The sequence below is a fragment of the Phymastichus coffea genome, unplaced genomic scaffold (genome assembly GCF_024137745.1).
Source record: "Phymastichus coffea isolate CEN01 unplaced genomic scaffold, Cenicafe_Pcof_1.1 PCOF00057, whole genome shotgun sequence".
Taxonomy (NCBI): domain Eukaryota; kingdom Metazoa; phylum Arthropoda; class Insecta; order Hymenoptera; family Eulophidae; genus Phymastichus; species Phymastichus coffea.
The window spans coordinates 1,280,144-1,535,000 of NW_026706868.1; the positions used below are offsets into that span (position 1 = coordinate 1,280,144).

At 42.8% G+C, this 254,857-nt stretch overlaps 15 protein-coding genes and 1 pseudogene across 22 annotated transcripts; 7 read left to right on the forward strand and 9 right to left on the reverse strand.

The window, feature by feature from the left end:
* Window positions 1-76,526: 76,526 nt before the first annotated feature.
* LOC131666168 (cuticlin-4) lies at window positions 76,527-80,822 on the forward strand. The gene is made up of 2 exons (XM_058938579.1): window positions 76,527-80,467; window positions 80,534-80,822. Exon 1 carries the CDS (start codon window positions 77,089-77,091, stop codon window positions 78,328-78,330), a length of 1,242 nt encoding a protein of 413 aa, XP_058794562.1. The 5' UTR covers window positions 76,527-77,088; the 3' UTR covers window positions 78,331-80,467; window positions 80,534-80,822.
* A 3,697-nt stretch (window positions 80,823-84,519) lies between these two features.
* LOC131666156 (mucin-5AC-like) lies at window positions 84,520-90,978 on the reverse strand. The gene is made up of 12 exons (XM_058938566.1): window positions 90,805-90,978; window positions 90,480-90,734; window positions 90,226-90,411; window positions 89,883-90,145; window positions 89,371-89,810; window positions 89,164-89,286; window positions 88,676-89,101; window positions 88,217-88,607; window positions 87,931-88,143; window positions 87,784-87,852; window positions 87,637-87,699; window positions 84,520-87,560 (listed from the first exon to the last, which is right to left on the reverse strand). Exons 1-12 carry the CDS (start codon window positions 90,961-90,963, stop codon window positions 84,962-84,964), a joined length of 5,187 nt encoding a protein of 1,728 aa, XP_058794549.1. The 5' UTR covers window positions 90,964-90,978; the 3' UTR covers window positions 84,520-84,961.
* Window positions 90,979-103,990: 13,012 nt separating this feature from the next.
* Window positions 103,991-109,608, reverse strand: LOC131666188 (uncharacterized). 2 transcript variants are annotated; one of them, XM_058938619.1, is made up of 7 exons: window positions 109,427-109,539; window positions 108,746-109,032; window positions 107,996-108,457; window positions 107,346-107,920; window positions 106,600-106,926; window positions 105,848-106,051; window positions 103,991-105,015 (listed from the first exon to the last, which is right to left on the reverse strand). In XM_058938619.1, exons 1-7 carry the CDS (start codon window positions 109,442-109,444, stop codon window positions 104,711-104,713), a joined length of 2,178 nt encoding a protein of 725 aa, XP_058794602.1. In that variant the 5' UTR covers window positions 109,445-109,539; the 3' UTR covers window positions 103,991-104,710. The 2 variants fall into 2 exon arrangements, with proteins under 2 accessions (XP_058794602.1, XP_058794603.1); XM_058938620.1 differs by having other exon boundaries at window positions 103,992-105,015; window positions 109,470-109,608.
* Window positions 109,609-110,004: 396 nt separating this feature from the next.
* On the forward strand, window positions 110,005-124,834 carry LOC131666257 (caspase-3-like). The gene is made up of 6 exons (XM_058938767.1): window positions 110,005-110,009; window positions 122,212-122,394; window positions 122,466-122,739; window positions 122,817-123,064; window positions 123,140-123,392; window positions 123,478-124,834. The coding sequence occupies exons 2-6, from the start codon at window positions 122,267-122,269 to the stop codon at window positions 123,961-123,963; spliced, it is 1,389 nt and encodes a 462-aa protein (XP_058794750.1). The 5' UTR covers window positions 110,005-110,009; window positions 122,212-122,266; the 3' UTR covers window positions 123,964-124,834.
* LOC131666261 (ras-related protein M-Ras-like) lies at window positions 110,329-114,884 on the reverse strand. Its single transcript, XM_058938771.1, has 4 exons — window positions 114,590-114,884; window positions 113,220-113,573; window positions 112,691-113,007; window positions 110,329-112,606 (listed from the first exon to the last, which is right to left on the reverse strand). Exons 2-4 carry the CDS (start codon window positions 113,407-113,409, stop codon window positions 112,517-112,519), a joined length of 597 nt encoding a protein of 198 aa, XP_058794754.1. The 5' UTR covers window positions 113,410-113,573; window positions 114,590-114,884; the 3' UTR covers window positions 110,329-112,516.
* LOC131666258 (caspase b-like) lies at window positions 117,359-120,137 on the forward strand. Its single transcript, XM_058938768.1, has 6 exons — window positions 117,359-118,183; window positions 118,267-118,526; window positions 118,605-118,875; window positions 118,936-119,183; window positions 119,269-119,527; window positions 119,603-120,137. Exons 1-6 carry the CDS (start codon window positions 118,046-118,048, stop codon window positions 119,708-119,710), a joined length of 1,284 nt encoding a protein of 427 aa, XP_058794751.1. The 5' UTR covers window positions 117,359-118,045; the 3' UTR covers window positions 119,711-120,137.
* Window positions 124,835-125,009: 175 nt separating the features above from the next.
* LOC131666260 (proteasome activator complex subunit 3) lies at window positions 125,010-127,860 on the reverse strand. Of its 2 annotated transcripts, none has more exons than XM_058938769.1 (5): window positions 127,691-127,860; window positions 126,602-126,646; window positions 126,203-126,526; window positions 125,938-126,074; window positions 125,010-125,863 (listed from the first exon to the last, which is right to left on the reverse strand). In XM_058938769.1, exons 1-5 carry the CDS (start codon window positions 127,709-127,711, stop codon window positions 125,641-125,643), a joined length of 750 nt encoding a protein of 249 aa, XP_058794752.1. In that variant the 5' UTR covers window positions 127,712-127,860; the 3' UTR covers window positions 125,010-125,640. The 2 variants fall into 2 exon arrangements, with proteins under 2 accessions (XP_058794752.1, XP_058794753.1); XM_058938770.1 differs by having other exon boundaries at window positions 125,013-125,863; window positions 126,602-126,634; window positions 127,691-127,857.
* A 2,163-nt stretch (window positions 127,861-130,023) lies between these two features.
* Window positions 130,024-132,201, forward strand: LOC131666157 (cytochrome b5 domain-containing protein 1). Its single transcript, XM_058938567.1, has 4 exons — window positions 130,024-130,197; window positions 130,543-130,717; window positions 131,297-131,439; window positions 131,956-132,201. Exons 1-4 carry the CDS (start codon window positions 130,024-130,026, stop codon window positions 132,199-132,201), a joined length of 738 nt encoding a protein of 245 aa, XP_058794550.1.
* A 735-nt stretch (window positions 132,202-132,936) lies between these two features.
* Window positions 132,937-134,441, reverse strand: LOC131666158 (alpha-amylase-related protein-like; annotated as a pseudogene).
* A 2,224-nt stretch (window positions 134,442-136,665) lies between these two features.
* LOC131666231 (alpha-amylase-like) lies at window positions 136,666-140,735 on the reverse strand. 2 transcript variants are annotated; one of them, XM_058938712.1, is made up of 6 exons: window positions 140,532-140,735; window positions 139,983-140,413; window positions 139,194-139,575; window positions 138,354-138,639; window positions 137,386-137,615; window positions 136,666-137,127 (listed from the first exon to the last, which is right to left on the reverse strand). In XM_058938712.1, exons 1-6 carry the CDS (start codon window positions 140,733-140,735, stop codon window positions 137,116-137,118), a joined length of 1,545 nt encoding a protein of 514 aa, XP_058794695.1. In that variant the 3' UTR covers window positions 136,666-137,115. The 2 variants fall into 2 exon arrangements, with proteins under 2 accessions (XP_058794695.1, XP_058794696.1); XM_058938713.1 differs by lacking the exon at window positions 136,666-137,127 and having other exon boundaries at window positions 137,495-137,739; window positions 140,532-140,726.
* Window positions 140,736-142,686: 1,951 nt separating this feature from the next.
* LOC131666159 (malate dehydrogenase, mitochondrial-like) lies at window positions 142,687-150,604 on the forward strand. The gene is made up of 9 exons (XM_058938568.1): window positions 142,687-142,698; window positions 143,318-143,357; window positions 143,626-143,673; window positions 145,349-145,509; window positions 145,826-145,957; window positions 147,392-147,649; window positions 147,805-147,913; window positions 149,018-149,220; window positions 150,536-150,604. The coding sequence occupies exons 1-9, from the start codon at window positions 142,687-142,689 to the stop codon at window positions 150,602-150,604; spliced, it is 1,032 nt and encodes a 343-aa protein (XP_058794551.1).
* Window positions 150,605-169,255: 18,651 nt separating this feature from the next.
* Window positions 169,256-193,969, forward strand: LOC131666166 (myosin light chain kinase, smooth muscle-like). 2 transcript variants are annotated; one of them, XM_058938576.1, is made up of 8 exons: window positions 169,256-169,780; window positions 182,966-183,178; window positions 183,956-184,094; window positions 187,651-187,777; window positions 187,916-188,144; window positions 188,531-189,261; window positions 189,726-190,187; window positions 190,544-193,969. In XM_058938576.1, exons 1-8 carry the CDS (start codon window positions 169,647-169,649, stop codon window positions 190,711-190,713), a joined length of 2,205 nt encoding a protein of 734 aa, XP_058794559.1. In that variant the 5' UTR covers window positions 169,256-169,646; the 3' UTR covers window positions 190,714-193,969. The 2 variants fall into 2 exon arrangements, with proteins under 2 accessions (XP_058794559.1, XP_058794560.1); XM_058938577.1 differs by lacking the exon at window positions 169,256-169,780 and adding an exon at window positions 174,532-174,661.
* A 1,629-nt stretch (window positions 193,970-195,598) lies between these two features.
* On the forward strand, window positions 195,599-209,067 carry LOC131666174 (uncharacterized). 3 transcript variants are annotated; one of them, XM_058938587.1, is made up of 10 exons: window positions 195,599-195,907; window positions 199,659-199,871; window positions 200,747-200,885; window positions 204,108-204,234; window positions 204,505-204,553; window positions 204,745-204,924; window positions 204,990-205,454; window positions 205,536-205,965; window positions 206,040-206,196; window positions 206,271-209,067. In XM_058938587.1, the coding sequence occupies exons 1-10, from the start codon at window positions 195,609-195,611 to the stop codon at window positions 207,287-207,289; spliced, it is 3,078 nt and encodes a 1,025-aa protein (XP_058794570.1). In that variant the 5' UTR covers window positions 195,599-195,608; the 3' UTR covers window positions 207,290-209,067. The 3 variants fall into 3 exon arrangements, with proteins under 3 accessions (XP_058794570.1, XP_058794572.1, XP_058794573.1); XM_058938589.1 differs by having other exon boundaries at window positions 206,277-209,067; XM_058938590.1 differs by lacking the exon at window positions 195,599-195,907 and adding an exon at window positions 196,585-196,703.
* Window positions 209,068-209,180: 113 nt separating this feature from the next.
* On the reverse strand, window positions 209,181-212,947 carry LOC131666191 (ATP-dependent RNA helicase DDX42). Its single transcript, XM_058938625.1, has 10 exons — window positions 212,848-212,947; window positions 212,313-212,556; window positions 211,978-212,244; window positions 211,359-211,899; window positions 211,022-211,250; window positions 210,676-210,950; window positions 210,454-210,604; window positions 210,045-210,376; window positions 209,822-209,968; window positions 209,181-209,757 (listed from the first exon to the last, which is right to left on the reverse strand). The coding sequence occupies exons 2-10, from the start codon at window positions 212,528-212,530 to the stop codon at window positions 209,539-209,541; spliced, it is 2,379 nt and encodes a 792-aa protein (XP_058794608.1). The 5' UTR covers window positions 212,531-212,556; window positions 212,848-212,947; the 3' UTR covers window positions 209,181-209,538.
* Window positions 212,948-217,129: 4,182 nt separating this feature from the next.
* Window positions 217,130-217,903, reverse strand: LOC131666211 (uncharacterized). The gene is made up of 2 exons (XM_058938657.1): window positions 217,818-217,903; window positions 217,130-217,727 (listed from the first exon to the last, which is right to left on the reverse strand). The coding sequence occupies exons 1-2, from the start codon at window positions 217,827-217,829 to the stop codon at window positions 217,434-217,436; spliced, it is 306 nt and encodes a 101-aa protein (XP_058794640.1). The 5' UTR covers window positions 217,830-217,903; the 3' UTR covers window positions 217,130-217,433.
* A 1,324-nt stretch (window positions 217,904-219,227) lies between these two features.
* LOC131666176 (potassium voltage-gated channel subfamily KQT member 1-like) lies at window positions 219,228-241,194 on the reverse strand. Of its 2 annotated transcripts, none has more exons than XM_058938594.1 (15): window positions 240,820-241,194; window positions 237,103-237,501; window positions 236,340-236,501; window positions 235,552-235,720; window positions 235,006-235,096; window positions 234,392-234,518; window positions 234,115-234,290; window positions 233,463-233,603; window positions 232,544-232,654; window positions 232,271-232,477; window positions 228,504-228,820; window positions 225,393-225,485; window positions 223,974-224,130; window positions 222,971-223,093; window positions 219,228-222,176 (listed from the first exon to the last, which is right to left on the reverse strand). In XM_058938594.1, exons 2-15 carry the CDS (start codon window positions 237,209-237,211, stop codon window positions 222,075-222,077), a joined length of 2,085 nt encoding a protein of 694 aa, XP_058794577.1. In that variant the 5' UTR covers window positions 237,212-237,501; window positions 240,820-241,194; the 3' UTR covers window positions 219,228-222,074. The 2 variants fall into 2 exon arrangements, with proteins under 2 accessions (XP_058794577.1, XP_058794578.1); XM_058938595.1 differs by having other exon boundaries at window positions 228,504-228,805; window positions 240,820-241,193.
* Between the last annotated feature and the right edge of the window lie 13,663 nt (window positions 241,195-254,857).

The following is a 254,857-nucleotide window of genomic DNA, read 5'->3' on the forward strand; positions in this document are numbered from 1 at the left end:
TCGCGCGACCGTCGAGCGCAGGACTTTGATCGGCGCGCGCCCGTGCGCGAGCAACGCTGATCGCAGATCGGAAAGAAGTTTTTCATCGAAGCCGCGCGGCGATGTGCTCGTTGTATCCCAAGCTCGAGGGCTTTCGTGCGGGTTTTACAAGAGGGCCGTGCGCAGCCGAGGGCTCCGATAACGAAGCCGCGAGCGAGCAAACCAGAGCATTTCAGAGAATTGAAAAGCTAATTGAAAATATCGGATACACTATATCGCCATACACGCCAGTCTCGTAACGCAGCCCCTTCATTGTTCGTCGCTTAAAGATTTAACGACGCGAGACACGTGTTTGCAGTGCCCGTGCGATATAAAACAGCCATCGTATAACGCGATAAAACGTTTCGTTTTTCATCCAACTATATAACAACGAAAACCGAGAGGGACATGCCAAGACGTAATTGGCCCGTTTTACGACGCCTTCGCGTTCAGCGGCAGCGGCAGCGGCAGCGGCAGCAGCATCCCTTTCTCTCTCGCGCTCCGCACGCACGTGTGTCGCGCTCGGATAAAGTTGAAGCGAGAGCGAGCGAGAGCGAGCGAGATAGCCTAATCGCTGGTCGTAAAGAGCGCATTTACGACGAGCCTCCTCGACGACGATGACCCGGAAAGTTGTCCCCGCGCGCTCTCGCTTCTCGCTTGCCTCATGCTTGCATTATCAAACGAGCAGACCTCTCGTGAGAGCGTTTTTCCCTGCCGCTTATCTCTTATCACCTTTGCTTTTTACGCGCTGCTCGAGCTTGAATGACAGTCGAGTGTCTTTTCTCGAAGCACTCGGCAAACAGCGAACGTCTATCGCTGCCTCTCGCGGAGGCTATCGTTAGCGGCCACGGCGCAGACAACTAATTGCAAGACAGGCAATTCTCGCGAAGCAATCGTAGTTGACCGCGCGAGCTCATCGTGCACCATCAAGCCAAGTAATCGAGGCAAGTACATCGATTATCCCGAGTCCGAGTCTCCTCTGCGGATCGGGCAAAAATTTCTTAATTCGGCCGGAACGCCGGCAATGCGAGTTGAAATTGCCGGAGATTACGCCTCTGAAGGTGGTCCACTTGAGAGAGTCAGAGCGAGCTTTGTTCCATCAGCTGCGCGTGCCGCTTTAATTCGAATTCTTGCGCGACTCACCTGTTGCCCGCGCCGCCGTTGCAATGACTAATGAAGTGATTAAAGCCGATCGGTCGCTTGATTAATCAGCTGCGGGGAATCCGATAGCTTGTCCAAGCTATTTCTCGCGAGCGACGTCTTGCCTTGAATTTTCCGGGATGAGCCGACGCACGAGCGTCCTCGACGATTCATTTTACGGATAGCCAGGATGAGCACGACAGACCACGTGCTCGTTCAATTTTTCAGGCTTTCCTCGAGTCCTTTACGCTCGAGTCGTATTTTCGGGAGCGAGATAATTACTCTCGTCAGCTCACTCGACTCATTAATCAAGATAAAGCCTCTCTGCTCGTCGTTGGCCTTTTTACCGGCAGTATTTGTCACGTCTCTTTGGACGTGCTCTCTCCTTTTCTCCGCAAGACACGAGTTTTCCATTCCAAAATGATTAAGATACCTAAGTATGAAAACTGAATTATTTCAGCGATAAGTTATTGCGCGGAGAAAAATAAGACGTTCAACGCTTATGCTGGTTCTTCGCTCTTTCCCATGAATAATTAAATCGGTTGATAATTCGTTATTCGGTATTCGGTGATTTACAGCCACGTGAAACACGAAACCGTAAGAGCTTAACACATTTCAATACTGTAAAAGCGACAGTAACATTCTGCGATTGTCTACTTTTGTTACGCAAGCAAGCCTTCATTTTCGTTTTCGAGAAAATAGTGATATTACGTTCGCCTAGTGTCTAATAGTATTTACCAGATTGTAGATCCAACCGTTGTCGAATGTAATATAATGTTGACTGACTACAAATATAAATTTAGAATTCAAAAGACAGTAGACAAACGAATTGTTGAAGCTTTCCTTGAAACGATTAAGCAAAAAAGTCTGTGCGAGGACTACTATCTGCACATTAATTTTTTTATCGATAAATCCCTACCGCCGTTTGATCTCAAGCCATTAAGGCTATATATAAGACACCTTTCTCTCTTACAAGAAACCGTGTGTATCAAAAGTGCTTTCATCCGCCAAAGGTGTTGCTGAATGCTCGCATTAAGTTTTTGGCCGCGAACAAAAAAGTCGCAGCTACCGGTATATGCGTTGTAGCTCTCCGAAGAGTGACCACCATGGTAGCTGTGGCTAATCTGAAATTGAGAGCGGGACCTTTCGAAATCCGCGTGATTTTCACGCCGCTTCGGCTAGAGCAGCCAAAAAACCGAAACCGACCTTCCTAGAACTCCGAGCGGCGCAAGCGAGAACCACTTGAAACAGTGAGCACGCTTATACGTTTGCGAGTCGTCTCATTTATTGCTCGTTACGTACGTACGTGCTGCTCACGCCCTATAAATAAGACGCCAGCTAAAAAGAAGAATCGTCATTTGGCGCGTTATAAATTCTCTATCGTCCGCGGTACCGGCAGCCCGCGCGTCCTCTTGTACGAAAAATCCCATTAGTTAAAAAGATTTATACCAAATTAGGCAACTGTTAAAAGCCGATTTCATTGCTTATTGGAGCAGTTTATGGGAATACTCAAATTCTTCTCGGTTAACGTTTAATTCTGCGGCACGAGCGCATCCATTTATTTTGTCTACCCGCGCCGAATCACGGGATTCACTTTTACCTTGAAGATTTTCATTAAACGGTGATCAATTCGGTTTCTTTGAAATAGCCACCATCTGTTACATATTTTAAATGACATAACGATCGTTTCGCCACCGCTGCTGCACGCCCTCATTGAAAATCGCACGATAATAACGTGGAAGCGCAGTTCAGTTACGAACCACCGTTGATTTGCGGAATGGCAAAGCGAAAGTAAAAAAGTCCGCGCGATTATCATAAACAGAACGTTGCGAGGGTTGTGAAAAATTACAATAAAACCGACGGTTTCCTCGCGCGCTTCTGCCGTTACTTGGTCGCGCATGAGTTTGGGAAAACGGAAGGCAGACTCTGGAGGGAGAAAAAAAAAAATAAGCACGGACACTTTGTTATCGTTGCTCGGCTCTATACGCGCGCGTATACGTAATCCAGAAATCAGATTAAACGACGGATATCCTCAGGGAGAACTCTGCGCATGTTGTTGTTCAAGTCGCGCCGCTACCGCAGGAAACTCCCAGTCATTATATTTACCGGGTCAGACCCCTCCGCGGTGCGTTACGTATATGCGCGCACGCGTGCGCGCCTCTTTATATTATCATTTTTTTGTTCAACGGATCCGCCGCGCGGATAGAATCATATTTTCGATCGCAAACAACCACAGAAAGAGAGGTATCGCGTGGGACACTAATAGACCAAGTGCGAATGGACACGCGATTCCCTCACGTGCGCAGCTACCGCGTCCGTCGACTCTGTATTTTTTCCTTTTTTTCTTTTTTATTTATTTATTTTTTTTTTTTCACGCGCAACGTGCTTTTCTCCGTCGTCTGCAGTGAGAAATGTCTCGCACACCTCGTTACGTGTGTTGTACGCGCATCCCATACAGTGATTGCCCAACCAGATGTGCTGGATATATACGCTATCGCACTGCAATTTTCTCGATACGTACTATTCATTCCACTCTGTACATTGTTAGCTAATTACGCGTTTCTGTACACAGTTGCGTAAAATTTCAGCTCTATTTGTTTATTGCGCAAATTCGTCGTCGCAAAGGAAAAAAATCTTTTATTCCGTAAACCGGATGTCAATGTTTTATATTTAATTTTTGACGGAATAAGCCAACGAGTGCAGATATATCGTTAAATAAAATAGAGTGGTCACGCGTAGAACGCGCATCTGCAGAAATGTATCAAGTCGTATTGGTTGTCGCAAAGAGGAAAGAAGAAAATAAAAAATGTTTATACCTCGCGTGTTTTATTTTCCGAGCATAAACGCGAGGGGGCAACTCGGTCAGAAACATCGACGCGTGTTCCTCGTTGAAGATTAAAAATGTACAATAAATTGTATAACGAAAATAGAGAAACGAAGCGTATTATAAAGCTCACGTGGTGAAGCGTGGCGCGTAGTCGCGGACGCGCGCTCGACCAGATGGTGGGGGAAAGTTGGCGCGCGTTCTCCTCCACCTCCTCTCCTCCTACTGGATATATGCGTGTGCTGGGCGCGCGCTCTTTATTTCCCAGGCATATACATCGCAACGCGCATTCCTTCAGCCTCGTTAGTCGTCTCTTCAAATCGAAATACAGATTGCACTCGCTGGGGCGCTCTAATTGCGTTCGTACCTTGTGAGAAGCACGACAGAAAGAAAATTGCATCGCGCGAAAGCTTAGTTCGATAATTATACCTCGGCGATTATTCGAGGAATCGAAGGAGCATGAGAACGATCGATAAGCTGGTTTTTCACGAATAAGCAAATGTTTTTGTCGCGCGTGCGAGACGAGAGAACAACCGAGAGAACCCCCTATCGCGTTATGGTTGTGGCGAAGCGGTAATGAACGCTGACTTCCGGCAAAGGGATATTGCGTACGAGAGCTCCCCCATGCAGATTATATTCGCTACGCGCCACTACGTATCTTAGGTCGCGTGTACGCCGATGCGACGTGACCCTGGAAATAGAGGAGATTAAAAACGAAAAAAGAACGAGTTGCTCCGTGTTCGCGCGGAGATGGCCGAGGTGCGCTTCTTACCGATCTTTAATTTCCGCCCCCTCGGCCCCTCGGCCCCTCGGGGCAACTGTCGCCCGGAATGAAGCAGCTTTTATGAAAAAGAACTCGGCCGTCGTGTGTACTTTTTACGCAAAGAATGAAATAGAACAACTCGCTCTTGTTCGCTGTGCTACACGTGAGCTTCATTCATAAGCTTTGCAGACGTGCCGTGACTACCTATTCGTCCTCTTTCTCTCTTTCACGTGTCCGTACTCGTGATATCAGTTGCCACTGAAATTGGAAGTCGCAACCTAGCTCAGCTATCGTCGCGACGCTACTAATCGTAAAAATATCGCGCTCCGGACAATAATATCAATTTCTTATTTTTCATTCTTTTTTCAATTCTTTTCCCATTCAGCTGCGTCGGCGGCGGGGATTCGACTTACCTACTCCAGCTCGAAGTCACGTTATGCGGAAGTCGAGGCCAGCAATTTTTCTTCTGCGTTATTCTCCCACTGTGCTGAGTGACGACCTTTTTTAGCACGTCTTTCAATTTTATATGGCTGTGCGCGCACCACGTTTTCGGAACGATAAGTTTGTGCGTACGTGTTCGGCCGAACGTTGCAAGCTTTGTAAATTTACGTAATTCCACTTTCATTGCGAAATTTTTCGCAACCCAGAATTTTAATTCGATCATTAAGACTTGGAAATTCAGCCTCAAAGCTCGAACATTTGGTTTTCACCAGAGGCTCCGTTATCTTGCGCAAAAACAAATTAGCAGAAATCGAAAGGCTCCTGTGGCAAGCACCGACGTGCGCGTAACTTTGTGCAATTACAATGATAATTTTATCACCAGACTTTGAAAACCTCGATTGATATTTGATGATAAAAACCACGAGAAAGATAGCTTATTTGTACAGATTTTCTTACCAAATTATTATACTTCTATACACGATAAAAGTCTGCACAATCTTATTTGTCAATCGATTGTGATCTAAGCCACGGTTCGTAAACATAAATCATAAACAAACAATCATCGTCATACATCAGACTTTGCTCGCGAGCGCATGCACGAGAAAGAGCAAAAGAAGAAGCACAAGTGGCGCGTCGACGAGAGACTCCCCGCTGCAATGGAAATTAACAGCGGTCTGACTGATATTGCCTTGGCGCGGCGTGGCGTCTGTGTTGACAGTCGCCCATCTCGGCGACGGCGGCAATGGCAGCAGTCGTCGTCGTCGTCGTCGCCGTCGTCGTCGCCGTCGTCGTCGCCGTGGTCGTGCTCTTATCGGGAAAACCGAGAAAGAGAAAAAGCCACATAGGAAAGCCGCTTATCTGCGCTGGCTACAAGCAGCTCGTACGAGGTCTAATTGCCCCCCTAAGTGGCTAGCTGACGCAAGAGGTCGGCCGTTCGTGCGAGTTCCTACGATAAATCGCACATACAGGCGCTCTCTTGACTCATCCTCGCGACAGGGCCGCGACGAAATTCACTGCGCTCGAGGAGAGTGGAAATTTTTGCACCGATCGATGGAATTCATAAGCGCGGAGAAATCGTAAGTGCAAGGCGCGAGAACGATGACATCGCGTCTGCAGCGACGCCTTGAATTATCAAGGTGTTGACAACCTCGGGAGATAAGACTTTTTTTGCCGAGCTTTTAATCGCATTTTAGATTTGGGCATTGAGCGCGCGCGCAACAGCCGTGGAGCGGCTACCATTTTTTCGTCTACAAGCCATATCTTGGGCAAATGCGAGATTCAGTGGACCTCGGCAGTGTGCGCGTGTACGCGTCCGCATTTTTTCTTCTGCGTTATTCTCCCACTGTGCCGTTGGCGTTGCGCAACGATCGAACAGCTTGAAACTGGTCACGACCGATTGCGACACTTTTCCCGCGTAAATGCACTGCTACTACGAATAAAATAAACGCAATTATCAATGTTGATAGAGCGACGTACTCAGACTAGCAACAAGTCAATTTACTATGTAGCGAAGGAAAAAAAATTAGGTAACGAAAAAAGGAAATGCCAAGTCGCCTATATCTTATCACGTGCAAGTTTATTGCGGAGAGCTTCTTTGTTTTGACTTTGAAAGTAGAGTAGTCTGCTTGCAACTATGTCTCTCGCTTTTTTTTCGTACGAAAGTGCAGATTTTTTTTGGTCACGACGCGACGAATGCAATGTTTATCATCTGCAAAGAGCGAAAAAGTACCACAACCTGTATATTGAATATTATTTCCAATGCACGTCCAGCAAGTTTTTCGCGCGCTTCATGATGGATGTGTCGGCATTGACAGTAAAACATTGACTCGAGTAATAAACCAAGTAAAATTGAATATGGAAAAAAAATATTTCTCATGGTTCGAAATTTAGTTAGCGGCAAGGATGTGGGGACGGTCATCCTTTACGGAAGCAAGCTTTGGAATGATTATAATTGGATTAATTGTTAAAATAAAAATATGAGCGAGATCTGTGCAAACTCTGAAAAGAAAAAATGAAGACGAAAAAAAATGAAGTTTTCGTAAGAAGCTCGAGCGTGGAGCTCTCGAACGTGCAACCCGAAAAAGTGCATCGCGATGCGATATGTAGCAGGAAGACAGGCGCACGCGCGTCAATTTACATCGACGGTCAGTCAAAGCCAAATTCGTTAAGTCCGGTCACGCGCCCGCGAGCGTATGCACGTGCAGTGCCCTCCTCTCTGTCTTGCACGAGAGAAAGAGCGTCATTATTGCTGCAGCAAGCTCCACGGAATGCTAATGGCACGGGCAAACAGATCCGAAATTAGAGGCAAGACTCTAAGCGCTCGACTTCTCTCTTCTTCGTTCTCCTGCTCATTTTTTCTCTCCTCCTTTTGCCTCGCGCGAGTATAGCGCGTATACGCGGATCGCCGAGGTTTACTCTCTCGCTCCTTCTCTCGGCAATTATCGTCACAAAGACGCCAGCTTTTCGAGCCTATGTAAATTGGACTGCGAAGAGAGAAGGGGCTTTGCAAAGCGAATTATCGGGCTTGTTCGAAAAATTCAATGAGTTATTGCGCTTTGCCTAGCGTTACGCATACAACTCCAGTTGTCTTTGCAGATAGGGCTTTTCTCAATTTAGTCAATCGCAATTTCGTTTTACGCTCATTTCACTTCGTTTTATCGAGCTCGCGACGAGTTAACGAACGGCGAGGCAAAAAGTCTCGAAAGTTTGACTGCAGCGGATGGATCAACGGATGTCGGATGAAGCAAGCGCTTTTGACGTAAGGCAAAAATGTGACACCGCCCGAAAATTCCACTTTATTTTCTTCTCCAGCCAATGCCCGCAAATTACAAGCTCGGAAATGAATCTTAAAATGCAAAAAAGTGACAAAAACATTGCCGGTATATCCTTTTAAAAGCCGCGCGCGCCGTGCAGCGTATAAGTAGAACGGGAATTCCTCGTATATGTGCACGTATACAAAAGCCGTCGAGAAAAACGAAGTCTCTGGCCACACACATCGCGCGTCCGTCAGCGTAATCTGTAGGTTGACGCGCGAGAACATCGTCCGAGGTCTCGCGCGACAACGTCGTCGTCGTCGTCTTGGTCATCATCCACCTTTTCATCGCTGCGCGCAGCGATGACTTGGCTGAAATTATCCGCGTCAGTCGGCTGTCGACTCCGGCTCGCGGAAGAGACATCTTGCAAGAGAACTTGTCTCGTCTCGTCTCGTTTAATCGACCCGATAAAAGATCGATTCCGAAAAATTCGCCCAGGTGAGTAAGCCAGGCGACTAATTGATTCGCGAGCTGTAATACATGGCCGATTTCTTCGTACGGTTTCATATATATGATTTCCGCGAATCTCGTGCGTCAGTCTTGTTCTTTTTTATTCTGCAATTATCGCCGCTGTGCCTTCCGCAAAATCCGGAAATTCCGGCGGTGCGCGCGAATAAGACATTCCTGCCGAGCTGCAAGCGTCAATGGCACGCGGCATCGATTTTCCAATCGACGTTCACGCTGATACGCCGAAATTCCTTCTCGCCTCGAAAGCCGTACGCTTGGAGCAAGGAACAAAGCCAACTTGACCATTAATTAAATTGCACGTTGCCACCCTGGCGCACCGTTTTCACGAGTATAATTGCTCTTCGGTGCCGAATCGCTCAAAGTCAAAGTATATGCGTGCACGTCGTCGTCGTCGTCGTCGTCGTCGTCGTCGTCGTCGTCGAAAAAACAAAGAGCGCCACTATCGCGGCGGCCTTTTTCTCTGCCGTGTATGCACATATACATACAGTGCACGCACTTGCAAAGGAAGAAGAAGGGCCATAATGAGGGGCAGCTTACGTACCCGCAAGAATGCTACCGTGGCAGCGGAGCGAGCAGCTGCTGCTGCCGGCGCCCGCAAGAATTGTTCTCTCTCTCTCTCTCGCGTGCGCGCAAAACTCCCTCGACGAGAGCTCGAGCGGCTTTTTTATCTCTCGACCTGTTTCGCGCGCACTCGCTTCCCTGATTCGGATCTGAAACCTCGCCAGCGAGATCGGCGCGCTTCGATTCTGCGTTTGAGTTATGCCTCCTCCGTACTTGAGCTTTTTTTGCGCTTTTGCTTTAGACTCGCGCGCGCGCGACGCCGATGCCGAGCCTAGATATATTTTTATTGTTCTGTTTGAGTACCAAAGCGAGAGAAGTATATGAAGATAAGAAGCGCGGCATTGGCCAATTACTTTGTTGCTTATCGGCTGCCAAAAAAAGAGTGCTTTTTCGCTTTCGATCAAGCTCCTTCCTTTTGCCGTGCGAGGACGCGTAGCGTTAATATTAATACAACGTGACTCTGGAAAGCACACTCTTGACTTTCATTAAAACGCCCCCACACGTGCATATGTTGACACGTGTGCTGTGCGCTAGCCTAAAGGGCTTTACGCTTGCACGACACTTGTATGTGAAACAATAAACGTGCCTATCGTGGGAGTTGCGTGAGAATCAGATAAAAAAGAATATCTTGTATTTTTTTCTTCTTCTTTTTTGGCTCTCGAGCTAATGCACTATCGTTTTCACATTTTTGTTATTGTAACTTCACAGATAAAACTATAAATAATAGCAAAACACATAAAATATCGTTGAAGTGCTTACTTCAAAATGTTAACTCTTGGAAAATAATGTTTACATTCTTACATTATTTCTTGAGATGTTGCTGCTACATGTAATTCATTCAACCGTATATGCTAAAAAGAGAGCATCAGAAATATTTTTTGATTTATATTTTAACAAAACATTCTTGAAACAGTATCAAGCAATAGATTCCGGTCTAAGGAAAATGTACGATCACCTAAGTAGAAGATATAATTACCGAATGCAACTGTTGACTATGAGGGTGAAAGAAGAAGAAGCAACTGAAACCAGAGGAATACGCAGAGAGACAAAGAGAGTCTAAGTAGAGAAAACTTTGCTCGATCAATCTGTATCGCAATATGGCTAGCCATCGGAACACAAAGATATTCGGCTGAACTCGCATAGTTTTTGAAAACTACACGAACAGAGTGCGCCAGTTGTACGTTCACGAGACTGGCCTTGTAGTTAGATTCAATCGTAGATGTCTCTCTTTTTATCCGTTGCGGTTGCAAAACTCCCAAGGATATCATTTTTGACTCACAGTTACTCGAATGAAATTCGCACGAAGATAAGGGATGACCGGATCGAGGCGAACGCACTTCGACGCTAAGCGGCTTTTATCGCGACAAGTACTGCAGATAAAAAGCGGCGCTAAACGAACGATGACGCCTCGCCAAGCAAATCACATTTGGCGTCGTCTTGGCGTGGCGCGATAATAAGTCTAATCTGTTATACCACAGCGTGCAGTGCCAGCTAATACTCACGCGAGAGTTCTTGTGTCTCGCGCCGCAAAGGCTCGCGATCCTCTCTCGTGCTCACAGGATCTGGTATTTGAGGTCGTCGGGTCGTGCGAGCTGCATGCGAAAGAAAAACAGCGTGCACCGCGAGGAAGAAAAAAAACAACGAAATCGCGGACAATTCAAAGGAACTTTGCAGCGTGTATATCGATCTGCCGCGCAATTTATTGCCGATAAGTTATCGAGACGCCGCGTAGAAAGGAATATACGTATACATAATGAGAGGCGCGGGAAATTCTCTCTCTTTCTTTTTTCCTTCGATCTCGCTCGAAGAAGTGCCCTTATCGCAATGCAGGTAATTAAGGTATCGCCACGCGCGGCCTTTCTCTCTCTTGCGCAGATTGACTTTAACGAGGAGACTCGATAAATAAAGTTTATCGGTAATAAAAAGGGAAAGAAAAAAAGCAGAAAGAAGTTTTTATTTTTGGCAGTTTAAGGGTAAAGAATAGCTCTCTCGGAGTTGACGTACTCCCTTGACAAATGACGATATTTACGATAGGTTATATATCTGAGACTTGGTCTCGAGCGTGCGCGCGTCGTTTAATAAATATAAAGCCGGCGTGCAGGCGCGCGCGTTCCTCTTTTTATTCGGCTTTTTATTCGCGCACGTGTAGCATAGGAGAGAACGAAAGTCGCTTGTAGACTCGCGACGACTAATTTAGAGCCGTGTCGGTCGCGCTATCTCGCGCGCGCGCTCACGGTGCCCACGAGAGAGCGCGCGGATAGATAGCGATCGATCGCTATCGCTCTCGCTCGGCCCCCGTCTGCGGCGCTATAAAAATCAAGAGAGCCGATAAGGACGACGAGGCAAATCTCTGGCTTTCTTTCACTTGCTAAATAACGACGTGACGCGACCGACCGAAAATAAGAGCGACAGAGATAAGTCTATTAGAGCAGCTTGCTCCACTTGTAAAGTCGAGGCGAGCGCGAGATCGCGCGGTAATCTTTCTACGCCACCGAGAGTGGCGAGCGCGTGTGTCTGATTTGCCGGTAAACAAAGGCAAAAACAAGCTCGGCTTGTCGGAAGGGAATAGTGCCTTGTTACGTCTAATGATCTATCGGCGATCCCTTTAATTACGCGATTCTCGTTCGAGCACTGCAACCAGCAGCGGCAATCACTTGATGAAGCGATGTTTTTCCTTCCGCGCGACGATGAAAACTCAATCGAGTCAATTAGACGCAAGGTGAAGCGACACTTCCTGCCGTTTGTAAATTAGATTTCCAGCAGCTATGGTTTCTTGCTCGTCAATTAGCGAATTCCAAGAGCTGCCGCGCCGCCACGCCGCCACGCCGCCACGCCGCCACGAGAGATAAGGCACTAGACACACAGACCTACATACTCGGTTGTGCGCCGAATGACTTTGGCTCCGGTTTATTGCGTCGAGATTAACAATGCCGTAGCGGCGGGCAGCGCGCGAAGGATCCGAGTCAACCGTAAAGACGAACATTAATGCCAAAGGAGTTTCGGTGTCGTGAGTTATAGCCGACGCGCGAGCCTTGGCACTGCTGCGGACGCTCCTCTTTGTGCCAAGAGTGTTGCGCTTCGAGCGTACAATGCGCCTGCAATCGCCTGAGAAAAACTTGCATTTTTCTCCAAGATCCGACAGCAGACCTTCCAGAAGTGCGCTAAAACTTGCAGATTAAAAAATAAAACGTGTCGATCACGTGCGATCTGCACCATCGAGTGATTTACGCGGGCGCACGTAGCTGGCCTCCGCGATGAAAGAGACCATCGCAGGCACGCGCGTATCTCATCTCGCTGCAAAGGCTTTATCCGTCGTGGGGAGCGAGAGCCGCGAAAACTGGAGCCGCGGAGGGGAAATTGGGCGCATTGTCGTTTTCGCATCGGCATAGATTGCCACCTGCAGGCGCAAAGTACCGATCGGACGCGCGCGAGCTAATTGCGCTCGTACGAGAGCGGCTACACCACATCTGTTGGTCTCTCGCGCGTTACGCACGCACGCTAGCCAGGCAGGCATGCGAGAGGCGCGAGCCGCAGCAACGTTCCCACGGACAGAAGCGAGAGCTTGACCTTCGCTTTACGTATCCTACGCTCTATCGGCGTTCGATCTTTCGCTTCGATAGCGTCGAGTTGGTCGTTGCTGCCCGAGCGCCGCGCGTCGGATTTTCGTTTGGGAGCTGCGGTCCAACGCTACGTCATAATAATCTCGAAAAACCAGTGAGAAAGAGCGACAATGCTTCGGCTAATTAAAGTGCGATGCGAAGTCGCGATTGGGTTTCGAGGGGTCCAGCGGCGGGGCACCAAATTAATTGGAGCCCCGCCGAAACCGCCAAAGAAAAGGGACTGCTGCTTGCTTTCCGCCGACGCGACCAGGAGGCGGACGCGCGCGGCCCAAGCTCGAGAGATAACAACCTAGGAACTCCGGGGGCTCTCTCTCACTTGCGCGGGCGCTGCTGCTGTGTCCCCGGCGATCTTTTTCCTTTTTCCTGGAAGATACGCGCTTGGTTGCGTGTGTTCTTTCGAGGAACCGACTTTTTTGCTCGTCTTTTTACGAACAGCGCTATCATCCAAAATAACTTTCAACGATTTTTGGACATTTTAGCTTAGAGATAACGATGCTCGCTTGTAATGATCGAAAGGAAAGACCATCTGGTTTTACAAGCTCATTATCTGGAAATCAATTTCGAAGCTCTAGCTTGGAAAGTATAACAAAAAATTTCGATGCAGCTTCCTCAATATCAAGCGAAACATCGACAGCTAAGTGACTTCTTTAAAATCAATGAGCCGTGGTTTCTCTCTGCAGTAATTGACCGTATCTCAATCCTTGAGAATAGGGGAAAATTCGTTGTCGTAATTTAAGGGAAAGGCAACAAAAAAAAGGTACTGCTTCGACATCACGATGTCTCAAGACAACAGTGGATTATAAAAATCCGTAACGATATCCCACGGAGAAAATAATTAAAGGCCGCGTGCAGCAACAATAACGGTGGAAAGGTTTTTTCGCGACCAAGGGCCACGCCCGAAGCTACCTACTGCAAATAAAAACTCCCGAAGAAGTTTCCATAGTTCCGGCTTCAATTACATCTCGGAATACGTTTTTTTTTTTCGTTTTTTATACGACGTTAACTGTTTTCGAATTTAACATACAATAAAGCGTACGTATAAAACGCGAATCCACCTTTTTTCAAAGCTACACTCAAGCATCCATGAATTCATAACAACACTTATGATTCAAGTACCTTGTATTCTCTTCTTCATACACAAGGTTTCGTGGCCTGTACAACTCTTTGCCTTTGTCTTTGTTAAAGATACATTAAAAAATTTGATTTACAAAACACATTCGCGTAAGACAAACTACCAACAGTAATGGCGGCATAAAAATAATGTCTCGGAATTAAAAAAAAAAGAAAAAGAAAACTGATTTATCTCCAATAAAATTCCCGTGGCGCGCGCAGACGTCGAAAATTTAATCGATGATTGATTTAAAAGTAATCGCAGCCCGTAAATCGCAATCGCAGACACGCGCGCTCGATAAACATCGACGTAGCCAATAAATACGTCGACAGTCGTTTCGAAATCCTTTTCACTCGATCCGTCTGGTTCTCTAGAAATAAAAAGGAAAACAGGTGTCCCAAAGTCATCAGATATTCGTCATGTCTAACGAAAAGATCATCATCAAATTGTGGTTGTATAAAAAAAAATCAGTAGCCAAATCAATGGTCAGTGCGATCTCATCGAGGCACCGCTACCAGGATACACATAGTGGCTTATATTCCAAGAAAACGGTTGTTCTCGAGTCATATCACTCGCTCCATGGGGCTTCCACGTGTACTAGGGTTTCTTTTACCTGCTCTCTTGGCAGAATTAGCTTTGGGTATCCCTCGGTGCTCGGATTTCATCAAACCGATTTTTCGTTTTATTTTTTTTTTTTTGCAATCGCGTATATAACCGTTGGTGTCTGTCCGCCGCCGCGTTCACTTTCGGCGAATGCTTGTTAAATGAAAAGGGGAAGGCTTTGATTGATATTCTGGGAAGCAAATTAGTTGCCCCAGTTATGGTAACTTAATTTACAATTCATGCGAACTTATTGAATGGAATTGAATATAAATGCTCAACATCGAAAGCATGCCGAATCAAATATTCGTTTTCAAGCGGAGAGAGAATAATCGTATTTTGATCAGATGCCAATAAAGTTATTAAACACGCTCAGTTTGAAAACACAGCTTCGTCATGGGATATCTGCAAAACCTACGGCGAAGAAAAAAAGGTTCTCTAAAAATATCCAATGATGCATCGCACTCGCGTAAATACCACGTAGCATTACAGAAGAATATAATCTCTTGATCGCTCTTTTTCTCTTTTCTTGCGAGTGTGCCACTCGACCACGTAATAACGCTCGTCATTATCGGCCTTTACGCGTAATTTTTACGATCGGAAAAGAGAACGAGGTACGTTCTTGCGGCGCTAGCCACGACAGTATTGTATCCTCTCTTGTCGATTTTATGCCTCCTTTTCGCGAAAGCGTCGGGATAGGATATGAAGATGCAGTAAACTTCGGCTTTAATGCTCTGAAAATTAGCGGTGACGTGCGGTCGCGTTGTAGAATTACTTAATAATAATCGTTTATTAAATGTGCGTCGTTATTAAACATTTCTATTTCCTTTTTTTCCACACTACATGGACGTACCTATTACAGAACGCTCTGGAATTCTAAATTTTATTCATTATCTTCACTAGCCATAAAAGCTGAGAAGAGTGAAATGTTGAAATTAAAGAGATTCTTGAAATAAATGATGCAGTGAATGTGTTTCTCCGCGGCATTGAGCGTATTCGTAAAAAATTCATATCCGAACGAACATAAAACGAGCAGCAATGTTTCATTCATTACAGAAATGTTGTTTCCCATTAAACTCACATCCTCAAGCGAAGCTTTCATCACGTACAACAATCCATCTCAAATCGAACAAGTACACCTAGCGCGCACGATAAATTTAGCCCTGAACGAAAGGAAAAAAAAGACAATCGCATTTTTTACAAAGCCTCGTTACCATCACTAGATTACGTAAACCGGCTTTTTCTATTTTTTTTTTCAGGCCTCGCAGCAGCCTCAATAACAGGAGTATCGATCAGAGAGCGGGAGCTGGCTAAAGGAAAAGCGATAGTCAGCAAGGAGGAGGAGGAGGAGGAGGAGGAGGAGGAGGAGGAGGAGGAGGAGGATAATCGTTAAGCGTGCGGACGACGTGAAACGATCTGCGAAGGTATAGAGCCTGCTCGTCTGTACTTAAAGTCGCTAGCGGGCAGGAGGCATTGTGATCGGGGCGTAATTGTGCAGACGCGAATAAAACCGGATCGCAAAGGGGTTCAAGGATGCTGCTGCTGCTGCAACTTGTCTAATGGAACTTTATTCCGGTGATAAAGCATGCAACTTCAGCTTGGGAATTCAATTCCCCCCTCAGTGAGCTTCCGACACCTGCTTCTTTCATTACTCGCAACAGCGAGAGAGAGAGAGAGAGAGAGAGCAAAATCTGAGAATTTACTATGGTATAATGAGAAAACGTTGCGGCAACGGCGCACGCGATATCCCTCATGATTATAGCGCTGTACGCCTTGAACTTTGCCTCCCAGCGAACAACGTGGCGAAAGCAAAACGCTCATGCATGGACAATTTATTGCGTCACGAAAGCACAATTCAGCCAAGGCGTCAAAACACCAATCGCGCTGCAGAGTAAGTGTTTTGTCCAGTGATTATATGTACGAGACGCTCTTGCGATATGATCGAGATGATGACGCCGATGTTCGGCCGGCGACAAGGAGATGAGGTCGAGCTAGATACACGACAATTCCAAATCCGTTTCCCACACTTGTGCTTCGAGAGGCTGGAAAAGATCTGATCTTGTGGGTACAAGCGAGAAACATTTGGTCAGATCAACGTTTTTGACGACGGTTCAGACTGAATTCCGATGTGCGTTGCACGACGCGACGCTATTCAGATTGAAGCTTTCGGATAAAACGATCATTGACTATGTATGCTTTGGCTGTACTACTGTACTACTGAGTGTTCGTTTTGTAACTGAGCTACGAAAAACAAAATTTTCTATTTGAAAGATAAGGCTCCAATGGGAAATCGAGCCTTTCCGCGGCCTCTGAAAATTCCAATACGCAGTATATACGAATAATCCGTCTTATCAAAGCCTCGCGGTAACAACAATGACGAAAAAAAAAAAAAAAAAAGAAAAAGAGTCGACTTGATCGCAAACCCTCATTACGTAAAAGCCGAATCGACGCATACAGCCAGCAGCAGAGCGAGAAGGCAAGCAGGCAGGCAGCGCAGAGGCGCGTGCAGTCGCGCGTTCCTCTCTCCCCACCTCTCGGATAAGCGCGTGCTTCGTTCTCCCTCTCTCTTTTGGTTTTGCGCGCGCCTCGCGGCCACGGCTTCTCCCACCTTTTTCTTTCTCGTTGTCAGCGCTGCTTGTCTGCCTTGCCTCTCGCGCTTGCTGCAACGGCTTTAAGGGCAAAGATCGTTAATTTATGCATTATGCAATTGCGAGGCTACTCGGTAGGGCTATGCTTTATTTATGAGATAGGCGAGCTGTTGGCTTATCGCGACGAAGAGGCGCCGCCGCCGTCGCCGCCGCGCAGCCTTCTCGAGATATCACACGACTTTGCCGCGCTGGCGAGAAATTTAATGCAAGTATTCGATTTGGCCATTTGAATTTCGGATTTTCAGACGCCGGAGACGTCCATTGAATATTTCCAGTGTACCTTTCTGTTTGCATGCGAAACTGAAAGAAATGCGCGTAATCTGGCTTTATTAGGCGTCATTTTTACCGAACGTAAGAGACCGTATCAGGCAGTTAAGTAGCGCCAAAGCCAACATCAAACATATGATACTTTGATCTCTATGTTATAACGATAAGCGCGTTAATTTATGGAATATAAGTCGAAAAGAACCAGCTCCAAGGTTAGACCGGCCGTCCTACAGTTTGAGTTTGTACAGCGCGCCAAATCTTCGTACATCTCCCAATTAAGCCTGCGAGCGAGCTTCGATGTACATTATCAAAGAGAAAGGTCCATATCGACTGAAGTTCAGTGTTCTGGCTACTCCCTAAATAAGAGGTACGCAAGCGCCCCCTTCCCCTTGTGATTTATGCAGTGACGGCGGATATCGCGAACTTGGGATCGCATAATGTGTCATAAGCAGAGCCCCAAGCAAGCGAACCCAAGCAAGCCTGCGAGAAAGGCTTCAAACAATAACCATTGTGGCCGAAGCTGTTTATAAATAAGCTCTTATGCAGCGAGAAAAGGCGCGCGCAAGCACCACGCGGCGCCGCCAGAATTAACATACTCGTGACTGCTTCGCGGAGTATATATATGTACGCGCCGGTATGAAAGTTCAGATTCTCGCTGCGGCGTATCGCCACGCGGCCTATTTCTTTTTCCCGTTGTCGCAGCTTGGAAAATTTCTGGCAAGTAACGATCGATATAGCTGAGTATTGATAAGCTACGAGGGTGTTCGCCGACGTGCGCCGCCTTCAAAATTAGATTGGCTTTTCGACAATCATTCGATCTTATTACGAGCAAATAAACGGTTACGAAATGTAGATCTTTAATCATCACTATTGCATATCAATAATGGCGCTAAATTATAGAAAAACCACCATGTTCATTTCATTTCTATTATTTACACATTTCTTTCGTGATACTTCAAGCTTCGTATGTGTACATATATATATATATATCGTATGTGTATATATATATATATATATATATATATATATATATATATATATATATATTCACTGAGGAACTTTCAAATAAAGTGACAAAGTAATAGCCACCTATTGAGTTCAATCGCGTAACTAAATTCTAAATCGTCTCAATTAGAAAGAAAAATCGAAAGAACGTATAAAGTATAATTTCAAAGCGAAACTCAACAGAACACGAAGATCGAAGTCAAGTCACGTATATATACTGCGATCGTCGATGCATCGAAGCATTAAAAAGTAAAGTGTACACCTTGTACAAGTCAGACAGCAGCAGCGTAAGAGCAATACTCGGAAGCTACGGGGGAAAGCCGTGAACATCGTTCGTAGATTTTTATCATCCTCTCTCTCTCTCTCTCTCTTTCCATACACACACACTGTGGCTCATTCTCTTTTTGAGTTTCGCTCGCCTCGCAGGTGGTCGTTCATTCAGCGAGAACAAGGGCGTAAATAAGCACCACCTCGTCCAGGATCTCAGATGTTTATCTCTTTTTCGGTTAGGTGATTCGCGGTAGTCGACCTCCTAATTAAGGCGACATCGATTCACGCAAAATAAAATAATATAGCCTTATCTACGGCAAATTAGACGTTCGTGGCAATCGCGATGTTGTATTTCAACCTTGGCACTAACGTTTGAACAATCAGACGTACTTACATGGAGAACTTTAAAGAGAAAATGGGGGAAAGCAAGATAAGTAGGCAAGTGTAAATACAAGGTTTGGAAGCACCTGCGCATCTCGTGCTTGTGATTAGACGACTAGCGTCGGGCGTATAGATTGGTGAAATACAAGTAAAAATAGGACAGCAGACGTGATAAGAAAGTGGAGACTCGGCAAATAATACCAAGAGTCAATGACACCTTGTCTTTTGTATTCTCACGGTACATATTGATAGTCGGCTTTAATTCTTTTAGAAGTTCCAGAGCTTCTTTACAAATCATTGAAACTCGCGGCTTGTTACATTTTCGCGACGCTCATGCGGCCTGAAAAAAGAAAAAATTTATTTGGCGCCAAACTCCGTTAAAATGGTATCTTTAGTGCAGCATGCTAGCGAGCGCTATAGACTTACCGAATTTATCGTCGCCCGCGATCATCGCGACAGCACGACCAGCAGCATTGATAACGCGTCTCGTAGAATCATAAAGCCGACACCGTACGGCCGCTCGTATTTTTTCTATAGCAGCCCTTCCCTTCTCCCCTTTCCTTGCGTCGCGTCGTGGCACGGACACGTCGCGCGCAAGTGAGAAAAATATAAAAGAATGAAATAAAATGCGTCTAGCGCGCCCACGCTGGACACGGGACTGCGAGAGGCGCTGCCCACACTTTGGACGACATGGCCTCGTAAAGACGTTACTCCGCGTGCCATCCGACTTTTTCGTTGCGCGTTGCGGGGCTTTATTGCAACCCCTCCAGAGCTGTGAATTGTCCGCTGCTCGCGGACCAAGAGAATCGGAATAAATTTTCCAAACGGGTTTTCAACAAAATTCTCGGCCTCTCAAAACATCCGGCTGACAGCGAGCTCGTAGTCCGATGACTAAATCGGCCGGCCTCGCCGACTCGGTTATCACGCCGACGCTAAACATTTCATCATCTCGCTCGACCGAGGCGTGCGAGCATGCCAACTTATAAGCGCTGACCACAGTGATTCACGCGGACGCTCGGATTTCCGGATGCTTCGCGCGGTCTGCAGCCTTGCCACTCGGCTGCGTAGGTGTGCGTGAGCCCCTTCGTAGCGTCGCATCACGTATGCGCGCTGAAATAATTTTGCCAGAGACAAAGCGTCTACTTTGAGTTTCGTTCGCATGTGCGCGACGTGAGTCATTCTTCGCGGAGCGAGCCGCTTGAAATCGAAACGGTCCCGTGCATAATCAGTGACGTGCGACCGCTCGCTAGACCGAGCGTGCATCGTAAGCGTCGTAAAACCTCTCTGTCTCCTCGATAAAATAATCGAAACTAGGGCATCGGAACAACCTTACGGCGAGGCTTTCACGAATATCAATACATCTCGCAAGTCGTCGCTGCGTTTTCCCATCGCGCTAGTGAAATGCCGACTGGAAACGCGCGCAGAAAGGGCGTGACGCGTTGAATCGAGCCAAGTGAATGGTCGGCGCGAGTATTGTGAGTCACGCTGTGGCCGCGCTTGGCCGTCAATGAAAGAAGTCCGCGTGCATTCGCATATTAAATATAACTCTTTGTCATTCCCGGAACTTGCATTGATTAGAACGCTCGACGCGAGTTTCCGGATCCTTTTCCGTTTTCATCTCTTTTTCGCGGCAGCGGCTCAATTAGCGGCCCCGCGGGCAGAGAAATCCGAGCGTCGCGCGTGCACACAGCGCCTGGACTAATTAATTCGGGCCGAAGAAAAAAAAGCTGACCTGCACGGAGTGAAAGCGCCGATGATCATTCCCACTCTTATAAGCATAACGACGCACACGCACCCAGCCCGCGTGCGCCTCAGATTTCGGAGCCTTTCCCCATTAAATTATCCGTCGTGATTCTTGCTTCGGCGCGGACTTGCATTATTACTTTTTGATAGGTCGTCGTGGCAAAGTTTCGAAATAAACGCAAAAAGGCATGTTCGATTGACGAGTGAAAGGACACAGGCAGACGTGATTAATTTCTGTGTGTCATAATAACGAGGTACCGCGGTTTTCCATAAATACGACGAAAGACGGATACGCCGAGATTGCAAGATTACGCAACGATCGCTGTTCGTTTTAATGAGAAGCAAAAAAAATTGGTCGTAAAAAACAGGTGGCTCTCTTTATCATTCTTTACCGCAAAATCTCATCGGCGGGCTCCCTGCCGCGGGTAAGCGCGTACACTGCTATACGGTAGCCAACAACCGAAATGTTTAATCTCAAGCAATTTGCGCGCGGCGGTCCTTATGCGCCGAAAGCGCCATTCTCACGCCAGCGTCTGCGAGAGAAAGAGAGAATCTGGCGAGAAAAGAAACGTCAGTGCCGCAGGGCGCCACTCTCTCGCTGTTCGACGAACGAGCCGAAATAATAACGCGCGCGACTGTAGTGCTCCGCGCGGCGTGGGAGCATTTTTCTGGCAAAATAACAGGCAGCTAAATGAGAGAACCGCGCGTGCTTCTCTTCCCTACTCCCCCGAGCTGGCACGCACGTGTAGTTTCTTCCGATCTAAGTTAAGGAGGATATTCTCTTAGCTGCTCTTGGCTGAAACTCTGTGCTTCGACTTTATCGTTGCCTCTCTATGCGATAGATTGCTGAGTATACCGTGGGCTTGTCAACGCGAACGTCAAATTAATCGCAGTATTCAATCAGATATGAAATCGATCAAATTAGTGCCTCGACGTATCGTTATTTTATCCATAAAATTTTCTTCGTTACATTTACAAATAATAAAATATAAAGCGTGCTAAGCCGTAATAAAATATTGACTAAGACAAATCTCTCGCGGTCATTCGCCCGGAAAACCATCATTTACAACGGATAAAAATAGATAAAAGTAAATTACCAGAATAAAAGAGAATATTGAAGTGAAAAGAGTTCTGCGGTGAAGCCTTTTTTACGAGTAGAAAGATTACCTAATTGGGTCCTGCAATCCTCGCGCACTCTCAATTCTCCATTGCGTCTGGCAAAATAAACTCGCATATTCAAGCATTGCCAAAGCGATTACATACAATTTATATTCCGCAAAACAAACGATGGCAGTAGAGAGAGAATAAATGCAAGAAAAAGGAGCCGCAGCCGCACACCGTGTCTGAAAAAAAAAGAAAGATATGGAAAATGAGAGGGGAATACGAGAAAACGAGAGAACGAGCAGCATTTGCATAAAAGTGCAGCTCGCGCCTTCCAGGCATAAATCGCGCACGCGCGATCTTTCGGGAAGAGCGTCCGACGATATAAATTCGATTTGCTCGTTGTATAAGGAAATGACGCTGCAGTCCTCTCCTTTCTTTTGTGATTATGCGAATGAAGCCGAGTATCAAGGTAGTACGCGACAGAAGTATGATTCACCGTGGTAAATGTACGTACTCAATTAAAAAGTTAAATTACACAACTGCTCGCCAAAATAACTCAACTGTGCGTGGGTTTGCAGGACGAGGTGCGTATAGAAATGCCGTGGGAACTCACGTGACACAGAGTACCAGGACAAATTTGAAGATACGACTGCACGCCGCGCGACACACTTTGGCGTTCAGCTTGATTTATCCTTGCGCAGTCAGGGGGATGCTCGTGATAATTCAAACTCGCGGTGTCCGATTAATAAGCGGCCTCACATTGGGTTTGTAATACCCTAAGAACGCTAATTGCAACTATATAGAGGGTGAATGTTTGAACTTGAAGCGAACATTTCGCACGCTCGGAGAAGAGAGCCAATTTCCGCGTTTCGCCTTCGCGACGATTAATATGGTAATCACTTTTTGCCAGGATTCAGGATATGAGAGATACTGGACAGCGTGGAAATATTGATTTTTTGCGCAAGAAAATTCTCTACTACAAGTGAAATTAGCTTTTTATTTCTTTTTAATTTCTTTTTTTTTACGATGGATTGAAGTTTTAACTTTTCTAGTTGATGCAAGTCACGTTTACACGTTTTTTTTTACGTTTACACTGATGAACGTAAGATGCAACACGGAACGAGTACAGACATTTGTTCTCTGCAGAATATACGAACTGGGCATGGCAAAGTAACAACGAGGAGCGTTGAGGTTGGCGGCGTACTCTTGGTTGCATCTTAGCAGGCGCTGGAACGTGCGAATCTCAAATTGGCAGATTTGTTAGCCAATTTTCCGATGCAAGCAGCCAAACTGCTGAGAAGCAGTGATCAATAATTTTCGCAACTACACGGCTGGAAATGGAAGGACTGTTAGAGCAACGAGCTCATTGCAAAAGATTTGCAGGCGTAATTGCATTGGCTGGTAGCTAATGTGCCAGCTAATCGTCACAGCAGATCGGCCGGTTGTGCAATGCGCAATGGATTAAACCGGTGCGGAGTAGCGCAAAACGGTAGCGCGCGTTATAAATAAATAACGGTGGACTCTGTCCTGCTGTATGAAGTCTGAGTTTAGCGGTGATCGGTATCGAGGCGCAACATGTGCGCAGAGCTTTGCAATTAGCTTCAGTTTCTATTTCCATTGGTCTCCTTTGAGAATTCCGCTTCGCTGGCTATGGCCTCGCACACACCGTTAAGCAATGCTCGTGCGCGCTGCGGCCCGGTCTATCGCTTGTATGCGCGCTCGTCAAAGAGTACACGCTTAGGGCTTTCTCGCGCACGCCACTATATATCTATGTATAAACATCACAAAACTTGGTACACCTATTTTCGTTTAATTACCGTACATGTCGGAGAGAGGGTCGTTATAAGAGTTAACGAGGTAACGTCGTACATTTTGAGGGACGTCTACTTACGGGCCGTCAATTTTACGGCGACGTCTTTAATGAAGTACGTATGTGCGAGCGGCAGAGGTGTTAGCGCAATAATACGACGTGCAAATAAGGATTTACAAAGCCAATGAAAATAACTTTCAATAGGCGATATAAGGCTTGGTTTATGGCTACGAAGCAATGCCGTGCAGAGAAGAACAAGGTTTTAAGAGCTACGCTCTGACACTTTGTGTACTACGATCAGTCATCGAGAAGACTCGTCGCGATTTGTCGTTCATGGCGGCACAATTATCCGGCTCACTTGGCACTTAGTTCACCGATAATATGCCAATAATATGCGGAAAATTAGCCTCCAACGCGGACACGCGAGAGCGCAAATTATCTCACGAAGCTACTTGATTTATGCGCGTAACAGAGCACGACCTAATTCACCACTTCTGCCTTTTGTTTGTTCCGTCTGCATTTAGAAAATCACACGACAAGAACGCAAACCATTGGGCTGCAGAGCTACTGGTCGAGTAAAAAGACAACGTCCACCCGGAACGAGAAAGACAAGAAAGAGAGCATGTCCTTTTTCGTTTTTCGTTTTTCGTAATAACGCAATCTCAAAATTCTTATCTATAAATGTGCACGCGCACATGATGAATCTCAGCAGCAGAAAAATCCTTTCTCTGCGCAGAGACAAATGATTATTTATTTATCGCGAGGAGCGCATCGCAAGCTTTACATCACGCGGCAGCACGTGCATACATACGCACGCGAAGGAGAAAAAAGGAATCAGCTCGCTCGTAAAAAGAAAGACGCGCGAGCGAGTATATATGCTGATAAGGTATTATAAGTTACGATGCGTTTTATCGTGGTGGCGATACCTTCGCACCTCTCGCTCCACCTCATAAATTTAGACGAGTTTATTAATAAACGTCATACAATCGTCTCTGCGACAAAATCTTGGCGCCAAGAATTTTTGGAAATGTGCGGGATCCCCATGACGCAGATATAAAATCGCGTGGTTAATTAGCATTTTCAAACCGGTCGAGAAGTATAATTGCATCGTTCGATTTTTTTTACAGTTTACCGATACTTTACATCGAACAAACGTAAAAAAATATACTATACATTTTTTTAAGAAGGTTTTCAAAATCCTGGCTGATACATTAAATGCACTAATTATTGACTTATACTACTTAAAACTTGGAAATTGAAGTCACTCGATAGTAGATTAACCTACGGCATAATTTTTTCTTTCTAAGAGAATATGTCATCGGCAGTGTATCAATCAACTTGACGTCACTAGTTCTGTCGTAGAAGGTACAACAACCGCCTGTTTCAAATATTTTCCTTTCATGGCGCAGCTTCGAATTATACTTATCGCGAGTACCGCAAGAACTGGAAGTATAGCTGGCGCTGCACAACAACTTTCACAATTTAGTCATATTCTTCGGCACAAATAAAAGTCAAGCTCTCGTCTCCTCCATCGAAGTGGAACAACGTAAGCTCGTTGTGAGTTACATCATGATTGATAATGTCGACGACGGAACTATTCGATGGCGGCGATAAATTAGTTCATACTATTCGAGAAAAACTGGTGTACCGTCAATTAGCGTAGAATTTCTCCATTAAGAGTTACACATCCTCAATAAAGTGTTAGTTTTTTCCGTTAGACACACGTTACCGGGTTCCGTCGCATGAATTGATTGTATACGATCGAGTCTTGTACAATTAATTCGCGATGGACATCGTGAAAAAGTGGCGCTTAATATGGCCATAAATTAAGGCTGCGCGGCGTACAGCGGATCAAGAGCAAGATTTATAATCCCAGCAGTGTTTTAATCGTCATCAGCAAGCTTTTGTATATATTGACTTTGTGTGCAGCATCTCGCTGCGGCACGAAATTAATTAAAGCGGGCCGCCGATCGCAACGAGGCGTCTCATTTCGCGCGCGGAATTTCTTAACTGGCGAGGCAGCGAGTTCTTAATTATTTGTCGATTAAGAGAGTCGGCTCGCGCGCCACGGTTAATTGAAAAGCAATGTTTAATTCGGCAGAGCTCGCCGCGCAATCGATCATTACAGGCACGCACACGCGCACACTCGGACAATTAACGCTAACAACAGGGCCCGAAAAGATAAGCCATTTGCGAATCAACGAATAGAATGGCCCGAGGGAAAAAGAGTAAAGCAAGGACCATAAATAAAAGTTTATCACCGGACCGCGAGGCCGCTTAAGCGGGGCGAAAAATGAAAAGGAGAAGAGGAAACAAGGTTAGCAAGGCCTGGCGTGCTGCAGCTGCGAGCTTATCGCGTCGAGATTCTTTGTGTTTCTGTAGCAGTCTCTCTCTCTCTCTCTTTCTCGTAATGAAGTGGAGCTGAGGCAAATAAAGGAATTTCCAAAGAGAGAGAGAGAGAGAGAGAGAGGGCCGCGCGCGGTCTTGGCGTGTAAGACAACTCACTCGCGAAACACACTCTGCGTGGGCTCTTTTCGCGCTCGCTCGCGATATCTTAATTATCGCATTAGCATGCGAGCGCGCGCGTTCTGGCTGCTTTCTCGCATTAGACGCGCCAGCCGGAGCCGGCGGGAGATGTGTGTGCACAAGCGCAAAAAAAGAAACGGCACAGCGAGCGACGATTACACGGGCCGTGCGCTTTCGGCGAGGGATATTTACGGCCAGCACGAGGATAAATCATCCTGATCGATTGGCCGCCGCCGCGCGCACCGCGATTCTCGTGCGTTTTCGCGTCCGACGAATATTGCGAAATTATGTCGGCCGCGCTCGATATTAATGGTCAGCCGGTGAGAAATTGATATTAAAGTTTCTCCAGGATAATATCCGCGACTTGTTTGGTCGCGCGTTTTACTTGCCGACGGGCGAACGAATGGGAGAGCAGCTTTTTCCGTTGCGTCGACGTCGAGCGGCGCGTATGAATAATGTAAAAATCTATCGGATTCGCCCAGCTGACGTGCACGAGTCGCAGGTCAATTAAGATGTTGCCGGACCGAGAGTTTTCAGCGTATGGGGAAAGCGATACACTTCCTTGACGTGTGTCAGCTGGCGCTCGCTGGCGAAATATATTGGGTTTCCGAGATGCAAAGAGCTACTGGTAAACACTCGATACGGCCCCGAAGAAAAAAATATTAAATTTGACCCCCTGCGCGCGCGACTGGCTACCGTTGCTGCGCGACTGCTCCGCCAAGAAGCTTCGCCGCCCAAAAACGACGATGCCGCTGCTTTTTTTTCTCGCTTCAGAGATGAAAGATGATCGGCTGCCGAAAGGGACGATCGAACGAGAGAGATAAGCCGTCGCTGCTGCTACTTTGCATGGCCGACTCTAACAAAATAAGAAAGTCGTCGGGCTAACGGCTGAGTTAACTGCGGCAATATCGCAATGTCTTTATTCGTTAGGACGGCTAAGTAGCACTTGTCATCAGTAATTTAGCTTTGCACTTACCAGAAGAAATATATTCATCTCGCGAATCTGCAGTCCAGTAGGCTGCTGTCAAATTTCATAACAGCAGCATTTCAGCATTTTAAATTAGCTTCAATTCTCAGCGGCACATGCGAAATTTCTGCCAAGGCGGATGCCCCCGACTTCTTTATCGGCAAGATTTCTGTAAGAGCGTCGAGAAAGCAAAAGGAGGCAAACGACAAAAAGCAGGATCCGGCTTTTTTTTGATTTTCTGTTAGGCCCGCAGCGCACATCGTCGTCTTATCCCTTGAAAATCAGCTGCCCCCGCGTTCAGCAGTTGAAATTCAGCGAACCGAGGGGCCGAACAACACGAGGAAGAAAAAAGTCGGCCTCGCGCAAGCGTAAAAAACAGTCGGCATGAAGATTATTATCAAAAAAAAGGCTTTTCCACTTTGTAGGTTTTGGTGAAGAGCAGCCTCCCCGCAGACCTCGTCCTAGGCGATAGCGCGACATGGCCCCCAATTAAGCTCTCGCGGGCGAGACAGTCAGCTATCTCGCGTCGTTAAAATGCCGAGAGCTACCGTCCGTCAGTCCGCCGCGACTTTGACCCGCCGCGCGACAGCGACAGCGACAGCACAGGTGTGCGGCTAATTCGTAACGAGGCAGCCTCGTGTACCACTCCATCAAGATTAGGATGAAGCTCAGTCTACTTTTTCTCGTTTTCTTTGGATCTGCGCTTATATGAATATTTACAGATTGCCAAGCGTTCGGTATATGCAAAGCCGCCAAATTGAAATTCCTGGGAAGAAAGATGACCCGAGGGGGGCCAACTATTAGAGAGGTAATGAAGCCAACTTCCCCCGGCGGCGGCGCTTAGGCACCGAGTCGCGCGCGCACGGTAGTTATCCTTCTTGGCTTATCTGCAGTCAAAATCAAGACAGCGAGAGTGAGCGCGCGCGCGCGCGCCTCCAGGCACTGGCTAGAAGTCACTTTTGCCATAAGCTGTTGCTATACCGCTTATGGTTACGGAGTCGGTAGCCGCCAGCTGATTTCTTCTTATTCCTGTTTTTTCTCGAAGCTTTGTCAGCGAGCCACTTTATTATTCATGAATTTTTGATCGACTCGGAAATCTCCTAGAAGCGAAATTCAATAAAAATTAATGCTTTTTTGTACCTGACTACGGGTGCTTACGCGTTTGATTCTTTTCTTTACCGTTAGAGTTTGTCATTTACTCGTAATTGAAATCAATCAATAATCAATATATCAGTATAACTATTTCGACAAAACGTCTTATTTTCTCATCGTTTTAAGTCGATACAATAATAACGACACAAATATAATCAACGTTATTGTAAGTATCTAAAAATCCAATTTATGATTTTTCAAGTTGTCAAATAACTATATGTATTTATTTATAAAGTTTGCAACTAATTGAAAGCAACGCTAGAGTCATGTTTAACCCGGCTAATCTGCTACAATCTCGAAGCAATGGAGGCACACTTTTCATCAATCTTTATCACCTGGCAGAGAGAGAGAGAGAGAGAGAGAGAGAGAGAGAGAGAGAGAGAGAGAGAGAGAGAGAGAGAGAGTGAGACAGAGGGAGAGAGACTAGAAGCGGAAACCAAAAACAGCCCACTCACGGTCATCTAAACAAATTAAGGCGCCGCAGAGCAGAACAGAGGAGAGAGTCGGCAAAAAGGAGATAAGCGGACGCGAGGAACACGCCAAGTCGCTCGGAGGAACGCGGGCGGATTTCAATTTACATAAGCCCTCGAGGCGGGATCGGCAGATGCGACGACTACCACGACGACGCAGTTGACGCGAGAATTAACGAGCGTCAGTCTGTCGCCAAACGCAGCTGAATTTTTCCAAAAAGGAAAGCAAACAAACACAAACAAAATATCCCACTCGAAAACGAGTTTTGTCTCCATCCTTTTTTGTCTTTTTTTTGTTGGCATCCTACCCAATTTCATTGCTAATGCCATCGTTAAAAATCAATCCTAAGCGCATTAAACGCTCAGGCTTTCTCACTTGGCAAGTATTGACATTTCGGGCACGATTCCGTAGCCAACACACCCGGGAAAAAAAGAAAGCAGAAAAAAAACTTAACAGCCGTGCAGGCACGCGCGAGCGCCTTTCAGAGAGTTCACATATGTATGAGAGATTCCCAAAACTCATTTGATTTCTTATTGGGCTCGCGAAAAAAAAGTGCGGACGCGCGCATTCGCGAACATGTCATCGATATTCGAAAACTGATAAAAGTTATGAGGCAAAAAAGCGCTCGTGGGAACGGCGCGCGCCAAACGCGTCGCAAGAACTTGTGCATCAGTGGTGAAACGGAGCTTTTATCGAGGACCGAGCGCGGTAGTTGAAGAGCCATTTTTTCACGACGACGCCTATCGATACGGTCAGTTTGATCGCTTCGCAGAAAAGCTCGACAATGCGAGTTGTACTGTTCATCGATTCGTCGATTATTGAACCGAATCTCCTAACGAGAGACGATTAAACCGGGCTGTCAGACAAAAGCCCCGATAATTCAGCGAAAGCAACGAAGGGAACATAACACGCGTGAAACGAGGCTGGTTACGTATGGATTGCATTTGCATGCAGCGATAAAACAGCCGGCGCGATGATTTTCCGCGGGGAAAGGAGAGCTGCTGCCGGTGCTGCGAGCGCGGGGCAACGTGCAATTACAAGATATACGGCGACGCGGCCCACAGCAGCACTACTCGTCCACGTCAAACGGAAGCGTGAGAACGCGGGTGCACCGCGACACTTTCCCGGCAGCCAGACGGAGATTGCCGTGCTCGGCTTCGCTCCTTCCTCGTTCGCCTTACTCTGCTGTTGCGCTCGATGTTGCGCACGGCGCATGCCGTATATTTATTCGCGATGAAAGAACAAAGTGATTTATAGCATGTCGCCGATGAGGACGCGCGGAAAATCGCTGAAAAATGCCGGCTGGATGACTCGTTGGAAGTCGCTCTAATGAAAGACTTGTCCGATCATTGTCAATTGGCAGGCGCGCTCACCAGAGCGTGCCGTTGTGCAAGTTGGCGAAGCACTGATGCAACAATCCCATCCACGCGAGCCTAACAAACACGCGAAAGCAAGTAAATACCTTGGCAGCCGATCTTGGGTTTGCGCGTATACACACCCGCATCCGATCGGTCAGCCGCGATTCGCACACGAGAGAACACGGAATTAGGCATTCGCAGCAACGAGCGAATAAATCCTCGCTCGCGGTTGCGAGACAGCGAGCGTCCCAATTACCACAAGGTGCGTACGCTCTCATTAACTCGCTCGCTCGCGCTTAATTATGTGTCGCGATTAACCGTGACGATTGTCGCTACGTGGCTGTTTTACACACCGAGTCGACTCAGCCCGCCCCCTCCCCTGCATTTCTTTTCGCACTCATTAGCCGCCAGTGAAAGCTCGAAATGAGGAATTTAAACGTGTAGATTGCTATCGTCTTGCCGGTAATTAATATTACAGAGATTGATCATTCAACCTTGGCGTGTCTTGTTTCTTCTTTGCTCTTGCTCTTTCCAATTTCTTTTTCTCCTATACATACATGTGGCTCATGCGTATAAGCACGTCGAGCGTCGTATTGTCGAAAACCGGGCTCTCATTGCGCGTTTACAACACGCTATTACCCATGGACGTGTATATACATATATAAGCATCCTGCAATTGCGTGTCGTAAAGCACGACGCTGCAGCGAAGCACGCGGCTCATTTAGAGAAGCGTTTACGCTAAGTTTACGACTGCGCGGGAATAGAGTTGGTCGTTCTAACGAGATTGGACGCGAGGATTTGCCTTGTAAATTGATACACGACGATCCTCTAATAAAACTATATAAACTATATAAGAACGTCGAGCAAGAAATAGTTTAGCGGACTTGTTGTATTTCGATTTTGCTTTTTCGTTTTCTTCCTCGATAACTTGAAGGTACTTGAGAGATGACTGCTCGTGATCTTCATGAGATCAAATTATTCTGTGTAAACATAGCGATCTTTACCGACTTGTAGTTTTCTTTCGGTCAAATATCTATTTCTCACTGTAATTCTGATTTATTGGATACCTTCGAAATTTCTACTTTCACGTGTGAGCCCGTAGAGGGCTGCTATCATCTCGGGAAAGAATTTGAAACGGAGCCTAAATAAGTAGCAGAAGTATACCATTGATAATGAGAAATGCTAAGAAAATCTATTGCACTTAGTAACATGAGTAGGTTAATGTATTTTTGGCAGCGGTGAAAAACAGTTATGCGTAAGAGAAGCGCCGATGAAACAATATAAACGTTATAAATCGTTGATTTCTTGCTGCATTAGCCTTTAAAATGAACGTCACTTGAAAGAGAGTGGAGAAGAAACCTTCTTATCGTTGAATCTCGAGCTGCTTAAGGATCGCCATGTCTCCCCCTCCCCCGTTCGCAGCGGCTTCGCATCCCGGAAGGTGTCCCGATAATGAATAGCATCGTACAACACTTGACGAGGAAAAAGCGGCCATACCAAAAACGGTAGCGAACTTTACGTGGAAAACTGCGCGGAAGGCAGAACACAAGGAAAGAAAGCAAAGATTGCTATCGGTTTGACGTATGCCACGCGAGCGCGAGTAGATCGGATGAATTAAAGATCGACGAGGACACTCCGGTTGCGAGAGGCGCCATCTTAGTCAAATGCGAGTCGAGCCGAGTGTGTGTTTTTCGCCAGTCGGATTCTCGCTGCAAATATTTTAATTAAAAGCCATCAGCTTGTGCGAATCGCGACGGCTGTCTCTTCTGACTTCTCGATTAAGTTTTAACGCTATTAATATTCACGTCAGCGGCGACGTCCTGCCTGTACATAACAGCGCCTCTCTTTTCGTATATGAAAGATCTCCACTGCGAGATACAGTCAGCGAATGCAACACGAGCTTTTGCTTATAAGCGGCATTAAATCGGTTCGTTCAGCCGATATCAAATACGGCCGTTTCTTTTGGACAGTCGTAATTTGGTTGTCGGCCCGCGAGACACGCGAAACATATAAAGCTTCATTGTGGCGCTGGCAGCTGTTGCAGTAGCGTCCATTTAGAAAATTGCACGTGCGTATATATGTGTGTAACGTGACTGTCGCACGCGACCGTAATCGCTACGCCGCAATTTTCGCGAAGAGAAAGCAAGGAAACAAGAGCGTGGAGAATCGTCGAAACGTTAAAAGTCGAGAGAAAGAAGCGCGCGTGCCTGAAGTGCGGGTTCGCGCGTCGGCCACGCGACCGCTGCTACGACCCTTTTTCACTCGTGCTCGTGAGAACTGCGCGAAGCGTGGTGCTGGCACTTCTCGCGCAGCTGCGTCACTTCTTCCCAGACGATCGCCAGCGATATTTGGCTTTACTTCGTTCCAAGCCAACTAATATTGTTTGTTTGCGAGGACCTATTGGTATCATTTTAGCGTTCGCACGACTAGAAGAAGGCGCGTGGCAAAAGATGGAGGCCCCAGCCAGAAAGCAGAGAGCTGCTCGCGCGAGGCAGTGCTCTCTCGTGGAGTAAAAGCTTGCAGTAAATTTCCACATTCCTTGGCAAAAGCATGGCAGAGAGCGCGCGCGTGCAGCTAAACTCGAGACTCCCACTCTCTGTTTTCTTGGTTCGTCAGCGAGAGCCCCGCAAATAGCTGCGAGCGTCTTCGCCGGGATAAGCCTCCTCTCTCTCTCTCTCTCTCGAAGATGCCGAGGCGTTGCGCAATTTATGCGCGTTGTATCCTTAACACCGGTACTTAAGGATCGGCTCTCTCTCTCTCTCTCTCTCTCTCTCTCTCTCTCCCGCAGCGTGACGTTCGCTGCAACAGAGAAACTTCTCTCTGCTGTCCCTTCGGGTTGCAGCAACGCTTCCGTGGCAGACACCTACGTGCGGCCATCGATCACACGCACTGCCGCCGCTGCCGTTGCTCGCTTCTCTCGCGTGCGCACTGACGCTTCACAATGCGTTTAATACTCTGTACTTTGTGAGCCACGACTCCTCCGGTTTTTTTTTCTTTCCTTGCGAGAGACAGAGAGCTCACTCCCACTGCGTTGCGTGCATGTGCACTGCAGGCCATTTTTGAATCGTTTATCTTCCTTATATAAGTAACGCCAAGACGATCTTTGACGAGTGCGTCAAGCTGTATCGGAAGATTATCTTCATTTTCACGATTATTGAAGATTGCCTTTCGAAAACAGCCGTGAAAATTTATACTCTTTAAATATTTAACCATTCTCTCAAGCTGATCTTTCAAAATGTCTATCCTTGTACTAACTACATCTGAAGCGACAAATATTACGCAAAATACTCACATCCATAATCTTTTAATTTGTAAGCTAGTGTTCTTTAGCTCTTTACCTTGAGAGGTCATCACTAGCTCGTCAAACTAAGTATTCGCTGTTTGTAAAATTTTATCGTTTGAAATTTACAATCCATTGCCACTTATATTTCGTTGACAAACCAAGCAATTTCGAATTAACAGTTTGCTTCAGCCACCTATCCTGCTATCCTGAGAAATATAAAACAACCGAATGAATGCAATTATTCTACGGCAAAGTAATTTAGAATTTAGCGCGTCTTGCCTGCGTACTTAGGCAGACAAAGTACGACGCCGTGGCGTAAAAATGTGCGAGCGACTCGAGCATTCAGCCGCCGATGGATAATGTCGCGTTAAACATTAAGAAGAAAGGCGATTCGCCGAAAAGAAGTGGATGGGGGCCACACGCGCCTGCACCTTGCGTCCATTACCTCCCTAAAAACCTCAAATTCGAGAAAATCGCTTCGCGCGGGGCGAACGATTCCGTGAAATGGAGGAGGGCACGCACGTCGAATTTGCAGCTCGACCGTTGTAACAACGTGAAAATTGGTTAGAGTAGGGCCCTCGGTCGCCGCATATAAGGCGGTTAGCGCTCATCAATACCGATGCGCGGGCACAAGAGCCTACTTTCGAGCCGATCTCTCTCACTCGCGATCCATTTCGCAAGTAGGTGTTTAAGAGCTTCGATCTCGAGGCGCGAGAATATAACATCGCTCGTCAATGAAAACCGCAAAAGCGCATGTTATATGCACACGCCTCGCTACGTGTATCGCTCATCGCTCTGAGAGAGTGTAAATTGTAAAATTGAATGTGCGCGGGCTGTTATCTCTGCAAATAAGGGTTACTCTACGCGCTTGCATTATGATTTGCCCAGTGTTACGACGGTTTAGGAGGAATGCAAAACGTACATTTCGCCGGAATGAAAGTCAATTTGAATCGATCGATCGCTCTTCTCATCGAATACATTCAAGTACCAAACAACTCAAAAACCATGAGACCACAACTGTAACTCACGGTAAAACCACAAGTTTTTCAACGATTTCACGATGCTTTCAAGTCAGTATACACCGAGGCGAGCTGCCAGCGAGTGTGTGGCCCAAATTTTGCTGCACTCTTTGCGCCTCTTAAGCTTTTTTGCATTTCCAGTCTAGCGTTATTATAATAGCCACTTCATTACCTTTTTTGCGCGCACTATGAAATAGGTCAAAATATTTCACGCATAGCTAATTTGAAAGAGTTCCATGAATATTGAGGAGTACGGTTGCTCTTTGCAAACTCAACAGCACAACAGAAACATTTTCTTCTAAAGCTGCATTCGCGCGATTCAACTATTATTATCTCAAATACTCTTTTATAGGTGACATAGTGTATAACGTATCTATAGCAGTAGTGATTGTCGAGCCGCGAAGGAAATCGTGTGAAAAAAACTGAAAAAAATATCGAAAATGAATACGAACATATTTCAATAATTAGCAATACTTTCATTTGCGTGCATTATAGACAGTTGAAGTACAAACTCTGCAACTTTCAAAAGCAGCGTCATTCCTCTCTACGTATAATAAAAATTTGGCGACCAAACGCTCTTTGGAAGTGTGACAGCATATTCGTCGGGAGCTCGTTAAACAGGCATCTTCTAGCCACACGCTAGTTCAAACGAAACGACCAAGTTACGAAAAAAATAAGCTCCCATCAAAACTCGTGGCTTTATCTCAATGCTGAGCTCCGTAAAGAACAAAAGTTAGAGCAAAACCGGCACAAGCTGCTTTTCGGCTTATTGAAACGAAAAAAATGTTTATTTAGCGAAAGCGACAGACGAACAAAAGCCAAAAATTCGATACTTTTCTTTCTGAGATATCTCGCGCACGATTGCTTTGTAGAGCCGAGTTCGCACTGCCGGGTTTTCAAGATCTACGACTTTGGACGCTGACGAAGCGAAGACGATTTTTCACAATGGAGCCTTCTACGAAAAAACAAAGCAGCTTGCGCTCATATCGACTCGTAATGAGACCTCATTCATCCTCTCGATGCTGCGGAGAGTATAGGTCAGGTCCTATTGTTCGTGACAATAGACGAGTGAGCCTCTTTTTCCTCTTCTCTATTTTTCTCTACTTTTTATTTTTTTATTTTTTCGAATGCGGTCCAAGGGGATGAATGGTGCATGGTGCGCACGCGTCATTTGCATGTGTTTTTTTCTTGGCGCGCGAAACTCGATGCCAGCGACTCTTAGATGGTGCAGCTGAGATTCGCTTTCTTCCTTTTCTCTTGCGAGCAAAAGAGCTTGAGCCGAAAATTAGGTGCGATTCTTCTACAAAGTGTGCGCTCAGTCTTGCTCTTTCGGCCTCGTGACGTGCGAATATAACGCTTAAAGAAATATTTCTCTTTGTTGCATTGTTCCTCTTAATGGCCAGATTCTCTAACTTCTTTACGCCGAGGCGAGCTGCCAGCGAGCATATGGCCCAAATTTCGCTGCACACTTTGTGCCTCTTAAGCTGTTTTGCATCTCCTGTGTAGCGTTATTGTAATGGCCACTTCATTACCTCTTTCGCGCGCATTATGAAATAGAGCAAAACATTTCAGGCGTGGCCAGCTTAAAAATGTTTTATGAATATTGACGAGTGCGGTGGCTCTCTGCAAACTCAACAGCACAACAAAAACGTTTTCTTCTAAAGCTGCATTTGCGCGATTCAACTATTGTTATCTCGCGTACTCTTTTATAGGTTGCGTAATGCATAATATATCCACATTAGCAATAACTGTCGGGCCTTGATGTCCGCGAAGAAAATGGTGTGAATACGAAGGTATATTCATTAATTATAGCAACACCTCGATTTGCATGCATCGTAGACAGTCGGAGTACACGGAAATGCCCAAAGCTTGCAAATCTGAAAAGCAGCGTAACGTCTCTCTACGTATAATAAAAACTTAGCGAAGAAAGTAGTGAGCATCGAAACGCTCGTTGGAGGTGTGAGCTCTGTGGTAACAGTTGATTCGTCGGCGCAGCTCGTTAAACAGGCGTCTTCTGACGTATAGCATTTGGAAAAAAGTATCGCGCGGGAGATCGGTGAAAGGGAGATTCATCCAGACGACGTGATAGGCGACTCTGCATGTAGACTGTTAAGGCTGGAGCCTCGTTACCCTCGATGAAACAACATAAAGTCGTCTCGCTCGTTGCGCTACAAAGGCAAAGACGCCGATGATAAATCATCATCGGCAATATAAACCCCGAAAAGATGCGAGCGCACAGCCGGTTCGATTTATCACTCGCACTCCGCGCCGCGTCCGCGTTCATTAGCGTCGATTAAGATGCTTCGACTGTCAGCTCGCGCCGCGAGTTATGTACCCGCGAGCGCCTCGGATTCTCGCTGCTGCCGGAGTTTACGTGAAAGCTATCGACGGCAAGCTTCGGCAAGATTTCAGCAGCGCGGATCGCCTACCGAGAAACAAACGTCTGATTACGCGCTGTCGTCAACGAGCTTCTTCCGAATCATTAACGAAATATTTTTCCTCTCAAATAGCTACGTTACTGCTTGTTCCTTTAATCAAGCTCAGCGTTCGCCTTCCAGCTCCTCTGCTGGATAACTATGTTGGGAATTTTTGCTTTTGCAGCGTCCCCGGGACAAATTTCGCGCGTATAATAACCACAAGGCTTCCTCGTTTTCCCTTCTCCTTCGGAATCTTAATTAGCGCGAAATCCTTTAGCTGCAACCATAGTTTCTCCGAATAGTTGTCTGTATATACACTGTTTCTTTAACGATGCCCCCTGTAACGATATGTAATTTAAGTTTGTACTCGCTTGTGCGCACTTTTCGCAGAAGAGTATATAAATAGCCAGCTGTTTAGAAAAACGACGAGATCTTTTCGCAAAATTATTAATTTAATGGCTGATTTACGGGCCGAGCGTTTAGATGGTGAAGCTTGCAATTGAAAAACCGGACGGCCAAGCGATCTTTCTATAAACGACCGTGTCGTTTTATTGTTTAGAGGATAATGACTGTTAGTTGCACGCGCAAACGCGCGCGCGGCAATCAGCGTTGCGGATCTCGTGCGCGCGGCAATCAATGTTGCGGATCTCGTGCGCGCGCAGCCATTTGATTTAATTTGACTTAAATGCCATAGCTGAATCGAAATATCCCCTACAATTAAACTGTTTGGCGTTCTCCTTTCGATGCCGATCTAAAAGAGAAAAATTCATCTCAACTTCCTTGTAGCGCGAAATTTTCCGAGTTGAAAAATATAATGTTTCGCTTAAAGATTAGCAGCGCCTACGCGTCTTACATTGCAGCTTCAGTGTAAACTGATAGTGTATAATGCGTCTGGAATAGTAATGACTGGTAAATCTTTGAGTAACATTTGAATATTTTTGAACGGGATGATTACAACTGTCATGCCGAAAAAAGCACCTTATACAATGCAACTGGTCGATGAAACTGATGGTGCATTAAGTTCGATGTCCACCGGCTAAAAAGAGATATGAAAAAAATTAGCGTACACTTTCTCGTGAAGCGAGGTGTTTATGAAGGAAAGCTCGTTTCCTCAAAAAATTAGCAGTACATCCACGTCTTACGTAGCACCCCAAGTGTTTGATTATAATCTTCCGAAGGCTCGCCATTAAACAGCAATTTTTCCAGATAATAATTTCTCGTGTGATGATCACGTCGTGTGCGCATTTCATGAATATCAATTAATGTGGAATTCATGGAAAGAGTTTTATTTTCCATAGCATCAAAAGCAAACAATCAACTAACAAAATGTAACGGGCGACTTTTAATTTTCCAAAAATGCTGTTTTTCATTAAAAGAAACAAGGCGTCGTGGTTTATTCGAGCAATTACGGCTCTTTTGCCGGTTGTTTCAGCACACACGTGGAGGTAATAAGTCGATAATCGCGGTAATGACGACGATAAGCGGCACCTAATTGCCGCGTCTCGCGTTATACGCACGTCGTTAGTGCAACAACCGCGAATTACGAGAAAAAAAGCGGAGAAAAATTAATAATAATAAACGTGTCGTAAGCTCACGAAGCAGGCGCACGCACGCGCCGAGGTATTCTATGTCGACAAATTGATTTTTAAATTCCCCGCGGTACAACGCATAAGCTTAGTGCAATTTTACGCTCTAGGATTTTTTTCTTTTCTTAGCTGACGATTTTGCAATTCTGCCAATACTCGTTATTTTCGTGGCTGGTTTATTAGGAGCTGTGCGTCGGAGCTATACGTACTATGAAAATCGATACACGAGGATAATTGCACGGGAAACTAATAAATGGATTATACATGCAAATATAAACTTGTTTCAATTAATTTTTCATTCAGTCGAATACTTTGTTGCAATAATTTACGAGTTCACATATCTAGATTGTATCACTCCAATTTTCCCTTCTAGTAATAAACTGCGAACGAAGGTCATAAAATAATTATCCATACAGAAGGTAAAAAAGTAAATGTCGAAAGTCACCTTGTCGAACTGTGCACAGTTACTTGATAAGTCGACTATTCTGGAAAAAGGCTCAGGTTCACTCGAACTCACAGCCGAAACCGTATACCACACAGCTAATTCCAAAAGCGACAACACCTTGCGCGTCTACGCCAATAAGAGCAGAAAAAAAAACCCGAAGCTCAGCTCGTTAATCGACACGTATTCTCTTTTTTATACTTTGGCACACTTTCGTCGTAGTACTATGATTACCAGCGCGGCAGAACCTTGCCTAAACCCTTTTTAAGAACCGACACCTGCCCTTCGGACGACGTATATAGCGTAACAATAATGGCGACTAAAAATTGCTCGCGTACGCGTAATCATCGTCCTCTAAAACCTCTTGCGTGCCAACGTAATTAGGCCGCTATCGATTTTCCGCCTTTTTTCGGCGAAGCGCCTGATTAATATCTGAAAAGAGAGAGATAGGGCGGACATTCTGTTGTCCAAATACGTGACACGAAATCGTGAAATCTAGGACAGACGCAGCCGGAAAAGCAAGGGCAGCTAGCCTGAAAAATCCTCGTCGGCCCTACGCCAAATTTGCATAAAAGTCAACCTGGTGATTTTATCGTTCTTCCTGTGCGACTTTTCTCGCGATGATACGATCGGCTGTGGGAGTGGAAAGTTGGACTCTGCGCTCACCTGCTTTTTCCAGCTTACACACCAAATAGACAATGGAGCGCTTTTCACGGGGTCCGCGCGGACCGAGCGCTGCATTTTATTCTGTTCTTTTCTTTTTGTGCGCGAACAATGAGCTCGGAAGCAAGGTGCCACATTGTCTACGCCGAGGATCGAACAAAAGCGAGGCGCATCAGACGCGTGCGCCGTCACACTCGCAGCTAAGGGTTGCAGCACGTGCACTTTGCGGAATTTTCCCACCAGGGAAAAGTCGGCCAGGTGCGCACCCTCGCCTCGGCCGGTTTCTTTTATTCTTCTGAAAATAAGGCCACCGAAGCTTCTCATCTTCGACAGCTGCACGAGTGTCCGGTTGATCTGGAATTTTGCGAACCTTGAGGTGCTCCAAATCGTTAGCCAACGTTGCGCCGCATTTAAATTTTTCGATAATGAAAAGACAGCTAAGAGCCGAGTACGAGCAGGTTAGCCAAGTCGCTAATTAACTTGTATCCAGTTTTGCTGCGCGTCGTATCAGATTTGAAAATTGCAATTTCACCCTCGAGGAAATCGCGTGTAAGCGGGTTTCTTACGCAACAGGTGTAAAGTTTGTGCGATGCACCCAAGGCGATTTCTCTTTCGCTGTGTACATATATACAATTGGATTTAGCTCGCCTATGCACATAATCCTGCATTACAGAGGTGTACAGTAGCTGCGCCTATGATATCGCAAGATCGCTAATTTTCCAGTGCCGCGCCGAGTTACGCGCCCGCTGACTCATGTAAGCGGCCACGGCGCGGCGGTGCAGGCGTTTCAATTACAGAATGGATCATTCATATACGTACACGAAGGAGACAAGATGATAACTCTATCATTTGCGGCTGCGTCGGAGATGGTCTTGTTCAATCGAAATCTCATCCGTGAGTCGTTATGAAGTACCACTGACAATATAATAACAGTCGTGGCCAGCTTGGAAAAATCAACGCAGGTATTGTCCTTGATCGAGACTTTCTTCTTTGCCGAGAGATGAATTAACGCGGATGACTCGCTCTCGGTCGATATAATTAATCGGTCCGACAGATCGACGCGTGAGACGCAGAGAAAGAGTGTACGTGAAACTGATATCTATAGCTAGTGCGTTGCAACTCTGTACTGCTACGCGTTGATTGATTTGCTTATAGAGAAAGGCATTGGCTGTGTACAGGATAAGCAATTACAAGCAAATGGGATTGACTTGGATGTGCGGTAAAATGCCCTCTAGCTACATACACATATACGGCTACGTATCGATTAACACGATCGATGGATTTTGCGTTACATTGCAGAAAATTCAAGGAGAGAGAGAGAGAGAGAGAGAGAGAGAGAGAGAGAGAGCGCGAGAACGAGAGACATTCCAATTGCGCAGGTGCGCACGCGAGCCGCGGGATTGTTGCGTATGGTAAACGATTTTTCTCCAGTCCTCTCCCCCATCTCGCATTGATCGATCTTGAATTACAATCTCTTCTCGATCGGGATGAACGAACTCAGCTCTCCCTCGCTCTGCATATGTATATATACACTGCGCGAAGTTTAAATCCACGCACGTGCAAGTATTGATGGTTTTACGATACCTGCAACAGAGAAACAGTCCCGAGACAAAGTTCAAGACTGCAGATGTGAGCGCGCGCATGCGATTGTTTGCACGAGGCACGTTTCCCATCGGTTGATACAGCTTTTCTTTGACCTTTGTTTTATTCACCGATAGCTCAAAATATCGGTCTTTGCATGTGCACATTTATATCTTAATTATCCCTTAATGTCACCTTAATTATGGACATGTACTTTTGAAATTTTATCTACAAATTTCTATTACCTTTCATTAAATATAATTACTTGTGGTAACTTGTTCTTCAAACGATTTGGAAAAAAGAACGATGTACGATAGCGTCGATTAAAGAAATTGAAAACTGAATAAAAAAAAATGCATACTTTCCCGTTCACTAAGACATAATATAAACGCCATGTAACATCGTCGAGAAAGCAAACATTTTCATTCGTTTTTACAATTACTAGTACAGGTATTGATTTTGTCAGGGATAGCTCGTTAAAACTGAAAATCGTAAATTGAGGTTGAACACCAAATACACATTGTCATTTAATGCTAGCTTCTAATGCTACATAATGAATGAAAACAAAAAAAAAACTTTGTATACAGTAATCATCGTGAGCCAAGCAAACAAGATAGTAGCGAGAGATAAAAGTCTTTGAAACCTAAATTTTGGTCGAGAAAGGAAAAGCCCAGAGCAATTACGGCCGAGACACGCGACGACGACAGCTGCGCTCCCAATAATCCTTAATACTCGAAAACATTCCGAAAGATGTGCGGGCGCATAACGAAGGCGTTACGCTCTCGTGGGAGTGTCCCGCGCGAAAATTTCGGCCAAAGTTCGTCGCGGCGCGGCGCAGCTGCTCGGCATTATCCCCCGCTTGCGTTGAAAGAACGGCCCTTTTTTCTGCTTATCTGCCGGGGCCATCGAAGATCGGGTCTTCGAGATAGCTTCAGCCTCACCACCGGGGGGCCCACGCGCCCGATTCTCTCTCTTCTTTTTCTTCTGTTCTGTTCTTCTTCTTCTTCTTCTGCTTTTTTTTTATTGGATCGCGCACGCGCGCCAGGTATAGAAAGAAACGCGTCTACTCAATTTAGGCAAATAAGCGCGCGTACGCGCATACGAGCTCAATGGTTTGTGTGTGCACGCGCGCGCGCGCGCGCGTGTGCGTTTTGCCCGCTGGGTTTCTTTTATTCCGATGACGTTTTATTTCGGGAGATGTGTTTCTTTGTTGGCCGTGACAACCAAACAGAGCAGATCGTGTTGTAAGCACCTGAAGATTGCACGCGGGTGTGAATTTTTTCAACTTTTAATTGGTTTGAATAATGTTTGGCGGTACGTGCTTGTTTTCTTATTGTTACGCGGGTTTAATGGAGGACACTGGAATTCAGTTCACCGTGAATTTAAACGTTGCTGTAATGTTCACTTAATTGTTGCATTCTTGGAATTTCTGACATTTTTGTCAAGGGTCTTCTTTATCTTAGTTATGGCTTTTCATTTTATTTTATTTCGTTTTAAACGATTTTTACCGAAGTTCCCATAATCAGATAGGAGTATTGGAAGTAATACGCATATTTCACGAAGAAAAATGCCGCAAGATGGTGCTTTAGCTTCACAATAATATAAATACAAAAGTAACGTATTAGTATTAAATGAACTACGAAGCCAGTAGTTTTAAGGCGATATTTATTACTCAGGACTTAACAGAATTTTTCGGTATCAAGAAGTCACTTTTGTAAGTTAAGTACCAGAGCAGAATACAACATACTTTTCAGATTTTAAATACCACGTGATGTAATTTGATATTTATATGCTTGAAAAATCTTTACTAGTGTATTTTACCGATAATGTTCTATTTGATTGTTTTTATTATTTATCAGGAGTAAAAAATCTAAAATCCTGTAAAGAGATGGAAAGAAAAGAAGAAAAATTGCAGTCACTGTAAGACTCAATAAAAATTGACAATAACTAATATAAAAGATACTCATCGATCGATAAGAAATAATAGAGAAAGAAATCATAAGTAAAAAGATAAGTGTAAAAACATGTTTCCCTTGCTGGCCATCTCTATTCAAAGAAATCCTATAACAAGCTAATAAAGAATAACAAATACTATCTCCTTAGTGTATAGGGCGAAGCGCAGTCGCACGGATTTTGGTGCCTCATTGTAAATCAGGCGGAAACGTGAAAGCCGACGCGCTTCGGTGTATGCGTGTGTGTGTGTGTGTTGTGTGTGCGCGGGCGCGCGCGCGCGGGGGGACCTGCGAATCCCCCAAAGATAAAGTAATGCACTCAAAGCGAGAAAAAGATATCTTCTGCGTGTGTGAAGCATTGCCCAGCATCACATCTCATTTCTCGCGTTGTGCACTTCGTGAAAGCGCCGGGTATTGGTTCTCTCTCTCTCCCTCCTCTCTATCGCACCGGCCGATCTTTTCTCTGTATAGGCAAACGTTTAGGGAGCTGAGCTTGAATTATAATGTGTGTCGTGTCCGATCGGACTGCAAGATTGTACTCCACGCGCGCGTAGTGCCAAAAAAAGAAACGGAAAATACTCACGAGTTACGTAAATACGACAGAGAGCTTTTCGAAGCATAAACTGCACTGGAAGACGCACGCGTGAGAGCGGCTCGCAGCGATACCCGATGCCAAAGTGCTTTTCATCATTCGTCGGCGAGTTTAATTGTTCGCTGGTGACGAATGCAGAGGAGGCCAAGAAGGAAAAAAACTGAGTGCACGTGTAATTATGGGTTCGCTTCCTTGATCGAAAGCAGCGATTTTCGCGATCGAGATAATGGCTAAATCGATTTCTCAGTATCACGTCAGGCGCGCGCGGGATAATACGATCTCGTTGACGATAAGTCGTCGCTGCGCCGCGGTACCGGCAATTTTCTGGCCTTTTCTTCACTCCCTCGCGCGGCTCGCTTCCCGATACGATCCGATATCGCGCCGGCGTACGTTGCCAAGCCAGTTGTTCGGAGATTAATTGCGCGCGCTCGCGGTCGCTTTGCAGCCAAGAGAATACGTTTTTCAACGAATCCAAACGAGAATTTGTCGTCCAGTCTGGATTTCCTTTAGCCAATTCAATCAGGAAAGGCACAATGATCTTGATGCTTAATTGTCGTGGTCGCGGGCAGGAAAAAATCGGAATTATTCAATTGCTCACAAACGAGGCTTCCGGCTAAACACGCGCGTACAACACAATCTGACTCTTCCGCCCGCACCGAATTTAACGATCTATAAAATGAGCGCAGACGACGGCGTATCCGAGTGGTGCGCGCGAGATTTTTTTCGTCAACGCCCATCCAGTTTTTTACGATGGTTCGTAGAATTCACACCGCGACACCCTTTAATTGCCGGCCTTGTTCGAACATGTGTCACCGTGCACGTTCGAGGAATCGTATAACGCGTCACTGATCGTTTATTGCGCCAAAATTGGAAATTTATTGGACGCCTTTTCGAGGAGTAACACCAGATCTCCTGCAGTGTTGACGCTTTGGTCAGCATTGAAATGTCGTACCACTTCACCTATCAGTCACGTATGAAAAGAAGAGAAAGGTATTTCTCTTCTCCGAGCTTTCACGTGTTTACATAACTCGTGAATTTTATTGCGATCCTATTGTCCGAGAGTGAAAATAAAAAGTGCAAGTAAAGACCGCCCCTTTTGTATTCCTCGAGGGCTGCGTCGTCGATGTGCCCACGTCGTAAAAATTAATGGGGAAAGTTGAGTCTATGAAGAAGACCGACAGCTTTTACCGAAATGTAGCTGTCGATACAATGGCTGGCTTTCCACCAAATCGCTTTGTTCGGTAGCTCATATAAAATGCACGTGGAGGCGATGCGAAGATTCAGATAGACGCGGCGCGAAATTTACTCTCCCGTACGTGAGATTTTCGAAGAAGCTTCCAATTTTTTTTTTATTTCATTTTACGAGCTTTCACTTAAATCACAAATCTAATCGACACCGAAGGACAATAATTTTGAAATTAATAGCGCGACAGCTGCGGATAGTCTAGTTAGAGAAATAGGCTCACTTCTCTCGTCATGGAATATAATATAATTATGGGGGAGGTGCGAGGCATCATCTTTTGTCGACGAGCCGCGGAGAGTACGAATGTATGACATTACAGCTGCGGCATGTAATTTATGCTAATCGTTGACTAGTTCGAACGCCAAGCTAAAGAGAATAGAATAGAGATTCACCTGACTCGGAGAGAGAGAGAGAGAGAGAGAGAGAGAGAGAGAGAGAGAGAGAGAGAGAGAGAGAGAGAGAGAGAGAGCTGTGAAATCCGTTTCAAGTCAATTGCTAGACTCTGTTCCGACGTCGAACCCAAAGGGTAATGATAGACTTTGCTTATAACTCGGCGTTGAAGGGAGAATGGCTGCTTGCGAAATCTTGAGAAACAATGCTCGGAACAGTGATTTCCTTTTTTTTTCCAATATTCTCTTACGGTAAGATAATTTTAGTAAAATGCAAAAATTAATTTTTTTGTAGCATCTGGTATTTGACTTATTGGCGCATAATAATCCGTCCATTTCCTCAAAACGATCGATCCTTTGATCGCGAAAAATAATATTTTGTCTAACTGATATGATATGTCTGTGTGAATCACGTGGCAGTAATTTATAAGTAGGTCGTTACATCCTTCAATCTAGTAGCCCCACTTACATCGCAAATTATTCGCCAATCAAAATGCAATCCACGGCCTTTGCATAATACGTCCAAACGACGCCGCGCTTAGCCAAAGCGTCTGCGCGCGTCCCTTCGCTCTTTTTCATATATTTTAATCTTAAATTGCAGCGTCAAAGCTATTAAGCGTCGATTCCAAAATTGCGCGCTTTAAGGATAAACACATTTTTGAAATGCAAATCGTTCGGTGTCAACTCTCGCTCTTTTTTCCAACTATAAATTTTGGCTCTAATGGAGCTTCGCGATCATTGTAATTCCATGATTTATTTATGGGACGCACGTCTCAGTAGTTTTGCTCTTAGGAGCGACTTCAAAATCGGTTATTAAATTATGGTCCTGCGCAGAGAATTGTTACGTGCGCGCAGAGAGCAGAGAGCAGGTGAACTGCGCAGCTACAAGTTTATGTATACTAAGAACTAAAACGAAAAAAGAGTTGTAAGCTTTTGTCGATGCCTAATTTATGCGTGCAGAGATAGCAGAGCATATTCCTTTTTTCAGTATATTCCTTTGTGCAAAATCGATTAATGCTCGCATTCGAAATTCTACGCGCTGAATATATAGATCATAAACCTCTGGCGTTCCTTCTCATTGTAGCGTAGAGCACATTCATCGATAGCTCTTACATTAACCATGAGGTTAAAAAAATTAATTTTCCACATTTTTTTCGTGCTCGACTAAACATCGGTAATAATTGGCATCGATACAGGCAGACACCACTGTCAACGGATGAACATTCTCGAACCGGTCTCTTCATTGTCACTGCCATTGCATCTTTTTTTTTTATTATACAATGATGATACAGCGTATATAAAGTTATATGCTCGCACGTGCAGCGACAACGACATAAAAAGGACGTGGCCTAAAAATTTAGAATTTAATGATGCCCGTCGTTTACGAATATAATAAAAGTCAACGTTTTGCGCCCTTGATTTTTTTTCACCCTTCGCGAGCGATTATTTTCCCGTCTAGTCATTTAACTTTCAGCGACCCACATTTGCAACGGCATATGCGAGAGAGGGTTTCAGCATTCGGAGAGCCACGAGGTCATTTTTATATCCTTCCATTTTTTCCGTGGAGATGATATGCAAATTCCATTGGAGCGAGCGAGTCCCTTTTGTCGGAAATTAATATTCATAGAGTTAACGATGCAAAAGCGAGGGATGCTTCGATTGGTTACATCGATTAGCGCATAGGGTAGAGACTTAATGGCGAAACGGTTATTGATAGTTCTGAATGAATGCTTGCCTAGCTAAACTCGCTTTTTTCTTTCACGTTTGCAAAAAAAGGAGCGAGAGAGAGAGAGAGAGAGAGAGAGAGAGAGAGAGAAACAGCATGCATAATAGACCGTTTTCGTAATAGATTTGGGGCTGTTTTTGATTAGTCATTAAGGTAGGTTAATGGCGAGTAGCGTAAAATGTTTATCGTTGTCATTTGAATTTCAGATTAAAAAAAGGATTCTCGGGGAACTGGTGATATCCTAGATGTTTTTGCACTAATAAAAATTCATATTCTACTATTAGCAATATATTTTTTGCCGGCCTCTACGACGACGCAATTAAACGTAACAACGTCTATGGCACAACGAATAAAAATTCCGAGCGACCGATCTAAACGACATCTGTAGCTAATTTACTCTACCGTTAAAATGCTTTCTCGTTCCCTTTTTTTTTCTCTCATTTGCTCTTTGTTTCGTTCGTTTGTGCGCGCGGGGGCAAAATAGTACGCGGGATCCTTCGATATTAGCATTAAAAGCGCCGTCTAAGAATGTAGCAGTCCGCGATATAAAAAACAATGGAGATCCGCGTGGCCAGTTCCCCGAAAGAATGGTAACCTTGTGACCGCGCCACATGTATAAATTAACCTTCCTCGAAGGCAGCAGAGCGTCTTTATGGTACTGCCAGAGTCTCATTGTATGATAATGCTCTTTAAGGGGAAAAAGAAGTCTCTTTTTTTTACATTAATTTTCACCCGGTTATTGATGATAGGATATGAGAACGCCAGATAACGAAGAAAGATTTTCAAGAATGAGCGATGATTTGATAAATTTTATTCAATATTATGACGAGAGAAATTTGCATAATTATCCGGTACGCCCTTGACGAATTCCAGCCGACATTGATTATTGTTATTCAAATGCCTCATCGCGGAATATGACGTTACGTGTCGCGCGGCGGCAATGAGGATCGATTAGACACTTCTTTGGCAACGTGCGCAATGATTTATTAGAAGTTGAAGGCTCATTTTGGATTCAAAGCCGATTAAGGGCGACACCTTGAACCGGATGATGATCTTGCTTATTGCAAACTTCTTATCCAAGAGTGATCGATTGTCATTAGTTCTTTCTAACCATTGTATGAATGTGAATTTTCGGGTATGATATCAATGCTAATAAAATATCACACATACACACATAAACAAATATCTAACTGCTTGGGATAAAATTATTAAAAATCCCTCACGAAGAATTCACGACCAGTTTAATTTCGAGTCTTTATTTTCAGCGCGCATATTTTTTTGATAATAAACTGCTATAGACATCTGTTTTTTCAACCACACAGTTCCGCGACAGCAACCGCTATAACAAAAAACGCTTAACGCGCAGCGCAACGCCGAGGAAGTGAAGAGCCGCTAACCAATGTGGTCTTCCGTTCATTAAAACATTTAAGAGCCCTTATGGCCCGCACGAACTTCTAATGATCTATAGGCGACACAATCCTCACTCGCGAGTCAGGGCCACCCAAAAATATAACCATAAAAACGAGACAAGTCAAAAACCAGAAGCCAAATCTGAATAACTCGATGAGTCGCCAACGACCTTCTCTCGTCTCGGCGTTTTTTTTTTTACGACCCCTGGAAAGAAGGGTGATGCGCTTTTTTTTACTCCTGTCGTATCCTCTCAAAGGGACCGACGTATGCCACACCTGCCCTGCGTTTTTTGCGCCGTTTAATGAAGCGACGCCCACTGGGAAAACCGTTTGACGGCGACGAGGCGAAGATTATGAGCGAGAGCTGACGATCTCTTTTCTTTCTTTTTTCTTCCCTGTGAGCGTCTCTTCACCGTATGCATGTTTGATTAGGCGCTTATATATGACAAATCGTCAAATTGAAAAGAGATCGGATTTCACGAGACGCCTATTTTCATGCTAATTAGCGTAAACAAATCTGACGCCATAAAAGATTCCCTCCGCGTAGTTTGTTGACGGGTCTTACTGTATATTATATGGCCCAATTGATGAAAAAAATTGAAACTCACAGCTCAAAATAAAAAAGATTCATTGTCCGATTTCAATAACAAAGATTTTTTATTCTCGATGCTGTATAATTTAAAAATTAAAAACTGCAAATGGCAAAAAGGACCTACAATTTTTGCTAATTTGAAAATTTCTACCTGCGATCACATTAATCGTCTAGGATTTAGTCAGATTATACGTGAAGATTGTCCCTTTCAAATTTTTCGGAATCCCTCGTGTGTCGTATCATTAACAATGAACGAATTCTACGGAAATCTAGTCAAAATGTTTCGCGCGTGTATAACGGTAAGCGAGAAGATTGAAGAGTATTCGCGTACGAAATAGATAGGCTTAAGAAAGGTATGAGGTGGAATTGACGGGTAGTAAAATTTTTATACGCAATAGTCTTTCGGCTTTCTCACGAGATTTTTTGGCTCTAGGATAATTTCGGGTCCTAAATGCCGGATTACTATACGCGGCTATAGGCTAATAAGATATTAAAGACACTATTTTCATAAAAGAAGATTCTGAGAATCTTTGTATTTCGGGGAGAAAAGGAGTTGCGATATCGTATTTCACAAGCCCCCATAGCATGAATACCAAATGAGCCGACAAACATTTTCTTATTAAAAAGAAATTTCGCGAAAATTAATTCAACACGCGGACATGATCTTCGTACGCTCTTTTATGCAAGTGTCGGGGCGATGATAATTTTTGCCGCGCGGCAATTAGAGCTCGCCACGCGCGTTTACTGTCCTTAAATTAACGAGGATATTATATAAAAATTACCCGGTACTTTATAACTGCTCACCTGAAAAGCGGCATATACGCTCGAGGCTGTTAAAAACAGTACGTCGCATTCTCGATATCATCGTTCTTCGTGTTAATGTAACGAATATAATTAATCGGTCGGTATAAATATTGAAAAACAACTTTCGCTGGAAAAATTCGAAATTAATTTATTTTTGTTTTCAGGAGGGCGTGCAAGTCATTCAAAGGGAAAGAGAGAGGGGGGGGGGGGCTGCAATAATTGAAGCTGAAAATGACAGCTGGAAAAAAGTAATGCCCAAAGGACATTTTCTCGTTTTCTTACCTTTCGAACGAAGAGGAAAAGAGAGTGGGCGGGCCAGTACGTAATCGCTCGAGATTACATAGGAAGCCAACACTGACCTTCCCCAAGTTCTTTCTCTCCTTCTGTGAGATGGCTGAAAAGCGTCGAAGGCAAATGGTAATTATAGCGTAAGGTGCAAATTCGGAAAATCTGCGCGCACCAGGCGCGATTTTCTATAATGCCAGGTTGTCTGTTTCTTCTCAAAATCTTCCGTGAAACGATCGCTCTCTTACCAAAGCACAATCTACGTTATTTTCTCGTCATTTCGTATTTTTCCCTCCTAACGGAATTAAATTTCTTCATTAGCGGGTGTATTTCAAAGGAGCAGCCTTTCAAAGGAAATGATATTTGACATTTTTTCAAGTCATCAGGCCTCTTGAACTTGACTATTGGCCCCTTACACATTCAAATGAAATCACGTCTGATCGACGTACCTTAACTAACAAAAGCACAAATGCTGGCATAAGCGAATCGGCCGCAAAAACGTAAACACAATTAACCGACTGAATAGTCGAAAGGCAAAGAGCAGTCTGTTGTAGAGGATTTGAATTATGACCGGATGGCGGATGACCCGAAAGCCTCGCACTTAAAGCCGCAAGCAAGGCAAATGAAAACCTAAAAGTCAAAGCAGACCGAAGGGAAGTCGATAATTGCGGGATGTGCTCCCTTGAAATCGCCGAAAAAATACCTCGAAGATTCGAGAGAGAAAAAAAATTTATTAGCACCAGGCGCCGCCGCTGCCGCGAGACGTTCATCCATCTCATTCTTCGTAGCCATTATTCAAGCGTTTGCCTTCACGGGAAATGAGACAATAGGCGTGCGTCAATGTTTGGATACACGCGAACAAATGCCACGATAGCCAAGGAATCATTTGTTATCCAGATGGGCTTTCTGCTTTTCCCTAATTGCTTGAGCATTGCCCGCCACGGTCAGCGAGCAGCGTGGCCAGTTCACCACAAAGACGGCAACTGTTGGCCTCGCTCTGCACTTGCTTGTGTTCGATACGCGCGCGAAAAAGAGAGAGCGATCCCTCGGCTGGGTGCGTCGCACGCGCCGGCGCGCAATGACAAAGCCTCCCAAGCCATTTGAAGCCGAAGATGCCGCGCCGGCAACCGACCTCCGTTGCACCTTTTCCCGCCGTAACGACACAGCTTGACCAGCAGCATGCCGTAAACTTGTCTCGCTCTCACCGTCGCACCCTGTAATCTCGAAGGGTGGCATTTCCGAAAATTGCAGATTTTCGTGAACGTCGGCGCCTCAAGGAGAAACTTTTACTCGGCCGCATCGTTCGATCGATGCTTGTTTGTTCCTCGGGGATCCTCGAACGTTCTACGTCTGCGTCCCGGATTTTCGAGGATTATCCATCTAGTCTAGACTAGAAAACGTTCGAACGCCGCGCACACGCCTTATTCGTCTTCTCGTTTTTTCGATGGAGCACGCTCGTGTAGAGAACCAGGACAGGCGTTTAACGAGGCCTGACAGTTCCTTCTCTTTCTGATATGGCTGTCACGGAGTGTGCGCCTTTACGAGCTGCACACGTTAAGTATACGGCTATTAGTTAAATACCAGATGATTTTCAGATAGACGCAGCGAGAATGCACACTAGTTATTTCCTATTTAGTCACTCTCTTGCAAGATCTACAGATTAGGCTTGCTTCGGTCATCCGCAGATTCACTTTAGGTCTGGCTTCAGTAACACCTCTCTCTAGGAATCTTTGAATTTACGAGTGAAAACAATCGAATTTCGATTTTGATAATAAACCGAGCAGCGATAGAGAACCCATTTTACAATTGTTTTATCATTTTTTCTCTTATCAATGTTCAAACGACGTTGCTCATCTTCGAAATATTTACAATAGCAGCCTCCTAGCGGTTACGGCAAACATATGAAAATTCGTCCGAACAAGCTTGTGCGAGAAGAATCAACGATTTTGCAAACACGTCGCACGCAAGAACGAGGAAATGAAATTTTTCCAGTCGCCGAGCCTGCGTCAAAACTGCGTCAAAACAATCGTCAAGAGTGCGCATAATCAATTTTTCACGATCGCCCGGGTAGAGCATAGCGGGCTACGGCGAAACACAGACTGTAGTGTACGCATTTACACGGTGCAAAAAGTCGCTCGGTATAGCGATATATACGCCCACTACTTTGCGCGACCAACCCAAAGGCGTAGGTGCACATATAAAGGACGTTGCGGAGCTTTCGCATGCCAGAGAGAGAGACGCCCTCGTTCCGATAATAATCGCAAAGTTACTCTCGTTTGTTCCCCTCGAGGGCGCAGGCACGCGTGCCTCTCTCTCTCTCTCTCTCTCTCTCTCTCTCTCTCTCTCTTACGCGCAGTACGACTACCGCTGCCAGAGATGAGATATGTGTGGATAGGCGTCGCCGATCGAGAGAGAGAGAGAGGAATTTATCCAACGTGTCACGCTTCGTTGCGGCCGTATATATACTCGTACGCATCCCTTCGATTGTCCATTGTGAAGACGGCTCGTCTAATTTGAACGGGCGTAAATGCAAATAAACTGTTTGCGGAAACGGACGCGAGCGCGCGCGAAAAATGAAACAAACTCGAATGGATTGTTTGGCCGAGCAGTTATAAATTATTACGGTAGACGCTACTTTTAATCTGCTTTTAATACCGGTGACGGGCAATAGACGATCAAAGCATTACACTTATTAACGAGTTGTGCAGCGTGCATCTCGTAATGAATACAGAAAGAGTCGTAGGGCAATTCCTAATTGAGACATGTGTCGTCGCGATGCTTATTCGTCGACACGCGACATCCGACGCGCGTAAAAAGTCGCGCCGCGTGGCGCCGTCGATACGATTCACCCGGCAAGTCCGAAATCTAACCAGGAAGTCGGAAAGTCACGCGTCAACCACAGTAGGAAGTGGCCCCTTCGTGACTCTCAGTCGGAATTGCGGCACTGTTCTCTGGTGAGAAAAATGATGATAGGAGTGCCTGCGCTACCGCATAATTCTGACGCACGGTGTAGTTCTCCCGGGAAACGATAATATAATTGATGATTTAGATCTGGACCTGGGCACCCGTATGACCAACTGAGAATTTCAACGCTTTTCCAAGGTTGACGATGCGTGGAGGGTGAGAATGTTTTTCCTGGATCCATCTCACGTTCTTTCTTTCCGCGCATTTCCTATGAGTGCACGTGGTTTTTACGGCGCTCGCCCTCTCACCAAAAATAAATAAGAGTCAAAGAGCGAGCATTGTTAATTTTTTGGCGAATAAATGTATTTATAATGTAACTATGTAACCGCGTCACTCGATGTCGTTACCTTCGCAAAAGCTTTGCTCTTTGATCCCTGACGGCAAAAGTTGAAACCAGCATTGATTCAATTAGGAATTCCAGTTGAAAGCGTGCCGCGTGATAAAGTCCAGAAAAGTTTCTCAGCAGCCTGCGCAATCGCGCAAGACGACTGAACCGCACAAATCAAGCGGCTCAAAGCGATGAAATCTATTTCCGACACTTCCGACCCCGCGGTCTCGAGTCCAAAGGCCCGACCTTTTTGAGAAGAAGGTCCGGCAACTTCTAGCTCTCTGATTACCCGAAGAAGAGACGACAAAAAGAAGAAGAAGGATCCGTCGACTTGGTGCGCGTGCGTTCGCATATTTCGAGTAAAACGCTGCTCGCGGTCTCGAGTCAAAGGGGGGTAATATAATATTTTCTTGTCGGAGGCTTCTCTTGGATGAGTGTATCACGGAGCTGGAGCCGCACGTGGACGGGGAAACAAGAGAGGACGCCGTCGACTGTCTTACACGTGCGTGGCTTTCGGGGGCCCGCAGGAAGCAAACAGACGTCCAAAACGAGAAGGAGCCGTAGGTCCCATTTCCACGCGGACAAAAGTTCGATGCGAAATCCTTGCGCCATAAATTCGATGCAAAGTAAACGGAGAATCGTTAAGGCATCGATTTATAAGCATTATAAATCAAGACTCGAGCGATCGCGTGCAAAATGAAGTCATTAAGCTCCCGCGATATGCCAAACGTGTCGGAGAGGTTAAAGCCCGTAGAATCGATATATATCACACGTACGACACAAAGAAAAGGCCGAAATCGCGCGTTCGAAATTAAATCCCGCGGCCGCCTCGAGGGCTGACAATAATTTAGCATCGTTAATCCTGTCGGCGCATTAGAAGTTTTAACGGCGTGTTCATATGACCTCTAGGCCCTCTACTCCGGCGTATATCTCTCCTCATTAATTGCAATTAAGCGCAACCTCGCCGACGGTCTATATAGGTATATCGGAGCACGTGCGACAAGATAGGCCCACGCGTCTTCAGATCCAGAGATGCTCTTGATAGTTATTTTCTTTCTTTTGGCCTTGTTTGCTTGGGAACCGATTGGTATTGCTGTAAGCTCGCTTTATCTCGGTACTTTGGAATGAGAAAAACCCATTTGAGCGCCGAGTGCGCCAAATAATGGATTTACATTAAAATGCTAATTTGTAGGAAAGATTCGTATTCCACCGAGCACGCGCCACGAATTCTCGGCGCTTTGTTGTTGCGTTTGAGGACAATCCGCGATCCGTTCGCGGAGCAAAAGAAATGCAGGCGTTTGACTGATTATCAGCCAAGCCCTGGAGGCGCCTCGGCCAATACATTATGCAAATGGCGTTTAACACACGAGAGTCGTTGGGTTCATTTGCAAGTTTGGCGAAAACGAGCGTAAACGAGCCGGAAAGCAGCTAAGCAAACCTGGACCGTACGACGGCAGCTGTGTGTGAGGAGTGATTGTCGTGTATTAGTAGCTGCGCACGAGGCATAATTGACGGCGCGCGCAGGTACTCCGCTTTGTTTCCGAACAGGCCACAACGAGTCTATACCGTGTATCTTATCCGTGGAAGATTAGCCCGTAAGCTGCGGATCATTAAGACGATCTCTCCGCCGTTGATCAAACACTAACAAGCCAGTTGAAAATTTTTTCAAAAAACAAGAAAAGGCAAAAAGAAGGAACGGTCTCGTTCCCGATGTCTCAAATTAAGATTATCGGCCGGTCGTAAAGTGACATTTTTATCAGGGCGCTATCGCGGCCACGTAAAATGCAAATTAAAACGCGCGACAATTCGAAAGCGGCTCGGAAAAGCAGAAAAAACAGTTGCCGGCCGCGGCTGATAAACAAATTTCGAAGTTAGCATGTCCGAGCCATTAGCGGGCGTGCGCGCTGGCACGCACGAGGCGCACGCGAGATACACACCTGGTCTGTGTATCGAGTGTCTCCCGAGCGCCACAAAAAAACCAAACAAGCGGGCGCGCGCACGAGACACCGCCGCGCGGCCCGGACCCCGCCACGTCCTACAGCTGCGCCACGATAAGCCTTTTCTCCTGCAATTACACCGTACATGCGATCGCACTACTCTCTGCGCCTGCATTCCTTTGTAGGCTAATGAAGTACGTATCCCTCTTGCACGCGGACGCCACACACGGCTTTTATTTCCTTCGTTTCCTTCGTATTTGGGCCTTTTCAATGAGCTTGCTCTTCCGAACTGGCAGTTTAGCCGAAGGTGGTCGCGCGCGCCCTAAGTGAATAATCACGCCAATTTGCCACCAACCCAATTTGGCGACAAATTATTTTTACCAATCTCAGCGGCTTCGATGCACGAATCACTTGAAGGCGCTTTTTCGTCTGTCTTTTCGGACGATTTCTCATTCATTGTCCTTATTACCTACACCACACTTGAATCACCTCGGCAAATTGGTTAATACTTTCTTTTGCAGTTCAAGAAAATTTCGTTTCACTTTATTTCATTCGTATAATTTTAATAAATACACGCGCGTTAACGTGCTAATGTCAGTCCTTTCAATTTTGCAACCCGAAAATGTGAATATGATTGCAGTAACTTTTATGCCAAACTCTCATAATGGGAAATTGCAGACGTTGAAAAAAAGGAGGTAAAACCCTCGTTAGCCAGGTGATCGAAAACTCTAACTCATCGCGGCCAGCGTGCTGAAACGATCGGTATCCTTTGCGCGCGCGCAAAAGACCGAAAAACAACGTTATAAAACGCGCAACAGCGAGATTCTCCCATGAACCCTCGAGCTTCATCAATCATCGCACTGCAGCTTAGAAAGAATTTCGGTCGTTGAAGCCGCGGGGGTTTTTTCATCTATATATACACACCTGCGTGCACGTCGAAGAGGCGCTGACAATTACTGTCGCACGCGCGCGCGCGCGAGAGGCAACAGCGGTCCGGTCGATTTCTCTCTCCTGCAACCCCCTCCGGCTTATACAACGATTTCGTGCATCATGCATATCGCCCGCGGTACCCATTGTATATCCCTTCGCTGAGCAAATTGTGGATAATCGTAAGTTGGGGTTATTTATTCGAGAACGAGAGCATGAAGGTTCCTTAAATTTGCACGAGCTCTTTCTTGTTATCCTTTTGTAGGATCGGTGCATATTTTTTCACTTGCTTATTTCGTTCCTTTAGTACATATAAGTATACGTATTTTCAATATATATTTCAACTCCTTATCGATTAAAAATCAATTTACTATTGCGTATGCCACCAACAAACGTAATCCTGAGGCTCCTTGTCAATGATAATCTTGATTTTGAACTTTTTGCTTTTCATCTAGAAATCAATCAGTCGACCCGTATTATCGAAAAACAGTTTGAAGAAATTGTAGCGAAGAGAGAATCGAAGAAAACGTGCGAATGATGTTGCTGCTAATAACGATGAACTACTGGAAGCGAGTATCTAACGAAACGATTGCGAATGAGTAGAAAAGTGTAAAATGATAAACTCAAAAATGTGAAAAATAACGATTCAAATTAATAAGCAGATACGCAGCCAGTTATTTAACACTGCTACTCTTAATGTACTCCAAATTCGATGTTTTGCTTCATAAACATATTATAAGAGTAATGACTGTGCAGCATTACCAACCGTAGATGTTCAGTCACGATAGGCTCTCGCTTCAAATAAGCACGTCGTGGTCGTGCGACACAGGTGCAATTACCCATCCCGACCAATCAGTTCAGCGCCTCACGAAAAGTATTACTCGCCAACGGCGACCTTTTGCACGCTGTGTGCTCGTGCGCACTCGTCACTTTGAGGTTAAAGCGTTGAACGTCGCGAAAAATCTTTTATTCAGCTGGAAAAACATTTTGCAGCTTGACGAACAAAGACGCCGTTTGCGGATATATATGTATGAGAGTACGTACCCACGCATCCATCACCCGCATGCTCTCCGCAAGCTCTGCTCGACAGAAAATAAAGAAAGAAAGAAAGAAGGGAAGAGAGAAAAAAAGGAAGACTCGGGTTCTTTTGCGAAAACGCTCGAGTGTCTCTCGAGGGCATCGTAAGAACGTCGCTGACCTGCCACCCACCAGTGAAGAGAAGTACGAACGTGCGTCTTTGTCGGCGCGACTACTATATCCCTGGAGAGACCAACGAGTAATCGTGTCTAATTTTTGTTGTCTAAACAAGCGGCTTTTTAGAACGTTTTTGTCGGGCCGGCGAACGTTTTCTTTCGCTGCGGGTGGCTTCGGGAAAAATTTCGGGATGAAAATAAACTGTAAGAGTTTATTGCATGCTTCGATGTCGATGGTAGCTTTCGGAAGGGAACGGATCTAACACGTTTCGTTTTCCAAGCTTGAGACTTTCCAGCGTCTGCACTAGAATGGTACACGAAGATACCAATAGATGTTAGCGTGCTGAGCGTGAATAAAAGCCATTTTGAAAAGTATAATTAAACTAAGTAGTGACGAAGTCTCTCTGTACATATTTTTTTCTCTATTATACATTGTTTTGGGAACAGTTTGTACGTTTAGCTAGTAATATATTGTCGAAACTATTATTTGTTTTTTACATATAACTAAAAAGCAAAACTTAGTATCGCATAAATAACGTAGTGGCTGGCTAAAACATCATTATCTCGGCTTTCCGCGCGAGCTCGAGAAACAACCTCAGACTACTCGCGAGCTCTCTAGCCGCAGCAATAAAAGCATGTATTTTAAAAAGCCGACCGACCGCCGCAGAAAAACCAGAAAAAGAGGAATGTGTCGCCAGAACAAGCGAAAATCAGTAAGAAAAAAACAGGACACTTCCGTGAAGTGAGCAGCACAAGTGCGTGGCTACTTCCCGTCAAGTGACCGGTAGGCACACCCAACAAAGCGCATCCAATGCTCAATGGGTCAGGCCAGGAAGTGGCCATTTTATCGCGCTCTTCAATGAAGTGTCCTGCCCGACGACAATGTGCCAAAAGCGAGAAAGCCACCCGTGAGCATTGGTCACGGGCGCAGATGTCGCGCGGCAGTCACTTCACCGACAAATTGTCAGGAAATCGCCCCGGGGACGCACCGTTCTTTTTTCTCTCAACGGGAAAAGCGCGCTCCTTTAAGAAGAACGCGACATCCTTAGCGGCTCTTTCTCCTTGTGTGTAGGTTGCATATGAATGGATGGCCGGAGGCATTTCACGCATGGATCCTCGCCGTTGCCGCACTTTTGCTCTTGCGATTCCACGTAAATTCTTCTCTGTACTGCCTTTCTCTTACACGTTGCTACTTTGTTCCTTAACTTTTTTAAAAAATATATCTTTTTTTTTCATTTTGTTAATTTAATCACGGGGACCTACTCGGATTTCCGATTATTAGCATTTTCGAAGGATTGCTCTCTGGAAAACATCGTGGACAATTTTCAAAATACTTTAATTTTCTCCAATTTTTCCCACTTCAAAAAGAAGAAGGTTCTATATTGACCCAATTTTTTATGTATCTTCGTGTATATCTCTGAAAGAATTCAATCAATTTCAATAAAAGTAGCCTATTTTTCAAAATATATTCCCGGAACAGTCTCACTTCATCACCAAATTAATCAAAGCATAACTTTGCGAGTGATTGCAAAAAATTTTAAAGTCAATTCTTTTGAAACTAATTGTATTAAAAATCTGCAATTAATATCGACCTTCCGATAGAATTTCAACTTTTGAGCGATTTCCGAAAGACTTGTAAAATTTTCAGAGAATTAAATAATCTAAGAATTCAGGTTTTTTTGTATATCAAACTTTAGTTGCATGCCACTTTTCATAAAATACTTAATCTACCTTCAGTTTGTACTTAATTAAAAAAGAAAAATAACCATACAACAATTTCCTAAAAATACTAGTCTACTATAATTAACGAGATTTCTCTCAACTACAAGCTTTATTAAGAGCTTAAGAGTTCTCGAAATTAAAGTTTTTAAAAATACATTATAATTCAATTTATTAAAAAATGTATTCACGATGAATTAATCGGCTATCACAAGAAATAAAATAAATCTACGAAAAAGCGTTTAGAGAATGAAATAATTTTGTTATGGAATTGAAACGTTTTCCATTCATTCTGATGTTCGAAATTGTGTAGGTATAAAAAAGTAATTTCATTTTCACCAAGTATCTTTCTTAAACTGACTGATATATTGACACTGCATATACCTAGTTAATTTTCAAGAAAGTCAGTCAATCGAATAACAAGATTCAAGTGAATCGTTCGGAAGTAATCGTAGCGGCATTAGGTTGGTGGCAAGTTTTTGCCGTTAGGGTGCACACCCTCCTCAGTCCTAGCCAAAAACCATCCCTCGCGGCGTCAAAGTAAAAAAGAAGAAAAAAAAGAAGAAAAAGAAGAAGAAAAAGAAGAAGAAGCATAGCTGCGGCTCTCGAGAGTGCGACTTGCGAGTCCGAATGAATAGCTAAGAAGGAAGTCGGCGCGTGAAAAGCCAGAGCGGCAATAAAAACACACAGTAGAGTGAGTGAAAAAGAGCTTCAGAGCAGCAGCCAGTGGAAGTGGCCAATTTCGGAATATCGACTTGGACAATTACTTAGGGTCTCATAATAGGCCAGCCAGTCGATATATTGTTCGCGTGCCACACCGGACGAGTCCTCAAACGAGAGAGCTACCTTGTGAGTAACAAAGTGCACAGTGAGAAAAGAGGAGCAGATGTGCCGTCCGAGAGTCAAGAATGAACTGCGAGCGAGCGGCGCATCAATGAACTCCGTCAATGCGGAGGCACGCGGAAATTCGGAGGAACTTTTATTTAATGGATAAACGCGCGTGACTGCGGCTTCTTCGCTCGATACGTACAGTTCACCTGGAATAAGTACCTGGAAAAACTTACGATATTGTCAAATATCTATTCCTGCAGTGCTATTATTTTATTAACTGTTTCATTCATTATTTCAATTTATCTAAATGGCAGGCTCAAATCAACAGGTCACTGACAAATTATTACCGTTTCATTATGTAAAGACATAGAATGTGGCAATGATGTTATTTCAAAGTCCATATTTCTCAAACTTAACAAACTATTTGCAAGTTTATAAAAGCTATGCAGCACCTACCGTCAATTTAAATGCACCAAACAGTATTTATCGTAGATTTATATTGTTTAGGAAAAAGTACTGATAACCCTATTTCACTTGAACTGGGCTTTCATTCTAATAAACTGATGGCAAAACAAACGATGAACTATCTAAAACAGTCTGTAATAAAATGAAAATGAAGGTGAGCCAACGCTAGTTGAGAGTCACTCGGCCTAAAAGGCGCGTGAAAAGCCATAGCGCGGACGGGTACAATGACATACGAGTAGATGCGTTGGAAATCGATTTGAAAGGAGGATATGGCACGCCCGGGCCCGAAGGGACCGAGAAACGCCTCCCTAACTCCGTGGACATTTGAGTGCACTCAAGTTTGAATTTGGTGACAATGGACAAGGCCAATATGTCTCTGGTGAAATCGTCATTTATTAAGTATGACGAGGAGGCTGCTGCCGCTGCTGCCGCTGCTGCCGCCTCTCTTTCTTTATACAGGAAGACCATAGCTTGCGCGCGCGCAGCTTGCCCTTCCAGAATTTTTCGACTTCTCATCCACTTATTCGGTAATTGAATTCGACTGAATGCCGCCGCCCCACGGCTCCATTCATACGTACTTTGCTCCTATTTACGCACAATTACTGTCTCCCCGCGGAGAGATTTATAAAAATAGAAGCATTTTCTCAGAACACCAACTCGGAGCACTCTCCGTTCTGCCTTAACCATTTTTAATAGATTTCACCTACGTTCCAGACAAGATAAATACAAATCGATATAAGCCGCACTTCACTGATTTTTTCCCTCGACGCGCGTTTCACGCAGCCGCGAACTTTGGCCGATTTTCCCGCGGGCTTTGAGAAAACTCGTGCGCTGCGTTCCAATTAAGACGAATCGCTGGCAATTATCTTCAAAGCTCGAGACGAAGTGCTGCTTCTCCGTTACAGCTAACATTCATCTCTATTATCGATTCTGCGCGCGAGGATGTTCGGCTATCGATGTATAACTCTAGTGTGCTTATAGCGCCAACGGATATGCCGTTAATTTTATTTACGAGCAAGGGCTATGCGCGCGTGATTAGGCGGATAAAGAAAAATAAGAGAAATACATAAGATTTACTTTCTTTCCCTGTATATCACGCTCTTTTCTCTGAATTTTTCGCGCATCGTTAGTCAAGCCAATCAGTCTGGTTTGCTTACATACGCACTCGGCGTCACAGCAGATTGCGAGCTCTCGTCGATCGTGATTTTAATCAGAGCTCGCAGGCGACTCAATCGAAGGAGAAAGCGAAGGGAATAAGTGCAAAATAAAAGCGGCTAGCTCGGTCGGCTATCGTTCGAGTTTCGCGCAATCGGAATATATATCTGTCGGGGGCATCGAGTCGGACTGCGCCGCTCGTATTTGTCACATCCGAGTAATTCCCTCTTGGCGTGCGCGCACCTGCCCCCGATTTCGAGGCCCAGCAGCGCCGCGTTCTCGCTTGAGAGAGCGGACCACTAGAGATAGCCGCCGCACAGACTGCCTCTCTTATTTGTTTGTTTCGGTTTAGCCTTCGGATCCTCTCCTCTGTCCAGGCTGTCGAGTATCTGCGGGGCTAATCGCTTCGAGGGAGAGAAAAAACACTCGACTGCAGGAATTTTTTTCGGCGCGGGGCAGCAGCCAGCGGATCTTGATAAAGCAACGTCTCGTTCGCTTCTGATTCTCTGATTGGCTCTGCTGCCATTTTTTTCCTCTCTTGCGCCCGCGCCAGAGGAAGATCGCCGCGGATTTCATAGGTTCTGCATATCCCTCGTTGAGGAGAACGACAGGTAGCCTTCTCGAAATATGATATGCGATGTTCCGATGATTAGAGCCTGCATAATATATTCAGGATTGTAATGGGTTGTCGACATTTCAAAAAAACGTTTAGGTAAAGAGTCATTTTGACGCTTTGGTTGGACAAAGTTTTGCGTGTCGAGCAGCGCGTGAAGAGGCGCGAAAAGCACGGCAAAGTTCACAGAAGCCATCGCAAGAAATAAGTGGTCCCATCACGAGCGCAACAGGCAAAAAGTACGTGTCGACTTGGCCGAGATAACAGTGCGAGATGAGCCGTCCGCCATCGGCGTGTCCGGCTGTCATATGACAATCGCGCTACTGCATCCCCAGTAGAGAAAGCAGCGGAGAAAAAGAATAACGATGAAGCGCGCGAGTTCGCGGTCAATTAGTCAGACGGCATCCCGATAAGTCGATGCGACTGCACTCTCGCGTGGAATTCCTTGGGCACTTTCCGCCGCAAGAAAATTGACGCGCGAAACCGCCGCGGGAATTCCTTATTCCACCAAGAACGGCTGCCTCTTTTCTTACCAGGATCGCCTAGAAAGCGATAGGTAACTCAGCCTTTTACGTTGATTGCTTAATAGACCAGCCGCGAGTAAACACTCGCTTGGTTTTTTTACAATCCCCCTCCCGTTGGTTGAATAATTATCGCCGGATAAGCTGTACGTTGCCGCGAAAAACGAGCACTACAACCAATGCGAGCTGAGAAAGAGCATTTGCTTTATCAATAAGAATCGAGCGATCCCGCGCGTGACCAAACGAACGAGCAAAAAATTGAGCCGCTGGCCCGTGAAAAAAGCGGAGATTCAAACAAGGCTCGAGATAAATTGAAAAATCCATCTTTCGCACCTCGCTCTCCTCCTCGGCGAGAGATAAAATAAACAACAAAGGGCTTGTTAGGCGTTATAGCGTGAAATGGAAGCTGTGCTGCGGCCTATATGTACTCGGGATCCATCCGAATCTTAACGCAAGCGTGTGTATGCCTGTGCGCCTCCTTTTTTTACGGAAAGTCCATTTGTACAGGCCATTAAAGAGACTTTCTCACGCGGACGTGTGGGCGCAGGTGTGTGCCGATGGCTCGACGAGCTGGTAAAAAAGCGGAATGAAGCATTTGCTTTTTAAACATAACCCAGAAAGTATCGCTTTCTCAGAATGAGCTACGTACGTGTTAACGAGACTGTTTTTTTTCTAAGGCCTTTTTGTTTGCTTTACTTACGAAGGGTTCACTTTTTACTTTGATTATTTGTTATTACGTAGTAACACAATCATTCAAAATGATCGTGTTTCGAGCTTCAAATTTTCGCCTTTAATTGCATTAGTCAAAGCATCGATAATATGATGCTTCAAGGAAAATCGTAATAAATAAAAACTGGAGTTACTGTATTTTGAGATTTTTTCAAATTTTATACCTTTGCAAATAAACTTTTCATTAGCTTGTTTTATTAACCTGAATTAACCGTAACTTGTTTGTACGCCAAATGTCGATAGTTTTTCATTTTTTATGTGATATACTTGAAAATATGATCAATGTTGGAGAAATTCGAAATGCGACATTTTCTGTTTCATTTCATAGTTTAGGTGATCTTATATGCTTGCTCTTTAAAAATAAATTTTTTTTAGAAAAAATACACTGAAAAAAATAATTTAAAATGCAAGAGTGAGACCACATGTAGAGAGTAACCTCGACATTACTCGACAAGCAAGCAAGTAAGCCATAAAATACGGTGACTCGTACAGAAACCTATGCAGACTGGGAAGCTTCTTGACACTTAATAACAAAATGATTTAGAAAAATATAGTCTCACCATCTGGGAACCCGTTGTGATGTGCGAACTTGTCGCACCCCATCTGAAAAGTAGAAAAACAAGTCGAGTTCCTTTGTTCGCGCTAATCACGTGCGTCACTTGGCAAGTGTAACGGATCTATAACAACGATTAATCATACTTTCAATGAATGAAAAGAGATTAAAAAAATAGAAATCAACGGGGAAAAATATATAATTTTGAGTCAGACGATTGAAAAATATTTAAAAAAGTAAAAGACAAATGACTTATCGGGACTGAAATATGAACTCTGCGGCGAGAGAGAAAATCAAAACGCAAACTTGTCGTTCCCCTACCCAAGTGAACAAATACGACGATTTCGCCTGATGATGAATGACCCCGAGCACTCGAATAATTTCAACCCCAATTGCCTCCTCGACGCCGCCGCAGTTGTCGTCTTGTTTGTTTTTTTCTCTCTCACTCTCGCTCTCCTTCTAAATGACAAGTGTAACGTACACGCGCAGCAGTCGAAATGAATTATTTGAGAAAGATGCGCAACGCGTTATGCTCCAATGCGAATTTGCATCGTTTGCTCATTAGGCGCCCGTATGCAAACAGGGAAATGGCGCGTGAATGTATGACAGTTTAGCAGATGGATAAGAATTTTCTGTTTGCAAGTGATGTTTAATTCTTTTTCCGTTTCTGAGATAGTCGAATGACACAATACCAGCACTTGATAACAATGCATGTGCAACATTATAACAGTGCATGTGATAACATCTATATAATTGTTCTTCATCATTGATGTTTAAAACTTACATTTTTCATTTTTTATAAGACTTACTCCAAAATATAATCTATGTTATAGAAATTTCAAAAAGTGACATCTCTCGTACAAATTTCAAAATGTTGTCTTTTTCATCAAGCAAGCTCCTATAGCTTCATTTACTCGACTGAACGTGACAATACTTTGCCTTTTTCGATATCTTAAATAATTTATTTGCTTCATAATGTCATTCACGAATTTTAGTTTTCTCAATCGTAATCACTAAAATACGTAATATATCTAACGAATCAGTGAAAATGGCGTTTTCGCCTGCGGCACATCATTAAGGTTCATTTGCAATCTGTACCTCGTACAAGGCTGAAGTTGGATTCGGGGCTCTGCTAACGATCCGAAGAAAGGACACCCGAGCAAAAAAGTGCGAGTTATACGCGGCGAATCTCGGTTTTTCTTCACTTTTTGCTCGTTAATTCAAATGCATTTTTTTCCTTTGGCTCCCCATGCCGAAACCAGAGTCACGCAAATTCGGTTTCAAATGCTAGTTAAGCTTTCAAGATTAATTGTACGATGCCTTTTGCTCTCACGAATGTTTGAAAGATCAGAGATGAAAAATCCAAATTACCTGCATAGCTAAATGTATATGGTAAAGGAGAGCGAAGATTTGATCGAAAAATAACTTCACTTTTTTAAAAGAATGTATAGTCCAGTTTCTCTTAAGTATTTATTTTTCCAAAGAAATAAAAAAAAAAATAAAAGACAGTGTGACGTTCTCATTGGAAGTCTTCTTTGCATGCAGATAGACCTCGAGAGCATAAAAAACAAGGAGAGGATGCAAAGCATAAAACAATAAAAAAAGGCGTATAGCCCGCGCGCGCGTCGCTCTAACACGCACGTCGCAGCTCATAAAAATTCCAACCCATGCATATACATATGACAGAAGCTGGCTTGGCAATCAGACAAGAAAATGAAGAGATAGAACTGCTGCTGCTGCTCGTCCGTCTGTAGCGCAGCCAAGCGTGCAACCTCAGGTGGTCACGCGTGACTTTTCCCTTTCTCACGAGAGAGCGAGAGAGAGAGAGAGAGAGAGAGAGAGAGAGAGAGAGAGCTCCCCCGGGGATAGCACGCAGGATAAAACCCGTTTAATTGAGATCGCCAGGATTTATGCGGCTTTGCGAAAAAAGCGTTAATCCCCGGCAAATTAGCCGAACGCCGGCGAGAGAGAGAGAGAGAGAGCGAGATTTATCCCTCAAGTGGTAATTAATATTTTGCACCAATTGCCCGACTTATATAAGCTTCGAACCCGACCCGAGAGTGAACGATGGCCTTTTGATAAGCATCATCGATGCATGGCTCTTTTTTGGTTACCCCTTCTCCCTGATTTACATGCAAATCGCAGCTGTTTGCCCAATGCAGTTTCATCATCGATGAATTATAGGGAGATAATGATTGAACTTGTTGCATTTGAGATAGTATATAGGTATAGTCTTTTATGTCTCTTTTATAAAAATAAAAAAAGAATCGCGACGGTATATTGGTGTATAAATAATTTAATCATCTTTATACAGATGTTGATATTTGCCAAAATGTGTTTCATCAGGAACTGAATTTGTGTTCGACAATAAACGAGTCATTTGATTCGAGAGTGGAATTGTTGTAATTGTAAAGATGAATGTAACTGCACTAGAATAAAGTAGTGGCAATTTTCGATCACAACGACATTCAATCTGAATGTAAGCTGTCGTGCAATGTCGTACAAATAATTTTAATCGAGGAAACAAGAAAATTGTCACGTCCGAGAAGTGACACTCAAAGCCGTATTCGGGGACTGTCATAAGTTCGTGTCTCTCGACTCGGTAGCTGGCTACTCGACACTTTTCAAATGTACGATATGCCCCGAGAGAGGTGTACAATCAGAACGAAGATTCTCAAGTCTAGACAGCACCGGGAGCAATTGGTTAATCGTGCGAGAACGGAAACTTTGGTTGAAGAAGGATGGCGAACAATGGAATGCGTGAGCTTCCTGGCAAGCATGCTTCTTTCGCTCGTTTGCCAGCTGCAAGCTGTGCGACTTACCGATCATAATCTACAAGCTCGCTCGATACAATCTGGAGGAAATGGGCTAGATCTGGAAAAGAAAAATCTAGCAGTTATAAGTATTTCTCGGACTAGCTTTTGGCGCTTCGTCAAGCTTATTGGTAGGAGCATTAAGTGCATCCACTTTTGGCCATGGCCAGCCATATACAGCGAGTTAAAAACAAAAAACTGTCTCACAAATCGAACGACGTCTCGGAGCAATTGATGTATTAGCGGCGCAATGAAGAACCAGCAACGGCCGTTCTCTTGATTTATACGATCAAGTGGACTGCAGCAGCGAGATAAAAAATAATTTCGCTACAAATCGGTCTCGAAAAATTCTCGCAGAAAAGCACCGAATAAATTCGTCTGGACTTTATGGCGATGACATAACGCACCAAAGACTCTCTCGGTCTCTCTTCCGCCAAAAAAGCAGTCGAGGTAAGATTCCCTTGTCGAAGACAAAGGGGTCGAAACGGCTGCGTGGTCGACGAAAACACGCCCAAATAAAGCATGCGAGAGAGGCTTCGGCAGAGGAGACAAATAGAACGAGAGGAGCGCATCTCCTCTCGACAAAAAAGACGATGAAAGAGCGCGCGCGCGCGCACGCAAGAAACCGACGAAAAAACAGGAGGCGAGCGCACAAAAAAGGCTCGTGCTCTCGCAGGTAAAGGGCCTGGCGCTGGGGCTTGGGCCGAATCATTTAAAACTTTAATCAAAAGCGAGCTGATTTTTCGCAGCAATCATGGCCGTCCAGCAAGTTGAACGGAACGATCGATTAAAAAGCTGAAGAGTCGGCGAAATAGTCGAGGAAAACAGAGTGCACAGTCCGCTGGCAGGGCTGTCACGCACGCGGGGGCCCACCTGCCGTTCGGACGCGCAACATGGGGAGGAGAACCATCGGCTCTTGATACCTGTAATATAGACGCGTCTAGTGCGAAAAAGGGGGTGTTTCTCCAAACGCCCAGAGAAAATAGCATGGCTTTGCGGAGGCTAGATTGCCGATCGCCGCGTTCTAGGCTGCACTTTTTCGCCACCTGTGGCTCGATATTACGCTGCGCCGGGGATGATTGCCGCGCAGCTTTTCGGCCTATTCCATTATTCCATTGCTCTCGCAGCATCACGCGATTTTCGTATAATTATTGAGTCATTAGCTGGATGCTGGATTCATTATCTCTTGTCGGCATTGGCAGAGTTTCACATTGATCCTGCTGAATAGAACAAATGTGATCTGCCAAGTGAAGGAGTCGAGGTGAAAATATCTTGGCGACATATTTAGCTCTGGAAAAAGGGCCAAAAAGAGAAAAAAAAAAGAAAAAAACACGGGCGCACGACGCACACATCGGTGCCAAAAATTTACGAGTCTGCTACGCGCGAGAACGCAAAATGCGCGATCGTAAAAAAAAGCAAGGCTGGCGGCGTGCGACTTCTCAGTCCATAATTCACGGGTGCCGGCTATAATCCGCGAACGTGCAGATATTTGGGGGAAAGGGCACACGGGCGCACGTACGCGGACGAGGATATAGGCCCGAGGATATACGCAAGTCCGCGCGCTCGTTAATCCGATAGTTTCGGAAATTCGAGACCCGTAAATTACGCACTTGCACTCGTATCGATGCCCGCCCTCGGCTTGCACAGCCTCCAAGAGTAATGTGCAAGGCATTGTCGTGCACATTTCGCCGGCGTAAATCAGAGTGTGCGCCAGCGAAATTTTGGGCGCTGCGCTCGCGCGGCTCCGCTGCAAAAGTACGGTAAGTCTCGCGTCTCAATTTCGCGGCAACAAAGAAACGCAATCGGGCCGAATTCTTTACGGTGCATCCGCGTGCGCGTGCGTGATCTCTTCATTTTCGGGCTGCCGATCGAATAGGACTGATTCGCCGGTGGTCCGAAGATAAGAAAAAAGCAAGCGCCGCGCCAAATACGGATGTGACGTACGCGTTTAATTTTCGGCGCGATCACCGAGTCGATCGGAGAGTTCGTGCCCTGGAAAGACGGGCAGGAGAGGCCTTTCGAAATCACACGACTCGCGGACGGAGCGAGCGCGAGGCCGCATAATTGATGATTCCGTTTGCGACTGTGATTAATCGAGCTATGTAAATGTTCTAATGAAGCATAAACCGCGAGTCTCTCGAACGACGCGGCGCGAGACTTCACGCTGCGCGAGTTGTGCGCGTGATAAATTCGAAAGTTGCGCGCTTCAACGGTTTGTTACGCTCTCTGCCCCCCTCGTTCTTTCAATTTCAACGCGAATCATCAGTCAGTATTACCGCGATGCCGTCGCCTTACATCCGTGACAAAAAATCATATCGAGTGTGTTTGCTCTTCTGCATATCTCGGGCCGGTCCGCTTTTTCATGGTTGCGAATCGACAGCGAGCGAGAGAGAGAGAGAGTCTCGGAAGGATCATTCATGGCAATTGCCGAAACGAGAGTGTGATAAAGCGATCCCACTTAGCATGATAATACGCGCGACCTAAGATTTGAATTGCGCGGGCTAAATTAATGATTTCGCTCATTGCCGGTGCAGCGCGATAGCAAAGTTTATTTGTCTTGTCGGGATAAATATTTGTCTCTGTCTGGCATGGATCTCGCCGAGGCGCAGCATGGGGCATTAGCACCGTGCTGTATATCTCTGCGGCCGACCGCGAGCGCGCGCATCAAGCTATTGATACGAATGCATCAATCTGGCAGCCTCGCGAGTGCATGAATGTATTCATGAATCCGCACGCACATCTCCGCTCGCTTGTATCAATATTTAAATGATCGTCTCGCTAACCGCCAATTACACACCTATCTACTCGGTACACTCGTCGCAGTCGCCTCGCTATGTCAATAGTAGCTCGAAGGCATCATTTTTTTCACGTTTGATCGGTGGTAAAGCGATTCATTGATAAAGCGCTCTCGACGGCACCTTGCGAAATACCGGCGAGCGCTTTGGACCATTGAGAGATTTGACCTAAAACTCGTGACTAAACGAAGAGTCGAGTGCACAAGCAAAGTACTGCAACTTCGGGACAAATGGCATAGGTATATCGCAAGAAACGCGCAGGGCAGTCGTTGGGACTCGTAAAAGGCAGCACTGAATGTATCGCTTTGAGGGAATCAACGCGGTAGAGACGGACTACTAGCGACTAGCCGCATATTTATCGGATCGCTCTTCTCGAGCGCCGGTAAAAAGCAAAGCCGAGAGCGTGCGGCGGTACGCCCTGTCAGGCGTAACAAATTGTCGTTCCGCCGGCAGGACGTTCGAAGCGGTCACGTGATTAATTGTAACGACGCATCTTGCCGCTCTCTTCCCTTGTCTCTGCCTTATTTTTTGCCGTTGTATTCCTCATTTATCCGCTACTGCCTTTCTTTTGCCGATCCGCGGCCCTTTTCGCCAGATATTTGCATGTCCAGCTCGACACACACGATTGACGAAAAGGAGCGTTTGAATGGGCCTTAAAAACACTCCAAACAATGTCGGCCAGCAACAAAGTCCAAGTCGAAACAGACCAGACGATCGATACGTTCGTTTGCTGCGCATGCCAATTGAAAATGCATGCATTCCCGTGCTGTGCTTCAGCGTTTGATTATGCGCAGCCCGCCTGTATCTCTGAATGGCCGACAGTGGTTCGTCGAGAAAAATCGTTGCTCAAGCTTGGAAAGTTCACTTTCCTGGCGACCGGTGCAATTTCAAATTTTTGTGCTCCTCGATCCTGCCTCCTGCCTCCTGCCTCCTACCTCCTGTCTCTTGACGCATTTCATCTGTTCGTTCAGCTTCAGCTCATCGAATATAAACTACGAGCATAATGCCAAGGGAAATTCTCGTCCTATTCGCGTGCGACTGTTGGACGTTTTTTAAGCACGAATGAAAATTGAGGCGAGCCCATTCGCACAGCGCCATCCAGAGACATGCAGTCGATAATAACTGGAAGTAGCACGAGCTGCAGTCCATTAGCTGATCTGTCATTAGGAGGCGCTGAGAGCGGGAGAGCCGAGCGCCATAATGCAAGCACGCCCGATGGGTAATTCAAACTGGAGCTCCAAGTGTGCCGGGCGCCCACGCTCTCGCGCGATCCGCTTTTGTCCTTAATGCGCCGCCCTCTTCGCTCGACGGGCCCAACTAATCTCTCGAACCGCGTTCGTTATGCAGGCGCTGCCATACACGCGCGAGAGAAGCCGCGCGCGCTCCGAGCTTGAGATAGATCGAAGCCGAATGTGGATCGAGCCAGAGAGCAGCGCGAGGGATGGATATTGCCGAGTGATTCGCCCACGGCTTACATTTATGAATGCCGCGCGCCCGACCGGCCGGCCGATGAATAAGGCATTCGAAAAACCTGCCTCTCGCTCGCGCGCTGATAAATGAGAAAACAAGCGATAGAGATCCCGGGCTTTTGTTTATTTAGGCGAGCGCGAATAACGTCTATAATAAATAACGAATGACGTCCCGCCATTGGCCGAATCGAGTCTCCTCTCAGCTTCAAGTCCGCAAAAGTGACTTTTGCAATTACGGAGCGTCGAGAAAACAGCCAACGTTGGAACATCGCTATCCACGTGTCCGCTTATTGACGGCAACGCTCGTTCTTTCATTACGCAATTCTCAACGCTCGAGTATTTTTCTCTCGAGTCGAGAGAAAAAAACAAGCCTTTGAACGCGAACAAAGACGCTGTTCTTGGTCTAGGAGCGGGTGCAGCAACCCAAGATTCGGCGATTCAATAAAAAAGAGAAGCTGCGGCTTTATTCGATTAGCTGAATTATGCACGGGTACTTCGCTCAAGTGGAGGACGGAGAAGACGAGGAAGCCCGCTGGATCGAAAGAGAAGAAAAAATTCTGGCCGCGCTGGTCGATTGTTTCACGCTCGAGAAAGTCAGCCGAAATTTTCCTGAAACAGTCTGTTTTTGTTTCCCTTCCGTTTCGCGGCTACCGGAAATCGAATCGATTTCGCGTGCGATCCCGCTCGTGCTCCTTTTTATCCGGCACACACGACCCATTATGTAAGGAATACTCGAAGAAACTCTTTTCAGTTGCGCGTTGCGCCGTACGACGAAAGGGAGAGCCGATTGATAAAAGGGTCAGACGCGGGAAATGAACACGTACAATAGCGGCCGAAGGAAAAAATATCGGCGCGACGGATTCCTCCGAGGAAAAAGGGGGTCTTTCTCTCTCTCTCGCTCAAGAAAATCTCTCGTTTTTCTGAATCGCGCGCGATGGACAAAGATTTAGCTCCTCTTTTGTGTAAGGCCTGCGCCACTTCTCTCTATTGTGCAAAAATTGGGCCTCTTATACACGGGCGAAGGCGGAAAGGGATAGCCAAACGGGTTTTTCTCTCGATCCGTGAAAATATAAAAAGTGATCTCGAGGGCTGCTGGGGCACGCGGAGAGAAAAATCCAGCAGCTGTACTGTGCCGATATATTGTGTAGCGCGACTCAGAAAACGTCCATTGTCCAGCCTCGTGCATGCTCTTGTTCCGTGTGCTGTGTTGTGTGTTTTTTTTTCGTCGGCAGAGAAATTCTTCGATGAAAGTGCTGCTCCCTCACGTGGAAATCATTGAAAAAATAAATTTGAAAATCTGGGTCATTCGTTGCATCTGTCGAGAATATAGCTGTACTCGTATGCAAATGATGGCCTCATCGCGACACTTTCCGATTTCAGGCGAATCAACCATTGGAATTTTTCAACCATTGAAATTGTATATTTGCAACGCGCATCCACGTCGCTAAAGTGTCGTAACGGCATCGATTTCTCTTTTAACGAAAAACAGGCGTGCGCTTGCGATCACGATCACACGGAACGCATCGACGAAGAAATCGGTTAAAAAAATTTCCGAGCTTGATCAATATTTGGATCCCTCGCAGTTCGCTAAGCATCAACGCTTTCCGAATAGCGATCGAGAGGGGCAAGAGCCGCATCACTTGGCGCGCACACACGTGCAGGAGGCTGCATACCTCGGGCGATCCCCTTTCACCGCACAAAAGACGGACGTGCCGGGCACCGATCGCGTGCAGTACGAGCAGGGTCGAAAAAAAAGGAATCCTTTAACGCAACCCCGCGCACACACGTGTCTACGTCTGTGTGTCATGCTGCTGCAGCTGAAAGCCGCACAATGTTTCCCGAAATCTGAGGGATTTTTGCCTGCAGAGCGCAGGAATATTGAATGGAAACGGACCGCATCGCTCAGCCGTCGCTCAGCGAAGCACCTGTGCAACGACACTTTCTCACGCTTGGAAAGCAACGAGAGAAAGAGAGAAGCGCGGGCGATTCGATGCAACAAAAGCGACATACACAGCAAGCTCGTAAAAGTTTTACCAAATGTATAGCAAATTTGTAATGCTACACGGACCAGAGACGATTGACTTTCATGTCGATTCCAGCCAAGACAATGGCAAGCCGAGGAAACCTATCTTTTTTTCTCTATCTCTGCGAAGGTTTCAATGAAAATTCAAGACGAAGCAGACAGAGTACAATGCTGTCTCTTTCTCTCTCTCTCTCTCTCTCTCTCCGGCGTCGGTATTCGCGCACCGTTAAAATTAATCCGATCGTTAAAACGGAAATATACGGCGTCGTAAAAGCGCGTGCACCGAAAGACAGGACTAGTTGTAATGGCCCAACGCGCGGAGTAATTTAATCGTTATACCTTTCGTCGGAAAGATGAGTTTGACGAGTTGACCGAACACTTCTCCGATTCCGTTGGGTACGGGTACAAATCGACTGCGAACGACAGAGAGGAGATAAATTAGAAAGCAGATATAAAAGAAGCAACTTTGTTTGGCTATTCGGGAGGCCTTGATTTCGGATAAAAGGCAGAGAGAGGACTATAATTTTTTAACAGGCTCGCGCTCGCACGTATGAAATGCCCTACGATTCATAAAGACGCAACTGAAAGGAATGCGAGGTGACACGCATCCATTAAATTCATATTGAGAATACAAAGTATAGAAAGGAGAAGTATTCTCGAGTGATCATTCATCTGCCCTGCCAATTGCGTGTCTAATTGCCATTCAAAGTATTCACCGAGACGTAGATACGACGGCACGTCGGTTCGGCGAGGGCGCTAAAAACTCGAGAGAGGCTGTTATGATACTTTGTACTCCCGTACTCCAAGATTTGTTTTTTAACGCGTCGGAGATTTATGCGCGCGCGAGCAGCCAGTTGATGCCTATAAATGAGAGACGGGAGCACTTTTATGATCGGCACTTCTTGCTTTTCAAAGCGCGAAACCGTAACAGGCTGACTGCTGCTGCTGCTGCTGTCGCTGCTGCCGCTGCTGCCGCTGCTGCCGCTGCTGCTGCCGCTGCTGATGCCGCTGTTGCTGCTGGCCGACGAACTGCGACTTAAAGGCGATCCTTTGTCATTATAATGGCCCATTTTTTCAGTGCTTCATAAATGTCCGAAGCTGTATACGTTTTCAGACTTAGACGACTTCTACTTTGTCTGACAAACTGATGCCAAAATATGTTCTTCGTTTCTGTTTTGTCAATTTCGTTCGTATATTCGATAACATTTCCAGGTGAAAGCCAACCGAAAGAAAAATTTTTTGCGTCATTGATTCATCGTTCAGTTGATATCAGCGTTAAAATTAACGACAACACTCCTAGATAAAATTGTGCTTTTAAATGACGAAGGTCGTGTCAACCACTTTGTTTTTTATGAAAAGCAATCTCCCTTGAATCTTCTGATTAACTAGTAGCTCCACGACTCGTAATCACTTGAAGAGTAAAAATGCAAGAGAAAATTGCCATTTTGACTTCAGCATCAAAGTTAAAGAAGTAATTGCCATATTAAATGCTTCCACGAAGCAAACGAGAAGATACACTGGGTATACATCCTTCAAATTGTCTTGGACGCTCGGCAGAAGCCGCAAAACTCAATCTGCCACAGGACACATCCTTAAAAAGGTAGAGTAAAAAGTAGAAAATCGGTAGCATGAACGTACAGAAACGCCCCGTTTAGCCGGTTAATATTCGCACATCTCGCGAAACGAGATTTTGAAATACGCTTTTCGCAGCCGGCTGGTCATATATTTTTGAGAAGGGCGCGCGATCCGCCGCGTTTTAGGCGGAACGTATCCTGCACTCGGGCTGGCTTTCATTTGCAGTAAACGATGATAAAGCGTTCGCGCCGAGCCTATCATCTTCTCGCCGCGCGCCGATAATTGATACACAGTTAACGAGCGACAGAGTGAGACTACTATGCTGCGCTCGCCGCGAGAGGGGGGAAAAAAGTGTGGGGCTTGCGCCGCGACGCAGTGGGTAATTAAGAACACGCTTGCGAATTTATGCGCCGCTAAGAAAACGAAAGTGAGATTCGATCGTGTGCGCGTCTCTTGCTTTTTTTAATGTGCGTGCCTCGATTATCGCGCGCTGAACGAGTTTTGAAGACGTGCTAAATCTGACGGTAGCTATACGTTCGGACCGACGACGAGAATCAAACCGCTTTATTACGTTCCGGCAGTATAACGAACTTGATAGGGTGAAGATGTAACGTCTGCCATTTTATTTTGGATCATAAATTTAGCCACTTCTTTCCCAGTATCATTATTCTTACATGGCTTTAAAATTCTTTCAAAATATATAACGATATTGCATCTTAATCAGTGAACCATACACAGTTTATATTAAACATCCTATTTTTTAAATTACTTCTTAAGTCAATAAGTAATCCAGTAATACTTAGAGCAATAAAGACATCACTAAATTATTGCATGTCGCTGTTTTAAGTAAATCCGGATTTCCTTCGGATAATGCTTAGTATTACGACTTGATATTGCTATTCAAATACATTTTTCAAGCGTCAACGACCATCTTGTTTCTCTCGCTGGCTTCTCATTGCCTAATGCCGGCCAGTTCAATTTTATCGATGACTTTCACGTAGAAAAAGCTGAGCAACGCGACGGTGCACGACGCTTCGAAAGAGGAAAAAAATTAAGTTTTCACAAATTTCCAATTGATAATGGTGTGAATAAGCGTTAGAGAAAAGAAAATGTATATTCGTGATCGCGACTACGATATAGGATGCTATTTTTCACTACTCCGCGCGATCGGCAAAGCGAGCGCACTTCGAATCTTATCTTTACGTACACGCGAGAAGAAGCGATTTCACCTCGCTCTTCGCTCCCGCGCAAACGCCCGCACAAGGCTCAAACCGCCCTCTCGCTTCTCGCTCCAGGATCGAAACTAAGTGTGCCTCTTGCGGAACTTTTATACACTGTCTAATAACGGCGGTATTATCGTCCTTATAGCTACAGATATTTCAGGGCTTCTATGTTACCGATCATGGACACTCTTTACGTACTCGCCGGCCGCCTGGCGCGTTTCCATCAATTGGAACTTACCGTCGCTAGATATTTAACTAACTAAAGGTAAAGTATCAGTCAATAATAACTCTGTCAAGCTTTATATTTAATTTGATTTTATCTATGTACGCTTAGAAAACTGATAATTCTAGTGTTTCGCTGAAGTATAATTGTTGAAAAAGACGAAAAATTGTAAGGAGATAGAAATTTTATTTTATTTATCCACCGCTGTGCCGATAATATCGTGTACAAATTTATTGCCCATTTTATGGATAACATCATACACTTGAGCAAAATGATGCGATGACATTGAAACACCCAGAATTGCCTTTTACCTGGCAGTCCTGCCGTACCCGTCGATCTCGAGGTGAACAGACCAGCGCATGCGCGCAGCGCCACTACTTGGGCCAGTGCACAGCGTATGCCAGTTGCCAGTCCCGTTAACTGGGCCATCGCGTAAGCTTCGTCTTTCACTTGGTGCGCTTCTCGAGCTCGCGAGTGCCCTTGAAAATTGGTATCCGTTGAAGCTGATGAGAAGTTTGCCATCGCAAGTGAATCGTCCGTTGGTCGGAGCATTAACGTCCAGACGGTCCAGCTTACTACCTCCCTGGTCGTCTCCAAGGTGCTGCGTGAGCGAGCGAGCTGAGAAAGCGTGAGAGAAAGAGTTGGGGCGTGTGTGTGCGTATGTAGTCAGGCATAGGTTTCGCTCCCACCTGAAGCGCCTTCGCGTACGTACGGCAAATTGCAGTCTTGAAAACCAGGTGCCGCTTGCCCTGTACTCGGTTGAACCTTGCTTTTCTGCAGGGAAACACACGTAGACGCGTGCACTTGGATGTCGTAATTTTTACGCGGGTTTGTACGCGGTTCCCCTTCTCTCGGTATCTCGTCCTTGCGTAATCTGACAGCCACGTAGATTCGCATCTCCTTTTTCGGCATTCGCTGTGGCAACGCGCCTTCGACCAGCAAGTATAACAAAGCCGGTTCCGCAAGAAATCAGCTTTACTCGTTAAAGATGAGGAATTGCATAGCCATGAATTGGCGGACGCGTACTGTGCTGACGATCGTGTCCTTGGTGAAAATGCTGTGCAGTGCCGTACAGGCAGCGCAAATACCACCTCTGCAAGCTACGACGGGACTGACTATAGCAAATACCGTTCAAATCGAGTGTGCGAGTGAAGCGATCATCGTGCACGTATTCACGGAAGGGAATTCAAAATTCCACGGACTGGTGTATCCCCGAGGCTTGTCGAAAAATAGCTCGTGCCTGCACGAGTATCAGAGCCAAGACAGTCCAATTACGTACAACTTGCCGCTGAGGTCCTGCAACACCATGCCTACGGAACTGGAAGACGGTGGAATCGAGTACTACAACACGATAGTGGTGCAGCCGCATTTGAAGTTAGTTACGAACCAAGGCAGAGGCTTCCACGTGCGGTGCCGTTATCAAACTCGAGACAAAGTCGTGTCCAACGATCAGACGCAAATGGCTATGCTGCAATCATTGCCGTTGCAATCGGTCGCTCCGGTGCCAAGCTGCTCAATGAAAATCTATAGCGGCGAGCCGTCGGCGCATCATATTGCGGAAAATGTCAAGATCGGCGACCTCCTTACACTCGTCATCAGTATCGAGAAACAAAAGGAATTCGGCCTCCGGATAACCGACTGCCTGGTTCGCGATGGCATTGGATGGGGCGAGCAGCGTTTGATTAACCACGAAGGATGCCCGGTCGACAACGAAATCATGGGACAATTCAGTTACAGCGAAGACAAGACCGAAGCTAAGGTTCAATTTCAAGCGCACAAGTTCCCGTACACTCAGAGCGTCTATTACCAATGTAACGTAAGCCTGTGCTCTCAGAACACAGGTGGCTGCTCCGACACGCCTCCATTGTGCAACGAAATAGCTCGAAGACGCAGGGACACGAAAGACGCGAGTAATGCTAATTCGGAGACTGGCGTACCTGCCACCATTGAAGTCTACAGTGGTTTTTATGTCAATGACGCGGACGTTGTCCCAAAACCCGATTATTACGACGTTTCGAAAGAAAAAGCTTTCGACGATACGAATGCCATTTGCATGTCTCAAAGGAGCTTCGCAATTGGCATAGCGATAGCCAGTCTCTTTTTGCTACTGGCGATTATTGGAGCAATCCTAATCTTATTAGGCAGAAGACGACATAAGAGTATCTCCACTTCAGGTTCTTCGATCTACAGTGGTCCTTACACCAATACTGCCTACAGCCACAGCAGCTAAATCGATTCTCTAACAGGCGCTGATTATACTCGTATTATACGGCGAACGAACGAACGCCAAGGTGTATTTTATTCATTTCTTTTCCGTGTGCTATTTTTGTAATCAGCCGTCGCCGTGCTTTATTTACTTATTTTCTTTTCAGTGTCTTTGCTTCGTAATATTCCAACTTTTCTCTACACACTGACTAACACAGAAATAATTCATCGACGACAGCTTCTAACTAAAACACGAATAAACGTTTTTATGACGAATAGCACAACTGGAAGACTAAGGACCAACTGTATAAGAAAACTAATTAGGACAATCAGCATTTCAAAGATATGTGCTTGTTGTCTTACACAGGATATCTGAAACAGTTGGACGTGTAGACAAATATTTCTATTTGCATTTCATTACTTCTTTTGACATTGACCACTTGAAAAGTGATCTAATGCCTGACAGAACTAATAAAATGCCAACTCGAGCTACTCTTATAGCTTTGAATACGTTTCGCATCGATACAATTGATTTTATAACAATTATCTATCTTTCATCTCATCGTTCATTTTCAATTTCACTTTCACTTCCTTACACAGACTTACTCATATTCATATAGAATGGTTGACTGATTTTGTATCCTCTAAATAATTTTAAATTTGCTAAATACCTAAACGGCCAGGAAGGTGGTAAGTTAAATTATTTTATTTTATAAATAAACTATTTAATTTGTAAAATAATTTTATTTGGACTTAATGACACGGATGAATATCTGTCGATGGTTAATTTTTCATGAGGTAATTTTCCTCGTAAAAATTTCGATCAGCCCGCGATGGGGCATTCATAAATAACGATGGCCTATGAAGTGGGACTCCTTAACCCTCACTACGCAATAATATTATTAATTTTTTTCATTTTACATTTATCGTACACTGATTCAGATTTTACTGTAAACGAATTACAAATGATTTTTTGAAATGTTGTAATTGGCATTTGTCTACCTCGAAATATCTGTAACACTATAATTTAACCCTTTGCGGCATGTATGAAGGGCTCTAATAAATCGTTGCTCACGGGGATTTTTAATATTTTATCCTTCTAATATGTTAATAAATGTATAACTATATCAAATTATCGATTTTTAGTCGCCATTTTTTCAAAAAATGGCTGAAAAGTGCACCAAAATGACGATTTTTTAGAAAAAAAATGTGTGTCGCAAAGGGTTAAAAACAAAAAGAAATTTTTATGTCATCTACGCTCATACAACATATCAGACGCTTAAACACATTTAATATAAGTTTTTTTATACTATGCATTGAAAGAAATTTTACACTGTTTTGTATTTATTTATCCCCTTCATGTTTGTATGCTGTATGAAAATGAGATTAGAATTAAAGATATGAAATACCTATACGTACATACTCACACATATACTAGCAAATACACATACATCACATAACTAGATTAGAGGCTATGTACGGATGCGAGTAACAGATAGCAATCATTAGATCTTCATATATTCCGTGCGGATTAAAACCAGCTGAAAGAACATCGGAGCCAGTCTGAATTAACCGACCATTTATTTGATATTTACGAGACCACGGTATTTGCGAAACTTGCAAAAAAAGAAAATATATTTTTAATATTTCGAATGTCCTTAAATGCTTTTTTTGTTCGAACTTTCCGTTTTATCGAGATCGATGAAACTTGCTCATACCTGTCTGACGAAAAATTTGTAAAAAGAAATCTTACCTCATCACGTGCATCAGTTTACTGCTGAAAATATTCTTTTTCGCAAGAGCAGTCGAGAATACTTCTGCCTCTAGAAAACATACGTATCCAGGTCCTTGAGTGAATTACATCGTAGATAAGTCGATGAACATAATTAACGGTTTCACGACTCTAATACCAGTCAAAATTTTCTATTATTATTTTGACTATAGTTATAACTAGTACCATGGTCTACAAAGTTTGTTACAATAGCTTTTGTTTTATAACTCGCCAAAACATGAACAGCAGATATTTTTGTGAAGTCTATGTTGCAGCATTTCCAGTTGAATTGAGAAAGAATATAAATTAATTTACATGCTTTCTCACTTTATATCATGGTTTTTTGAAACTAATCGAAGATAACAAAAGCCATACAAGCTCAACGACTTAGGTGAGAATGGAATGAACAGCATGTAAACTTTATCAATAGTTTTGCATCTCGCAAATATTTTTACAGTAATATTCGAAAATGGAAGGTAATACATAAAAAGAAACTTTCTTCTTCATTATGCAAGAATTCAGCGCCAGAATCCAGTCTTGCTGCCTCCCTTGCCGACATGAAGGTTCTGAGTGAGTGCGATAAAAGAAAACGAGAAAGTATGCAAGAACAGTACATGATATCCCATTTTTATTGAAATTATATCATGCGTGGTGTGAGGGTTTTGCGTGTGCAATTAAGTAGGCTCACTTTACACTCGGAACTCTGTATTAATATACTTCGTTCTATTTGGTGAAATAAACGTATATAAGGGTATTTTTAATGTTTGTATTACCCTCAAATACACGATTCCTATTTTCCTTTTTGTCCAATTTCTATCTTTTGACCCTCATAACGAAAAGTCTTTCTTTAAATGAGTTGGCAATCAAATATATCTTACATAGAAATAAATATATCCAAGAAAATATTTATAAGTTGAAATATTACAAAAAAAAAACATGGTAATAAATCCAACCATACGGGAGTGTTTTTAAAACTTTTCACTTAAAAATGTTAATCTTTGAAAAAAATAATTTATTTTTTATTTAAAAATGAGTAACTGTCTTTTTTTTCGACTTCAAAAAGAAAGGGGTTTCGTATTCAATCTGGATTTTCATATTTACCTATATTCGCGCATTACCAACTTGATTGAAGCATAACTTAACGAGCAATTACACAATATTGAAGTCGACTTTTTTATATAATCTTATTTAGTTTTACATTTAGTATGTAGAAGCTTAGTGATGCAGGGTTTTTAAAGGTAAATAAACTTTAGAACATTTGTACTGTAAAAAGTCCAATATTCTTTATTTAATATTGATAAAATATGTAATAAAGAATGGATAAATTAAAGTATTATTAGAATATATAAATTATTCTGAATGTGATACAATTTTATTGTAATCTATTTTCTACTATAAGCTAACTTATTTACATATGACTGCGAGATATTATGTTTAACTAAATATATTTACAAGAATTGAAGTAAGGTGTATACATTAGAAACTTTATTTCATGTCGCGATATTCATGAAGTTTAATTTACTACATCTATATTTTAGCTGTGTTTAAAATTTGTGTACGTTTATTAACATACAAAAAAATTAAAACTACCGTTAACCTATAATGCCTGCATATTTTTACAATCAATTCATAAACAGATACTTTTCATTTTATTAGAAAAAGTTCAATAATCACTGGAAATTATAAAGTAGCGAAACTTTGAAAAAACTAATTTAATTTTATATTTATTGTCTGAAGCACTACGATTTCTAAGCCAAAATAATGCCAAAAATATTTTGTTTATATTGAAATAGTAAACTCATAAATAGCCTCATAGATTATTCACATCCAATGCCAGCAGACCAATTACAAATTCCACCAATCGGATCAAATGATAATTTGTCTGGACACGTGTATTCGGTTCCTATAATAATGCCATTTACCATTTTTGCGCACGAAATGAATTTTTTACAAGAATCCGGGTGAGGAAAATTCCCTTGATCAAGACACTTTACGAAACCTCTACTAGTGATAACAAGTTTTCCATCAGATCCACCAACAAATCGTTCTTCTACATCCTCGTAATAGTCATAATCAGTAACTGCAGGTTTTAATGGCCGAGGCTGAATCTGATAAGAAGTATCTGATGCGACTTTATCAGAATCATACCTAGGACCTTTGCGACGTCTATCGGAAGAAATTACCCTACTTGAAGTGGTACCTGTAGAGACTTCTGCTAGTTGTGGAGATATTGTCGTACTGATCTTGCGTCTGAAGTTGGGCTTGATGACGGCTGGTTCACCTATTGTGGTAATTGGTTCAAATATTAATTAAATAATAATTTACAATGATTGCACGCTGCAACATATATTAGCCACATTTTATGCATTATTAAGGCAGAAAAGAATGGATAATTTCGCACCACACATTTAAGCTGACGTTTATAGCATATAGCGTATTAAAGCTTTTTCCTCACTTATATACAATGCAGCGTAGTTTTTGTAAGAGTAATACATAGAGAAAACGCGATGGATAGACATTAATGATAAAAAAAATCCATACACCTTAAATAATAATATGTTTAAAATGGTAAATGATGCATTAGCCAGACAAATATGTGTCAATTGGATTGCAGACAAAGTCGAATTCAACGCGAGAAAATGTGAAAAGTGTAGGATGATTTGTGAAAAGAACCAAAACCATTTCGTAGTCGAATGATGATGTATGGCAATGATTTGGCAAATGAGTTAGTTTCTTATGCTTATATAGTTCGTAATTCATAGCAAGGCACTGGATAGTATAAGAAACCGTAAGAAATGAACCGTCATATGTAGAAATAGTAGTATATTTGATAATGGTCAAATTTACGCAATTTCCACAAACACAGTCGTAACCCCTTATTAAGACAGATTCAATCACATTATTATAAATATCGTAGCCGAGGGCTCTGTACCCGAATTAGACGCCAAAATCGATGCTGGTGGATCGGCTAATATAAGTTCCAAATTTTGTGGAATTCCACTCTGATCAGCCGTTATTCCCACCACGCGGGTATCTACACCGAAATGCAGAGGATAGATTTTCTTCGTAGACGGTAACGTCGCGGTTGACACGCTTGAATATGAGCCTCGGGATAGCAGAGCGTCTCCTGGTCTTCGGAATATGTTTAATCCTGGATTCCTCGAGGGGTTAACCTGTTTTGATTGTTACGTTATTACTAAAAAAATGAGCTTACTAAATACTGTGCAGGATGTCTATGTTTTTGAAAATAAACAACATTTTAATACTTGGTGCAATTATAACATGTGCTTAAAAAGTGAAGTAATGTTGAACATTCAGTGACGTGTATTGCTGTTATCACTAGAATAACAATTTTCAAATTTATAACTAATGCGGTTAAAGCACACACTAAATTTAATCTCACTTATAAAATGTACAAGTTTTTTCCTCAACTAACTTTTTTGAATAAAGATCGACTATTACATGTAGATACATCCACATAATTTATTTCGGAAAACAGTTACAATGTTAAAATGAAAGAGTCAAGTAGTAAAATGATGCATATAAAAATAACTATAGTTTTAAAAGTGTCATAAAGGAAAATAAATTAATTTGTCAAAAGAAAGGTAGTTGAGTAATTCAATATTGACACATATTTTTAAAAAGCAGTGTATCAGATTTGATATGAAAATAAGGAATCGCATGATCGAGGTAGTGGTTATTTTAGCGAAGGCACTCGTTGTTATTTTCGTGGCTTGCTTTTGTTGCTCTAAGAATCTTTGTTCATTCAAAACTGACCTCTCGAGGATCATTGACAATAACAGCTTCAGGTACCGAAGCACTAGTCTCTAAGTCATTGTCAGTTTTTGATTCCGTGCGCCTGATTCTTTTGCGGATGACCTTTTTCATTAACCATCTTCCTTGTGAAGAACTCTCTGTTGATTGGTGCTTGGTTGAACCTCGATATATTAAAATCCGCTGTCTATGAACTTTGTTCTTATCACTTCCGATAAATGGCTTTTTGTCTTTGACTAAAGAATTTTGAGAATTCATAATGGCACTTTGAATCGTTTTCAAATCAAAATTTCCAAATACATTCTGATTAGTTTTTGGTTCGCTATTTACAGAATTTAGTATTTTCAAAGCAGATTCAAAATTGGACGTTGGATCATTGTTTCTCTGTACATTTATTTTATAAATTTTACTATCTGTATTGAAATTCTCTTTTAAATTATCGACAGTCTGTAAGTTTGTTCTCTGACTGGATATTTTTGGCAAAATATCACGTTCTGCTACATGATTATCTTCAGTTTTTAAAATAGTTACATTAGATATATTATAATCATCGTTTTTCAAAACTTCAATTTTCAAAACAGAACCGAATCCAGTCATGCTTAATTTTTTTTCAGGAATTTGCAAAAAGAATAATTCGTTATCCGGACCATCTACAAACCTTACTGGCACTTTTATAACTCTTTCAGTATCATTTTGATTCGAAGGAGTCATCAATGGAGTAAACAAAAGACTTTTTGGACTACTTTCTGGTGTATAAAAACTATTATTAAAATTATTGTCTTTCTTTGGACGTTCAGTCATAAAATCACTTATAATTTTATGAACGGTAAAATCCTTGGAGACAGGATGATGAAGTTTCAGCTCATCTAAAACCTAGAAATCAGAATAGATAATGCATTCCTTCTGTTTTCTATATATTCAAGACTGTCCATGGAATAAGTAAGAAGAAGAGAGACAGAGGCAGAGTAGCGAAGTAAATACTATTAAGCCAGAGGATAGAGTAGTATTTGAAAATGAAATTTCAAGTGTACTGTAGGCAATCGTAAAGATGGAATAGCTGAGTTACAGCAATAGAGTTTGTCAACAAATAATTTAATAACAAAGTGTGTGGTTAATGGCCAATCAAATTGCTAAAGACTGATTCAATTTCTATTGTTGATGATGATTCTTCCCCAGACTCTGTCGTAAATTTTCTTTCGCTGAATTCACTCTCAATTGGTAAAGTTGACCATTCAACACTTCGCTCTGTTGATAATCCGCGAGGTATTTCGTTTAAACTTTCATCTTTATGAATTCCATTTGGCCTTCGTAAAAATAAACGAGGTAATGGTGTTGTAATTTTCGGAATGTAAGTTGTTGACGTTAGTGACGAATACTTCTTTTTAATTGAAATTTTCTGTCTCTCTGTCGTTGCTGATTCTACAATTGACGTAACAAGTCTTGTAACTACTGGTTTTGAAGTTGATGCAGGTATTGAATTGTCATTTTTTACTTTGGCTGTGGTACGATGTAATTGATGTGCTCTTTTAACTGCATCAGCAAAGTAATCGAATTTTTTTGTAGGTATTAACGTTTCATGAACACTACTTTCTGTTGTTGTTGTAGTAATTCTAGATGAATAACGAGGAGTAATTTTAGTTCTGGTTACAAAATTTTCAAATTCTTTCTTTTCATCAGCCTTAATTCGAAATCTTGCCCTTGACTTTGGATTGGCAGAAGACGGTACTCTTTCTGTAATTCCCTCGTTCGTTTCTTTTGTTTCTTCTAAATGTAAAACTTTTGATCGATTCTGAAGTAAAATACTTTCTGGTGTGTTAAATGATAATGAAGTTTCAAACGGCTCTGTTACTAGGTAAGATTGTTCTGTGCTTGTTTCATTCGATTTAATATCTTCATTTGTAAAATTTGTGGGTGCAGCTGAAGCTGGCCGATAGCGTTCAAAAAGATATTTTCTTTTGTTAAAAATTTCATCAGGTGTATCCGGTCTAGTAGTAGAGATAGTTGTATCCACATCAGGTGATAATGTTCGGCGAATAGAATATCTTGATCGTGGCCTTACCGTATTGATTTTGCTGTAAGTATTTTCTGAAGGTTTTGAAGTAGTGTCATCTATTGACTTAGTAATAAATCTGAAGCTACCTCTCCTAGAAGTTGTTGTTACTTTTTGTTTCTGTTCATCAAGAGGTCGAAGTCGTCTTATACCTTTGCTTCGCCGGAAGTCCGTGTCGTTTTGGGATTCTTCGATAGAATTTGGTGTAGTAGACGGCCGTTTTCTCAATAAAACTTTTCTTGTGCGTTGCTGTAGTGTTGAAAGTGTAGCTCCATTGGTCATATCTGCCGACGTTGTCGTTTTTGGTTGTATGGTTTTTATGAAACTAGTTGGTATTGTAGTTCGAATGAAGTCTTCTAAATTCGGAACAGTAGGTTCATGAGTATTCCATAAATATGGAGGTACAGTTGTTTGTAGTGAAGACTCTAAAGAGTTAAATGTTTCATCTTCTACATGGTTCGTTGTTGTTTCACTCGGAATAGGTTCTGTTACCTCTATTATAAAACGAGTATTCCGAGAAGTTGCATCTTCCACAGGTTTTGTATTAGCAATAGTTCTATCAAAACTGTACTCGGTGATAGTTGTTGGTCTTCGAGTATTGGATGTTGGTTGTCTTATCAAATTAACGTTTCTTATAGCTTGAGCTTTGCTGTCAAAGCTATCAGCTGTTTGCTGATCTAATCGAGTTCTTGATCTTCTATAAAAATTTTTTTGTCTTATTGGTTGTTCTGAAGTTGTTTTTAAAACTAGCGTTTCCTCTAAATCACTAGCAGCTGTTGTTACTCTAAATGGTCTTCGATACTTTCTACTAGGTGTATTAGCAGGTATTATCTGCTCTTGTTCATTTAAAGGTCTTCTAGAGCTTAAATTCCGTGAATTTATATCTTGCAGTTTGTATCGACTAGAACCTCGATTTCTTGTTTTGGACCTACTTACCGCTGCACTATCTTTTTGTTTTTCCTGTAATTCAGAATCGTTTTGCAGATCTTCACCTTTAAGGTTTGCGGTCTCATCATCAACTGTGCTTGTCAATTTTTCCGGATTTCGCGGGCGCGTTCTTGTGCGTGTTTTAGGTGCTTTTGTTGTAGTCCGTGCAACATTTTTGGAGCGTGTACTCACCTTAGATCTTGTCGTAGATTCATATCCTCTCAACGTACTGCGAGTAGCTTCTGTTACTGTTGTTGTGGGTGAAGTTGGTCTAGTTCTTCGAGGGAATCCAAAAGGTCGTGGCTGCGATACTGCTGCTATAGTTTCCCGTGTGCTTGATTCCGTTGGAATAACAGTCATCAAAGGTTCGGTCACGCTGTTATCTATAATATTAGTATTAGGTGCGAGCGTTGTTTCATAAATGCGTTTTGTGGCGTAAGGCATTGTAGTAGTGATGACTTTTTCGTCGAAAAAAGGTGTTGTTAATTTCATTGTTGGCGATAATTCTTCTGAATATAAACGAGCCGTTGAAGGAGTTTCTGTCGTGAAGGGAATTATACTTATTTTACCAGATTCTCCTACAATTGTAATAGTCTTTCCCTCCGTCACAAAATCATCAATAAGTTTTTGTGAAGAAGAACTTAAAGTTGTTGGAGTGTGTTCACTGCTAGTTTGTTCAAATTCCTTAACAGGCGCACTTGTTGTACTTCGAAAACGATTTGCACTGACGTATCTAAAACACATTATCGTTCACATTAGTATAAATTTGAAAATAATAAATGACATGAAATTTACATTCAATGATGTACCTTGATTTCGGCGTTGTCGCATCTTCTTCAGTTTTTGCATTTTTCGGAGTACTCTCTTTAGAACTTAAAATATTTATCAATAATTAGCTTTGTTAATAATTCTAAATAGCCACGTATACATAATAAATTCTTTGTCAAATAAATTACCTTGAGCTTCGCCTAAACGAATGAGTTGATTGACTCTTGGTAGTCGTATCTAATTCTTTAATATCGTCACTGTTATAAAAAAATTAATTTTATATTAATTTTGAATACTAATATTTATTATTATGATTTTTATCAATAGATTATTACTTTACAGACTCAGTTGATGTCGGCCTTGTTCGCCGAATATTTACATAGCCCGGAGTAGATCGATGAGTCGATGAAGGTTTTTCTTCGGGTACATTCTGTATTGATTTTTCTTCTGATGAAGCTACATCAGTATTATCACTATTTTCTTCATCGTCTGTTTCATCATCGTCTTCAAACGATTCATCATCAATTTTTGTAGAAGTTGTTGACGAACTAAAAATAAATATTTATCAGAATTAATTAAGCTAAAAAATATAAATAACCAAATTTTTCAATTTCACAATACCTATGACGTTCAATGGTAACATATTTTGGCTTGTTGGATCGTCTTAAACCTTTGACTTCCGGGACATCCTCTAATCCTTCAAATTGTGATCTTCCGGGCCCATTTACAAACTTAGATCTTGAGGTTGATCTATTTATTACTTTTTCTTCTATTTCTTCTTCCTCATCGTCTTCATCAACGTCATCATCCTCGATATTAGCGGTTTTTCTACTACTAATTGATAATCTTGACGACGGTAATCCATAAAGATTACTTCTACTCGACTGTCGATTTAAAACTCTTTCGTACAAACTTTTACTGATCGTGGCTGGAGTCACTGACCCATTTTCTTGATTTATTCCAGAATTTTTTTCTTGCAAAGCTAATTGTTTTTCCAACTGCTCTATACCTCCTGAAAATTATATTGAATCTAATCAATGTTCTAACAAAGCAAACTTCCTATCTTAGTATAAAACTCACCGGCTTTTTTAATGAGGTCAATAAGCTCTTTTATCACTTTTGGATCCTGTTCTTCATCTGTGAAATCATCTGTCGATCGAGCGGAACTGGATATTGTAGAGGGAGTAGAAGTAGTTGTCGTCGAAGTAGTTGTTGGTCGACTTCTGCTGATTATTTTATAAAGCAGGGATCGAGCTGTGGTAGTGGTAGTTGTTGTAACTCGGGATTTTTTTAATTTTTCGTCCTCTTCTTTACTTTTCTCAATTTGGCTATCATCCTCTTCTGTTTCTTCAATTTCTTCATCATCCTCCTCATCTTCTTCAATTATATCTTCTTTTTCCGTAGTTGTACGTTTAGTTGTTGTTGAAACCGTAGCAGATTTTGCTTTAGGGCATACGACATTCCTTGGGTAATCGCAAGAGTCCGCCAATTTATTGAACACGAGCCCTAAAAAATTAATTCAGTAAATTTTTCATGACGTAAAAATTTTCATTGTATTCATGATGTACCTGAAGGGCAAGTAAATTGATTAGCAACAATTCCTAAACCACTTGGTCCACTATCAAGGCACCAAAAATATTTTTTACAATCTCGTGGGTGTGGATAAAATCCTTCCTCTTCACATTTAAAATCTAGTACAATAATAAAAAAATATTACAAGATTATAAAAATATGTACAAAACTGTAAGACAGTTTTAATTTAATTTAAATCTTACCACCACCGGGATCAGGTGTAGTTGGTGGTTCTGGAGTGGTAACTTTTTTATTCCCAGACGGTCTCTTAGTGGTCGACCGTATATTCGGCTTTTTGATACTGCCTCTTGCATCAGCATTTGCACGTGTTCTGAACCGATTTTTATTAGTAAGTGCTTGTGGCTTTGTTGTCGTATTTATAGTTGTTTCAACATTTTCATTATCTTCGGCATCAACGTCGATTAGTTCATCATTTGATATTTTCTCGGTTGACGTAGAACTCGTTCGACTTCTCGATTTAGAACGCTTATCAGCTGAAGATCTCAACGAATTTCTTCGATTCGAAGAATTGTTAGATTTTCGGCTACTACCAAATGATGAGTTTGATTTTAAAGTATCGGATACTCTGTTTCTTTTCTTAGTAGATATTGCGTTTGGTTTCTCGTCTTTTTCTTTAGTATTGCTACTTTAAATTATAGGAAAATATTGAACAGTTCCACTTACGTTTTTTATATAAAAGTATTCAAATAATTACCTGTTGTCTTCAAAAAGAGCTTCCTTAGCAGCTTCAATCAATGGATAGGGCCGTCCGTGACACTTTCCACGAAAGTCGTCGTTATCGATAGACCAAAACATTATGCCGCCAAGATTGTTTTCGTTAACATATTTTGCCTTTGCTCGAACAATATCTTCATCATCATAGCCAACCCATAGTTTATCATTGTAGGCATAAGGCCCCATAGCCTTTGGGTAAGGTTTCTCTATCGTCCATTCTTCTTTTTCTATATTCTCACAAATCTGACAAATCGATAAGTAGTTAAATTAATTTATAAAATATATCTGTACAGCAAGTAAATTTATAAAAATATATATCTTACTTCATAATAGGCTAAATATCCTTTTTCACGTGTGGCATCGCCTTCAGCACCAGGACCATCAGCGGGAGAACCAAGAGCAGTTGCATCTTCATTAAACAGAGTATAACTTCGTCCATATGTGGGGATTCCAACGACAATTTTATTAGATGATGCACCACTTGCAATTAAATGTTTAATCGTATAATCCTGTAAAAAGCATAGCTGATTATGTGTAAATAATAGTAAATTTACACGTATTTTATGGTTGCACTTACGATTGTCAATTCATTATCATAATTGTATTCATTGTCTTCTTCAATTGGATAAAGAGGAGAATGATGATTGACCGCTGGTTCATAAGCAGAATGATAATCGTATGATAAGAGATTTATAAAATCTAAATATTCATTCAATCGTGGAATATCGTAACCCTTGTCGATATATTCTATACCAGCAGGCACAGCCATTGTGAGAAGGAGTCTCGGTTTACCAGTTTTTGACGATTCTTTTTCGAATTCTTCTCGTAATTCCTATAAATTTGTATTGCAATAAGAATTGCAATTACTAACTACATTATGTAATATCTTGAATTTCAAATACCTGTACAAGATTGGCATAATTATCTTTGTCCCGTGGCTTTCCACCGTCTCTAAAGGCGGGATACTCCCAATCGAGATCTAAACCATCAAAGTGATTCTGCCTGAGAAATTTGACGACATTTTTAACCAATTTTCTTCTCCTCTGAGCGTCAGCGACCATAGGAGAAAATCGACTAGAACCTTCATTCCATCCTCCGATGGCCAATAATGTTTTTAAGTCTTTGTTGTATGTTTTCAAACCCGTAAACTTTGCATAGCCACCTAAAATATTAATTATTTTGATATTGAAAAATAAATAATAGATTCACGTCCGAAAATATTGATTACATAAAATGCAAGAATACCTTTGTCAATATCTTGATACTTGTCGAATGGCTTTAAAGTATTATCCTTCGTAAATCCTCCGAACGCATAGATCAGGTGAGTGCAAAGATAAGGATTTATGTTTTGTGGTGAAAATTTTGCTGTTCCGGGACGGTATACGGACCAATTTGTGTAATAACAGACCACTCTTCGTTCTGCATCATCTATCGAAAAAGTGTTTAAAAAAATGAAAAATATGATTGCCATTATACAAGTAACACTCCTAACTCTGTTTGCATTTCAAGCATAATAATTGACGTAATAAAATTGCTAATAAAAAAGGTAATTGTGTATATTTTACACAAAATAATAACTTTCGTTTTTTTTTAATGAACCGGTCACTCGGCCTATCCTGTCCTTGCGCACTTTAAAATGTTTTTTCCTGACTGACTTGTAAAGTTTCCCTTTATGTCTTAGTGAGTACAATTTAAATTGTGAATTCGTAGCACGCGCTCAAGTATTTTGCCGGACAAAATGCTACAAACATTCCAGTCAATTATTTTTATACGGTGCACGTGCATCTACGCTGACAGTCACCTCAATAGTTTTCCGGAGAAACTTATACGACATTTCATTGCTCAGAGAAACGAAACTACAAGCTTTAAAGTCCATTTGATGCTTCTACTGGTTTTTTTTTTCTATGAAAATAATAAGGAAGTGATAAATTGACAACTCTAAGAAAATGGATTATTTAATACAATAATAAATTGACGATTCAAAGAAAATGTATTATTATATAGATTGACTCTCACTGTTGATACCTAGTAAATAAAAAGAAACGAATGTCCGCCTACGAACGCCTGCAGTCGTGGACTTGTCCACGACTGCGGACAAAAAGTACGATGCCATTTGTCAAAATGAAACGAAAGTAAATAAAAAATTTAATTCGTAATATCAGTCGTCCGTTTCCTATAAGAAACTTACCACTTTTTGCACACGCTGTAAGCAGGATCAACAGTAAAACTTTACATCCGACAAGCGCCTTCTGTAAAAGTAAGAGATAAAAATTAATTGTTAATGCAGCGAAACACATCATTACACAATTGAATTGCGATTAACAGATAACAGTGTCATTGAAAATATACAACAGCTGAAAGTTAAATTAAGATGCAAGGAATGTTCGAGTGGCTGTATAGAAGACGGTGGATTATCCTTATAATTCAATCGGTTAATCAATTGCAGTAGTTTCTCACAGGAAAGGATATGCCCGGATATCTTGCGTATGCACAACTTCCTGCGCTCGGCGGCATCGGACAGGAAACCTTTCACATATGAGAATAATAACCGTGACGTGAATTTATATGTGAAAATCTTTCGTGAATCAACGAACCGAAATCTTCCTACTCGTTAACATTGAAAGGTTCTCTTCGACGTCGAAAGTACGTATTATAAGCACTGACGCACACTGCTTTCATCGACGAAATATTCCGAAATGAGTTACAATCACGTCAACGAAATCGTCCACTGCTCGGAAGACTGAATCATTAACGCAATAATGATATACAGTGATATAACGGACGGGCGCGTTTGACGAATTCATTAGCAGGTAGACTTTCTTACGGCTAAAGGATACATAATCGATTGCCAGTCGGTTCCTGTTACGGATACTTCGAGAAGAACGGTTTAGTCAGTATTGTTCGATCGATTTCTTTTTATACAAGAGTACATGTTTTAATTTAATTAATTTAATGTGTTAGCTTAAACAAATTCAACTGTCGTCTTACATAATTATCTGGATAATAGCGGTATTATAGTGAACAAAAGAATCGACCTTTTACACAATAAATCATTACGAATAATCGTTTGTGTATTGAAAGAAAACACAAGTGTAGGTACAGGGAAGACGATAAAGAAGAAAGTTATCGTAATTGGCAATAAAGCTTCTTTTACTACCGAAGAAAGTTAGAATAATTCTTTGATTTTTCTGAAAAAATTAATCTTGATTCGATATTTTCTATTTTATTATAGCTGCTAGGAGTATATTGAAACAATGTCAAATGAAAGACATTTTTATTTCTATTGCTTCCTTCGGGAATGAAATTAAAAACCTCATGTAGCATTCTTGCAGGAAGAGTAAAAAAAACCGCATGCTTAGTTAATGGTCCGCAAGAAAGTACACTCGACACTTACTTGTGTTGCATAGAACGCAAAGAAAAGCAAGCTTATTTGTTTCGAAAAAGTGTCGATAAAAGTTGGCCTAAAATAACAATTTACCTCGAAGTACAACAGCACCATAAACAAAAATCGCATTTTCCGCTGCGTTTAGAAGCTATAAAATCTTGCTGGGACTATGGCATTCAGCTACTTTCTTTCAAAAAAATTTTACGTTTGCCACTTAAAGAACCCATTTGGCGAAATCATCAAGAGCTTACTCAATTTTTGCGCGCGCACGCACGGGGAGCTTCCCCCCCCCCCCTCCCGCTGGTACAAACAGGAAAGAGTTTGAGAGGAGAGCGCTACGGGCTTAGCTTTCTTACACGTGTGTTTCCAACTTTCGTTTTATTTACCGCCGTCGACGGCTGTAATAACTGTGGACTTTCTTCGCCTCTATTACAGATAATCGTCGACTACGCACCTCTTTATCGCCCCTCGCGCGCGGTTCGCGTATAAAATCATCCGACGATGAATATTAATGGGCTTCGGTAACTGAAAAATGTCGGCGAGATGGTTTATTTACTTTTTTTTCAAAGCGATCTGCTTTCACCGTGGCAACGACGCATTATTTATGACATCGACGTGTAACTCAATCGATTATATCGCGCATTACATTTTTATCGACCTCGCACGTCAAAGTCTCGCGTGCACGGCAGAAACGTACTCGAACGTCGATAACCAGTTGTCGAAAAATGGTAATCGCAAGAAGTCGCTTACGGACCACGTGGGTAAAGCAGTCGATTTATACGTTACGCAATGTCGCGTATGCATACACAGACGGGCCGGACAGGCGGGGCGTTGGGGAGGAAGAGAGAAAGGCACGCTTTCACGGCGAGGCAGTGCGCGAGAAAAAGAAAGACGTAACTGCTTACGAGAAGTTGTCAGCGCGCGTCGAGGATGCCGCCGAGCTTCTTCTATAAATACATCGAATCATGAGAACCCGCTGGCTGCTGGCCAATGTGTGCGAGTGAATGACAAGCAGGCAGCCCGCCGCTAAAGAAGATCGCCGAGTGCGATGGATTTGCTTAGCTAAACTAATTGGCCGCCTGTCGACGACGTACGCTAATGACTCTATTCATTAAATCGGCTGAATTTCTTCGTTTTTCCATCTTCGAGCACCCCATCGTCCGCCGAGAAATTGGCCTTTGTTCGCGCGAGAAAGGTAAATTGCGCTCCGCGGCGTGCGCATAATGCACGTGTTTTTAACGCTAATTAGCACAGCAGCCGGCGACACGGTGTCGATAGCTAATCCTTTGTATGCTTACTGCAGGCGTCCCGCTCTCTGTCGTAAGCCCCGTGAAATTAACATTATCATTTAGAATCGGATCCGGCCGCCGCGTGGTGCGGCTACATCTTTATTTAGCATCGATGTTGCGCCACGCGCAGGTATACGCGGGTGTATAAGCTTCTGCAATCGGATATATGAAATTGGCCATGTACATCAGGAGCCTCATCGCCAATGCCTTCCACCTACAAGACTGCTTGCCGTGTGAGAACATAGGCAGCCAAGAGAGAGAGAGAGAGAGTTGTAAATTTTCAATGCCAGCATGACACACGGAATTGCGGTTCTCTTTATAGCAAAGATCATTCAAATGCATGCCTGGCTTTTGGCTGTTAAAACCTCCACGTGTGGGTGATACACAAACCGGAATGCCGGAGTGCGTGTGCGGGACCGAGGAGCACGATTTCTTTTTAACCTTTCCTCACCGGAGATGCAATGAACTCATGGAGAGTCAAGGTTGTCGTTTATATCGCTAAGCTCTTTTATATTTGGCAAGAGGATTTTTCGGCGACAGAGGATGTTATATCTGTTTGAGAACCACTCTACATTTTTTTCTTATTAAATTCGAGTGCTTTTGAGAATATACAAATGGAAAGTTACTCGGTCAGAATCGAATAAAATATCATAACTGTTCGAAAAAATCAAATATTACTTTTGCTCGAGCTATATCGGAATTCCTTGGTAGCCAACCGAGTTGTCGTTTGAAAAAGTTTTTTGAAATACAATCTCGACTAGAAAGCAGTCGAATCGATTGAAAATAAACAAATTTTCAATAAATATGTCGTGCGTGCATTAAAGACATCGATCGGAGCAAATACAAATGAACAGACTGGAAAAGAGATTGATCTATCGTGGCGAATGCCACGCTTCCGTTCAAAGTAAGCTCATGCGATAGAATCGCCATAAAGAAAAGTCTTTTGTATTCCGTACCTCCCGCGGCCCAGTAAAACTGTTTAATGGAGGTTTGTAAACCGACCAGGCAAAAATGGAGAAATCTCCCATCGTTCAAAACTAACGCTCATTGCGCCAGCGTCAAGTTCCGTATGACAGCGAGAATCCAAATGGCCGAGAGAGAGAGAGAGAGAGAGATATTGAATTTTTCCTTCTCTCTAATTAACGAGGGAACCAAGGGAAAACAACGTCGGGCGGATTTATAACCCACACAACGTACAATGGTCTTGTTGGGTCGGGTCGTGGAACAACGCCCAGGCGCTTTCTCACCCTCTCTGTACTGCTCAGCGCTAAAAAAGAGCGACAATGCAAGTGAGCAAAGAAACATGCTTGGAGGCGCTCGTGCTATGTGCCGTAACGTCTAAATAATCGAGCGCACGAGAGATAAGAGAGCACGTTTTCTCATTGGGCGTGGCGCCCTTTTCTTTTTCGTCGGTACACATGCGCACATCGATGAATCACATTCTTCGTGAAAGTGCACCACCGTGCATGCATCCCTAATAAATCTAATATATAGATTACAGCTAACACGCGTTATGCAATACCTTGCAGCCACTCGCGTTTTTCCACCGGAATAGCCAGCTATTTTCCCATAGTGCTCTTTCGGCTGGCAATTTGCGCGAATTATCCAGAGCAATATCGATCGGAGATTATCGTGAGCGACCAGTAGGGATTTTCGTAATGCGATCATGGGGCGACATGGTATGTGGGTAAACTAGCCTCGTACATATATATAGGAAGCGAGAATCGGTTACTACTATGCTATACGTTTGAGCTGTTTGCTCCCTTTTACTTTTAGAGAAGGAATTCGCGTCGTGTCTTTCTCTTTCTCTCTGTTGGTGGTGCCGCGCCACAGATATACACTGAAAAACCTATGCTCTCGCCAGTCAAGCACGTTCCGTTAATCAATCGGCCAAGAACTCCGTTTGCGGTCTGTCTGTCGCAGCGCTCGCGCGCTTCGTTATGCCAGCGACGTACTGCCGCTGCTACTCTCGCGCGGTTATATGCGGAAACCGAGCCACCGCCGTCGCCTGGCTTTTCCCTTTTTTCTTCTTTCTTTTTTCCATTTGAAAAGCCTCCAAACGTTTTTCACCAGAAGTTTAATGATCGTGTATTAATTAAATTTAGATACCTTTCTCCGATCGAGTTATGTCGGCGAGTTGCCTTTCGATTTTATTCACTAAAAACGCGTCGTTTTACGAAAAGAGGGCGGAAGAATTCATTGCATTCATTTTTCATTACTCGCCCTCATCGAACCACTTACTTCGATAGCTTACGTTTTTAATAAAATTATATGAAAGTCAAACAAACTCGAAAGTCTTGCTCGATAATTATCATATATATATATATATATATATATATATATATATATATATATATATATATATATATAAGGAGTATCTAAACAAAGAAATGATTAATTCCTATTGCTCGCCAAGTGTACGTACTATTGCCACACACAGTTTACCAGCACCTCTTTTCGTGGGACTACACACTCATCGGCCACTTGTTTCTTTTTCTCGTGCGTCAAACCACTTGAAATTCTAGCAGCCAGTATATAACAGAGTAGGCGATTATAACGCGTGCAAAAGCAAACACCAGAAGACAAAATACCCAATTTGGCGGAATATAATAAATTTCAAGGCTGAAAAGCAATTTGCTGCGCTATAAGATTCCAACCATCGAAGGATGACTTATATGGTTCGCACAAAGGTTAACCGGCAACCGTCCTCGTTTTGTAACGTACCTTTCTCTCTCTCTCTCTCTCTCATACCAATTTCACAAAAGTTCGGCTTTGCTTCTAATACATAAAGTGGCAAGGTTTCGACGTTCGGCATGAAATCGCGAGAGGGGAAATTGCCGTCAAGATCCATTATCGACAGTTAAAAATCGATTTTTACCAGATTTATAAATCAGTGCAGAGCAAGATGCCATCGCAACTGAATTGAGATTTTAAAAGACAGCTTTTTCGGACGCCAAGTCAATTTGCATGCGGGTCTCAAGGGTATGCAAATTGGCTTGAGAAACCATCAATTCTCGCTAATCTACCAGATTTTTTCTTCAACTCGTAATCTTCTTACATAAACAAACACTTTTAATCGTTATACCACTAGTTAATTCAATCTTTCGGAACAGCTAGAGACATTCTTGTTGTTCCAAGCGGTTCACTGCAACGTTCATCAAACGGATTTTTAGGTAATCGATCAAGTCTTTCCCTTTTGATCCTCTCATCGACGAGATAAGAATTGCGTTTCATCGAAACAGCTGGAACTAGGTACGCAAATATAATTAGGTAGTAATATAGGTGAACGATTAATATCTACATTGTTGCTTCCTAACTGGCGTTCCACCTAAATGGTTTGACATAAAATAGTATTCCTTACCACAGCCACCTTATCCTTTCCAAATATGTCTTTTAAAAATCTGTTTGGCATAAATACCAGTGCAAACCAAGGCCATTTTAGTATTCCCGTTTCATCTATGTAAAGTTTACCGATTCTTTTGACGATGCCTGTTGGAAATAACGCGCACAAAAAATTGTTTTAACAAGAATCCAGCTAGCTGGCAAGAATACTTGCGGTAAGAAATAATCAAATGTGCGTTTTATATGTGTGACTCAACACGTTCGTTTGTTCATGGTAATCTTGCGAAGGGTGATTTGAAAATTAATAATAGACTGGCTCAGAAGGATCGAAAAAAAACTCCTTTTCCTAATTTAAGGATGTATCGAAAAGTAAAAAGGCGCGCATTTACTCCGAAGGATAGCTGCTCGACGTTTTCACTTCGCATCGCGGCACGTCATATTTTTAATCTCGTCTCGTCGGAGAGTTGCAAATCGCGCGCGCACCTGCCGTAAAGGTCAGTCCGCGATGCTGCCGCGGAGGCTCTTTGACACGCGAGATTCATGCTAGCTTTCTCTCTCTCTCGCTTTTACCTCGCTTTTATCCCGCGCGCAGCTCTCTAATTGTTCGATCGCCTGATGCGCCGCTATGCTTCAGCTCTTTTTTCGCACGCTTATCGACGACATAACAATGCCGACACGACGATGCTCGCTCTTTTTCTTCTTCTATGTAACGTGGTTGCTCTTGAATCGGACCAGCGGTCACGGTCGTTATTTGCGTGGAATGGCAACGACGGCCTGACGCGGTACACTTTCACCGGGCGCGATTTTCGAATAACCCAAAAGGCTCGAAAAAAGAAAATAATTTGAATATGACGTAACGTTACGCGGATGCGCGCTTTTCTATCATGGAAAATTTTATACACAGCCTGTCGAGAGCGCGGTGAAAATGAAGAAAGTATCATTCGCAATTACGCCGCGAGTAGAAACACGGGAGGCAGAAGCGCCAGAGAAATTATTAAATACAATGGAATTGACGCTGATGCGGATGACGTTCTTTAAATGAAATATCGACGAGAGAAAATGTTTGACATCCAAGAAATAAGCTGAATTTATTGTAATTGTATAGTGCACTGAAATATTGACACGCGTCAATAAAGTGTACTAGACATGTACTAGACGCAAAAGAGCCTTAAACTTAAAGTCGAAACTGAGTATAGATGAGTGGGCCAGATGAATTCGCAGAGGGTATAAACATAAATTTTCTGAAGAAATTTGAATTTCAAACTTTCGATTTAGAGTTTAAATATGCTGCCCAAATTCTCTCTCTCTCTCATTATATAACCACATGGCAAAGACGGCATAGAGCCACTTTTATGATTCGTAACGTCTTATTGAACACTATGACCGTGCCTTCGATCTTAGCTCGCGGTAAACCAACCGAAGAGAATGTATATTCGTAAATTTACATAGAAAATGTTGACTTTCGAAACAATTGCTGCCGCTGTAAACAATTGTACCATCAAACAATAATTGATGTTACAAGGAAAGGCAAATATTGCGATCGAAAAAATGTGTAAATAATAATTTTTTGGACCCGTTGTGAAAGAAACGTCGTCATCGATCGAGCAGCTTCCTTAACGAAGCTAGAAGGAAAGGGAGTTTATCCTGCGGCGGAAAATGATCAGACAATTGCCAAAAATAACCAAGTTTACCAGTTTGGAATCCTTCGAAGGCTACATATGACGCACGGGAACGATGCCCTCGATGCACATTATTATTAAAATGATTGCCGCGCTAAAAGCGACAGCGACGAGAGATGGAAAGATAAATAGCCATCGAAATTTCGCCACGAACACAGGCACATACGTAAGATGGTGGAATGCGTGCGACTTTCGCGTGAAAAAAATTGTGCAATAGGCGCGCTCGCCTCGGCAGCGGGCTGGTGCTATAACGCATCCAAGAGTTTTCGCGAAGACAATACACACGCACACTTGTGTTGCGGCCCATAAGCGAGCGACGACTTACCCAATGCATGTTGTCTGGAGGCAGAGGCGCGTGACGCGCCGGTAGTCCTGCACTCGTATCAGCTTTCGTTCGCCAGTCGTTTGTCCTCAACCGCTTTTTCACGCTCTCTGCATCCTACGTACAACGTCTACTCCTGTGCAAGCCAACACTTCTCGAATCACTCGCTACGGGAGAGGAGACGCAGTGTAATCTCGTGCGTGCTGTTTCTCGAGGGAAGCTGCCGCTGCACTCGTGCGACTTGCATGGATTCGCGTATCCACGCGTACTGAGTTTCACACCCGAGGGAGGACTGTTACTTTCATAGAGCTTGGCTCTCGGCTGCTCTTCCATTTCCACCTCTCTCGCACGCCGTACACCTTCTCGACTCGAGCGAGTCTTATAGTCCGGTGAAAGGAAGACATTTCCAGTTTCTTTCTCTCTCGCTCGCACTCGCGCGCGCGTATGCGCGCCGCCGCTGCCTCCTTATTTTATTTTACATCTTTCCTTTCGACGCTACAGCCTTTTCGTACGCGACGCATGCATCCCACGTACGCTGCGCTCGTGCACGCGAGCACCGCGCCAGGTGCAGCATTGTAATGACAGCGCTTTCGTCTTTTCACCGAGCGTGCTCGCGGCAACGCGCGAGGGTGTTAAGTTTTCACATGCCCTGCCGAGTCTTGGAGTTCTCAATCTCATTCGACTCGCTCATTCGACTCCCTCCGCGAGCCATTGACGTCGCAATAATTCATCGGGCGAATCGCTTCTTCTGCAAATACCTAAAATCAGTCGTCGTGTGACATTGTCACGCATTAATCGAGGATTGGCATTACCATAATAACGGGGTTGGCGCGAGCGCTTGTAACAACTCACGCAGCTCAACAGGTATCCAGCACGTGACGGCCCATATCAAATCGATCTCCACCGGTCGCCATTAATAATTTAGCACCCCGACAATAAAACAGTTATAAATCATTTCCTCTCCGCGTGCGATCATCAAACTAAAAGGTTATTATAGCCCTGAGAACTGCAGTTAACGTCGCTCATTTGCCGTAAAATCGCTCTCATATCCGCTCTTAATTTTCTTCCGAGGCGCCGTGCCTGTCAGGCGATTGCGAAATCTCGAAATCAACTCTCTGATCTTTCCCTTGATGAGAGATATAGACAAAAGACCCGCGAGAAAGCTTATAATATCGCGTCCCGACAAGCCGCGAATTCGTACAAGAGAAAGTGTCTCTCCTTCTTCTTTTTCTTCTTTTCTTCTTCTCCACGGTGCATCTCCATCGGATGGTTTTCACTTATGTAATCAGTCGATGAGCGATTTCGTTCAGTCCCGTAATGTGCCTTTAAAAGGTGTCAAAACGACCTCTCGCAGTCGTTTGATTGATACTCGTCAAAATTTCATCTTGAGATTTATAAGAGTCAAGTGTCGTTCATTGTTACAAATACGCGTAAAACTTTTGTTTTTTTTCACTTATTTGCCTAAAGATGATTTTGATCGACTTATCATTTTCATTCGATCGAGCGTATTAATGATATAGGCGATCATAGTTGCGTATACTATGAAGTTTCGGTTGACGGTGCGGTCGATTGCTCAAAAATTTATAAACCACTTAAATGATACAAGATGGCTTAACAAGAGAAGCCACTGGCTATTGCATATTCTGAAAGCTTTGCAATCGATAAACTTTCTAATCAATTAAATCTTGAATATAGGTAACTCAGTCAATGTAATTCATTAAAACGAACTTATCAAATTGCATGACCTTTGTAAATTTTCGTAGTGCAAGTTCTTCAACGCCGAATAGATGACAATGTAGTGGCTCCACGCATAATTTAATGGAGTAGAGAAAGGTAAAAATATCTTGCAATAATATTGGACAGGTATGCGATCGACGAGTTAAACGCATGTTGCGAATCACACGTAATCCAACTTCCTGTATATTTATAATGTTATCGATAAAAAGTTACACGGCGATCCAGTGTCCGAACTAATTACAATCGAAGCAAAAAAACGAACGCTGACAATTAAGCTTGTGAATTTGTATTAGCCAATGTGTACAATTGTAGAGCCTGTGACAGTGAATATACAATAATGCAAAAGCATTACGAAGAGTGCCCACTTGATCGTCCATAATCGAGATCCGATTTGCCGAAACAACCAATTTAAGCGTTCAGCGCTGACAGCTAAAAGAGAGCTAAAGAGAAACTTCAAAGAGACCAATTGATCGTTAAGCATCGGCTAGTTTGATGCGAGTCGATTTCCAACAATAGCAGCTTTGAGTGTGCTACGCAGATTATTCTCGCTCTAATTGTGAGTTACTTCAAAATGACTCCGTTATTGGCTAGTTCTCCTTTCCAATACAAAATGTGAATTTTAATGCGTTTTTGCAAGCTATATCTAGAATAGTGTTACGACGTGTCTTTTCTTAGCGCAGTTCCAAACATCCAATCGTAAAAGATTTAACGAGTCACGCGAGCACGTGAAAAAAAAGCATTATCAAGAATGGTCGATAAATAGCAGGTGTTTTTTTATTTAATTATTGACGTTGTTGAAAGTACGAACATGAAAAGGTGATTAGTCAATTTAACGAGTTATATTCGCGGCAAGTGTATTAAAATAACTCGTAAAATAGTACTATTACTATCTTCAATTTCAAGACGAGAATAAAACGGTAATATATACAACCATTAGCGCGTAAATAAAATTGCGTTTTCGCGGAAAATATACTCTTTCCTGGCGCACGTATATATTCAGCGAGAGCGGCATTGAACAACATATCATCATATAAGACACACACTCGCATCAAAAAGCCGATGAGGTGGCAACCACGAGAAACGAGTGCAGGTAAAAGCGCTACATGCATACGTAATGAGCGATTGGCTGCGAATGCTCTTTTATAATGGCGAACAGTGTTTTTGTCAGAGCTCGTAGTCGTAGCGGGCAATCCATTCTCGAAACATAGGAAAAAGCTGAGCGCGGACAGGAAGCGCGGCCCCACAGCAAACGTAGCTTCCATAGTTATTAGGAACAAACTCCAGTCCACTTTTTGTTCCGACATCTCGAGCGACAGCACTCGACGTAGACGCCGACTACAATCTAAGTGACATTTTCTATTTTCACGAGCTTCCACAAAGTCGACGACCGCGACTTTCATGTATCCATCCGTTACATAATCGACCGAAAAGGCGCCAAGGAAAAAATCGCTATGTTGCGAGAAGCATCGCGTCTGGCTCAAGTTCAAGTACACAAGGCAGCGACAGAAAGAGCGAGGGAGTGCCGCGTAAAAGCCGCTTGCACGTAGCAGCGTAGGCTTGGCGACAACACCGTGAAAGTGCACTGCATATGAACAGCACAAGCGTGTGCAAGCTCTTTGTCCGCGGAGTTACGGAGCCGTGGAAAAGTAGCGCGGGATAATTGAACCGAGCGAGATCGAATCTTGGATGGGAGAGTGAGAGATTATGCAACGTAGCTGCACGCCTGTGTAGGATGCGTGTATATCCATGGTAACAAACGGAATTTAGAAGACGAGAGTAAAACAGCCTATTAACTGTGATACAATTGGAATGGATCTTGACGGATGAAAAATAAATTGTAAGCTACCCTTGTGCTTCGGGCAACTTTTGTAATTGTTACATAAAAAGGACCAGCTAAACGTCAACTAAGTAGACGGAAACCTAACGGAACCGGGAAATTGTTTAATAAAAATGCAAATAAAGTTCACGCATCCAAGAGACATCTGTAATAGAACCTTTCGAATTGCAAATTGACACTGTCGGCTTACATTGTAACCCATGGGCGTGTGACACACCCTGTCGAGTATCGATTTTACCATATAAATAAAATATAAAACCATCGAGATACGTAAGTTACTCGCATAGCGTTTGTAAATGACTTACGGAAATTATGAATTGCAGTCAACGTTTGACGCGTGCGAGAGGCGCGTAATGATGGCTAGCGCTAGAACGAGTAGCGTGTGCTGCCCGGATAAGCGTAAGATACGATCGATTGTGCAATTTTTAAGCGGCAGCGTGGAGCCCCACCCCCCTCCCTCCCCCGCCGCCGCCAGCCGCCGCGCGAACGCCGCTTGTTTTCCGTGGCGCGCCACTCTCGCGAGACGATTAAATAACGTTAAGTACCAAGCATGAGAGAGAGAGTGCTCGATTTTTTTTCAATGCGACGGCTACGAAACACGACTTTTTAAATAATGTGTGTGTGCGCGCGGCTTAATCATAGCCTTGAGCACGCGAGCAACGAGTCGTTGTTGACGCGAGAATGTTGTTCAAAGTCCAAAGGAAAGCGGTTGACTCTTCGAAATTTATTTTTATTATCGTCTTATACTAGAGGTGTGTACTTAAACAGGGCCACTGACATTTCGACAACTACATTATAACGATAAAAACGATTCTACATTTCAACATATCCTCGACGTTTTCATAAATATAATAAGATGGGCGGAACACATGCTTAATCAGTCGCGCGAGATCTTCTCTATTATAAAAAAAAACATAGTCATAACTTTGCGATAATACTACGGAGATCTCGTCTGTAAGCGATGCAGGCGCAACAATGAAATGCTTGCAGTCTTATGTTTTCGCTTTCAGCCGATAACTTAATAATAAGAGTAACAAACATACATCTGTAAATTATTTTTCTGTACAAAAAGAAACGTAAAAATCTTTGATAAAAATGCTAGTCTAACGTACGCGATGTTGTAACTAGCGGATACGCGCAATCTTTTATCCTTTAAGCTAATCAAGAATGCACTCCCCGGATGTAAAAAGCCGATTGGATCGATAAACCGCGCAAGTTTAATCCTCGGTCTGAGTACTTTGGTGAGCTCTCGACGGTAATGGCAAGAAGGTATCTCCGATGCTGAGTTCACCTTGTTGGAATCTCTGAGTCTCGCGAGATGAACCTCTGAGCGAAGCTGCGACCACTTGTTCGCGCATCCGAGCAATTGGCTCGCGTGCTCGAATGCGACACCAGCCTCGATGACGTTTTGCCGCTGGACTCGTTACCGTCAGCTCGCTGTTCATACTTGCGGTATTTTGGATAGTGGTGATGTTAGCTCGAGTGCTACTGCTAATGCTGCTGCTCACGCCGCTGTTTCTTCCTGTAACAATGCAATGAGGGAGAAAGTCGCGAACAATGGATTTTCCGAAGATGAAAGTTGGTTTGCATGCGCGCGCTTTTACGGTGTGCAGAAAGAGGGACAACAATATGCTGCTGTGCAGGTTTTGTCGAAAATCTGATTCTTTGTTGTTGAGCTTAGCATTGCTAATGTGTGACTATTTATCGGTGTAATGTTTTATTTCAGTTAGATAATTCACGACTTCGAAACGAAAAAACGAGGATGTAGTTTCATTCGATTTAGATAGTAACTGGAGCTATCGTTTCGTCATCTTGCTAATCTGATGCAAAAAATCGCTGAATATTTATGAACACTGCACTGGGTATTAGTGGGAAATTTGTAATTTTTTATGGCTCAATAGTACTTGTTCTCTCGTTTGATCGAAGCAAATTTTTTTAATGATCTGGAACGATCTACTTTCATAATCTAAATAATGTATCTTTCAATTACGAGAGAAATGCTAAGAACACTGACACCGCAAATTTAATACCTGGACAATTGTTAATTTCAATGTGGTTTCGATTTCTTAATACAAAAAAAACGGACTGTTGTTTTCAATATAATAATACCCATTTTGGTGTGTGAACGGAACTTAAGCGACGTACAAATTTAACTTTCATTATAAGCTTCAAATCAAGTTTATAACGCGCAACTATAACGTAAATCATGATTTTACAACCCAATTTAGGATCTCTAATTATTTTCTCGCGTTAGACTCATAAAAGTTAAAAATTCCCACGTTAATGCAACCAACATTCTATGCGCCAAGTGGAACATGGAATACAGTAATCAAGAAGACGTCGATGACAAGTACCTGGCGAGTCTCGCAGAGTTGCAGCCTCATCAAGAGAATCAATGCGGTCACGTGGTCTCTTGATGGAAGAAGAACGATGAACGAGTGCAATAGCATCAGTAGCCGTAGCGTGACAATCAACGACAGCAGTAGGAGCAACGGTAGGCGGTGAGTTTGGATTCAGTGGGATAGGTTCGCGCGACAGGTTCCTCGCGGTCACCGCAGCTGAAAGTCAAAAGAGAGAATTCAAAAAGCCTCACATACTTGTAACTTTAGTGGGTCGCAGTCCTCGAGCCAGCACGCACGCGGCTCGTCCTATCGTCATTGATCGATAAAGACTTTCTCTCTATCTTTCGCGTGTACGTGCAGCAGGGAAAGTGTGGAAACGACGCGATCAATATAAAAGCTCACCACGGAGCACTGCTTAATTTTGCATATATAAACCTGGTGCGGGGAAAAGTTGTCGATTGAACATTTTTCGCATCGACAATTTATCGGCGACATTGTGATCGTTGAAAAACTTGCGACAATATCAAAATTCCTCTAATGAAGGTAAAACAGAAGAGAAGCTACAAAGATTTATTTTGCAAAAGCATAACTGATGTACACATATATAGGTGTCTTTAATTATACAACGTATATTGCGAATTACATAAACGAACTCTAATTAGCGAAAGCCCAAGAAAACTCCAAACAACTCTTCCCACGCGAGATACTTTGCGCGCGCAATTTTTAGAATAGAAAAGCGAGGATCGCTGCGAGCAGAGTTTTACCGGGCAGCTTCTTTAGTGCACTTCGCACCACGCGTGCCATCGCTGAAAAAAGTCCATCGGATTTGTATGCACCACCAGCATTAACGACGCTATCGGCTTTGTTAATCCATTCGCGTTCTTGATCCATAACTGTCTGCTGATTGCATCGTGACGGTGGTGTGATACATTCGATGCAATCGCTCATCGTTATGAGAGTATCCTTGATCGATGCTCGACGACGACAGCCTTTCAAAGGTTTGGACATTGAACCATCGATTTGACGAGCATAGCTGGTAATCTCAGTGGTTAACTTAGCTACGGTGCCGCTGTTGCTCGAGCCTTGATTGCCTGTCAATGTGAAAATTTTATAACCAGATCGATTAATGGATTGCGAATCTTACCCTAAATTACTACAACTAAAAAAAAAGCATAGCTTCGGAAATGGGGCGAATCAAAGAATATCAACAAGAATGCTAAGATTTTGATTATACAATCTAATGCAAAAAAAAAGTATAATTTCTTCTTCAATTAGCGCAATGCAACAAAATCGTCGAGGAATCATAAAACTGATTTTAATCGAACAAAAATTATTTGGTTACAGATCCAATGCAAAATTCACATGTGATCATTAATCTTTTCAAGCTTTTTTTTAATTCCATACGTAAAAGCTCATTAGATGAATGTTGAAATTTAACGCTTGCCGGTAAAGCTGATTGTTTGTGTTTAAAAATAAATGACAAAAATTAGAACTACAATGCAATAAATACCATTGTCAGTCCTGGAATTATTGTTCAAATTGGCACTTTCCTCCAGCTTTTTCAAGCCAGAATCAATGAGAGGAGCAAGATCGACACTAGAAAATCCCTTGGCATTGTCAGTCTTTTCGACAAGCAGCATCATGAGAACTCTCGAAGAAGACGAGGTGGCCGAAGCATTGATTTTACTGTTGCTTACGCTGGTATCAGCGGCCACTCTCTCGACTTTGTTTTGCTCAAGCTGTTTAATAACTGGCGAATCTTTGGCAGCCTGCTCGTCATCGTCAAGGCTTTCACGAGCTTCAAAGAAGATATCGCTATCGCAAGCACTAGCATCCGACATCGTCGTAATTGTCGAAGTTGGCGTGTCGAACTGGTCGGAAAAGCGAACTCGTTTTTCAATAGAGTCGCGAGGAGTGCCGTGGCTGTCGTCGATGCGACTTAGCAGAGCAGACTTCAAGATACTCCGCTCCACTCGGTAATTCGAACCGGTACTCGGAGAATCGGCGTCTGAATTTTGTGCTTCTAGCTGTTTCTTCAAAATCGGGAACACGGGTGAAGTCCAAGTCGGTATATTCTGGTTGTCGCTGAAAAAAGCAGCATCAGCTCAGGTCAGTGCGTCGCGCTGCCGATAAATAACTACGATGGAACTGCCTACTCACCGGGCGTTGGTGGAATTGTTGCTGCCCTCGATAGCCGATCCGAGCGAAGGTCCATCAGTTTCGGCGGTGAAATATCTCGACTCGAAGACGGAAGCTGCTGAGCCCCAGGAACTACCGATGGTGTCGAAGGTTCTCTGTGATGACGGTGTTTTCAAATCGAATTCCGGAACGGAAGGCGGATGGCCGTGATATTTCTGCAAACCGACGACGCTCAAGTGCATAGGCGTGCTAGTGTGCCGCGCCAACTCCAGAGGAGAGTCAAAGTTCTCCGGGTTCTTGAGGTGCAAGGAGCCAGCGCTAGCCAGAGATTTCTCGCTGGCGTTCACTTCGATGTGGTATTGCGGTGTCAATAGCAGTTTCTTTTCCACTGGGATGATGTCGCTGTTGTTATTATTGTCGCATGGAAGATTGCTCACTGGACTTGCTGTTACCACCGGTGCTGCTACTTTTTTTATCGGGCCTCTGTCAAATAGTAACAATCGATTTATCGATTTCCTCAAATTTTAGACGATTCAAAGATGAAATCGTCAACAACGCCCAATCTAAACGAAGCATTCCCGTAGCAAACGCTTTAGTGGTAGCCTTTGATATTGCTATTGCTTCTCATCAATCAGTTTAGTTATTCATTGAACTAAATCATTCAAGACAATCGTCCTACAAGGTCGTAGGTTACTTTGAAATATTTTTTAATTTTTACGAAATTACTCTGAGGAAATTTAAAAAGTAACGAGTTCAAAGAATTGAACATACTTGCAAGGTTCAGCACTCTGAAAGGCTTGATTGCTGTCAAACGTATCGCCGCAAACCTTGCACCTCAGCGGCAGGTGATTGATAACCACATGACATACAAATTGAGCTCTACCCAAGTTATCGTCGATAGAATTGAGCCGAGGATCGTATGGAAGGTCGCACTTGAAGCATAACGGACACTTGGGTTTGGATGAATTGAGATCGGCGTGTTTGTTGCTCTCGTGGGCGTCACGACATTTCAAGCAGCAGAAAACTTTGCTGCAGAAGCGGCACCGATTGTTGCTGTTCTGTTAACAGCCAGATAACTTTTAATTCCATGAGAATTTGAGTTTCGTTGATTACTGAAAGAGCCTGTCAGCTCTTTTTTCTTCGCGATGGCTGTTATGATTTGAGGGCGCGCGAATGTTGGAATCAAAATAAACGTTGGCACAGAATAATGACTCTACTTTCGACAAGTGCAAGAAATCAATAGATATGATCATGGAAATATCGATACTAGAGAAAGCACACAGTTAGCAATCGAGACGCTATAAAAACACCCACAATTAGCACTCTTTCATTTCCATTGCATTGCTCCCTGTTAATCCCAAACGTCTAACGTATAATTTTCAAACTCGAACACTATTATCTCGTTAGGTTGGTTTCAGTGCACAGAATGCAAATGAAAAACGTTGAATTTACCTTACTTTTACAATCCATATGCAACGATAGAAAATATTAATACCTTCAAGGTCACCATCTTTTCGAATTTCCGAAACGATCAACTCTGGAATTCATTCAGGCTTCGATCACGCAACTGATACACTTAGCAGGTTGGAGATGTTTTTGTTCGATACGCATAACGCACGTGGTGTAAACACAAGCCTAGACGCAAAGAGAAATCAGTTGCTGACGTAGTACCAACTTACTGGAAACAAATTTTACCAATTTCTTGGTTAATTAGACGCCTATATGACACGAGTTATTCGGAAAGCGAGCGACTATACACTTGAAAACAAAGGTGACATAAGTGGCTTTGCATTTTAGTCTTCGCGATCAGTTAGACAAGGATGGAAAATCATTTTCCGTGGTTAAAGACTCTAAAGGATCTTGAAATTTAATGTTCCATAAAAAATACTTTATAATTTGATCAATGAAAACCTTAGTTTTAGTGTTAAAAACTAAATTATTCAAGAAATGTGGCTACAAAGCATCAGTATTGGAATCATTGAAGCAACAGATAGAAAATGTCCCTTGCCTTCTGTCAAGGAAGTCTAAATCTACAGTGAGTTACGTAAAAATTTACTAGGTTACTGAGACACATCCTTTCTTTAAATGATTCAATATTTTTAAGCATCAGAAAAATTGACCTTCCTATTCTCTCCTTGCCAAAAGATGAATAATCTGAATAGATCAGACAAGTGACCACACACACTCTTTTTACTTATTTGTTAATTTCTGGCTATATTAAAATATTTTTGATGAAAATAACTTGCATACAACAATTCCAGAATTATATTTTAGGAAATATCCTAAATAAAAGAATAAAACTTTATGAAGCTATGTAGGTAAAATGAAATAAGTGTGTGTTATTACAAATCCATTTTAACGTTTATATTCTTTTATATTTATATACAATTTGTCATGTTACATCCAAGTAATGTGTACACGGTGACCTGCACAGTTAGACACTTTATTAACAAAAAATTTCAATTACATTTGGTTACTAGTCTTTCGACTATTAACACATTATCTTAACATTACATGACATACTATTTCATTCACCCTTTTATTCTCATTACAATGCCACTCATGAATAAATGATGAATTTCAATATTTCAGAAAATATAGTGATTTTCGTTTTTCTCAATGCGTTCTACCTTTCCTTCTTTTGGAATGTACAATTTTTTTAATATTTATTATTTGTCTAGATAACTTATTTTCGACTATTTTGCGTAGTTTATGTACAATTTTTCAAAAACTATCACTTTCATAAAAACTTCAAAGCTTTACTTTTTTTTTCGTTTATCGTAATTGTATATGGAAATTTGTCTGAAAGTTCACTTTGAATTTACCACTCAAAGCATATTCGATTCATGTTTTGGTTTCTCTTTCTATTTTGTGCTTTTCTAAACACGAATACGTGCATTGAAAGAAGAAAAAGAAGAAACTGACGCGAGAAAATGGGTGGCTGGCTCATTACATTGGACGGCGACATATGTGTAACTGTGCATTGTTTGTTTTTTTCGTTTCTTTTGTGCACGATTTGAGTTTGTTTTATGTGAAAATCGTCATTTTCAATAGTCTACTCTTATGTTTCTTTAGCGATTTCGATTGGCTTATCTTCAATAAACCAATTTCCACAATAGTTGAATGTATATTGTTTTTATACTTTGGAAAAAATCACAGGCTTTGGTATAGATAATTGTTTTATCATGAATTTTCCTTATCCATTACAATTGTTTTACACTTTTACAATTACAGCTTGTTTATTTTTTATCTTTTCATTTTTAATCTCAGTAAAAAATGTTGATGTCTTTACATACAAGGATTTTATAATAGTGACCCTATTATTACATGAAAATGTTAATCTTTCATAAGATACATGGATGAATTATTTGACTTAATTACGTACTAATGTAGGCCATGGCATTTTATCTTACATAGTATTCATTAAAAAATTTGTAATCTATTTTCTTTATGAACCAATGAATTCTGAAAAAATTTTATTGGAAGAAATTTTACAATAATTTTGCAAAAATAACAAGAAACAATTTCTCAATCATCAAATTTTTATAATACAACGTTTAATATTTAAAATATAGTGTTATTATCGCATGTTTAATCGAAGCGCATTTAACTAATCAATTTTTTCTTTTGAGGAATAATAACATTGTATAATTTACTTTTTTTATGCACATTTATCAAAAGCTACTGTTCAATATCAAAATAATGCTCACATTAAATGCTTGTCTCTTAATGTGAAACATGCGAAAAAATCAAGTAGTCATTATCCAATCCATTTTGTAATTATGAATATAACATAATAGATTTCTACAAGCATTAAAGTAATCGATTTGATCAGTAAATAAAATATAAAATGAGCATGGAAGTTAAAAATAAACTTAATCAAGTAATTTAAGTGAGTTGGATAGCTTTCTTAAATCATCAGATTGCTATACAGTCATTTACAATCCTTTGCTATCAATGCTTTGTAAAGCGAGTACTTGATAATAAAAGACTCGTGTAGAATTACAGTCATTTCATGACCATGCTTTATGAGATATTTTTTTCTTATTAGACTCGTGCATAATCGATAAGAAAAATGATCAATTCCTCAATCATCGGCAGATATACAAACGCAGTCCATTATTACATTTTAAAAAATATCAATTAAAAATCTTCCGACTAGATAGAAATGTATGACAATAGCATTAAAATAATTTACATAGTTAACGGAATTTACTATCCTTTGGCGCGACCTTTCTTTATGTTATGTGCCAGGTACATTGGGTACATTGACGAAATATTACCTTTTTTAATATTCATTAAATAAAAGATAAGTGACATTTCAGTTTTGCGCCTCTCAGACTTTGCGCGTTAAAATTGGCTATAAGGAAGAACTTGAAAAATTACCTGTTTGTAAATGACTGAAGACTAGAATTGAGACTGGATCTCAAAAAATGTCAAATAAACACGAATGAAGTTTTTAGACAACTAACGATTTTATCGTTGCATGTTAAGTTTGTAAATTTAAATTTTAGCAAATTTTTCTCATAAAAAAAGAGAAAATTATAAAATAGAGCACTTTCCAGTTCGCCGACGCTTTCGACGATTTTTCTCAAGTTCAGCTGGTGGCTGATTTCTTATGATGCGAACAACCTAAATAAACGAAAAATCATTAATAAAAATTGTATATTATGAGAGCAATCATTCACGTACTCTTCTGGAATATGATGAAAGTACCTCGTGAAACGCAGCATCAACATTTAAAGGGGGATCTTTCGCTGAAGTTTCGATGTAAGGAATACCTAGTCGATGTGCTAACTCTCTACCTTGCTCCTCGGTGACTTTTCTCAAATGTACCAAGTCAACTTTGTTGGCAACCAAGAGCATCGGATATATATCTCGATCCTTGACTCGTAAGATTTGCGTATAAAAATTGACGATATTTTCGTAGGACTGCTTGTCTGTTACTGAGTATACTAATAGGAATCCATCACCCTTACGCATGTATTGTTCTCTCATAGCACTAAACTCCTCTTGACCTGCGGTGTCCAGTACTGGAAAAAAGCAATGACGTTGGACTTGTGTTATAAACTCGGAATATTTAGAATCGAGTTTTATTAAACGGAAAATAAAAATAAAAAATATGATATCTATCTTAATGCTTCATCGCGTACATCTTTCGAGTATAACGTAAATTTGTCTGGAATAAATTGTAGCGGGTATCTAAGCTATTATCAATTAAATTTGCCATAAATATGCATTTTACCATCTAAGATGCACCACTGTTTGTCAACCTCGGTGTGCTGGATGTAGCTGTCTTCGATGGTGGGATCGTAATCGGTGACAAACAGTTTCTGGAAGAACTGTATGGTGAGGGCACTCTTGCCGACACCACCATCACCGACGACAACCAATTTAAAGGTCATAAGGTTGTCATTGTTGGGTGGTCGAGTCATGCCGCCTCTGCTCCGGCTAGCGCCACTACTACCACTACTGCTACTGTTGTCGTTGGTGCCCGTGGTTGACACTTGGTTGTCTCAGTCTTTAAACAAAGACTGATCTACCTGGATGGTTGCTTAGCGCTTCACGCCCGCCAACAAGCTGAGCGTCTTATTAATCACTGTAATAGTTCTTTTATTAATCTACGTCTCAGAATTTCCGCAAACGTAATAGCCGTTAGTATCTAATTATTTATCATCGTAACATTATCGAGTGTACAAAAAATTTAAACTTTTTTCTAATCGAGTCTGCTTTCACTGTCTAGCTTGGTAATGTTCCTCAAAACTAGCATTAAGTTTAAATAGACTGATACTTTCCACGATAAGTGACGTACAACCCAAGTTTTCGGGCTTTAGAAAACTACAGCTTGCAGCAGCGCGAAGCAAAATAACAGATGTCAGCTTTACAACGGTCACTTAAAATAATACTCGAGTGGCAGCCGAGTAAGCAAACGACAACTGTAATTATTCAATAAATTCTAGAACACTCGGCGCTAATTATAGTGCTTCTAGCAAGCAACAATGCTTACTATCGAGCATCCCGGCAAGCGAAAGAGAACGTAAAATAAAAAAGAATTATCGACAAAATAATTATTCACAGAGCACCACATCTTCTTCACGCTCTTGCGCCGGCATCATTAAAAAACATAATGCGCAAAAGCTCTGTCCTGTAAAAATTTATCGTAGTGCTTTAGCATGCATACCATGCACAATGGCTATATAGAGAGTGAAGTGCACGAATCTGACGTCAGAACCCTTCGACTATTTTTACCATGTATAGACAAGCTCCTGCGCGTGCACTTGCCTTACATAGCGTTCGCATCGACGTGATATACATGCATGCATACAATGACGAATTTGCTTATCACCAGGAAAGAGAGAGAGAGAGAGAGAGAGAGAGAGAGAGAGAGAGAGAGAGAGAATGGCACTTGGCAGCGTCCAGAGAGTAAGAGAGGAAAAAAGGAAGTCTACGCTTAGCAACACACATCGATCTTCCGTCGTCTGCACTCAAGGCCAAAACAAACCTTCCTCCCATTGCCAGACGATAAACTTTTCAGGCAGTAGTTGCATGCGTAAATAGCGACAGAACTCAAAGTGCAAAGATAGACAATTATGTGAAATTTTAAGATAAACTTACATTTTCTTTATAACATAGTGTTCGTTACAAGAGCCACGAGCATTGCGTCGTTGTCGTTCGATAATGCGACAGTAGCAGTAGAGAGACAGGCAGATCTACCGCAACTCTCCAGGCGCCGCCGCCACCGCGCACACAGAAAATAACGTCGCTCTCGAGGGAGAAAACGCGTCAATCTCTCTTCTTCTTACAACTAACTACGTCGACGGTGGCGGCGTCGCGCCTCATTCGATCTCTCCCTTCTTATTCTTTCTTTGATTATTATTGGCTCTGGTGTCGACACGCTGAACTACGAGTCTGTATCCCATACGGCATACGGCCATCAACTGAATTCTACGACTGCGCGCTATATTACTGACTGGCGGTACTTCCACCAGGCTGCCTTCTACAGGCGTTATATAGGTAGTAGAGAGTAGTAGTAGAGTTGTAAATAAAGAAGAAACTAAGTAAAGAAAGGTTATTAAAGCTTCAGAATGGAAATTAAGAGTAGAGAGTCGGATCGACAAGGAAATGAAGAAAGATTATAGGAAGATGTTTAAGTCTTTTAGAAGTTTGCAGAACAGATTTATTATATGAGGATGTAGGTCGGAGAGGAATGAACTGATTTTATGTGGCGGGAACAATTTTCTTTTTTTAAGTCTGAATAGAAGAACTTTTCGTTGTATAACAAATCTTTCGCAGCTCCAAAATACATGGTTCAGGATTTCGACATCGCAGCCACACTAGCATAAGGGAGAGTCAACTAGTTTTTTCTGTGAAAACTATATGCCAAATTATAGTGATCACTTCTCATACAACTAAAAGTCATGGCCTGTATTCTGCAAAGGTGCATTTGAAAAAACCAAGGTTTTGATATTTCCTTGAAATAATTTCCGAAGTAGAAAACTCCTTTACCTCTATCAATATTGCGAAGGTATTTATTAAAGTGTTTTTTGCTTGAATCGGCGGGAAGTGAGAAGAGGATGTACCAACGCCGCAAGCTTTCTTGGCTAGTTCGTCGACCAACAATGCTTACTACCGAGATAACTTTGTGGCTAGGAATCCATGCAAGGATTACTTCTTGATCGTTTTGAATAAGTTCAAGGTACCTTAACTTGATTCTGAATACAGTGATGTGAGCCTCATTGTTCGAGAGAGCTTACAGCGAACTCAAGGAGTAGAATATATTCCAGAGTGATTTGAATAGCAAAGGCTTCGGCAGAGAAGATTGAAGCGTGAGGGAGAATTTTAAGCTACAGATTCAGTAAAGGCCTAGTCCTTTTTTGAGCCGTCCGTGAAAAAAGGCACATGTGAATCATGTAATTACAATATACCCCTAAAAATCTCCCTCTTTAAAGCTCCCATCGCAACTACTAGGGAATGCAACATTGGAGAATTGAGGAATTTTTAATGCGGATGTTTAAGGACGTTCTCTTGCTCAACGGTTGTCAAAGAGGGCTCCGCGCAACCGAAAAAGCGTTTCATTAGTTCAATTCGCTCACACTTTGACAGTTATAGATGAATTAAAGTGAAAAAATTTGAAAATACTCCTGTTAGCGTAAACTTTCTATTAGCCTTTTATAAAAATCGTTAAGTACTTTTTTTTTTATTTGTCAACATTTCAAGAATGCGTGTGTACAATTTTAAGTCTTAATATTGATTAGAAGTAATCATAGAAGTAATTTAGTGGAACAGCTTCGCGTCGAGGCATCAATATTTCAACACATTTTTGTTCATAGCATTCTTGAAAACACCGTTACCTATATTTTTAAATACATTTTTCGCTTCAGAACTAAACAAATTTTATTTTGTCAAAGTTTGACGATTTTTTAAAGAAGCGTTCCATATTTTTTTTCTAAAACACAATCGAAAAATTGGCTTTTTATGGAAAAGTGCATAGGGAACGAAGCTTTATAATCTTGTAACTCAAATAAACATAGAACGCTTCTTTGAAAAATCGTTAAACTTTGACAAAATAAAGTTTGTTTAGTTCTGAAGCGAAGAATGTATTTTAAAATATAGGTAACGGTGCTTTCATGAATGCTACGAATAAAAATGTGTTGAAATATTGATGCCTTGGCGTGAAGCTGTTCCTATAAATTACTTCTATGATTACTTCTAATCAATATTAAGACTTAAAATTGTATACATGCATTCTTAAGATGTTGACAAATAACGTAATATTGGAAAAAGTTCAATTCTCGAAAATTTGTAACAGACTTTCGATGATTCAAATTACTCATTTTATAACTTTCAACATTATTATTTTTTACTAACAAAAAAAGTACTTATCGATTTTTATAAAAGGCTAATAGAAAGTTTACACTAACAGAAGTATTTTCAAATTTTTTCACTTTAATTCATCTATAACTGTCAAAATACGAGCGAATTGAACGAATGCTTTTTCGGTTGCGCGGAGCCCTCTTTAACAACCGCTGAGCAAGAGAACGTCCTTAAAACTGTATTGGTGGCAGAACTGGAAATATCAGGTTCTTTCTACTTTCTGCTGCGTTTTCAGTTGTGGTCCATTGCAGATTTGGAGTTGCGTGACAGTACAGGTAGTATAATTTTTTCTTATTTAAAGTATTTTAGTGGAATGTTTATATTGGCCTTATAATAAAAGTAAAAAGTTATATCAGGCGGTAAAGACATATTATATAACAATAAACATTATGAGTAATAATAGACTTCGTCGTTTCGTAATGTTTATCAATTACAAATCTTATTCGTGCAATATAAAGTGCTCGCATTTAAAATCCTTGCATCAATTCATAGTTACAATGACTACAGAAATGTAAGTTAACACATATATAATGTAGTTGCAATCTCGCATTATGCTTGAAAGGGTGAGTGTGAGTATGTTCAAACACGTTTAGATGGTGACATGTGATAGGAAAAAATAAAAATGAGTCTTTTTCTTGACACCCGCAGCAGACCGGAGTAGACGTTATTTTCTAGTCGTGAATGCGACAGCCGCCTGTTTCGTCCATCTCTTTCTCTCAATGAATCATCTGGCCAACACAATGCAGTGTTGCCAGTTCATAAACGACAATAGAGTATTCGAGTCTCTATGCAACGACTTCCTCCGAACAAAGTATTCTTTATCTATCGCGCGTTTTCACAAGTTTTTCGTGTCGCTAACGTTCTGCATGGAGGTCTAAATTTTTCGGTATCGCGTAAACAAATAATAGATTTTAGCAGTGGCATCGCTGCCAATGTGCAAGAGAGCAATGCCTTGGCGCGAACGTGATCCAGTCGGCCGGTTATTGGTTGTGCGACACAAAGAAGCTGACGCTTTATACTTTTGTTTACACCAGATGCTACTGTCATAACAAGCGTACTTCTGCAGCTTCTCCCATCTAAATTTTTATTATTCGTCTGTGCGTGTGTTCAGTTGTATGCAGCTATACGAGCCACACAATATAGCGACTAAAGTGATAATTTTCTACGTGGTTGTACAATTGTAAAAAATAGGTGAAAATGGAGTATAAGGATCGTGAAAAAATTGATTACTTATGTGATGATCTGCTAAAAGATATTGACATAACTAGATTATGGCCAGAACTACTGAAAAATAAAGTTTATAATAGGGATGATGTAAATATTCCAAATTGGCAGGTAAAGCTCAGGTTCATTCAAAATTGAAGATTTTTGAGGTTACCATATTTGATAATTGAACACTGATTTTCTTTTTGTTACAGAAAAATCTGTCTAATCCAAATACTGTACGTGAAATTTGCTTTACTATAAAAACTAGAGGTCCGCATGCTTACAGAAATTTAATTAGAAGCTTACATGAGTCTAGCCATAAAATGATAGCTGACCTTCTGGAAAATTATGGTATTTCTAACAAAGTTTTCAGTACCAATAATAATGGGTCAGAAGTGACTGTAGAACCTGTAAATTCTAATGAACTAGAAAGTGAACTATCGAACAAAGTAAATAATCATAAAGACTTTGAGTAAGTTATACAAAAATTAAGTCTAGGCTTATAATAAAGCTTAAATAAAAATATTTATATTACTTTCTGCAACTTTAGGGAAAGCAATAATAAAATACTACACGAATATCCGGAAACCTTAGAAATCAAAGTCAGAAAATCAGTTGAATTCAGATGTGGTCCAGAAATTAAAGATATTGAACGATATCCTATGCAAAGCCATCCTCGAGGTCTAGTCTTAATCATAACTAATACTGAATTCGAACATCTTACCCATAGACCAAGTGCTACAAAAGATAAAGAAAATTTAACAAAACTTTTTGAAGAAATGGGTTTTTGTGTTCAAACGTTCGAAAACTTAACTGGCACAGTAAGCTAACTAATACTATTAAATAATATGGTATGCATATTAACAAATGACTTTTTACAGGATATAAAAACAAGAGTAAAACAGTTTTCAGAGAGACGAGATCTTTCTAAAGTAGATTCAGCATTTATCATAATATCATCACATGGTCATGGAGAGTGTGGAAAACAAGAAACTGAAATTCAAGGCACTGATTACAAAATGGAAGGATACGAAACTGTAATATGTTCAGATATTATGAATTATTTTACAGCAATTCGATGCCCTGCATTACAGAATAAGCCCAAAATATTTATTTTTCAAACATGCAGGTTTGTTTATAGAAATAAACATACAAGTATACTTATTAAAATAGTATACTTCTTATTTTTTATGTCTTTATTTACTTCTTTGTAGAGGTCTGGCTAAACAAAAATTAGTCCCAATGTTACGAAAAGAAATTGATAGAGAAACTACTGACGCCTCTTGTGAAGACACTTCTAAACCAACTGCCTTTCCATCTCGTAACTATCAAGATACATTGATTGCATATGCTACCATACCAGGTTATGTTTCATACCGCGACGGCAATTATGGAACTTGGTTCATACGAATACTTTGTGAAGTTTTTATGAATCATGCTTATGAAAAACATATAATAGACCTCTTTATAATGGTCAGTAGAAGAATGCTATCTTTGTTAAAAATTTCATTCTGTTATATATTCTATACAAATAATTCATTGTTTCAGATTGATGATAGATTAAAGGATCAAAGAACCAGTAATAATGAATGTCAAACATTATGCGTGATAAATCAGGGTTTCAATAAACATTGTTACATAAATCCTGGGCTATGAAAAAAAAACACGCCATTACCAGCTACACCTTAACCAAGTGCATTTATTTAAATAGGAACGAATATTTTTTGTACAAACATTTTTTATCCACATGTGATTGATTTTTATGATTATACTAGGACTTATATAGCAATAATTTAAACTAATTTAATAACTTTTTATGAGATTTAAGCATTTGAGTAAATGACTGAGTGAATTATTATTATAATTTATCTCTCGAATAAAACTGAAGGAAAAATTGTATTTAATGTAAGCATTGAGATTTTATACTTGCGGATGTATATTTATGTATATTGTGATAAGAAAACAACGATAAAATCAAGTTAGGAAAACTTTTACAAAGAAACTGCTTATCACCCTTATTAATTTATTTTACTAAAATGTCTAATAATAATAATAAAATATGGAAAAAATAAAGATAATGAATCATTTTTCTTCAATTTTAAGTGCATATAGTGTAAATATGGTCAAAGTTAAATTGTTAAAATAAAATGTGATAGAGAAGTAGTAAAAATCAAATGTATTGACGGTTGCAAAATTAATAATAGTGTTCGTTAAGAAAAGAATTCATTTTCATTTTGAAAAATATTGTGATCGATTCAAAAAAAAAGAAGTCGATGATGTGATCAGGTCTTAAAAGTTAGCACCCAACAATTGAAATATTGAACAAATCTATAAATTAATTGCACCATTCGATTGGGTAGCTTTTAATTAATCACATATTGTTTGTTCGTAGATTATGCTCATTTTCTTTATGTGAAAAATAAATAAAATTAATTATGGGTGCTGGCGCTAGCACCCAAATTTGATTCTCCAAATATAGTGGTTTATATCGTGAAAATAATTTTACAATATACCAATCGCTAGTGCGTCTCACGCATTATTGGCACCCAATATAAAATTATTAAAAAGTTTATCACTTAATTAATTAAAATAAAATAATCCTCTTGCGTATTTAAAAAGGTAATTATGACATTGTTTCGCGCATGCGCTTCGAATGGAACATTGTTGCTCAGTCGGAGACTCAATGCCATCTAGTAAACCGAAGTAAGCTAAATTCAACTGAAGCATATTGATTTAATTCAGCCATACTGAGATACAATAATTCAACTAAACTTTAAAACAAAACCAATCGTACAGTGTACAAATATATTTATTTACGTGAACATGAAAGAGTTACTATCAGACTAGTAATTAAATGTTCAAATTGAGTTCCAATTGAGTAATATATTTTTTATTTACTCAATTGAAAAATGTCCGAAGCTGATGAACACTGGACGAAAGGTGCACTCCGACTGAACTCGTGAACTGAATAACAATGATTCAGTTGAGTTTAATTTACTTCGGTTTACTAGATGGCATTGAGTCTCCGACTGAGCAACAATGTTCCATTCGAAGCGCATGCGCGAAACAATGTCATAATTACCTTTTTAAATACGCAAGAGGATTATTTTATTTTAATTAATTAAGTGATAAACTTTTTAATAATTTTATGTTGGGTGCCAATAATGCGTGAGACGCACTAGCGATTGGTATATTGTAAAATTATTTTCACGATATAAACCACTATATTTGGAGAATCAAATTTGGGTGCTAGCGCCAGCACCCATAATTAATTTTATTTATTTTTCACATAAAGAAAATGAGCATAATCTACGAACAAACAATATGTGATTAATTAAAAGCTACCCAATCGAATAGTGCAATTAGTTTATAGATTTGTTCAATATTTCAATTGTTGGGTGCTAACTTTTAAGACCTTCTAGCCACATATGCGCATACGCGTGCGTACAACGGCGTACAAACGCGTACAAATCGCTAAAAATTTTGATAGTGGCAACAACAGAAAGTTACTGCTATTCCTCGCATGCCCTAAACGAACACACTTACTCCCGGAACAAACGTATCATAACCTTCAATAATTAATTTAATTAATTAACTTTCTATTGTTGGCACTATCAAAATTTTTAGCGATTTGTATGCGTTTGTACGCGCTCGTACACGCGCGTATGCGCATATGTGGCGAGGGCCTTAATAAGTTTCTTTTGTCAATTAAATTTTGTGTAGTACTCTTTTGTAGTGTACTCTAGCTCTACGTAATTTGTGCTTCAGCCATATTATTGACACTTGTTGCTTATGACTAAAGTACGTATAAAGATCGTCGGCTTTTCGATTAGTTCAGAGATTATTTGATGAATTAATTACTTTCACAATTACTTTCACGTCTTATTGTTGCAAAGTCTGTTGTTCTGTTTGTATCACTTTATTTCAAAATAATACCATGTAAAGCTTATTTTATTTTTAGAAATTCAATTTTTCAGCATTTATGAATTGAATAATTTGTGATAAAAAAAATTATATCAGTGTTAGCAATTATTGTGTTTTATTAATTTTTAGATGCATTATTATATTTTTATTATACTTGTTAAAATATATTTATATATCAATATTTAAATATTATGCAGTTAGTGTCAAAATATGGAGGATAAAATATATTTCAGTAAAACTGTATATGAACATGTCATTAATAAATTCAACGAATTACAACTTAATGATATGATTGATTATCTACAACAAAATGTAAATAATAAAATTGCCAAAAATGAAGAAAAGAGATCTGAAGCACCATCATCATCTGAGAATTCTGACTGTGAATCTTTTGATACATCAGATGACTCATCAAGGTATTTAAATCTATACATTATAAGTTTTTGTGTAAAACGAGATAGATTAATATTTTTTCAATCAATTTTAGAGAAGATAATTTTTACACGAAATTATATGTTGTAAAAAAGCCTCTTGTAATAAATGTAAGAAAAGCAACTAAATTTGGAGTCAGTCATACAAAACTCATGGAAATTTATCCAATGCGTGGAAATCTTCGAGGTATAGTTTTAATTATTGCAAATAATTTATATAAAGATAAAGAAGATCAGCGTTCTGGTGCAAAATATGATGCTGAAAATTTGAAACAACTTTTTAAGGGTATGGGTTTTATGGTTATATATCATGAAGATTTAAGTGGAAAGGTAAATGATTGTTTTCATTATTAATAGAACAATGTCATGCATGAAAATACTATGAAAACTTGACTGTAAAATTTTAGGACATAGATGAGAAGGTTTATGAATTTTCTAAAATGACTGAGCTTAGGAAAGCAGATTCTGCATTTATTATCATTTCTTCCCATGGTAATGGCAAAATTGGTGTACAAGAAACTGAAATACTTGGAGTTGATTACAATAGCCCTGAATACAATAAAGTTGTTTCTACTAAAATTATAAATTATTTCACTGCCAATAACTGCCACGACCTTAAGAACAAGCCAAAGGTTTTTATTTTTCAAACATGCAGGTGATTTGTAATTTTAAATGTGATTGATTCAGTTTTGTAATCACTAGTTGATGATTTTTTATTTTATATTTTTAGAGGGGAGAATAAACAGGTTGAAGTTTCAAGATACAGAGCAGATTCAGCAGTAAATTCATCTAAACCTAGTATTGATGAACAACATTTTTCTAATAATTTAAGAGATCATCAAGATATGTTAATTGTTTATTCAACATTACCAGGATTCGTGTCATTTCGAGATCATTTTAATGGCAGTTGGTTTATACAAGTTTTATGCGAAGTTTTCATGAATCATGCCTATAAATATCACATACTAGATTTATTTTCAATGGCATGTAAAAATATTTATTCAGATATCTTGTTTTTAATGTTATAGTTATCGGATGTAGTATTTATCGAAAAATTCCGTTTTGCAGATTGATTATCGTCTCAAAAATATGCGAACGTCTTCAGGTGATTGTCAAACTCCCTCCATAACCATACATGGATTTAAGAATTGTTTTTTAAATCCTGGTCTTTTTCCAAATAATCAAATGAATGGGAATACAAAAACTAATCCGAATAAAAGAGCTAATATTATGTTTAAATGCTGCCCTGACAAAAAAGCAAACATTGGTGTTTGCTTCCAGTGTGAATCAATCTATCATTATAAATGTGCCAAACAACTTAACCACGTTCAATTTATAGGTAAAGTGAAAGTCAATAGTTGTTGTTTTGCAAATAGCCAAAACAGTAGTGATAAGTTAGATAATAAATCGTTGAGCGAGAATGTTGAACACAAAAACATATTATTTGACTTGAAAAAAGAAAACAATCATTTGGAAGAGCAAATAAAATCCCTACAGATGCAACATGTTCCAATGATCTCTAATGAAGTAGAACTGAAAGAGACTAAGGAATGAAAATCCGATTACGGAAATTAATCTCTTGAGACAATTGGTTGATGAAATTAGTAGACCTAATGATTTACGTAAGGAGAAAAATGAAATGTTAACTAAGAAAGTGAATAAAAGAAATTCTTGTTTCAAACAAAAATTAGGTAAAGTTCTAAAACGCAGAAGACAGTGACCCTTGAACACTGTTGAACCAGAGGAAATTTAGATTTTAAGATATTATAAAATATACATATTCGTGCAATTTTCAGATCGCTATTCGTAATATAAATATTACTATATATAATATTCATTGAAATACACTTAAAAATGGAATTATCTCGGAGTTATCATATCTGAATATTATATTTTATTTTCTAAATATTGCATTTATATGAACATTATAATTTTACATATTCACTGTAGAAAGTCTTTTTTTCTAGTGAAGTTATACTTTTGTTAAATCTGGAAAATTAAAACAAAATAGTTGTCTTGCTTTTTTACAACGGGAATTGCCTTTCTTGCAACATGAATGTTAATTTTAATTTTCCAGATTAATTCAATATATAATGAGGAAGTGTTTTCTATAAATACTTGAATGATTCTGCATTTATGTAAACATTTTATATCAAATGTAAATGACGACTTACCATACGTCAACTATGTCTTTAAATAAACGAACGAATGATTTTTCGCTTTCGAAAATAAATTGTAAATTCGAATGTATTATAATTTTGTCAATTATCTGAAGATTTACATAAGTACCATGAATAAAACATGAAATGTATATCATATGACTGTTTTATATATTTTCAAATATTATTATTTAAATGAAATTAAAAGTAATTTTGTGCACTTTTTCAACGACTTATTTTGATCAATTCCGATATCAGTGAAAAATTTATTTTTGTGAAAATCCTTTATATTTTCTAATAAAATTTGATACTTAATTTTGTACATGAACCATTGGTATAATTTCTGAACATCTGGAAGAAGGTAAATGAGTTATTTTAAATTAAATAACAAAAACTATTATTGGTCACTTTCTTTTATTTTAAAAAAGTTGACGATTAAGTCTGTTATGAATAATAATAAAGCATTCTTCGAATATTTTAACTTTAAAGAAATTTATGGTGCAATGCATATTTTTAAAAGTAAAAGTACTTATGACAAATACAAAAAAAGATAAAACGATATTTTAATGACAACACTCACCTACACTTTTCCATACAGTTTATCCGTTTAAAGCAATTCTACCAAATATATAAATCAATGCTTTAACTGATAACAAATATTCATCACTCTACGATTTTATACCCAGCAGATTTTATACTTTGCACGTATTTGTTATAAAGTGCATCGTCATATAAAAATTTAACGACTCGAAAGTTTCCTTATCGTCGTTTTTCAAACTGTCTAGAAAGGAGTACCGAGTATTATTTCATTTGACAATACTATGTACATAAAAAAAAGAATGCGTGATTGCGCTGAGAGTGTTCCATTTGGAAAAAAAAATCGTGCTAGAACCATTAATATGTGTAACCATTGTAATGTAATAATTTAAGTAAAGTACGATTCTCAACAATAATTGAGAATCTTGCAGCGCAAATCTCGGCACTTCATTTTCATCGACATTGATTATGTTTTTGGAAATATTTATTATTAAAGTCCAGTGTGCTTAAGCACATAAATATTAAAATTAATTGTTTAATACAAAGATTCAGCATTTGATGAACGCGGCTTCTTGATTTTCTCTAAGTTTTTGATAACAAGATCGTGCAGTGAACAGTAGCGATTACGAATTTCGCACATTATTAGCCATAAGCTTATATATTCTTTCTCATCAAGTTCTTGCACAGCTCGCCTATAATCTGTAATGTGAGGATACTTGGCAACTTTGCTGACAATCTTTGCTCTGGAGATGAAGTACCTAAAAATATTTGTTATTAATGAGAACTCGTACTTATTAAAATTCATAAATTAGTAATTCAAATTATGAATTACCTTGAAATTTGATCAAAAAATGATCCAGATTCACTTTCAACAGCTTGTACTTCCGCTAAAGTATCTTCTTGTATAGAAACTCCAAAATTGTTTCCATCCTCTATTTTAGGAATCATGAATGAAATCCACATTTTCAACTTAAAAAATAACATTATAATCATCAAATAAACTTTTCACATATCAGTGTACGATACAATTAATAATAATGATTACATAATCACAAAATAATAGTGATTACAAATTACTTAATCATTCAAATACTTACAAGATTTGAGTCCTCTAAAAGTTGTCTAATATGAGGCTTCACTATATGCAGTAAATCACAAAGTTGTTTATTGCATGGCACTGGACCATTTGGCAGAATCATAACTTTGGTTCCAGTAGGCACATCGTCGAGACTATTTTCCACTCTTGGTCTCTTGGGATTCGGTCCATCATTGGAATGGTTGAGTAAAATGGGTTCTGGAATTGGTATATTTAAGTCTTGATGGACATCTTTTAGATCTCTGTTATGGAAACCTAGCGTTTCAAGAATCTCATTGAGCTTGACAATTTTTTCTGGAAACCCTTTGATAATTAACTGCTCTGCCTGCACAGTATATTTTTTTTATATACAATCATTGCCATATTTACATAAATATTGATATTTGAAAATAGCTATTACCTTTGTTTTTAAAGAATCCTTGTACTCTTGGACCTGGAAAATGAACTTAAATAACAAATGGTTTGAGAAATTTTAGAAAGAGTCTTAATATTGTTGAACCTATCTGAAAAGTTTTTACAAACTATCTAAAGAAGTAATTGATATATTAGAACGTTATTAACTTTTGTTAAAATAAATAAATGAAGATAATTGTAGCTCAAATAATGCACATAAACTTTCATTTTTTAATAACGAACGTAACTACAGTCCCTTGACTAGAGTTACTTGATGAATAATTTTCTTTAAATTTTTTAAAACCACATAAATTTTTCGGGCTCATTGAAGCCATAGTTTCTTAATTTTTCAGGATATTGAAGGGAGACCATCGAGCGAAAGGTCGATGTCTTTCTATCCGCGTTGTATATTGGGGTTATATATTGGGTCATCATATGTTAAATTCACTTTCGATAAAAATCATTTATCGACTCACGTAATTACGGGATTTTAGTCACGTAATTACGGTAATCTTGATATAAATAATTACGTCGTTTAATTTTATCAAATAAATGTCTACTAGAAAGCACATGTTTCATTCATATATATAGTTATTAGTGTAGTAAGGATCAGAATATGCAATTTTATCAGAAAATGACATGTGACAGATCATAAAAGCTTATAAATTTCGAAATACTTTTTACGTTTTCGTTAAAGCAAAGTTGTGAAAGATACTTAAATTCAAGGATCTTGGAGTTGTAACCTCTGAACTTTTTAGAACGCAGATCTCATTCGACATGACGAGTAAACTAAGCAATGCTCAACCAAAATTTTACATGCACACTAATAAAAATTATCGACACTACATCACGATAAACAGAAATAGAAGATAAATTCAAAACTCGAATAAATTTTCCGCCAAATAAAAAGTACAGATAAATGAAACAGAGGCTTGCTTAACCTCTAAAATGTCCTTCGATTCACTCGGCAAAGAAAAATTGACATACCGCATTTTGAGTTGGCTGTTCGATATCAAATACACGATGTCAGTATTCGTGGTCTTCTCTTCGTTGCTAATTTTATCAATAGTAACGATAATCAAGCTTGAAAACTCACCTTTGTATTCTCGCTTTCCATCGTTATAGTTAAGGGTGACTGCCGCGTATAGTACGATATACAAGGATACAAGCACAAGAAAAAACTCGGTTTATAACCTGCACGCACTCACAGTGTGTCTGGTAAGTTTGCCCTTCCCTATAGTGTATGCGCGCTTGTTGATCTATCCTTTTCTATCTATACCCCTCGCGGAGAAAGTGTGCGATTGCTTTCTAGGGCTAATAAGGCTCTTGTACTAATACAAATAGAAGTGCTTTCGCGCCTCTCGACTTCCTACAAATCAGCGTGGATTTTTTGAAAAATAAGTACTGACCACGTGGGCATGAGCCAAGCTTTCGACATGCTTGACTTTTGCCAGGAAGTCGTCGATGAACATATTTTTATCACAACTTGTTTTCAGTTTCTTCGGAGCTTTCGAGGTTCTTCCACAGGCAAGCTTGTAAATTGAATTCGCATCAACAATGCCTCAATATTGTTAACGCTTGAACGTGTTTTCACGAGCCATTTTCATATGTGTTAATTTGACAGGAAGTCGCACTAGTTTCTTTTACTTTTATTCAAATTGGCGGGAAATTCCATTCAAAAATTTATTGATTTTGATCGATAAATTAATTTTACTCATTTCTCTAGAAATATACTAGATCTCACATCATTTTGTGAATACTAAAATTTACCAAGTTTTATAAAATATGATATTTTTAATTATTTATAATGCATTAGAAATACATTATCATTTTATTGATGTTTTTTCAATCAGTTATATTTATAATGAATAGATACTGAAATATACATAGTATGTCTTATAATAAATTGTTTATTGCGTTTGTTTGAAGTTAATTTTAGAATGGTTTGATGAAGTAGTATTATAATGAAAACAAAAGTTTCCGAAATTGATTTGCTCGATTAATACTATAACAGTAAATCGAAGCCACTTTGTAGTATCATGAAGGTGTTAAAACTCATATGAAGTGTTGTCTGACCATATCAAGCGTTATCTACTTACGGAACCTTGCTACTTGTTGCTTCCACTGTTGTGTAAGATGTTGAATAGAGTATGAACAAATTGTTGAAATATCTTTGGAAAAACTGTAAATTTAGCGTCAAGCCTTAGCTGACAGACTAGGATCGTTCGCGACAATGATTCAAACAGTAAGCAAGTAATTTGTTCAAGTTTTTTGTAAATAATATATTTTTTGAAGACATTAAATTGAAAAGTGCTTGCAAGTGACTGAAGTGAAAAACGTGCCATTGTGGTAGCTAGGGTTGACGCAGCTAAGGGTTAAAAAGCGGCCACGATGCAGTGGACATTCTGGACATTCCGAAAGAAAGCATCATTACCGACGGATATATGAAGGTTTCTTCCTCGGAGCATAATTGGAGCTTTTGAATATTGCTCCGAAATATAGCGTCCAAAATAAGGCCCCAACGGTCACTCGAATGCATTAAATTAGAGCGCAGTGGACTCGATCGAATGGACAAAGTTGTCAATAGCGACGAATAAGCGAAGCAGGCAGGCAGCTTTTAGCATTTGTTAGTGGCAATGACTGGCAGCGTGGCAAACTCGTGCAATTGGAAGAAGCATCGAGAGCGTCTAGGAGCTTAATTCAATTGTATCGTCTGTCCAATGGAGGCTCGTTAAATTTTTTGCCGAAGAGAAAGACGAGCACGAAGAAAGTAGCCTCGCACGATAGTTGATGCCCACGAGCGCGCGCCGCGAGGATGAGCAAACGGAAATGCTCATGAACGCCATGAATAAGTGACGTTCCCATTGTGCTTAATACTTCAATTGCATTGATGCACTTAAAGAACTGTCTTGAATACGTACGCAGCGTCGTGCGCGAGTGCGCGAGTGCGCGAATGGAGGTCTCTGGCCTTAAAATTACGCAAATTGTTATCGATTTATGAGTCAGTTTTACGACGACGGGGAGGCGAATGTGCTCTCCGCCTTTATTAAAAATAATAAACAGCCTTGCGAGCTACGCGAGCGCTCGTCGGAAAGAGCCGCAGAGTATATTCAAATTAACGTGGTATTTATTTGCTCAACACTATTTCAACAACGGTGCATAACGACCGTTTATAAGTCCTAGCTAGAAGCGCACTTATGGCAATCCCGCCAGTCCAACTCTTTATTATTTCTCATTTCATACGGGCGCCGTAAACATATACATATTTTCTCGTGCAATATCATTTCCTTGGCGGCCTGGCCGCGCGAGTACGCTTCCACGGCACAACTATCCGAGGAATGCGGGGATTACGTAAATCACAAAATTAATAGTATCAATTTTTTTTACGCAGAAGTCGCGCCGACGAATAACACTTTCTCAACCGTCATCATGCTGCAGTGGTTACTACCGGCCGAGCTGGTCCTCCACAAATGCTGGCTCTCTTGTCGGGGCTACGTCTACGATCTTGCCGGCTATATCGACAAGTGCGATCGCGAGAATGTCATTTGCATGTACTTGCTGGCCCATGCAGGCAAAGACGTCAGCTACTGGTTCGACGCTTCGGTTAGCGCGCCGTTTTCCTTTCGATCCCACCATTTTATTTTTATCATTTTACCGCTGCCTGCACTTTATTACGGTTACAATCGGCGCTTACCAAATAGCTAAAGAGCTACGCGCCTACACAATTTCATACGAATTTTCTAATTCAGTCGAAAGCTTACAGTTTGCCCATCTCTTGGAAAAGGTTTTGCGTAACACCTCGGAAAAATAGGAACATGGAGCTCGAAAACAAAGACAGAGCTTGTTTCTGCATCTTCCGATGGCCATCGGATTATCCAATCAGTCGGGCCAAGCTCAGCCGGTCACGCGCAAAGGCGTCGGGCGTTAAAGCGTGACCTTTTGCCGCAGGGCCGTCACGGTGGTCGGCTGCGATTGAGACGTTACGTCGAGCCAGCGACGGGTCAACGGCGCATCCTCCTTCCGTATGCCTTCCCAATACCCGAGGGAGCCGAATCGACCTACGCTTCTGCCGCGCTCGGCTGCTGTTCCTGCCGCGGTGCCGACGATAGCCAGCTTGACGATGGTGAGGAATTTTCGCTCGCGTGCCTACTTTCGAGAGTGCGTTTCGCATTTGGGCATTTTTCTCGTTCTCTCCGAGTGGCTAATTTTCGGCTGACTAGAAACGACGTCGTTACACCTTTCGTGCGCGTGCCACTCGATTAACTTAACAACGGCTCCGCGTGCCGTTACATTTTTATCCAGAATTCAGGCACACGCTACTCTGCCATACGACAATGAAATTCTGGCGAACCAGCCCGTATCGTAGTTTTCGAAGGAGAATAAGCTTTGACGACGAAATGATCACGGATACGGCGGCTGTAGCTGCGCTCTATACGCTACGAGGATTAACGCGATAATCGGCAAAGCGCAGGGCCATTAAGGCATTATTTTCTCATCAGTCGGAAGAGTAAAAAAAGCTGAGACTGTATGCGAGAGTTGCGCGCGGTTAACGGTGCAGTGACAATTAAACCCCGTTAACTCCTCGTCTATTTCTCGACAAGCCACCACGAAAAACACTCTCGAAAAGCCACGAAAACGCGTTGAGAGAGACGGAAAAAACTTGCGATTACAACTGATTGTCTTTGACTGGTCACTGTCAAAGACCCCGCGCGGTTAACGGGAAAGTGCTGGTCGGACCTTGAACGCATCTTCAATGGCACCAAGTGTCGCGTTGGACGACTCACCCGAAATGCCAGACCTTGCAAGATTACCAATGTGCTGACGGGACAACAAGTTGTTATATCGGTACTTATATCTTTTTAGATTACACAACCACAACGCTTACTTTACTCCTTTGATATATGTCGCTTATACCTCACGTTGACTTTTCTATGCCTCATATTATAAAAATATTTATTAAACTTATGTAATTAGCTGCCTATTAGATGTAGCAACACATAACAGTTATCTAAACTATACCATCAGACATGGAATGTACTTTATATTTTCAAAGAGAAAATGTATTTAATATGAGAATGTTTCTTTAGAAACTATTCAAAATTCATGACGTCAAACGACTCTGAGAGATAAGTTAAAAATTTGAAAGTATATTGATTAAAATCAGACACACTTATTTTTTGCTTTCAATGTCAAAACTGACACCTATAATGCATCATATTCAACAATTTTGACGAATTAAAATTACTTGCCGTTAATGACTGATCGATAGAGAATGGTATATATTAATTATATAATTCCTGAAATGTTTGCGTGGCACAAGTTTGAAACGATGTTTATTATTATTGATTCGCATACATTTAGGTTTGCGAAGAAGACACAATAAATCGTATTCGAGATCGCGCAATGCTGTTCAATAGACACGGTGCCTCGTACACATGGAAATTCGAAGGGAAGAAACTGAATCCTGAACTCACGTTGACGGACAATGGAATTCCCGATGAGCGGGAGGTATTCCTGAAGTGTGGGCTTCCCGAAATTTACACTCCTAATTTGCTTTGTTATTATAACGATGATTTGACGGAGGATCAAGAAGATAGGGAAGACTGAAGCTGGTGTTTGTTTACATGACATTTTACAACCTTGTCTGAAAACAATTACACATCTTCTTATTGATTTAAAAATTAGCAATGAAATTGTTTGCCTATAAAGAATTTTGTAACTATCTCGTTGACTTTTTGTAGCGTCTTAGTGAGTTTAAGGACTATTCATTCTCATGCTAATAATATTTGTAGATTACCTGCGCATGAAAGGTAAGGCCTCCTGCGGCTTCATCTTTGCGTATCTCGACGTAAGCAGTCCCATCATCTCTGACCTTGATGGCCTTGCCGATGCACTTGCCTCCAACTTTTCGACCGGAAATCACGTCCCAGTAGTAGCCTAACGTCAGATCCATTTGCAGCGTCTGTTTTAAATCAACGCCGTACTGCCCATTGAATGCCACGAATCAGACTTTGCCTCGCTGGAATACTGAATTTGGATAATTTATCAAGATTTTAATCAAAATAGCATTTTAATGCATAATCGTTATTTTCGATAAAGTTTGATTTTGGAAACCTTAAATTTTCCAAGTTGCTCAACTCTTACTCAAGTTATTTATTGATCCTTAAATGGAGTTCGGGTAAAAAGGCAATCGATACTCGATTTTCAAAACAATTAAAATTAAAAAATTTTCAAATTCTTTTATAAAATTATAAAATATGTAATAATGCAACAGAAATCGTGATAAGTAATCAATATTAAATATCAAAAAATTAATATTGAGAAAGCTCAATTTTAATTTCATTAAAAAATCTTGCTCAACTTATCAATTTGGTTCGCCCCATTGGTTCACCAGTTTGCAAACGGAACGCGTCCTGTACACAATATTTAGAAAGTCAACCATGCTGTAAATTTATGATCATCGATATTCGCACATCTAAGCGTGCTTACAGTCGTTAACCTCAGCACCATTGGCAAATCCGTCGCTGATCGGACCTGGTGATACGATATTTCCATTCTCGTCAGTTGAAGGGCCTTGCGACCGGTCAGAAAAGTCAAATGAATTAATTAACTCATGAGTTGCGGATGACCGTGAGGTTGAGCCAACGTAAATGCTACTACCGTCTAACAAAATGTATTCGTTGAATGATTTTCAATTGCATGCCAATATACAGAGCATAAATCTTAGCTTATAACATCCGAGTACCTTGTAGTTGAGAATAAATCTGCTGCCAGCAGCATGGCCTCTCCGGCTATCACGATCACCAATCATTAATGCCTAGATAATCGCGCTTAAGTCGTCGCTTTAAACTTTGTATGGGATCCGAACCTCGATAAACTTTCCCAACTTCTTTACAAAAATCAAAGTCGACAACGGCGCACAAGTAGACGCACTTAACCATCTTGATACTTTTGCTGCCACCCCACTCGATCACTTCACGATAGATAAAGGCCGCTTATTCTCGCCAAAGACGTACGTGCAAAAAATATTCAAGCGGCTGCAAAAGACCTCTAGGTCATGAGGCCATATTTGCTTGGCCGCGTCGACTCTGCAAACAGACGTTTCTTTTAAAAACTAAAGTGATTTTGCTTATTTAGGTAAGCGAAGTTGTGATGGCTTTACCTGAAACCAGTGACGCCAAGGTCAATGGCAGGATTGAAAAATTCAACGAGTTTATTTCTAACGTGCTCCCTGTCTTGATCGAGATTGTACATACTCTATCAAGTCACGATTGCTCATTTGCGCACTGAATCGATCTAATTCTTGGCACTGTAACCATGATTGAAATTTTCGAGCCCGTATGGTACAGCCGATGATAGATTCACCAGTACCGATTGCAACTGTCTCGGACATCGCTAGTCAAGTGATTAACACTTGCGCCAACGTAAATCCCTATACACCTACTAAATTGCAACGAGCGACCGTATTTTTGAAATGGTTCTAGTCATCCGAGTGGCCAATGATTTTGTATGAATTGGACTAGTAAGGTTCGAACCACGGCTGATTTTTTATTATCACATTCTCGTTAATAGAAGAAAACTTTCAATTTCATATTGAAATATGTGTATAGAAAAATCATGAGAAATATTTTTAAGAAAAAAACAACTTGGTTGTGCAGCACCGTATATCCCGTCGGTCCTAAAAACCGTTGGCACTCATCAGCGATGTCTTTGAACTTCCACTTGAACAGATGGACCATGGTGGTACGATTATCAACATAATGCGGATCCTTGTAAGCAGCGGAGTCGTAGCCAAGCACTTGGTGCGTGAAGGCAATAACGAGTATACTCAGAAGTAACTTGGACATACTTGACTAAATAAGAGTTAAACGCACGTCGCTACCTCGTTTTATAGTTGAGCGAAATGCGCGAACTATTCTCTAGATGGATATTTTTGAAAGAGTATTTTTGAAAGAGTTGTCATGTGCTCGAAAGAACGTTGAATTATGAAAGGTTGAGTTATACAATTTTCGCTATTTGCGATGAATTGAGACAAGATAAAATTAATCAATGTTCAAGTGCAAAGCAGGTGTTGCAATTACTCGTTGACGTGGGGTATTGGTCGATCTGGAAATCACATTGCCGTGAAGTATGGTATCGGCAAGAATGTGTATTTTCGTCAACTTTTATTGTCTGAGAAAAGAAGAGAAGCAAGATCAACATAATACAAGTCTGTAGATCGAAAGATATAACTTAGAAAAGTGTAGCTCGCCGTTGAGTCGATCATGAAGCGCGTCACACGTATGAAAATTGAAGGGAAAGCCTATTGAATCGGCGAGCTGGCAGTGGTGCGCGCGCGGAAAAGTCGACGAACGGCGATAAGTATCTGGATTGGTGTGGGGTTTCCCCGGGTGTGTGTAATATAAGTTCCCGCAGGCTGCTTTGTTACAAGTATACAACCCGAGGATGTTGGCGAAGAGAATAAAAAGCTTCTCTGGCACTTTCACTCTCTCTCTCTCTCTCTCTCTCCGCATCTCCCTCTCCCGCATCAATTTATATTTATTCCGCCTTGTCTTTTTCACATAGGCCACGGCTTGTACAGAGTAATAAAGTAATCAGCGAGTACAGAAGCGGATTGTTCTCTCCTTCGCGTTGCTTGCCGCCGCGCACACGCTCGCAGCTTTGTTTGAAAATTAATATACCGCAGCTAATGAAGCTACCTGATAATTTGCGAGATTCTTGTTGTGCGCTGCGGCTCCAGCAGACTCAACTGATTATCCTACTTTTGCTCTTCACTCTCGTACTTATCGTCTTTTGGTTTACACCCGAGTATTTTTATTGGACGATCATCCACTTTCCCACGTTATTAATGAAATTCCTCGAGAAAAAGCCAGGAATTTGACTTCATGTGCGAGCGTTTTCACAGCTTTCAAATGCTTTGCATTGTTTCAAATTTCATGCGTTTACGGTGTTTCATGTTTTAACTGGCTTGTTTTTACAATTCATTATAGTATTATTATAACACACATTTTCTGCTTTCATTTAAGAGACCATTGAAAATGCTCAAAACAATTTAAGCGAACCTCTTTTAAGATAGGGACAGCGACTTCGGTACGCCTGCCATTCGTTTCATGTCAAATTCAATTAACCGTGTTGAATTCTACATTTAATTAGAAACATGGAAAAATATTATTTGTACATAAATAAAATGATAAAAAAGCAATAAGAAATAATAAGCACGAGCAGTCCTGATATTTACTGTAATTATACCAGCGCACATGACGTTTCTATTATCGCAATGATCCAAGAAATATGAAACGCATCTGTCGAATGGAAAAAAAAGAAACCAGTCCGCTTCGATTTTTAATGCGTTGAGCAAGTTTGGCATCGGAAAAAAGAGGTCGAACACAGATTTTTGAGATTGGAAAGGAGTTCACTCTCAGCTGGCAGGCGAAGAAATGCATAAACTTGTAGGTACTATATGTTTGCATTATGAAACTTGCGTGAAAAATGCAGGCCTATTAACATGTTCATGTTTCTTACTATTATGTAAATACGTCGGGCTTTTAGATTATAAATTTGTCTAATTTCGAGTGATACCTTGGATATTCTATTTACGAAAATTTTCCCAATTATGTTGACTACGTTAACCATAGTCGATATTGAAAAATTATGAAAAATTATGCAGCTCCAAATTGCCTTTGTTATACGGCTTGAAAAGAAAATTGTTTGTCTAACTTAGCAATAAACCTGTCCCCAAGATATTGCTTTCATGGCAAATTAAAATTAATCATTCGGCTGATGTAAGCCAAATTATTTTCACGATGTGATGAAAATAATAATAAAATACTTAAATTCTGTAAGTAAATGTTTTACCGAGCATTTCAGTCACTTCCAAAAGTGTTAAAATAACTAGCTATTATTTGACCACCGGAAATATTATTTTAAATAGTTAATGAGATGATGGTGACACGAAAAGAAGGGAAAAGTTATTCAGAATGTATTCAAAATATCAACTTTGGATGTTTATTTTGATTATCTGAATAATTGTTCGCATTTGTTTTGATTTTAACGTAATACTTTATTAACATTGCTAATTGTTCTACTAATAACGCCATAATTACCAAATATTTTATAAAAGTAAAAGCCGATTTAGGTTCCAAAATAATTGAAACAAGTAAGAGTTTAGAGCCGCAAGTAAAATACGGAAATGTACACGATATATTTACACTTTCCGTGCCATGAAAAGTCTTGAATAAGCCAAGTTCACGCTCACTTATCTGGAGCGCGGGCGGCAAAACAACCACGACGACTTGGTAGTGAGAAGATGGAAGAATAAAGCTGAGTACTTTCACTCACTCTCTCTCTCTCTCTCTCTCTCTCTCTCTCTCTCTCTTGGCTCTCTCGCATCAATTTATATTTATTCCGTCTTGTCTTTTCACTGCGCGGCTTAATACAGTGTAATAAAGTAATCAGTGAAGTCGTCGGTGGAGTGGCGAATCGTTGCTCCTATCCGTCTGGCTTTCGTCGCGGTCGCAGCTCTCAAAGCTTTGTCTGAAAATTAATAGGTTGGCTCGTTAATGAAGCTACCTGATAATTTGCCGAGCACTGTGGTTATGCCACTCTTACTTATGCCACCCTCGCAACAACAGCCGCGCATGCCGCACTTTTAGTTTCCGCGAAGCATAAGTTTAGCGTTCTTGATTTTTTTGTCGTTGTCATTATTTGAATTTCGCGCTTTCCCACAGATGCGTGCCTGCGTACGCTGCGTGCGAGTCTATTAAAATTCCATCAAGTACACACAATGCATACCTGAGTGTAGAAGGCGAGTACACCGTCGGCTTCGTCTTTAAGTACCTCGACGTAGGCGGTGCCGTCATCCTTGACCCTGACGCTCTTGCCAGTGCACTTGCCTCCGACTTTCCGACCGGAAATGACGTCGCAGTAATCGCCCGGCTCCATTCCCGTCTGCAATGTCTCCTTCAGATCCACGCCGTACTCGCCGTTGAATGCCACGAAGCCTCGATTGCCACGCGAAAACGCTAAGAGGGTTTCATTTCGCAAAAATTAAATGTAATTTGTGGCTTTGAGGTTGTCTGCTTTGCGCCGCGCACCAGAGATTAGTTGTTAGATTGTCGGTCCGACCACGCACGATTGCTTGTTTTACTAAATAAAAAGTTAAAAAATGTTATTATTCACTTAGCAGTTTAACTTGGCTTGTTCTTTTGCTAACTGTACTTTTGTGGTCAAGATTATTGTTTTCGGGGGGGAAACATAAAAATCATGCTTGTTTTTCAGCTTTCGCGGGGGCAGATTTACAGCAATCAGAGCAAAAACCTTCTTTCATTTTCTTTTTTAATTTTTATCTTTTCGGAAATGTATCGTTCGTTCGACAGAAAAAGTTATTCTTTTTAATTGATATAAAACTTTTCCAAATCACACGTTGCACGTCAGCTGCAGAGCTCCGAAGAATTGTTTTATATACGATGCGACTTGTGAACGCTTCAGCGTTTTATTACTTTACCATAAATAGTTCTGAAAGTGAAACTTTTTAAACTTTTTAAAGAATTTTAACGAGTTTCCCCCCTTTTATTATCTTTTTTGCAGACATTTTCACTCTACATTGAAGTCGCTTTGAACTAAGATGTTTCCCAAGTACGAGCACCTTTTGAAACTCATAACTCTGTACAAGTATCGGAGTTAATAATACGATATACGAGAAAGGAATCCAAGTCGCTAATTGATCATAAAGTTTGAAAATATTCTATTAAGACACGTACCAATTTGATTGCCGCCATTGGACCACCAGTGGATAAGCGTAGAATCCTGAACGACGTTTCGGAAGCCAACCATGCCGTAAATTGGCGACCATCGATGCTCACAGACCCAGCCGTGTCCGCAAAAATTAGCGTCGGCACCATTAGGAAGATCGCCGGTAATCGGATCAGGCGACAGAATGTTCTGTTTATTATCAGCCGGTGGACCTTGGCTCGGGTTCGCGAAGTCAAACGAACTCATTATACGAGGGTGTCCATAGGGGTGTGCCAGCATGAATGCCACAGCCATCTGTCGATGGCCCGTCGATGGTCGGCCGAAGGAAAAAGAACACGAAGAACCGGTTGACATTGCGCAAGTGTACGCGGTGGGTGCGGATTCTCATTCAAAATGTCTCGATCTCTTAAAAGGAGAAGGGATCCTTTATTCGAAATTGGAAAGGTTGCACGCGCCATCCTTTCATTTGAGCAGCTCGGCGAAGAAAAGTAGAAAAAATGCGGCAGCGCGCGCGCAGAAACGCATTCTCTATTACGAAAGTTGTGCAAGTGAAAAATTGAGCGCGCGAGGCTCAAAACGCAAGCGCTCGTTTGTTGTTATTATGCAAATATGTCGAGTGCAACGACATCGCGGCTCTGGGCGCGCGCTCGCATATGCCCATATGCCTACATTTTCGCTGTTAATTGCATGCCACAATACGTAGATTCGCGCTGGGCTTTTATCCAGAGAGAAGAATTAACATCGCAGCGACGGCTACGACTAATTAATTCGAGCGTGAACGAGCGACGAACAAATGCTAATGCCGCAAAGGCTCGTAGTGGAAAGAGACTGGCATGATATTATTGTACCTTATAGAGCCTGGCTGCTTTGTAGTTGAGAATAGCATTACCGCCGGCGCCATGTCCGCGTTGATTGTCGTGATTGTCGATCATCGCAATCACGTCTCTAGTCGGCAAGAGTCCTCGATCTTGGAAACCCCAATTTCGCAGATCACGCATCGGCGCCCAGCCGCGAAATATCCTACCGAGTTGGATACCGAACGAGAACTCAATGACGCAACCCAACCGATTGTACTCCCGCTTGTTGACACCCTCGCCGCCGCTCAAGTCTATCACTTCCTGGAAGATGAAGGGACGCTCGTTGGCGCCAAACACATCCGAACGAAGGACCTTCAAACGACCATAGATCGCTTCCAAATCTCCGGGCCACATGTGCTTGGCTGCATCCACTCTGCGGAAAGATAGGTTTTCCTTTCATTTTCAGTAAGCACACGTGCGTCCCTGCGTTCGGCGAATGCGTCACAAGTCTAGCTTCCGTATGAGCACACACAGATGAGAACCAGTTGTGCGCGCCGGAAAATGCTAATTACTTTTTGTCACCACGCAGTTAATAACGGAAATCTGTATCAACGGTTTAAAACGGAACTGTAAATTGCAACGTGCGTCGTGCGTTTAGCGATTTGTTATTTCAAAACAAGGCGATTAAAATATTTAATGTCCGTCGTTTTACAATGCATTTTTCACTGTAAAAAGGCGTGAATTTTTTGTTGAAGCAAATTGTGACGCCACCGTGTGAGCTTTACTTCTTATTCAATTTTCCAGCAATTTCCCGTTGTTAATAATTCTTCCTGTACTCACCTGAATCCAGCGACGCCAAGTTCAATGGCATGGTTCAAGAATTCGACGATCTTTTCTCTGACGTATTCCTTGCCCTGATTGAGATCGTGAAGCCCGCTCAAATCGCAGTTTCTCACTTCGATACCGTTGTTATAATCATTGATACCGCAGGGATTATTGAAGTCATCAGGTCCAAATGGCACAGCTGGATAAAGTCGTTTTTTGGGTTCGGCGATCGATCCACCGGTGCCGATTGCCGGATCGGCGTCGCCTGTCATGTGATTGATAACTACATCGACGTAGATTCGCACACCCACGGTGTTGCAACGAGCGACCATGTCCTTGAATTCACTCTCGTTACCCGAACGAGTGATGATTTTGTATGAGATTGGTTGGTAACGTTCGTACCACGGACGATTTTCTATTATCAAGTTCTCACTGATAGGCGACACCTTTCAGCAGTAATAATTTTTTAAATTATAGTTACGCGAATCTCAAATTTGCTCATTGAACGAAAATGTATGATTGAACAATGTAAGCACTAAAAGAAAATAACGTTATTGTTGTTACCTGAACTCCAGCGAAGCCCATAGGTCCTAAAAATCTCTCACATTCTTCGGCGATATCCTTCCATTTCCACTCGAACAAGTGAACCATAGTGGTGCGATTATCAACATAATGTGGATCCTTATAAGCAGCAGAATCGTAGCTGCAAGCCAACTGCACTACTGCGGTGAAAAGGATGATAATAGAGCCTAGTACCGATTTCGACATGCTTAACTATTAACAAAAACAATTAATGTTCGGCAATTGTTGATAGTCTGTTATATATATATACACAGCATCACGTCATTGCTTCCTTCCCTCTCTATTAAAGCGTCCTTCGGCTGTCTGGGAAACCGATAAATTTTTACTTTATTTTTTAATGCTTACATTAAGTACGTTGTCGATCTTCTACGGCACGTTATTCGCATGTACAATTGCTGTAGAAAATGTATCGTAATAATGTAATAAATTTTCATCATTGTTTACCATTGACGTTGAAGTTACCAGGCCCATATGTTACAGCTGGATAAAGCCGTTTGTTTGAATTCGACAGCGGTATACCTTCACACGTAGGTGAAAAGAGGAGTCTTAAGATAATGCTATCCGTCACTCGTATGGATTCGACAAATAAACTCAGCGCTAGCAACTAGTACGCGTCAAGTCCACTATTTATGTCAGCAACTTAGTATGAAAAGCGTGCAAGTCCATTACGAATAAATTGCGATCCAAACAGTTTTCAAAACAAATTTTTCACGATTTAAATAGCATGGGGAAGAGTGAAGACAATGGCTTTCTGACGTTCAGTGCGTGTTGAGCCGGGTGCGCGATAAGTACAACGCTAAATTCCTCCAATCGATCTTCTTAATTAATTTTAGGCAACCGGTTATCGACGAACAGTTATAGCTTGTGCCTTCCCAATTATCGATACTTCTCATATTACTTATGTATCCATACAAAATACACTACACTTCACGCATCTAATTAAATTTGATTAAATACGTATACCTCCATGTAAAAAATATACATAATTGTTTCCTATACAGTAAATAGATTAATCACTCGAAATTTTCTGAACCAGCTTTGCAAGGTTTAGTTTGGTAATCTATTCGATCAACTTGATATAATTTAGTAACTTTCAAACCACCAACCAACCTACAACAAGTCTAGGAACTTCGATAAAGTAAAAATTAAGGAGAGTAATTGTAAAGTGTATTAAAAATATTTGGCATCGCATTGGATATTTAATTTACTTAAAGAAGTTCTGAACTTTCGTAGTATATTAAAATCTAATATAACTGGATATCAATTGCACGATGGCTCAGCTTGAGCATACGTACTCTGCACACACTCTTTAACCGAAAAGAAATACCTAGCTGGAATTTACGGGAATGCAATTGAATTTGATGATTTACACTTTATTAACTATCATAATTATGTTTAATTTTAACATTATCACAGTACCATTGATTATAATTTTCCATAATTATTCACGCGATAGACGTGTAAATAGAGTAGCTCTATTGTATCATTTTCTTAAAATATGTTTCAAAGTCACGATTTATAACAATCAAGTAAGTATAATATACTTGGAATGAATCCCGTGTTGTAAAAAGTGAGCACGTTCGACTCTGTTCTAAAAGAAAAAGAATTTTAATTAATCAATACTTGCACTTGGCCAGACAGATTGCCGATACGCAAATACTAGCACATTTCAATTCCCGGATCTTGATTAAATCGATTCCTGCGCTCGGAATGCCTCGGTACTTTCGCGCATGACACGAGAAAGAAATGCGCGCCCTTCGATTACGTGAGTTCGGTACGCCGATAGAACGATCCTTATCTCTCGCTTTTTAACCGTGCACTCGGGGCAAAAGCAGTTATATTACATATCCACGCTAGGCCGAGTCAATGCGAGAAGGAGGGAAAAACAAACGCCAATTGTAATGCAAACGAAAGAAGAAAAAGAGGAAGAGAAAAAGCGAGGCGATAACTGTAACGTCCGAGACGTATGTGTGGCGAGCCGAGGGTATACACTTATACGCTCTTATCTCGTAAAATTCAATTGGCTGCAGGTGTGGGTTGGCGCTATTGCGTTCGAAGGGCCACCATCGGTTACCGTTAGGTAACAAAACATTTCGATATTCCATGAGCTTTCATTCTCTTCGAAAGCGATACAATGATGGATGAAACGGTGAATCGTCGCGGCTATTGTGCGCGCGCGCACGTGCGCTTTTCTTCACCCTGTGCACGCCGCACGAATTCTTTTCTTTCCTCGTCTTCCGAGGAAGTTGCTGCTCGAGAACGGCAGAGCGATCGGGCTCGTCGGAGGGTGCACGGCCGCTGACTTTATAAGCCCGCGGGCCGCGACAGCAGCTCGTTCGCGGAGTACCGTTTGACTTCGCGCACACCGTGCCATGCAAATTAACGCGCGTGCGCAGCGCGCCGTTGCTGTGTCTTGTGCGTTGGACGTGCCCGCGCCATCGAGCTCAATATCTGACTTATAAATATTTATGTGCTTGGCAATCTTTCGTTGAATCATCGGTCATGATCGTCTTCCACCGTCCGAGTCAATTCAATGCCGCGTGCTCGTTCATTGCGAAATAAACGTGCAAGTCATTATTAGAAAAGCACACGATTCACGGAAAGCCTTTCATAGCTCACCTTCATATGAGCAGTTGAATCAACGGCCACTGCTGCCTGAGCAAAAGTACTTCGAAGGACTGTTTTTTTTTTTTTTTTTACAGCCGACCGATAGAACCCGCCGCCTCGGTTAGGGTAGGAATTTTTAAGGAAAACTAAGTATTAATCAGACGTGTGAAAAATGTCGAAATACAAAAGTCAATGACCGATGGAATGGTGATTACATTGAAAAACGCCGTTGCCCGTCTCCCTAGCGTTTGTTTGCTAGCCATAACCTCTTCTCTCTTTCTTCACGCGTAATTTCGTCTGGAAATCAAAATTCTCAAGGACACGGAAAAAAGAATATTAATCATCTTCAGTGTAGATACATGCGTAGGCGAACGATCGGCGACAACGACAGTTAAAACGCACGTGGCAATGATATTTCTCGCGCGAAGGGTAGCCGCTGCCTTGGCTTTTCGGAGGCGATACCACTGCGCGACTAATAGCTTGAAAGTGGCCATTATCGGCGCTACTGGAAATACAGGTATGATTGCGCAATAAGTTTGCGAAATCCTTTCGATTCCATTGCTGCCGATGAGTCTTGCACGACGCCACTGATGACTGATCGATCACGCGAATCGGAAGATGTCCATTTTGCACCATTCAAATTCTGAACATTAGTCAGTGATTGCACCGAGAATGCAAACGTACGTGACCGCGCATGCACCCGTCAAACGGAAAAATGACAGGCACGCAAATATTAAGCTCCTGGCGAATAAATGTAAAATGTAACTAAAAATCTCCGAATGCAAATTGACCGTAGCATGCCATTCTGTTCATCGCTCAAAATGTTTTTTTTTCTTTTTTTGGTTGGAAAGAAGTTACAACGTGGTGACACATCACATAGTGTTTTCGGTAATCTTTGGTGTCACTCTCTTGGCACCAAATACTTGGTATACTTATGAATTTCTAATCTGAAATGAATGTTTTCCCTGACACATGGTCCCGTACAGTCTCGGATGAGTAATGATTAATAGAAACGTCGGCATGGCATTATTCCTCTACGAGATTGCTTCGCTATCGCGGTTATATTGAGCACAAACGACTTGTCTCGTCTCGGCCATTAGCAACTCAATTATAATGTAGCTCTTAAAAAGCTTTCGACATTGGCTTCAGTAGAACCGCTTGATACACGTGAAAAAAAGGAATCAATAGTCGGAATGAGGACTGCGGCGCTGGATAGCTCAATACTCGCGCAGCGAATTCAGTCCACGAGTGCACGTACACAGAGCGAGGAACGACTACATTACGCTAGACTCGCGGGTCAATTGAATGGGTCTTTCTCTCGTTGCGCCGCGGCGGCGGAACAATGCGCTCCGCGCGAGATCTCGAAACAAGGACAGCGCACGCGCGCGCCGCCGTGGAAGAGAGAAAGACAGGAAAAAAGTGCTCCTTTAGAGCATCGACGTAACTAACTCGCTTCCCTGCTACGTGTGTATCTAGTCTGGGCGTGTGTGTCTGCACAATAAACGATTGTGCCTTGACTTAAAATTCAATTACAGTCGCGGTAATACGTTGCGCAAAGTGAAAGTATAACGCGACCAGCCATATTTAGAGACTGCAACTTTCTTAGGGACATTTCCTTCCTTTTTCGTTCTCTTTATTTTTTTAAACGTCGTTTTCTTATTTTTTCCTTCCATCGACGCTGACGTAACGGCGCGCGCCTGTCCTGACCCTCGGACTCTCGTTTTCGCAAAGCATCGCGCGTACGACGCGCTTGCCAAATCAGCCGTTAACAAAGCGCTTGCGCGCCTCACTTTTGTCATATTACCATTTTGGCCGAGTAATTTCGTTAAATAAAGACGTATATTCAGGCCGATTGTCGATGCTTCAAGTTACGAGTTACTACTAACGGCCTTTGCGAACTGCTTTACTAACCTGTCCGTCATGATTTTTCTTTCGACGGTTTGTAGAAAACAATCCTCATCGTACCCAACGCAACTTTTCTTTTCTCTCTATTCGATTGTTTGCTTGGATACGTAATCTGATCCAATTATATGGCTAATAACCAGTGCTAAAGTATGTTGATATAACAGAGAGAACGAAAAAGCAAGGCTTGACTTTTCCCATAAGCCAATCGAGATTCGATCTGACGATTGGCATACAGCCAAAGCGATTGTTCGAAACGCGAGCGTTTGACGCCAACCGAAATTTTATAGGAAAGACGATGGCGCTGTGTCTCAAACAATCGCCGCTTATTGATGAGTTGGCTATATATGACTCACGTCCGTTTGGTGGACTGCTGATGGAACTTAGACAAATGGACACAAAATGCCGTACGATGCTCGGTGTCGAGACGGCGTCTGTGCCGAGAAATAAGGTTCGATAAACGCAATCGAATTTTTACATGTACTCGATTTTTCCGTATCGGCTAGAAAAAACAGTGAACCAATACTTGCAACAAGTTTTTCTACTTACTGTCTGATAGACGATAAAATTCAATTATTGGTTTCCAATCGTGAAGGTAGCAGCAGATCTTGATAATAAACCATTGGCGTTCCGCTTGTATAAATGTAAATGATGTCAGTCATGATTTTTTTATCGTCTCGTAATTATTATTATCTTTCTCGTTATCGCAGTTGCGTAACAAAGCGCTGATGAAACAATGTATTAATTGTGCAAAACTTGATTTTTAGAAAATGGAGCTGGAGAGAGCGTTGAAGGGAGCGAAGATCGTCATGTTAGTGACAGAGCCATCAAAGCAACTTTGCGAGCAAGCGCGTGAGGTCGAGAGCGTCGTGGCTGGATTGTTACACTGTTGCCCCAAGGCAGGACGTAGTTATTTTCTTCGTTTCCGCTGGGAGATTGTCAATTTTTTCCCTCCCGTCGTTTTTTTGCCGCTTACAACTAGTAGTTTTACCGCTACGCAGTTTTCCATTGTTGGCGTTCCCTCCGATCTTTTTTTCGGCTAAACGACGTGGCCGCAAGGTTGACCGGATTAACATTCGTAAATCGTCGTGGGACATCTTTCTGCCAGAGCGATAGATTCATCGACCAATTGTCTGTATTTCTCGTTTTCTCGAAGATCGCGAAAATCTTGGACAATGCGGGGCACGTGACTCCGAAATGTCGCCTCTATAGTTACGTAACCGCATGGCTCGCGCTCGCGCTCGCGCGTCGCTTGTCGACCCGTCGCAAATAACCGATGAAAGTTAAGCGAGCTTGACTTTCTACGGAGTCAATTATGGAAGTAATTACGAACTGAGGGATTTTCGATGTATTATGCCTAAACGCAGCACAGAAATATTTTTCGGAACGATTATCTACGAGGAGACATGGAGTGTCGTCGTCCGATGCGTTGTCGAGTGAAATGCCAAATTCGTTGGATACCCAGCTATCCATCGCAAACGCCTCCTTTGTCTGAATAGGCGCGCGCTCGACTGTCATCGCGGAAAACTCGGCAGTTTCTTGGCTGTGAATCGAACTACGAGTATAAAGTCGCGTGCACTTTCTAATAAACCTTTACCGAAAACGAAAAAATGAAGGGAGAAAAGGTTGCTCGCGACAAGACTTGGCTCTCTCACGATAGGCATCGTAAGGAGGCAAGAAGGAGAAAGAAAAAAGGCAGGCAGGCAGGCAGCGAGCGAGCGAGCAGCTTGTGTACGCTTTCGACTGCTGAAAGTGCCATCCTGTACATGAGGGATATACCGGCAACACGTTAACGAACACGTTTCGCGATTGTTATCGGCGCTCAAGCGTGTTACACTACTATATACACTGCTCTCGCGGTCCCTCGACGGCTATATGGCGAGCGGCAGTTTTTCGCGACGACACGTGGAGCGTGCGGGAGGCCTGGACGAATCCGCGGAATCGGCCATTTCCGAAGTTTCCAATTGGGCGTCGGTGTACGATTAATCGCGCGCGCGCGCGCGCCCTCGCACTTTTCAAGCCCTAAGCGACTCCACGAGCGTCGATTTATCGCCGCGGCACGCGAGTCTGCCCGCCGAAACGGTCGGCGAGTTGCCGGGCAATCTTCGCGCTCGTCTTTTTCTTGTCCTTCCCACGAATTCTCGCCGAGAGCCATTGGAAAGCGATCGCTCGGGGCTCAATGAACCCTCCCGCGCTCGCGAACCACGACAAAAAAGAGGTCTATTGACATTACGGTAAAAACGGCTACATCCGCGTTTTCGCTAAAGCGTCGCTCGCCGGCGACCAGTGAGCGGGGCCGCCGCCTTCAAAGACGTTTTTGGCCCGCCCGACAGGCCTTCGTCGGTTTGGTGTCGCCGTGGGTGAGCAGCCTCTTGCCGATGCTCTTCGAGTTGTACAAGAAGGACGGACTTTTCCAGTGCGATCGGCTCTTCGGCGTGCTCAACTTGTTCTCCACGAGGGCCAACTCTCTGGCGGCCGAGACTCTGGGCGTCAATCCCGAGTTCGTGGTGGTGCCGATTTTGGGTGGCGGCTGCCCCGAGACCTGCGTGCCGCTCTTCAGTTGCGCTCGACCCTGCGCCGAATTCACGCCCGTAAGTCGAAGCCGTCGGCCTTTCTCCGCTAGCTAGTTGGCTTCGGCAGGCGTGTGCGTCGTCAACGAGCTTGATTTCGCTGTCGTACGCGGTCGAAGGGGAGCCGGCGCGAAATTTCAGCGTGCTGGCATTCTGAAAAGATTGTATACGCGCAGGAGGAGCTGGCGAGATTGAGGCATGCGATGAAAAGCACGCCTTACGACGAGTCATCGTCCTTATGCGCTGGCTACGCTGCCGCGCGCTTCTGCATCTCATTGTGCAAAGGTCAGTCAGCCGCGGGTCGCTACGTGCGCCGCCGTCGTTACGTCGTCGCTCGCTTTCTCGCGGGCGTGTCGTGCCGCCTTTTCGGAGCGCTCTTTTCGTGGGCTTTGTGGGCTTTGTGGGCTTTCTTGGCTTTCTTGGCTTTCTTGGCTTTCTTGGCTTTCTTTCTCTCCTCGTCTCGCCCTCGAACGCGCGCTTTCCCTTCGACGACAATCGATAAATAAGCATTTGTCGCAATAGCACAGTGACGACTGGTGAAGCTACGTAATCGTGTGAAAACACCTAATAATACAAATTGTCGGCTGCTCGGTCGAGAGCATCAATAACGCGGCCGAGCCGTGAAAAAATCTGAGCGGCAATAAAATCTCTCACGTTACAAATGGCGCGGACTAACGAGTGTGGCGCGCGCGCGTTTCGCCGCCGTCTATGACAGCTGAATGGGCCGATTGTCTCTCACGCGCGACAATTATGAGGAAACTAGGGTAAACAAAGCGCGTCAAGAGGTGCATGTAGCCGATATTATCAGACCCAGGCCGACTAAGAAAGAAAGAAAGATAGGTATATTCCGCAAGCGCGCAAAACTAGCGCACAAATTGCATAACAATGCGCCTCGGCAGCAGCTTACATATACAGGCGTTATCTATACTTACTTGCGCGGATTTCTCAAGTTCGGACCAGGCGATATGTTGGCTTTTCTCATAGGAGGGCTCGTTCCCCGTCATCTCGCAGTCGGGTGGAGAGAGAGAGAGAGAGAGAGAGAGAGAGAGAAAGCGTGAGAACGACCGATTTTTCAGGTGGCTTCTTTGAAATTCCTCGCGACAGCCGTCGTCGTGAACGTCGTGATTCAATTATTCTATTAGCAAAAGGGGAGAGAGAGAGAGAGAGAGTTGATAGAGCTCGCTGACAGATCATTGTTGCGCCGCCGCCGAGCCGAAAGCCGAAACTGATTCCGAAATCTCGTAATTGACGATTTCGTGCGGAGCTGAATTTTCGATCGGCGCGCGTTGCACAACGGATCTGCATCGCGCATAATTAAATTGACCTCCTCTCGGGACGGAGGAGGAAGACAGCTATTGCTCCTGAACTTTACATTATGCGCGTGCACAGCGTTGAGAGACGAGCGCGGGGTGCTCGAGTGCGCCTATGTGCGTTCCTGTCTGGTGCCCGAATTGAAGTACGTCGGCGCGCCCCTTGAACTTGGACCGAGCGGCGTGCAAAGACATCTCGGTGTGCCTAGACTCAGCAATTCCGAGTGCGACGCCATGTTTCAAGCTATCCCGAGGATCAAGCATCACATTGCGCTCGGCGAGGTAAGTTTTCGTTTTTTCTCCGCGCGCCGAGAGATTCAGTGCGCGAGATTGATATGCCTATTACGGAATCGAAAGTGGTCTACTTCCACTTTGATAGATGTGCGGATATATATTTCGCGAAATTATGCATATGTATGGACCATCGTATATTTTACTTAACGATTTTTCCTTTTGTGTTTAATGGCTGTTTAAACTTTGAAGAATTGAAGGCGTATAGGCATGAAATCGTAATTTTAATTGGGCGCTTGCGTTACGGCATAATAAATACATCGTTGCCACGAGTTTTAAAAGTTTTAACGTCGGCGCTTGAGTAAAATATAGGTGTAAAAGTTTATACGTGCACACTTGAGACACGTTTTGTCCGGAATATCAATAATCCGGATTTAAAACTTACAATTATGGCTTTCACGCAATCGACGATGCACACCGAAAAGACTCGTTGCCTTTGTACGATTCTTTCTAAAAGAAAAGTCTCGATGGAAAAAAAAATCATTTTTTCGTTCGATCCGATCAAAGAGAAGCGCCCGAAGCCGCCTGCGCTCGCCACACCAGAGCAAAAGAATAAATTCCCGAGTGTAATCAGTTCGGGCCCCCGTATGCATAACTTGATTTTTTTTTTCAATTACCCTGGTCAATTCAAATTGGCAGAGTTTCAACAAATTATACCTGCAATATTATCACTGAATGCCGTTACAACGTAATGTACAACTTTAAACAAAAACATTATTGACGATTATTACCGCTTCCATTAACATTCTGCAGCACGCAAATTGTTGATTTTTACGATTGATTCAAGTAGCCCGTCAACTTTTTATCTCCAAAAACTCTTACGCAACAACTTCCCGCGAGGATGTTTCTTGGGGGCTAAAAACTCTTATTGAATCGAACATTAACATCGTCGACAAATCGATACTCGCCCGTTTTTGTATCGAAGAGTAATAATTTTATTTAAACTTTTACGTAACGATTATCTCGATTTCAACGCAGTGCGCTGCGGTCGCGTCTGAAGTGTCTCTCGAAATACCTGTTCTCGCAGCTACTTCTCTCTCTCTCTCTCCTCTCTCTGTTTTTTCTCTTAGAAAAGGAGAGAAGAGTAAAAATATCGCCATACATGCGTGTACGTGTGTGTAATCCCGCGGGGAAATTAATCAGAGGTCCGAGAGAGTCACGAGCATTACAAATTTCCCTTTCTCAGACAATGCCTTGGCACGTAATCGCTTACGCAACGCTAGTTCACATGCATACTCAGCCGCCGAAACAAAAAGAATCCTAATAACTGTGCTTTTTTAATGTCCGAAAAAAAAAACAACAACAGAGCCTTGCCCTGGGGTGTGGAACTTCAACGGAGACTTGTCCTCTGCCGGCTAGATGCGATCTGGGTTAATCGTCGAATCGAGGATATAGCAAAAACTGATTGTAAGGAGTGAAGCAAGAGCGAGTACTCATGAGTACGTATGAGCATGTTTTTGCCTGGAAGAGCGTAAAAATTGCAGTTTGTTAGCGGCGTGCATCCTCTCCCTACTCCCTTTATTCTTTTAGAAGTCTCTCGGCGCAGTGCAAGTATAGCCGTAAGAAACGTGATCCGTAGACGAGGCGGTTGAGCGACCTAGGAGAAAAGAAACTCCGAGGACGAAAAAACACAGCAACGCGCGAGGGATCATAGCCGAAGGAGGAGAAAACTCTCTCTGGCGATCATCGTGTACCTTATTGAAATGCAACGCTGTGCTGGGTAGGCTCGAAAAGAAAGGCATAAAAATTGAAGCGATCCGTGGAAACTTTATGCAGATGTCTCCATGTCAAACCGTTCGTGTAGTCGACAAATTACAGTGACAATATTCTTATTGCGCTCGTCAGTTGCCGATCCGTTTCCCAAGCTAAAATAGCAAAATCGGCATCGATCTGCCGACAAACTAAAACAAGTGCGCAGCTGCACGAGGCGTACCGAACTGACACACAGGCGAGGCGGCCTCTGTCGCGCTTTTCGCCACGGATCAATTGGACTCGCACGGCGGCGGCATATCGTGCGTCTAATATACATAGATCGGCGCGCTCCTCTAGCCGGCGAAAAGAGAGAAGCTCGTGCACGTACAAATGCTCGCGCGCACGAGTACACGTGCGCGCATTATACAGGTTGCCGCCACAGCCGCGCGGAGGTCTAAGTACTCTCTCCAGCATGAGTCCCTATATCTCTCGAGGCCCCCAACAAAACCCCCAAGAAAGACTTCTCTCGCCGCTGCGGCCTCCTCTTCCGCATTCTCCTCTCCCCTTCTCCCTCGGAGATGATGTAGCATCGCGTTCTCTCTCTCTCTCTCTCTCTCTCTCTCTCTCTCTCGCGCGCGCGCGCGCCAGCGCGCCGTTGAATTATAAAGCTCCTAATGAGACCTTGAACTCGTAGCTGCCGCTGCTGACGAGCGAGTAAAAATCCATACTTCGCGTATGTACTCATTACCTTTCGCGCGTCTTCTCCTTTTGTTGTAGCTCACGACGACGTCCACGATGATTATGCGTGAGAGGTGTAGCTTCCTTTTTTTTCAGCGGCAGAGCGCGGCCTTCGTCAGCCGACTGCAGGGCCTTTCATTTGCAATTATGAGCTACCGAGCCGAGTCATTTTACCCTTTCGTTATTTGTGTCAATACAAGTAACAAAACACCGCCGTGTAATCTCCGTCGAGTTCCATGCTTTGAACAATGTTCTGCACCGAGCAACGGCTACCATCCACTACATCCGACGACAATTCCCGCATAAAGGTGAAATACGTGCGACTTACAGTATTTCGCGATTTGCAATGGAACCGAGAGAGCGGGCGAATATATTTTACGGTTGCATAAAGCTTTTCTCGCGGCTTTTCAATTGTTATTATTATCTTCATTCTTTCTTTAGCCATCAACATTTTCAATAATTTCAGTTATTCTAGAAGAGTATACTCTTGGACTAGTTTTACATTTGACTTGTTTGGACGGCATATTCAAATACAACTTGAAGTTTTTCTTGTAGATATAAGAAACTCAACGAAATGAAAAATTTGTTGTGACATTCTGTTGATCAGCGTCATTAGTAGTTAGCTACTAAATGTTGTGTTTTTTAAAACATTTAATTTTCTACATCTAATAATAGACCTTCTAGTAGGAAAAATCCTAAAATAGACGCTTGAAATGCTCTCAAGAACGATGTAGTTACTGCCATATTTCCCATAGTTGTACAGCCGCAATAAAAAAACGTCAAACAATGCATCACGCTTGACGAAAACTTAATATTCCCGCAATACACGCACGTTAAGCCGTAGAAAAATGTGAAAAAGTTATCCAACAAATATAATTTTCTATGCGGCTTGCGCGCGGAAAAGCGGAATTATATAAATTAGCCTGTTGGCTGGCTAGCACAAATTATATAAAATTTATTAGAAACACGAAAGAGCCATAGAGCAGCAACGCTGGGAGGCTTCGAGATGTTTACTCTCAATCAAGAAACCGTCAAATCTGCGCGGCGGCTCGCGCTTTCTATCTCTTCCGCCTTCAAACTTTCCTTGCGCCGCGATTCTACTTTCTTACCGCTGCTACGTGTACGCGCACGCACTATCGCGTGCCCTCGTAAAATAACAAACAGTAACTTGCAATGTATCCCTTCATCTCTTTTCTAGGATAATTGCATCACCGTATATACCGTGAAAAAAAAACAACACAGCGGAGAGTTGACTCTCCACAGTTATTTCGCGTCGTATACGGAATTTTAAGGGAAGCATTTGCATTCTACAAGTGCGCTGGCCTTCAACACGAGTCGTTTTGAATTTCAAGCCGGGAAAGCACGCGGTAACAGCAGTAGCGCGGATTTGCAAATCAAACGTCCGACTGCCGCGAGAAATTAAGAAGAACCGGATCCATTTGTACGTGTCTTATAGAAAATGGCAGTGCTCGGGTTATGCAAGCTCGTAGCTCGCGTCAAGTATTTTTTTTTCTTTTCTTCGCTCGTTTCATTTTTTTCGAGAGTCACAGCACGCGTGGACTATCTTAATACGAACTTAACTTACCCGACAAATGACGAAGACGTATGACCAGTCTTATCTATTTGTACCGTACTCCGCTCTTTTTCGCGAACGTGATTCAACATTGGAATGTCTCTTGTTTGATTTAAAAATACGCATGTATAAATTTTACTATTGGGAAAAGTCGAGATCGAACGAGTTGTAGGTATGCTTGTAATAAATCAAAGAGTCCAATTGATTTTTTTCTCTAGTCGTTCGTTCGTTCGTTTTGTTTGTAAAGGAAGGGAGCAGAGAATTCGACGAAGTCTTGGATATAATTTATGTACTCAGTCTGCCGAGTATTTTCCTCTCATGGAGCGTGCCTCACGTAAATGTTCATTCAAAGGATGTAAACTTAAGTTTTATGAGCAAAACTGCTGCTTACTGATTTAAATGAGTGCTTCAAAACGCTAATTTATCGGCTTTTGCCTTCGACGGCAAATCACTTGTGCTCTTTCCCTTTTGCTCGCAAAATGACTGACGTTGCCGGACGATTTTCACACACTTTATTTTCTATATAATTTATCGAGCGCATTTTGTGAAACGTTCAAGCTCATCTATATTAGAGTTGACCGCCTTTTTCGAAATGGAAAGTCGATAAAAATGCTATTTAAGTAGACCATAATACCGAAACACACGTACGTAAAACGAACAATATTGAGAATATTATACTGACAAGGATAAATTATCAAGGGGACGTAAATAGCCAAGTGCGGATTTAAGTTTCAAGCGATACACAAGGAAAAACAGAAAGTTAATCGGTCGTGCAAGCTTCGAATGATGAACATGGTATTTTTTTCACCCGCCACTTACAATTATTCCTGCTCGCCAATGTCTCACTTGACCAACAACTTTTTTACAGATATGGACTCGATTCGCGCCTTATATTCCGTAAGATTGACGTTACGTGGGTCTCGTGCCGAAAACTCGCCCCGGCGAAGCCCGATGAAATCAGCAATAGATCCGTTGCGATTGGACGATTCGGCTTCGGGAAACGCAGCATTATTCGCGCAAACGCTGCAGGCGGCGCCTCGCCGACAGTCGCAATTCAATTAGCTTGGCTGGTGCCAGCCGCGGAATAAATCCGGCACACGTGCGCTCCCCGTGGCATCCCGTATCGATAGCCCAAGGACAATGAAGCCGCGCGCAAGGGGCGCGAGGAAAGGCTCCCTTGCGCGGCGCGAGCTTCCGCGACGGCGAGCTAACAAAGCTCTCGCGCGAGACAAAGAGAAAAGCTTTACACGAAGCGACGGAGAAAAAAAGGGAAACGATCGCTGCACGAGCCGTCCCCTTCAGCTTTTGTGTACAAATACACTGCACGCGCCGTTTCGTAAGCGACTGCTATATATCTCGTGCGGCTGCACACGCGCGCGAGCATCCGCGGACGGCAAGGATCCGAGCCGTGAGTTACGGGCCGGCGCATTCGTATCGCGTGGCTGTCTGGCTGTCTGGCTGTCTGGCTGTCGAAATCAACGAAAGGTCTTTGACGAAAGCAAAGGCCCTCCGCGAGACGCCGATCTACGAAGCCTGGGCGTTGCTCTCTTTGTTTCGAGCTCCGAGCCATAAATATACATACGAGGTTCCGAGCGGAGCTGCCGCCTATTAGCGAATCCCGCCTCGAACCGAAAAACAGTGGGCGTCGACAGGTTGGGGCGCAGACTTGCGCGAGACGAGGGGCAGCGAAATAAGTCGCGCACGAGCAGGCGCTCATCCCGGCAATTAAAGGCGTCGGCTACCGGTGGCGTACGTAACCGAGGCGATCAATCATCGGCGCGAGCGCGCTCCAATAAGGAGAGCTTGTGACCTTAAACCGGCGCTGGCGAGAGAGGATCAAAGCGAGGAGGAGCAGGAGGTGGGCACGCTCGGCAGGGAAAGGCCCGTGCGCGCGCGATATTCCCTTGACACCGAGAGCGCGGTGAATGCACTCACGCAGCTCCGCTACAGCAGCCGAGCGAGCAGCTTCCTGCTTCACATCCCGCGTATTTCATAAAATATCGACGCGCCGCCGCCGTCGTGCTCCAACGGTATATCCTAGCCGCTTCAATAATTCATCGCTTAATTGACTTTTAAAATGGAGCCCGTCGCGGCGCAATGACTCGCTCGTCGCCGAGGATTTTCGGCGGCAAATGTCATTTCTCGGAGCGCGCCTCGCTCGCGAACGAATCCTCGGCTGAAAAATCCACTCGCTCTCGGCCGCCGCTCTATACAGTTACTAACGGCAATTTCTTATCGCGCGCCTACGCGCCGCACACACGCTCATTGTTCCCATATGATAAATGCTGCTTTTTTGTGCTCGCGGAAAAAGGTATCGCTGGAAGGACAGCCAAGAGCGAAATTGCGTTTGTCGCCGCGGATTAGCGTCCGCGAGAGCAAGAACAATAATTTGATGTGCGCGCGTGTGCGACAGGCGAGTTTTCGCGCTCGATCGGCTGCAAAGTATTCCATGGTGAAAGACGAGATCAAAGGTATACGTGCGTGCGTTGCCAATATGCTCCGAAAAACAAGTCTGCGTTCAAGGCGAATTATTATAGCCAAGGTTAAGTTCGCAGTTCTTACGGGGCTTTTATTATCGAAATGGAAAAAAATCCCTTGGAGCAGCGAGTACCGGTATCCCTTTCTGCACTGATGCTTCTTCGCAAGGTCTTATGGAGATAAAGCCATCATGTTTCGACTCGCGAGCGAGCGAGCGAGCGAGCGAGCGAGCAGCTCGTTTGGTATTTGGATGGGGTATAATCGCCGTGTCACGTTTCTATCGGCAAGAAATTACTGGTTCTAGGCTCTCGCGCGCGAGGAGCGAAGCTATCATATTTTAGCTGGAATCTTGATGCGCTTTTCCTCGCATGCTACACAGGGCAAAAAATATTTATTGCATAAAAGGCATTTTTGCAGAGGCGAGCAAGTAGTGGAGCAAATAGTTGGACGTCGATCTTGATTATAAAATAACACGAACAACAAAGCTTCGCTTATGTAATTTTATTTATCGTTGTGTCATAATGACACTGTGCTTCTTAATTTTAGATTTTCTTATAATACACTTTTATTAGTACGCGTACACTGGTGAACTCTGCTTTGATTACCATCAACGTTAATTAGCGTCTTATGAAGAAAAAAAAGATTGACAGCACGACCTATGCCTATAAAATTGTTACAAGAGCGCAAGGAGGAAATATACATGGATTGCCTTATCGTAAAATACTATAATTTTGCGTTTCCCTATACCTCGACCTTTAATTACGCATTTCACCAATTCTATGATGTATCGTATCGTAAAAACTAACTGGCACACGCGAATTAATTATTAGCAATACATTTATAAATAGAAGAGTGTTGAAATTCGAACGAATGAGATTTTACAATCAAGCGAAAAAATTCCATTGCCAATTATGTCAGAATGACTTAACGGGCGTGTAATGCAAAAGTAAAAAATGAGGGTCTGCGTCCGATAAATAAGTGTACATGAGAGAGAGAGAGAGAGAGAAAGAGAGAGAGAGAAGCCTTTCAAGATGTCCTCTTTAGCTGCAGGTTCTCGTTAACAGGATTGCTTAAAAAAGCGCGACAAAACGAGGGCGAAAAATGACCGGAGGGTCCTCGTCGTCGTTCGTTGCACACTCGATTAACTCATTGTTGCCCACGTCTCTCACGCTCGCGCCGCCATGCCACAGGTGGTCCACATAATTTTTTTTCCCTTTTTGCCTGTACGTGGCTTTCGTCGGCGACCTGGTTGGGAGACTGGGCGCATCTTGAGAAGCGGGTTAGCAGGCAAGAGAAGCGCGCATAAGCGGGAATTCAATATTCGGCTGCTTCCTTTTTTCTCGTCTTATTTTGCGCGGCGCGCATCTTTCTGGGTCATCGTGCTCTTGAACTCGATGACAAATTTGCGAGTAGCCAGATCGAAAACCAATATGCGCTCGATCTGCACTTGGCGATAAATCATAATCGATTCTTTATAGGCTCGAACCGAGATTACTTATCGGCAATTGTGTGTCTAGGTCGACAAATAGCCTACGATGCTTTTGTCGCGACGCGCGTTTTTATTTATCGAGCTGATCGACGAATATTGACGTTCCGACCAAATTGCTTCATGTCGCGCTCTCCCCTCGCTTGACGCTCAGATATTGTTGATTTTCATGGTCGATGTCATATCGCAAGTGTAACGTATCGTCGCGTCGTCGCATTAAAACCATTGTCGATAAAGCGTGTTCAGTTTCATTGGGAGATTAATTGGAAAGACGAACTGTACGATTATTTTTCAACGCGCCAAAATGTCGATCCGCGTGCGCGAAAGCAAGTGCGCGATGGCAGAATTGCGACAAGGATAAATCCGAGAGAGCAGCTGGTTTTATTCCTCGTAAAGCTCCGCTGGCGTGCACGCGAAATTAGCATAGAGCCCTCATAGGATTGCAAAGTTGGCGACGCGTGCTAATTGTTGGCGATAAGTTGGCCTCGTGTGCCTATAAACTTGGCAGGCAGTGCGAACCGAAAGAAAAATCGCTGCGCTCCTCTCGCGCAGATAAGATCTGTTTTTCTCAGTGTGCGTTGCACATCCCCGGGGGACATTTGAAAATATCGCGTGACTCTTCGGCGAGCCTCCCTCGATTTGAGATTTCAATTCAAGGTTGTGCGCGCGCGCGCGCACACGCTGACGCCTTGATATATCATTTAGCTGAAGAAATACACGGAGAATGCACGCTGCACGCCTTGCTGGATTTCTGTGTAAGGAGGTTTTTCTACTGGGGCCGTGCGAGCGGCGGCCGATTAGCCATTTGAGCGTGCAACGCAGGGCCTCCAATAGTTCTCGGTAATGCTGCCTGCCGCCGCACAGGCGAACAAGAGATTTGCAAAGCCAATAGCCGAAGCACGTGACGCGCAGCACTGCCAGAGAGAAGATAGAGAGCCGCGATTTACAGTCGTAAACAAGTGCTAAGGATTAGTAATTAATGAAGGGTAAACACACTGCTCTTTAATGGACCATTGACTCTTGCTGGTGCGAGCAGCCTCGAGAAAAGCCCGCGAGAGCGCTGTTTTATTGCAGTTTTATCGCTCGGAAATTCGCATTCGTTAGACGCCAATGAGAGGAAGACAGGACGTTGTATATACACTTTGGCAACCGGACGTTATCGCCAATTGATTTTTACGCCGAACGTTTCTCTGCCCTCGCTCTTTCATAAAATATACGCGTCTTCGATTTTTCCCGATAATGGCGCCGGGACGCGCAGAGTTATAGGACAGCCGATAATTTTCACTCTCTTATCCTCGTAATTGACTAAAACGCCTTGCGAGATTAGAATCGAATTACCGAAGGAGGCTAATTCCGAGTGCCACTTGGCAAGTACGTGCGCGTGCTTTGCTGCGCCTCAACTTTTCCCGGCCGTCATTGCGTGCGCCCGCGACAGATTTTCACTTTTCATTCGTCGGCAAAACCTAGTTGGCTTTCCACTCGAACGTATCGCCGACGACACCGAAAACTCACTTTTTTATGCAATCTCATTAGTCCGTAGCGCCGTACGCGCCTTCGCATCGCAGGTATAACAGACAAGAACGAACGAGGAGAAAATAAAAGTGGGCGCTGCTATAGCTGCTGCGGCTGTATGGTCGGGGCGACGACAAGATCTTAGCGTGAAATTACGGGCCGAGCTTGGCTGTAACCGATGAATCTTGGCCTCTAAGAGTTCTCTCGCAGCAGCAGTGAGCCTCCTATGTGGATGTTATCAGCGTCGCGTGCCGTGGTCAAAGCGCTCGTACGTCATTGCGACGGTGTGTGTGAGTGTGCATCCCTCGTATATTTTCCTCTCCATTCATTTCTCTCTCTCTCTCTCTCTCTCTCTCTCTCCTCCTCTCTCTCTCTCTCTCTCTCTCTCTCTCTCTCTCTCTCTCTCTCTCTCTCTCTCTCTCTCTCTCTCTCTCTCTCTCTCTCTCTCTCTCTCTCTCTCTCTCTACCTCTCGGTCGAAATTTTATTTCCACATTATGACGACAACCTACTTGCACGGTGTGGTTTTCGATACAATTTATTGTTTCCGAGAAGCTCGCGGCTGCTCACCAGAGGAGAGCAATTGACGTCTTTTTCTTCTCTCGAAAGTAACACACTTGCGACGTTGGCACGGATCTGTCTTCGGTGGGTACGTGTGCGCTCGCTCGCTCGCCCGCCCGCCCGCCAACATTTTTCCATTTCACAACTCGTTTTATGACGAGGAATCTAGCGATCAAAGGGAAACACGAGGTGTTAGATCGCTCGATGGAATTTAACGATAGACACGAGGTCATCCAAGTGGCCTTATCGATGCTACGTCCAGCACGTGATGGACGGAGAGCGAAATCAGAAAGGCCCAAACGGCGCACTTTCATTTTCGACGTTTCGACACTTGAATGCGCTATTGTTTTGACGTCACACACGCGGAAGGAAGAATAAATGAAAAAAACAGGCCGAAGAAAGAGGGACGCTCGAAATGCGAGACTCGCAATGGCCCATAGCTCATCACGCGGCTGGTTACGCGCTTGCGGCAATTGCATAAATCGTGTATCCTGAAAAGTCATAATCGACAAATGGGTCAATCACTTTTCTGTGCCACTTTTTTCAGCCGCTCGTAAAGCGCTCGCTTTCGATCCTACCCACACTCCCGTCGCACGAGATAATGACGCAACTAAATATTAAGACCGAATCCTTCGAGCGCAGCATTAGAGACGTTTCACTTTTGACTCGGTCTACCACTCGAGTCGTCGTCGTCGCCGGCACACCTGCTAAAACCCATCTTGCTCGCTCAGTCCGGAAGGCGAGAAATTCGCTATTAAATTACCGAAAGAGAAAAGGCAAACACGTATATGTATCGCTGGCGACATGTCCGCGATGGAAAAACCGCAGGTCGTTGATTCGAGGAAGTTTGGAGGATCGATGTCCGCTCGATCGGAGGCATGAGCGACGACTGAAAAAAGTGTCTGTCCCAATTAGCCCTTAACGATGTCGTGCACAGAGAGTCGAGCGAGCTTTAACGGCCGTAGGAGCATCTGCCGAGACGCCGCTGCTGCAAAAATAATCTCTTGGCTGGCTCGGCACAGCCAAATACTTGGCGAAAATAGCGCGGCCCAAGAGCACGGCGATGCATAGGAAGAGAGACAGCAAAACTATTTACCCCGTCGCGTGGGCTCCTTTTCGCGACCAACGCCAAATAAAGCGAGGCGCATAGCAGGCTGCCTCTCCCTCTCGTCCCTTTCCGTCGCGCCGATTCACTCGGTGCTCTTGTTAATATTATTTTACTTATTTGTTTCCATTTTCTAGATGATTTAGGGTAAACACCGTTACTTCTCTCGCGGCTTATTATGGCGGTAATTGGGCTTCATTAATTGCTCATTTTAATCGTATATATAAATTTTGTTTCGTATGGAGTATATATGTACCGGTTTTTCTGGTACCCGGTTTCCTTTCGAGGTTACCACCAAAAAAAATTTTTCATTTAATAAACATATAATATTATTTCAGTGTAATATGTTTGACTGATAGTCAAATTAATCGAGCGATTGGGGATAGAAAAGCACATGACACGGCGTCTGCTAATAACAGCTGGCGATTCGCGAAATTTTCTTTTGCGAACAATGCATTCTGATAGGAGCAGGCGGATCGACGAAAAATCAGTGCCTTTTATCAGAATAAAAAGAAAGAAAGACCGAGAAAGGCCGCGAAAGAGAGAGAGGGAAAACTCGCAATTCCCTTTGTTCCATCGGCGAACATTTTAATTGATCGTGCGTACCAAGGACAGCGCACACAGACACTCTCCGCGCTCCTCGGCTGAAAGAGGGGAAAAAAAGGCCACACCCCGCGAAAAATTCTGCCATATTGTCCCCCCTCCGCCGAGTTGATTGTTGCGCTGCCGTTATCAAGAGGCACGGATCGGCGGCCACATGGCAATAAAGCCGCGCTCGCTCCAAATGCGCGTATACACGCGTATACCGTTGCGCGAAATTCGCCAAGTATGCTAAAAGGATTTCTCGATCGCTGTTCTCACGGCCGCGTGTGTGCTCGGGCGCTGCTGATGATAAGTCTCTCGCGGCTATGCGCATCTGGCGTCAGGCAAGAGCGCGCGAGCGTATGGGTGGACCGCTGCGATAGCGATCGCTTTCTCTCGTAGCTGCCTTGACGCGCCAAAGGTCGAAGAGCCGTGCGAGCTGGGGGCAGGCCGCCGATGCTATTCGCGAGATTTAATTGAACTTTATGCAAATTCTTGGGCAAACGTACGAGTAATTGGACATTACATATTATTTCAGGGGGCAAACCGGCGAGCAGCGCCTTTGTGCACGTACGGGCGTGTTTGTGGATTTTAAGAGCAGCCAAAATTAGTAACTCCGCGGCTAAATTTTAGTATTCCACGAGGTGTGCGAGCCAATACTGGCGAGCGCAACTTTACTGCTCGTAATCAAGCGCATTCATTACGCTTCTTAGCTGACTATTTTCAGCGAGCGAGCTCGCCGTTAGACTTTTCATTTGATTTAATCGTCGTCGTAAATTTAATACAAGAGCTTTGCGCGGCTTCGCGTACTTTCTTCTTGTTTTTGTTCTCTTATCACCTCGTGCCGCCGACTTTGCGCCGAATAAAAACAACGAGCAGGCGAGGTGCACCACGCGGAAATGCTCCTTGCGTGCCCGCGATCCACCACCTCTGCGAAGACGACAAGGTCGGCCTGACGTACGCTCAAAGAGATTCGCACTTTTTAGCATAGATTTACCGCTGTCGCGCGTACACGGCGTCGTAAAGTCACGCTGCTCGGTCAACGACACCTCGGCTTCGATCACACGCGCACCTGCGGCGAGGAAAAAATCATGGCGACACTCGCGCGTGTGCGTGCGCGGACATTGACGAGGCCAAGCTGCGCCAAAAGCAGCCGCTTCTTTAATTTTTCGCCTCAGAGTACATTTGCGCGACGAAGAGGAGTCGGTCGAACCTCGCAGCTGAATGCGAACCAAGATTCTTGAATCTCGATTCTTGCGCAACGGCTAATAAATTGGCGGATCAACGCGCCGACTGCGGTGTCTCAGAAGACAGCAGACGACAGCTCAATTTAATCGTAAATGTCGTTGCCGAGATAAGCGAGGGCTTGCGAAATGTCGAGGCAAGTCGCGACGGCCAAGGTGTCGAGCATCGCGCTAGAAATCGAGTCAAATGAGCTTACAAACTGCAATCGATCTCGCGCGAGCACGCGAATTGCGCAGATAAGGAGAAATCGATAAGGAGGTTGGCGTCGCAAATCGACGGACAACGACAGAGTAAGCTGGTTTGTTTGGCAATCGGCGGCGATGGAAAAGGTCAAAATTTCGAGCGAGCGAGAATCGGTTGGTGGCGCAAGGCGCAGCTATCCGCGAAGAATTGTCGAGATTCCTCGGCGATCCATTTTCGCGCACATCGGAATCCGGCAGAGATATAAATATAAAAGCGCCCAGTCGGCGGCGCTGGCGTCTACGAGGGGTAGGAACAGTTGGCACTCGGCGCCGAGTGTCGCCGCGGCAGCGTGTTTTAGGGCAGGTGAAGCACACTCGCGTATTAATATAGCGTAAGGCGAATGCCTAAGCTGACACATCGGAAACTAATAATACTGTCTCGCGCGCGCGCGCAGAGCGGCCCAGGTGAGCTGAAATAGAAATAGAAAACAGGAACGTCAACGCTCGCGCGCTCGCGTTCCTGCGTAATAGCAGCGGCCCTACCGAACGCTCATTCTCGAGCAGTGAATCAGCCGAGCTATTCGCGTCACGCGTAAATATTTCCCCAAGCACGTATCACGCACGCACGCGGGTTAAGTGACCGTTATAATGCATGCGAACTTCGGGTCGGCGCCGCCGCGAAGCGACGTCTGCTCCCGCGCCGTGTCCGGCATTTTTATCGACGCCGCCGAAAACTCGACGGAGCCGCAGGAGCCGCAGGAGCCGCAGGACGCGCGCGAAATGGCAGCGAGAACGACGGGCAAAACCAGTGGTAAAGAGCGTAATATCGCGGCGAGCGCAACATGTGTATCCCCGTGAAAAACGTCCGTTACAGGGGGGCGTGCGCGCTCTCTCCCTCGGCTACACAGCTCACAATTGCATTAGACTTGGAAAATTTACCGGCGGCGCTCTCTCGCCTTCTCCATCCGATCCGTTCTCGCTCGGTCGGTCGGTTGCTCGCGCACCTGGAAAAAGGCGAGCAAATAAACCTAGAAACTAGTTTCTTTGTGCAGCCGAGAAAAGAGCTCTCGCGCTGCCAGAGAGCGGCGCAATGCACGTACACGTATCTGCGCCTCTCTCGCAGATGTACGCAAATGCGCCGCTGTAATTTTATTCGCCGCGCGTGAAAATTTCTTATTGTTTCGCCGGGCTGCTGACATCGCGCCAAGGCGTGCGAGCCGCACAAGTGGCTGCCGCGCGCTACGGATCGCTCGTGCATCGGCCGACGCCAGCGCACTGCCCGTCACCGGAGAGCAATAGCGCTAATTGCGCTAATGAAGACTTTGGAGAGAAGAGTCCTCGCGTTAGTTTTGCGCGCGCTCGCCCGTATACGTGCGCACTCCTCGCGTCGCGAGTCGCGAGTCGCGTAATGCCACGCTTGCATTCCTGCGCAGAGCAGCGAGCCGGAGCGCGAACGTGATTGCAGCACGTTTTCGTATGTGCAATTGAAGGACTTTTTTCAGTGTATGCGCCGTGAGTAGGAGAACTTTGCCGATGTAATATTCTTAGGATTCGGCTGCGGCCGCTGCCGCCGCGTCCCGCCGTTGCTGCTTCTTTGTGCGCCGCTATGCAACTGCATGTTAGTTGACAGGATATTTTTACTATGATTCATGGCATATAACGTGCAGTGCACTTTCTCAGCACATGTTAAAGTTGATCTTGCAACAGGATACCCCCCCCCCCCCCACCCCCCAACCCCCCTCTCTCTCACTCCTCGTTGTAGCATTATAAGGAAGACCAAAAAGAATCGCGAGCTTGGGACGAGGAGAAAAAAAGCGGCATGCTCGAGTGTTCCAAGTAGAGCCATTCAAATGGCACTTTTGCACGGCAGATAAATCGACGTTATGCCATCTATATATTTGTCGCGAGCTCGATTCAAGCGACAATCGCTACAAAGATATTTGGCCGGGAGAACGGACCGCCGTAGCATTAGCGCCGCAGAAGAGCTCCCGCGCATCGAAAGGCGGGCGCAAAGAGAGCGCGGCGGCGACGAATTCGCCATTCCCCAGCTGTACATCCTCTGATTAGCCTAGGCGCTCTCCGAAAAAGTGGCGCGCTGGTAACGAGCCGTGCGCCGGCGGCGCTGGCCGCGAAGCAAAGGGGCTGCCTGCCGCCTCTCGCGAGTAAGAGGCGACTTCCTGCCCCCGCAGGATATGCAGCGGCGTCCTGAGCGCTCCCGAGCAAACCCGTCTGGGCGCGCGAGAGAGCTGTACGCGCGCGACCTCGGCCGTCCTTGCCCCCCGCGATAGGCAACCTGTCAACGTCCGCTCCGGTGCAGCGCCTATTGCCGGTCGTGAAAACATCGGCTGAACGGCGATGTCGTGGGCCGTTGCGATATCGCGCGGGCTCTCGCGGCGCCTGCCTTATTAGGACAGGCGAGGCGAGGAGGCGAGAGGCCGCGGAATCGGCGCGGTCTTCTCGCCGCTCGGACAATGCCGCGTGCACCGACTCCGCCTGTCGCGGGGGAGCGCGCGACAAGACAACGCCTCGCGAGCGCCGACGCCGAGTCGCGATTTATTTGACGGCCGAGGCTCGCACGCCCACGCCGCTCGGCTCGGCTCGCGCGATCGGCCATGGCGACTCGCTGCCCGCGCGACGAAAATCCGCGGGGCGAGGCGCGGCGTGGCGGCGGCGGCGGCGGCGGCTGTCCTCGCGGCGGTCGACCGCGCGGCTTGCACAACGCGCGGTTTTGCAACGAGCCACTCTCGGCGTCGTCTCGCGGTCGATACACATTTGATCGCTGGCCGATCGGCGCCGCGCGCTGATCAGCAGCGGAGCAACTAGTGAAAGGCCCGCCGCGTCTATTCTAATGCCGACCGGCCGAGCGCCTTGCGAATTATTAGAATTACGCGACGCGCACCCGTCGATATTTATGGCTTTGTAATTGCACAGCGCGGAGCATTCGACGCGCCTGCGCGTCGCCGAGCGATAACGACAATCCTACCTACGGCGACGCGCTAACGAGGTCAAGGACGATCGGCGCAGCCGGCCAATCTGCTCGGCCTGCGCTTCGATCGATCGCCCCCAGCCAAGTCTCGTGCTTTTCCGGAAAAGCAGAGCCGGCCGCCCAAGATGCGCCGGCGTCTTTTACTAAATTAACGCGCTGTCGGCCTCCTCTTGCGCGCGCCGTCAATACAAACACCCGACTGGCCGACTATAAAAAGAGGGACCGGCGATGAAGACGCGCTTTCCGGGAAGCCCTTTGGTGATGGTGCTGCTGCTGTTGGGAGCCTCCCCGTCATACCGTTCGCGGAACCAGAAGACCTCTCCCAATGCGAGCCAAGCCGCGCAGCCGAGTACTCTACGCTTGGCTTTCTCATGGGGATGAGCGGCTCCTTGCGTATGCGCGCGTATCGCGATCGTTGGGCGTTGCGCAACGCAACAGCGACAAAACCTTGTCTATATATAATACTTTCTCCGAGCGCGTGCTCAGCGTGCGCTCTAGCAGCGCATGCGATTCCGTTTTTTCAGCTGCAAAGAAATGTCGAACGACGCTCGTGTACTTCCGAAAGCGAAAAGGAAAAAATAAAAAAGAGCGAAAAAACAAGCAACGCAACAGGACGTTACGCAAAACGCTCTGCAAATTCGCAGTACAGAGAGTTGCGTGCTGCTGCTACCGCGGCATTCCTTAACCTTCACCTTAAACGCTGCCTGCTGCTGGCGCTGCTTTAACTCCGTCCTTCGAGCGCGAGAGAGATTTCTCAAATGTATCTTCTCCCTCTTCTCTCTCTCTCTCTCTCTCTCTCTTTCTCTCCCTCTTGAAAAACTGAAAGTCATGACACGACGGCTTCTCGCAGGAAATTCACGTTTTTACACAAAAGGACTATTTTCGTTTTCGAGATTGTCTCCTTGTGATTTGAAAAATGTTGCGACGAACGATCGAGAGGGACGGCGCGTCTCAGGCGACGAGGAATGAAGCGATCGGCTTGGGAAAGGAAAAAACGATCGTCCACGGCGGGAAACTAAAAAAGGACGTTTCGGCATGTGCACAATGGAAAAGCATTTCCATCGGAAGTACGAGAACGGAGGCGTGTCGCGGGGAAAGGATCGTTGAAACACAGGCGTGTAGTATCGCGGTGGCGAGGAGAGGAGGACGACAAGCCTGGTCGCGGCATAACACAAATTTCGCTTTCTTAGCGGCGACGATCCCTCAGCGTGGCAGCTCGCGAGGCTGCAAACGCGTACAGCTCGCGAGGAATGCGCGCACGGTAGTGCAGCACCGAGTCGCTTTTTCAGCTGCGCTGCCTAGTCGTGAGTTGCGATCTCCGCGCGATAGCGAGGCTAAGCTAGCGAGCTATGAAATATTATATCCCCTTGGCGATGCTGTACTCGCTGCTGCTCCTTTTTTTACCGCTCGCTCGCCGACGACCGGGCTCTCTCGCGCGCATTTAGATCCATTAGCGGATACTTGGTCGTTCGCCTTTTTTTCCACGAGCGCGAGGATTAAATCAAAGCCACGGATTTTTCGTGGGCAGAGCACGATGACACAGATATCGATAAACCCACTGACTCAACTTATCGATCCTTAAGGAATCTTCTGCGCGCGCCAAACTGCGTTTTTGCAGGAACCAGTGCTGCGCGCATCCATTGGGGAACAAAGGATCGCCTATAAAAATCGGCGTCGTCGCGTTTTAGAGCCCGAAATTCGCTGCAGCAGGTCCCAACACGTGTCCCCTTCTCTCTCTCTCAACCGTCGTTCCGACACACGGACCCGCCGAAAGCGTCCGGCAGCGGCGAAGCGAGAGCCAGCTGGATAGGCCTCAGGCTTCATCTACAGTTGCGCGAGCTCTGCGAGGTGGTTGCGGGCCACATTACGAGCAGGTGGTCGTTCCTTGTCTTTTTCTTTCTTCTTCGCCGTACGTACACTTTTGGAGTCTGGCTTTTATTTGAATGGCGATTATTCTGATGCTCGTGCCTTTATCTTAAATTATAAATTTTATACTTTGGTAGGCCGTAAGAGGGCTCGTGCAAATTAACAATCTTAACGCGTCTAAAATTTTATGTGACTTTTGCCAAAGTCATGTACATTGTTGTGTTATATATTATATTTTTGGCTCTTGCTTCTTTTCGAACCTGAATGCATTTTACATTAAAAACAAGCTCGTAAAACTGCGCTTATTCATTTGTCAGAGTGAACACCTGTTTTCAAGATTAAAAGATAAACAGAAAATTTACATTTTATTCCGGGGGAAGTCGTACTCTCGGAAAGGATTAACGTATTGTGGAGGATTAAAATATTTGTCCGAGAAGAAGAGCGAAACCGGTGAAAATAAACGTGCACGCTCTGTACAGTTCGATGAAATATCTATTTGGAGTTCCAATTTTCTTCAAACTCGTTGCGTCAAAATAAATCGAGCGTCAAGTTTACTCGGTGAGTAAAACAATACGGAGGCACAACAAACCACACTGGCATTCTGCTTGTCGGAATGATGAAAATCGCGCGATCCGTAACAGCCTAAAATTCCGATTGCCGTGCTCTATTTTCAAGTATAACATCAAATAAACACGTGTAGCAGCAAGGAATCGAAAAAGACACACTCACACAGGTAACGGACGTATGTTCTGATGACTCAAGTAAAAGCCGCGAGACGAGAAGCAAAGAAAGATGACGAAACTCGCGTACTTTTTATTGTACGTGTAATATCGCACATCGTGCACGAGGGTTTCGTTGCGTGCCTCTCGGCGAGTGTCAAAACGGACACCTCTCAGACGAAGCGAAAGACGCGTGCGAGTACGTATTCTTTAGAATTTCGTTCTCTTTCTTTTCGGCCGCGCCACACCAGATCGATTGTGCAGATGTTTCCCCAGGGAAGAGAAGAGAGACGTACGCAGGCAGTCAGAAGAAGAGGAAAAAAAGGGTCTAAGGCAATAAAGGTTCCGCGACCATTGCGCAGCAGTTGCTGGTGGCAGACCATTGTTTTTTAGTGATCCCGATTGATGTCCACTTCGCTAATGCAGCCAACAATCAGCGCTAACCTGCGAGGAAAAGCCCCTAAAACCAAAAACGGTTAGAGCGGCGCGTCCGCAGCCCATTCGGACAATTTTCTCCAAGTGTTCTGCTCTGCTCAGTTTCAAAACTTTTTGAATTGTTTTATGACTTTGGCAGGCTGCCATGGTTCCCTTCGCTTCTGCTGCACCCCAATAAATGTTAACGATATTGGCTTACCAGTAATGGCATTAGTGTTTGCACAATAGTTCGCTCATCGTAAATCTACGTGGATTATAACGTCTACTATCAAAAGCTTTTTTCTATATTGTAATAGAAATTTTAGTGGCAAACGCTCGCATTGTACAAGTCACATTTTCTTCAACGGCACTGATAAGTATTTTTTATTTGTCAATTTATCTTGACATTTTATTGAAATTTACATCGCGATCAATTTGTTCAAATAGATCAATTTGATCAAGTGTAAATATTTTGAAATACTTCTTTAAACAGAGAGAGAGAGAGAGAGAGAAAGAGAGAGAGAGAGTTACACGCTGAGAGACCTTGTTTTAAATGCCAATCTGAAATTTAAAAACCTTGCAACATATATAAATTAATGCTAGACATTCGGTTGCTCCAAAATTACACGATTAATCGCACGTCCAGATCCCCCATAATAAATCATCGAATCAAGCGTACCCGGGGAAACCACAGGCAATAACGACATAGGGTCCTATATATCCCTTGTCGCATTGCAAAGTGAGCCTAACGCATAAAAGGTCCTGGCAGGCTGCACGGCCACGCAGCAGCAGCAGGCAGCGCACGGCAACAGCATATGAAAGGCGCTCTACAGCTAACGAACTTGCCGAGTGTGGCCGATCACAGCCGAGAAAGCATACAGCCGACAAAGAGACTATATACCCCCACCCAATGTCTCTCCTCTCCACCTTCCATCGGCGCGCGCTCTCTCTCTCTCTCTCTCTCTCTCTCTCTCTCTCTCTCTCTCTCTCTCTCTCTCGGTGGTATGGAGCGCCGAACCTTCCTAGGCTGGTAGTCTCGTGTAGCCTGTGAACGTGGCAAGATGCAGCAGCGCGAGTACTACAATCATCATTCGAGTTGTCGTCGCAGTCGCGAGTGTGTGTAAACAAACATTCTCCGATTTTGCTCCTCTTCATACTTTGTTTGAGATCTTAGAAAGTCCATCCAAAAGTGCGCTCGTTCTCCCAGAGGTCCAGAAAAAACTATCACGACGACATTGTTCGCGAGGAGTCGTTGGTTTGTTCTTCGAACTTGACTTGCGATGGCGGGTGAGGGTTTGTTCGAGACGACCGGCATCCCTGGCCACCTTGCTCCAACGGCCGAAAGACTCGAGCGACTCCTCGCTAAGCAAAGTCTCGAGGAGCTTTACGAAGTTGAGGAGCAGCCGTTCGCCAGGTGAGTTTTTCATTATCAGTGAAGGCGGTTCGTTATCGTTTATCCTCCTCGCAGTGTGCATACAGTAGACGAGTGATTTAAAGGACTGCTAGGGACATGCGTATACGTATAAATAGTATGTGTTAGGAGCGTTCGGTTGCAAATCGAAACCTCTCTTGGGGCTTTTTAAACGATGAATTATTGGCGTTGCGAAATCGCGCTCGACCGACCGTTTGTTCTCATCAAGAAGGGGTTAAAGTGCGCGCGCTCTCACTCACACCATTTAAACTTTGCTCGAGCTGTCTGACTGCTACATGCCCACTTGAATAGTGTGCGCGTGTGTACAGTAGAGCCTAATTGCACTGAGCGTGCTTAATTCCATTGTGCGTGCGAAAGGAGTCGTAGCCGATTGGCGAGTACAGCAACGACACTATTGGCGTTACTATTATTGCGTGTTTGGTGCTGTCGTTGAACAGTTCGTGCATGGGCAAGCACATCTGCACCCTCGGAGGCGTGTGGTGCAGGGGGGAATTGGAAAAGTTCAAGGCTGCGCTTTGCGTTACGAGCACTCGTAAAATCCTCCGCGGGCATCGTCTCTAGCCACTCTGCCGACACGGTGCGATGCCCCCGCTTGCGCTTCGCTTCTTCGCTGCTCTCCTCGCGCGCTCCGTACGCGTCCGTTTGACGTTTTAGAGCCTTTACTCTCGGCGCGCGGGGCTGAAGCGTGAAAGAGAGAGTCTAGTTTTCTGGTGCGTTTTAGTTCCATGCCGCACCAACCGGACGAAGGGACGTTCGTTCGTTATTTTGCTTGATTTATTGGCTAATTTTAACCTGTCGAGAAAAGAGCGTGAGAGAGAACGACGATGCCGCTCTCCTCGCGCGCCACTCTAGAGAAATCTGCCGAGTAATTATCTTGCCTTTACCTACGTATTTTCTTTTTCTGCTGTTCTTTCTTTTTCAAATGTGATGTAATGAATTTCAAAGTCACGGCGTGCGCGCTTATGTTATTCACGTTGTCACGAAGGACGCAATTGTCACTTTACTATATAGGCTTCGCATTGTTCTCAAATTAAGTACTGGCTACAGCAGATATCAATTGTACGGCGAAACTGGAATGCTTTTTTTTTTATTTCCTTTCGACATTATGAGCTTACGCGTATTTTTATGAATGTAATGACATTTATACGTAAGCTTAGGAAAGTTGATCGAAAATACCAGGAATTTGAAAATGTCTGGTAGTTTTGTAAATACATGGTCGAACGTACTCAAACTCGCATAGTTTAATGAGTATATACACGCAAGCGCGCACGTATCTTTTCTAGCTTTTCGCGTTAAGCGCTCCTTGGTTAAAATACGCGATGACTTTTATTAGATCTTTACGAGAAAACAATCAGACGTAGTCAACTGATCGTCGCTTGACTGACGGCAAAGAAAAGAAAATCAGAAATTGGATTTGGTCCAATTGTGCAGTGTCATAAAAAAGAAGGCAAAATCTTCCGGCAGCTATAATTCATCTCATTGCCCCAATATAAACTGCAAGTCCGCGGCGCCAGAAGCTCTACTTGGTGTAGATCGACGCGCACGAGGCATCGCTGCTCCCCTTGAAAGCCCGCATGCAGTTACAAAACCTGGATAAAACATCTGGCCATTATGTGCATCCTCAGCTGGCGTCGTTCTAACAAGCGCTCAACTGCTGGCGTCCGAATTTCATCGATCTCTGGGGCATCGATCGCGTCGTGCTCGTCCTACTGAGCCCATTAGCATCGGGCATTGTTTCTCTCTCTCGCCGTCTGCCCGCGCGCCTAGATAAAGGGTAGGAGTCACGAGAGGTCACACGAGTATTCTCGACCTCGTTCAGTTTCCGCCGCTGGGATGGACAGGAGCTAACCGTAAATTACTCGAGCAGTGGCGGCGGCGGCGGCGGCGGCGGCGGTGGCAAAGCAGCATAATCAGTCGCGGCTGAAGGTCGCCTACCCCGTCACGCATCGCCGCCCTGCTGCCATTCATTATATAGCACTCCTCCCACTGCTGTTCGTGTCGCCGATTATTTCTGCATACTTCTCCTTCCACGAATTTCGATTGGCATCTGCCTGCGAGCTCTTCTTTCGTAGCGCCTGCACAGATAATGCACTTACTCATCGGTCGTCGCGTGGGCCAGCAGACTGCTCGATCTTCAATTAGCTTTCGATATCGGCTGCGCGAATTTCCTTTGTTGTTCAACGCACGAGTGTCGCGCTGCCTCGCAAGCTCGCCTTCGCGCGATAATTTAATCAAGCAATTATAAGCGAGCTAAACGACTTTGAGAGCTAACGCGTTGGAAAACACAGGAGTCGCGCAAGCAAGCGACGTTAAGCAATAACGGTTTCGCGTATAAAGAGACGAGCGCGCCGGGGGGACACTTGAAAGTATAGAAGAGAGAGAGAGAGAGAGAATGTGCGCGAGAGCACAAAATAAATGACCGATGCTACTCGTGTTACTAAAACATCGTCCGTCGTATGCACGCGCATCGCCGCATAGAGAAAAAAAACGGAAGGCCGTGAAATCGTTATACGCGCACTGCGCAACGCGTAGATAACGTAACCGCGCGCCGCGGTGACGACACGTCGGGTGTCTTCTCGGGCGACGTCCAGGGATACGATCACGCCGAATCTCGCGATCGAGACAAAGGCGTCAGCTGCCGAGACAGACAGCGCGACCAGCTGCACACTGGCGAGCAGCCGGCTGCCGACGACGACACAATCGAGGCCGACGCTGGCGAATCGATATTTCGGGGCCGGAAGCGGAAAATAGAACTCGGGGTGTGCGCTTAGAATAAACAAATGAGGACAAGAGAGCGAGAAGCGTACAGGCCGCTCCGTGCCACGTTAAACTTGCAGTGCGTGCTGTTTGATTGTCTAAGTGAACATGGGAAAAAGTGCGCAACGAGGAGGAGAGAGATGCTCCTCTCCCGGTGTATTCCTCTTGGGACCAAAAAAAGTACGCCCGCCTGACGAGAACAGACGTTGCATTGTCGGCGACCTCAAAATCCCTTTCGACTTTGGAGTAACTGACACAAGTACTAGTTGTTATCGTATGTCTTTCGCGTTGAAATTATGAGGCGGACAAGAAGCAAGAGAATGTTGTTTGAGCGTTGCGACGAAGCCTCAGGAATGTAAGGACAATCTCTCTTCTCGAAAATCGTCCGAAAACGCGCCTAATGTGTGTTTAAGTAGCCCGCAGTGTACAGCCGGCTTTCACCATTATACAAACATTGTCCGTCGATCGAGAAACAAAAATGAGAAAAGCTCGCAGATAAAGATGTTTATATATATACATACATACATACATATATATATATATATATATATATATATATATATATATATCTTGAAAGCGAGGAAGGAAAAAGAGAATCAAAGAGCGGTACTCGGCACACTTTTTTGGAGGAGGGACACATACTCACGGGCCTCCCACGGTGACGCCGTTCGAGATTAAGGAACGACCTTAGCAATGTCGCGTCGCGAGCGTGGCGCGCGTTGGAATGCGAAAAATCCTCCGCTCACGCTCTCGAGCTCGCGACCGAGCGAGAGAAAGGGCACGCTACTCGATTTCTTTCTACCGTCGTCGTCGTCGCCGCTGCTGCTGCCGCCGCCGCCGCCGCCGCCGCCGCCACCGCCGTTGTGACATTATATTATAGTCGTCTACCTGGGCGTTAGTGGCACTCTAACCATACGTAGAACGACATGTTGGTCTCGTCGTGGGACGCCGCAGCGCCAGCTTACTCATCCATCTTCCCTCGCCGAAAACTCAATTATACGTGTTTTCGCTCCGCTGCATCAGCTCCGACTGCACTCTTTTCCAAATTTCTTTTCCATGGAATATTTTGTTTCTGGTACCGCCCCTGGTGTATGCATATGCCGACAGTTGTAGCTCATCGTTCAACTCGTGTTCTTTCTCTCTCGATTGTTATCTCGATAAGATAAATAAAGATAAATACTGACTTGTCTGCATTTTTTGATTACATTGTGTGCGCATGCCGTATAAATTATTGTATCGTTGAGTAAATGTACGACGGGAGAGAGAGAGAGAGAGGGAGATAAAACTTCTCTCCGGTACTGCGAGAGAAAATTCTTGCTCGCTTAATTTTTACTAGACTGCTATAGTTTGAAAAGGGGGCGCGCGAGACAGGCGTGAAAACGAAACGCGTTTGGTATGCCTCGAGATACATGTCTGGAGGGCAATTTCGACGATCGGTTCGCACGAGTCCAAAATCCGAGAGACGTTGAAAGTAAAAATGAAAGGAATGGAATTGTAAGTCAAGTTCGATAATATTAGGTTACACATCGCAGACGCAGATGTTGGGGAAGTTTTGGCAATATCGAGGAGCTCGGCGTGGATGGCCCGAAGTAAGACGGTCATCGGCGACGTCTCCGCGCGCTTTTCCACGAGTAATCCAGTGCTCGGTCGCGCTTGCAGCGGCACTTTCTTCATTCTGCAGCGCGCCGCGGCCGCGACGAGCGTAGAAAAACTCTCTCGCTCGCGCGAATCCGTTAAATGTCGCGCGCGCTTGCGAGCGTGAAGGCCGCGCCGAAGCAGTGAGAGGTGACTTTTCAACTTACTCGCGCGCCCCCACTCCGACCTATCCTCGCTCTTTTTTACGTAACCTTTGCAGCGCTTAGTCGTTATTTCGTTCACTTGGCCGTTCGCGCAAGTGCGCGCGTCGATAATCGTAGCCCGTCGCGGCGCTGCAGGAATGCGGAACGACAATGTGTACACTTGCGCAAGAATCGTCGTCGATAAATCATCGAATGATCGTGGCGGAGAGGAAAAGCGAAGGCTCGTATCGGAGCGCCGAGGAGAGAAAGAAACGCGGTTAAGTTGCGGGAGTATTCGAGAGAGCGCCAGACAATGAGACGTGTCAAGGTGAGTGTGCATGCGCGTCTCCGATTTCGTGAAAAGAGAGATGCTATTCCAAGGGCTTCTTTCAACGCTTTTCAACCCACTTCTCTCTTGTTGCTTTTCTGTCGTACAAGAGCTTTCTATGCGCATGTACGTGCGCACTTGACACTGATGCGCCGCCGCAAGGCGCAAGACTTAATCAATGGACAGATAACAATTAGCGAGGAGCATCGAGAAATCGGATATCTCTCTATCTCTCTGGCGTTATCGCAATTAACGGCCCGTGAAAGTGCGTGCGTGCGTGAGAAAAAAGAAATAATATAAGGAGATTATTACGCTTGGAAATGGGCCCTAAACGCCTCATTGTTTTTGCCTTTTCCTTTTTCTTCATTTTCTTCATTTTCGTTCCATTCGCTCCCCAATTAACCTGCTTTCCTGCCTTTTTTCATTTCGCTCGCGCATTTCGTACTCTACAATCAAAATATTCAATGCGCGGGTGCGCGAGATTATCTTACGCGTTCCTTAAGCGGCTCTGCGATGACCTACTAACGTGTCTTTTTCAATTGCACTTTTACAAAATACGCGTTACGTCAGAAATGTTTGCCTCCATCCGATTCTCCACAGTCATCCGGTTTTCTTATTGTAATATCGATCCTTCGATCCATCGCGGATCGCCGAGATGCATTGTGCAAGGCATATCAAAGCTTTCTCTCTGTCGCGTAATGGCGAAATTATTGACGTCGCGACGTCACTTTTATTTTGGCACGCGCGCCGACCAGAAACGCAATATCAGGGTGTACGTGTGAGCGCCGCCGAGCGGCGACACTTTCCACCGATAAATCGGATAAATCGGTACATGCGTGTCTCTTGGCGATAACATGTACGCACGCGCGCGCGACGCCACGAGGGAGAGAGAGAGAGAGAGAGAGAGAGAGAGAGAGAGAGAGAGAAATTCCTCGAGCGTTAGTCACGTATATATAGTGGCGGGAGAGCGTTTTGCGCCAACTTCGTAGATGACTAATCTCTGCCGGATGGAGAGAGGGACAGAATTGCCCACCTCTAACGTTACGTCAAGATGGTGTTGGATGCACAGGGCTACTGTATGCTAATTTTCGTGGCTTTGTGCTTTTTGCGCAACCAGCCGTGCTCGAACGCACACGGGCGTGACGTGGCGCCGGCTGAGCTTAGCTCTCCTCGGGGACGCTCGACCTCTGCGCCTTTCCGAAACTTTCGGTTTGCATTTGGCCGAATCGTCGATTCGAACCGGGGAGTTCGATTGGCTGCCGCGCTGAAGCGATATTACACCGGGGCAACCCAGTCTTACGATTCGCGTTGCAAAACCTGCGCCAACGAAAAATACGCTCTGTCGCCGGCTTCGACTTCCTCAATAAAAGGCACGTGGCTCGCAGAACGGACGCGAGTCTGCGCGCAAGCCGGCAATCCGCACGGATTCTTTGCGCGTCTCGCCCTTTTAAACGAATCTATAAATATCTGGAGCGCGGCGCTTGTATAGGCTCAAGCGGAATGCTCGTCGCGCGCAAAATTTAATGAAAAGGTCTCTCGGATACGCACGTTTATCGCGCGCTCGCGCCGCGGCTTAATTACCTTATGTAAGTGCGGCTGCTCATGCGCCTCGTTATGCGGCTACGCTTTAGCTTTACGAAATAAATCAAGAAAACTGTGCCGCAGACACACTAACTTTCTAGAAATTTCGCGCGATCGCAAGAGCTACGGTTCCGCCTCCGTATGCACGTGTGTGCGCGCGCACGCGTGCGTTCCAATGCGTAAAACCTCCGCGCAAAATCGAGCGACGCGTAACAAATTGTCGACGTTTCCGGGGAGCTCGCCAGAAACAAGTTGGAGGTCCGGCGCGCAATTCGATCGATTTTTTTTTCTCTCCGTCGTTATAATCGAGGACGTTGACCTAGAAAAAAAGTGCGAACGCGTGACGCTTTAATGTTTTGATAACGGTGCTCCGAAGTTACAGATTAAAGACTGCTCGGAGTGGCAAAAAAGCCAAGTACGTCGTGACTTTAACGCGCGTGGGATATAAAGTCTTAATTAGGTTGTATATTTACAATCGTTCGTTAGTTGAGTTCCGACAAGCACACGTGACCCGACACACATTCGCTCGATGAAGGAAGCTTGCCACGAATATTAATTTTCAAAGTGCAAACTTGTGCACTTGTGCAGCTCGCGAGGCGGTCATTCACAATTTCTAAAGTTCCATTGACAGAGACTGCCGTTACAGCGCCTCGTGAGACATTCGCTGACTAAATCTCATTGGAATTTCAGCCAACCGCCACTGCGGCAGGTATATATAAATATAATACAGCAGAAAGCCAACGGTCGCGTTCTCTATGGCAACACCTTTTTCGGCGAATCAAAGCTACGACGACCGGAGATCCCTTTAAATTGATTCTACTGTTTTTTTCAATAGCGATTTTGGATTCAATAAATCGATAGTTTCTCTTTTTTTTACTTTAACAGCGATATTACGCGAGACAGCACAACCGAGGCACCTGGTGCACAGTAAGAAAGCACACCTGGCAAAAATTATGAAACGGAACGAGGTGGAAACCGTTTCGGAACTCGTTAGAAATTTCACACACGCGCGTGTCCATAACATTATATATCGTTTCGTCACGTGCAAGACAAGCCACGATAAACTTTAATCAGCTTTATTTAAAGTGCGTCAAGAGCTTTGTTATTCCAGTCCGATCTACACGCGAGCGAGAGAGAAAAAAAAATAGTCATCGTGACACGCGCGAAAACGTATCTAGACTAGATTACCATTGTCGGGACACATCTCGACGCGCGATAAATTGCTCGCTAACAGAAATTGTCAGTTATCGTTCTACGGTTTCGCGCGTATCTCTGTGCGGTTCCCCGTGATCAAGCTTTTATTGCTCTCTTTTGCAAGCGAGTGTACACACAACTGGCTCGATTGCCGGCTCCACTTCCAGGAACAGTCTTTACACATCATTGCAATTGTTTAAAGACTGCCAGTACCTGGACCGCACAAGTGTGTGTGTGTGTGTATGTGTACGCGCGAAGCACAGCTGCAAACTTCATTGATAAGCTCTTTTTTCGCCTCTTTTGCATATCTTGGCTGGCTGCCACTCTTTCACACACGCAGGGCTGTTGCGCGAGGTTAAGGCGCGCGCGCGAGAGAAATTCCAAAGCTCGAAATATCCGCGCGGCGGCGACAGCGACGACGGCATGTGACTCACGCTCCCTCGCTCTGGAGAATTATTTTTAAAATTTCAAGCGCCGTGCAAAGGCTTCTATGTAGAAGTGCGGTAGGTAGGATGCGCAATGAGAGACAGAGGGAGAATGCAAGCGCGTGAGCCTCGTCTCACGATTATCAAAGCGGATGCGCGCTGCTTTTGTTAATTGAATCGGTTGTCACGGGCAGGAGGAAAGGCGTCGTGGTGCTCGCTCCACTCGGCCACTGTGTTCTCCAGAAGAAGCGAGTTCGAGCGATCGACTCATAATCGAAACCGCTCGGAGTCGATTTTCGTCGACCGCACCGAGGGCTACATCAATAAAAAAAAGAGGAAAAAAAGAAAAAGAAGAGGAGGAGGAAGAAGCGGAGGAAGGTGCAGAATGTAACGTGTGGATGTTGGCCAGTGAGCGCCGCGAGCGAATCACGAAGGCCTCTCTTTTCTCGCGCGCGCACATCGCCTCGGGGGCATTTAAAAAGGAAGCGCGGCGTTCCCATGCTCGCCGCCTCATGGCACACATACTCCTGCCGAGGAGAAGGCGCGAAGAGTCGCCGTCGTCGCCAATTGAAACTCGCTCCTAATAAAGCACGCGGCTGTTTTTCCTCTTCTGCCAGCTGTCTTCCAACCTTCACCGTTATGTCGCTTATATATATATATATATATATATATATATATCCGGGTCTCCGGCACGCTGGACTTTCCTCGGTTGGGCTTTGTCGCGAGAAGATGATTCGGAGACGCGGCGCGACCTTGCCGTGGAAACGGGCCGCTTGGTCCGAGTGCTACGGATCCTCGCTCCCTCGGCATTCAAGTCTCCGCGTCCGGGCGGCGCTCGCCGAGGCGTCCGCTGTCTCAGCTCCTGCCAGCAGACTAAACAAACTCGGACGCTCGTTAGAGCCGCGCCTCCAAGGGCTATGCTTCGTTCGATATACCGACGATCATCAAAGCGCGATTCACCCCCATCACCCCGATCACCCCGATTCCGAACGACTCACGCTCGTTTTATAAACAAACTGCTCATCGATCTGCAAACGGAGCAAACGGAGAAGATTCCGATGCAAAAAGAGGAAGAGTCGCGGCGAGTTTATAATCGAGTGTAGATCGTAAAACCGTTGGACCGATGGACTTGGCTTGCAGCAGTGCTGAGCATTGATGTAGGCCAGCGCGCGGAAAAGTGGGTCCGAGAGAGTCTCGCCGCGAGCACAAAGAGCTGCTGCTGCCGCTGTCGCTGCCGCTGCCGCTGCCGCTGCCGCTGCCGCTGCTGCTGCTGCCGCCGCCGCCGCCTGCCTGCCTGCCTGCCTGCCTCCGCTTCTCGTGTGCCCGTGTGTCCGTGTGTCTGTGTGCGTGTAGCCAAGGATTATATTTGGGTCTCGTTACGCTTTTCGTCGTCTTCGAGGGGATAAACATCGCGTGAGAACAAGTCCTCTTTCCCCAAAAATTTCTTTGTTCCTCGCGCACTCTCGCTTCCTCTTTCTCATGCGATTATCGCGCGAACCACGGGAGACAATGTAATAAACTTGAGCAGAGGAAAAAACATGGTCGCAATCGGCCTCGAAACTCGTCGACCTTGAATGGGGCAAAATATAATTGCCCGCGAACACCGTTACACCCTTTACAACGGACAACGAGAAAGAAAAGAAGCTCTGAAAAATCGTTCGAAGAGAAGGGCAACGGTATCGCAATTTTCTCCTCTGCTTCGTCGTTTATCGCTCGCCAGAGAGCCAACACACGCTTGCTCGGTCCACCGCCTTATCGAGCGGCCTCCGCCGAGGGCTACACGCGTGTGCGTGCGTCGCCGCGAAAATTCTCCGTTGCTCTGGAAAAAGCCAGCCTCGCGCGCATTACGAATGCGCCACTCGGTTGAAAAATCGATGATCGGACTCTGCGCAACGCGCGCTCGAACGGACGTCACGACAATTTTTAAACGAACCGTACAGTACGACGATGAGTAATCAACGCGAGAGAAAGAAAAATGGTTGATTGCCGCGTCGTCATAAATCGCTTGTATCAACATTAGCTGCGGTCAGAGAGATAACAATCGAGCAGTCTCTGGTCTTTGGTCTCTGGTCTCTAGTCTCCGGTCTCCGGTCTCCGGTCTCCGGTCTCTGGCCGAGGTCACACGCCAATATTTTCTTCGGCCGTCAGAAGCCGAGTGCTGCGCGCTCGTCAGAGACGTGCTCGGGGCTAAGGCTACGCGGGTGGTGCTTGCGCGTCGAGACGGAAAAATCGGGAATTCCATTAGTCGCAATAAATAAATATGCACACGCTGCGACCGTTATGCTCCGAGCGTACGTGGTCGTATGGAAAATCGGTTTGGCGCTCGGTCCGCAGCGAGAGAGCGCCTCGGGCGTGCTTTAACGGTGCGCGCTTAGACAGGGGTCAGCGGGGCCCGAGACGGGTCACGCGTGTAACGTTGCCGGCGCTGGTTCGCACGGCGCTTTCGACAGCCGAACCCCGACGGGCGTCGGCCTTGAAGACGAACGTTAGCCCACCTTGCTCTGACAAAGGCGGAGCGGTTTTGGCGATGCGATGCACGACCGAGTGAATCACGTGTGCGTGCGCTCGAAGATGAGAGATCCCGCGCTGCACAGGCCGCGGATAAATAGGCGCAATCAACGATTCCCGTGGTGTGCCGGCGTCGATCGATTTCTTTGTTCGCATTTAAATTCCCGGTGCCCGTACGGACACCGACAGGGCGGCGCAGGCTTTTCGAGGGAGAGAGAGATATCTTTGTCGTGCGCCAGCGTGCCTCACGAATGTATACGCTTCGACGGAAAACGCACGCCTTTTATTCCCAGAGCAATGTTTATATGCATCCTCTTTGTTGTCGGCCGCGCGAGATGAATGATAATTGCGTTGGACAGACGGTTCGAGTGCTTTTCTCCGGTCTTTATGGAAATGGAAGTGGCGGATAGCCGAGGTCGCTTTGTCCCGATCGAACTTTATTGGCAATGGCGCTTCCACCGTTTTCTCTTATTAGCGCGAGCGACGTTCCTGTTCGAGGACAGCCGCTGCTCGTCGGAGGAGTCCCCGAAACGCATTTCGCGACGTCGACGGCGGCGCTCCAGAAAAACCGCGGCCTGTCCCACACCTACATCCGCGTGCTGCACAATGCAAGCAGCGCGGCCGCCAGCGAGCGAGAGCCTCTTACGAAAGCCAATTCCACGTCAGTCGCGATCGCGACTCTCTTTCACGTGCTCGATTCCCGGAATAGAGCCGAACAGCTGCAATATTGCACACGCGCCAAATGAAAGAGAATGGCCGGCCGATAAGTCGCCGCGCGTATTTTTCTCTCCACTTCTGCATACACCCACCCATCGGTTTTATTTTTAGCATTCGAAAGTGTTATTTTCGGTATGCGATCTTGACCCACTTCAATGTTTTCCAGCGGATGCCTTTATCAGGCATCTCCGGCGACCTTCGTTCAAATTTTCGTTGCTCCTCGACGCTGATTCATAATTTCTTATTTCTGTCGGATGCACACGTTCGCCTCGTCGTGGGAAATGCTAATCGTGAGGAAGCGGCAGCGCCGGCAGTCTCTCGTGCGCGAAATTTACGTAACGTGTTCCAATGCAGGGTGCTGCTGCTTTCACCCGCGCATGCCAGTTAGGTAAAGCCTAAGACACAACTGCAACGCAGCGGGCAAAAGAGAAAGAGGCTGCTGCTGCTGCTGCTGCTGCTGCTGCTGCTGCTGCTGCTGCTGCGAAGGTGGAAGTTTGATTTGTTGTTCGGAGAGCGATTTGTGCATGACGCTTGTTTAGGAACTGATTTTACGAGGCAATCAGCAGAAATTTATGATACGGCGATCCCCTTTCCTTCTCTTGTCGTTGATCACGATTATTCCGCGCACCTTCGCTTTTCAAATGCTGAGTTTTGTGTTCAACGATCACCGATTCTTTCGAGTAGTTACTCGTTTTCTACTTTTCATTTATAATATTCTAATTCAATTCTTGTCTCACTGCTACTCGTTGATCGATAGCCAAGTAGCCACCGAAATCGATGGTTCATGGGGTATTCTCTTTCTCTCTGTTGACGCCCTTGGAGCAATAGCAACGGCAGCGGCGGAGGAATGTCGAAATTCCGGTGGAGAAGTAATAAAACAGAAGTGCGCGTGCGTCAGTGCATATAAAAATCCGCTAGCGCTTGTACACGCTCGTACACGCTCGTACAGCTGAGACTGAGTCAGCTTATGAAAATTTCAAAAGCGTGAGAGAGAGAAAGAGGAACCGCTAGCGCGCGAAGACAACGGAACCGGCGAGATTTTCGTACGGCACATTCCGGGGCGAATATCCCTGTCGAGAGATATGATCTCTCGCGAGCTTTCGCAAGAGAAGAGCAAAGCCGCACATGTATGGGAGTTAAGACTGGCAACGAGCTGCCTATGAGGAATTGGCACGTCGAGGAAATAATGTGCGATAGCAGGTAAAAAAAGGGCGCAAGGGACTTTATTACAATCGAGATTCGGATCGAAGAGGCGCCACGGCGCGCCGTCGCGCAAATATTAATTTCTCTCGCTCCTCTCTCTCTCTCTCTCTCTCTCTCTCTCGTCGATATGCAATATCGGCGCCCATGCTTTGTAATTATTTACAAAACTCGTGCAGCGCGATATGCATTGCATCTGTTTTGTTTGCTTCGGCTCCGTGGATGTAACAACCGCAGCAGCGCAGCCACGGCTTCATTACAATTACATCGGCTATCGCGATTCTCGTAAAGATTCGCGCGTTCGCTGCGTGAAATGCGCGTGCAGCGGGGCGGATTCAATAACGCTTTGACATATCGACGCTGCTCCTCGAATAATAATACAGGCGTGCCTGCATCGCTCTTGTTGATTATGCGCTCGAGTTTTCCCGATGCGGACTCCTGATCGCATTCTCTCGTTCAAGGTTTCCCAAGCGCATGAATATCCTCGTAAAATCGATTTGACGTCGAGCGAGCGCAGACGGTAACGGACCATTCGCGATGGCACGTTTCATTGGCATCATCGTCGCTTTTCCATTTGATTCGCTAATAAAGCTGTTCGCAAAGTGACAGCAAGCGAGCGAGCCTCCGACCCTTTCCGACACTTCGGTATCTAACGTTGCCACTGGTTTTTTCGTTTCAGGGGCAAATTCGCAACAGTTCGACGCTGCAGAGAACGCTCGAGTGGCAAGCAATGGGCAGCCAAGTTTCTGAAAAAACGTCGACGTGCTCAAGAGCTGAAGGCCGAGGCGTTGCACGAAGTGGCGGTGCTGGACGCTGGGGCGCACTGCGCGCGTCTCGTTTCACTGCACCAAGTCTTCGAGACGAGTACCGATATGGTGCTCGTTCTTGAATTGTAAGCATATTTTCTCCTTTATCTTGATTTATAACAACACGATTCGCGTCTTGATAGCAGCTCTTTCCTTCGTTTTATCCCAAACAATTGTCGTCCACGCGATCTGCACGCCGTCATTTTTATATACGATTGTGTTTTTCGTTGCTACACTCGAAACACGAATGCTGGCTCGCAAACGACAACTAATCGTTACAATTTATCAGTATAAATTACAAAAGAGCTTTGCCAAGCCAGCTTCATTATCAAACAAGTAAAGGAATTCCAGAGGAAGTAAAAGCCAAGCTCGATCATCTGCAACAATCGTATGGGCAAAAAAATTGCCAGACACGCACGAGCGACATTGAATCAACAAAACGGACACTGACAAAACGCCTCGATGCCAAGCGCACATCGATTAATCACATTATAAGGCTTTTGAGACTAAAGCCGCGTACGACAATTAATAAACTTACATGAAAAGCCGTGGCTTGGAAAAGCTCTGACGATTATCTAATTGTCCCACGAGCTCGTGGCTTTTAAAGAGAGAGAGAGAGAGAGAGAGAGAGCGTGTGGGGAAGGGGGGGGGGGGTGACTATTATATCCAGTCGCGCGCCAAATGGAGAAACTCGAACTCTAGGAAGTGTCTAATGCACGTGCGTAAGGTATACACGCAGACACATACACACAGACAATGGGGTTCCGTTTTCTACCTTTTGTGTGGCGTACCGTTACGACACATATACAATATACAGGACCTCGTGCTAATTAATAAATGGAAACTCTGTTGTTGGCGCGCAGAGCTCCTGGTGGCGAATTACAAATGGTGCTGGACAGGGACGAGATACCGGACGAGAGGCAAGCTGCCAAATTCCTGCGGCAAATTCTCGACGGCGTTGCATTCTTGCACTCGCTAAACGTCGCTCATCTCGACATTAAGGTGAGATCTCGCAGACACTATTGGCACGAAATTGGAACGCGCGGAGATTTCGTCGATGGCCGCTGACTGGTCGATCGTGCGTTGCCAAGGCGAGCCGCTTTCCTATTTAAAATAATATCTATACGCACGCACGTGCGCTCGCCTTCGGCTGTGCGCGATATCGCCTCGGCCGAGTAAACTTTAGATCGGACACTCCTCTCGAGCTGCCGACTGTGCTGTTGCTCTTGTGGCCGGCAAGAATGCTTTGGGGCAGCCCTTCGTGTGCTTCTTGCTCGAGAGGCAAAGGTTACGTGCCGCGCAGGCCGGGCGTGCTGTTTAAATTTGACCACCGCCGCGTCGTCGCTCGCGCAAAACCAAATTGCTCGGGCGCGCGAGTCTGGAATTATCGGCGCGTCGGCGAGCGCAGAACCGCCGCCGGGCCGCGTCGAGGGAAACGCAATCGAACGAGCCGGCGAATAATTATCGGCACTCGAAAACAGTAAAATAAGATAATAACGCCGCTGGTCTTGTCGAATTCCATCGGGGCACGCGCGATCGAATGCTGCCGCGCGCGCAACAAAGAACGCGCGCGATTAATAAATGATGAAAGCGCCCAAGCAGTAAGCCGGTAATTAATGGCGCTCTCATTAAAATAAAAAGCGAACCACGGCGCGACGGTGTACGGTACAAATTAAGCGAACGAGCTCGCGCGAGTGAGAGCAAAGTAAGACAAGGTGCCACTCATATTCCCTGGCGCTCTCCGCTGCGCGCCTATAGCGCAATCCCATTACACGACATTCAATGTTGCATACGCGAACCCTATAAAACGTATAAACTCAATTAATATTTAACGCTGTTTGCTTTGGCTTATGATTAATTGCCCTCGACTCGAATCCGCTCTCCTTTTGCTTTGGCGCTCGCACGACTGATTAATCGACGCCGCGCCCGATTCGCGAATAATAATTTTTCAATTGTCCGCTTAATGGCCGACGATTAAAAACTTTTACGAGCCCGATATTGATGGGAAATTCATTTGTATCGCGTCGTCCAAGGAAAAGTGCCCGAACGTTTCATTATTATACGTTATAACGACGACTTTTCGGCGCGTAATTGCCATTTGTACGTATTGATCGATGCCATGTGTTTCCTCGCCCTCTTTCTTTTTTTTTATCACTGACGCACACGCGCGCTTCCTTGAATTTTTTCGTTTTTTTTTTGTTTCATTTCAATTTATACCCGTGCAAATGTTTGCGTAACATTAACGATTTGACTGGAGTTTATTGATTTGTCGCCGCAAGAACTTTCTAAAAATGCCGGGATAATATTTGCAATGCCGAAGGTGTATTGTAGTAGGCTCGACAATATAACGTTTGCACAGGTCACGACCTTGTTCCGTTTCATATTCTCGGGGCTCTTTTTACTCCGTTCACTTACCTATCGAATTAAGCAAATACCTGTGCGCGCAGTACAGTCGCTACCGTGATAAGATAAGATAACAAGGCCGCCGTCAGCGACGTTTTGCGCGTTCACTAGTTGCAAAATTAATAAACGCTCTTACAAGCGACAGATCTAATTTTCATACGAAATTGCCAGGTAGAGCATCGAAGCGTGGGAAGCGAAAAAAACACAATGCTTACCGCTCCAACTCCTTGAACAATTCGCCTTGCAAATTTGTCTTTAATGGCGCAGATTATTATTCGACGACGGTCTATCCTCCAACTTTTCTCTCGCTCTCTTGAGGTCGAATGGTCATCCTCGGGCCTTTTTTGTTTCGTTGTTTATCGCGTGCGGTTTTTCGGTTTTTCGATATGGCATTGATCCTACTGTTTCCTCGTGGTGAAACGAATACAAAAAAAATAAAAGAGACGATTTAACTTTTTTTGTACTTACATCAAAGAATAATTGAATCCCGACTTCTCGATATTCCAGACATTCTGATTGATTTTATAATTTATTCGCTGTGCAGACAAAAAGTTATATAACGCCAGTCTTTTTTTGAAATACGAAAAAAATAATAGCTAACCAAAATTATTACGTTTGGTTTCGATCGATTAGTTTCGAAATTATAGATAATTTTTAATTAGCCTTGATAATTCTTTAATGACGCCAAGGAATTGACTATATTAAACACATTTTTACTTACGTATTTAGCTATTACTAATAATTGCTCAAAACTAACTCGTAATCGCGTAAAACTTTGTCGTACGAAAAATATTTCATAAAGAAAAAAAAACGTGTATCGCACAATAACTATTTTAACATATTCACGATTATTTTACGATTTCCTACATACCTTTATTTTCTCGTTTAATCACACAAATAAAAAAATCAGAATTTCTTGTCAATTTTCTTCATCGCGTGCAATAAAGTATTATAAAAATCGGCCAAGTCAGAAAATAAGGACACGGTGACAATAAGCAATGATGACGCATATTTATTACGATATATAAAATGCGATTTACCAAGTAGCCTCGTCGGCATAACTAAATGGATTCATGTTCAAGAGAGACAAGAAGATAGTATCGCTGTAAACGGATTTGCCAAATTGAATAAATCGCGACGTACATTTTTTTCTTGTTCACGTGTATGATCCAATTTGATACCTCTCGCTCGCAAAATCTGTCTTGTAGCTTACTCTCGTGGCAAGTTTTCGGAAAAATGTGTCGTCGATTAACTCATTGCGTAATTCACAATGTCTTGTATCGAAAGAATAAAAAAGAGATAGATAGTGGGGGGGGGGGGGGGATAGAAGTCAATGAATAATGCGCAGCTTGGCAAAAGTAGTACAAACAAAGGCGCTACTTCCTAGTCGAAATTATACAATTGTGTTCGATTATATAAAGGCGCATGCAAAATTCGCAAAGTGCAACGGCCGGTGTGTTTTAACCGATAATTAGTGGAGGTTTATTTTCTCTGGCACAATGAATGATGTTTATTACTCTTTTCACGTCGATTTGTCATTGATCAAGGAAATTCGTCATATCTCTTATCGATATATCCATTTTTTTTTGTAAATCGTCGCGATCGTTGATGTTCGTTTGACAACATGGATTCTCTGATGTCATGCCGTTGAAATATATCAAATGATATCATCGTCCGTCAACTTTCCAATCTTGCACTTTTTTATTCGCTAATCTTCCATGATAGATTAGCCGTGGTAATGGCGAAAAAATTACGACGCTAACGTTTATTAAATGTTGCTCTCGTTAATTTATAAGGCTTTTGTTTATTTTCAAGGAACTTTGTCCGATGTACGTTAAGCTTGTTTTAATTAATTAAAGTCGTTAATTTATGTTCTTCTTTTTTTAACGTTGTATTTGACAATCGATAAACTCGGTATTTTATTGCAAATGTTAGAGACAAACTTAGATGGACTCTCGATACAATCATCAATTAAATAAACATTAGGCTGATTAATAAAGAGATATAATCGTTTTGATAACGCGTGTTTCAATAATGAGAATTTTTATTTTTATGAAAACACCTTGGCACTTGAAATAAAATCAGCTCACAATGTATTTCCGTCGCTGTCACGTGACGATTAAATAAAAATAAAAATGATTTGTCTTTGTTCCAGCCTCAAAATCTCGTGTTGACCGGCGACTTTCCAGACTGTGATGTGAAGCTCTGCGACTTTGGGATTTCTCGATACATAAGCCAAGGCGCAGACATCCGCGAGATCCTCGGAACACCCGATTACACCGGTAAGTTTTCGTCGTCGTCTTTTCATAGAGAACCCTCTTCGTCGTCGTCGCATTGCACGATTGTATTGTCTGCGTCACGTTTTAAACATCGCCTCATGCATTATTAAACGAAGAGCCTCCCGTCTTTTTTTCTTACAGCTCCGGAAGTACTGAACTACGAGCCGATAAGCCTCGCAACGGACATGTGGTCTGTGGGCGTCCTACTCTACGTGCTGTTAACTGGCTGTTCGCCTTTTGGCGGCGACACCAAGCAGGAGACTTTTTGTAACATCAGCCGATGTAAGCTTGACTTCCCGGACGACCTCTTCGAGGAGGTCTCTGAGGAGGCTCAAGATCTCATACGCCGACTCATTGTCAAGAATTCAAGGTAAAAAGGAGACATCATGTATTTTCGGAAACTCGTGTGTTCTTAGCAGTACTAAACGCATTCCATGCATTTCTTTTTTTTATACGTAACTGCATCTATTTATAGTCTCACTTAAATATATTAAGTGACGGTGTATAATTCCAAGTACTCTGTACAATACAATTGTTCGAATTACCATAAAAAGTTGACAAAGCAGAATTGAAAATCACACCGAGGAGAGTTATAGAGATAATAACTTTTAGAAATATATGAAGTAGATAATGTGCGTTTGCAACTTCCTTCTGTGTGAAAGATACGAATATTATCAGGCATCTTTCACCGCGATAAATAAAGCATTTTAATCAGTAAAAATGTCTCACAATCAATGCAATTTTTTTTCATTACAGCGAACGTCTGTCAGCAATGGAATGTTTGCAACATCCCTGGCTGAGCAAATTCGATGATATGGCTTACTCGCTGTCTCCGGCGATCTCGGAATCAGGCGAGATCCTAGAAGCACCCTGTGATACAACCTCCTCGTCGTGCTACTCGTCTGCGTCGCCAATGCCCGAAGAAGAATCTTGTACACCATCGCCGATTCTTGTCGATTCGTTCGACGAAGAAGAAACGGCACGTGACGATAGTCCAGAGCCTGAGTTTGCCGAGAACGAAGCAACCATGCAAACGGTGTCGGAATGCGAGGAGAGTGTGACGGGCGATACTACCAGTACTATTCGTATCAATGATTTACTGGAAGTACCAACTGTGACGACGCATGAAGTCGTCGAAATCTATGACAAAGAAGAAGATGCAAAAGAGGAACGACGAGAGAAGGTGCGGAAAGAGGAAGAGGAAGAAGAAGAGATGTCGGCTACGCAAAGCGATACTGGCAACAGTACCATCGACGATGAGTACTCGTATATATCCTCTCGTTTAAACTCCACCTTCCCTCTGACATCATCATCTTCGACATCGACGTCATCAACAAGGCATCACTTCAGTGGATTGTCATCCGAACGTCGAAGTAATTTTAAGAGGAGTATGGATTTTCTAGCGAGAAAATTCTCCGCTAGTACCGACTTGCTCGAGGTATTCGACGACGTACTTGGCATGGACACTTCATGCAGGAGATCGTCGGGTAAGCAGCTTATTTTCTTTTTTTTGTGTTCGTTTTGGAGTAAATAAAGTAGTACTAGCATGGTGATGCATCATAGCAGGTGTTTTTTTGCTTCTACTTGAAGTGCAAGATTTAGTCAACAACGCCTAATCAGTTAATTAATAGGCTCCTTTTACCAGTTAATTACTCTGGGTATTTAGATGATTAATCGATACGACGCGTGTGTTTAGTCATATGCAATGCGTTTCTTTTCTCTCTGTAAGTGAAAAGTTTTGCCAATGACATGTGTTCTTTTTGAGTATTGACAGGTTATTTTACTTTGTAATGTTTTTTTTCGCGTTCTCTCACTCTACGATTGTCGTAAAAAAAAGTATTTTATGACCTGTTTTGCACTGCATTTTTTCTTGTTTGCATTTGAATAAGAGCCTATTGTGACGACAATCGCTTTAACGTCTTTCTCTGTCTTTTCTTTTTGCCAATTCTAGTGAGTGCAACGTCATCTTCGGTGAGCGAAGTTTTCAAATGTTCGCCAGTATTTATACTTGGCGAAGAACAGCAATGCAGCGACAGTGGTTCAGATACGGTATCCGAAATATCTACCGACAGTTCGTCCGATCGTAGTAGCATCTACTCGGACGATTCGCTAGATTTCATTCTGTACGGCAAATCGAGTCAGCAAGCTGGTCGGGCGAGCTTTCCATTCAGTGCGAACGAAAATCAAAGTTGGAAACAACGCACCGGAAGTACCAGCACCGGAAGTATGCGAAATGCACCTCGCGTATGGCCACGCGAATGCAATGGGGTTGTCAGCAAGGCGCTCAGTCGTTTCACCAGTGCCACCGATCATCATTTTAGCCACCTGAGTACCGGCAAGTCGAGCATCGGCGTTAGCTCGAGCTCCAGTAGCACTAGCAGCATTACTCTTACGACGAGCTCGACGACGAGAAGTGAGTACTTAAAAAATTTAGTTTTAGTACCACACATGTATCGGTTCTGTTATCACGGTTATTTGCAAAAACAAAATTTTTTAGTGCCACTTATAAAATGTAACAGTAACAATTTTTAACGGTTTGCAATTTTATCCTGAAGAATTGATTAAAGTTTATCACATTTGTTTTAGTCGAGCGAGAGGAACGTAATTCATATCATGTCGAGCATTACACTCAATCTATTTTCAAGAAAAAAAGTCTTTTATACATTCTCTTGAATCACATTTTCAGTTATTTTCTCGAAATAATACTTCAAATAAACACAAGTCTTTTAAGTTTTATCCTAACTATAACGTTTCCGTTTGTTTTTTCAGCGAGCACGACCCGTAGCATAAGTGGACTGGAAGCGCTGCGTAATCGAGGCGAAAACCTAGTGGTGATACGCGAACCAGTGAGAGCTGGCCGTTACATGCGTTACAGCGAAGTACAGTGCGAGTCGGTGCAAGCGAGGATTCGACGATTCCAAGTGCACGGCTCGTCGTAAATGTTGTTCTTTGTTATTCATCTTTTTGTAAATTATAAATCGACATCCGCGACACTTCACATTGTACATAGTAATAATTTCGAGATGTGTCGTTGCGCCGATCTTTAAACTAATTTAAAAAATATAAACGCTAGCTCCGTGTTCGTCCCTCGAGCGCAAGGTTTTCTATTTCGACGAAAAAAATAACGAAATAGCAATTCAAATATATATTTTAGTTTGTTTAAATTTCAACAGGGTCATATCTGAAGGATGCTACTTTAATTTTTTTTCGTAACTTGTGCTCGAGGCGAAGTCAAACAGAGTGTGTGTATATAGATTTATGGTTGCGCGCGCGAATGAAGGAGAGTTAGTGTGTCACGTATGTATTTCATGTGTTCAAAAAATAGAGTGAGAGAGAGACACAGAGAGAATGTGTGACTTATATTGAGAAATATGTGCGGATGGACAATCCAAGATGTTTGCCGGTTATCCTCGATAGAGACTTAGAGACTGATTTACCTTCAAACCTACCCGCCTAAATGCATACAGACCCAAACTTTTCTTCGGCTAACACTTAAAATTGTTGTAGTTCGAAGTAATAGTGCCTTTTGCTAATCGAATAAATCAATCATTATACATTTTCTGTGAGAAAAAATCGAAAGCACAATCACGCGAATCGAACGCACAGAATCACAATGTTCATTTTGCCATTCAGGGACTACGATATCTTTAATTTTTTTATACATAGATGATAACTTGTAAATATGATGAACCCTGAATGAAAATTACATATCGTGCCTCGGTCAAGCGCGTTGTGCCTTTATATAGCAAAAGGTAAAAAGATAGAGAAAAAGAAATAAATAGAGGAAAGCAGTCTTTGATGTCAAAGAATGAAACGAGATAAAGTAATATTCTTTGAGGATCCTTTGTGCATAGTGTATGATGTTGCGATCTCTTCGAAAGTATCTTGCAGTTCTTCATCTATTATAAACATGTCAGTGCTGTGTCTCAGTACCGTACACGACTTGGTGGCGAATATGGAAAGAGACTTTATTCATTATTTATTTTTCTTCGAGTATTTGTGTATAATCTTAAACGCTCGATTGGCGAATGGTTGATTCCTTGGTTGGAAAAAAAAACAATTTCAAATGTAAATTTTAATAAGGAGACTTATTAAAACAAAAACCTGTATGTATTTGAAATTATTTTTCTGAACGTGGAAAATCGTTTAATCGAGCTTTGTATGACTGCAATCACGTGGTGTACGTTGTTACTTTCAAAAAGGAGCATCTGTACTTTAAAACAAAAGAAAATGAAAACTATACTTACTAGTCATATAATTTCCGAATCACTGAAATGCTATGAGCATATTCTTTTTCGCTTTGTATCTACTTATTATTATTATTATTATTATTATTATTATTATTATTATTACTATTATTATTATTATTTTCGTGTGTGCGACTACACGAGCTCATTGGTCGAGCAGCTAACGAGCGACGTTGTAACGCTTTTTCTTTCTTTCATTTTTGCAAATTGTAGCTACAGCTTCATGTACTAATAACTATTCGAGTGACATTACCTATCCTTTTGGCAGGATAGTGGTAAAATGTAAGACGTTGTGATTTTTTCTTCATTGCAGTGAAAATTTTTTGCAAAAAGAAAATTTCATGCCAGAAACTTAAACAAAGAATTTGTGATTCTGATTTTTTTTGAGTATTTATCGCGGACGTATTCTACAAATGGTATGAAAGTATTTTGTGATTAATTTAATTATAAAATTTAAATTATTTATAAGATAAAAGAAGAGAGAAAAAAAATCGTACTATACATATTTATATCCCTCCTAATCATTGAATTATTCGTCATAAAGAAGTATTAAAATAAGAATTATTTCTTACTTTAGGAATTAGCGAAATAGTATTCGTCACAGAATTCTTTGTTTGAACTCGAATGTCACATTGAAGAATGTGTCTATGAGGAAAAAACAAATATAGATAATCAAATGCATAAAGAATACGTTTGTGATGCAAAGAGAAACTGATATCCAATACTTAATTGCCATCATTTTGTTAAAAAAACTGCCGCCACCAAGTTGTCTGTGTGTGGATCCCAATAAGCATTTAGCAAAGTCACAGTCACGAGCGTGAACTCTTCATAAAGAGTCGGCCGACACAGCATAAAAGAAGGCAGGGTTGGGCACACTTAATTACTTCGGAAAAAACGGCTTTTGTTTACCTCGCATTATTGTTTTGTAGGAAGTAATTATATTGCTTGAATATTTTAATTTATGCAAAATATAATTATCCATGTGAATTACTATATATTTGTAGAGTCGTTATTCTTGTTTATTTTATTTTGTAAAATATCAAAATTTACTCTATTTTTTTTAATATACGTTTATTTTATCAAATTTTATACGTAATTCTATCTACTATTACTCGATGCACATACATGTTGCAAATATAATATTATGAATATGCTTCAATTTTTTTACTCGTATGCTACTGTTTTTTTAATTTTGTGTACTTTTACACTAATCAATATTTTTTTTTATGTATATTTTTGTGTATGTTTTCTAAAGAGAAAAAATTGATTTTCCATGAGTGATAATTTATGTAATGATAGAGCAAATCAATTAGTAAAACCATTGTAATGAGAATCGTAAAAGTGAAGGTGCATCTAACGAGCATGAAATTGTTTTACTTATATACGCGAGTATTTAAACGCGTCCAGATGAAACTCGAGCGGTTGCAAAAAAAAAAAAAAATAATTCAAACAATATTTAGAAAAATCACCATCACGATGAATGAAACATTTTTCTGCAGTAATTAAGTATGCTTAGCGCCAGACTTTCTCAGAGACTACTCTACTCAAAGCGGACGCGCGGGTGCACACAGAGGCGGTTCTTTATACAGTAAAAAAGGCCAAAGAACAGCCCTCTTTTTATATGCGCAATGCGCAAGCTATTCGTAGTTGTTTTTTTTGTATCTTCCGCTTTATTCACCCGCCTTCTGCGCCTTTTACGTCCGTCCGAGTCGCTTTTTCCCAGTTTTCTCTGAGAGGTTTTGTATGAAGCGAATGTACTTGTCATTGCCATTGTCATCGTGCGATCCACACAAAACAATACATACATACACACAAACAGACCTTTATCGCTAGCGTCAATTATTATGTATCGAAAGAGCCAATGCATCTCTGTTGTAAATGTATTCAAGCAGACCTGTGTAAATATTTTCGATTTAGATTACTATTATAATTTTAATAATAATATACAAATAAATAACATAATTATTTCAAAAAAAATGTTCAAGTCCATTTCCCTATCAAATTTGTTTTAGCTGCCTTTCATAAAATAAAAATCCGTCAGATTAATTAAATGGATTTCTCTACTGTTAAAAATGGTATACATGCGTACACCCGACGTTGTGAAATGCGTTCAACGAGCGAGTATGCTATTTTCTCGCGTGTACGCAGAGCACATTACCCTTTAGAGCTGTGTCCCTTAATCGCTGAAAATCGATTTCGCTATTGCACCAGGTAGAGGGATAATTCGTTCGCGCCTTATGTATATATGTGTCCCCGCGCGCGCTACGTACACACGGAAACAGCCGCAAGACAAGCTGCAAAGCGAGCGAGCCTACGTTACGGTAAATGAGAAGGAGAGAGACAAATAAAAGGAGATCTCCGTGGCGACATTAGATCATCAAGTCGCGTACTCGTGTACAGTTGCTCAAGGCTGCACGCATCGTACGCACGGGATTCTATACTCGTCAATGAACATTTCACACTGCAGCACTGCGCGCTGAAACAATGAATCAATGTAGCGTCGTTGCTTTTTCTACGGAGAAACATGCCAGGGAGGGGAGATAAAAAAATTACGAATGTACGTACCGGCTTATTTTCAGGTGTACGCAATTGATTACACCTGCTTCGTAAGCGTTACGTTCCCCGAGCCGAATAAAAATTCCGAAGCATTAAATGTTATGTTGCCGAACGACTGTGAAATTTTATTATATTCAGAATATTGTTGAGTAGCGCACGCGTGCCTGTGTTGCCGTATTCGGAATACATACATGATGTTTTGTTGGGCCAACTAACAGCAAGCAAAGTAATTCAGTTTTTTCACGCAAAATAAAAAATCGTCGTTTGTGATTATTAGAGCTTCGTTAATTAAAATTAATTTCGACGCTTCGATATTTGAAACGACGAGTTTTTTTCTCAAGGCTTCGAAAGTTTGAGAATATTGAAAGTAGAGATGATAATTCTTTCATTTTCATAGCTAAGTAATTTAAATATGCGTATTATCGCGCAATAGCCAGTATTTTGTAGTCAGCATTCGTCGTATATCCACGCCTGCGCTAATGAAATGTTAAGCGTGACATTTAAATGTATGAAAATGAAGATCGAAAATATGATCATACTCGGCTTTCCCGCAGCGTGTAATAAAAAAGGATTCGGGACGTGGTCCGCGTCGAATTGCCCCTCGGTAAGGTCGCTCGGTGCACTCGTATCCTCCGCGAAGAGAACTTTCAGGAAAAAAATACAGAGACAAAGCCGCCAGCAGGTTACCGCGCGAGCAGCATTAGATCAGCGCACAAGCGCAGAGAGCGAATTGCTGTCCCGCGGCGACCTTGCACCTCGCTTGGCCCTGCTCGCTCGCCTTCCACCTACTCGGCTCTGTGGCTCGGAGAGACACCGAGAAAGAGAGAGAGAGAGAGAGAGAGAGAGAGAGAGAGAGAGAGAGAGAGAGAGCGAGAGAGGAAAAAACGATCGCGATCGAAAAGTCCCCCAAACGTTCTCGACGCACCAAGAAGGACACACACACGTTGATTCGCTCGCTCCACTGCTGCTGCGACTCGCTCGGTTCAGTTTGGAGTCTCGCGCTAACGCGCGCGCTCGGGAATGCTACCAGGATGATTTACAACCACCAGGCGCCGACCATGTCGTCGGCAAGCAAGACTTCACCACGGCCGAGGCATCGCAACTTGACGTCCAAGCAGAACAAGCCAACCAGACAGCAGACTGGCATACGCAGTAGCACCAACACTTATAATAATCAATCCGATCGCTGCCGCGGTAGATGCCGTGTTCAATGGAGCGAGCAACACGTCAAGGAAGGACTGGTGCTCGTGCAAGAGGCTCAACTCGCCAGAGTTGTCAAAACTGGCCCTATTACCGAGCACTACGACATCGAGCCGAAACCCTTCGCAAGGTGAGTTCTCTCTTAACGTGGACGCGTTTTGCGAACGTATGCGACGGCTTTCAACACCCTTCGACGCGTATTCTTATGTACGGAGATGTCAAGTTCTCTTTCTCTCTCTCTCTCTCTCTCTCTCCTCTTTACGCGAGGTCCAGTGCGAGCGTTTTGCAAGCGCGACAAAGCGTTGCGACTACTTTTTCTTCGACTGTTTATTGTTCGGGGTATACGATCGGCCGGGTTCAAGACTTTCCATCGTGACGATGCCAAAGAGAAAACGGCACAGCGAGCCGAGACAGAGATAATTTCTCATTTTGGCGCTTAGCTCTATTTACGCACACACGTGTGCGAGTGCGCGAGTGCGCGCGTGCGCGCGTGGCCCATACGTCCGATGACGAATCTAGGTTCTCGATCTACATCGGATTTGGTCAGTTTACCTCGCGCGCGATTAACATTGAATTAAGACGTTTTTACGAGCCAACTGCTCTGAGGCTAGCAAGAAATATCGTTGAGAAACACTGACCGTACTCCGCTTCAACAATTAGCGGATATATCGGCTTTCTATGTGTGTATTTTGTTTTCCGACTTTACTGTGTGTGTGCGCGAGCGCGTCAATTAATTATACATCGGCGCAAGTGGAAACGGGACGAGTTTAGTCGGACGCCGTTGTGTGTCAGGTTTTCAAAGTCGAAGGGGAAAAGAGATCCGGTAGCGCGGAATAATGGAAGCTAAGTCGGCAGTAATGAAGCACCCCGACAGCTCAATGGCTGCGGTGATAGTCGGACGCCGTCTTTAATGGACCGTTAAGAACGTATGTCTTCTGGCTGTCTTTTTGCTCTTTCTTTCTTTCCTTCCTTCGCGATAGCCAAGATCAAGAGATGCAGCAGTCCCGTCGAGAAGCTGGGCTACAACTTTTTTTTCTTTATTCCACTGATAAGGTTGAGTTGCCTTGTTTTACCTCCTCGTATCCTTTACGCACGCGGTTTGCTCGATACGCGTATCTGCAATTTTTTCGCGAAATTGTCAACGAGATATTTTTCGTTATGATTTGTAGTTAGAGTTGGAAACTAGCAAATAAAAGTAACGAGAAATTGCAAAATTTTTGGGCGAAAAAAAATAACGGCGACAGCCGACGCTTAATCTGAGAAAATAAAACTGGCACAAAGCCATGCACGTTATTATAGCTGTATATAATGCGATAAAAAGAAACAAGCTATCGAAGTAAAGCAAACGTATGCGAATAGCGCGATAGAGCACGCGTGTTAAAAGGCAAGTCATCTAGCGTATAACCGGAATGGACGCGCGCGATGCGCCTTCGGTCAGAAAGCTCATAAATCAAGCGATCTATCAGGAAAAATGCTGTCTCATATTTTTCTTGCGCGACACATCGGAAAGTGTGTCGTATAAGTCTCGCTTATAAAATGTCACTACGCTCAATCGTCGCCTCGTCGGCTTTCTGATCTTGTTGCATAATAATAATCGCGATACCACTTCGCTTCTGGTTATTATCGCTCGCTGGTTTTCTCGCATCTCGTCGGATTTTCTTTTTTCACACTTGACGACGCGTCGAACGAGAAACCGCAGGTCAAAGGATGCGTTGTAGAGGAAGAGCATGTGGTGTACGAGAGCGAGAGAGAGAATGAAAATTATACACGTACAATATAAAAAGTCGGCCTTGCGAGGCGCCCGGCGCCGGCCTTGCACTCCGAGTGGGAGGCCCCTCGTGCCGGAGAGGCACACGCCGACGGATCAAACCGCTAAGATTCGATCGAGGGCGTATCGATTTTTTAACAATGATCGAGAGAGAGAGAAAGAGAGAGAGAGAGAAAGAGAGGGAGCCTGCCTCTAAAAATAGACAACCAGAGAGATCCATGAATACGAGAGGACAATATGTCGCAAAGGAATATTTTAGAGGTTGCGCTGCGACGTTACGTAAAAAATCACCGAGAGTATGGGCATGTGCACAATGGATGAGATTTGCAGCGTGGCGCTTGCCGACTGTCGTTGCGAGGCGATTATTATGCCAGAGTTATGTTGATGTACTGTTAGCGAACGATCTTTCTTCGTATTCAACGACATTTTCTTTCTGGCCGTTTTTTCTGGTCGATTACAAGGGTACACTAACAATTAGTGAAATATTTTTTCGATCAAACTTGTTTCGCTTGGCCGAGTGTTTTTTCCTTTCGTCGGCAGCGCGTGAAAGCGTTTTACGATTCTGTTTTTTTTTTGTTTGAATCGATGTGACGAAACAACATACTATGATTGAATAATGCAATCAAATTTTATAAGGTTTCATTTCGAAATTTATTATTCGAATTCTAATTTATTATATCGCGATACTTTATTGCGAATAAAACATTCATGACACAGCGTAATTGTTCAAACGTTGGAAACTGACGTTGTACATTCCACTTATCTTGAAGTGATGAAGTATTAATAATGAGGTATAATATATTCACAGCTATTCAGAGCTTATTTTACCTCAAAAATCTAGTTTGTAAAAAAAATTTGCTGCGATCGTCATTTTAATTTTTTCGTTTTATCTACAACTCCAAAAATTACCACTGCGCAAGTCACATCTCCAAATTGGGCACGTCGAAAAATGTTTGAATCACAGCAGGAAACACGAGTTGAAAAAATACAGTAATTCCTTCAAACGTCGTTAGTGCAGGACGTATTTTCCGCTCGCACGGCAGGAAAAACACGCAAAAGGTTTTAAAAGAAAACGAGCGCGCGCGCGGTTGAATCGAAAATGGTCAGTTTGTTCGTTTTTTTTCCGACCTGCAGGTACTTTTTCAGACATCCCCTTTGTCTACGTAGTTTTACGCGTCGCACGCTTGACAGCACTTCCGAGTGTCAACTCTGCACGTCTCGCGAACCCGGAATCCCTCTCTCTTGTTTGCTTCTACGAGCAGTGTTGGAGGACGACAACGGGTCCCTTCCGTACAAACCGCAGACGCTCGCGTGTTTAAAGAAAAAGAAGAAGTATAGCGATACGCGAAATAAGCCTTTGTCTTTTCTCAATTCAACTTATAGATATGTTCAGTGGCATTTCTCCATAGTGATAATTAATTTTAACGAAAACTTGCGGTGTGATATATATCGCTGAACATATCGGCGCTCGACGCTATCTCCGTAATGTAAATGGATATTTATCGCTTCCTCGTGGTGGTTTTTTGGCCTGCACATACGTTTGTTCGAATGCATCGCGTTTCTTTTAATGAATGTTCTTTGTTGCTCGAGCGGTTTAACGGAATCCGCTGCAGTGTGGCCTCATGACGTCAGATTAAAAAGCCCGTGTGTCGCGCTCATAATTAATGGCGACAATTATGCATTATTACGTTTCACATTACTCGACACTGCGGAGAAGGTTTAACATTATAAAAATTACCGTAAGAGAGCGTACGAAAATTAAAAATTGATTTAACAAGACGGATGGAGGTCACTTAACGCTCGGCCAATTTACAACTTACAACTTCACATTGATATAAGTAAAAAATCTCAGCAAAGTTTGAGAAACTCACGATATTTTGATTGCGCGACTGATAACTATTTTGATATTTAAACTATTACGAATAATTGGAATGAGAACCGTTTGGATCAAAAGTCGAGACTTGGACAATGAAGCTTTGTACAATGCGGGTACACGAACAACTTGAAAAATGATCGTGCGACCCGTTAGAGATAGATGCATAATACCGGATCTCGGGAACAAAGGAGGATGATGGTGAAAAATAAACGTTGAAATGATTCGTAATTGTTATAGCGGTCAGTGGGCTCGCGTATACAAATGCCGATCCCGAATAACCGGCAGCGTATACGCAGCGAAATTTTCGTCACGCAACCGCTTCAACGCTGACTGCAGTGCCGAGCTACGTCACGAGATAGCACTTTTGTCGTTATGCTCGCAATCGCCACGAGTTGTCAGGCTACACGACGTCTACGAGACACCAAAGGAGATCATTATGGTCATGGAGTTGTAAGTATGCGCGCGATGAGCATCATCGTGATGGTCGAGCGAGGCGGACGGCGCGAAGGGTAAGCGTTGCATCACTCGTCATAAACGACTGCGCGTAACGAAAAGTAATCGAAGCTTTTGGCTCTATATCGGTAAGACCCGTTCACTCCCGAGACAATCAATTATTCATGAAGACGTAGACTCTTCTGGCCCATTGCTAATCGATTTTTAAGTGCGACGTGACGCGACTTGGAACTGTACACACTCGATTCCGGGATTCGGCGTTATTTCTAGGAAATCAGCCGACCATCCGATGAATCCATCTTGTTTTTGTTTCGAACGTCGCCCCGCGTACTGAATATTTCATGCCGGTCGCGGTTCCTCTGGCTGCGCGCCAATTCTCAGCTCGGCTAAGCGAATATCGAATTGAACATATACTTTGGGCAAGGCCGGGAAAGTCTCGATATGCGCTCGAGAGGACGGCGAGCTTTAACGATTTGTCGCGCGACTTCGCAGTGCGAGAGCGAGTGTTTTCTTTGAAATGCAAACGAGGAGGTGAATTCCCTTTTTCAGAGGCCGCGCTAAAGCCGCTAAAGCCGCTAAAGCCGCTAAAGCCGCTAAAGCCGGCGACGCAGTCTTTGTTTTAAACGCGGCTCGACTTCTCGCGCCAGTTTGCCTTATTCTTCGAATAAATTATTATCGAGTTTCCGTACGCGAGAACTGGGTATACTTGTTCGCGATGTGCACTTATCGGATATGCGGATCGGTTGGTTAGTTGCCGTGCGCTACGATCGAATTTCACGGGTCGCGGGGCAATATTCATCACTGGGCGCTAAGCATCGGTCTGTCGCGCCTGTTGTGGAAAATCCACTCGAACAGTTCGCTCGGCGTTCCAGTGCACCGGGTGGCGATTTGCAGACGTTGATAGACGGCGACCTGGTGCCACTGGAAGGCGACGTGGTCCACTTTGTGAGGCAGCTGGTGGAAGGACTGGCCTACCTGCACGAGCGAAACATCGCCCATTTGGATATCAAGGTGAGTGCCCTCCTTAAATGGACAACCGGCCTCCTCTTCTTCGACGAACGCCGCGAGATCTACGCTCGATCGCGGCGGGCGGACGATCGCGCGTATACGTGCGCCAGGCACACGCATAAAACGCATTGTGCCAAGGTCGCCCCGCGCGGCAAACGCTTGCGCAAGTCGTGCCGAGACCCGCGCCCTCGCGTCCAATTTATTTATACGCTCGTGCGTCGCGGAAGAGCAAAAAAAGGATGCTGTAATAACCATTAAGCGAAAAAGCAGCCGCAAGTTTTTCAGGCTGATCGCTGTGTTTACCTGCGAGCGCTTGCGCCGCTTTGTCTTGCCTGCGTGAACAAGGAGAGCCTTGAGTTATGCTATGCGAATCACGACTTTTCGCCGTAGAGCAGCAATTAGAATCTGCAGTACCTACTTCGGGCTAATTTTAGATTAACTTTCTTTGTGCGGTTTCGTTCGCGTCGACACACGACCGATGGCTCTATGGAGAATTTTTATGCGATATCGCGTTTGGATGATGAGATAGCTGTCGCAGGAAGTGCGCAGCACAATTATCTCCACCGCAGTCCGCGGACAGAAGGCTTAACAAGCGTATCCAGTCGATTCGCATTGGCGTCTAACGCACAGCCGCCCTAAAGCCCGAAATGGAAGAGAGCTATCGTTTACTCGCCAACTGTCTTTCTTATAAATACGATGCGCGACCTCGCGAGCCGAGGTCGACTTGTCATCCTTGTGCGCGCGATTGCGCGCGATTGCGCGTGATTGCGCGTGATTGCGCGTGATTGCGCGTTATTGCGCGTGGGTCAATGTGCGCATATCTGGCGTATACAAAGCCTCGTGAACTGCAACCTGCCTCTTTTCCTGTGAGATCGCGATGCGATGCGTACGTCGCGGCCGCCGTCGCCGCTGCGGGGCAATGGAACTTCACGTCAACGACCTTGCGATTAGAGACGCGCCGCTCGCGCTCGCTGTAAGGCCGAAGACCTTCAATGAACGACAGAGTTCGTTGTTCCTTGCCGCCGTAGTCGAGTGCTCGTGCGTATTGTGTGCGCAATTTTCGGCGATACAACGCTGCCTCTCACCGAGTCTCTCCTTTTTCCGTTTGTTCGCGGGCAAATTTTAACGAAGATTGAATGAGATCGCGTCTGGCGCTGATGTACAATCCCTATTAATCTTTCTTTCATCGATCATGTTTCCGTTCATGACATACATACTCAGTGTAATCCATGTCCATGCAAAATTAGTGAAAAAAAGATAAATGCGAGTCTTGTTATATGCGAAAGTATTAACAACGAGAATTTACACGCAAGCAAAGAAATTCAATATCCTTCTCACGTTACGAGTAAAATTTTCAATAAAATGCCGAGTAAAAGCACCACTAACCACTCCATAAACGCATGCGGGCTTTCATCGCATCTAAATTACCGAAATATAATATACGTTAGCATTGGTGTGTGGTAATTCGCAAGAGCGAGAGAGGGAGATATCATTTCGCAGCTGTTAATCTCGATCGGCGCTGAGTTTTTATGGGCAATGCACGTGTGTGTCAATCGGTGCGTGCGCGAGCGCATTAAAGCGCAACTTGAATGGTCATTACACTTATAGATATATATAACTCGCGCGGCTGCGCCAGTTTTCTTCATATTTCCCTAAGACTCTACTAATATGGTAACGGGTGCACTTGATTATTGCGTTGTTCCTGGAAAACGTCATTTTTCGTTATTTTCTCGAATGAAGTTGTGATTCTAGCTACAGATTATTTCTATCCCTAGATATTTTCTACTTTTAATCTACCGTGCGTCTTTCTAATTTGAACGTTGTAAACCCAATCAGTTTTCGTAAAGTTAACTGATGAAGCCCGATGTGAAAACTCGCGAAAAAAAGAGCAATATTTCATGTACTGTCGCAACGCAGGTCGAGCTCGCTCTGAATCACAAGTGCATCGTTCAAATAAATCATCAAAGTCAGCGACTCTCAACGAGATCAAAGAGAATTAACATCAACGGCTCGCGCGCGTGCACACACACACGCGCGCGCAGACGCACGCACACACGCATACAAAGCAGTCTATTCAGAGCGACATTACCGGCAATTTCGCTCCCTCAATAATGAGCGCAGCATGACAACAATGAGTGTCGGCGCAAAACGGCTCCGAGATTTATTTCACAAGAGCAGTCCATTACTCATTGTCCGATTCTCTCTCACCGGTGAATTTTTTTTTTCAAAGAGTGGGCGAATGTGGTTACCATATGGATGAACGGCGTAGCGGCGACCGTCAAGGTGATACTCACTCGTGTTTTCTCACGCGTCACTTTCGGCTCTCCGAAGGACTCTCTTCTTTTTTCGGCAACGTATAGCTGTTTGTTGTTCTTCGCACTTTAGCTATGGGATAGCATTTGCATGTATAATTAGATGTTGCCTTTTTGCTAGGGTTTCTTTTTCATGATTTGGCTATTACGGAAAGAAACTTGAGGAATGAGAATGAGGTGAGATGTTTCCTTTCGACTATATACTTCAAAGGTCTGGGCTACTTTTGTAGGAGGTCCTCGATTATTCAATTATTTTTCTCTTTAATGTGACGAAATAAGTTAGGATTCCGTAGAATTTTGTTGTTTTATCTTACCGAATGACATTATAAAAAAAAAAAAAAGTGGCAACTTACCGACAAAGCAACTTTTAAAGACTTTTCGACACTCGCTTGTTTTCGCGGAGTATTGCCATCGGACGTTCACCATTAAAAAAGCAACGCTGAAGTTCAAAGCAATTACATTAATTATCCCGGGAGGTGCTCAGCTTTTGGTACGGGAAAAAATGCGAAGGTGAAAAATTCTGTCGCAGCAAAGAAATAATTACGACAAAAAGCACTTCTGACAGAAAGTATAAAAAAGACAGCCGTTTAAAATTAAAATGAGCCTTATGCGTAAGGATCCTTTTTGATTAATCCGCGTGTTTCCGGGCACAGCGAACTTTCACATTTCTTTAATCGATTTCGCGCCGACAGCAGCAAGGTGAACCAAAGTCGAAAGCGTCACTTTGCAATATATCGTTTGATTTATTGAATGTTGTTGCCCCACGCTGACATTCAACTCGCGCCTCCTTCTACGGCTCGAATTCTTTCTTCGTTGCCGTAGCCCTTCGATTACGGTGCTCCGGCTGTCGATCCGAACGATGCGATCACACGTGTGTAATTTGCTTTTAATTTGCTTTTAATTTGTTTTTCAGCCGCAGAATTTAGTGATGATGGGCAGCTTCCCCGACTGTAACGTGAAGCTGTGTGACTTCGAGATTTCAAGGGTTGTCCTCGAGGGCACGGAGGTCCGGGAGATTCTGGGCACACCCGACTACGTCGGTAAGTTGCGTATTTGGCACGATGTCGACGAACTCGTTTTTGCGCGAGCGCCTCTTGTGAACGCGCATCGAATCGTAATGAAGACGCGATTTTTACCACGCCAAATTTATTCCGCGTTGAATTCTAAATAGACGCGGATTTCGGGGAGAAGAGATGATGGGATCCGCGCGCCTCGAATAATTGTACTAGCGCTACGCGTGGGATCCTATTTTTACTTCATCGCAGTATCGGATGAGTATACACATATGCATAGTTTTCTTTTGTTTGCAGCTCCGGAGATTCTCCATTACGAGCCGATCACACTCGCCGCGGACATGTGGTATTATTATCTCGTCATTGTTTTTTTTATTGAGATCAGCTGTGCTTGCATGATTCAGCTGCTTTATGAATACATATCTTTCGCCAAATGTGCTATGCCTTTCGTAACAACCTCATCTATATCTCGCTGGCTGCATCTTCTTATATTTTCGCATCCTGGCGTGTGTCGGTAAAACTGAACTTGAAACGCAGGTCCCTCGGCGTAACGACTTACGTTCTACTCACCGGATTCTCGCCTTTCGGCGGCGAGACCGACCAAGAGACCTTCAAAAACATCATTCTCGGCCAAGCAGACTTTCCCGAAGAGCTGTTCGAAGACATATCGGCCGCGGCAAAGGATTTCGTCGCTCGACTCCTCGTGCTTGACCCAAGGTACACGCATAACTCGACTTGCTGTCGCACGCTCGCACTGAACGCGACGCTCGCTTTTTCGACAGTGCACGCATGACGGCGAAACAATGCCTGCGCCACGAGTGGCTTCGCCAAGCGCCGACTCAAGCGTCGGCCCATCTGCGCAAATATCTGTCCAAGTCTCGCGAAGTGCTTCTCGAGCGAGTCGTCAGTCGCGAGAACCTACGCAAAGCTGCTCTACTCGGGCAAACCGCGGCCAATCAGCTTCAACAGCAGCAAGGACAGCAGCAATGGGGTGGCAGCGAGATGTGCCTGAACAGAAGTGTCAGCATGTACAGTGACGACTACGAGAGCGGGCAGGATATGTCCTCGTCGCGGACCAGCTTGGCCGACTCGCTGTCGTCTTCGAAGAGCAGCTTAGCTATGAGCCAGAGCTGCCTGTTGAACAAGGAGCAGACTCAAGGGTTGCTGAGCCAAGCGCAGGACAGGAAATCGCTCAGGGCTAGCATGGCTCAGGGATTGAATCGCATCAGTGTGCTTTCGAAAATCAAGTGAGTACGCGTGTTGGACGCTCCACTCGGTGGACGCGCGTACGGCTTTTCCTTTATTGAACAGCACCACTTTTAACGTAGGAGCCTCGGTCAAACCCAATCGAGATCTCAAGCATGTCTGCCGCTGCTGCATGGCTCCAACGACGATCGCCGATCGATGAACGCCAGTCCTCTCCTTCACAGCTGCTACTTCAATGTCTCGCGAGAGAAGCTCTATGGCCTCAAGTCCCTGTCCAAATCCCAAGGGATGCTCGACATCTATCGCAGCCTCGAGAGCTTGCAGAAACATAAACAGCGTGATCTGCTCAAACAAAAGCAACGCTCCAAGACCGAGGACGTTCTACCCTTCTCCAGGCCGTTCGGCCACGGTTCCAGCATTGGATCTCTTGCTTCTGCATCATCGCATCCTCTTGTCGACAAAGATTCCGAGGATACCGTTTCGAGTACACAGCGGCCACTAGCTGATGATCAGGATGAGAAAACGAGCGAGAAAGAAGTTGCGCCGAGAAAGGTGAGTTGCGATTTTTATTCAAGAAGTTTTAGCTCGTTGTAATAGTTATAATAAACCGATGTCGATACTTATAGAAAGAAGATAGGGATGAGCCAGGCGCGATTATAACGACTCCGACGGTCGTGACAATGATAACAACGGCATCCGATGAAAAGAACATAGGTGAAGAAAAGCCGCAGTCAATGGATGTGGACGCTGTCGACGATGCACGCGTTCTACTAACTCACGATGGTAAGCACTCTTACAATACGTAGCTGACGACAAGTCATTTCTTTTCGTTATCGATCACCAACACGTATCTGAAGGCACAGAACTACCACACGAGATGAAAAGCACCGGGCCGTCGTCCCTCACGGTTTCCGAAACGAATTTTGACTCTCTGCAATCCATGGAATCTGACACTATGACCGACGATTCAGAAGATGCCAACACTTCTCGAAGCCTAAGTTTGAAGCAGCCAAGTTCGACAGGATCCGAGTGCCATGGCCGCGAATCACTGGAATCGCAAATCGAAGAACCTAAATTTACCGTGGCCCAATTGGTATCCGCATTTAATATGCACCAAGAGGTGGCTTCGCGTAGCAGTCTCGAGGCAATCATGACGGAGAAGAGAATAGCGGATGACTCGACCAATTTCCCCATTGGGCCTAAAGCTCTAAGATTGTTTATTCCAGATATTGATATTAGCGAGAAAAAGCCATTGGTACGAAGAAAAACTAGTTACAAGCCAAGAAAGAACTGGGAAGAGCTGCGTAAGCAGAACGAAAAAAACGAGGGTTTACTCGGTAAAGACTTTTTCAATGATTCTGGAAACGAAGAAGACGCCGAGCCTGAAGAAGAGCAACCGAAAGCATCAGAAGAGGAGGAATCGAAGGGGCCACCGATCGACACGAACATCGATGAGAAATACAAACTGTGCGTCGAAGCTGCTAAGATCAATGAGAAAAAAGCTGAAATCGAAGAGCCACCGTTGTCACCAGCATCGATCGACAGCGGAGTGAATCTCCGTGACATCCTTCGCAAAACCGACTCGTTCGAGCGCGCGCCAAAAACAAATCTGGAGAAGCTGCGCGAACGTACCAACCTGTCGAAAATGATCGTCGCCGACAAAGGACTCGCTTCGAAGATTTCCGTCTTCTCCGACAAACGCCTAGCTAAAAGTCCGACGAGATCCGATCCCAAAACACGCTTGCACAGCATAACCAAGGATAAATTGTGCACCGGCTCGTACGTCAGGGCAATGGAGAAATTTTCGAACAAGACCACTATCGAGAAACAATTGCCGAGGCTCCGGAAAGTCAGCAGCACTACTCAACACGATTAGTGCGTACCGGCGTAGATGTTATCGCATGGTATATTACGATATCAAGTGTCGTGCAATTGGTTGTAGCACCGTTCAACTCAAAATACCACTTGATCACTTCAGGTCGGTGAGTTTTGCATTTTACAAAAATGATCTACTCAACTAAGTGCCACTGAAGTCACGCAGTGTTACAAATAATTCTTTTCGAAACGTCTATATTAGAAGCGAAAAACCTTGAGCTTTCACACTCGCGCCCACGTATGTGAAACAATCGTGGCGATGACGACACTTCCTAATTACGAGACGGATATTTTACAGAGAAAACGAATGAAGATATCATACAAAATATAAAAAAATAATAAACAGCGGGTAAATTCACTCATGTTTTAGCTGTTATCAGGGCCAGTAGTGCTTTGCCCATATAAATGATATGTGAATCATTGCAACGCGAAGTGAATCATACTCGACGCGGTGCGGGCACCCTAAAAACGGCCCGCACGTGCTCGAGCTCTCGTCATTAGAACCAAGAACGCTGCGACTCTAATTGCCCGAGCGCGCAGCTCTCTGATCGTTGGAGACTTTGCTTGCGCGTTTTGTTTTCTTCTTCTTTATGGCGGGACAGGAAGTGTTTTTCCATCGCGGAAATTGCATTTTCATCGATTCATCTTTTAGTTGTCGCGTGACTCTCCTTCACTGGTTTTTTTTTTTATCAAATTGCTTCTTTGTTTGTTTTTTATCTATTATTAACGTTTTTTTTCTCGAAATAGTCTGACCGAAAATTACTGTTACTACTGATTTTTGCACAATAAATGATCGCATTGCCATTTTCATTTTCAAACTTACAACTAACTAAGTCGAAGTAGCTTAAAAAACAGTACTTAACAATGTTTGCTCGGTAAATATCATTGAGAAAGCCATATCGAATCAGAACTGAAATTTCTAATCCTTATAGATAATAGCTTTAGTGTAATTATCGTAATAAAACAAAAATCAAACTAAAAAAAACAAAGAAAATTGAACTAAACACTTCACATTCCACGACAAATTTTGGTGATAAACAAATGCTATCCCATAAAAACTTGGAACAAAAATATACAATTATTTATTTGTATTTCATTACTACATTAAAAATAATCAACCAGTTATCTAAACCTATATTATATATGTATACATAATTTTGTATGCGAAATAGTGTAAGATATAGAATATTGTTTACGAGACGAATAGCATTTGCCCATGTATTAGACAACAATGAGAGTTTTAAGAACATAAAAAATAATAAAGAACTCCGTGGATTCGTCGCTCTCTCTCTCTCTCTCTCTTGCTCATTTGTACAAAGCAGACAAGGCGATTCTCGATTGCAGCGGTGCCCTAAATGGATGCCCAAGGATTCGCAGATTAACTCATATCCATGTACATCTCGTACAATTGCCGGCTGGATCTCTCTTTAGATTTCTAGTTAACTACGTTGTTTTCTGTTCTCGTTCTCTTGATTTTATACACTATTTCACCATAATCGCGCAGATGCTGTGCGTGTTTATTAATTTTATCACCTGCGTATGATTACCATTTTTAAAATGAGAATTTTAAATAAAGTCGCGCTTTTTAAGGCTTGATGGTGTAACAGGATATAATCATGCATTTATTCTTGAGCACTTGTTTACTGGATGCTGCTTTCGAACTGTCTGACGTCGACATTTTGTGACGAGATCTATTTTTTGAATGTTATTTTTTATTTTGAATGCTATTTTTTAACTGAGAAAAATGTATCAACTTATACATTATATTAAATAAGTTCATGTAAGAATGTATGCATTAAATAAAGTTTCTTTGATTAAATAACTCTATTTCTTTTTGAAGGTAACTTAAAAAATGAGTATTTGATTTTTCAATCTAATTGTATTTTCTAAGATAAAAAAAAAGATATTTCAATCGTTACATCTCACGCGATGTATAAATCGAGAAAAAAAATATTACATGTACACAAAAAGTGTTTTTGAAAATTTGATATCAATTTTTTTTTATTAATCACTAACGTTAAATATATATATAGTCAAGTAAAAAGCGCATCTGATGTAAGATTCTTGCATCTTCTATTATCTGATACTGTATAACGTATCGATAACCATACGCAAATGCATGCAATAAATAAATCATGAAATTATGAGTAAATGTTTACTTAAATCAAACTATTTGCAAACGTAATAAGTGATTAATTTCTAACTGCTATCAAATTTTCAATTATCATACAAATCATCAACAAATTATATTTATTCCCATCGACTTTTTCTGTTTCTCTTCCTCTCCGTTTTATCTTTGTCTGAAGCTGTCAACTGATTGTTTGACTGGTCATTATTCGTTGAAGGTGGTGATTGTAAACCAGGGTGAGGAGGAGGCAAACCACCAGGGGGAGGTGGAGGAGGGGGCGGCATGATGACCGAGGCTGGTGTAGTGGTTTGTTCCCACGTGTGGTCGGAAGAAGGCCGAAACTAAAAACGATAAGATTATTGTTAGTAATGGCTAGAGTACCGATTCTATTATTTTAATAATCACCTGTGTATTGTACTGGCTTTTAAATGCAGCTTTCATAGCTGCCAGTCTATCGCTACCAGGTCCTGCTCTTTCTAATTTTTTAACTACTTCGCTAATATCTTTTGGTTGAAAAGATTGCTGTCCTGATGATGAAGAGTCAGAATTATCCTGTACGGAATAAAAATTTTAAAACAAAAATAAAAACGCACTTAATTATTAAGTATAAAAATAGTCACAGTCGTACCTGAATGGACGAAGAATTCTTAGCACGGAAACCAAAGCCAGCACCACCGACATTCAGCTGCTTACCTTTGCCACCCTTGAATCTTGACTTTCTAAACCAATTACTTTGTAGAGCTAAGTCCATAAGACTTTGAGGTACTTCTTGATTAGCACCTTCGAGATTTCTAACAAGGTGTCCGGCAAACTCTTTATCTTTTTCTGAAACTAAAGTGTAAGCCGTGCCTTTTTCACCGGCTCGACCTGTTCTACCAATTCTATGTGTATGAGTATCAATATCACGAGCTACATCGTAGTTAATAACTGTCCTGATGTGTGGTATATCCAAACCTCGAGCTATAACCGATTATTAAACAGTCACTTTTTGACATACAATAAAAATTAGGGTTCGCCGAAAAAATAGAAATACTTACCCGCGACGTCGGTTGCCACTAAAATGCTAACTTCTTTTTTCTTAAATGCAGTAATAACTTTATTTCTCTCAATTTGATCCATATCTCCGTGAAGTAACAAAACATCGTATTCTTTGAGTTTCAAGTTATTTGCTAATTCTTCAGCATTTAACTGTTGCAAAATCAGACAGTTAGGCTTTTTAAATTTAGAATTATTTTTTTATATGAAAGTACTTTATTTACCTTTTTAGTAACAAATATTAATAAGCTACCAGAACTCAGATATTCAACAATATTTTGATTTAACCATATCCATTTGCCTGTAGGATTGTTATGAAACACAATGACATGTTGAGTTACATCTGTATTAGCTTCACCTACGTCTCCTTGCACTATCCTAATAGGATCAGTTAATGCGTCTCTGGCGAGTTTCTCAATTCTCTTTTTAAACGTAGCACTGAATAGTAGTGTTACCCTATCTGGTCTCACATGATTACATATGGATTTAACCTGAGGCTCTACAAAGTAATATTACAAGTGAAAAATTATATAATGTAAATAATTATTTAGTTTTGAATAAATTACATACCAAAACCCATGTCGAACATTCGGTCAGCTTCGTCAAGCACTAAAAACGTTACTCTAGTCAAATTTGTTGCCTTCATTTTAATTAAATCAATCATTCGTCCAGGAGTAGCAACGACAATTTCTGCTCCACCTTCTAAAGCTTTACTTTGTTCCCATTTGCTGCCACCACCATAACAGCAACAAACTCGAATATTATATACTTTTCCAAATTTTTTGGCTTCTTGATATATCTGAAAAACAACGTCTTTAATTAACGATGGTACAGCAACAGAATTCTTTTTTTTAGTTTTGAATTTTTTTTAGTTTTATTATTATTTATTATGGATAAATGATTTTACCTGTTGCGACAACTCTCTAGTAGGTGCTAGAATGAGTCCAATTGGCCCCTCACCAGGTTCTAATTCTTTTTGGTCCATTATATGTATAAGCATTGGCCACACAAATGCAGCTGTTTTACCACTTCCAGTCTTAGCAATACCAATTAAATCTCTTCCACTCAAGGCTGCTGGGATAGCTTGTGCTTGAATTGGCGTTGGTTGAGTATACTCATGCTTTCGTATGGCTTTCATTAACAAGTCATCGAATCCAAAGTGACCAAAACTACAAACTGGATTTGGTGGATCAGCTCCTGTTACTTTAATTCCTAATGTTTTCCTCAAATCTCCAACTTGTTGTTTATCTAAGCTTCCTATTTCTTCATGAGCAATGTAAAAATTCTTCTCAAATGGTTCATATGATATTAAATTGTGGTCGATGGGTGGTAGAGGATCTATTTCTTTCTTTTTAGATGGTGGTAATGGATTTCCATCTTCATCATATTCAATTTCCTGGTCTGAATCATCTTGATGTAAACCTGCATTAGGATTTTCTTCCATATACCTATTGATTCAATTGATTTGGTTTTAAAAAATTGTAGAAAAAATGAAAATGGAAAATTTGTCAAAACATTAAACATGCCTATAATAACTCTCTTCGTCATCTTCTACATCAATATCTGCTCTTACTCCTTTGTCTTTACGTTCTTCTGAATCAGGAACTTTACTTGTATTTTTTTTAATTTCAGCATCTATTCCAGCCATAAATGCATCAAGAGGATCTTCTTCACTGTCACTGTCATGTTTCTTTGTATTCTTCTTCATGTGTTCTTCATAAGTTGGTGAACCAGGAGCTGGAATATATTCTAATGTAGATGATGATACAGCCTCATCATCTTCATCAAAATATCTGCAAATAATAATTTATTCCAAATATCTGCTCCTACCAAATTTCTGTTACAAATTAAAAATACTTACTCTTCTTCAGTTTTGCTGCGTTTTTTCGGTGCATTCCAATTTGCTGATAATGCATTTTCTGTGATTGCATTCATTGTATGATATCCTTGCTTGCTAAAACCAGAGTTTGATGGTGGAGGAGGTATAGCTGCCCCTTGGCGTTTACGTCCTGACATTTGGAAGCCAGCAAAGCCAAAGCCTTTCTGCTTATTACCAGAGTTATTTCTATGATAGCTCATTTTGTAACTTCAAGTAATTTTACTATCTGAAAATAATATTATATATTTTTGATTACTAAAATTGGAAATAAAAATCTTTGTTGTTAAGAATATTTAATATAAAAAATTGAAAAAAATTACTGTATAAAATATTTGAATACTTATAGTAGATAAATAAAGTGTTATTAGTGAAACTAAACCAAATATAATTAAAAAATACATCAAGAGAACACAAAATTTTTAGGTTAGATTTTGAGTAAGTTGAAAACTTGTTAAAATTATAGAATACTATAACAGGATATTTTCAGATTCAGTATTCATACAATCGGAGCATTTACCAGAAAAATATTAATTCATCCCATAAAAGATAAATTGAGATAAAACGCACTTCACAGCCATATACTTCAAACATCGAACACCAGCAAAACACTGCCGAACAGCCTAGCCGAATTATCCTGGATTGATTTTATCATATCACGTTTTATAGAAATCTACAGTACCATCGACTGCCAATGTTACAATTATATATATGTAAGCCGTGATCATTAATAAAAACTTCAACCCTATGAATATATTTTTTTGATCGTCTATCCCGGAAAAAGTTTTACAAAACATAAATAAAACAAAGTTGTAGTATTATAATATCATTTTATTAAAAAAAGTGGAGAAAATAGTAAGCTGTTTTCAATGCTATACAACGAGTTCGTGTTGAATAAATGCATAATATCAAAATAGACAATTATAGATAAAACAGTAAAGAAATTTTAAAGTATAACAGATTATTTCGTAGAACTTGGTATACTCTGAAAAATGTTATAATATTAATTTTGTCCTTTTATTTCTTTTCATTTTTGACTCATCGTGCTACTTGCCATTTTTAATGAACAGACAATTTTTGTAATTATATTAAATCTAGACGTAATTTTTCATAAAATTTTTGGATAAAAATTACTTTCACATTTGTGGTAACAATAGGGTTACAAACAGTGTACGTGAGAATTCGTTAGTAAAAATTTTAAAGTGCAGCCCCCACGCGATATTGTTGCATTTATATTTATTATTATAGAAGCTCGATTTCAAATTGTTATAAGATTGCATCAACGGTTGGAATAGATAATTAGAGCAGTTCTATAAACACAGTAATATATAAAAATTATTAATTTTTTAGTTATGGTATCTGCATATGAACAGCCCAGCAGAATTTTTTAATTTTAAATCAATAACATTCATTTTGGCTCGTGTGAATATTGTTATGCTCTTTGAAAAATGAATTAATTGATGTAATGGCAATGTAATAAAAAGTTCAGATGAAGGTAGCGCTCAATTTTACTGTTACAAATTAAATTAAATTATAGATGCGCTGCCAATGATAGCTTTTTTTTTTCTTTTTTTTTAGAGTCTATGAGAAAAACATTAAAGCTCGAAATATCAAAATCAACACGAAAAGTAAGTTTGATAGTTCCATAGTCTCTTAATCTTTGCAATAGATTTGCGATAGAAATACAAAATTGTAATGGAAAAGAAAATGCGTGATACGTAGGTTCGTTAAATTTTTAAATTAACCCATTAACGCTCACAGGACGGTTTTTCGAGACCTGAGTTTGAACTATTCTCATGTCATGAATTCTCGTGGAAAAAATTCAGGAACCATTGTTTCTTATGTTTTCGAGTGTCCTCTTTCCAATGATGCTGGTTAAAATTGTCGCTGAAAAACTTTTACGGTCCAAAAATCAAAAATAAATAAAAAAAACATGATTTTCTGATTTAATTTTTTTTTTAAATCGACTTTTCGTTCCCTAAGCATTTTTTTTAATGCCTAAAACCCTTATAGATCGCGGCCTCGAGGTTTTAACTACAAGTTACTATGGTTCTCCGGATATGAAAATTTTTCGTATAAACAAAATGGCGGCCGAAGTGAAAATATTTATCTAAAACTTTACAAATTTTTTTCTCGAATACTATAGATTTTCATGAAAATTTTTAAAGAACAAAAATGTCTTAGAATTAGTTATAAAATACTCTCAAATTTTTTCAGAATCATCCGAGAAAATTTTGGGATTTCGGAAAAGTCTCTGAATTGAAAATTTAAAAATTATGTCGGAAAATTTTGAAATAATTTGAGAGCGTTCTTTGTTTGTTTTTAAGACATTTCTATTCTCAGAAAAATGTTCCTAAAGAGTATACTTTTCGAGAAAAAAAATGTTAAAGTTTGCTAAACAAATATTTTGTTTACCAAAAACCATGCACTTTACGAAAGTTTTTCTGAGAATAGAAATGTCTTAAAAACAAACAAAGAACGCTCTCAAATTATTTCAAAATTTTCCGACATAATTTTTAAATTTTCAATTCAGAGACTTCCGAAATCCCAAAATTTTCTCGGATGATTCTGAAAAAATTTGAGAGTATTTTATAACTAATTCTAAGACATTTTTGTTCTTTAAAAATTTTCATGAAAATCTATAGTATTCGAGAAAAAAATTTGTAAAGTTTTAGATAAATATTTTCACTTCGGCCGCCATTTTGTTTATACGAAAAATTTTCATATCCGGAGAACCATAGTAACTTGTAGTTAAAACCTCGAGGCCGCGATCTATAAGGGTTTTAGGCATTAAAAAAAATGCTTAGGGAACGAAAAGTCGATTTAAAAAAAAAATTAAATCAGAAAATCATGTTTTTTTTATTTATTTTTGATTTTTGGACCGTAAAAGTTTTTCAGCGACAATTTTAACCAGCATCATTGGAAAGAGGACACTCGAAAACATAAGAAACAATGGTTCCTGAATTTTTTCCACGAGAATTCATGACATGAGAATAGTTCAAACTCAGGTCTCGAAAAACCGTCCTGTGAGCGTTAATGGGTTAATAAGATAGATAAGACTGGTAAACCGAGTGAAAAACTGCTTCGGCCGAGTAGATGCTGTAAACTACAGATACTGAAGCACTCGAGACCGGTGTAGCAGAATAAATGCTGGGTGCTGAGTAAAAGACTGGTGATACTAAGCCAGTAGTATATGCATTTAGCGGAGCAGAAGTCAAGAAGCCGGGTTTGGCAGCGGGAATAGCCACAACGGTAAACAGGACAGCCTGCAATTAATCAATTTTTTTTTCTTAATCATCATTTGATGAATAAATGTAAAAAATTTTGTTGATTTTTCGTTATACCTATAAGCTTAATTATTTTGATTGGTGTGGAGATTATACGTCTTGTAGAGTAGATAAGTTGACTGTGGCTCTACTGACAGATTCTGGATATTTGTACAGCTAACCGATTCTTTATAAATCATTGATTCATGCCCGAGATTTGCATGACGTCTTTACCTATAAACAAAGGTTTTTTTCTTTACTTTTTGCAAGCCACCTCTTCAAAAATTTGCCTCACTCTGATTTGATCGTGACTCTTAAGCGATATCAATCAGACGATCTCATGTCTGACTTCGCCACTACTTCACACATTTTTTTCTATTCATTTCCGTGTTCGTGCATAATCAGATTTAAAAAATCAGATAGATTATAGAGACAAGAGTTCTAGCATTATTCAAGACTCAATTCAAACTATATTTCATTTCATCACTTTTTTTGTCAACTTTTATAATTACAGGAAAGAAATAGTTTCTTATTAGATTTATATACAACGCAAAAAATAGTCAATCACAATACAACGAGATATGATTTTTGATTTGCGCTAATTTTTATACATAATAGTTTAACTAATTTTTTAAATAGCTATTCATACGTAAATAGTATATTACGCAATTAGTGCGCGAAACAGGTGATTCACGAACGAGGCAAATTTGACAATCGGCGAGTGAGGGAATGAACTCGCGCAGGTATTGCGTATACTGTTTTTTGACACGTCGTGAGCGAAACAAAAAAGCCTTAAGCTCTCAAAACCAAAGAGAGGACGAGTCGTGACTACAGACGAGCAAACAAAAAATATTGAAAGATAGAATATTAAATAGTGATAAAATAGAATATTAATGCATTTCAACAGATAATCCATACGAATAATTTAACTAACATGTAAAATACACAGTTCCGTGAATAAAATAAAATAAAAATTCACTCAAGCACATGAAATAAACCAAAAGCTCCAACTAACATAATGTAAATCTATTTTAATGTTTATATGTATATTTTTTCAATGTCATAGTCCTCTAATTTTGACTTTGTAATGTCTAATATAGAAAAAAATAAACTTTGTTAAAAGAAATTTTTTTGTTGCGAGCTTTTCTCGAAAACACTACTCTTTTAACTTTATACATTATACTTTTTATTTTCATGAATAATATGAAAAATTGTATTTCTTAAAGTTTAATGTTGATTTAGCGTAAGTTACTAGTAATCCCAAAAATGTACGAACTTTGTACTTGTAAGATAATATTGATTTAATTTGCAGTCATAATGTATGATTTGCGACAGAATTACGTTATAAAACAGTTAATTATTATAAATTTGACCAGCAAAGCGTAAAAAATATTGAATATTTAAAACATTCAATTATCGTAGTCGATAAATTAAAAATTTTTAAAGAGGAATGTTTAATTTTACTGTGATATATTAAAAATTACAAAAAAATTAAGGTGGTATAATTCATTTTATTTTTCAAACGATTCAGTTCAGTCATTATTGCATGAGCTGTTACGACAAGAAATATTGTCGTGTAACAATGGTCTTCTTGCAACTCTTCGATTCAAGTGATGTCCATGGGTAAGCAGAAGTAATGGCGCACTCAAAATGACAATGGGATGGACGGTACATACGTTGTATCGATCGACATCAATAATGAGAAAGTTTCAGCTGTACGAAAATTTAAGCAGGCACTGACAAACAAATGGATTTCGATAAAACACGACACGCATGCATTAAATATCAAAACAGTGAAAATGATAATAAAGTATGAGTAAAGTTAGAGGAATCGACAGATTTAAAAGTACTGAGGTCCGTATCGATAAGAGGCAAAGACAGGAGCTGGAGCAGGGTAGGTGATGAAAGGCGCTGAGTGGACAACTGGAGCAACAGCGGGGAGGATGGCTCTGGACTCAATGAGGGCTGGGCTGCTGATGCTGGTGGTGACTGGAGCAGCAGCATGAACCACGGCGTTGCCGTGGGATTCCACGGTAGTTTCACCGATCACAGCGGTGCGCGTCTCAACAGCCGGAACTGCAGCCAGGAAACCGGGCTTGGCGGCGGCAACAGCGATCACGGCGAACAAAACAACCTACGATGATAATGAATAATTTAATGTCGACTAATTAGTCGTACTTATTTGGATAGAATAAAAATCCAACGAATTCCTTGGTGTACTCACGAGCTTGAACATGTTGGTTTGTGAGGGGATTGTGTCTGGCAGTGTAGACAAACTGAGACTGATGCCCGAACGAGAGATCCTGCACGTTTATATATGAAATCCATTGCCCATGCAAGAAAGACCTTAAAGACCTTCACGCGCTTCAGACTTCCGTGATGTTGCAGAGAAGCCAACGTTCTCTTTTACCGTTTACGTGGCTCCACGCCTGCGCCTCTACTACGCTACAGCCTACATTCGTATTTACTCTCGTCCCTATCTTACGTATTCTTTCTATTATTTTTCATTGACGTAACGATCTACGCGGTCACGTTTGGATACATAATATCAAAGCTCAAGGCTAATAGGCAGTGCTTTTTATATTTCATCGGGTCTTTCAATTTTTACGCGCTCTTTTTATATTAATCTAATCAAGTAAAATAATAAGTTAAAATAGGTGATTTTTAAATTAATTTTTTCTCTCTTTCTATTTTTACTTCAAACGGGAAACTTATGTGGAAAAACGCAACAAGCGTAGCATATTAAAGGGTTCGCGTGTTATTTTATTTTTAATAAAAGCAAAGTAAATCTTTAGTAGTTTATAAATGATTCAAAATGATTTATCTTTAAAGGAACTGAAATATATATTTTAATGAAAATTAAAGAGCATAATGAAAGTTATGACATTCTATATTGATAAAACAAAAATAACAAACTAGATCAAGTACTGATATTCTTAACATTCAACGTAATCAAAGGCTAAAAATGTATTTATGAGAAACCGCTAATCCGAAATCTCGAAACGCCGACGACGCAGGGAGCAGTGAGTGATTAGTAGAAAAAGTAGGTGACAAGTGGAATACCTTGAATTGGAATGCCGAAATCCGTCGAGCTAAGGCACAAAAGAATAACGCACCGAGTCTTTTTCATCGCATACTCAGTCACATGCATATGCGTTTGGCTACTAAAAACGATCACGGATCTTGGGGTCACATCCGCGACACGCCTGTAGTTCACTCGATATTTTCATGCGCAGTCCTTGTATTCCGTACAACAGGATGTTATTTTCTTTTCGTCAGACTTCTCGAGCAATTACAAAGAAATTGGTTAGCACAGCATGCTGGGCTTGCTTCTTTAACCTTCGCTCTGTGATAAAAGGTGTTATCCAATCATAGATTTCGTTGATCTATAAGTTTTAGTTTTTAACCGCCGTTGGTTGCGCGTCTTATTTTACGTAAGGAGCATGGAATGAATAGTGGACGCGTGCGCTGACCCAAAATGTTGACAGTAATAAATCATTAGCTTATTTTCCAGTTACGAGTCGAAAATTTCTCGGTTCTTTTTTTCCGTAATAGCTGAGCTAGTGAATGACTAAGACTAATATTAAGAAAAAGGATTAACAAATGAAACGAAAGCTTTACTTTTAAACGTAATTTATTATTATTTTCTTGTTCAAAGCGGCAAAGATATGTCGTTAGAATCTTAAATCTATAACGTAGCGCATGTATTTATTCTACTTACAGGTATATCAAGTATAGTCGCGCAATTAGACTACAGTTTATAATCCGAAGAATATTTTTTATACACAATACAATAATAGAGTTTCGTTAAAAAAACATATTATTTACTATATAAAATTAACAGCGATAGAAAAGAAGATAAAGATGATTGTTCTTGTTACAAGATCTTGGTCTAGACTAAAGGCACTTTTGAGAGCATGCAATTATACTTATTAAAGTGCGAAAAGGTCGAAGCGCTAGAATATTATAATTTTCTTTTTCATATTGTTCCCAAAGAATTGTTTCCATATTCATCATTTACAAGAGACATCTAATAGACATTTATTTACAATACATATTCCGTAAATTGATGTCAAGCCCATACAAATTTAATATTACAAGATCATATTGAAATTAAGAATTTAATAGGAACTTTTAAGAGTTTTACTTAATTATAATAATTTTTTTAATAAGAATTTTTTCACTTAGAAATTGCTTTAACTCACAAGATTTCGAAGCCTTTTTAGAAACAACTAATTCTTGTGACAAGAGAAAGTTGTTGAAAAATGAAGTCTGGATGCATATCTATTAAACTTACTATTGGCAAAAATAATTGAAATTTCGATTCAAATATTTCAAGACATTAATACACTTTAATACCTCGAACTTGGTGGCGTCGATTTTAAAACGCTTAGGCACTTTGCACAACTATATCTAAATTCCATCATGTTTTTGCAATAGTAGTATAACCTAGCTGTTGTAAATTTTAAGTATATTAATTAATTTTACGGAACTAAAAAAGATTTCTCAATATTAACATCTATATCGTATATTGCTTAGTTTTTAATGCCAATAGAAACAATAATTCGTTTTTAAATGAATGTAAAATGATAGATCTATTTTCTTGTCCAATCCTTTTTCAAGCTGTCAATTTTCTCTGTAACGTACAAAACACAATGCAATGTTTTTGTATTTGATTTTGTATCTGAAGTCACGACTGGATGCGATATTGCTAATTCATTTGAGTAAAACGAAATATTTTTACGAGAATGCCCTACTTAAAAAATCCACGGCATATAAAGTTGAAACTAAAAAAAAATTACGCGATTCAATCGCATCTTGTGGCTATTTGAGTTCTACAATAATAATCTCTAATAGAATTGGATAGATTTTTTAGTTTATTGAAAAGTTTGTTACTAAAATGAGAAGGAATATAATTATTGTTATAACTGCTATCAATTCGGTAATTCCATATTTAATATCCAATTTTTTAATTTTAACGTATTGCTAAAGTGTATATTACATTAATGAATATAAATTAAGCTCACAGTATTACTAGTTATGTATGTTCTACCGACTAGATTATGTATTCATTTCTTAAATTTATTTCTCAATGAACATGGGTATTGATTGAAAAGCTAGAAAATAGATTACATTTTCAGAAATCTCCAAATATTTCTTCTCTATTTTTCAATTTTCTGGACTACTAAAATCATTGAACTTTTCAATATTATATACAGTAACGAGTTGCATTGGCGTTACATAAAGCGTGCATGCTGGAAATTATTTTATAATCTTTATAAAGAGATTATCATTATCGTCACTACGATTCATTTGAAAGTATCATTTTAATAAACTCTACGCATTGTATTTATGAATACTAAAATCACAGAGTTGATTTTGGACATTACGCAGTAATCGAATGTATCCTAACTACAAAGCGCTTCTGTACATATAATTTCTTTAGTGAAAAATATATCTTGTAAACTACAAATAAATATTGAAGTTCAACCTTTATTAAACAATGATACTATAAAACAACTCGTGAAAAACAAGTATGTATCTTGTATAAATCGCCAAATTATGTTTCAAACATAACTATCGCATAAGAAAATATTAAAATTAATTTAAAAATAGAAGCTCATTATAATGAATTTATTTTTGTACTTGAATTTTACGTATATATATTTAATGTAAACTATAATTTACAACGCACCATTATAGTGTACAATAGAAGGCTTCGATTGAAATAGATTGCATTAGTATAGGATTTATTTAAATCTTATTAAATTGCATGGTTTTTTATTTATATTACATTATATACAAGTATTATTATATAATTATTTAAAATGAAAATAAATATTTTTTTTTTATTTATTACGTCGTTAAATTGATGTAGAACTCTTTAGAACGGTTCCTTCATTATTTTTCTCGTATGGATCGACAATTTGTGTGATCGTTTTTTAGCTGTGCGTTTTAGTGTATTCAACCCCATTGTCATAGCAGTTCTTTACAATATACAATTTTCCATCAATAAAATGTTCTATACCCAGTATTTATAAATAAGCGGTGAATTTTGTATTATTAAGTAGTATTGATGTGACACTGAATCAATGTTTAAAATACGAACATGTTTCCAATTGTCTATTTTCATTATTTAAAAATTCACCGATATATTTTGAGATTGTCTTGAAGAATTTATGCGTTAAAAATTTTCGCTAATAGTATAACATTGTTTTTTTTTGCACTTTTTGTTAATAATGTCAGCCGATGACTTAGCATTACAATACTATTAACGTCTTATCTAAAAGTAGTACTAAAATATTGTAATTATTTCGATTTCAGTATAAGTGTTTTACTATATACTTTTGTATTTCAAGCATCGTACATCTTATGCGATTATTGTAATCGTTGTCATTTTGCAACTACGTTTTACATAAAATTGCATCCAGAAGCAATACGGCCAATTAGCATTATCGTTAGAGGTTTAAGCTTCATTCTATTAAACTTCGTCCTCGATACCGCGCAGTGGAATTTGCTGCTTATGTGCCACTGCATTTAGTACGTACATTATCTGGTCTAATTTCTTGTCCATTATCGACAACTGCAACAGTAGAATCAGACTTACTTGAAACCATTCGTAGTTTCACATTTTACGTGCATCATATTCAACAGACTTTTTAAGCGTGCTTTTAGTCACAAGAATTCTACTTCTGACTAATAATTCATATAAATGTGAGGATACAAAATAAAGCCAAGTCAAATATAGCCAACTATGGAAATTTGTTGTAATTTATTTGATATAACCTTTAAAAGCTACTTAATTTACAAAAATGGTAATTTATTTGAAAATGTGAATGACGTTGGATTTGTTGATTCTTTTTCGCGGCATAATTCCGTCCGTTTACGTGGTATTTGATATCGAACAAATATGAGCCCTATTGTTTACTGAGGGTGGTACGAGACGGAGGGTTACTTCCAACTCGTATAATATATTTACACTAGGTGGGTCTTCTATAGTTTCATCAACGAGATTTTCTCGTATATCAATTATAAAAATTTATTCTTTTGATAAATTCTCAAAAAACAAATCGTCATTTAAACTACATGGTAAATATATTTTTATGAATATTCCTTGAATACACAATACTTGACGAAGCGATTCGAAAAAAATAAAGAAAATTTTTCGTTGGAAACGTCAATTGAAAAAAAAAAAGAAAAAAAAAACATCACACGTGCCCATTGCACTCTCGAATCTCGCTCAGCGCAACCATCGAAAAATAAACGTGGACAAAATAGGGTACGTAAAGTGGCAAAGATGACAAGCGCATGCTAAAAAGTGTAGAGAGACGTGGACAACAAGCAAAAGAGTAGAAGAGGGGAGACTTGAGCATTCACCTGCTGCTCGACTCTATAGAGGCGCGCGCCTATTGTCATTGGCTTGATGTTACCTGACCGATCGATTCCTGCAAGGTAGCTGCCCGGCTTACCCAAAGTTTGGTCAAGTCGCCTCTGCAACTCCTGTCGACACACAGACGTATACATACATATACATGCACGCAAAGAGAGAGAGAGAGAGAGAGAGAGAGCATCGATTTTTATAGCTGCTATATGTCCGTTACACGTCGTCATTAGGCCTGCCTGCCTTGGGCTATCGTGTCGATTCCAAACCCATGCATAAATCTAAATTTCGCGTTTTCACGCTCAACTGACCTAATTGTTCGTCGCGGGACTGAACCTCCCTCGCCGCTTTAACTTTGTGTGCCGCTGCACCGAATTAATTTATATCGTGCGATTGGCTATGCCTTCCTTCTCTGGTGTTAAGGAACAGCTATCGACCTCCGCATACCTTTCCGAGGCGCTAACGGATCGCGTATCGATCTTAAGTTTTTTTTGCCGACTTGTAGATTGCTTATCTCTCGCTGTAAAAACACTCGTGCTTGAAAAAACGCTTCGATTAGAAGGCTCTTCGCGTCGCTAGTATATTCACGCGGAAAACCAACGACAATTACTTTTATTACCTAAAAATTGTGTAGATAAGCTATACGACCGGTCGACCAACGAGCTTATCAAATAATCTAGAGTCTCGTCAAGAGAATAACTTGTACAGTGTATTATTTCAGTGGACACGAAATCGTTAATTGTATTATCTATCGTTACGTAGCACAAACCAAAGGGTTCGAAATATAAATGTCGATTCCTATACGATACGTCGTATATGAAAACGGAGCGACTTCATTCGATTTCCGTCGGATAAAAAATGTATATTCCACATCGTGATGTAATACAACGTTTCAAAAACTCGCTGATTGAGAAAAATTGATAAAAACCAATAGGAATTGAGTCGACACGAGAAAAACAGTCTTAATGTAAGTGAAAGAAAAAAGCGAGCGAGACTTACCTTAATTCTCACCATCATGTTAAGATGACCTTGGCTGTACTGTTCAATGACATCCCGTACATCATAGGGTTTGCGTGCTTGCTGAAACTTGCGACGAGCAACGAAGTACTTGATCTTGCGAATGGCCCTTATCGCGTTCCGGTGTGCCTCCGTCAATCTACGGTTTTTACGTTCAATTATATATGCGTGTTGCAAGCGATAACGATTTACATGCTGCCCCTTCGTATTTATCATCGATAATATTCGCTACATATACGCTTCACGTTTTCGCTCGATGTGACTCTTCAATAATTACTTATCGATTTTACATGCGTGAGAATTATGCATTCGGAATCGTTAAGGCCGAATATATCGATTTGAAAGCAATTAATGTGACGATTGAACATTCGTAATTCGTGAAGTGGCCAATGTATTCTCAATCATCGAATTGATTATTCACCGTAGCACGATGGAATGTTTGCCAGTCAGGCGTATTTTTGTTTAATTAAAATGACGAAGCAGAGTTTAATAATAAGAGCCAATGACAGTTAACTGTAATAACGTTACCGAATGTTTCCGTATTTGAAACAATGTAGGCCATAAGATTGTCATGAGTATCGAAAAAAAATTCCATTGTCTCATTAGTTAAACACATAGAGGCTCGAAGAACGTTGCTGTAAATTTTATAGATCACACATTTTTTAAGCAAAACATCTCGTTTCCGATATGAAATGGCGCTTTTACTCCCTTAACTCCTAGTTGGTGACTGAAATATCATTGTCGATATATCTTAATTTGGAAAAACTGATAATTGACAAGACTTGAATAAAAAGTAAATAGTAAATTGCGAAAACTCTTTGAATAGAGTGACATGGTTAAAACAAAATTGCACCAATAGAGTATTTTCGCCAATAACAATCATGATTTTTATTTCTTCGATTCGGAACCTTCTCGAATTGACATCCAATTTATAAAAAGTAGACGAGCAAAATGAAAAGTATCCTTTCAATGAATAGTGTTGCACTACGGTGTAACCCTGCAAAAGTTTGCTTAGCCTCCGTGAACGAACACGTATAGGTCAGTAACTAATTGGCTCAAGTCAATCGAAACTTTCGACGTCCATAGTGCGCGTAACAAACGTGTACACAACGTTGCGTCGAGTTGACTTTGCGCCGCTCAGATGCATAACGGCATTGCCTTTCATATTTCACATCGATCGATCTTCCGAGCGCAAATGCGGCCGCGCTCTGCGCTAAATCATGCGTGTATGCGTATAATCGAGTCGCTCTGTGCCAAACGAAAAAATGAATCACGACAATCTTTCAAATGGCAACTCGGCGGTCGCCGCACGAAAGACAAAAAAAAGTACGTCGTGGTGACGCGTCGAACATTCAAAAATCGAACATTATTATTCAACGAGAATTTCGTTTCATCACTCACGTGGTTACTCGTTGGGGCTCGTCGATGTCGATGTCGATTTCATCGCTGGCTGCTTCCGTCACCGAACTAGTCTGCGAAGTGAACAAGCTTCCCCTGCAAAATTGAAAGTGCACAACAACATACACATACGTACATAGGCGCGAATTTGACCGTCGCCGAATAAGCTCTCCTTACGCTACTTCGTAACGCGAATTTCCGTGGACCAGTCAGGAGGATTGAATTTTTAACGAACTTTCCGCAAGGGAATTTAAAATAGCACGTTAAAACATTAATTCACTTAATTCACAGGTGCGAATGTGTCGTTATTTCGTTTTTTCTACGCACTTTCGCCAGCTACTTGTTTCATTCAACAGCGGTATAAAAATCTCCGAAACTATACAGTTACTATTGTAATCTAGAAAATAGTCGAATAAATATATAAACCGATCGGTTGAGTTATCTTTCTACTATTATTACTTTTTCTGAAAAAAATTCCCCATCAGAATCTCATTTGTGCGGTATAACAAGATAGGCGTATCGTATACTTTGAATCATCAACTCCTGAAAGGTGAACAACCGAATAACGAAGTTTTTATGACAAGTAAACCACAAAAAAGTCTACTCGACATACTCGTCAGCATAAAGTGCGAGCTTCAAGAAAAAGAAAAAAGAAGTTCTAACAAATTATTACTTTGCACGCCTACGGCGCTATTATCAGGTAATCCAAGAGATACAGTAAAAAAATTTTAAAGGCTAATCGACAACACTGACGTGGATCGACAAAAAAAGTGAAATCCGGCCAACGCCATCCGAAAAATACGTCGATCGATTACATCATTCTGACGAGGCTTTCTTCGAGTGCTCAAGTGTATACCACAATTAACCAACCGAAATCTTGGCACTTAAACTTAATATCAGATTCGACTTCGTTATGATTACGTTCTTAATACTTCGAAACATAAAAGCTCTGTTATATACTTGATGAACAAGATGATTAAAGGCGCCAATAAGTCATTCTATGTCTAATTTTGCGAGGCTTCATACTTAATTCATCGGATCTGATTTCTCGTTTATTAACTTGTTCTCTCTCTCTCTCTCTCTCTCTCTCTCTCTCTCTCTCTCTCTCTCTCTCTCTCTCTCTCTCTCTCTTTCTCTTCTTCTCTCGAAGGAAACGGTGTACTCGAAATGAAAATAGACTTTCACTGTTAAAAGGTGATCAGGAAAAGAGCTAGAGCAGAAAAAAAAATAAAGTGGCGAAACGATGAAAATCAAATGAGAAAAGAGTTCAAGGACGCGTCGCCAATTTCAAAGATAGACATCTGAGATTCGAAAATTTTGATGTGCATTTAATATGGAAGTCGTCTGCACTGGACACTGCATTAAAAACGAAGCACTCGAGGCGAATGAGTGAATAATAGAGGCAAGGCGCCAAGCGCGCGGCCACGCGGTTATCCATATTAAAGTGCAGCAATCCGACGCTGATATCCGACTGGATGGTGCGTCGAAAGAATGGGGAAGTTGATTGCAAAAACAGACACGTGAATTTTGTAAGGCGACGCAGTTTTGTTCAAGTTCATCTCTATGAACCTATTTTGAACTATGAATGAAATCGGTTTTAATAAATACCTGATGGGGCAAGCAGCAGCAGCTGCTGCATGTGGGCAAAAAAATAATTTTGGTTTCCACGTTACCTTGTGTTCCACTGTAACAGATGTATTTCGGCACTAAAAATAGCAAAAAATAGCCCTGGATGAGATTGTTATTCTGGCATTACAACGGATGTCAAGGAAAACGGGGAGTTGCTTGTCTTCTTCCTTTCCTTTTTACGGATTTTTATTGCCGGGGGTACTCGCGCTCATGAAGTAAAGAAGCAAAATCTACCGACAGAATGGCACTATCACCGCAGGGAATTAGTTATACACAGTCAATATATCTTTCCTGCCGAGACACATATTTTACGTGTCACCGATGCTATTATTGGAGATTTGTTTTTATTTCATTCGCTGAGATATTGTGTATTATACGAGTACATCGATTTCGATTTGTATAGATAGGGGGACAAGGTGAAATTTACTTGCACTCTTTTTCCCTTGCAAGAACTTTCGATTATGGTTTGGCTTTTCCAGATGATCGAAAAGAAAAGCGGCTGCTATTTTTACGGAGTACGAAAAAAGTGAATTAAACCGCAGCAGGCAACGAAAGTTTTATACGAGCGTATAAGCGATTCTATTCTTTTTTTTTCATTATAGTTCAGCATTGTCGCTTGCGGAATTCCGCCGTATTCTATTTTCAAATATAAAAGAAGTTATGCCAATAAACACTGCTACATTGATCTTAACAAAGTTAAAATGAACATTCTTTTTCCATTTAGGAGAGCATACGATCACGATGATATTGTCATGTAGCAAGCTGTACCTATTTGAGTTAACATAAAACTTTTATGTCGATTTTAACTGAAACATTTTATTCGACAGGTAATGGAGATAAAAAAGAATCTTTGATAAACTCCCGATGAATTCATCTAGAGCTATTCTGCTTTTAATTAAAAAGACGTAGTGTCACTTCGACGCTTTGCTCTATAAAAAAACTTTTCTAAATTCCTACACGAATTCCGCTGGATTTTTTCAAAGGAAAACTTGTCTTATGTAGTTCACGATCAATTTTCACTTTGCAATGCACATACGAGGAACATTTGCTTCGAGTTACTCAGCTTTGACGGTATACGCGGAGTTTGGAAAAACTCATCTTTCAATTTTCTTTTCATTTTACCTTGTTAAACGCACGGCAGAAAGAAAAAAAGATCGAGAAAACTGCTTTCCCATCTTTAGCTCAAATTTCGTTCTGAGATTTCTCTTCTGACGAAAGTATGAGCCACATAAAGGTTGGTAAAAACCCAATCCAACGTTCTTTCCCCTCGTCGAAAGGTCGCGCTACAACAAAGCTCGCGAACACGAGAAAGGGTAGTAGATATACATAGGCGTGCAAGGGAGTGGAGGAAGAAGAGAAAAAATCGATTCTAAGTGAGAAACGACACACGAGAGGGACACTTGCGTTTTATTTATTTTTTTTTTCGTACCACGCGAGTCCCCGAAACAGAAAAATCGAAGCCAACAAGCAAATACACACACTCACCTATTCTCCCTTCTCACTCGATTGGGCGTGCAAGCTTTCGGCTCCTCCATATAGAAGATAAAATCACCCTCGTTGTCTAACCTGGCATCTGTCTGCGATGCTTGAGTAGCACTTGGGTTGTTATTAGTAGTGGTCTGTTGCTGCTGAGGTTGTTGATGTTGTTGCTGTTGCGGCTGTAGCTGCTGCTGCTGCTGCTGCTGCTGCTGTTGGTTGTTCGGAGTCGATTGATTGGAATCAAGCTGCTGCACGTCCATACGGTTGCGCGACTTCCGACGTTTCAAGACGCTCGCCTTTTTAGCCACCTGGATGATCAGAGACTGAACCCCCGGTACCCGTTACGTCAAAGCCAACACACACAGCATGCACTACCCTAAAGATCAAGTTTTTTGCTTTTCTTTTCTCTCGGATGCGCTCAAAACTCTTCTCTAGATATCAGAAAACAAGCTCGATGCGTCTCGATTTTGCACGGCTGGCTGAAGCTTCACTTTCCGTTTATTTTCTCTTGCTAACTTTTTCTTTTTCCATGTACCAACCAACATTTATTTAGATGTAAACATCAAAAACATAAATAATTCCGTTTTTTTTTCTTTCTTTTTGTTACGTTACTTTTGCCGACGTTGCTTGTCTTTTTCTTTTCGAGCTTACGTATTTTTAGCGCAGCCTTTCACTTTGTTTTCTCAAGTTTTAATGTTCACAATTGAGTTGTCACTTATCGACGAGCCATTTTGAGATTTGAATTATTTTATATCTCAACAACAAAATTCAATATTTTGTTCAGATGAGCTCTCGCAGTTCAATTTTCGAGGCGTACTTAATCTTGTAACCATACGACTGTATACCGCTACGATGATCATATCAATAACTGATGAAATCTCTTGTAACGCGAAACCGATACTATTTTTACGGTCCAATAATTTTTGAGCCCACGGTAATGGAAACTTGGAAACATATATCACGGAACAAAATTCCGTTGGCTGTGGAAAATGACCAATCAATTTTTAATCCCTTTCAAGATTCGTACACACCCACTCGGGCACAATGAAGTTGTCATGTACTAAGGTCGAAGCTTATTACCCAATAACCCAACTTCGTTGTGATGTAATAAGGACGAATAAGTCGAGGACAATTGACGTCAAATGCAAAATGAGGCGTACGCCGGCATTATTATCAGTTTGATTCCGGATCGTTGCATCGCCCGTTCACTTGTGCACGATAGAAAATTAATTCTTCGCGCGAAGGTAAAATCAAGTTCGTGGGAAATTCATCACGGTCGCGAGCTAAATCTCCCGTAGACATGCATTTATTTTAATAAACGGCCTGCGCGCTAAATGATATCCCGAACGCGAATCACGTATAAAATATTGTCATCACTGTAGACTTGGATTTGAAGGCACATCGTACATCTGATGATAAATTAATAGTAATGCTCTTTGAAGGAAGAAAAAGAAATTTGCACAAAGCCGTGTGATACTTTGCCAATGACACGAACGACGACGCTGGTGGGTAAGGTCTAGCGCGCGAAGTTCATACGAGTGAATAAAAGGCAATAGGTAGCGGCGTAAAGCTTTTCCCGGCACATCTCGCTTTCTCGCAACTTTCAATCCGATAATCCCTGAGCGCATTGATGCGGTGCGCTCGCGTAACGGTACTTTGCGTGTGGCTGACATTTGAAAAGCCTGACCGCGAACGCAGCTGTGGTTAAAGCAAGCGACCGAGACAAGAAAAAAAGACTTTGTAAAAGGTCTGTACTCGAGTAGTTGGCAAATCCTTTGAAAAAAAAAAAAAAAAAAAAAAAAAAAGAATAAAGAAAGCAGCCGGTACACAATGACAATAGTCACGTGGTTAAAGATGGCTTTTATCCGGAGCTTGTAAGGCTATTATGCCTCGACAAGCTATAAATAAAGCTCTAATGCCTCTATAAGTGACAAGGTAAAAAGGCCGCGACGAGACCTTCATTACTTACTGTGGCTGCGCTGAAACAACAATAGGCTCTGCATCCTCTTAGCACATCAAAACTGAAAGCGCCGAAAAGAAAAAAAAATGATAATAATGAGCGAAGTCATCATATATGAGACGGAAAAAACAACGAAGCTTGCACGGAGCTTGCGCGGATTATCCGACGACCCAGAAAATAGCAGCGGTAGGCACATTCCCGTCGCTTGTATCTTTTACGCCTCGCCGTCTGTGACAGCAGCGCAGACACACTGCATGCTTAAGAAGCAAACAGGAGGCTGCGTATGTACCTATAAAGCGCCCAGCGTTCAAGCATAATACCGAGAAATGTACTTAGCACGTTGTTACTCCATATACTATCTTGCTTCCCTCGAAACAACGCGTCGTGCGCTGACTTGGTTGCCGTGTCAGCTTTCAATCTTAAGCCTTCGATAATTTACCGAAATTGTCCTAAACCGCCAGCTCCAAGCTAGTTATTTACTGGCTATTAATGGTGGCTTTTGAACTGAGCTTTTGAGCACGTAGCTTGAGTTACGCGACTTTACAACGTCAAAATTATGGAAATGAGTCTTTTGATTCTGACACTAATTCTAGCTGATGAATGAGTCAAGCCATTTCTATCGATGGTTCTTTTTTGACATGATCATAGGAACATCGAAACTACTGGTATGTCGAGAGATAGCAACATATTGCTAATGAAAAGCTATTCTTTACATCGTAATTTCTTAATCAAATGGTCTTTGCAAAAAATCAAATTTTATTGCCTCATAGAGATTCAGAAGAGAGCCATTGGCGATTAATATTGTTTGACTCGCGGCTATTTGATATGATTGGAAAAGTGAATTGTAATGTTGTAATTTCAACGCTTTCAGTTTCTCTGAAGCGCTAAATAAAAAAAAAACGGAATTTTTAATTAATTCTACCGATCCAACTTTACTTTAGAGTAGTTTAGGTTTAATATTAGGTCTTAGTAGTACTAGAATTTGAACGGTGCTAATAGATTCAGTAAAAGTGTCAGTAGTTGAGAAAATTGATCTAAATCACTACTGAAGTCTAAATTCTAACGAAGTTGCATAAAGTAAGAGTTTGATGGGTGCGACACTAAAAAAAGAAAAAAGAAAAAAAAAAGAAAAGGAAAAAGAAAGAATATTATACTATGCAGTAATATTGTCTGTTCGATAATATAATCGATATATACCGTGGAGTGTCGTCGTTAGAACGCACTTTCGAGCGATAATATCAACATTGATCCTCGCGTTCAAACAAACGAACTACCTCCTCATAATTCTCATCATTCTCCGTGCTGTTGCGTGAGTACATACCAACCCTATCTGAAAATTGTCGCTCACTTTGAATAGCAAGAAGAAGAGCGAGGATCTCGTCGTGAAACAAGGACGCACATTTAAACGTAAACTTCTCTTGTAAATGTAGCAACACAGCGTATATTACAAGTTAGACGAATGGAACTAACATATAACTAGACATTGCATTACGTCAATAAATACACCATGACTAGATTGCCGAATAGGGAGGTGTGGGCAGGTATATATATATACACATAGATGTAGAGAGCGTTTCGGGAGAGTGGATGCGTGTCCATTTGAGAGGCCAGCTAGCCGACAGACTCTACGGGCTGCTGCACCCGCGCTAGTAATATGTACAGACGCTAACTCCTTCGCTCACTTCGAGGGAGGAGGGCTCTCGTCTAAGCGGCGCTGACTGACATTCGAAACACTTAATAAACGTCGACATGCAATTTGCACAAGGTGCTTAGGATGAAGACGTGAGAAGCAGTGAGGGCAGGGCGGGGGTACCTTGCCGAGCGGCGTGGTCGGCTGCCCCGTGGGCGCCGTATCCTTCACGTAAATGTTCCACGTGGCCACGCTGTTGGTCGACTTTTCCGCGGCGTGACAACGCCACAGGCACTGGATCAGCATCGCCGCCGCGGGGATCTGACGGTTGAAGTGCTTCTGGCGCTGTTTCTGCTGGACTTTCAACGCGAAACCGGAGCCCAGGATTCCCTAAATTGCATCCAAATCAGTGACTGACGCCAGTGTGTTTGAAAATGTCTACTGCCCAATCCTTACGGCTGGAAGTGCAAAGAAGGAAATGGCGAACACGCTGAAACACGATGCCACGATTTTACCCATCCACGTCTGAGGCACCGCGTCGCCGTAGCCTATCGTTGTCACTGTTATCTGCGCTCACCGATAAACGTACAATCGCTTTATTAGTTTCGAGGAGCAACGGACTCTTTTCGGCATTCACAAGAAATAGTCATGCAACGCTCTAATTAGAAAACAAACATCGCCATTAATCATTTATTTTATTTTATGACTGATAAACGGAAATCAAGAGTTCGTCGAGTATTGTCCTTTTTTGACATTCTGCTTGCGAGATTACTCAAAAGATGACGCACTTTTGCATGAAATCAAAAGCCCAAATGGTATTAATTAATTAATAGACGTTGCTTTCTCAATTTCGTTACTAATTTTAATTATTTGCAGAGCAAGTGTGTGATGAAATATTTTTTGATACAACGAATTTTACAGCAAACTAGAGTTAACTAATGAAAACTATGAGCTGAAATCAGGATGAAACAGAGTAAAAGTTTTTCTAATTCAAGAGCAAATCGAAAAAACTTTGTTATTATTCTTTTTTGCCGGTCAAAAGCTTTCGTGCTTAATGCTGCACTCTCGTATAAATTTTACCGTGGAGACTATAAAAATTGAAAGACTTCGTAAAAAATCCACAGTTTAATCAATCAAGATTTTGCCGTCACGCGAAAGTCCAGCCACAGCCTGGTAGCTTTTTAAAAATTAATAATTTTCCCTCAGCAGCGTAAAACTTGATAATTAATTATAAGCAGTAGAAAGAAATCCTTCAAATTTTAATGTGAAAAGACAGTTAAATATAACTGCAAACCTAGTTCAAAAGCACATTTTACTCAGATGACATGTAATAATACATCGAGTGAAAGAAATTAACAGCGAGGTTTCCACTCACCACACCCCACCACAAAGCGTCGGCGTAACTTGCAAAGTCAATTCTACCTTGAGGTCCGGTAACGTCCTTTTCCGCCAAATATACAAAGTAACTACTAAATATGAGACCGAGAAATCCTATGTACAGTGTAGTTATTAATTCCTGTAACAAAGAAAACAAAAAGAAAAACAAACATTCGCGTTATGTTTAATTTCCACTGAGAAGTTGAGCTAAGACGGTTATGGTAATTTTTACGAATTGCAGTAGTAAAAAAAAGTAAAAAAATAAAAATTACGATTTTACAGTGAGGACACTGTTTTTTACAACCTTTTGACACGTGTGGCATCAAGGTCTCGCGTTGCTCTCTCGCGCACGCCTAAGCGAATCAATATATTTATTGTTATCGCGTGTTTTCTGCATTGTCATCAGATATAGAAAGAAACCACGTGCTATTTTACATTAATCGATTCGACAATTACAGATCCCGGAAAGCCAGCAATCCAGAGAGATATATAGAGTTTACGTATCACGCGATCGTCATCCATCTCGTGGCCGAGCGATCTCTCGCTTTTTTTCCTGTTCTACCTTATCTTTATGGCATTGAAAAATGCGACTCGCGTTTCGGAACATTTAATTACACGAGATATAGATGGAAGGCGTAATCGTGCTGTACCTGGCGATGAATGAAGACTACAGAGCCAAGAAGTCTCCAGGTACCCCCTTGGCGATCTACGTGGAGCATGCGAAGAATCTGCAGAAACCTTATGCCACGAATGGCCGAAGTGGCGAACACTTGGCCGTTGCTGCCGACCGAGAGCACGACCATCGACGCCACCACCACTATTAAATCTGTTCCAACAGAAATTGCGACGCATGCAGCCCGCATGCATGAAAAAATCCATATGCATATTCATAGGCGAAGCGGCTTTGGATAGCCATCGGGCACGCACCTATTATACATATTGGTTTTCGAATGAATCTCAGTCGGCCGCAAAAGCCCATGTACTTCGACCGGCATCCCGCACTCCATAATCGCACCAAATATTCCACGCCGAAAAACACAACTAGACATATTTCCTGTAATAAATAACGCATACATTGTTTCGTACTTAATCAGTGTCACCGAGTTTTCGTACACAAATAGCGACAAGCTTCATGTGCTGCATAGTCTTTGTTTACATTTTGATGCGGCAGCACGCAACCTGCATTTCATTCAGAGCTCAATTACAATTTAGTATTCATTATAAATACATCGCAAATGTAATGCAAGCAATTACTACAAAGTGTACTGTAATAAACGTGAACACTCGGAAAAACAATTAAAAAGTCATAAAAGAGGTATTTAGCGAAAAGGGAAATTTATGGGAACGAATACCGTGTAAAAATGTGAGCTAACGAAATGTAATTAAAGTAACTATAAGAAAATGAATCGGTCGAGCAATTGAACCGTTGTATAAGAGGGGGTATAGAACGATTGTAGTCAATTGTCAAGCCTATCGCGGAAAATGATAGCGAAGTTCATTTGAAATTCACAAGACTTTTTTTTTTTCTCCTCGATACTTACCATCCAGAACAAAGTTTCATTCGCAAATTCACTGTACTCGTCTATCGTCGATAGTACACTAAAAATAAGGCACACCAATACCACCATGAACCTGCAGGAAACATTAATTTATCATTTGCATTCATCCCGCATGCGTATACATATATATCGAAGCTGAATGGAAGTAGGGAGCTTAAAGATTCATCTGAAGCTTTTCGTATCTCTGACGACAGAGAAAAACATTCTTTAGCAAGCTTCCCCTCCGACCACTGACCCAAATGTGCTTTCGTATTTGCTCTTTATGATTCATCGAAAGATGAAAAGGTATGCCGGCGTCGAACCTTCATTCCGACTATTAAAGAGAGAAAAAGCAACTTCAACTAATTTCGGTCACGCACAGTCGCTGTGTCATATAGCTTGCAACGTTATTACTTGTAATTGTCAATGTAATTAGAAATGAACAAAGTAGGTAAGGCGTGGCACATGCCCTTTCATAAATCTTCACTCTCCCTGCTCTCCCATCTCGGTCAGACAATGAGCTTAAGAAAGGGAGAAAATGATACCAACACCGAGAAGTGGTAGAGAAAGCATTTCCATCCCGTGGGACGTTCCAGGAAGTTATAGACTTGGCCCTGAAAAGTAGCCTTTCCAGCGCGGCGATGCTCCTTTACGCGGTAGCGGCCCTCCCATGTTTGTCGATCGCCGGTCACGGTTAGCTGTAGCCTCTGATCGATTCCTAAAAATGTTTGCCAGTACAACAGACGAATGGAAAATGATGTGTAACGGGAGAACAAAAGGTTTGATCGATCGCCAGTGAGAGAGAGAGAGAGAGAGAGAGAGAGAAAGAGAGAGAGAGAGACTAATCAGTCGTCATCATGTACCGTGCATAGGTGCATAGATAAGGCGAGAGCAATTTACTCGGACAGAGATGGGAATTCGGCCAACGACGACGACGACGACTGATACGGTAGATTCGTTGTAGCGTGACTAATATTTGGTCTCTACTACGAGATTATGTGCCATCTCTCTTTCTCTTGCTTCCGAATGACATTCGTGCAAACAATTCATTTCTGGCATGTAACGTAATATTTATAACTGAATCAAATTGATCAACAAGTTAACAACTCTAATAAACTTTGCACGTTGATCCCTGTAAAATTGAAGAGAAGAAAAAGCACACGCATAACCATGCAACGTGTCAATGATTCCTCGGTCTGTCGGCCGCGCAAGTGCAACCTTACATCAATAATGCCGAACCATTGTGTTGTTCTTTCAGCAATATCTTGAGACGCCAAGCACAACGACAAGCAGAAACAGTATCAGTTCGCGCGTAGCCAATGACATTGGATGCTTACCACCACAGGCATCGATGTTGTCCGAGGGTAGAGTTGTCGTGTCAGACAATGGGGATGGCGTTGGTCTAATGTCGCCGGTACCAGGCTCCAGATAATTACCCGAGGCATTTCCAGGCCCGGCGCCGACTTGCGCTATTGTAACGTTGAGCGAGCCCCGGTTACCTGCGAAGCAAGGGAATAGCAAATCGTCAGCCACTCTTTGCCTCGTTTTCTTTTGCTGCTTGCAAACTGGGTCGTTAATAATGACCTTTGTGTCGCGCGCGAAGGTTATTTTTAGATACACGCCGATCGCACCGGTCACGCCGATCACAATAATTTTTCACCTGCAGCCTTTCAGAAGCAGATCGATGCACCGAGCTCGCGCGCACGTCCGCACACGCGCGCGTACGCGGGCTTTTACGACTTACCGAGTGCGCGGCAACAATATAGTGCACACTGCGGTTTTCGAGTATCTCGCATTCCTTCCTCGATCAACCGATAAAGTGAAGCTTATCAAAGCGGCAGCGTTTCTGCTGCGTCATACGAACACTCGGCAGCTTAAGATTCGCTCTACTTTGGCGCAGCAGGCTTAGCTCGAGTAAAGCGTATCACATCGATTTGCAAGCTGATCGACGATACGGAAAGCTCGCGTTGGCCGATCCGAGACAGCTTCGGAGGATTTGTTACCGAGACGAGGAGCGTTTGCTCGTACACGTCGTAGAGCGAATATTGAATAACACGGGATCAGGGAAAAGCTCTGAAAAAGATTAAGAGAAAGGAGAACCTGTCTTGGAAGTCGGTGGTAATAATCCCTGGACTTCTTCCAGCGGCATAGCTTGGAGATGAAAGTGATCTCGATGGTGGTGGGCGTTGTGCCTGGGCCGATCTCTCATGCCTACTTCTGCCCAGTTTCACAGCACCGACAGCAGAACCTTTCCTACGCAATCGTTGCAGCGAGTGTCTCGGCAACGGCGGCGGACCGTCGCTGCTGCTTGTTGCCGTCGAGGCAGTCTTCTTCCTTGCAACGCTCGCGCGGCTTTTTAACAACGAGACCTCCTCGCCGCTGATATCTTCTTCGTCTTCTTCTCGTGGCGCTCGACCGAGCTGCTGCTGCCGCGTAGTCATCGCCCGGCCGTCCCACCGACCATGTCCCGATGCAGCACCTCTCAGCAGCCTTTGCAACCTTTACTCATTTGCACCGTGTTAACACAACTCCTTCCCCCGTTGTAAATCTCGCATCGCATAAGACGACTACGTAAACAACACACACGCACGCGCGCCCTCACGCGTACACGTACGAGATACGTATAACAACGTAGGCGGACGACCGCTCGAAAGGGTTCTGAACTACATAATCGACGAACCATGTCGACTAAGAGTCTTTGTCTACGTGTCTGCGTTGCCTACGTTGCGTGTGTTTGTTGTTCTCGAGTGAGATGTTTCAATGACGTATACTGGTGCTAGTAAGTCAGTGCAAAACAACGTGATCCAAAGCTATCGAAGGACTATAGATGCTCGCGATAACGGCTAACTCGTACGTTCAATTCATTGACATATGTAAGTTGTATGACTTACTAAATTGCCGGCTGTATGTAATTACGCGTGTGGATTTTTAATGGCTACGAGATGTAACGATCACTGTTCACCCAGCGATCTCTTTGTAAAATTCACGCGCACACGCATACATCGATCTTGCTGATGTTTTATTGTCGTGTGAACATCGAAAAAACACACAGATGAAAAAAGAGCGAATAAAAGAAAGTGGTATAGTGGTCAATTACATCCGGAGAATCTCCGACGTGTGTTTGCGTCTGATTCGTCCAGCGTCAAAAAGCGTGTCCGTACGTAGAAATCGCCACGGCCATTATTTTAGCGCAAGCCAAGGCAAACGAAAGCTCGGTCGACGACACACTTTGCTTCTGGAAATCAACGCAACGAAAAACAAAACAAAAATCACAGAGCCAAAACAATGTACGCACAAGAACAAATGGAAAGGAAAATATACGGCGACAAAAGAGTGAGAGAGAGAGAGAGAAAGAGCGAGAATAAGCCAGCCGTTGGTTTGAAGAAAGAAGCAACCCTGAACTGTATAGTTAAACTCCAGAAGCGAAATAGATTATAATTACATATTAGTCTCAAAGAGAAAAAGACAGTTATTGTCATACTTTTTCGTCGACGTCGCGCAAACTTGTTAACTTTATCTCTCTTGGGAGCTTTACACGGTCTTGCGGCCCCACTGAATCGAGCTTTTTCAAAATACAATACAATCAAGAATTGATTCCGAAAAACAATACGACAACGTAACACTATTTTCTCCAAGTAATTCTCTTAATTTTATTTGCAAAATGCCGTATAATATAATGGCAGTCAGAGGGCAGATGGAAAATTATAGATTTTCTGATTTGCCTTTGCGAACTATTAGAGAATTGCCGAGTTAGCTAAATGAAACCTCAAGGCCGCGGCGACAGCAGTAATCTAATAAGTTCTCATTCAAAATGCCAAGCGAAAGTACTTCATCTTTTTCTTTTGTAACGTTACAATAGTCAGCTCATAATTCAGTCTTTGTATATACATAACAGCCAATATAATTATGCCTCGTGATAAAAAATTGTTTGGTCTGCAATCCACATAAATCACATTATCCCCCTACTCTATTGTTGCGCAGCGACCTAAGACTTCCACGGCTATGATAACAAAAGCTCTGAGTGACTAAAACGAGTTAATTAATTATTCTATCCTCGCGATGCATGTCACATGCGTGTGTGTATGTACGTACGTGGAGCTATTTAAAGAAACACGCAGACTTAAGTAGGTCACCAGACATAAACTCGTAGAATATTATTATAAATTCACGCGCAAATCAAACTGAAATAATCGAGAGAAAAAGCTATTTTTCTTGCTTTCCCGTCTGCCTTTGCTTCTAGGTCAAGCGGAGCGGAAATGGAATACCGAAGTTGACGATTATTTTCTGCTCTCGACTCCCACGAAACGATAATATAAGATAGCTGGCCGCTAGCAATGTCGGTCTTCATTTAGCTGTACCCTCTGTCAATAAATTATAGCAGAGAATAAGCTAGACAGCAAGATGGCAGACTCTAGTAAATGCGGGGCAATTTTAGTCTACCTGCAGTGAAAAAAAAGAAAAAAAAACGGAAGAAAAACAGTAAAAGAAGTATAAAGTTAAGTCTTCGTGAAGCGATTTCAGTTCTGCAATTAGAGCTACATTATAGAATGAGGCGAAGTGCGCTCGTGATAATGAGAAAATAGTCTAATTATTCTGTACTTTCATTTTCCGTCACTTATCATGCTAACAATACAAAATGGAAAGTTTAAGAAAGGATACACCGTGTGTGACGCTTTAGTACACCGTGATATTGACACGATTGTATAACATTATCTATTTTTACTATGGCAGCTGAACTTTGAAAGAGCAATTAACAAATGTAGGTTGAAAAATGCAGCCTGCATGAAGCATATTATAGAGTTTGATTTCGCTCGCACGGGCTGTAAACATCGATCGTGCGCAGAAAAAATTGTTTGGAATTATAAACACATTAGGAATAAGATGTTTGTGTCATATATACGATTATGTTGATCTAAACCAATAATCGACAGTTCATAGGTGACCTACTTTTCGCTCTCTTTCTCTCTCTCTCTCTCTCCGCGAAAAATACACACACACGTTTCTTCCTCATACTACCTTTCGAGCTGAGTAATCTCATGTCAAAAGCTCCTATTTTATACTAGTGCGCATTAGCGTCAGCTTCTTTTTTTATTATTATATACCCCATCTCGCGTAAAGCAGATAATGCCCCTATACATACTTCGCAGATTAAATGGCCACTAATGTAGCTTTAAAATATATACATTTTTTCTTCCATCTTCTCTGTCGACGAAAAAGAAAATTACGAGGTAATTTTTTAGCCGCTTTCCCTCCGTAAATTCCCGTATAAATATATCATTAATGAGGGGGGCTTAACGCGAGAGAAATGTTTAATTAAATGCATCGTCGGGTTGTAAAAGTACGAGCTATAAAGTCTGAAAGCTCATACTGACGGAATTTCATTTGCGTAACGAAGTGATTTTTCAGGCCAACTAAGTTTATAGTTGTTATCCGCTTGCGATGCGTTTGCAAAGTAGTGAAAATTCACACAATTGCTCAGAATAGCTGTCAGAAAACTGACTTGAAAATCCGACAAATGAGCTCTTAACACGTGAGCGCGTCGCTAACGCGGGAAGAACGTTTGTGGCGAAGCTCCGTAAGCTGGTTTCTTTCGTACAAGCAAATGTCATGAAAAAAGTTTCGTTATTTGACTGCGCACCATCAGTATAAAAAGCAACGTGGCGGAAAAAAGGAAGGAGAACGACAAAACATAGCCGTGCAGGCACTTTGGCAACACATTAGGAGCATTAAAATTCATCCGACCCGACAGCTGGAAAAGAGCAAGCCGTAAAAAGCAAAGAAAGAAAGGGAGAGTAGAAAGGACAGCTGGTTTCTCACCTCCTCGGTGTGCTTGTATGTTGCGTCTGCCTGTTTCTCTTACACGGCGACGGTGAGAACGACGGCGACGGCAGCGGCGAGATCCACTTGCCGGATCGCAAACACAGAACGCACTTGCTCAACCTTGACACTCATCGCTTTGTGTTGGTCGTGTCTCTGCGAGGAGGGAACGGAAAGCAGCGCAGGAAAGAAGAGAGACAGGACAGGGTGGGAGTGGGTGGCGAAATGCGAGATCGACGAGCGCGTGCAACACGTGTGCCTGGCTGTTCCTTACGGATTCGACACGGGAGCGTGGAGCGAGGGAGGCGCGCGCGCGCGCACGTTGCTTCGTCAGTGGTCGGAGTCAGTCTGCGAGGCGACGCTCGTTTCAACAGCGAGGTGTGTGCGACTGAGCGAAACTGGTTGTTCGTGCGCAGGTGCCGACCTACAGCCCCTGTTCGCTCTTCGGCTTTTTCGTTCGCCAGGCACACTCGCTATACACCTCTCTCTCTCTCTCTCTCTCTCTCTCTCTCTCTCTCTCTCTCTCTCTCTCTCTCTCTCTCTCTCTCTCTCTGTCCGCGCGCGGCTAGTAGGCCAAAGACGAGGGAGGTCGATGGGCTTGCACTTGATGGGGGATAGCAGCGGAGAGGGGCTCGTAACGCGGACCGGCTCTCTGTACACAGCGCCAGCACTGCTGTCTCTTCGATGCCAGCAAGAATTAATCTCGGTCATTACGGCGATTTTCGAGGGCTTGCGTTACGGCTACGCGCCCTAGATCGATTTTTGCCTACTACAATGCTTTTTCCTAATCTGCTGACCTGCTTTTTCCAAATATTCAAATGCCAGCCATGCGTGTGCTGTATAGACGTTGCCATGGTTCATATGTGACTTTCCCATTACGGCCGATTGGTCGGTGGATTTTTTAAAGGCAGAAATATCGCAATCGAAACAAATATCGTTCACGAAGAAATACATTAATTTGGTTTTCCTTTTTTTTTTTGACCATCAATACACTATCAGAAAAATCAAGTTGCTTGATAAGTTGTACGAACCATTAATTTTTCTTCTTTAAGAGGGGTGAGGGACTGTGCTACTATCTTTCCGTGTAAATAATCCCATCCGACTCAAACGATTATGACATTATGCCATGACGAAGTGGAATATCAAGCTAAATTTAGTCTCTCAACGCCGCGCCACGTAGAATCTCGTTAGAATAACTAAACGAGAAATTTGCGAGCAAATTACCGAGTTGATTAGTATAATTAGCGTATCACATTAGCTTACCAATATCCAAACGTGAATAAATTTCGAAATTTCCATTTACGAGGGAAAAACCAGAGAAAAAAGTTGAAACGTATACTTTCTTCTTTATCTCCATCGTCGGTTTACAAATTCATAGGTAAAGTAAAATAAACGTTGGAGCTTATCAAACTTATTTCAATGCTTGTTTATAGAGTAATTTATCATCGTTTGCTGATGAATTTCTCAAAAATCAATGTTTATAAAAAAGAGATCGAGTATTTTTTCCACTCGGTTTGTCACCTCTATTACGTGATCGATGTGTTTCACGTGCATTAAGGGGTCGCACGAGGCGATAAATGAAAAGATGGAGTGAAAAAAGAAAGTCCGCTCGTACAAAGTAACGCCATTTAGATGCTCGTCTGATATACGCTGCTGCCGGAGGCAAATGTAATCTTGGTCAACACATCTCTATACGCGGAAAATTGCGAGTGTTTGACGGAGCGCTTTTCTCGCGAGATTAATGAATGCCATCGTAATATTAAACGGCCATTCGCTTCTATCTTTTGCCGAAAATACAAAAATTGAATTTACCTTCGGCTCATTTAACAAGCAGTACGCAAAGGCGGCAGTTTTCGGGCGGCAGTTATCATGAATTGTTGAACGACGCCGAAAAAGGAGAAAATTGCTGCGCACTTTTGGGGAATTATACAATTCTCAAAAGACCTCGAAGTCTCGGATGCGAAAGCTCGAATGACTAATTGAATAAGCCCGCTGCTGCGGAAAAGGCGCATACGCTCTGTGCCGCCTGACGTCCGAGCGAAACTTGGCTCATACTACTTAGCAAGCCGGCTTATCTAATAAGCTCGCGCACGGCGCGCAGCCTCGTTTCATTCTTCGTGAAGTTAAAAAGTAAGGGAAGAACGCAAATCTAACTGAAAGCCACGCATAAGATCGGGGGCCTCTTCGGAAATTGAGTGTTCTTTTGGCCAGTTTCCATCGTGTATTTCTCTGCAATGTGTGACTGATGCACGTAGCTTGCTCATTTTTTAATTAAATGTAGCCGGCAGGCTTTGCTCAACTGGCACCACGTGTTGCTGCCGCTTTAATTAAAATTTTCGAGAGTGTTTATAGTGCACTCGCACAATATCCCGAGTGCGTGCCGCATAGAATATTCATGGCTCATCAGTGGCGCCAAAAATACTACTCATAATTTTATCAGGCCAGCTATTCTCTTTCCCGCACGAGACTCGACTAAATAGGCTTGAGTTTGCGCGCGCAAAGGGTCGTAAGCTAAGCAATCCGTCGTGGAATGATTGTTTCGTCAAGTATTAATGCTACTCTCGCTCGCCTACCGGCGGTATTCCCCGGAAGGCCTACAACATTGCGTTGCCCGCCTGAATAATTCATTGCCAAACTTGTCGTCTATTTCGCCTGCACGATTGATTCGTCCAAGCACCTTAGTTTCTCTTTTCGTTCTTCTCTCTTCTCGTTAAGCGTCTCGTGAATTAGCAGTTTAAACCTCCGCGCAGTGAAATTAGACTGAACTTTATCTCTTTTGTTGAGCGAACACCACAGACAGTTTGAGAAAAGTTACGAGAGTAATTCGCAGCCATTGTTGGTGGATTCAAAAGGTTTCTTTGCGTCACGCCTGCAAAAAGGAAGAAAAATTGTTGAAAAAGGTGCGTGCTGCAATAATAGCCTTTATACTTTGACAAAAGATCTTAAACTTTTTCTCGTAAATTTTAGACAATTACCGTGATCAATGGGGCTTTCGCTGTCCGATATCAACCAACAAAGTTTTTTCTTCTTCCTTCTTCAAATCCTTCGTCATCCCATCGTCGCCAATACAATCGAATTCCAGAAAGTCTAATATGTTTACCGGGTGCGAGCGGCAAACTCGAATAAACACTTGTGATTTCCTTCATCGATCGCGGGCTTGTTTTAGTCAAATTTCAAGGCTCGGCTGCGTGGACATCCCCATCGCGAGGATGATTCACTTCCCTAGGACGTGCACGTATCTTGTCGACTGTCCTTTCGCAGCGCATGCAAATCGCGCCGCGATGAAAATTCCTAGCTGCCGCTGCGGCGTTTCGATAAAAATGCCTCCGGCACAGCTTGCTTATCCGAAGCCGAATTTTTTGGATTCCCGTTAAATGGCCGCGACGAAGGACTCGCCGCTGTTCTTTCTTCTCCGTTCGACAATTGTACAAAGAAGCGCGCGCGCTCGCCGCCAAAGACGACGACGACGACGACGACGACGACGACGATCGATGCCGCTCGCGCCGGAATGTTTTATTTTACTCGTCCAAGGCCGCCGAACCCCTGGTGACACCTCTACTGTGCACGCTTGATCGATCGCCAACGACGTAGCGCATTGGCGCGCGCGTACTCTACTCCCGCACGATCACCAGGCGAGTCGATTTCTCCTTTCTTTTTTTTTGCGGGGCTTTTAACGCCGACAGCCAAAACTATCCTGGATGTTTGTTCATATATCCGCCGGAATATCTCTTTTTTTCGCGAGGGAGGAGGCTCGGTTGTGTCTCGGTCAATGTCACAGGAAAGTCGAAGGCTTGCTTTTCTTTATTCTTCGTCAAATATTCAACTTTGTTTTATTGTGCATAGCGAGACCGGTACACAAATATTGCTATGTGGATTGTATTTTGTTATACAAGCAGCACTGTGTATAGAGTGGTCACTCTTATATTAGCCGCTTAATAGATTGATTGGGGGTATGAACTATACGTTTCTTATCATGATTAGACAGTCTTGAAACTCTTTCGATCCTTCAAATCGCCATTAAAGTTGTACAGTTGTTATTCACTTAAAACAATAAAGTTAGTGTATGTCTACCTCTTGAATCATCCTCGACGTTATTATTTTGAGAGAAAAGTTGAAAAAGGGTTAGAAAAAATTAACGAATTTCATAGGAAAGTTTGACGAGCGTGTAAAAATCGAGAAAAAGATAACAAGCGAGAGACAGGCAACGTGAAACCCTTCAATTACTTATATAGACGAATTTTCTGTATCCGAGATAAATCTTATCCGGCATCGACATGCATATATAACGAAAACTAAAGCTTAAGTTCTCCTGGTTTAACAACCATCAAGCCCTCTGAGCGATACAACACGATGGTGCATCATATCAACTCCCCCTTGAGGGCATACAGCTTCTAAAACCTCTATGGCGGCATATTGTTCCTGTGGGTCTCTCTCTCTCTCTCTCTCTCTCACGCGCTCTCCTCTATTCCATCCTCCAGAAATATTACGTGTATCTTCGTTTCGCGAGCGTAAAATGTTTTACTATCGCGCGCTTTTTTCACGTTTTTATAACCAGCCGCAAACCACCCCCTCGCGTTATCGAAATTTACCTTTCTACATCGTTCGTGCATTTTTCGCTCTGCAAGAAAAAAGAAAGCGAGTTACGTCAAATTTAAATTACAGCCGGAGGGGCCATCCTGGTTGTATTTTTTTATATATGTAGCGTGTACGATCGAAAAAGATGTTTTTTTATACCGTTAGGGTGTTAGTTAAAGTCTTATCTTTATGGAACAAAAAGCTATTTTACTACTGGTATATAGTGACTGAAAGTTTGATATTGGTTGAAGTCATAAAGGCACACAAGTATTCGGGAAACTGTATTTGCAACACGGTATATTCGATTTAGAAACGGGAAGGCTGGAATATCACCTTACGAATCGTATACGTCAACCTTATGCTCTATAGCTCCCGAACATCTTTCTCGCCCCTTCAATATATATGCGGTGTAAACGTGTGTGACAGTATAAAGATACTTTCCAGATGCCCAAGTGCCTGTGTGCGTGTCTGCGCGACGCGAAGGTCGTACGTTTATTTAACGATCCTAAAGACGCTACGCATAGTTTGTTTACCTCCGCCACTCTACGGCAACAGACTCGTGTGTTTTTCTTTTCCCTCCGCCTGTTTTTTTCTCCTCCGTCCGTGAGGCTTCGTGTGTCGTGGATTAACGGTCCGCGTGGGTATAGAAATGAAATTCACTGAAAAGAGGATTTGCCGCGACGACGACGGCGACAAGTGATGACTTTTATTACAACGGCGGCGCATGGGCCAACGACGTATAGTCTAGACGTATAACGCTTCCAGCGTTATGGTTCATGAAAGGATATGGCGTATCGATTCTTTCGCGCGCGACGGAAAGCTTATACAACTTATTTCGATACCGATATCAATGTTGATGATTGTCTTTTTTGCTCCTTCGTCGCTTATATCGGCCTCGTTTTCAGATAACATTTTATTGCTCGGCGTAGTCTCAAACACCTCGACTACATCTCATTTTTTATAATACTGGTAAATGTTGATCGACAATTGTCAAGCTCAACATTGTCTTGGTTCATCTGCGTTCAAGCTTATTTCAATTTCAATAAAAATCTATACTGCACATAGAACGACTGATCGTATTGTTGAACTTCAAGAATAAAGCAGTGATTGTTTGAAAAAAAAAATCGATTTTTCCATTGAACTGTGAATATAAATGAGCCAGTGGGTCGTTACGGCAGCATTCTCTAGTTTCATTATAGACCACATTCACCGCGGTTTTGCTGGTTTCTACCTTGTTGACCGTCAGTGAGGTAGTCGAGTAATAGGCTGGAGCGACCATCCGGAGCTCTACCAAGAGGGGTCGCAACAAGGCTATAATCTGTGGCTGACGCACGAATGATGTTCAGGATTTCGCTCGTTAATCATCACAGTGAATAAATATCATACAAATATGATACGGTGAGCTTGCATTGCAAGCTTGCAGTAATAATAATTGAGCAGGGCGTTCGCTGATGCGAATGAGAACGGTGACTCAAAGACTGTTAAATAAAGTAGGGCATGATTGTTAATGACGACAATGTAATTAGTTTCCCTCTCATAATATTTCGATGGTTGAGCGATGAATCAGGATCAAAGCCTAGTATCGTCTTTGTCTCAAAGCAAACAACGGAAAGAAGTCCAGTGCAAGCGAACCAATTAGACCATCCCTTGTGCGGCAATAAAAACGAGATTGTCGAGCTAGCGATGTCTCTGAAATCAAGAGCAAATAATAATCTGACAATTAGACGCGCACTTGAGTGCCGAGAGTCGTAGAAAAGGGATAGGAGGAAATATGGCCAAGGTTATGATCAATAAGAGCAGCAGCATTGGGGGGGGCTAGGTGATTCCTAATTACGTCGCGTTCCTAATAAATCAAGCTAACATGATGTTGGTGAATTGAACGACAATATCAGGATGTAAATTGAGAAAAGGGAGGTCTGAACATGAGCCTATGGCATCCCTACGATGCGAGTTAAAAGCCACGGTACACGCTTCTCTCTCTCTCTCTCTCTCTCTCTCTCTCTCTCTCTCTCTCTCTCTCTCTCTCTCTCTCTCTCTCTCTCTCTCTCTCTCTAACAACGTGCGCCTGAGATTCATTAGGACGAGAGAGACGTTACACCGCCAAGAGGCTAACCCTGAATCCTTGCAACTTGATCTCTCAATCTTTTCTTACTCGCGAGCCCGTGAAAATTACTGCTTAATCAGCGAAGAAAAATGCTAATGTCCCTCCTTCTTGCACATCTCCGCTTACTATCTCGCCAAAAAAGTAGATGCGTGCGTATTGTACTGGCCATGCCTCTTTTCGTCGACTTTAAATTATCACGTAATGCGACGCTCTTAAAAGCACATCGCCGTCTCTCGCAAACGGCGCAAGCCGGGGGACTAAGGAAAAGGCAAAGGTTCAAAGTAGCTGCAGTTATGCTTCTTTTCGGATAATACACAGACTTCGCTTTACAGCGGATTCCAACTGTCTTAACTTTAGCACCTTTAGCACTACTAGCTCTGCTCGATTATAGAGCCAGTAGAGACGTTCGCGCAGTGCATTCGTCAGATTTCACTTGACTCGCGGTACGAGAGCATCGATGGATGCTTGTTCGAAATGAGAAATTTTTATCGTTAGCTCGCGCGCGCGCGCGGCGGAGATTGCTGCTTTTTCCCTGCGTACTTCGAATGACGTTTCATACACTTCTCTCTTGAAGCTGCATTGTTCTGCATTCAATTTACTTCAACGGATCAATTTCGAACGTGTGCAATATGCCATTCAAGCGCGTCTATTTCGCTTCTCTCTCGCTCTCTCTCTCTCTCTCTCTCTCTCTCTCTCTTTTCACAATAGCATCGCGATCATAATAATAACAATGAAAATGCTATGTGCATCGTACTGACTTTACAATAGCATATTTCTACTACAATATTGGAAGCCGAGTGTCAGAGTGCGGGTGTAATCGACTGGACAAACGGCGATTGTAATTATAATCGTTATTCGACTTGATCAACACTGTTCGTTCGATCATCGTAAAAAAACCAGGCGTTTTGAATACGAGCGTCATTAAAAGGACAATCAGCGCAGTTTGCCCATTGTCCTGTCTCGCGCGTGAAAGTCAAGTAAAGCGCCGTTTCGTGCCGATAAATCGCGGCATTTAACAAGACAATATGCTTATCTTAACTGCCAGCGGCTAGAGAGCGCGGCGCCGATTTTAAGCCTTAAGAATCTTCTTCTTGCCGGCGCGCCACACAAATCTCGGCGAGTCTCTCGCTCGCGATTATCCAGTAGCGCGCGCAACTTGCCGCGCTAATACCGTAAATAATAGCTCATCGCTTACTTTTTCCCTCTCGCCGCCTCTCTCCGTGCAAAAGTGCCGCTTGGCCGCGAGAAGATTGCACTTGATGTAAAGGGCTTAAAACGCGGAAACGTCACAAATTACGCCGTGCTTCGCGCGCGCGCTCGCTCGGCCGCCAAAGAGAGAGAGAGAGAGAGAGAGAGAGAGAGAGAGATAACGAGACGACGACGGTAGCGGTGGCGGCGGCGCCCTCACTTCGCTCGATAGTGCTTTGTGCTAATCTTAATACCGCGGGCGCGCGCAGGGAAGTGAGAGCCACTCTCCCCGCAACGTGATAGTGCATGCGGGAGCCTTCTGTCTCTCTCTCTCTCTCTCTCTCTCTCTCTCTCTCTCTCTCTCTCTCTCGTCTGACAGCCTTTTTTCGACTCCCTTTCTATCTCTCGCTTTTGCTTTTGTTTTTCTACTTTCGCGGTCTGAGTCTTGATTTTCTTTCTTTTCGCTTGAAATTTTTATTGCATGCAACAACTTCGCGAGAGCAACGTGTCCACTTGCCTTCTTTTTTCGTCGATAACACGCCTTGCATCCAAATGTTGCCTACTAAGAGACGCTAGAATTGTAAATTAGAGGATAAGCTGGCGTTGCTCTACTCAGGCATGGGAACTACACGATAGTGTAATGACAACACTCTTTCCTTTATTTTGATTTCGCGAGATAATAGGAGGGAGCTTATTATCTTTAATATGGCTAAAGTTATTTATTCGATCGATGCTCCTAACTGGATGTTCACTCACGACTCTCTGCGTCTAGAGCTGTGTATGTGTGTGAAAAGTTAGGACAACTATTGCGTTTTCCTCGAGAGAGAGAGAGAGAGAGAGAAGGCGGAGGAGAGAAAAGGCTATTACAACTTTCATTATAACTTTCATTACGTTTTATGAGCGTTATTAAATCTTAATCAAAGCGCTTCGACAAGTGAACAGTGCATCTCTCCTCTCTCGAGCTTTATCCTGCATTAACCTACTTCTATATTCTCAGAACCGAACATTTTTAATTTATCGATTGCATTTTATCGCCTGGGGATTTGTATATCAGTTAACAAGCGATCAACTTTTTCCTCAAATTCAGCTTTCAAACATGTGTCCGTTACTTTTTTGAAAACCTTTGGGAAACTTTGTGATTTTAGGTCGAGTAGAGAATTTTTATACAGGATTTCACCTGCCGTTCGCGTGCTTTTCGATTTATGTTTTCCGATTGGCTTGCAAAAGGTTGACGTAGAAAAATAGCTGTACGATTTCTTTTTTATTTTCAGATGAAATTTTCAATAATACGATTGTAGCGAAAGAAATTTTCAATTCAATATATAAAATCGAAAAAAAAATTCTAGGTCCGAAGCGAATAGCATGTCCGGAAATGTTTGTTCTCTGTCTTACTTTTTGTTGAACTAAAGTTACTTTTGGCGTAAACTAGTACGTGTATTTCCAAACGAATAAAATGGCTCTGAAGAAGATGAACTGTAAAAATTGCCACATGCGCATTAAAAGAAAAAAAAAAGAATTCCATAGCTTTTTCGATTTTCTCGTGTCGATTTATAAATTGGTTGATAAATAAACAATTGCAGGCTATCAATAATTAATTTAAACCGGAATTCGTAAATGTAGATTTAAGAAAAATATTTAATCGAAGAGTAAATTGACATAATTATGAGCATTGGACGTGCGCAAAAATAATCCCTATTGTTCCTCTGCAAGCACGACAGTCGTCGCATACGCGCAGTCTACTCGAAAATATATAATCCTCGGGAAAAGTGAGCGGCGCAGCAGTCAATAAATTCAATAGAAATTATCATAAATCAATAGGTGTCTAGCCTGCATACATATATAGAGAGCGCGAGTCTAAAGCTAAAATCCGTTGATTATAATCGCGCAGCTCTAAACTGGCAGTCGTACATAGTAGCGGACTGCTGGCCATGTACGAGTGCGCGCGTCGAATAGACCGAAATCACAGCGGCAGCGGCAGCGGCAGCAAATTGCAAACGAGCGTGATTTTCGCGCTGAGAAGTGAATTCTCAGCTCGTTATCCGCAATTGAATAAACACTTTTGTGCCGGCGAGCCCCGGGCAATCTCATTAATTATAGTCAGCGACACAGGCGCGCGCGAAACTCCCAAGCGAGTTTGAAGGCAACGGGCGACAGCATAGCAGTCGATATGCAAACAATATAAGCTGGCCGGTCGGCCCGGTCGGCGAGTTTTCCGTGGCTCGGCGAGCGCGCGAAGTAGCCTGACCTTCGGCGGCTACACGGGGACCGGTTCTGCTTGTCGTGGGCGTCGCGGTATATACGAGCGCGTGCACTGCGTAAATATTTAACGGCGAGGAGAGTTAGACCGGTGTGCGTGCGCGGCTCCGGGAACCCAACCCCATGTATATGCATGCGGCGTTAGCGGCGAGAGGTAGCAGTCAGCCAACGGCTGCAAAAGTGAGAGAAAGAGGATATACCGGGCGGCCCGCTCCGCGCAGCCTGCCCAGAGAGATATTGTACACTGTGCGTGTTTGCCGCGCTGCGGGACACGAACGCCGACGACCAGTTGATTTAGGTGCCGCTATGCCGCGTCGACGACGCGGATCTTCTTGAAATTGTAATTAAAGAGGGTGCACGCTCGGACGGCCGCCATTTCGCTCGGTCGCCATATTTTATCAGATTATTAACGGAGTCAGGCCTTCATCTAGGTGGATTTCAAACGATTGCCACTTCCGAGCCGAGTAGTACATTTCAAGTTTGCAAATGAAGTTGCGAGAGCGTGAATGTCCTCGGATCAGCAAGAATCCCTGTTTATTCCTCGACTTGGACATTACTCAAACATTAACAACCGAAAATAACGCCGATCCGCGAAAGCTCGGCGAGTCACTCCCGTCGAATATACTTTGACGAAGTCGCCCTCGATCAAGAGTGTTATTCGGTTATTCGGAAAAAGCTCTACTTGCTGGACTAGAAAAAAAATCAATCAATCGCACGCCTCTCAAGTCAATCAAAAGTGAATAATAGTTTTTTCTCTCGTCGCTGATTAACAATGGGTTGGGTTGGGTTTGGCGAAAAAGATGGATCGATCGTTATCGTGGACCGGCGATCAATTATTTCAAGTCCGAAAAAGACGGAAAACTATAACGCGCGGGGGCTGCTACTTCGGTCCGCGTCTGTTTACACACGTGCGTTACAGGTGGCGTCGGTCGACGAGCGTCAGGGAGAATGATAAAGGACTGCGCTACTCCCGATTCCGGGTGGCGCGCGGCTGGCTGCTGCGCGCGGCAGCATTCGCTAAATAACAGAATGGCGTGCTCTCCAATTCCGCGCGTGGAAATATGACTCAACCCTTGCCACCGCGGTGCACGATAATTATTCAGGATTTGGCGCGGCCCCGCTGAAAAACGTGCATTCCGATCGCGTCTTTCACCTGGCATCGCAGAGGGGGCCGCGGCATGTATTCCGCGCCCGCTCTCTTTGAGCATGCTAATGTTATTGCACTGCAAAGCAGCGCAGAGGGGAGGAGGCGAGTTTTTGACCGTGCGAGCTCGCATAGTCCGCCTCAAAGGGGTCGGCTTCTTTTCTGCGAGCGGACCCACGTCAAGTCAATTATAAGCTTGGAGGGTTGGCCGCTGCTGCGCGCGCCCTCGACGGAAATAGACACCGCGAGCGCCGCCTCGTCGGAGCGCCGTCCAACCTGATTAAAAGCCGCTCCCGGATTGAGAGAGAAAGAGAGAGAGCGAGCCTTTGACTTTCTGCATTATACCCGTGCCCTTTCATTTTCGTGCCCGTTATTATTGTTTTTCCACCGAGAGAAAAGAGGATTCGATTGAACTGTCCAGCCAGAGCAAAGGCAGAGAGATGAATCACGGACGGTTTTCAATGGATCTTATCTACTGAGAGAGCGAGTTTCTTGTTATCGGCGCGCAAGGATAAGATTGAAAGAAACCTTGTCAGGATGAAAGAAGAGTTTGTATTTTCGGATTCGAGTTTCCTTCAATTATGCTCCCAGCGTGTCACTCGGAAATTCAAGATACGATATCGATTATCAATATGAGCCTGGCAATCCTAGATTACTTTATCTGCCTGCCGAGTACGGATGATTTACCGTCTTGGATCTCTTTTAATTGCCGAAGAGCGTGAGCGAGTGCAGCGCAAGATATTACTTGTGTACACACTGTCAATCATGCGACGCCACTCGGCCCGAATGTTTTTTCAGTTTTTTTTTTCGGTCTTTTAAACAAGCTAAGAGCGACAGAACCCGCTTGAAAAAACATCCCACGTGTGTTCTTTAACTCGGCACCAGTGCAGCTCCGAGAATTTAAGGAAAACAGAGGCCTTTCCGAAAATTCCCTTTCCTCACAATTTTAAATTCAAATAAACCAGCCCAAACCACGTGTGCGTTTACATCCCCGTAATAGCTCTCGCCAAGAGCCTCTATTATTTTCCAAATAAAATGAAAGCGATGAAAATCCCGGCGACTTCATTTTTTCCAAAGTCCGTCAAAGAGCGAGAGAGAGAGAGAGAGCGCGCGGGAGTTGGGCGCGCACACATGGACAACATCCGGCGCGACTGGGGGTCCGCAGGAAGTGGACCCTCTGTAATTAGCGCCTCTTCGTCGCCGTCGCACAAAGGACACTCGCCCTTCGCGTGACAGTCCAGCCCCTTTTTGCGAGAGCGCGCTCGTCTGCAACGAAGCACGCCTCCTCTTACTCACTCTCACTGTTTCGACATTTAAATTGGATTTCAGCCGATTAAATTATGGTCCGAAAGAGCTAGAACGACTGATTATTTCGGGGGTGACCCAAAGCTTAAGGAGCTTTTTGTTTTTGTTTTTGACGCGCGCCTGCTGAGGACGCCATTTGCATTTGTAAGACGACATTTTTGGAGATACCGATTTACATTTTTCACTCACTTTAATATTTTTTAAATTACAATATTCCACTGCTGCAGCTGCTGTTCGTTTTGTTCCCATCTTACACATCGAGTTAAAAATTCATTAGAATCCTTTCACATTTCAGCAAGAGAGGAACTTGTGCGCGCGACGCGCGAGTAAATATAATTCAAAAGCGCATTATTTCATAATCGCGTATTTTTTATTAAAGCCACCTAACAGCCTCGAATAAACGTTGCCTCTTGTTTTTAATATCAATTCTCTACTATTGCTCTGATTTCGTCTTTTCGAAAAAACAGAAAGGCTTCTACTATCGTCGAAGAAAACGTTCACCCGCTAAAAACTGGTATGATGGGCGCTCTTTGATCGCAACGTTTCAATCTTGCTATTTGATTTAAAAAAAAAAAAAAAAATAAAAGAGCGAGACCAGTAGTGAAACTCTCTTGCGAAATAATTCCATTCGCCGTCGCTCTTTCGATACATTCTGTAGTCGAGCTTTTTTTTTCGATTAATGCACAGTAGGAATCGAGAAAAGGAAAAAGAAAGGCACGTACGTTTTTAATATTCAATTTTGCCGAGGACGAAAGAGATGAAAGCAAGAGAGAGAGAGAGAGAGAGAGAGAGAGAGAGAGAGAGAGAGAGAGAGAGAGAGAGAGAGAGGAGGGAAAATATCCTCGATACGGAAAGTCTATACTTCTCTTGGTCGTCGTAAAACACGAATCGTTCTCTTCCCCTTCTTCATAGCTCGAGTGAAATAACGACACGACGACGACGAGAGTCCTCTCGGAAAAGAAGCGTTTTGTGTTGCTTGACAGGCAAACTTGACGTAGAGGGAAAAACGAGATAAGTCACGTGCAGCGCGGAGCGGGCCGGGGCCAGATGTCGTGGCAAAGTAAAGACCGAAGCCCATCGACGCATCGAAGAGAGAGTCACGGGCAGTTTGACAAATTAGCGAGTTTCGTCCTGTGTAGGAGAGAAGCCGTCCCGAGACGTTTAATGCCTCTCGAGCAGCGAGCGCGCGTGGGAAAAGTTTGAAGGAGGGAATAGCAGCACACACGCGCGCGCACACCCTTATCGCAAAATTTCAAGTGCGAGCTTAATTACGAGCGGTTTCAGCCGCTCAACTCAGAGCGCGCGCGCTCTCGTGTTATTGAAATGCCTCGGGCCACCAGCCAGAGAGAGTTTTGCAGGCCTTTATCTATGTTAATTATTTAATTGGCCTTGTCAGCTACATTTAATTATACAATTTATTATGGCATGCGCGCACGCGCGCGCAAGCATCGAGGGCTTACTTAATA

Bases quoted from the DNA above. Each gene is read 5' to 3' on its own strand.
- LOC131666168 (XM_058938579.1), top strand. From the start codon at position 77,089: ATGAGGAATTGCATAGCCATGAATTGGCGGACGCGTACTGTGCTGACG.
- LOC131666156 (XM_058938566.1), bottom strand. From the start codon at position 90,963: ATGGTCGCTGACGCTCAGAGGAGAAGAAAATTGGTTAAAAATGTCGTC. The intron at 89,102-89,163 runs GTACATCATGAA...TTAATTTTTTAG, and splicing joins TCAATTTACTTGCCCTTCAG to GGCTCGTGTTCAATAAATTG. The intron at 87,853-87,930 runs GTAATAATCTAT...TTTTTATAACAG, and splicing joins ACATCAACTGAGTCTGTAAA to TGACGATATTAAAGAATTAG.
- LOC131666188 (XM_058938619.1), bottom strand. The intron at 108,458-108,745 runs GTATGTTCAATT...ACTATTTGACAG, and splicing joins CAGAGTGCTGAACCTTGCAA to AGGCCCGATAAAAAAAGTAG. The intron at 107,921-107,995 runs GTGAGTAGGCAG...TGCTTTTTTCAG, and splicing joins AACAATTCCACCAACGCCCG to CGACAACCAGAATATACCGA.
- LOC131666261 (XM_058938771.1), bottom strand. From the start codon at position 113,409: ATGACTCGACCACCCAACAATGACAACCTTATGACCTTTAAATTGGTT. The intron at 113,008-113,219 runs GTAAAATGCATA...GCTTTTTTCCAG, and splicing joins ACAGTGGTGCATCTTAGATG to TACTGGACACCGCAGGTCAA. The intron at 112,607-112,690 runs GTACTTTCATCA...TCGTTTATTTAG, and splicing joins TTGATGCTGCGTTTCACGAG to GTTGTTCGCATCATAAGAAA.
- LOC131666258 (XM_058938768.1), top strand. From the start codon at position 118,046: ATGGAGTATAAGGATCGTGAAAAAATTGATTACTTATGTGATGATCTG. The intron at 118,527-118,604 runs GTAAGTTATACA...CTGCAACTTTAG, and splicing joins AATAATCATAAAGACTTTGA to GGAAAGCAATAATAAAATAC. The intron at 119,184-119,268 runs GTTTGTTTATAG...ACTTCTTTGTAG, and splicing joins TTTATTTTTCAAACATGCAG to AGGTCTGGCTAAACAAAAAT.
- LOC131666257 (XM_058938767.1), top strand. From the start codon at position 122,267: ATGATTGATTATCTACAACAAAATGTAAATAATAAAATTGCCAAAAAT. The intron at 122,395-122,465 runs GTATTTAAATCT...AATCAATTTTAG, and splicing joins ACATCAGATGACTCATCAAG to AGAAGATAATTTTTACACGA. The intron at 122,740-122,816 runs GTAAATGATTGT...GTAAAATTTTAG, and splicing joins ATGAAGATTTAAGTGGAAAG to GACATAGATGAGAAGGTTTA.
- LOC131666260 (XM_058938769.1), bottom strand. From the start codon at position 127,711: ATGGAAAGCGAGAATACAAAG. The intron at 126,647-127,690 runs GTGAGTTTTCAA...TTGTTATTTAAG, and splicing joins TGGAAAGCGAGAATACAAAG to TTCATTTTCCAGGTCCAAGA. The intron at 125,864-125,937 runs GTAATTCATAAT...AAATATTTTTAG, and splicing joins TTTTTTGATCAAATTTCAAG to GTACTTCATCTCCAGAGCAA.
- LOC131666157 (XM_058938567.1), top strand. From the start codon at position 130,024: ATGCTGCAGTGGTTACTACCGGCCGAGCTGGTCCTCCACAAATGCTGG. The intron at 130,718-131,296 runs GTGAGGAATTTT...TCACTGTCAAAG, and splicing joins CGATAGCCAGCTTGACGATG to ACCCCGCGCGGTTAACGGGA. The intron at 131,440-131,955 runs GTACTTATATCT...GCATACATTTAG, and splicing joins GACAACAAGTTGTTATATCG to GTTTGCGAAGAAGACACAAT.
- LOC131666231 (XM_058938712.1), bottom strand. From the start codon at position 140,735: ATGTCGAAATCGGTACTAGGCTCTATTATCATCCTTTTCACCGCAGTA. The intron at 140,414-140,531 runs GTAACAACAATA...TACTGCTGAAAG, and splicing joins TGGGCTTCGCTGGAGTTCAG to GTGTCGCCTATCAGTGAGAA. The intron at 137,616-138,353 runs GTACGTGTCTTA...AAACCCTCTTAG, and splicing joins CAATGGCGGCAATCAAATTG to CGTTTTCGCGTGGCAATCGA.
- LOC131666159 (XM_058938568.1), top strand. The intron at 147,914-149,017 runs GTCAGTCAGCCG...GCGCGTGCACAG, and splicing joins CTGCATCTCATTGTGCAAAG to CGTTGAGAGACGAGCGCGGG. The intron at 149,221-150,535 runs GTAAGTTTTCGT...AAACAACAACAG, and splicing joins ATCACATTGCGCTCGGCGAG to AGCCTTGCCCTGGGGTGTGG.
- LOC131666166 (XM_058938576.1), top strand. From the start codon at position 169,647: ATGGCGGGTGAGGGTTTGTTCGAGACGACCGGCATCCCTGGCCACCTT. The intron at 183,179-183,955 runs GTAAGCATATTT...GTTGGCGCGCAG, and splicing joins ATGGTGCTCGTTCTTGAATT to AGCTCCTGGTGGCGAATTAC. The intron at 189,262-189,725 runs GTAAGCAGCTTA...TGCCAATTCTAG, and splicing joins TTCATGCAGGAGATCGTCGG to TGAGTGCAACGTCATCTTCG.
- LOC131666174 (XM_058938587.1), top strand. From the start codon at position 195,609: ATGATTTACAACCACCAGGCGCCGACCATGTCGTCGGCAAGCAAGACT. The intron at 200,886-204,107 runs GTGAGTGCCCTC...TTTGTTTTTCAG, and splicing joins TCGCCCATTTGGATATCAAG to CCGCAGAATTTAGTGATGAT. The intron at 204,235-204,504 runs GTAAGTTGCGTA...TTTTGTTTGCAG, and splicing joins GGGCACACCCGACTACGTCG to CTCCGGAGATTCTCCATTAC.
- LOC131666191 (XM_058938625.1), bottom strand. From the start codon at position 212,530: ATGAGCTATCATAGAAATAACTCTGGTAATAAGCAGAAAGGCTTTGGC. The intron at 211,900-211,977 runs GCATGTTTAATG...TTGAATCAATAG, and splicing joins GACGAAGAGAGTTATTATAG to GTATATGGAAGAAAATCCTA. The intron at 209,969-210,044 runs GTACGACTGTGA...TATTCCGTACAG, and splicing joins AGAATTCTTCGTCCATTCAG to GATAATTCTGACTCTTCATC.
- LOC131666176 (XM_058938594.1), bottom strand. From the start codon at position 237,211: ATGAGAGATCGGCCCAGGCACAACGCCCACCACCATCGAGATCACTTT. The intron at 234,291-234,391 runs GTGCGTGCCCGA...CTGTTGGAACAG, and splicing joins AAAACCAATATGTATAATAG to ATTTAATAGTGGTGGTGGCG. The intron at 223,094-223,973 runs GTAAGTCTCGCT...GTGTGTCGACAG, and splicing joins ACATGATGGTGAGAATTAAG to GAGTTGCAGAGGCGACTTGA.